The 232,249-nt window shown below is 41.1% G+C and overlaps 6 protein-coding genes and 3 long non-coding RNA genes across 12 annotated transcripts; 5 read left to right on the top strand and 4 right to left on the bottom strand.

Annotated features, from left to right (window-relative positions):
- Nucleotides 1-602: 602 nt before the first annotated feature.
- LOC128144224 (uncharacterized) lies at nucleotides 603-7,813 on the bottom strand. The gene is made up of 3 exons (XR_008236008.1): nucleotides 7,742-7,813; nucleotides 6,701-6,896; nucleotides 603-883 (listed from the first exon to the last, which is right to left on the bottom strand). It is a non-coding gene; the product is annotated as an uncharacterized LOC128144224 (long non-coding RNA).
- A 300-nt stretch (nucleotides 7,814-8,113) lies between these two features.
- LOC128144513 (uncharacterized) lies at nucleotides 8,114-13,880 on the top strand. Its single transcript, XR_008236105.1, has 3 exons — nucleotides 8,114-8,171; nucleotides 9,502-9,618; nucleotides 13,750-13,880. It is a non-coding gene; the product is annotated as an uncharacterized LOC128144513 (long non-coding RNA).
- A 172-nt stretch (nucleotides 13,881-14,052) lies between these two features.
- Nucleotides 14,053-26,452, top strand: C7H1orf159 (chromosome 7 C1orf159 homolog). Its single transcript, XM_052793268.1, has 8 exons — nucleotides 14,053-14,132; nucleotides 15,672-15,747; nucleotides 17,705-17,809; nucleotides 18,719-18,784; nucleotides 20,141-20,275; nucleotides 22,432-22,457; nucleotides 22,793-22,823; nucleotides 24,549-26,452. The coding sequence occupies exons 1-8, from the start codon at nucleotides 14,061-14,063 to the stop codon at nucleotides 24,644-24,646; spliced, it is 609 nt and encodes a 202-aa protein (XP_052649228.1). The 5' UTR covers nucleotides 14,053-14,060; the 3' UTR covers nucleotides 24,647-26,452.
- A 78,280-nt stretch (nucleotides 26,453-104,732) lies between these two features.
- Nucleotides 104,733-123,599, bottom strand: LOC128144046 (uncharacterized). Its single transcript, XR_008235961.1, has 10 exons — nucleotides 122,527-123,599; nucleotides 121,312-122,088; nucleotides 120,660-120,793; nucleotides 119,166-119,280; nucleotides 117,351-117,425; nucleotides 111,270-111,383; nucleotides 108,641-110,013; nucleotides 108,235-108,304; nucleotides 108,029-108,097; nucleotides 104,733-106,143 (listed from the first exon to the last, which is right to left on the bottom strand). It is a non-coding gene; the product is annotated as an uncharacterized LOC128144046 (long non-coding RNA).
- A 3-nt stretch (nucleotides 123,600-123,602) lies between these two features.
- On the top strand, nucleotides 123,603-151,166 carry TTLL10 (tubulin tyrosine ligase like 10). Its single transcript, XM_052791222.1, has 13 exons — nucleotides 123,603-123,923; nucleotides 131,193-131,297; nucleotides 135,380-135,394; nucleotides 135,949-136,114; nucleotides 137,001-137,119; nucleotides 138,228-138,348; nucleotides 138,995-139,080; nucleotides 139,307-139,478; nucleotides 141,465-141,636; nucleotides 143,370-143,510; nucleotides 144,631-144,747; nucleotides 149,698-149,791; nucleotides 150,781-151,166. Exons 2-13 carry the CDS (start codon nucleotides 131,204-131,206, stop codon nucleotides 151,164-151,166), a joined length of 1,683 nt encoding a protein of 560 aa, XP_052647182.1. The 5' UTR covers nucleotides 123,603-123,923; nucleotides 131,193-131,203.
- Nucleotides 151,167-151,626: 460 nt separating this feature from the next.
- On the top strand, nucleotides 151,627-161,086 carry LOC128144043 (probable pleckstrin homology domain-containing family N member 1). Its single transcript, XM_052792339.1, has 11 exons — nucleotides 151,627-152,032; nucleotides 153,223-153,301; nucleotides 153,828-153,974; nucleotides 154,847-154,933; nucleotides 156,140-156,212; nucleotides 156,883-157,019; nucleotides 158,321-158,467; nucleotides 159,036-159,122; nucleotides 159,275-159,350; nucleotides 159,795-159,871; nucleotides 160,659-161,086. The coding sequence occupies exons 1-11, from the start codon at nucleotides 151,944-151,946 to the stop codon at nucleotides 160,731-160,733; spliced, it is 1,074 nt and encodes a 357-aa protein (XP_052648299.1). The 5' UTR covers nucleotides 151,627-151,943; the 3' UTR covers nucleotides 160,734-161,086.
- Nucleotides 161,087-164,998: 3,912 nt separating this feature from the next.
- LOC128144042 (tumor necrosis factor receptor superfamily member 4-like) lies at nucleotides 164,999-191,336 on the bottom strand. The gene is given in 12 exon segments (XM_052792338.1): nucleotides 164,999-167,885; nucleotides 167,887-168,005; nucleotides 168,276-168,416; nucleotides 169,404-169,492; nucleotides 169,994-170,081; nucleotides 170,603-170,734; nucleotides 185,616-185,741; nucleotides 186,004-186,233; nucleotides 186,762-186,828; nucleotides 187,261-187,362; nucleotides 187,717-187,839; nucleotides 190,267-191,336. Coding segments are annotated over 12 exon segments (1,401 nt in total). The 5' UTR covers nucleotides 190,409-191,336; the 3' UTR covers nucleotides 164,999-167,843.
- A 184-nt stretch (nucleotides 191,337-191,520) lies between these two features.
- On the bottom strand, nucleotides 191,521-212,505 carry SDF4 (stromal cell derived factor 4). 4 transcript variants are annotated; one of them, XM_052792342.1, is made up of 7 exons: nucleotides 212,421-212,505; nucleotides 209,999-210,364; nucleotides 202,827-202,963; nucleotides 202,220-202,333; nucleotides 198,390-198,548; nucleotides 197,124-197,299; nucleotides 191,521-195,498 (listed from the first exon to the last, which is right to left on the bottom strand). In XM_052792342.1, the coding sequence occupies exons 2-7, from the start codon at nucleotides 210,304-210,306 to the stop codon at nucleotides 195,322-195,324; spliced, it is 1,071 nt and encodes a 356-aa protein (XP_052648302.1). In that variant the 5' UTR covers nucleotides 210,307-210,364; nucleotides 212,421-212,505; the 3' UTR covers nucleotides 191,521-195,321. The 4 variants fall into 4 exon arrangements, with proteins under 4 accessions (XP_052648302.1, XP_052648301.1, XP_052648300.1 ...); XM_052792341.1 differs by lacking the exon at nucleotides 212,421-212,505 and adding an exon at nucleotides 211,753-212,109; XM_052792340.1 differs by lacking the exon at nucleotides 212,421-212,505 and adding an exon at nucleotides 211,276-211,597.
- A 12-nt stretch (nucleotides 212,506-212,517) lies between these two features.
- B3GALT6 (beta-1,3-galactosyltransferase 6) lies at nucleotides 212,518-218,748 on the top strand. Its single transcript, XM_052792344.1, is given in 2 exon segments — nucleotides 212,518-212,803; nucleotides 212,805-218,748. Coding segments are annotated over 2 exon segments (1,044 nt in total). The 5' UTR covers nucleotides 212,518-212,623; the 3' UTR covers nucleotides 213,669-218,748.
- The last annotated feature ends 13,501 nt before the right edge of the window (nucleotides 218,749-232,249 follow it).

Here is a 232,249-nt window from a genome sequence, read left to right as displayed (position 1 = left end):
GAAATTGTAAACGCAGGTCTTCCATCTTAAGACCACAGTTAATCTTTTAAAAAAGTACTACTCCATAAAGCAGTTCTCCAGTAAATTAATCGGTCACCAAGAAAAAAAAAAACCCAAACCAACAAGCCCAAAAAACCCCAGGGACTGCAGAAATTACGGCACTATATTTTTAAAATGCAGTAGCAATTCTCATGATTGCTCAAGAATATTATGCTCTTGCTCCTGCCCTCAACTTAGTAAGACCCACTGCTGTTCATCTTGCCTAGATACTTGCCTAGATTCATTTACTACATGATGCATGCCAGCATGTATTACATTCTGAGACACCTATGCAATGCACTGATCTCTTCAGACTGCGAAGATATACTTTCACTGACATCGATTTTTGCGCTTATCAAGCCAAATGAAAAATCCTACCAAAGCAGAATGCAATTTACTTTTTAATAAAACTTAAATGGAAGTCAATATATCACTGAAAATCTCTTTTCAATGTGGTAGTAATTAAAGCTATATATTACTGGAAGCATTAAAACTTTAATACATTTTCACATATATTTATATAGCTTATATTTAATCTTTGTACTCGCAGCAAGAGCCTCAAGAATGATTCCCCAGCCCCCTTTTCTCCCTCCCTCCCCTACTCCCTGTGTGAAAGGTATAGATAATATTTACAAAGCCATGGAAATTGAACAAGATTTAAAACTTATTAGCAGTAATTCATATAATTATCATATTTGATAAATTTACCTTCAACTAAACCCGCAGAAATAAATGTTTCATTAAGAATGATGAATATTTATGTTTTTCCACCTCCTACCTTTGCGTGATTTACAAATATTTGCATATGAAGACACTGTTTTGTCTTATAACAAAGACCAAACACCTAAGGAGAGAAAAAAACCAAATCTATAATATCACGTGTACAATTTGCAGAGTACAACTTCTAGTATTAGAAAAGTTTAGCTAACAGACATCATGAACCGCCATGAATCAATTCCATGTCCACATAGAAATAGTTTAATTGGAAAACTAGATTCTCCTCATGTTACAAATCAGCAGGTAGCCGGGGTTGGGATTTGTTTAAATACGGTGGAATCTATAGAATTTTCAATCAGTATTACATTCATCTATACAAATTGCTTAGTTCTACAGACGATTTATGTACCTGGATAATTCTTTTCAACGCTTTTTTCCAGGCAAACATTGTCTTTAATATTTAGGATGGGACAAGCTGCTTTGGAGGTGATGGTCCTTTGGTTACGCATAGGTGTTCAGACTGATTAAACTACATAACATTTATGGTCTTAAATTTCTAAGCAGAAATTATAGTTCCTTACCAAATAAAACACAGAAGTGCTTACCTGTCATGTTTTGACCTTCAACTATTGGGGTTTTTTATGCATTTAAAAGCTGCATTTTACAGTTGTCATTTATACGGTGTCAAAATTTCAAAATGTATATCAGCATTTATCTGGTCAAAAAGCACATAGGGTCATTGCATCACAGTATGGGAGAAAGCTTTTTATGAAATTACTAGAAATGGATGCTGACGTCCAAGGTTCTATCATAAATCTAGACAAAGCTAACAAATAACATTTTGTTTCAGGAATGAATGGTCCAAGTCATGATGTAATGACATTCAGGTTCCTCCCAGCCTGGTTCTTGTTGCCAAGGTCATACTCTGGGCAGTAATTTACAGCATGATAGCTGTGCTCAGAATGGGGGACAAAGTATGGAATAGCAGTCACAAATGCGGGACAGCAGATCTTGGGTCTTACTAGCATGCTGCAGGTATAGGACAAAGGCAAGATAAAGGTGATGAGCAATTCCCAGCATATCTAACTTCCAGATAAAGCCTAAAAGGTTTTTAATTTGCATGCCACAACTCTGTTGTCAACTTGCAACTGTTGCCTAATGGCAAAACATCTGATGCAAATGAGTAGTTGACTTAGAAATGCCGAATTTAAATATATATGTGCTCCAAAGGGGTAGGATAGCTCTAGAATTCCTAGTCCTCATAGACATGCAAAACAGCAACAGATTAAAAGGGAAAAAAATAAACCACACAAAAAAAGCAAGCCGTAATAATGACAGCCCCTTGCAGAAGAAATTTGTTGTGCCTATGGTGTCTAATCTGTGGTTTGCAGATATCTGAGAATGTGTAGATTACTTCTAAGGGATTTACATATCAGTATTTAGCTAAGAAAAACAAAGGTATTTTCTCTTCTACAGGAATTCTTCATAAAGGACTCTACACCTCCACTAGAGAAAAAAAAAAAAAAAAAACAGAAAATCAGAAAAGGTTGAAAAGCACTATACAAAACAGAAGTTTTCAAGCTTCTATTCTTTACTTGTATACTACAGTAAGAGTAGTGTGATTACACAGGCAAAGCCATTTAGCTATCTGAGAAGCAGTATGTTTACAGTAACTCCCAGCTTTCCACTGGTGTCAATAAAACCACAAGCACAGCAGTAGATTACCAGTGAGAGTGTGGCAATACTTTTTACAGTAAACATAGTTATAGAGCATTAGTTTCCACATTTCGAACAGAAAGAAGGTTTACCGTCAGCAGGGACAATATTGTATGCTTATGACCTTAATGTTTTGGGGTTTTGGTTTTTGTTTTTAAACAGGAAGAATTTCAGTTTTGATGCAATATTCTTATTAATACTTGATCAAATTTTCTTGAACTGCTTCTTGTTCTCATGTGATTTTATCTTCAGTTCCTTCTAGCTGTATTTCTCAGGATAAAACTTGAATTTCACCTGGTATATCTTAAACACAGACTTACAAAATATTTTAAATGAAAAGGTACTTCTAAGTTTGCACTGTGAAATTAACAGGCAGGAAGGTAATATAGGGTGGTTCTAGCTTGGGGAAAAGAAAGGACTTGAATTCTTCTGTTATAAATTATAGCAACCTTGGACATAAGAATAATTTTGTGTTGTTTTTGAATGCCTTTTGTTCATTATCAGACTAAACGTAGCCTGTGAATTGCTTATCTCATACCCTCCTGTAACCCAGACAGCTATTATGCCCATCTGTTGTTTTCTTTTGAACTCTGGAAACAACTCCTGTATGCATCAAGTCTGTGACTGCTTTTCATTTGTCTTCTACTTTTAAACTTTCAGGATTTACCATAAAAAGCAGTTGTGATTTCATTTTCCTTTCTAGACCACTGCCTTAAGGGAAAAAAATGTTTAAAGGAAACTTGTCAATAAAATATAGCTGGTAAGTCAAGTGATGTGCATGTTGATCCTGCTAGTATTAAAAAATCTATTTAACAATAATAGTAGAGCAAGTTACTATATTAGTTTCAAACTGTCCATGAAAATTGGTCTGGAATTGTCCCCTCCTCACCTTCCCCTCCCCCCAAAAAGTTAGCAAATGAAAGAAGTAAAGGGTATATTGGGAGCAGAAAATTTTAAGCAAAGGGCTTCTGCTCGATAGGAGCATCATACATGGCAGTAGATAGACACATACGTTTTAGTTCAAATGGCTAACAAATATCCTTTGGCTTGACTGAAAGGTGTTTCTCAAGGAGGTCTTTAATTCTCATAAATCATACAATGAGAACTCAGGGAGTCCTCTTCAAATTTCTCAATTAACAGTTAAGTAATCTCAGAGTGACAACTGTTAAACTGCCTCAATCTATCCAATTACACTGGTAATATAGTTCTCCTGAAGGGTTGCTATATGTGGCAGGAATACATCAAGATGTTTCCCCAGTTAACGGAAACATTGCCAGTGGATTAGCAGACCATAAAATTATGTCAATGCTAGCAGTCATTCTCCTGACAAGGCAACTAATGTTTTTACTTCTGTTATGTAGGTCATATCTGCTCAAGAGCAATAACTTTCTGCTTGACTGCCTAGCTGTGTGTCACCCAGGTACTCTTCCAGGAAAAGTACAGGATGAGCAAATGTATTTGTGAAAGGGAGTATCGTTTACCATCTGGTATGCATTGTTTGAGTCCTATTACAAATTTTACAAATAACTTGTATATTCTTCTTAAAAACAGAAAGCTTTTGAGCTTTTTTGAGCTTTCCCTTATTATTAATGCAAACCTACCAATAGACTGTTATCATTTAAAGCTGATTCGAAAGAGAAAAGGCTTAAGCCTTCCTATTCCTGCTTTGATCAAAAGCAGACCTTTGAAACTGTCAATGCGAAATCAGCAGTGCTTGCTTAGTGAAGAGAAACCCTGGATATTTGAGATGATGTCATTTAGAGGCACTGTCAGGGCAAGCAGCCTAATAGACAGAATTCCAGAGCAGAAGATTAAAGACCATGACTGATTTGGGGCAGTCCGAATAGGAGCGAGTACATACAAGAGCTGATGCTTTAATTTACTAGAAGGATAGTAGGTCAGATCTGGGAAAACTTGTCAGCATCGGTACGGATGGTGTTATCCTCCACATGAGTCAATATTCCAAGCTTTTTCCTTAAGGATATGGTAGTCACTGAAAAATGTCATTCATTGGTCAAAGAAATAGGGAATAGAGTATGCTCACAGGCATCCGGCTTTCTACAATAACCTCTAGTCTCATCCCCATTCCCCAAATCTTTCGAAGCATCCCTTCAGACAGCAATATCAGAAGGCACTTGGTCATTGTCTGTGCCGTGGATGAAAGGAATCCGGTTACCTGCTAGTGTGCCTTCAGCAACTTTACAGAACATCTTTCTGTAACAGCAGCTGTTGCATAGAACAGAAAGCTCTCTGAAGAAATCATTGCCTGAATAACTGCACGCTGTATTTTCTGTTTTGTTTCAGAGCTGCTATGTAACGTGCAAAGTGAGAGTGGTTTCGCTTTGTGTCTTAGGGGAAATCTTGGTAACGGCCTCAACCAATTGTTAAAAGCCACAAATCAGGAAGCTGAAATGACAGAACACTGTGCAGAAACAGACAAGTCAGGAAGCTGAGTACAGAAATCTAATTAATATAACCACTGCAAAAGCAAGGCTAGACTTAAACTTGCAGGATGCTGAAGTACGCAGTAAACATAGCAGAAACAGTGCGGTTTCCTCCCAGCTATACAAACTTCTGGCAATACCTACATATTACACAGATATACTGGAAATACCCTACAGAGAAAATGGATAATATAATCTAAAAGAGGGTTTTTTTCCTTTCTCACAGCTTGACAATAGAGTCGATAGATTAGATCTTTCCGTTAAGTAACATGCAATAATAGTTGTTTTGTTTATTTTGAAGCAATTTGTAATTCTCTGTCTACTAAAGGAATGTTAATTTTGACACCTTTTTTTGCCAAGCACTCCAAACAATATGCAACAGTTAAACCACTGCAAAGTTGTGTCTGCCAACATCACTTTGAAGAGATGTCTGGACATGTTGTGTGAGAAAACCTTAATAAACAGAGCTGAATGCAAAAATTCAGTACAGTAAGAATTATTTTAAAAGCACTATTGAGGTACAGTAGACATATTTTGAAAATATTTTTAATAATAATATATCTGGTTGTAGTTAATTGTCATAGTAGCTTGCACTTTTTTCACCCAATGAAACTTTCCATAATCTCCCATTTTTCCCCTACCCTCAGATTGGAAAGGTCACTGCAAAAAGCTGTTAGAACCGTACGTCCTGTTGATTTACTCACTCTTTTGTTCTGGTAAAATATGTGCTTGTGAGCAGCAACCTAGTTTTGAAGGACTGCACTTTAGTTTTAGTGCTGCAGTGGCAATAACTATGGGACCAGCCAGAAAGACAGCTATTTAGTGTACTCATTTGTTTTGCCAGCATCTACAATTCTTTTTCAGCAATTTTATTTCACAGTAGTGCTGCCCTCTGAATTATGGGGGAAAAAAAAAACCCAAACCAACAAAACACCTAGATATGCCTGTCCATGTGCAGAACTTTTTTCTGCCTCATGAATTGTTTGTTGACCCTAAATTCAAAACTCATAACTTCTACCTTTCCTTCTTCCATCTATAAACTTGAAAGTAGCATATCTTGTCCTGCACAGGCATGTTGCCGAGAAAGATACCGAGTTTTATAGCATAACTATGGTTATGGAGAAATGTAATAAGTTTGAGTGTCAACTACTAAACCATTCATAGGATTTAAATCACAGCCTCTTACATGCATTGAATCTCTTAGGCAAGAAAAATTCCAATCACACTGTCACACTATGCATTCAGCCAAGTGTCCTATTTTGTGAAATGCCGATAGAAGGCTGGGGTGGGGAGGGATCGCAAACCGCTTACGAAGCTGCAGAACAAATTTCAAGTGACACATTTACGAAGTAATGCAAACCACAATACACAGCTAAGAAAAGGCGGCGAGAAATGTTTTTCCTGGCTATGAAGTCATTGTCAATTTTATAGCTAGTGAACAGAATAGAAGGCAGAAGGCTTAATCTTTGAAGAGATAAGGGTGAATTCGATATTGAGATGAAGTACTTTTAAGTCAAAATACTTTGTCATAGTATAATTTTATGTGTGTTTTTTGCTTCCAGTAACTCATTGAATCCAAAGGTATTTGAGAATCGTTTTAACTGCTCTACTAAAGTGTGAATTATGCACCTCTGAAAGTTCTGTGTAACTGCAAATGAAATCGGTAACAATTTGTTTGCAGTTTCAGCACTTTAGCTGCTCTGTGTATTTATCAGAAGCTGAATTCTGTGTATCATTGGGTGCTACACACAAAGAACAGAAAGCAAACAAGCCTGTCCACCCACCTTCCCCGTTTTCATCTCTTCAGCAAAGTGTACTGAATTATACCATATATCCACACTTTGTGGGAGAAACTCTAAGACTGCTGTGTCAAAAGTTCAGTGAAAGCTTTTTCCTGCTGACTTCTTCAGTCTTGAGAATAAGTAGTGCATTTAAGTCTTTCTCTGGGATTCTAGGTTCTGCTTCGAAACATTGCACCCACTTTGGAAAAAAAAAAAAAACCATCACAGTAAGTTGCAGTTCTTCTGAGGTATCCAGGTGAGGAAATTTGTAAAGAGCTGCATTTAGTTTTCATCTGCACAGCTATATAAATATGCGGTAAAACCGAACGTGAATTTTCTTGGCAAATATTTTTATTCTTTATTATACTTAACGAGGTAGTTTCTTCCTTACTGGAAAAAATATTTCCATGTATGGTTCAGGAGAGGGCAACTTTCAAAGAATTTAAGTATTTTAAAATCTTTTATTTAAAAAAGCATACTATAGAATTGAGACCTTTTCCCAAATGATGTTTGACATTGCCTATAATCTTTGTATTTAAAATTTGTTACAAAACGCACTGCCATCTCAAACTTGGAAGACATTTTAATTCTCTTCAAGACCTAGGTGACTTCTTGCATGAAGGCGTAGATTTCAGATCAGAAGCGCAGCCTCCCGTTCCAAGCCCTAATTTTTGCCGAGAGATCCTGCCCTTTCCGCCACATTTCGGCAGCGGTTGTTAATTGGGCTGAGACGTGATGGTATGTACGCTTAGGCGACCAACTCCGTGCCGGGCGTCATCCTTCTGGACACGGGCATTGCCCTGCGTTTCTCAAGGTTTCCTTCCTTTCTCTGAAATCCCGGTGCTTCGTCAGGAGGCTGCTGCCAGGCGGTACCCAAGGACTTGTGTAAAGGCTCGGGAGGAGCTCAGGCGTGCCGTAGCCTCCTTGTGTCCCCTATCCTGACGCTTCCCGAAGGAAATATTTAATCCTTTGATCACGATATCCCCCGCTTGGCAGAAGCCTCGAGGGACGGGGGAAGAGGCCTTCGCCTTCCCGCCTGCCTACCTGCGGCTTCGTTCTCCCTCCCGTCGTCCCTCCCGGGGCGTCCGCGTCGCCAAGCAACGCCCAAAATGGCCGCTCCGGCGCCAGGCACACCGGGAGCCGCAGTGCCGGGGCCCGCCCGTCCCTCGGCCCGTCTCCGGACGGGGGACTCCATTTCCCAGGAGACACCGCGCGGAGGCGAGCGGCGCTAGCGAGGCCGCTGCGGGGAAGGGCTGAGGGAGGGGATTTACCTGCGGGGAGGAGGGCGCAGGTAGGGCGCGGCGCGGAGGCTGCTGGGACTTGTAGTTCCGAGCGAAGGGCCCCTTCGGGGAACCCGAGCGGCGGGCCGGCAGGGGGGAACTACAACTCCCAGGGCGCGGCGGGAAGGAGCGGGCAGGGCGCCGCCTGAGGGCGGGGGGTACGAAAGGGAACCTGCCGCCGGTTGTTTCCTCAGGTGAGGAGGCGGTGGCGGGAGGGCGGCCGGGCCCCTCGGGCGGCGGCGGCGGGAGGGAAGGAAGGAGGGAGGGCGGGCGGTGGCAGAGCCCGAGCCCGAGGGAGGGCGGCGAGCCCCCGGGCGTTGCCCCATTGTTCGGGGCGTGGGAGGCGCCGCCGGGCAGGTGAGGCGAGGCGCTGAGGGCGCCGCTGCAGCTTTCGGTGAGGCCGCAGGCGGCAGCGGGCCCTGCCGGCACCGCCGGGCGGGGAGCGGTCTGTCAGCCGCGGGCCAGGCCCCCCCCCTCACCTCACACACACTCCCTCCTTCCTCCACGGTGTCCCGCTGCCGGTGGAGGCGGTGGTGTGGGGAGGGGTGTTGGGGCCGGTCCCCGAGAGGCGTCCCGGGGGTGGGCAGCGGCGGCAGAAATGTGTTTCCAGAGCGGGCAGAGGGAGGGTGCCTTACCCGAGGAAAAAGCCCCCGACCCTCTCGCCGGGGCCGGGGGGAGTGGTGTGTGAGGGAGCCGCGGCAGGGGTTTGCCATGTAGGTTGAAGCCGGGGAGGAGTTGCCCCTCGGTCCTTCTTCTTGCCCAGCTTTTTTCAAGGCTTCTTGGTTCCTGGAACGTTTTACGTTGAAGTGCTGTATTCTCGAGACGCATTTGGAAACAAATAGTCTCCTTCTCATGGTCCAGTAAAACTTTGGATACTTTTTCCCTAATAAACTAACTCAGTTTACTACCGGTTTTGGCATTCTGAGACTTTTTAGGGTTGTGGGTGTTTGGTAGTTTTTTTTGGTTTGTTGGGGTTTTTTTTTCCCTTGATACATTTCAAGCAAATATATATGTCTATAACACAAATTTTTGTTGCGCTGTTTTTTGGGGGGAAAAAAAGCCCTAAACAGGCCATGAATATGCTGGGTTTCCAAAGCATCTTTCCCTGTGCTGTATAGCTATACTATTGGCAACCAAATTGCACTCGTATTCACTTCTGCTCTCAGTTTTTAAGGTTGCAATGACCGTTTCAACAGCAGAATGTGTTACTGCCAACTTTTTGTTGACTGAACAACAGTAAATGTTGGTGTTAATTAGTGTTTGCTCTAGGCGTATTCCAGGTATGTAACTGCTTTTGAAGCAAAGCCTAGCTTAAAGTAGATGTCTTCATTGTCATGAGCGGAAGGTGTGTATTTTTAATTGCTGGTTGCTGGCCTATTACATAATCATTTTGATGGAAGGGTAGGGATAGTAGTTCTTTTCATGGGTGCATGTTAAGAAAGCTGGAAAAACAAGTCCTCCTTCAGCTTTAATTTATAAAAGATTGTTCTAAGCACAACCCATATCTGTTCTTCTACCGTGCAGGTTTATTGTGAAACAGTTGCAGTGTCAATGAGAAGCTAGCAGTAAACCACATACCACAAGCGTTCAGTGTTATCTGAGGAAGATGCAGTGTCCTAGTGCATACCTCTGACGGAGCTGGTAAGTGAGAGTTTAGGCCTTTACAAGTTTGTTGTTTGTGAGACTGCATTTTGACTCTTCTGTTTTATTATGACTAATTCAAGGTCACATCAGAATTAAGAAGGCTTTGGCAGTGGGATGAGTGTTATTAGTTTCAAACCTGATCTGCTGAATGAATTATAAAACCACCCGAAATTTAGGCAATGTTTCTTTTTACTGCCATCTTCTTCCATGTACCTGAAAAAATTACCTTACTCAAACAATGCTCCACCAACATTTTAAGCAAGCAAGATACTGATAATACAACAGAAATAATAGATGCACAGTTATATGTATGGAAAATGTAGACATAAAAATGAATTAAAGAACACTTGCTTCCAGGCGTGGGAGGGAAAAAGTCTTCTAGTGGTTAGTGTTGATGAATTGTTTGTGTTCTTTTTTAAAAGCAAGAAGAGGAAGAATTCCCTTAGTGAATCTTGATGTGTTTAGCTTATGTGTATTGTGGCACTTGAGATCCAAGTTGACAGTGATTTGAGATTTGTTTCAAATGTGGAACTCTGGTGCGAAATACTTGTTTTAATTAAAATGTCTGTGTTCGCAAAACTGTGCTGGTATCTCAAGCATAAATACTTTCTAATTTGGGCTCCAGTTTGTGCATGACATTATCTTTTTTTTCTGTAATCCAAAGAGAAAATGCTGCCAAACATGAAACATATTATATGGGCTTGTAAATTGTTTTGCTGTGGGTGTCGGATCCTGATCAAATTCACGTACTTAGAATTTAAGAACTAAAACTTCAGCTACCTCATTCAGAGGCATGGTTAGTATTCCTGTGTACTGAATGTCTTGGAGGCTTTAGGGCTTTTTCCTTTCTAAAGTTAAAATTATGGTGTAAAATATTGTTCAGGTTGGCAATAGAACGGTTATGACTGACTTGTGGCTGGAAAGCAGTAAAATGAGTTGTGTTACTTCCGTGGTTTTGTACGGGGAGACCAATTAACAGTACAAATCCCAACTTGAAGTTGCTGTCTTGTTTGGAAGTTCTGCACTTGATTTATTCTTTGACTTACAAGTCCCAAGCTCTCTCCAACCTTGCTGAGGTATGGCACAACCAGACTTTAGGAACATTATATATGTTTTTCATATTATTACATATAAAGAATATGGATGCTTAGGTCTGTCTGATATCTTTCATGGGCATTACCCTAAAAAAAAAAGGTAGATATCTAGTGTTACCTTCATGGCTTGAATTTCTGCCTCATTCAGACAGATGTTATTTATATATTATGTTAATAGCCTTCTAATTTTTACTGGCTGATAGAGAATCCAGCAGGGTGTGAAGAAGTGGTTCTGGGATGTGGAGTAACATGTAAATTGAGTAAACATAACGTGTTTCATATGTTTGGAAGCTTTAAAGCATCTTGTTCATCTCCGATTTCCTTTTCCTGCAGTTAAAGCTGGTTCAAAATTCAAACAACAAACAAACAACAACGACATATATATGTATGTGTGTATACATATGCACATGAAAAGCTTAGATATTTTCTCTCACAGAAATAAAAAATACTGGCTGATGATTTGCGGGCAAATAGATCTTGTGTCCTATTTCTACTGGAACAGCTGCAGGGAAGATGTTCCAGTTTGTTAGAATCACTAGCGGCTGTGAACAAATATCTGCCCATAACTGCAACAGTATTGTTGATTACTAGCTTGATTTATTTCAGGAATGGAAATACAACCAATATTGAGCTGATGCTGTATAGCTATTTGCATTCACAAAGAGGGGGATTGGGCACTTAGAAGTGGCTAGTTTCACAATTGTTTTCTCGTTTAGTATGACTTGTTCCTGCAAATAAGTATTTTTCTAGATAACAAGAATATACTTGTTTAAGCAAATGCCTCTTTCACCTGCCTTTTATTAGTATTTACAGCTATTACAATAACCAGGTATTGACAAAAATCTGTGTATAGCATCCGAAACAACAAAGAATTATCAGCAAATGTCTTTACCAACTCAAAGTATTTTCCCCAGAGGAAGTCCTTCTCAGCCAAGCAGCAATATCTCATTTCTGAAGACAGATTGTAGAGAACTGATAGGTAACAAGGCAAACTCTATGTATGTATTTGTTTAGAATACATCCATCTATGTGCACATCCTGAGGATCGTTTTAACATTAGACTCTGCTGGACTGCTTTGAAACACCTTAAAGTTGTGCTACTCAACTTCTGCTGCAATAGAAAGGCATAAAAATAAAAGTTTTTAAAAGGTTAAATGTGCAGATTAAAGTTACACCCAATGTGATCTAAAACAGAATTATTCATAACTTTTATGTAAGCACTTGTATACTGTCACACACAAGTGGAAAGCTCTCTGTCAAACTAGGTAAGTGCAATGCCTACATCAGCGATCATTTACTGAGTCATGAGTAGCTTCTGTTCTGCTCAATTGCACTCGAGGAGAAACTGTTACCGTCAAAGCTATAAGCTAGGTGTTCTTGGCTTTTGGGGATACATACTGCACTCTAGAAAGGTTGTCTCCTTTCATCTTCTGAGATGACTTCACCTTTTTGTTAAAACAGGTGGTTGCATTTGAGGTATCTTGTCACCTCAGGTATTGTTGAAAAATAACATTAAAGCTTTTTAGTCAGCAGTTTATCAGCTTAGCTGTGGATTAGAAATGTATCTTTCCATCCTTGCATAGAATTCCCAAAGCTAAATTTTCCCTGCTGTTTTTGGCAGTGCCATCACTTTCCAGCAGTTCTGTAAACTGCCATGATCCATCTTAATTTTCACTCCAGGATGTGGTGGTGGTATCATTCCTGAAGCAAACTAGCTCTTAGTATCTCATTCTGGAGGATCTCTGCATGTTCAAGGGTTCCTTGCTGCTTACATTCCTTGGCTCCTATAATCTACATTGCCAACAGCAAGGCTAATCAGGCACTGTCTTGGCCTTTGTCAGCTAGCGTTGCATGCATAGTGCACTTTATATTGTCTGTCTGCTTTTCATTTTAGTATATGCGTCATTTTATTTACGTGTATGTAAATGTGAACTGATGAAATCATGGATGCTGTAGCTTGACACTGACAGACTTGAAATCCATTGTTATGCTTAGATTGGAAGGTATCATGACAGTGCAAGCTTTTCCTGCTCTGCCCCAATCCTCACTAACTGTAGAAATTAGTTGTAGCAGTAAGACTGGAGTTTGGTTTTCAGGATTTTCAGTCCTTGATCTTGAAGCTTCTGTGTGATAGCAGGGGATAATAGTAAGTTGTCCCACCAAGCTGAACTAATCTTACTTTGAAGTTGAGGCAACAGGCTATGTGTAAGTGATTTAATAGAATCACTGAATGGAAATTAATCATAGGAACTGGTCAATGATTTTTTTTCTTCAGAAAAACAACTTTCCAAGGGTCATGATACATATTTTGCAGTAATTTAAAACTCATCCACTGTTTTTTTTTTTATTTAACAACTAGTAACAATTTTCAGTTTGTGAAATGAGTCACTAAAGGAGTTTCCCCCTACAGTTGAAGGCTTTCTTTCAGACACTTTCTTCTTATTAAGTTCTGGTTAGAGGGCCTTGTCTGTCTCCATGTTTTATTTATAATACGAAAGACTGTTTTCCTAAAGTGAGCAGGCTGCAGGGACAGTAGTTCTGAGAACTGGATGTGGCTTCAAACATTATATTGACTAGAGAGCAGGCAGATATTATAATATTGATATAGGGAGTGTCTGAACAATGTGGATCAAGCATGACGTAGCACCTTTTAGTTTATCCAAACAATTTCATGTAAGAAATGTGGACTTTGTTTAGGTTATATGTGGAGTTATATAGCAAAAATGGAGGGGGAAAAAAAGCAAGGCTTGTGGCAGACTGTCCACAACATTCTGTTCCACATTGAGAAAGTCTGTTCTCAGGCAACTGAGAAATACTACGTATTAACAGACAGACTTCATTAATGCTTTATGACTGTGCTGTCATGGGAGAAATTAATTGCAGTATTGCCTTTTCAAAGTGGCGTGTGCTCTCTGTCCTGACACAAATCCATTGCAGTTCAATGCTGCAACCAGAGGAGCCTGTAACTGTGGCGAGGCTTATCAGTGGTGGTGCCAGGCGGTAACTGTTCTATTGCAATCACATTGATTTTTAGATCCTGGGTGTGGAATAGTCTCTGCATGGCCCAGTTTGGAGCAGACTGATAAGGCTCGTTTCTTAGCAACCACAGTCTGCCATAGCCAGAAACCTGCCCCTCTGCAGCTGGAGGGAAAATTCTGAATGTCTCAAATTTGTATCTTGAACCAAGGTAAGTCCCCCTGGCATATTTAATTTAAAGGCCTTTGCCAACACATTCCTATTATTTGAATGCAAAAGTTCCTTAACAAATGGAAAGCATAACTTCTCTCGTCATTAATAAGACGCTCTAATTTCTTTCCCTGTTCTTTAGACCTGTCTTTCCTGGGCATGGAGGTGCCATATGTCCTTCTCTTAACTAGACTCGTAGCAGAAGTTACCAGCAAATCTACTGAAAGTTCGGTAGGTACTTCATGATTTTTGTCATGCTAGGTACTATAAAAACAGAAGGATCAGATTATTTTCCTCTCACATTGTAGTTTATAGAAGGCTTTCTAATTCAATAGAAGTGACCTGTACTCCTAGCAGTCATTAACTGAAACTTTTACAGTGGGTCAATTTGCTGTGATGGCTGATTGCCTATTAAAGCGTTGAATTCTTCCTAGTCATGTGCTTGTCAGCTAGCAGGGGTGCAACTGGTAATGCCTCCCACCATGTGGAAAAAGCACCCTGATGGTCAAAAACCCCCACTTTTCAAGCTGCTTGGCAGTTTAACTACAAACAGTCCAAAACTTGGATACCCAAAAGTTAACTTTTCAAATGACTAAGAATCTCTGAAGCAAACACTGCTTCAAGTCACAGAAAAAGGTCAGAGTACAAAATTCTAGTTGCAGGAGAGTTCGGCCAACAAAACTTTTTAAGAAACTGGTCTTAAGCTTGTTACCTATAGATCTTCTGGTTCTTTATGGCAGTCTACCTCCCCATGATGCACTAAGAGTGTGAAGTTAGCCTACTCATTTCAGTTTTGACAGTCCCAACCATTTCTTCTGATAGCTTTGATCTTTGTCACCCCTGGATTTGATAGGTTTTGCAGATAAGCAGAAAAATACTGGCTGTTACATGTTAGGTATATTTAAGTTGCTTTTATGGCTGAATATAGATCAGGTCTTATTACTTTTGACCAAGAATACTTCATCCCTTTTAAAGACTGATTTGACTTACTATATTCTTTAGGGGAATGTACCTGCAAAGCTTTAAGAGGCGTGGGAGTTTTGTGGCTTATTTTTCTTGTACAGATTCAGAGAGTGGATATGCCCAAGTCTATAGGGGATGTTACTAATATCTATCAAAAGAACCACAGAGTTTCTAACAACCATTTATCTCTAAGCTTATGTCACAGCTTGTTGTAATTAGTAAATAATTTTGAAACTGGCTTTTATATAAACAAAGAAAAAATAAACTATGTGCCTTCAGGATATGTGAAGTTATTCTTTTATATTAAATGTTGAAGGAAGAAGCTTTTGTAGTTCTGCTGGATTGCTCTGCCAAATGTAGATGTTATCATCACTTGCAATATGGGCATTCAGTGAAAACTGTTTTCTGCTAGTCATTTTGCCAATAGTATTTCTGAGCAAATCTGTTAGGGCATTTGTGTGCTGTGGGAAGGCTAACCCCCTCTGAACTGTGCTTCGCTGAAAAATTTAGCAAGTATATTTCTAAAGCAGTTTTTTGAGGCTTTGTCCAATGTCAACAGCAGATTGTGCATTTGTTCTCCAAGTGTTAGTTTGGGTAGCAGCTGCCAGGTCAAAATCAGCTTGATGGTGCATCTAGCTTGTTCTTTCCTTGTAAGGTTGCTTAATGCAAAAAGAAAAAGTTACAGCAAGTTTTAACTGCAGTTACTGCTTATTCCTCTATGTTCTCTGTAGATTCTTGTTGTTGTTGTTGTTGTTGAAGTGTTTCAGTAAACTTAAGAACTGTGTGAAATAGAATTTCTGTTCTTAGGTTTTGGAAACAGAATGCTGTGTGGATATGTTGGATTCAAACAGTTCCTGTCCAGTAACGAACCAGTGCAGTCCAGGTATAGTGTGTCATTGTTTAATAAAATTCCAGATTGTTTTTGACAGTTAACACCAAAATACAGTGCCTAAATGGGGAGTGAAAACAAAATAATTAGTGCATGTACATATTGAAGTTTTTCTTCCTCTATAGACACAAGGTAACGCTTCTTATGACTCACAAATATTGTTCTTGCATGGTAAGGAGAGTAGACAGCTATTAATAAGGTTATTCTTTATCTTTTTTTAGTTAGTGTGCAGTTAGATTATGTAAGAGCTATTGTAAATGCTTAAAAGCCCATATAATGAGCATAAAAAGCAAAAATGCTGTAATGTGTATCTAAGGGAGCATTAAGAATAAATTCAATATTATTGTCTTGTTAGCACAGAATGCCTCATCCTTCCTAGTGCCATATATGTAGAGTTGTTTTCTTCTAAATGAAGTTAAAAACTTTTGTCACTCTCTAGCAGCAGTAAAAAAAATTTTTAATGCCATTTCATTTAAAATCAGAGAGTGGGAAAATGGCTTCAGAGCCCACAGTAACAAGAGAATTAGTGGCTTAACAATTGGGGTCCACTTCTGGGTTCAGTCATTTCCTTGTGACAGTTGTTAAAGCGTTTTAAGCCTATCTATTTTCACTGCTTCGTTACTTCTCTAGCTGTTGCTTCATTTAATGCATTGTTTTCTGGTTCTAAATGATCTTAGATATGATATAAACAATTGTCTCCAGGTCACGGGATAGTGTTCTTAAATCTTACTGTAAACTGATAATCTACCAATATCTTTGGTGTCAGATAAGTGCTTTGATGCTTCCTTCCTATTACTGTAGAAAGTCTTTGCCCTTACATTGGGTCTGTTTGTGTTTAGATTAAATGTCAGATGTAATTTATTACTGTGGGCATCAAATGTGGTGCTTCTCTCTAAGGAAAAATGTAGCAGTAGAGCTGTTTTCAAATCAGCACCTTACTAATAGTTTGCTTTATGGGATAATTGATACCAGTTTGGCTCAAGGCTCTATAGAACTGGATTTTAGCCAGCACAGTAAGTTTTTTTCTTTTAAATGTAGACTGTAATATGATCTAGTAGGAATATCCTTCTAATCTTCATGTCTCAAGTCTAAGCCTCAAGTAAAACCACCACAGCTTTATTGTATTAAATGAAGTTGTTACTGAAGATGTGCCCTAAAATCTTTTTTTCTTAACAAAGACGTAGCAGTATGCGCATTTAAACATAAATTGAGAGATTTGAACATCGAAGACAGGCCAAGATGAAAGTTTAATCAGTTTCCAGCCTGCCTGGTAGGGTGACCGATATAAAACACTCACCATCTGTCACAGAATAGTTTAAACAGGTTTGGGTTGTTCTTAAAGTGAAACAAATAGTACAATACTTGAGAGGACTGAGGCATGGGGAAAAGACTGTATTATGGCAGTATTGGTGTTTTAGCTTGCCATGCTTCAAGTGATTGATTATAGGGATGCCAGCACCTTTTTTCATCCAACTACACTTTCTGGTTCTTAGCATCTTTGTCCCTGCCTACTTCTATTTTCAATACTATATATTAAAATGGCATTAAATTTTGTTTTGACAGTGTATGACCTCTGAAAATAAATGGCAAAATTCTGCTGCTTTTCTAGTGTTTTTGAGGGTAGTTGCAGGTTGTTAGACACTTACCATTTTTCTCAAAACTAAAACATGTGAAGCAGTGAATGGAGCTATGTTGAAATTGCCCTCTGGGAGCTGTTTGCTTGTAACTCTCTTTCTCCTTTTTGGCCCTTGAAAGGTTATCTTTTCTGGAATAAATGCTTTGAAATGAAACCTCTTAACTTGTGTAATATAATAGGAAGCAGGAGATGTTTGTAACCAGTAGACCAAACAGAGGGAACTTCTGTTGCCTTTATCTCTTTCTGAAGACTAGGAAATATCTCCAGTGTTGCTTTTGTTGTTTTCAAACCTCTGTACATCTTATTCTTATGCAGGTTGTTACAGACGATGGAATGAGGATGGTAGTAGCAGCTGCATTAAATGCAAAAATGAAACTGTTCCTGTTTTATCTATTTACAATCTGACTGAATGCAGAAATAGTGAGTCATTTACCATCCCTTTATTTTGATGGGTGTTTTTCGGTACCAGGATCTCTTCTTGCATGCATGGTCCAGCAAAGACTGTTTGAGAAGGCATGAAATGTTGCAGATTGTGTTGGGTTTTTTTGGTTTTTTTTTTTTCCCCTTCCCTTGTAAAACTTCAACCTTTTCCTAATATAACTTTGAGCTTTTGAACATGCAACAAAACCTATGGAAACTTTGAAATTTAGTTTGCAGAAACTGTGCAGAGTGCTATGGAACCATTCCAGACTCTCGGGGGTGGTGGGAATCAGAATCTTGTCATCTATTAGAGTAGCTAATCTGCAAAGCCAAATGCAACATCAAAAAAAAAAAAAATTATTCTGCCCAATGTAAGTTCTTAAAATAAAAAAGTCAAGTCCTAAACATCAAAATGATTAAACTTACAGGGTAGGACCTGTATCCAACATACAGCAAATACTGAAGTTTGTGTCTGCTTTAATCTCTGCTGTAAGGAACAGGCATTTGCTGTGGGCATTTGCTAGGGACTTTTCCAGAACACAAAATAGCTCAGACTGTACTTGAGTTCTTTGAAAAAAATCTGTATTAAGAAGGCTAGCTTCATTTTGTATGTGTGCTTTGTTTGAGAGGTGAGAACCATTCAATTCCTTCTAAATATTTTTTAATGAAAGAGACAAACTTGATCTAAGTTTCTGGGAAATGCACTACTGAATTATTTTCTTTTTGGACAAATTATGATGATGCTTGTTTGCTTCTGGTTTTTTAAATCTCAAAAGTGATGTAAAGAATGAATTTTTCATGGGAGAAATCAGGGTTCTTATACAATTTCAAATAATTACTGAGAAGTAATTTTCAACAGATCTGTAGTTTTTGTCAGATTTTAATTTAAAAAATTCTTTTTGATTACAGCTGGTATCAGAGGAATGAATTTCCAAATGAATATAAGCACCGTAACTCCTTTCATACAGAACATAGGTGAGTAAATGGAAATAGCTATAGAGTGCAGGCTTTGTGATTATTCACTGCGTACCAGCCCCTTCATGACACAGCATTTGAAACAAGTTGTAAAATGTTTTTCTGTAGCACAGCTTTTACTCTAAATGTAGTAGCCGTTTTTACTTTTTCTGAGTTGTTCTCAACAAGAATCTTTTGTAAGTCTTAGAGTTGAATTTTGAGGTAACTGTATTTTACTGAATAGTTCTGATTTTGTCCTAGTGATCTTGAAGTGATTTTTTGGGTACAGGTTGAGCTGGTTATTTATGAAACCCCATAACTTGAGTGTTGAACCTTATGCTGCAAGAGTTTTGGGTTTTAGGGGTGAGGCAACGTGTTACACACCTGTTACATCTTGGTTAGCCTTTCTGTAAGTTGATTTTATCACTGCTGACCCGTCATTTCTGTTTAACTTCCTAAAAATACTTCTTCTACACTGGTAGGAATAACACAAATTGAGACTATTTAGATGGTATCCTATCTCTTGCTGAAGTGTTGCTAAATGAAGTGATTTAGCGTTACAGGGCGAGTGCTTATCAGTGCTCTTAAAAAGGAAAGCTAAACAGCCATGTCAAACTTGAGTGCTGCTGATCCCTTTCTAACATTTGTCTTGTCATGTGCATATACTTGACTTGTATCTAGTGCTCTTCAGTGTGGACTTCTCAAGCAGAGCTGTCAGACAGATCTGCTGTCTTAGTTTGTGTGCAACAAGATCATTAACAACTTTAGTTTTAGGAAGTGCTTGCTCTTTGGGATCATAATCTTAAATAAAACAGCAGAATGAATACGCAGGACATTTTTTGAGGCAGGGAAAGTGGGAATAGAGATGAAAGAGGGCACCTTTTGCTAATGTCTGCCTCCTTAAATGGTTTCTATATCAGTCACTTGTGCAAAACATAATACTGGGTGTTACTGTACTAGTGGTATATTGTCTGTTGACAAGTTTGTCTTTAGGAGATTTCATTTAAGGAATAAAAGAACAATATTAATGTTGACTGCCTCCCAGCACTGGTTTTGAAAGTTACATAAAAGAAACAGAACAATGGATTAAAAAGTTGTCTGCCTTCAAAAAAGTAGGGACTAAGGCTTTCCTGACATTTGATAGGTGGGGTTGGGGAAGTTGCTCATGTAACAAAATGAGTATTGAAAGATCTTTGCAAATGTTTCAGTGAGGTCTGTCTGTATATTAAACCCCCCACCCTGTTGGTTTTTTTTCTCCTATGAATATCAGAAAGTTGGTCTTTATCTTTCATTTAACCCTTGTATTAGAAGAGATTTGTAGTGAATAATAGTCTTTTCTCTCTCTCTTGTTATATATATATATTTTTTTTTGTACAGGGGGCCCAGAAGTGGCAGCCTCTCTCATCTTAGGGACATTTTTCATCAGTTTATTCCTGATTCTGTCTGTTGCTTCTTTCTTCTACCTCAAACGTGCCAATAAACTTCCTAATGTTTTCTACAGAAGAAACAAAGGTAAAATACCTCTCATTGTCTATTTAATCTCTAAAATTTTGGCCCTTGAGTTTTTTTAAATTAAAACCTTTTAAATTTCTTCATGTCAGTGTTCTAACTTAATGTAACTACTGTTATCTCTTTTGATCGGCTAAAGCAAAGCAAACTAATGAAAATTTTTTTCCTGCTATGTGTTTACAGTATGTATGTTTTCATGGCAGTGCACAGGATGTCTGTTCTCAGCCTAAGTGCGCTTAGGTGCATATTACACAGTATCTCTCACACTAACCCAGCTATTGTTTTTTGTAGCTTTCAAAGATTTGCCAGAGTACAATACTTGACGTTAGTTGTCACTGAATATTAAATACTTGATTTCAAAAAGGGGGGGGGGGGGGGGGGGGAGAAACCAGTCAGTGCTTTTTGCACAGAAGGCATTTTTATAGAACTTAATACTTGTTTATTTCAGTATACAAAATGCCAGACAATTATAAAGCCTTACAAAAAGCAGTTGTTTATTCTTGGTTTAGAGAGAAATGAACTGTAATACTAAAGGGCAGTGTACTTATCATGGATGTGTCAGCAGCAGGAGAAAGGGAATGGAATTTGAGGTTCCTCATTACTGTACTACTCATTCAACTGTGTTTACCCTCTAAATGCAGGACTTACTGGGGCTTGGAAGAGCTAACTGCCTGAATTTTTTTTTTAAAGCGAACACCCCTTAGCTTTTCTTCTTATAAAGAAATTTATTCTTTATTTCTGCCAATCCTGTTACTGAGAAATGAAGCCATGTAACTAAAATGCAGTGACCTGACTTCATGCCAAAGTGATTCCAGAAAAGCTAAGGAAAGAACACCTGGGATGTGCTTAGCCACAGGGCACCAAGACTTTATGTAGACATCTGGCTCTTTCAGATGCTTCAGTTTCTGTGAAGTTGTTCTATTTGTCCACATTTTACTAGTCTTCGGTTTCTGAGAGGTGGTGAGCAAGATATGTGGAAGGTGATGTCTCCATTTTACCCAGTGTTTTGCATGAAACTGATTTTTGCTGATCTATGACTGTCTCACCCCTTCTATGCAGTCACTGTGAATGATTCCCATGACAACCTCTAGCACAGCATTTGCTGTGTTAGAGCTCCTTCTGTTGAAAGCAGGCTGTTTACTCATTAGGTCTGCTAAACAAATAGACCTCCTGTTATTTTCAATTTTCATTCATGTCTTAGAGGACCAAGGTCAAGCTAGACTGTCACAATAGCAATAAGCTTAAAAAGAGAAAAAGGGTGTGGGTGGAGTGATACAATTCCATTGTTTGGCTAAGAATGTTGTATCTAGTCATAGTTAACTTCATGGAACATCACATTTCCAATCTCTGTGATATCATTTTGTGTAAAAGTATACAACAGTAGCTACCTAAGGTGTAAATTGATCAGTGCCACAGGAACTGCCAGTATCTTAATCGCAACTGCCATATTGACACCTCTAGGTTGCTTTTGCATGTGTCTTCAAGTAAATTTAGTACAAGATTCTCCTTCAGTTTTTAAGTGGGTCAAGAGCTGTTGTGCTATAACATTTCTAAGCTGGCGGGATACCAGACCTCTGTCGAGGCTTCAGTCATACTTGTCTGACTTCCACATTTTGTACTGACAGTTTGCTCTGGTCCAGCAGGCTAAAGCTTTTATGTCCTCCTTTGAAGGAGAAGCATTAGAAACATTTCTCTGGCTTATTATCATGTTAGCTTTCATTCTGTCTGGATGATGATTATCACCTGGCCAATAAAGGCAGCAACCTCTTGCATAAGAAGAGTTGCATCTCTCACTGCTCAAATAGTTTTCTATTTGTACTGCCTTTTTCTGGTAGTTGGCTCAAAGTGGCCTTTTTCCTATTGAAGCTTCTTCATATTCAAGAGACACTGCTGTGGCTACCTTCTTTGAAAGCAAGATAAGTCATTCTTGGAGACCTTTGCAACCCTTTACCTCTAATCTTGAAGAGAGTCCTACAGACAACGTATTCTGCTAATGGGATTTCTGAATGTTCTGATCTGTTTTGGTAGTCTTTGACAAAACTATTTTTTTTTTTTAACAATAGAACTATTCTGTTGCATGCATGTATTTTTAGAAAACTAGCAGTTCTAGCCTTCTAGATTAATGATTGTTAGTCTCTCTCTTTCTCTCTCTTTTTTAGCATCTGTTCTCCAGCCTAGTGAAACAGTAAGTAAATTCTGTCCTTCCAATGGGAATAAGCAAGCATAAAACATCAAGTAAACAATAACTTAAAGTTTTAAGAGTTCATTAGGGAGCTACTTAATCCGATGTATGAGAGACCGAAATAAAAATAAAAGATGTTTTGGGGTTCTTTGTCCAAACTGGAAAAAAGGTGAAATATGAATACTGACCATATGGATTCTATTGAGTTACTTTCTCCAAGAAAGGGTATGTACACAGTAAACATTATTGGAACCCTAAAATGTTCCTGTATTTTTTTAATGAAAGACTGTGAAGACAAAAGGTGCTTTGTTTGACATGATCATTCTTCTGTTATGCAGGCATCCATGATACCTCCCCCAGCTTCTTCAGGTGAGGAACTGTTCTCTGGGGCATGCTGGTACAAATGTTTTACCTGTTGGCTTCCCTTTTATGCATCTTGTTATTGAAAAGCAGGCAAACTATCTCAAAGTGGATATGCTAAAAACACACAGCAAGTCAAAACAATTACCCGTAAAGCCTGGTATAGAATGGTGGAATCTATTGAGGGGACAGAAATCCAGTGAAATCTGTCTAGTAGACCTTCTTGATGGGATTTATTGCTTTAATTAATGTAGGCATACAGTATTGATAGAGCACGTTATGTTAAAATAGATCTTTTGACAGGTCCTAAAATAGATCTTTCACTTCTCTGTCCTAATAGACAAGTCTTACAAGTAGATGCAATATTTTTTTATAAGTGCTCAAAAATAAATTATTCAGTCTGGGACCTATTTTCAGGATTGGAGTCTTCTTGTCAATGCCAGGTTGGCTCATTTTCAGGCTTGCTGATTTGAAGCTTATTAGCTTCTTGAAACAAATGATACAGACTGTTTGGAATATACAGTTTTGTGTGTATGTGGTGTGGGGGGTGTTTGTAGGTTGACTCTTTTTGGCAAAGTGGGTTTTTAATACGTGTGAAACTCAGGCAGAAATTTATTTCTTGAGGAAGATTAAATCTAATCAGCTTGTCTCAATTTTTCTCCCCAATTTTTCATAATTTCAACCTATAAATATTACTGAGTAGTTCATACTCTAATATGCTGTTTTAGACCAGATCTGGGTAATCCAAGAGCAAAAACTTGCTTTTTGGTGGGCCTCTAAATTTGTGCTACTTCTAAGAAATAGTACATGCCATTCTTATATTATTAATGAGCCAGTGAGAGCCTAATAAAGCATGAAATATCTAAATATGACTCTCCCAAAATATATATATTTAAAAGGGCAATGGATTACACCAAATCAAATCAAGGCATTCTTTTAAGTGTCTCTGACCATGTAACAAAGTTTGGAAAGAAGTAGGTAGTGAAGGATATATTTTGCAAATGATAGAAGAATTTATATCTATACAAGAAATTAGAGTGGCTAGGAAAGTGGATTTATTTGGCCAGGGTAATACAGTAAAATACCTTGTTTCTGTGCATGATCCCCGTACTTTCAAGACAATGACAGAACTTGCAATGACTTAAAAGTGAGACAGACCAAATCTAAAAACTTAAGAAATAATGGCCTTTGAAGCTCAGCAAAATTTCTAGTCTCGCTTCTCATGTATGCATAGGCCTTTTTAATCAAGATGGTGTAATTAAAATTTAACTTTTATTAATGCAGTCTTTAACTTTTAAACATTTTTTAGATGTGTTCCAAACTTGGTCTGGGTCTGGCTGTTAAACTGACAGCCAGTGCAGCTTCTGAAAAGTCTTAGTTTCCTTACCTTAATTTATACATCTGTTTAAAAAGAAGGTACAGTTGTGGGAGTTTTTGTTAGGGCTGAAAATGGAAAGCTACATGTACTGTAAACACAAATAATGGGAATAGTTTGTAATGAGCACCTTATTTAGTAGGCTATTGGAAGCTTGTTTAAAAAGTTTATTTGCAGACTTTTGTTGTATCAGCTCTATGTAGGGGGTTTTGTGTTTTGTTTTTTGGGGGGATTTTTTTAAGGTCCAGAATGACTTTGGTCACTCAGGAATTGTTGGATGGCATGTGGTGTTATGAATTAATGATAAAGGCATGCTTATACAGCAGGTGCTAATGATGTTTCTGTGCCCACCATTTCAGTTCGGAAGCCACGATATGTCAGACGAGAACGGTCACTAGTGACGTCTGCATCTGCTGCTATGATCTCTTCTTCTGAAACCAGGGTCAGCAATGTTTAGCCTTCATTCTTGACTGAGGACTTTATAAGTGTACACAGTGTCGAAGAAACTTTTTCTGAATCCACTGAAGTGCCAGGAAAACATCGCAAGCAGCTGACCTAAATGGAAGCCAAATTACTGTCTCAAAGGGTTTGTGCCAAATGTTAACAGAGAAATGAACTAATGCAAAGATACTGATGGCAGGCTACATCCAGTTTGGTGAACTGCTTTGGTGATCTTGAAATGCACTATTCCAGCTCTGTGGTTTCATTTGTCTCCTACAGATGCTGTGTTTAAAATCTTTAAATAATCTGCCTTTCTTTGGTACACTTTCAGTTTTGGCAAGTTCTTCTTCCTGTGTTGTGATGTGTTCTGTGTCCCCAGAGCTGAATGTCTCAGTGCTGCAGGCCAACACAAAACACTGAGATTACTCAAGGATGTGGACTTGTTTGAAGGACCCACTTGTAAATGCTACTAACACTAAGTGCCACTGCTTTAACATTGTAGGACAATATAACAATACTTAACGTGCAGTATCCTTTTGAAGCAAAAAATGATGCCTCCTGGAGCATCCTCTTCAGCCTATGACATGGCTGACCCTGGTTTTTAACTGTGAATATAGACCCGCTATCAAGATACTGTTGTTCTTGGTGCTTTTGAAGGCTGTGGTCAGTATAGGTCCAATCCCAAGTGTGGGAATTTGTTGGGAAGCTTTTCCAATTGGCTTCAGCTTCGTCCTTGGATAAAGAGCCATTTGCTATGGCTTTATAACTGATAGGCTGCTATGTCTGTCCTGCAAAGACTGTCTCTGCTAGCACTCTTCCCTTAACATAACAGTTGAAGGGAAACCAAAATTCCTGCAGAGTAGCTGTGCATTCTGTTGGGCATGTCAGTGGGTACTGAGATGAACTGGAGAGGTCAGGTGAATTTCTGCCAATGCAATAAGGGGTTTCTTTGGTCAAGCCATTGATTAACAGGCCTGACATCTGCAGGCCAGCACCTTATGACAGAGCTCAACAAGTATTTCTTTGTTGAAAGTGCCAGCCTAAATAGCCCTCGCTCTTGGATGCTTGTTCTTGCCCATCTTATGCCAGCTGTGTGGCTGAGTAGTCACTTGATGAGGAAATTAAAGTAGCTGTTAGAGTAATTTTTTTTTTGGCTAGGTTATCCTTATCACCTTCACCTTTCCTGGCATGGCTGACTGTTGCTGTGTGAACATGTATATCAGCATAATGGGCATAGTGGTATGGGCATAAGAGTGGGTGACTGGAAAATAAGTGAAAAACCTGAGGTTGCTAAATTGGTTGAAGTGTCACTGTCACCATATGTGAAATTATAACTATGCAGCTTGTGCATTCCCACCTACCTGTGTTGCTATTGCCTGTTTTGGTTTAGCTGGCACTCCATTATGGGTCTATGCTCCTAAAATAAATTACTTGGAAGCTCTTCATCAGCATCCACTGGCATGAACAAACTGGAACAGTCTGTTCTCTTTTTCAGGAAAATGTGAACATAACTGTCTTGAGCTGACATGACACCCATATGGAGAGTCCAAACCTTGTGATCCAGATTCCCTTTTCTCTGTGGTTAAAAGCTTATTCAAACCTAAAAAAGGAGAACTGGGATGGGAGGAGATATATTTATCTTATTGAATAGACCTGTTTTTATGTAAGTTTCAGTGCAGTTGTGTTTACTTTTATCTGTGTCCTCACAAGGTAATGAGATCTCTTGTAGCATCCAGACAAGCTAGGGTAAAGATTGAGGATAAAGAACAAACCATGAAGAGGACCCTGTGCCAAAAAAAAAAAAAAAAAAAAAAAGCCTGAATTGCTGTATGGAGAAACTTAAGATTGTCTTTCTATCACAATGATAAATGACATTCTTGTTCTACTGGACAAAACTAAAGACAGCAGACAATGCCATTTTGAGACCCTTCACTTTTCAATATGAAATGTGCTTTATAGTTCGTTATGTTCCAAGTTCAGGAGGTGGCAGTTTTGTTTCTGTCGTTTTGATGTCTTTTTGTCTTTGTGCTGCTGTGATTTTCCACAGGTAGAAATTATGTCTGGAGGTCATAGGCTTTTTCTGAACTTAGTTGCTGAATATTTTCCTAACCGCTAAAGAAAAGGAGTAACTATGCAAATAATGCCAAGAAACTGCACCTTTGAAAGCAGGGAGTTTCTGCTTGCAAATCTATCAATGATAGTGCATTCTTGTATTGCTTAGTTGCTAATGTATTCCTTCTACACATAAATTACTGAAGGATTATTCATGTCATTGTACTGTCTGAACCCTATCTTATCCTCAAGTGCATATGTAACTTAGTTTAATGTCAGGCGTCTAGTGCTCTAACTTCTGCGCAGTCAAGTTTTTCTTAATGATAATATCTTTCCCTTCCCATATTCTTCCCCCCCAGCAAACTCTTTTAAATGGAGCAGATATTTTTACTATTTGTCTGTGTGTTTCAGGAACTGTTCAGCTTTTGTTATTGCTGTCTGACACAGTGGACTCCTGGTCTAAACAGTTTCTCATTCGCTTGCACTGTCAAATTAAATATATGATGTGGTGTTTTGGTTTCCATCTCCCTTCAAAATAACAATACATACCTATATATATATATTTTAAAAAATTGGCTTTAATGAACCCTGATATTTAATGTATTTGTATATTTTTAAATTGTGTCAAAATAAAAATATTCGAGCTTTTTTTTTTTAATGACTGGAGGTCATTCATGTGTTTCCTTTTCAAGCACAGAATGAAGGGAGCTAAATTTAGCACCCAAAGTAGATAATTGTTTTGACTCATATGGCATGTTACCTCCACTGGAACTGAAGTTAAAAAAAAAAAAAAATCTGCTGAATGATCCTGCCCAGTTCTACAGTAGGATAGCCAGGCTGTTCTTCTGCAGGCTATATCTTCACACCTCATAACCATATGGCAGAAGCCACCCATAATGGCCTTACCTGTAATGGTGTGAAAGTAACTCTTTGGCAGAGACTGTAGCTTCAGTAAATGACAGAATTTTTACATTAGTGTATGCTTACTTAAATCTCATTGAAAGAAGATAGCAGGAGTAGTAAGAAATCTCTTTTAGAGGAGGCTGCTAAATAGTGCCAAATGTACCAGAAGTTGAGGTTATCAGGATAATTTCTTATAAAGTGAAGATTATGGTCTTGGGTTTGGGGGTTTGGATATCTTCCCCCATCTGATTTCTGATTAATTTAAATAAGTGTGTTCTTACTCTCCTTTCTCTTCCCTGCCTGGGAATTTGGTACTCTTGTTGGACTTCTTTCTTACAAATGTATCTTGTATTCTTCACTCCAGTTGCCATAACAATCCGCAATAATGAGAGCTGAGCCAAAGGAAATTGGGATGCTGAGCCACATGGTCTGAAATACTAGTCGTTTGTATTCGGCAATGCTCTTTTCCCTCACAAAACTAGCTGAAGTAGCCTGACATATGAGAAAGATGCTGCTTTTAGTGAAGTATGCTGATGAGCGAAGGATAAGCCAAATGCTTTAATGCCTACTGTGCGTGCACTGTGGAAAGTCTAATAAACTTTGTTGTCAAAGCCAAGGTGACAGTGTCACATACAAAGAGAAATTGACCTGGAAAATTATCCCACTGGGACAGGAAGACTTAAAAGTGGATTTGTCAGTTAAATGGACTCTGACCACCATGCACACCAGCATATAACAGCCTTTGGGAAGAGGAAGTACTAAGTGTCCTTGCCATTAGTCACCCGCCTGAATTCAGTAGGTGAAATTGGCAGTAAGTGAACTGGGGAGAGCTGTAAGTGGATGTGCGACAACAGGGAACAATTTGAGACTGTATTTTGCACACTTGAGAGGAGCTGTCTCCCTTATCCATATGACACCATCTGAAGGTGAGTGCATGGTAGGTAGAAGACTGTGACAATCATTTCTTAAAATTATAAGTCTAAAACCTTGTTTCACTAAAATCTGTTATCCAGTTACAGGCCTTCCAGAAGGCTGGTGTCATATGCATAAAGAATGAAACAGAAATGATATTGCATACAGGCCCTCTGAAGTATTTTGCTGTATGAAACTGCATGGAGTTTGCAGAAGTGGTAAAGCTTTGTGCAAACATAATGACTTAGGTTCAACCTACCTTCCCCTAGGCATTAATCAAAGTTCACAGAAACTGTGTTCTGAAGTTCTGTCTTGTGTCTGTCTTTGCATTTTTTTTTTCTTTTCTTTTCTTTTTTTTTTCCTCCTCTTCTGTCCCCTGCCTCCATCAAAAGCTTCTTGGATACATTGCTTGGAAATACGCCTGGGAGTACAGGCACAAGTCTAACTTCGTGGCAGTAAGATTTGAAGGCTGAAAGCTGTTAAACTATAGAAGAAACTGAAGGGGAGTGGAAAAAGAAGCTGGGGGGACAACTTAGGTGCTAATTGGGAAAAAGGAGCAATAAGGTTTTTGTTCTTGTCCCTCTGCGGTTACACAGGATGCGATCTAAGTTGCATGGGCAAAGAGATGGAAGAGTAGGAAAGAATACCGAAGTTGATACAAAAGCTCGAGGCGCGCTCATCTACTTCAGATTTGTAGATAACTGGGTGGAGAGATTCAGCAGTGTGTGACTGTACAGAAGTGCTGTCTGCTACAAACTGTTGAGCTTAGCAGGGAAGTGTAGCTGTGCTGTGCCAAGCTAGTACCTACAATGGTGTGATAGCAACTTTGAGAAAGCAAACAAAACAAACAGAAGTTGTACCTGCTTGCACTCAGAATTAATTTGGTTGTCATTTTAAGCTGTTTGAAAGAATGCACTTAAGATGTAGTCAATATCTGGAGTGTGCTTGCATTGCTCTTGCTACCAACACTGAGGTTTGTTGTAGTGTCTAAAGGCTGCTTTGCATTTTTGTCATTTATTTTTAATGCTCCCTGGTGGAAAAAAAAAAAAGAAACGATACAGTGTTTATCATTTTAATAGCCTCAACATATTTTTATTGCTAACTGATTGGAAGCAACAGTGTTCAGATAATTGCACTTCCTGTTTCAGAGCCTGGTGATTTATGTCCCTTAGTAAAGTGTTAAGTATTCTGAAATGATAGTTTCAATAAGATGTGATGCAGGTCGGAGGTATTTGCTCCAAATGATTAAGTCTTTACCATTAAAGTTGCTGTATTCTGTAACAGGACTAATATAGAAGGGGTTAGGCTTTAGACATGTCATACTGATTTTTGTAATGAGTGTTGTTTATAAGTCATCTGTTTTGTTGCAATTTTACATCCATCAAATTGTAATGTTCTCTTCTGCTTCACGATCCCAGTCCCCATAGGAATGCAGTAATTTGGAGTGGGATGCTCAACTTCCTAAAATGCTCAGGCTGTTCTACAATGCTGTAGTATAGTTCATCAGCTCATCAAATTACTATAACTTGATGTCAGTGCCTGTAAAACTCCAATGATCTTCTGATGGCAATTACTCCCCTGTAAATACCAGTATGTAACTGTTCTTTCCTAGAGCGTAATCTCTTCTTACAAACGTAAACCTCATCCTGCTACTTTCTCTCTGTTATCTCCATTGCATCCACACTGCAGACCCTCAAGATACAATCTACAAAGGACAGGAGGTGGCACCAACATTTGTATGTGCTCCTTATGATATGAAGAATTCCTAGACTTACATAATGAAATCTGGAACTTTCAATGGGGGTAAGGAAAAGGGAGACCTGCAAAAAGAGTTCATTTTAAATACACACACACACACACACACACACACTCTGAAGCTAACTTTAAATGCTGCTCAAATTATTTTTGGCAGAGCTTAAAACAGCTACAGAAATGTTTTCAGCAGTAATTGTGCTGAAGATAATGATTTAGGAATAAGTTAACTATGGGGAGGCATCTTGTTTGCATGCAACTTTATGTATTACATAATGAACTGCTAGTTTATAATGTACTGAGAAATGAGCTGTAAGTAGTAAGGTTCAGGACCTTACTTGACTGAGGGCACTTGTGATTAGATATGTTATGACAAAGGGAAAAATGCTTTTCATCAGCATCTGCTGCCAATTCACATCAAGCCCATATCATTACTGACTGCAAGTTGCTGCAGTCTGACTGCTGTGAAATGAGTTTGGCAGTCCACTTCCCAGCACATAACTGACCATGTCCTAGGTCTCCAGAACTGGGCCATTGGGTAATTTGGTTGATATTGCTGCTGCCCTCCCAGCAGAATTGTATCACGTCTACTGCGTTCAAGATTAAGGGTGGGATTTGCATTCCCCATCACTGTGACTCCTTTCTGTGTGGAAACTGAGCATACATTGTAGCTAGCAAAAAAGAAAAAAAATTCTAGAAAAGACAAAAATGGCAGTCAGTCATATTTCAATGGTGTTGGCTGGACCATGACCTTTAAAATTAGAAGCAAACCACAAATCAGTTGTGGCAGTGCAGAAGTTATGGATGAGACAGAAGATTCTTCGGGTCTTGAGACCTCTGTTACCACAGAATTATTTTTAGCACGACCTTATCTGATAAGGGCAAGCTTATGCTGTTAGGTGCAAACAGTCCTTCACTAGCTTTGCTGCTGGCCCAGTTAGCAGGATGTGAACAAATTTTCCTCCAAAACCCCTGCGGCCTTGATAGTGTGGAAGTGCACCCATGCTAACACATCCATCTGAGAGGCATGGGTTCTTACTAGCTCTGTGGGTAAACAATTCCTGAATCAGTGTTGGCTTCTGTCCTGCTGGCTCAGAGAGCTGGTAGGAGCTAATACATGGTTTTACATATCTGTCTAAAGAGAGCTACATGTGTACAGTCCTGAGTCTCCATATCATAATACTTCACATATCTATGAAACTAAACCTATGAAATCAAACCATTGGGAACCTTCTCCACATTCAGTAGAAGTCAAAAAGGCAGTAGGTATGATTAGTTTAATGTTGTGCTCTGAATCCAAGCAGCTGAGAAAAACCATGTTCTACAGCACTCTGCGCTCTCATTAAGTCTTTAGTATCCACACTGACTTAGCTTTCTCTATTGCTGGTGCTGACAAACTAAATAGACAAAAGCCCAGTAACAGCTTTCAGATATGGAACAGTTGATACAGATTGTGATTTGTATATACGTGCCATCAACTGGATGAAGTAAAACATATCTTCGTTCTCAAAGGAATAGGTTGAACCTGCAATTCTAGTGGTCAAATACCTGACAAAATGCAAAGAGCAGCAGTGAAGGTTAAGCATTACTTGAACTGGATGCTCATTTGATGAGAGTTTATGGTCTGTATCTTGATTAAAGAGCCAGTTAAAGCAGGGGAGGATGAGATTTTACTCAGGCCAGATAGTTACATTTCTATTGCTGGAGTGATAAAGACAGTTATCTAGATGGAATACGGTGTTACACACTGCAGTTCCATATGAGATTAAACCTCGTATCTTGACTTTGATCATGCCCTGATTTCTTGGTATGGTTTGTGTTCCTTAAGTCCAGTGGCTGGTGTCACAAGCCAAGTACTGATCTTTCTGTAGGTGTTTTTAAGTATTATTTACACGATACTAACTTTATCAGACTCTTTGGAATTTTGCAGTTTTGGGGGTTGGGGTTTTGGGGGCTTTTTTGTTTCTTTTTTTTTTTTTTTTTATGTTTTGGGTCATCATCTTTTAAGTCCCCAAGCAAGATGAACCAGAAAAATAGCTCTGGGTTTTCTATGTGCAGATTTCCACAATGTGGGTATAGAAGTAGAGCATCCCAAACTGTGGGCCAGCCCTTCCTACCAGTAGAAGGCCAAGTAGAGGAGGATCTGGGATGCTGAATGTCCCATACTTGCCTAAGCACAGGCACTCTGGGTGCTCTATGTTGTGTTGCCTGTCTGACACGTATGGCTCTTTCAGGCAGCGCAGCGGAGCTTCTGCAGGCTCCAAGCGATGTTCGGTGCTGTATGCGAAGGTTTCTTCTCGTCTCTGAGACGATAAAGGTTGCCTGACTACAAACCCTGCGCTGCTTGCTCAGCTCAGGGCTGTGCCTGCTCTGCAACCTGTCACTGAGCAAAGCAGGCCTTGAGAATTACTGGAATCGGTGTTCTGGAAGCAGTCTTCCAAAAAAACCGGCACAAACGCCGCAGTCCTGAGAACAGGAGGGACTCGGTCTGAAGGGGCTCGCTGCTTGTTTTGGTGTCTGCAGCTTGATTTCTTGAGTGTGGTGCACAGAGGGAAGCTGGAGGCTGGTGCTGTGGGGGCTGCAGGTGTGACCCATTTTTGATGGGGGCTGATCCCTCAGGTGCAGCTGGTCACTCTGAGGGCTCCAGGCGGGTAAGGGCTCTTCAGGCAGCACAGGCTGGTTTGTGGAGCAGGGAACAGGTCAGGTAAAACTGCTTGGGGTACTTGGCTTGTGCCTTAGTGTTGTTCTCGGTGCTGGGGTGGGTTGTGGGTCCGAGGTTCTGTGGCCTGGCCTCATCCCTGCTGGGGGCGGCTGAGTCGCCTGCGAGGCTGCAGAGCGGTGGGAGATATCTTGGGAGGCTGCAAAGAACCGGAGCAGAGATTGTGGTAACTTGCCAGGGGCTGTGAAAGCACCTTTGTGCCTGTAACCCTTTATCTGTGAGGTTGATTTAGCCATGTGGATCTAGCCTGCCTGCATTCCCTTGGCCTGAGCTTGCCTGGAGCCTTCCCTTGGCTCTTGCGTGAACGGCAAGCAGCTGCAGAGCGTGGTTGTGGGGTGGCTGTGAAGTCTAGACAGCCCTAGGCGTGGTAAGCAGCTCTGGTTTGTGGCACGCTTTAGTTTCTCTGTTAGGTTTGCTTTGCGTCTGTCTGGATGTTTTTAATGGCTTGTCCCACTGAAGTAAAGCAAGGCTGCCTGCTGGTTTCAGTAAAGCAGGTCCTAAATCCATCCAGACAAAAAAGTTTTTAGGTTGAGTACTTAAACTGTCCTTCCCCCCCCCGCAAGAAACAGCGGCATAATTTAACCCCCCATTTTTCTTGCATTTAACTGTGCTTTCTGCACAATCTCTTGTGTCTGCACTTGTGTTTTGTGGGGTGAGAGAGAGCAGGGAAAACCTTAATTGGTGAATACTCTTCTCTAATGTGTTGCTGATGGGTGGCATCAGGAAAATTACTGCTGGGTGATGTCAGTCTTCTTCCAAATGCACTGCTTCGTTTGGACTTTCTTTTGGTTTTGAATCTGTTTCCAGTTGGGTGGTGTTTTTGTGTGGGCCTGGCTTTATGAAGCACAGTTACTCCTGGGTAAAACAGCTCGGGGCTTTTTTCCAATCCCAGGGAAGCACGTCTTGCTGACTGTAAACCCTTTTCAAATTTATTTGCTTTGGCAATCCTGAATCTGAAAGGGTTGCTGTTTTGCAGTTAGACTTCCTTTATGTTTTACATAATTAGGAAGAAGGTTTTTATCAAAATAAAATAGAGTGATGTTTTCTTAAGGAACTCCCTGGGAAGTTCAGTCGGCCCAATGCTGATGATGGTTTTATGCTCCTGGTAGAAATCTAAGTCTGACTCACAGAAAGTAATGGTGTAATTCTTTGTCTAAGTTTAACATTCTCAATCTTGAAGATGGGAAGTGAAAAAGTGGTGAAAAAAGAGTAAGACGACTTAAGGGAGAATTACTTCCTGTTGCAAATACATGACTGCAGAAGATCTTACTTTTGATTTTCACTGCCTAATCTCATTTTAGTAAGGCAGAAAATAGCTGAACTCCCCAGTGTCAGGAGTTGTATCAGTCAATCCTTTAGATATCAATATTCTAGCTCTTCAAATTAGCTGAAGGGGAGGTGGTTAGTTAAAGGTAGTTAATTTAATGCTAATTATGGAAAAAAAAAAAGTCCCGGATACCTGATTTGGGTGTCCTGGATTTAGCCTGTAGCCAGGCAGTGCTGTCCTCATGTAGCTGGAAGGGTCTTTTATATGCTTTTTTGACTTGGACACTTAATTGATACTGTTGAAATCTTTACCTTGCCTTTCTCCTTCTCTGGAGTTTGTGATGAAGGTGCTGTTAGCGCTTCTGCCTGCCCTGCAATGGGTTGTGAATATGGTATAGAAAGGAGCAGTAAGTGTCTTTTCATTCCTGCAAATCACTGACAGTGCTGGATGGCTTTGATTACCAGCCCAAACCTGGGCTGGGCCAGTGCAGCATTAATGTTTGATACCTCTGCAGGTATAGAGTCTGAGAATTTCAGACACAGGGTCCGGATTCACGCACTGTGAAAATGAGAACTATGAATAACTTGCTGGCTCCTGTCTTAGTGGTCTCAGCCATGGTCAAAGATCAAGTAGGCTACTGAGTGGAATGAATTTTATTGCCTGTAAGGCACAAATTTGTGTGCTAGCAAAGCAGTAGGCTCTGTTCATATTGCTGCTGCTCTGTACACAAAAGCACTTCCATTCTTTACAGGCTGTCAATCATTCTGGCAGCTTTTAGCAGCTGTAAGTGAGCATCCATTGTTAATTACTTTTTCATCAGTTTCCAAGGAGGATGGGAAAGATCCTAAGTTAATTGCATGATAGATTAGGGTGTGCTCTGAACCACACAGAGTATTTCACTGCTGAAAACCTTTGGAGCATTAGCTTTTTTCCCCCTCCTTTTTATTTAAAAATAGCTTTAAAAAAAAAAAAAGAAAGAAATTCAACTTCAATACAAATTCAACTTCAATACAATTTCATAAAGCACTGTTTAAAAAAAAAAAAATTTAACTACCCAGAGAAACCAAGAAATTCCAAATGGAAGTGCTCCAGTCTACTAAGTGTACTATTGTAGTTCTGCTTTCATAATGTGGGACACATTTTAATTGTTCTCTCTTGAGAGGTGTCAGCTTAAATCTTCTCTCAACAATACTTTGTGTTGTGTATCAGTTTTTTATCATTTTAACAGCCCATTGGAGCATGGGGCAAGGGTTTAGGCTGGGCAAGAAACATGGAAATAGAGAACTACATCAGGCTTTCTGTCATCATAATAGAGAGCATAGATGCAAGTTTGCAGCAGCTTTCATGAGCTGATGAATTTGAAGAGTGTATACATGCCTGTTTATGGATATTGTCTTGAAGCTATTGTTTGTGTTGCAATTTGTGCCTTCAGGTCAGGGTTGGGAAATGTAGCCTGCAACCTTCATTCCCTCTCTCTCTTATCCTTTCCACCGTGCTTCAGTGTTATTTTGTTATGCTCAGAACAATATCCAGAATGAATGAGAGCATATTGCTTTTCTGTACAGATGCAAGGTGAGCAGAGGGATAGTTCTGTGACTGCAGCGCAAGAGTCTTTCCTTTAGGCTTTCCTCATTGACCTTGAACAAGTTACCTGAGAACAAAAAGGCAGCATTATTGTCAGACTTACTGGAGAGCACGTTAAGAGCTGGGAAGTGCTCAGGCTCTACACAAGCGTGTGACATAGTATCTAGACTTTCTAGCTATATGGTGTTAGAAAGTGCAATGCAAATACAGAATTTAAGCACCACTTAAACTCAGGGAGTGAGGAGTAAATGGGAACAGCTTCAGACATATATGCCTAAGAGTGTCATCTCACAATAGGTCTTTCTGTGAGCCCATGTCCTTGCCCTCCTTGACATATCTGAGTCCTGTTTTAACTGCAAAGGAATGCAGAAATACTGGTGAAGAAAGTGTGAACAGGAAGATCTGTTAACAAGAGCAATTTATCCTGAAGCTTGCCAAACAGTGCTAGGCCAACAGTAGAAGTCAAGGGAGTGGGAGAGAAAAACAATAGTTAAAGTATTGCTCCACAGGGAGCCAGGTCACAAAGGAAACACTTGAGGGAGGTGGCTTTTTCTTGGGGAGTTGTAGTTGCTTATTACTCTATGGAGGACTGCTGTACTCTGTGGCAGATTCCTGGTGGGAGAATGGACTCTGGTGCTGATCTGAAAAATGTGCAGGAGATCTGGAGAATGATAGATAACGTGCCTATCATACATCAGACTCCTAAGACCCATGGGTTGCAGGTTTAAACCAGGACTTAACATGTAACTATTCTGAGATACGAAGCAGATTTTTACTCTTCCATATACTCAGTGTGATTGCTTTGACTTTCTGGCTCTGTCTAAACGGCAAAAAGCCATACTACTCGCTTAAGAGATGCTCCAGCACAAATTCTCAGTAGATCTCACATGAGTAGGTCTATGATGAGGGGACTGGGTGACTTAGCAGAAGGGATTTGACATGCTAGTTTTATTATTGTATGCATTCAACTCTCTATGGACTTCCAAAATGAGAAGGATTGTTGAAGCTTCTTTATAATATTGCTCTTTGTAGATTATTTTGTTTGTTGCATTTGAAGCATTGCCTGCATTCCCCTGGCTTGTTGTTCAAAGTAAGAACAAAGCTTTTTAGTTTCTCTTGGTGTTTAAAATGTCCATCGCTATAAATTAAGTACAACTGTATCAGCAACACTTAGAATCTTCTCTCTTATATCACAGCAAACAAGTGCTAATTAGTTTTTAAGGCTTACTATAGTGCAGCCAGGCTGCTAAACGGCATCTCCAGATTCATCAGATGGGACCTAACTTCAGACACAAGGGTAGGGGATTAGGTGCAGATTTAGTCTTAGGACAGGTGTGGTTTGGTGTATTTAAAGTACAGCGTGTATAGAGAGGATTGGGTTTTTGTAACTGAAAGATTTGGCCTTTCACAGCAGAAATGCCCATGTGAGTGTATTGATTTTATTGCGGCCAGACAAGCTCAAGGAGAGAAGGCAACTTGTCCTGTATATTTGTCTTTCTGGGCAAAGATTCTAGCTATTGGTATCTGGTTGATGACCTGGTACCTCTGCTAATCTTCCAAGTATTTGGCAAGGAAAACTGAAGAGTCTGAGCAGCTCTGTAAGACTGGTACCATATGTGCACATAATGAATCTGGAATACTCGGTCGCCCCATGGAAACTGATGAAATTGGATTATGTTTATTGTCCAGCTATGACCTGGGAGTCTTGCATGCATCTTCCTGAAATAAACGCATGTGAGGAGAGATCATTTCAGTGGTGAATCTGTGGCCTTGCAGCCCCTAATAATACCGATAGCAGGATCTTTCTGAAAACGTGTAGCGTTAGGTGGACTTTTTATGTGGGAGTCTTAAGCCCTGTTCTTCTACACCAGAACGCTGTCAGTTGTCTTTGGCTTACTGAATTGCATGTGGGCAAATTGTGCTGCTTACCAGCTTTCTGTATTGCACAGAACCTCTAGTCTATCACTGCATATTAGGTTTATGACCAGCTGCTGCATACGCACCCCAAAGGCCAGGCGTACCAAGACCGATGCTGGCTTTCCAGCTTTGCTGCTAACAAAGAACTCCTTAATCTGCTGTGCATTGCCACCCTATCCCTTTCTTGTACAAAGCAGTTCCCACTGCCTCAGGCGCTATCTGTGAGGCCTGTCTGATTATTCTTGCTTTTACCAGCATCCCAGTAAATATTGTTTGAAGACAAGGTATATATTACTGATGTGTCATTTTACAGCACACCACACAGCTCTTTATTGCTGGGTCACACGAAGTCCAGGACCATGACCTTTGGAAAGCTCTCACTCTCCCCTAAGGAATTTCACGAGTAAATCACTGACTTTTCGTGCTGGTTATTGCAGTTAAGCAGTGGGGAACAAGTCCCCTGCCTAATTTTTTTTTTTTTTTTTATAGCATTCTATCCAGTGAAGTATCAGGTATCTGATGGTGACCATCACTTGATTTGTGTGTCCCAAAACTTAGATTCTATTTAAAATCTTTATAGTGGAAGCTTCAATTTCCTTCAAAACTGACTTAGAGCAATTGTCAAATTGTTTTAAGTTTGATTTATGAAAATCATGATTTATGCCAGCTACAAGATCCCCTTTAGGCCTTACATACTTTCCCTGTGATAATCTATGCTTTGCTAAAAATGCACCTTCTAAAGACAAGGAGGTGAATGAGAATTTTGCCTCTCCAAAACAAAACTTAATTTCAAGAGTCCTCATGCAGGTGCAAATTGAAAAAAAACTTAACGGAATGCTTGCTGGAAGGGAAGTTTCTGCCCCTTTGGAAGGTAAGACTCTTCTCTGGTGTCATAGTATCTAAGTAGATATAGCTCAAAGCAAATTCTAGTCCTGCTCACAAGTGCTCTCACTCATGACTTGTTTCTAAGAATGCTCCTCTTGTTAAAAGAGCTAAATCAGTCTGAAAACAAGTTTTACAGCTAAATCCTAGGGAGGAGATGGCTGGAGATAGTTGTTCTTGTTTACACTTTAAACACTTTGTAACTGCGTCAGTTCTTGAATGAATTTTCTTTAACAATGATGGCTTGAAGAGATAAGTTCTTTCTTTATAACCCCTGACTTATACAAGTAAACAAAAAGCTGGTTATGACCAGTATGGAAACAGGACCTGTCCTGTTGCAGCAGAATCACGTTCCAGCCAGATCTGCAGTTCTTGGGCTCTAAGAACAATTTGCCTAAAAGGGTGGGTGGGTGGGTGGGTGGGCAGGCACAGGGAGTATGTGTTCATTTGTTCATGCCCATCTAAGGAGCAAGGGTTCTGATAAGCTTCTAGTGCTAATGGTGTTTACTGTAACTAAAAGGAAAGGATCTTTCATTATGTTCATGTTACATGAAACTATAGGAGGGCTGTGATGCTGAGTACATGTGTGCAAGAAACCGATTCTAGCGATTGTAGTTTACACCACTTAGTATTTTTATTTGCGTATAGACCTGTGGTGTCTCTTTCTTTTACTTTAAAAGCTGTAGGCTGATACCGATAGCCAATTCTGTCTCTAATATGTGTTGTAGTACGAACCTGCATTTCTGTGGAAGGCAGGTGATGACCCATGCAAGCAGGGTGTCAGGTGTTGAGGACTTCATGCAGCATGTTTTTTCCTTAGGCTCCTGGTGCCCTTCATCAGGCTGTGGAAGAGAGCTAATTCCCATTTTTACAGAGCAGGAGACCTTTTGTCCATGCAAGCCCTCTGGCTTAGACCCCAGCCATTTTGATTTCCAGTGTCTGTTTGGCAGCAGATGGATTGTGCGCTAAAGCACTTCGCTGAGCGCTCAGACCTCTGGGCTCGGTCCTGCTCCCCTTTGGAGTTCAGTGGGTGTTAGGAAGGCTCAGTAGTGTTACTTCCACTCGTGTGTCTTGCATCTGTGGAGCAGGAGGTGGAACGTACTGTAGAGGAGACGTTGCTCTTTATTTGATGCTCACATGGCTGTTGCTCCACCCCTTCCCCATTGTTCTGCCAGCACATAACAGGGCTTCTTTCTGGTTTTGCGCTCAAGCCCTGTGTTCGAGGCCTCTGCTTTTCCTGGGAGGTGCAGAGTCCTGCGGTTATATTTATATGCAGGAAGAAAGGCAAGCCTGTTCAGTGGGACAAAGCTGGCATTGTGCTACATGCTCAAACAGAGGCTTGTCAAAGGCTTCATGCTCTAAACATCCCCTGGGCAGTGCTTGCTCAAAAAGCCCAGGCAGCTGAACAGAGCGAGTGCCACTTACGTGAGGATTCTTTGTCTCCGGGGAAAGGAGAAGGCAGTCTCTAATCAGAGTTTAATGCACTCTACTACCTGACGGAGTTGGTGTCTAGTGTTTCTAACTAGTGCTGTTAAGAGCACTAAGGCAGAGAGGAGGACATGATAGAAAGCAATTGTACAGAAGCAACAAAGGCAATAAAGGAACGCTGCCCCTGCTCCCAGCTGATAGAGGCTCTGGACAAAAACATGCAGGGGGCCTTAAAGCCTATTCATGCATGAAGTTGTAAAAGATTTTCTCCATTTCCCTGAGCTTCCTGCCTGTGTGATTGACCAAACTATCTTGATTTAAAATATCTCCTTGGTAAACTTCTGGGCATGTAGAACTGTCTTGTAATTGGCATAGACCAGCTATCAGAGGTTTTTCCTCTCAAAGAACAGCTGGGCAGCTTCACCCGTTTTCATCCATTAGTCATCCATTAGTGCAAACTGTACAGTCTTAATATATCCTGCTAGCATGCTTTGGAGGAACAAATCAAATTTTCTTAGCAGAGGCTACTTGAAAGGAAGCAATGCAGTATAGCACTCTCCTTGTATGCTTATTTGTGTTTATTTGCATCATAACGGTTGTTGGATGTGTAAAGCTTTTGTAGAAGGGTTTTCTTAAAGCTCAGGTTTCCATGTTTCTACAAGGTTGTTTTTCTTCTCTTCAACCAATAGTAACTGGTCAGCTACACTGAAAACTTCCAGTATTGTTTTACAGGGGGGTTTGGTGGGGGTTTGACAAAGTTCAGTGTACTTCTGGTGGCAGTAAAAGTTTCTGTGCTAGAGTTAGTTCAGAAAGCATTGGGTTATCAATCATCACCACTGAGTGAAACAGAGATCCTATGCGTCATGTTCTGGACCACCCTTCCTTAAAAAACTGCGCCTTGTCAAAACTTTTGACATGCTCTGAAAAGATGACTCATTCTGCAGCGGCTTCCTGCCATAGTAAGTGGTATATGACTGACACCTTGTGGTACACGGCGTAATCTCAAAAATTACACTTCATTTTGCCCATCTGCAGGACGAATGCTGAACCAGTCCCCAGCTCTCTGCTCTGTGATGAAATGGACACACACACTACCCTGATGTATTTGTCGCCAAAATTTCACTGCCCGTTTGCTCCCTTAAGGCCAAAGTAGAAGCAGCTGGTGGAGTTTTGCCAGTGCAGGAGCTGTTTAAAAAAAAAAAAAAAAAAAAAAAAGAGAGAATCACGTCTTTGGCTTTGGAATGTGCTGGGTGCCGCTCCAGAGCTGACCCTTTGCACATTGTAGCACCTCACAGCAGTGAAATGGCAAGACACAAAGTATTAAACATCAAAAAGAATCCAGTCTTTCCGAGTAGCGGTCTCCAGATTACGTTTTTATAGCAGATCAAGAATCTGTTCAGCAGAAGTATTTGACATTTTAATTGGCTTGGTTGTGAATAGTTTTGAATATGTACACCACAGATATAAAATAATGGTGGTTGCTTTTTTTTTCATTATGGATTATTTCCTCATTCTACAATACAATTTCAGTAAGAAAATCTATTTCTGATTAAGAGAGAGAGAATGGTAAATAGAATCTTACTATCTGTCATGATGATAGGAGAAGGGCTTTATGTTGAATAAGGAAAGAAAAAGCCCTAACGTTGCATTTAATTTTAGTTTGCATCCTGTCAAAAATCCTCAACTTCATGAGAAATTCTCAGTTGGAAAATATAACAAAGAGAACAAGTAGGGAGATGATATTTGAAAATCTAATTCAAAGCATATGCTGCCCTCAGATAACACAGCATGAGCTAATCTGGTTCTACAGGTAAATATCCTTTCAGGAGATTCAGAGCTGAACAGTGATTAAGATGAACCGAGCGTGTAATTTCATGAATTATCCACATTCCCACTTCAGATTCAGCAGGGAGAGTGCTTCATCTAATTCCAAAAGAGAGACAAATGTCTGAACTGCTCTCTGATAGAAACTTCATTATCTCCAGTGTTGAGTTTTAAACAAATTTTAATTCTCTATAACACTGTTGGCTTGAAGGCTTCTAAATTTTGGCAGAGCCCTGAAAGTATGGTTGATAACAGTATAAGCATAGCCCAGGTGAATGTGGTTTTTGGTTTATGAGTCTGTGTTCTCCTGTGATGTGAATATCTGCCCCACCAGGACTAAAGGTCAGTTAAATGTAGTGAATATAAGTTACTGAAGAGCTGCTAGAACTGAATTTTTATTCAGCAGAGAATGGGCATGTAAACAAATCAATATATGTAATGTGAAAAGCATCAAACTTAAACTGCAAAAAAAAATAAGTGGAAGGAAAAAAATCTTTTCTGAGTGTGCTTTTCTGTGGAAAACAGGATTTTTCTAAACAAAAGGTGAGTAGATGTGGGTCTGAGCAACATGATTTCTGTATTGTCCTGACACTGCACCGCTGCAGAGGGATGTGTGAGATGGAGTGATGGAAATGGGATCTTGTTAATTGAGATGTGGCTAATCAACAGTTACTGTACTTTTGCCTGGTTATTGGAACAGCCTAGGCAATCTAGAGCATGAATGTTCTCTCTGAAGGGATCCGGTGCCCTCAAATACAGGATAGCTGCCAGTGTTGCCAATCCCAAATGCCTACAACCACACAGAGCTGCCAGTTGCTCACTGCCCAGTTTTTGTAGATGGCTGCTACCTATTTAATACCAGAATGAAGCAGAAACCTTCCAATAAAGTTTGTGTGTGTGATATGAATTGAGGGCTCCAGTCCTACATGCTGAGATCCTAGGACACCCAAAACTGAGACAGAAATGGAAGGGGTGCACTTGTCTTCTGCGGTGGTTGTTTTAGGCTGGGGAAGGCTTTGCAACATTCGGGCCTAGAAGGCTTACTTGGCCATGGTACTCTTGACATGCTGGTGGTAGGCTTTAGCGAATGGCCTATTTTACTGTTCTGGTGTCCTAGCCACAGCAGTCTGCTATTGCCTTACCTTTTATTCTGACCTTATTCTTTCAAGAATGTAACCCCCTGTCAAAGCATCACCTGAAGTGAGAGTCAGCTTGCTGAACTATTGGTGGTCTAAACTTAGACGATATTACACGAGCCTTTGGTAAAAGGTTAGCCAAGCACTTGCTATTCAGGAGTTGACTACCATGAAGGAAAAACCATAAAACCAGTCATGTACATATTGTAGCTCTTCCTTGGTGCTGTTGTCTTTGAAATTAGTTCTCTGTATACAGGGGTTGTGGTAATTACACTTTTATAAGGGAGCAAGTGTTTAATATCACTGTTTAATAGTGCATGTTAGGCTGATAAAACCCACTTTAAGAGCCTGAGTGTCCCTGCTGCTGCTTCGCTTCTTTTTAGCATTGATAAACACGGAGGGCATTTTGCTATGGTATCTCCATATGTTTAGTGCATGTGCCACAGGGCAGATCGGGGATGGGAGAATCTTGCTGGGACAGCCACTTAAAACTTTATCTGTGGACCTCTTCCCTGACGGTGAATCCATGCTGATGTTTTCCTGTTTGTGTGCTACCTTATTGGTGGGAATTTTGCAGAATATGAAATATTTAATACGTGTGGACTCTCACAATTAAAAATTTAAATTAAGTGAAGATGGAAGAATAAGGACACCCCTCTACTGCATGTGCATTTCTGCAGAGCAGGAAGCAGATATTTGTTGGTCTGCCTTGAAACCAAGACCAACAAACAAATCTGTTGTGGAGCTGGTCTTGTCCTGAATTTGGCGGCTAATTCATCTTTGTCAGAGAGTGAATGCAGGTGCATCTTGAAAGCCAGAACAGATAAGGAAGTCTTTGACCTACAGACCTGGTCCACAGTTGTCAGGATTGAGTCTTGGGAATGGTTTAGCAAAGCGTGGTTATTTAATACTTAGAGGATTCAATAACGCAGAAAACGCTTCAGGTAGCAGCCTAAGGGTAAAAGCTTGGGGAAGGCACCTTGTTGAGTCTGTGCCCAAGCACAATTTATTGCAGCTATGTTTTTTTCTCTAACACAGCTGGGGAATCCTCTTTGAAGCTTGGTGGTACCTCAGAGGCTGCTCAGGCCATGAGCAGACTGTGCCTGAAATGGCGAGCTCGAGAGATTACAGCAGCAAGGTGTGGCTGCTGGTTGCTGCACTGGAGCAGGGTTGGCATTTCCATGTCTTCAGACTTAAGGGTAGTGAATATGAGTGTCTTCACAATCAGTGTGATATTTCTTTTTTTTTTTTTTTTTCCTTCCCCCCGCCTTGTCTTTGGGAAGACAATCTCTTGGGCAGCAGACCCCATCTGTCTTGAGACTGGAGGAAGAGGATTGTGAAATTTTCAAAAGTATTTTTCAGTCGTCATACCAAAATACACTTTATAGGTATGCTACTCTGTTTCTATTGCAATGCTGGGACTGGTATGCTATATTTATGATAGAATGCCAGCACTTGCTGGGCAGGGAAGCCTTTGTTAACTTACTATTATAAAGCAATGTTACTCCTTTGAATTCTTTGTCTACTTTCAGGAAGTATCAAAACTGATTTTGGAAGAAATGGAGTTATAACCTTAACTAGCTGGGGGACTTTCTCATAAAGTATATTTCATTTTAGTGCTATGTAATGTATGAAACTGCTCAGAAAAAGGAAAATAGAGCACTGTTTGTTTCAATGCTATAAAACATGCTTCCGCAAATCCCATTTCACATCTGCTTCCTTAACCCCATGGACACCGTTCTTTAACTCCTTAAGTAATTCTCATACTGAAGAGGATAGCAGTTAGAGTTGAATGATAATGAAAAAGCTGATGTGGAAGTAGGGGATCCCTAAAAGTCAGACTAATGAGCAGGTGAGGGGAGTAACACCTCTCCCCAAGTAAACTCCAGTGATCTGTCAGGAGGCTGTAATAATGTAGGGCTTGTAGTTCAGAGAGTGGTTCAATTAGGCAGTATACAGTACAATTAACTGCCTGCAATTAGAATGAGTGCCTTAATTACTATGTTTACATTTTGCAACCTCTCTGCTCTGATCAGACAAAGCCTTCTCTGCATATAAAGCTGGGCGTAAACATTTTGCTTTTCACTCTTGTTTCCCTACCATATGCTAATTTAAAGATCTAAGATTGAGTTTTGGCAAATTATTATCTAGCTCAAATAACAGAATATAAAGCAACAAAGGCAGCAAAGTTTTGACAGTTGTTTTGGTCTGCCTTTTTTGCCTTTATACTTAATGGATATGGAAGTTTGCTAATCACTTCACATTCAGAACTATTCCTTCCAATTGCAAGCATACATAAAATGGACTTTAAAGCCTCTTAAAAGATACTTTGTCTGGAGTTGCTTTCTTTTCCTTAAGCACTTGGGTTGAACAGGGATCTTTGTCTGCTGTTGCAGGCAGAAGGATATTTTTTTCCCCGATACCAAGTGGCTGCTGTCTAAGGCTTGTTTCTAAGGTGTCTCAGAGCTTAACATTGCAATATCCTCAACTCCTTTGTGGTGTCAGATTTGGCTTTTGAAATTCCAGAACTCCCACACTATGTAAATTTGGCTAATTGGCTTACTCTATAACTTCAAGATCAGTTTCCAGGTATGACCATCCAAACATATATCTAATACGAGATGCTGAGATATTTATACATCCACTGAATGGACCAGAGCGCCCTATGTTGCTGTATTGTAAAATTAATTGCTTACATTATGAACTCAGCTGTGTAGATGAGACAGACAAAGCTTACATATTAAATTCAAAGCAACTGATAAAGCAGTCCAGTAGATCAGAATATCTATTCCCTCTGTACAGAATAGCGGAAAGAGCCGCAAAGGAGTTCAACATACACATGATGACTTCTAAAGAAGATGCATAATTACTCCAGAAGGTGTGTCTAGTATGACAATTTTTTGAAATCAGATTTTCTTAAAGCTGCAATATTTCCCGATAACAGATCTGTACACCATCTGTCAGCAGACATTTTTGGTAAGAACTTCTAAAGACTCTTCCATTTTCCAATAAAACTCTGCTGCTCACAGGTGATTAACTGACAAACAGACTAATACAGAAATCTAGGCTAGGTAGTGTCATGCTGGACTGCACACCTGAGGCTCATGAACCTCACCACCCGGCATCAGCAAATATTAATAATGCTAAAGCTGCAGGGGCTGTCCCTGGGCGGGTGTACTTAGCAACTGTACCATCTCCTACCAGAACAACCAGAAAGCAAAAGGTCCTGTAAAGTTCATGGAAGAGCAGGGAGTGGAAAATGGACCTTCAGGCAGCTATTCCCTTTTTTCATTTATGGAGCAGTAGCATTCTCATTCTGGCCCAAGAACTGCACTGTGATGGATTGTTTTGGCCGCAGAAGTGCCTTTCACTGAAATTCACCTATGCGTTGTTTGTTTTGAAAAAGAACTCTTTCACGCAAACTAACTGCTTTTGGAAAGCAACAGTTGTTTAAACTTGCATGATTTAATTCAACTTTGTGTTGAATAAGAACCCATATGCATTTCTTTTCTGGCTCCCTCTACTTCTGTGTATTACATGATAGAATATGCTCAAAAAATGTTTTAGTGCCGTGAGTGTTGCCATTGTGAGAAACGGAAAGTCAACAACTGAAAATCAATAAGTGTTATTGTCTGTGCTTTGCCCTGGAGAACAGATGTGCAAACAAGTATTGAAAACCGGTGGGGAAAAGTCCAGCTCTCTTCCCTTTGGCATTGTGTTAATGACACTTTCAGGTGAGTGGGCCAGCTAAATGCAGACAGCGTAGTACTGCCACATCTCGTCAGAGATGGTCTTTTGTTTGTTCAGAGGTTCTGCTCCAAACACGAAGTCACTTAAAGCTCAAGGATATTCATGCCTAGGATTATTTGAAGGCCTGTTTCTGCTGTAGTTTTTTAAAAATATTTTTTTTAATATTGTTTCTCTGTGGTCTTTGTTGTAAAAACTCTGCTGGCAGTAGTGGTCTCTATTGCAGTTGTTTTATTCTCCGCTGATAAATAGGAGTAGGTGAGAGGCTGATAAGCAGCATGTACAGCAGAAGTTCTGTGATATTTCAGCATTTTGGGAAGGAGAGGAAGAGCAGCATATGTAAAATGTCTCACAGCCAGCGTATTAGGAAACAAAAATTGGTACTGTTCTCATCAAAATGCGACAGGTGACGTCCTATGTCACTTGATGTTCTGAACCTAGCTTCATACTTTTTGCATGTATCTTATCTTATTGAACTTCCACCAAAACAAAGACAAAAACCAGTTTCACTAGGACCTGTCGTCTTACTTGGCTGCTTGAACTTCTTCCTCCTGCCAGCTCTGCTCACTGCTGGCATCTGTAGTGAGGGCTAGAAATTGTAAATCTATGGGGAACATAATGGTCAGCTAGTCTGGTCTTTTTTAAACAACAAGCCCTAACCCTGAACTAGTGATACCCACTTAACTTCCAGTTGCATTAGGGTGTGTCTTCCTAGAAGACACCCAGCCTTGACTCCAAAGATTTCAAATGGGGGAATCCCCTGTGTTCTTAGGTAAACTGCTCCCATGCTTTAATTTCTCTTGTGATGACTTCTGCAGTGCTTTTATATTTGCAGACCACTTTCAAATTAAAGCAAGATGAAGAATGATCTGTTTATTGATGTCTTTTGTGTACTATCCCAGTGCCCTCGGCAATAAGAGCTACCACCAAGCAAATACTTACTTTATAAGTTGGGTTAAACAGGATGGAGAGACTGAAGTATTTTGTGCTTTAATTGGAGTAAATTATCAGATTATGCAAGTAAATCTATGTGGGAAAGGTTACTTATCTGTTTGCCTTATCTTAATGCATGCTCAAAAAATGGAAGGCAATGATAAGGATGGTTTGTGAAGGGAGGGAAAAGGCTGAAGGGGCAGAAGTCAGAGGACAGAGGGATGAAAGTGAAGCAGCTTACAAGTGAATATCCCAAACCTCTCAAGGATTTAACTCCATGTTCTGCTGGTGTTAGAGGGGGCTCAGAGGCTGAAGGCTTACATACTTCAGGGTAGGTGGAGCTGAATGCTTTAGGTCACTGTTGCCCCTGCGCTGTATAAGACTGCATGTTCCAAAATAGCTAACGTTCTCTTTGTATCAAGCCATTTTTAAGGGTATTTCAGATTTGGCAAGTTGACTGACATGGTCAAATGATTGTGAAAATACAGGTTAGGGTTGCCTCTACTGTAAAAGCATCATAGACAGCAGAAAATGCATTACTGTACTTATGCTGTACTCTTCTTTGGTGATGTTATCTATTTTAAAGGTATTTTTATTTCACTGGGTATTAATGAGCCTTGAGAGGGAATGCAAAAATGGAAGTTGGTAGAGAGATGTGTGAATATGCGAGTTGATTCCGTGAGCTGTGTTTTATTATTTGATTAGCTAGTAGTGGACTAGTGAGCTCTGGGATAGCGGGCATTCTTGCTGCCTTGCTGCATTTTTAAATGTTGGGCAAACACATTAGGAGTGTGACTTTATGTAGTAGAATTAAAAGAACAAGCGTATTCTTTTACTTTCCTCTTTGGATAAATGTCTGTGATTACGGTAGCAGATATCTGGTTTTTATACTTGGAGTTGCATGGTAGCAGTCTTTTGGGCTTCAAATGTGACAAGGTTCATGCTGGATGTATCCCTAACTGTGACTCAAACTGCTGATGGAGAGAAGTAATGGAGTTAGAGAAGGTGAAAAAACAAGTGTTAGAACTGATCAGTGGTAGGACTAGATGCAGGACTGATTAGTATCAATATTTGTTCTTTTCCTAGTGAAAGCTGGCAGATGAAGGAAGTCCCTGTAAGCATTTCTGAAGTACCTTTATTCAAGAAAAGCAAACCATTACAGCACTTCTAAATTTTAGGTAGGCCATACAGCTTCAGTGTCAGCTTGTCTTGGTTTCCCTAAATAACCTAAGTAGTATGTGAGCCGTTTATCCTTGGGCAGGTACAGATTAAATGTATTTTTAAGCTGTAGGTTCCCTCTTAGGTATTTTTCACGCTGGACAGGTATTTACATGCATAGCTGTCAATAACTCTGGCTGTTAAATAGGTGTATACAACAATGCCCATTCATTCTGTGAGAAATACAGCACCCCAGTTGAAAAGCAACTGACTTTGCAGGATTCAGAGCATGGGTTTGTTTTGGTTTGGTTTAATTGGGTCTCCCAGGGAAATGCATGGGAGTCATGAGCTGTTTTTTCCCTTCCTCGCTTCTCCCTCCCCCCCATCGATCTTGGGGAACTTTTTAGCAGTTAATTGCTAATTTTTTTGATGCATGTGGAATATCACATTGCTGCTGGGGTAAGCTGACATAGAGCCACTGACTGCTGTAGCTGTATTTAATTTCACAGAATGCTTACAATGATTCATTATATAGCTCTAGGTAGAACTAGGGTAGATGCGGGGTTGTCACTTTGCAATGCAGTTGCGCCTTGGTTGTAAAGCTGCAAGCTTTTTGTAGTCTGTAACACAACAAAGTGTTTTTGGCATACCTCAATGGCAGCGGGCTCCGTGGATTTCATGTGTCTTTGGTGAGACAGAGGAATCTAAGTTGTAACGCACAAAAAATTGTCAGTCTTGATGAGCACTTCTGCTAGAAATGTAACATGCAACTGAAGAGGGAAAAAGACATAGCTGTTTATCAATTAAAATGGACATGGCTATAAAAGGAGGTCACCAATTTGCTGAAGTAGGCAGAACTGCATTGGATGTATCTTTCCAAACAGTGGACTGTTCTTCCTTTTGTTCTATATTGGTACAAATCTTGGGTTTCTCTGATCAAGACCTTCCCTATCATAGACTATTGCTTTCACCAGTTCCATCCCTACCTTAAACACTTAGGCTTTCCGCTGTGAAAAGTCTGTTTCTCCCCCCTTCCTCCTTTTTTTCCTTATTTTAGTTTTGCTTTTGCGGTCACAGCCCAATCTCTCTGCTCTCTCCAATGGTTGGGCAGTGGAAATTCATAGACCCAGAGGAAGTAGTGGCCTGTTGTTGTGGCCACTTGGGGGTGTTAGAATGCAAGGCGTAGTGCCCTCCTGTCCTGGAAGCACTTGACTTTCCAGCAAAGCAGGGGGGTGGGAAGAATCGGAGGAACTTGTGTTCCAGGAGATACTTTAGTCAGTGTTGCTGGCTTGGTCAAGCTTCTGAGTGTCAGGAAACTTGGTGGTTGATGGCAAACACAAACTGGTAGCAATTTACCCAAAAAAAAAAAAAAAAAAGTCATCTTAGCAAGAGAAAAGAAGCTTTTCTTCTTCTCCAAGGTTGGGTTTTCTCCAAAGAGGATAATTTTTGGCTTGCGGCATTAACTATTGTTGGAATAAGAAACAAAGGACCCCACCTGGACTGCAGCCAGAAGAGTCCTTTCTCTTAGTGGTGTCACACCTGCCTCTCAGCATTGTTCAGTCCCATCTGGGTGTCCCAACAGCAGTAACTCCCAGTACTAGCCAGTTCTCTATCCACCAGTTGGCTTTCAGCTGGTGATTTGGTCTGACTTGCTACCTCATCTGAAGACTACAGGAGACTAAGATTAGGCAGTTAACTTTGGTGCTGTTTCTGTATTGTGTTCGTGCGCTCCTGACAAATACAAGTACTACTTAAGGGCACTCCTGTAGGAGAAAAAAAAATAAAACTTAGTCTCTGAAACACTCTGATTAAACTTTGAACTAGAAATAGATATGGATGGGAGGAGCATGGTGAGCTCGTCATCCTTGTGGGAGCTTTTGAATATTTCAGGATCATAAAATAAGTGGACTTCTTGAACACAGAAGTTGTGTTGTAACCAGACTTTTCATATAATCATCACCAGAAGGTTAATCCTTCCCTCTCAACGCACACCTACTCCTGCAAGCTGTTCATTTATACCGGTTGCCTCCTTGCTAATAAGCTTTGAAAAGCAAGTTCGTTAACGTGCTGACTGCCAGACTGTGCTTTAATGAGCCTTTCTCAATGCCTCCTATCTTATCTTGAACTTGATAAGTACAAAACGTTCCTGTGACATTGCTATAAATCACATTTTATTGATGCATCTCAATATGAAATGCCTGCTGCAGTTTCATGGTGTCTGTTTGCTTTGGAAGGGATAGCGTTGTACAAATACAGGTCTGAGGTTTTCTTGTGACATGGGGATTGCTGGGGAAAGATTTTTTTGAGGTACATGGGAGGCTTTTGCATGCATTTGAAAAAGGAGGACATTGCCAGTTGCCTTCCACTCCAATCAGTTCCTGAATTGTGCAAGGTTATTGTTAATTCTGAGCACTAATTTTACCTGAAATTAGGATTCCCCCCCCCCCCCCCGACTACATAAAAACTACAGGGTTCTATTTGCTCCGTACAACAGGTAGGCTGCCTGTGATTCAGTCTGCCGAAGACCTGAGCTGATGGTTAAGTTAGGTACTTCTGTTCTGCTTTATTGGCACATAAATGCATTTGAGTTGAAGGGAGTAACTGAGAAGGCACATGTAATAAATAAACTGTCTGGTGGTGTTGATGTGAACTATGCTTAACACGAGGAATCTACAGACGAAGGTAATCCATGCTGGACCTGTTTGTTTCCCACAGTAATCTTGAGCAGCTTTAAGGCTGCTGCGACGGCTTACTGCATCAGCCTGCAGGAGAGCATGGTGGCTGAGTATCACTGGAGGCCAAACCAGTCTGGCTGTACCTTCTACTCTGCTACAGATAGAAAGGTGGAAAATGACTTTTACAAACATTACTTAGCTGCTTTTTCCAGAGTGAAGATTCCCTAACTGCCTGTGCTGCACAAAGTAGCCCTGCTCTGGGATATACGAATTGGGAAAGTTAAGCTCCAGTAATTAATCTTGTAAGCGTGATTTTAAATACCTCCATGCCTTCTGCATCCATAAAAGAAACACAAGGTGTTTGTCCTTTGTCAACTGTGTGGGTGGGGAAGTGAGCTGTGACTTTGAACTTACTGTGATGGATGTTGCTTAGTGATAGTTTCCAATTGCTATGGGCAGCATCTGTTAAGATGTTAAGAAACACCTGTGTGTGTGTTACTGAGTTGTCCAGAGATGGGCGTGATTAGGTTTACATTCAGCAGCGTCAGTCACGGATGTTTTGCAGGTTTTTTGTTTCAGTGCTTTCAGCTAATGTACATTGTTATTCATGCTGCTGTTTGTCTACCTGAAAAACAGGCCAGCCGGTCTTTCAGCCCTTCCCCAGCAGGCCTTTATTTTCAGTTGATGCAAATTTTAACAGCTATCAGGAAGTTGAATTTGGGGAACTTTCTTGTTTTCAGATTTAAACGGTAAATTTTTGCAGTTTTCATTGAACCTAACTGTGAACATTTGTCTGTACTTGCACATGAGAGTGTCTTTGAAGTCACACTTCAATACTAATACAAAATAACTTTAAAAATGTATAAAAACTGCCCATGTGTTCCTAACAATTCCCTTTCCAGAGCCACGGCATCAGCCACCTGGAAGGTTCCACATATTTGTTGTCCAGGTTCTTGCTTTTATGCTTTTGGTGCAGTTAAACAATGAAACCAATCAGGCTGCATTATAACTATGTGCATACCTGTTTATACATCCTAGACAGGTGTTTGCCTAACTATGTTGTGCAATAAATGATGTGTGTGACAATAGATGTACAGAAACATTGTTTTGAGTTAAGAGAATTGACAATTTGTTTTAAGAGAATGTTCCTCTCTCCTCTGAAATATATCTGGATACGCTATATTTCCACTTCACTAATGAGGACAGGCACTTCAACTTACTGAATTACAAATGTTCTCTATGTTCACTATGTTCACTACAGAAAGCAAGATGGGAATGAAACAGGGAATTTTGCTTCTTCCTGACCAGCTCAGAGGCTTTATTCAACTGATTTTTCTGGTCTAACAACATGTAATCAACAGAGACAGCAATTTTAAATGTCTGTTTTAATGAAGCTTTAATTGTGCAGGTGCTCAGCAACTATATTACTAACTCTACAGCTTTCAGTGTGGAAAAGGGCAGCTGCTGTATTGAAGAAAAGCGATCAAACCTGGGTATAACAATGACATGCACAATAATAACAGGGTGCCTTATGAAAGGACTGAGATATTTGCAATGGGCTCAGGTGGCATTGCCAGGTTTGTGGTTTAGTGTGTCTGTATGTGCTTCTGCCTGCAGGAGAGGAGGCAGCTTCTGTACTGGGCTTTGTTGTGAGAATAGACATTTCTTACCAGAAGGATGGTAAAATGTCCTCGAGGCCAAAAAGGGGGATGATGAAATAGATCCGTAAAGCCTTGAATGAAGTATTCTGGTCTATGTCGGCATTGGATTGGGTTGTGATTGCTTGCTGAGGACTTCATCACCGTGGAAGGAGAAAAACATCACTTAAAAATATCACATACTAAGGCAATGAGTATGGGCCTGGGATTCAGTGGCTTCTTGGTGCCATCTTACTGAATGATGCAGTTTGCTGTAACTCTCTTTCAATTTCCTGGCCCATGTTGCCAGGTGGAAGGGCGCTTGAGTAATTTGCATTACACAAAGTTACTTGAACATCAGTCCATTTGAAAATCTGATCTTTTAAATGTCTGGGTACAGTTCAGGAGGTGGGGTCTATTCCCAGCTCTCGCACTTGTTCGATATATAACTTCTTCACAGAGCTGAGGTGACCTGTTCCTTTGTTTCTTGTCCTAGATTTTTGCATATTTATTTTGTGACTTAAGGTAGACTTTTCTAGTTTGTGTTAGTAATGTGCCTAACACAGTGGGGCGTGAATTTCAGCTGGCCCTCTACAGAGGTGTAACAAAATACAAATAATAATATAGTTGATTAGAATTGCTAACTACTGTTGTTTTAGCAGTTCTGAGTAGATTAGGTTGTATTAGCCATAGACCAGTAGAATTATTTATATTTTTAAAAAAGAAGAAAATGAACTGGGAAATCACATAATCTACAGTTCTTGAGAGATACAGCCTCTCAGCTATGTGGTTCTCTCTTAATTTTCCCAGAAAAGTTCATCATCTTTATGCTAACCTCTTTCCCCTTGTTCCCTCCACCCCAGGGTAGCAGCTGGAAGGGACAGTGCACGTGTTTCCCCCCCCCCCTTCCCCAATTAGGAGTTCTCTTTCCATTAAATAAATAAATAAAACCTAATCAAGCAGACAGAGTGTATGAGACCCTGTTTTTCCTCCCAGAGCTGAAGTTAAAAATTATTCAATGTAAAATTCCTGGCCTGTGAAACAGAGGCTCTGTACTGTACCAGGCAAAGATTTTCACCAGCATTCTCTTGCTTAGCCAAGGCTGAGATAACAGACACTGTAAAGCACTTGGTGGAATAAATCTACGGTTCCGAGATTCCGTCGGGGTGTTCATCTTCCACCTTGTTTTTCCTTTGCTTAATAAGGTATTGCGTGAACTTAGAGTTGATATTTGACTTGACTACTTTTCTTAATGCGAACAGTGCCAAATGAAGCTAGATGTTGTTGTTTTGGTGGTGTTTTTTTCTTCGCATTTAATGACAAGAACGACTGGAGAGAACAAGTAAGTGGTTAGACTTTATCTTCTCTTAATGAAGAATCTTCTTGAGGACAGTTGTAATTGTGCTCGGCAATGTTTTGATGCAGTTTTGAAAGTGGTTTAGGAACAAAAGGGTAAAAATTACTGAATTTTGAGACACTCGAGTCAAATGAAGTAAGGCTGAATGGTAACAGTTCTCTGGTGCAAGGTGACTTCTTGAGGCAGTGATTAGTAGCAAGGTGATTCTTGTTGCTGACCTGTGTATTAAAAGAGCTACCCGCAAGTTCCTAGCTTTCTGATAATTTCTGAAAATGCTCAGCCAGTGATATGGTTGCTTGAGGGGCAGGAGGGAAATTACCAGTGGAAGAAAAAGACAAAACGCTTTCTAATTTTTTTTTTTAAACACAGGGATCTGTAGTGATTGATGTTGTTTGTAATCATATCTTGGATATTTACTTGGGGATATGAACTTCCATTGTTGGCTTATTACTGTGATCATCAGTCAGCCTGTGAAAGCCATTTCCTATTCAGAGGTATCCTAGATCTGTTGTACAAATGTTAGCAGCAAAGTCAGGTTTACATTGCTGTGTAGGTTTTGTGGAAATGGGTATGCGGTGAATCATTCAACAAAGGAGTCCTAATGCAAAATCTGTGTTCTTTCTGATGAGTGGATAGCTAAAAAAAAAAATGTGACTGGATAGAGGGGTGCAGTTCTTAAGCAGACGTAAAATGCACACAGAGGTTAAGCTGTAGGAGTATTTCCAGCTTGCTGTCTGAAAATGAACTAGGTACTATTTTCTTATTTTATGGGATGCTTTATATGCCTATGAATGTTGAATATCCATGAGGAAGGGAAATTATTATTTATTTTTTTAAAAAGATACTGAAATCCTAGCAAAACTAGATATTATTTCAAATTCGGGTTAATACTATATCAGAACACAGGAGACAAATGTGGGTTTGGGCTTGAAATACAATCATTGAAAAGAACATGGCAACAATAATTTGCAGCCCCTGTTGACGTGGTGCCAAGCATTCAAGGCACCTTGAAAAAACAAATCAAGCCCTAAGGTCATTTCAGATTGCCCTTGAGAACACTATAGGAATAGTTGCCATTTATTTCAGTGTGAAATTTTCAGAAGACCAAGTGTCTGTCCTCTCTTTTGGGAATCTGTCCATACCTGTAAAAATTTTCTGGACTTTATTAGATAGAGAGATAAGCACTCTTCTTATTATGGTGCTTTTTCTTTACAGTCTAGCAGGGCAACTTGTGCACAATGGCTTCCTGTTGTTCCACAACAGGAACAAGGCACAGATACTGTGGAGGCAAATCACAATGTCAAAGGAGCCAGGACTTTTAAGGAAGTGTTTTCTTATTGCTGATGATTGCATGTATTTATTTGAAAATGGCAACATATAAAAATGATGTGCTGGACTTGCAGGACTTCCTTAATTTCCATTCTTTCTTTCCTATACGCTCTTCTGCTTCTGGGTCCCTTCACATTATTTCTAGGCAGGCTGTGCCACAACCTGCCCTCAGCTGTCATGACCTTTCTTTTTAGTGCTGTGGCCTTCAGTTGAACTGGGGTGGTAATAAAGTAGCATCAGCAATTCTGACTGCGCCCTGACATCAGGGATCTTTGCTTGGATGTATGGGGCCAGATCCAATTGCAGGGCGTAAAACTTCATTTTGGACTGCTGAAGTTTTCAACTCTTTAGATAAAATCACACCACCACCACCACCCCCCCCCCCCGGATTATAGGCGATATGTAATTATATATATACAGGCTATAGGCAATAAAAATTTCAAAGCAGCACGGTGGATCCAAAGCCCGTAGAGGGTAACAGGAAAGCTCTGACCCACTTCCTGGAATTTGGGTCAGGATTTTGATTAATATCTACTATCTCTTTTCTAAGAAAAAAGTTTTTTGTTTTGTTTTCGTTTTGGCTCAAGTGAAAAGGATAATTATTGCTAATGATTTATAGGGCAGTGAGATGTAAAATGAGAACACGTTTCAAAAGAATGGCAAAATGTTTTCTGGGAGAAATCATACTCAGGAGCTTTCTGACCTTGCTGAGCAACTGGTCTGGGGGCAGGGGGGTACACAGGGACATATCTTTTGACATCCCTTGATATCCCCTGATGCATCTTGGGAATGCCCAAGACAGATCTTTTTCCTTTCTTGTTAATGAGAAGCAGAATTTGAGAGAGTTTTCCAGATCCAAGGGGTAATATAAACTTACTTTCTTTTTCGTGCTATGTGCCTTGGAAGCTGTATGTCTCCAAGTCTGTTGCATCTGGCTAATGTAGGCAGGAATCTATTTTTCGTCTCTGTGTTCAGGTGAACACACTACTTGGTCCACAGGGATACTTGCTGTGATATTGTGATCTGCATCATAATACTGCATATTTTACAAAGTATTGTGAAACTTGGTGGTGATTTTGGAAATGCTTGTGTAACTCAGACTGAAATCCATGTTATACTATCTTACATAACGTATATACTGTCTTATACTATCTTATATAACAAGACGATTTCATATACTGATGTAAGAATAACATCAAAATTCATATATGCTGATACCAAGTGAATGGAACCAGAATGCAGCCTCTTGCATCAACACTAGTATAAAAATAGACATTCTTGTTATTCATGTTGTGGTTATATCCAAACTGAGCATAATGCAGCCTCAGCCTCATTTAATATCCATGGAATTCAGTAAGAGTCTTTCTACTGACTTTGTGCTCTAGTCTGGGTGCTTGATGGACACCTAAAAAAAGTAGGATCTGAGGGGGAACAAAAAACTTAGATGGAATACAAAGCACTACTGAGCCTTTACAAAGTTGTCTCCCTGGGATGACAATTTTTCTGCTAGGATTCATGTCAGGGTTCCTGATTGTTAATTGTACTGGGAAGCAGAATGGTATGTTAAAAACAAATGTTTCTTTTTCACCAATAAAACGAGTATGATAATGTAGAACTGACTCTTGTTGACGCTCTAGGCTGGTGGCATCATGTCTCAGGACAGCACCTTCCACTTAGAAAAACTGAGTTAATGTGTTGGGTTTGCCGAGTGCCTCTTAAAGGTCAAGTTTCTTGTCTGCTTGGGAAAATAGTGGTGGCTTCTTCCCTCGGTTAAGAATCCGGAAGAGTGTAATGATAACACCAAAAGGAGCTGTTTCTAAGTTTAAAGGCAACAGAAATGGGTCTTGGGCCCACGAAGGCCAGCATCTGGGACCACAACATAAGCAGCAAACCTGGAGTCGAAGGACAGGATCTTCTCATCCTGAGCTACTAGCTGGAGTACAATCTGTAGGTCAGAAATGGCTCCTGGTACAACCACTACTGGGTGTTGCTGTTGGCAAGCCAAGGAGCAATGGGAGAGACCTGATGTCCTATAAAATATCTTAAACAGTGTTTCTTGTGCTGTGGTGGCAGGGTATAGCAACAGGTTGTTGCTGCTTGTCCTTCAGGTGTTGAAGCAACTAGGTGAGGAAACTGCCTTAAAAACCTACTCGTCCATCTGTCAGACATTCCTCCACCCTGGTTGATAACTCACTGGTGTAGTTTGTGTTTCCCAGTGGCCAGCCAATAGCAGGGGCATGGGTGTCTGCTCTGAGTCAGCAGCCTTGGTGTGAAACCTGACGCTGGCCTGAGTCTCTGCTAGGTCTGCAGGAAGCACCCCTAGTTGCCTCTTAATTAGTACTCCTTCCTTAAAAAGAAAACTTACATGTTTCGTCTTTGAATGTTTGCAACCTATGAAGTTTTTCACCTTTTGATATTTATTATTAAAATTCAGCCCTAGGGCTGTTGTTTTTTTTTTTTAGCGCGGAGGCTTGCCTCTTTGTTCCTAAAGCAGGTTGAATATTTGTAAAAGCTTCTCCGCCAATGCAAATCGATGTAGTTATGTGATGCACGCTCAGCTGAGCAGTTCATTGGTCCAAGTCCTAGAGATTTAGAAACCTGAGAACTCTCTCTTCCTTCTGTGCACGAATGTAAATTTGTGTATTTCATAGACCCTCTGCTTTTAATTACTTCTTACAGCTACCCATTAAAACCTTAACTAGCAGTTTCTGCCTTCCCAAGGAAAAACGTCGCTATGCATTCCCTCTTATGCCCGAGTCATATTTTAATCTCTTCTTTTGGGTAGCATCTCCCAGCAGAAAGAAACAAGGCTTCGGAACACGTGAATCACAGCTAGAAAGAGCATTTGTGATACTTTTAAGCTGATGTTGGTCTCTTCCATGGAACACGAGTGACAGACGCTCTATGAAAAGAAAAGAGAGAAGAATATATGTTGTGAGAGATAAGTGTGAAACCTGCCATAAGATTAACCTAATCATAAAGTAACTAGAAATCAAAATGAAAGTGGATGCCCAGACAGAGAGGCTTTAGAAGTTCCCTGCGAAACACTGTTTTATCAACTCAGAAATGCCTATTTTGTGAAGTATTGCAACAGCATAGAAAATAACTCTGATCTGCACCCAAGTAATTAAAAACAAAATGGTCTTTGGTTTTACAAGCTCAAGTAATATAATGAAGAATGAGGTGCAAGGACATTTTTGCTTCTTAGATGTAATTAGATATAATAGGATGGAGTTTGCAATTAAGAATAAAATCCACATCCTTCCCTATCTATGAGCACCTGTCTGCCAGTATGTTACTTTGGGGTGTGTCATGGTATCAGAACTACTCATGTGACTATTTCTGTGTTACATATATGTTACCTGTTTCTTCAGAATCTCATCAGCCTTTTAGAGGAATTTCCAACTCGGAATGCTAACAAACAAGGGTTCATCTTTTTAGAAAGATGCTCCATTCTTGAGAGATAAGGAGCATTGCAAACAACAAGAACTGTAAAAGTTGGAATACTAAGGGGCAAACTTAGAGCTAATCTAGAGGCTTCCCGTTAATGTAAGACCTGGAATACAGCAATATCTGAATAACACGTATATTGTATGTTTTCTCTGTTTCACAAACAGGGCAGTATGAAACTAAGTGTGCACATGGGTTTTCTGGAATTTACAGCTTGGATGGGCTGCCAGTTGGGTGTAACTTCCTTTTTGCAGGAAGTGTTGATGGCATCAAATGTTGAAAGTTCTCCATTTTATATCTATTGATGTGGACCTCAAGCAACCTGAGTGTGGTGCTATATTAATGGAATAGTTCATTACAGTAAGTCACTCCTAGTTTTCAAGTTGTGTAGATTTGAGGGATGCTTTGATTTTGTGCTGGTCATGTAAATCTGGGTCTGCTGTAGGAGAAGCAGAGTTAGGGAGAAGGGATTGACTATGGTAACCCCTGATCTGAATATCTGGTGATTCATGCTAAGGATGTGCAATTCAGAGCATTAGCTCACTTGGTTTCTTCTTCCTGATTGTATAGATCTGCACTCTCAGTCTGAGGTTACTGGATTCAGGTCGCTCTTGCATTATCCTGGTGGGACTAGCCCTTTTGATAGATTGCAGTGACTCACACGGACCTTACAGTGTTTGCGTTCAGGTAACTGAGCAAACAACTGTTCTAAAGGCATCTTTTCCCTACCTTAGTGCCTGTTTCTAGATTTGGACCTAGTAGCAGGACTGAATTAGGCAAAGATTGCATCATATAATTAATCCTTCTGTATCTTCTACCTTTGGGACTGCTTTTTAATGCAGCCTTTGCTGAAAGGACTGAAACCTCATTAATGAAAATACACTACAGGTTTGTTACAAGGTCTGGTGGTGTTGAATAGCCCCCAAACAATTGCTTTGCCTCCTGTCAGTCTGCTTTGAACCAGATATGCTTGTTCTGCATGTTAGTAAGGAACATAAATTCAAGAAAACAAGATAGCTGAAGCACTTTATTGATTCCCTGCAGCATGTGATAGAGGGGATTCTCTCCAAGATGTCCATTTTCATCAGCATACAGAGAAATCAGGCTTGGCTCAAGTGTCTGGGTAGAGTATATAAAATTTTGTTTTTATAGCTGAAATGGGGGGGGGGGGGGAAGCATTTTCCATTTCTTCTTGTTCCCAGTTAGTCCATCTATGGCAAGAGGTTCTACAGGCCTTGGGGAAAGAATCTGGTGTGGAAAGCTGTTTTCTTTGCTTTGATCAGCTTCTGAAGCTCTCTGCCCAGCTGCCAGGTGGTTAAAAAGACCGAGATGTGTGAGAACTGGCTTCAGTGATCATGGGCATTTTCAAATGTTCAAACTTCTTGTTTTCTTGCTCCAGTGTCTTTTTTTCCAACTTCCATTTTCAACGGATTTTAACACCAAATCAATTAGTTAAAACAAAAGAGGCTTGGCTCTTGAGAAAATGGCCCTTTAACCTTCTGAAGGTGCTAAACATTTGCTGAACTTAGTAGCAGAATAAAGTATGTGCTGCAAAACTGCCAGGAAGACAACAAAGCTAAACAAACTCACAGAAGCTTCCCCTATAGAGAGTTCTCCATTGAATTGTTCCCTGGAGAAGAGGAGGGGAGAGGGAGTGTCTGACAGAGGATTTTTTTGTTTGTTTGTTTTGGTCCGATTTCGTGGTGCGTGTTTGCAGTGCTGATAGGAATTTCTACCCCAATTCTCACTTAAAACAACAGTTATATCAGGGAGATGAGGAACCCTAGACTATATTAATTCTTAAGTGGGGTGCTCATGTTAAGAATAGAGATCAAGAAACTGTGTGTAACCTATCTATTATGAACATGTGGGCAGGATATATAAACAAGTACATGAGGGAAATTTATGCAGGCTTTCAAGAATCTTTAGCTAAAAAACTTCCTGAATGAGAACAGAAGACATGAAGTATCTACTCGGTCCCTCCCAATTAAATGATATTTCAGTGGACTTAAAGTTTATCCCCAGTTGTACATAGAAATAAGAAAAGTGAAGGAAGGTTTCACACTGTTCCTTATCTTCTTCCAATCTCTACTACCAGGATACACACTTGAAATCTTTCCCCTTTTAGAGTTTCAGGCAATTCTTAGTTTTCTTTAAAGATTAGCTATGAAGACAGCATAGTGTTTAACCTTCTTGCCCTGATTGGGATGGAATGTTAATTAATACTTATTCACTACTTAATGTCAAGTGCTGTTGAATGTGCAAAAGCGCAACATGAATGCAGTTCAAAAATTATGATAATGAGGTTCTTCAGATGGAACCTTTGATTTTACTACTGTTATAATTCCCTAGATTTCTGTTAATATTCTAACTCATTAGGTACATGTTTGATTTTTCCAGGCAATTGCTTTGCTTCGAATATATGTGCTAATGATATTTCTTAGTGGGTTAAGTTTTCGGATGAGTTAATCATGTCAGACTTATTCACTCATTGGCCATCTACTTCAGCTCTTGTAGCGTTGTTCATACAAAGGATGCTGTAGTCAGTCTGAAGTTGAACGTTTGGATCAATTAGCTAAGAAACTTTTAACTTCCAGTTTTCCACCTAGCTACAGGTTTGCCAGTATATCTCTATCGTGGTTAAGCATCACTTCTGCTGTCCTTAACTCTCACCTGCAGATACAACTCTCTACCTCAGTTCTTGCGTTAGACATTATCTTCTACCTTCTTCCTGTGTCTTAATTGAGCTCTGTGAAAGGACTGTGCTCCTAGTCTAAAGTAGTTCTGCTTTCTCTGGCTGAACTTCAAGTACATCTCCGAATCTGAGGTATATCCCTTACATGTGTTTATCATGTGCTAGTCCTTGGTCTCTCCTTGACTGACATAGCTATCTTGGCAAAAGACTGACTGCCTCTACATGTGAATGTAGGTTTAGAATTGCTGTATAAAAATGAGAAAACAAATCCCACATATCACATGTAAAGGGCCAAACCTTTGGCAATACTGACTTGGGAAGGGCAGTGAAACATTTAAATGTGAACCTCCAAACAAGCAATGAAAGGAGTCCAGTGCAGACAGGAAATAGAGGATGGGTAAGTAATTCTTTAGTGATTCATGTATCCCTTTTCTGCTAGTGCATTAGCTTTCATAAGACTGTTATTTGAATCACAAGTGAAATAGTTCATATAACTGAGACGAGATGTCAGCTGATTTAGCTTCTGTTGAGAAAGGTTCCTAGAAGCGTCCAAACTGACTTTAGATGCAAGCCTGGCCTGGGTCCCTTGTTGTTATTTATCCAGTACAGCAAACTCTACACCATTAGGATAGTAAATCCAGTCAGTGGAGGCATGAGCAGTGGATATCACTGGTAAACATAGGGTAAGCACTTCAATAAGGGTGAAATAGCAAAGTGAGGGGTTAATGTGCTGTAGGTCAATTTTTTTTTTTTTTTCCACTTCAACCCAAACTGCCAGTGGATCCGGTTCCAAAGCTTGGTTAAGTTCCTGCACAACCCCTGATTAAACAGGAAAAACCTGTGAATTGTTGGCTTTGAATCCTGGACTGAGGACAGGGTGCACTTGAGTAACATGCATGCTTCAGTGTTTCATTTAAATTTCTAAAGCTTAGGAGGAAAGGGAAAAAATCTAGGTTGTTCTATAAGACTGGGGGAAAAGATCTCATCTGTTTACACCCTGCATTCCTTGCGTTCCTTTGATAGTCTGCTACTATAAAAGCCCTCAGTCCCACCTACAGTATGAGTTTAATGGAGCTACAGAAAAGCTAAGTCTTTCCATAGAGCCAGATATGACATAATGTATCTAGAGGTCCTGTTTTATTCAGACACCAGTACATCTAAATGTGTTTGTGATTATTTAGTGTTCTGGACAGATCTTGTTTTTCCTTCAGAAGAGGAGACAGGCATGTATTCACTTTAATCAGAAAGGCTCCTTTCCCTGGTAACAACTTAAAAGTATCCTGGTATGGGAATGCCCTTTTTGGAATATGAAGGGGGGGGGGGGGGGGGGAGTGTTGTTGGTTTTTTTGTTTTGTGTTTTTTTTTTTTTTCTCTTCTGTTTGAAGGTGATGACTCAAACTTGGTGCAAATCCAAGGCAAATAAAAGGTGCAGGAGCCTACTGTTGGTTAACTCCTGAGTTGCTGTGAATAGAGATCATGAAGCAGACTAAAACTGCTTCCCATGGTGTGGGCTCCACCCCTCTCTCTTCCCAGTCCTTTTCAGGTTACTGTGGTCCAGGCACTCTCCTGACTATGACACTGAAGGACTAGATGGGAGTTGAAGCTTTCTTATCTTCTGCTGCTGGTTATTAAATCGTCCCCTTAGCTGCACTTTATTGTAGTGGTGGGGTTAACAGCACCTGGCTTACTTAGGTTTACTTTCCTATGTGCACTCTTTTAGAATAGAGCCAGATGTTTGGTTATTTTTGCTCATGTAACGTGGTCGTGTCAGGCCATTGGAATCAATCAACAGCGGTATGCCAGTAGGAGTTGGATCAGGACCCATGAAATGTGAGCATGGAGTGATTACTCCTGCCACGTTCAAACCATGATAGACTTTTAAAGACTGAAACAGAGTATTTGGAAAGTGTTTTGGTGTGTGGGGAAGGGGCAGCTGAACTTACATCTGGCCTGTAGCCAGGATTTGCAGGCTGAGTGCAGATCCAAATCTTTGGGGAGGGGGAGAAAGCGATTTAAAGACTAGGATCTAGCTACTGCTAATAAACTTTTAAAATACGTAAGCTCCATTTTCAGTGAATTTTACTTCTCCTGCTTCACTTGAAGGATATCCAGAAGATAGGTGTGCAAAAAAACCTCCGAATAACCCAAATCCATAAAGTTTCTATCACCCTACCTAATATCACCTCTTTCATGAGACTAGCCTGGATACTTAACACTTGGCTGTTGTATGTATGTATGTATGTAATCGTTTTGGAAGGAACTGCTGCTAGAACTGAATAAACGGCACCTGGAATGCTCAGCAACATATATAGTATATCTGAATAAGGCAAACTGAAGTGTCTCAGTGAGGGGGGAACACTTGGTATACTTTGGTCCAGTTTTGGTAGCGATGTTGTATTTAACCAGATGGTGTGGATGTCGAAGTGCTGAAGCATTGGTCTTTGAAGTGGAATTAGCTTCCTCACCTATTGGACCCTATACCTATATAACAGCAAACAGGCTTTTCTTCGGGTGGTTGGAGGGAAAAGGAACCAAAAAACCTTAGTAGCAGTGCCATAAATGCAAAGTTAAATGTCTCCGGGGGTATAATATAGCCACAGCTTTCAAGTTCTACAATATTACATCCTTGCTTTAAAAGTCAATAGTACCTTCTGACTATCTTTAAACTCACAGGGGCAGAGAGATTAACTTTTACTTTCAATGAAAGGACATAAATCTCATGAATTTTACTTGTCTTCCTGTGAATATCTTTCTCTAACTTAGCTTTGAGAAGTCATTGAAGAAATCAGTGGCTCTAATAATTAACATTGGAAATAAGGGTACACTTTGCATAACTAAACATTAATATCCTGTCAGGTGTCTCTGAAACAAAGACAGTATGTGGAAGAAATGGCAACAGAATATCAATAGCTCCCATCAGAACTATTCTAAGCTCAGTGATCAGCATTTCATAACCAAAAAGGGATTTGAATAGCGTAGCCTTGAATCACAGCTTCCTTCTATGATTTACAGTAGCTCTGATTTTATTTGCAAATGAAGCCACGAGCACAGCAATATTTGTTTTAATATTAAAATATTTTCTGGAAAATAGTCTGAATATAATGGAGCAAACCCTCAAGGTGTTTTGAAAAAAAAAAAAAAATCCAAAGGAACCACCAAACAAAAAGAAAAACAGTCTTGAATTCCGCACAGCTCAATCTTCTTATATCAGTTGTGGGTCATAATCATTTCTTCCTGTTACCCGTCTTTCCTTTTCCCTGTTCCTCCCATTATCCGCCTTAAAAATCAAGAAGATAGCATACAATCTTGGATGGTCTGAGATAGAGACGCTTGTTCCTTTTGCATAAATCCTCACTGAAATTCCAGCCAGGCCCCAGTGTTGCTTTCAGTCCTACCAGAGCAGGGGAAGGACTACTGAGTTGTGACCTGTTGCAACAGTTTCTTATCTTCTACTTCAGAAAGAAACTGAGTATGTTATTTTGAGCTATTAATGGAAGCTGAAGAATCAGTCTCTGCCTCTGTATTTTTTCCCTCTTGGCTGTCAGAATTAGGAAAAGACCTTGTCATTTTGAAGGGCTGCACAGTTCTCCACAATTAAGGATGCGGAACTGATGTTGTGATGAATCTTGCTTACTGGCATGTGTTGTAAATGTGGAGGGTGGAAGACTACCAGTGCTTCCCCCAGGGTCAGCTTTCCCACTCAAGTTGGAAAGTGGGCGGTAGGGGTGGTTGCAGCAACAGAGTTGCTTTTGGAAGCTTTTGAACAAGCTCTATTGTGATTGGGTCAGTACTTGTCAGGCTAGCTATAAAGAGAATTATTAAAAAAAAAATAATAATCCTTTGCTGCACCACTATCTCAAGAAGTGCTTAGGAAGTGTCTTATCTACAGAGCTGAGTGCGGTAACACAGTGAAGCTCTGCTGACACGAGAGAGCAGTGCTGTTTTATACCAGACATAAACCTTTGACTGAAAGCATAGCAGGGAATTAATGTGTTTGTAGCTGGGAGGCAGGGGGTCTCCCTCAGCGATGCAGATTTTTTTTTTTTTTCCCTGTTCCACATTTATACTCTAAGCTTTGGTTTTACTCTTTGTTTGCATATTTGTGCTGCAGCATTCGAACCGTTCAAGCATCTTCTGCTTCAATATGTGATGCTTCAGTATAGGGTCACCAATTAGGGAAGCTGCCACTTGAGGTGCTGGGAAAAGGTTTCAAGCCTGTGGGACCCCTCTAAGGAGGGGGCTGATGGGTGTTACATAGCCCTGACACAGCCCAGGACCGCTGTGTTTCTCCAGTTCAGCCGTGCCTGGCACGTCATGCTCAGCCCAGTGAATATTACGGGAGAACATACTGCCTGGCATTAGGGGCACAGAAAGGGTTGCAGAGATAAGCTGCAAGTTAATGAGTTACAGGGGCAGTAAGAGATGATGTAACCAACCACAGGAGACTTAGGCTAGCTAAATGCATTACTTCAGAAATTTATTTATTAGTCAATCTGTGTAAAGAGATGCTTCTCAGAACTCTTTATACTCTCAAACTCCCTGTAGTGTGTTTTCTGGATTTTTCTTTTGAGGCTATGATCTACATTTTTTGTAGGTGATTCACAAAATTGTCACCTGATACTTCCTCCTTTGACTGAGGGTTAGCTCTTAACCGCCCATCCCACCTACCTTCCAGTTTAAGATGAGGCCTGTGCCTTCCACCCTGTGTATAAGGACTTAAAGCTGTAATAGAGGATGCAAGAATAAATTGGACTGTCGGTCCTCTCTAAGCAGAGGGGACTGTGGCAGATAGTTTACCAGCACAGTATTTGGTGCCTCACCAGTTGCAGGCCTGGGCACGGCAAAGGCAGTTTTCATTAGCCTGCTTCTATGTGGAAATGGTGTAGAAAAAAGTATTCTCTATCGCTAGCAAAGCAAGGCTTCCTAGTACTATGGCTGAACAGCTGCCGGGACTTAGTTTACTTTAAGACAAGCCATTTGAGGATGTTGTCTCTGGATTTCTGAAGTTGACTGAGTTGGGCTTCTGTCCCTCACAGCTGGATATACTAGTGCCACTTCTGTGCACTTCATATTGATTGCTGCCGTGTCAATTTGCTCCTCAAGAAAGGTCTACTCAGAGATTTGGTGTTCTTATTGTCTCTCCTATATATCCTGTGCAGATTTCAGAATCTTGCATGGCCAGTAGGTGCAAGTTTTTTATATTGCCTACTTCTCACTGAATGCAAAAGTAGGACTAGAGCAGCAAATTGCTATGGTATCAAGGCCTACAGGGCATTCCCCAGTCTGTAATGCATTGCTTCCAGTGTGTGACAACATCCTGATCTGATATAGTCACGTAAAAAAAGAAAAAAAAAAAAAAGAAAAGAATCATTTCCAGTATGAATGCTTAGATGGACTTGTCTAAAGGCTTGTTCTGCATAGAGAATTGGATAATGTACAGAACAAAAATCTAGTCCTCAAATACTATCTAACTTTTTTCAGCATTCTTGTTTCATCATTTGCATCCCTTGGCTTCCATTTGTCATTTGTTTTGCTGCTTCTGTTTCCCCAAAGGTACCTCATCTCAAAGGAATGAAATGTTTTGAGCCAATGCCTGGAGGGCCCTGTGTTAATTTGTTTTATGGCCCTTTTCTCCAAGCTCATCCCTCCTGTTTTCTGCAAGCAGAAATTCCTTTTTCATCTAGAGTAGCTGTTTGAATCAGCAAGTTGAAAACATCACCATCAATCAAGTTCATGTTCAGTGTAATTTTCAAGCTTCCAAGTGATTTAGAAACTTGAGTTCTATTTGTAGAAGCGATCAAAGCCCATATGCCAGATTTGAAGGCATTTCAGAATTTACATCCATTGATTTGAAGGAGAGTTCAGTTCCTAAACACATGCCATAATGATTTCATGCCTTAGGGCTGACATCCTCTAAGGTATGTTGCTTTTCCATGCTTTTCAGCATCTACTGAAGTCATGGATGCTATGAAAAAAAAAAAATCTAGGAGTTCCAAGATGCATTTTTCAACATTATGGACTAAATTCAGTAACTGAGACTCTTTTTTTTTTTTTTTTTTTTAAAGGTCCCAAGATCTACAGTTAAAATACATAAATGTTAGTACAGACAGCAATTTCCTATCTCTTTCTCTGCCTTCACTCTCATCCACCCGCTCCCCCCAGCCCCCAACTTTCCTTGTTTAGGAAGGATTCAGATCTTGGGGTAGATGGAGAAATACTGTCCCCTAAGCTCTTATTTTAGATGCTAACTTGAATGGGCTTGTCTTTTCTGCTTGAAGCATGTGGACTCCAACAGTCCAAGTCAACCTCTGGCCTCAAATACTTCCAGAAAAAACACAGCATAAAATTATTACATTTGCCTAGGAGCTCTTTACAGAACAGCATTATGCGACTTATTGACAACGGTTTCTATACTGTGTGAGCATCCTGCAGTAGTTGTACTTATCTCCAGTCACTGCCTGGTTTGGACTCAGCGTGCAGCTCCTCTCGGAGAGTACTGTTTAATTGCTTCTCAGTATTACCCCAGGTTTGGAAAAAATAGTCTCAGGGCTTTTTGTAAGTGGCTGAGGCAGCTGGGCACCCAACCTCAATTAAAACAACCTTCTTAATGTTAGGCCAATGTCCCCTAATACAGGCAAAGTAGGCAACTGCCTACCATGGGCTGTCAGGGGTAGCAGAGGGGCCACGGCCCTACTTGCTTACTCCAATTCTGCCAAAGCCCTGGAGAGTTAGGCTGGCAGCAACTGCTCCAGAGGTGTCAGGGCATCAAATGCTCCCAGAGGAAGAAGCGCGACAGGGGGTGTAGGAGGAGACCTGGCCTTCCTAAAAGTGGAAACTTCCCATAAACTCCCATTGTCTGGGAGCATCCAGAGCAGCAAGCCCATTCTCCGGTTCCAGCTGTTTCCCCTTTGCTCTGTGCCTTCCCTCTGAAGAAGGGCTGGTTTTCTTTTGCCTACTCTTCTGAGAAGACTTGAGTTAGCTCAGCCACGGGACAGCTGACCGTCCCAGCCTACCTTTGTTTTTAGCAAACATCTATCTATTTTGCTGCATTTCCAGAATAAAAGAAACAGCATCATCTATAGGCAGACTTTAGTTGAATAGACTTGGGGCCACAGTAAGAAACATAACAGCCTTTACCAAAACTGCTGACCTGGGTGTTTTGGCTACAGTCATATCGAATTTGAATATTTGATCCATTAAAAAAAAAAAGATAGTGAATTCAGCCACGGTGAGGCATAATCAGCCATGCTCTAAATGATGAATAGAATAAAACACTCTCCTGCAGCTCTGAACTGTAGGTTAGCTCATCTGTCGCTTCCAAGTTTTATTTTGTTCTCGTCAATAAACTACAGGTTAGAAGGAGGAGGTTTTGAACCTGTCAGAACTCTTCTATGTGATACAAATCACAGGTTTTAGCCCTTTCAGCAGCATGAAAATAAAATGGAGCATCAATTGGGACAACAGATTAAAACCTGAATTTCTTTAAACATACACAAGCTTTTTCACTGGATATGCAGTTTTAAGTGTTAGATGAATAGGGACAAGTGAGAATACCTTTTTTACAAAAAAAATATACTGATAAACTGAGCTATTGGGCCAATTTCCCCATTTAGTGAAAATTATCAGCAATTGGTTAAAAAGAAAAAGAGCAGAATGAATTATGTTTTGTCAATCCTACTTCCTCCCTTTGTTTCATTTAAGAAGATAGGGAATCAGGTAAAGTAGTGAAAGAGAAATCTATATTATTTCATGATGTTTTAATAATCTCACGACATGACCCTTAAGGAAAGGATTGCTTTACAAACAAAACGTAATAATCCCAGTGCATTGCAAAGAGAACAGCCAGAAAAAGATATAGTCTCCTTGGCGACCCCGTTTACAGCTTCTATTGCAATGGGAATTCTGCATGCTACACAGTGTCAAACCATGTTTGGGGTACTTCACAGCAACATGCTGTAAGCAGCAAAAGAAGCGTGGGGTGGTGAGTAGCAAGATGGCTTGGTGATAGCTCTTGGCAAATTCATTCATCAGCAGCGTTATTACTCATTTATACATTGCCATCAGCTAATGTAGCAAAATACAGCAAACAAAATGTGCCTAACAAGTGATAGATCCTTTGCTTGAGAGTCAAGTCCACTGGTGCCATAAGCTATTACAAAACAACCGAGCAGTGCAGGAAAATGATCAGAAAGCCATGGAACGAATGACGAAAAGGATAGGAGGACCTCGGGAGGTCACCTAGTCCTTTCCTCCGCCCCAGGTAGGATGAACTCTAAAAACCATCCCTAGCAGGCCTTTAGTTGATGCTACTGACATCTTTCCCTGACAAGTATTTTGCAAGTTGACTGGTAAAGCCAGCGCATTTTCAGAACAAGTGAGCTTTCCTCCCTTTTCTGAGGAATGCACAGAGGAATCGTCTGCAAGGCCATTTCAGGCGTCTTGGAGGTGAGCTGAAAACACAATGCTCCTGGAGTTCACATAGCTGAAGAACTGTCAGTCTGTTGAGATGATCAAGTGTGGCAGGCTTCAGCTGTCTTCAGCACTATCGTTGCCCTCTGTCCTGGCCTGAAGTTAGATTGATGGGAGCTAGAGAAAGGAACACTGGAGTGGTGCTGGAGGAAAAAGTTTCAGCTTGCATATGAGGGGGGAGAAGAATAGGAATAGGTGACATGTACATAAATGTTTTGTAAACATTTGGGGACTTTGATGGTAATGCATAACTCCAATTTTTTTTCCCCAGCATCTGTCAAGGGAGTAGCTTTTGCAAAGGGAGTTGTTCATCATCCGGACGGAAATCTTTTGACTTTAGTTGCAGACAACCTCAGAACTGGCCATTGATGGCAGGCAAAGCTTTCCAAAAGAATACCTGCAGGTTTGACCCTCTCTAGTCTAGGGCACAGGTGCGGTATCTTACGCTATTTGCATCATGCTCTCCTACCCTTGGAGAGGTGAACTGCCAGGTCTCAGCTACCTCTCCCTTTCTCATGGATTCTGAGGAATTCCAGGGAAAAGAAGAAAACCTTAAGACAAACACATGGCGTTTTGTTCATGTGGCATGTGATGTTTCTGTAGGACTTTTCCTACCGCTTACTACTGGTGTGTAAATTGGACCATGACTAATTTTGAGAAAGCTGGTTTTAAAAGTTACTTATATTTGTCAAGCACCGTGTTAAGGCTAGCTAAAGGTTAATAATGTGCTATCACGCTTTCTATTTGATAGTCAGTAATTAACAATCATCGTGGCCAAAACCACCTCAGATTAAGCAATCGAAAGGCCAGAAAGTGATAATCTAATTTCAGTCATTAACTTCTTAACAAATTTACTCACAAGCGAGAAAAATCAGTACTCAAAGTAGAACTGGGCATAGCAGTCAGGGCCAATATGGGGCCATCCCGCATTGCTAACTTATCTTGCACACAGAAAGCAAGTCACTTGCATCTTGCACTATGTTGTAGCAGTGGTGCGTGTCTCCATCTCAAAAGATTTGTCTCTCCTTTATGATAGCAATGCTAATATTTCTCAGTAACGAGTCAGGGATAGGATTCCTGTACGCAGAGTTCTGCGCAGCAAAGGGCAGGATTCTCTTAATGTCTTGCTGGTGTCTTTTGTAAATTTGGTACGCAGACTGGAGGAATGTTTGTAAGCACTGAAAATGCTTACAGTGCTGAAAATCATGAAATGACTTGAGCAAAACTGCCAGAATCTGATTTTGTCCAGCTGGGTAGCAAATACTTGCTTTTCCTCGTACTCTTCATTCTTTTTATTGCGGTTATTTTCGTTATAATGATCCTCCACTCTTTAAATGCAATTACATGTCTCTTGACTTTCAGTTTTAAAATCTCTGCGTTCAATTAGCTCAATAGTTCCTGCCATTAGTAGACAGTTTTCAAAAAGAAGATGGGAGGAGTAGCAGCACGGAGCTTGTCTTGTCTAATGAACCAAGCTAAGCAAGGCCATGCCAAGGTTATCTAGGTATGGTTGTAGTTGATAATGACTCATCTAGGGAGCTTCCTGGCTGGCCAACACCCTTTCCTACTAACTGCTGTGGTGGGAAGGATGACTCAGAGTGTGCTCAGTGGCATGCTTGCCGTTCTGCTCGGAACACTGTTCCAGTGCCCTTTCTATAGAGGCTATCTTGGAGGGTGCCAAGAGAGAAAAAGACATGTTCTAACTAGCTGGGTTTTGGTGGATTGAGGTATCTTTTAAATAGAGATTGCTTTGTTCAAAGTTGGAAAGTAAACCAGGAAATTCAGAGTTAAGGTCATATTTTCTCCTGATCTGAACCTCCCAAACATCTGTTGGATCACACCAAAACGTTAGCATTCCCAGCAGGTTCAGTGGAAATATACTCTCCTTATACTATTAGCACAGTGTGGACTGTCTCACTTACATGGTCAGCTAGGCATTCCTGACTGGTCAAGAGCAAGGAAAGGGATGTTTTTTCCCCCTCACACTTCCCTTGGATTCATGTTGTACTTGAGCAGAGTCTGTCTGGATTTGCGTAGGGCAAATCTCAACCCAAAAGCTAAAATCTTGTCTCTGTATGTCTGACAGTGATACTGTGTGTAATTTAAGGGCAAGAGCACCTGGACTTTTGTCCAAAGGAGTCTCTTCAGGGAAGCTGCTATTCATCTGCACTTCCACCTCCTCGTCTGTAAAATGGAAAGAATGTTAATTTCCTTTACGAAATGGTTTAAGGTCTACCAATGACAGAGGTAGATGTTTCAGTAGCTGATAACAGCCACCCCACCACAGTACACAAGCAACTCTGAAAATATTAAGTTGTAATCATATCTTCCTGCAGGAAGAATAGCAGTTTTAAAGCAACCCTTTTTCATCTCAACTAAACCTGAATGATGTTTTAAGAACCTAAGGGTTGGGCTCCATGGATATCATCAAATTAATGAAGAACAGGATGGATTTTTCTAGAAAATGTTCTAGAAATATGCAGCATCAGATGAGATTTTTTCAGAAACTGGACTGAAACGTCCCTGAGTCTTTTGGCGCCAAACTGTTGGCTGCAGCGAATCAGATGAAGCATTTTTAGAAGTTACAAACACTAAATACTGGCTTTAACTGTGTTGTTTTAATCAGCAAAATCTGGACACAAACGTTCTTCCCTTCAGAGTTAATTGTTTATGGCTTTTATCCCTTGTATTTTTTCTGTTTGGTCTTTTCCCAGATTTTTCTCAGTTTGATTTCTGTCTGTGTGTCATCCCCCCCCAAGACCAGATGCTTTCAAAGTTTGCTATAAGCATGGTTCTGTGGAATTTGCTCATACCATCTGCTTTACTAACTTGGCAAGTTAATGAAAAATCAGATGAAAACAGGCTCTGTATCTTAGCCTGGCATATAAACTGATTGGTACTACTCTACATCCCTATTTTTTTTCCTGGCTAGAGAATTTCTAGAGTTTCAGAACTGTTGCAGTATTAATAGTGTTCAGTTTTGGAGCCAATTGTTATCCTTGTTTATGTGCCTGCTCAAATCTAATTAAGGCAGAAGGGAAAATGTACTCAAAAGATGCACCTGTATTCTGGGAAACAGAATAATGCTTATAAGAAATGACCGAAACTATTAACCTTAAATACTCCACATTTGTGAACAGATCTTTCATTATGTGTAGAAATAAAAAGTTACCCTGAATAGGGAGAGTACAGGAATAGTTTATTTAATTGATACTTGCATGGGCTGAACTCTAAGCACAGAGTAAAAGCCTACAGGCTATGCAACACCAGCTTCAGCCAAAGACCGATGTTTGCACATGTTTGCTCACTGGCAGTGGTTTGGGTGTAATGTGTGAAAGAAATGGCTGGAGACAAAAAAGGTCTTGAATCAAGTCCCATTGCAAGCAAGGGCAGGACTGACCATAAACGTTTAGGAGCAGTTTTGGTGAGTGGTTCACAAGAACGAGAATGTTCATGAAATTAATCCTTTCCCCTTCTTGCCCGTTCAGGAAATAGTAATCTAAGCATTTGTATTTAGAGGGTTTTGCATCTCTGTGTTCCAACTTGGTCCCTGTGAAATATTTCCAAAATCAGTAGATGACGGAGAGGTTTCAAGCAGCGCTCACTATCTTAATGTTTGTTATGTGTTGACTTTGGTTGCTCTTAGTATAACAACTTTTCAGGATGGAAATGCCCTGTGCACTACTGTAAATACTGGTATAAGGGTACTAAAGATAAATTAAGACAACAGGTCTAGCTTCTTCTGAAAGCTTGAATGCTTGATGGGGTACTGTAGCTTCCCCCCCTACACCAAATAGCAAAGCTGATCCCATGCAATTGGATGCCTGCTGCAGCATGCTGTCAAGAAAATAAGATGCTACATTGATGACCCTCTTCCCAAGTAGTTCTCCTAAGAAAACCATGCCTCTGTGCAGGCATATCCTAGTCCGGAATAAGCATCATTATCATATGGAATGTTGTTTACACCTCAACTGGTGAGACTCAAACCAAAATGATGTGGAAGTGGTAATTATGTGATAACTGAAAAAAACAATACGTTATAACTGACTCGTTCAGTTCTACCATTTTATTGAACTGTGTGGCTAATGTCCAGAATGTCATGTTTCAACGTGCTGGCATCACTTGATGTTACGCTGCTGCCTTCTTTTTCCCTAGAGAGGCTTTTTTTTTTTTTTTTTTTTTTTTAACACAAGAGTATTGATGATTTAAGTAACACATTATTTAACTGTTTTATTGGCAAAAGCTGCTGTGATGTACGTTTGTGTGGTAGGGGCTGCAAATTTAATGGTCTCCCCATCTGTTTGTTTTAAAAGGAAAAAAAAAAAAAGATAAAAACCCATCTCCCAGCTGATGTAAGGCTCAGCCCTTCTTCCCCCGCTCCTCTCCCTCCCCAGTAATCACATTATTCACTGGGATGGAAAAAAGAGTTGGTGTTAATTTCCTCCATTCCCACACCTTGCAACCCAGCGCAAGTTAACTGCCATTTCTTGTCCTTCAGAGACCAATTATTGTAGGTGAAGTCAGCCACAGAAGCAGCGTTGCTAGGAGTGGGAAATGGGGACTGGGGCTTTATGCAACTTTTCGAGAGTCGCAAGATGCAAAAATCTGGATTGACCCTTTGTAAGCCTTGTAGAATGGAAACCTTGGGGCAATTTGAAAATGGCACGTATGATAGCTGCTAGGAAGCTGCCCGAGTCAAGTTGCATGTATACAATGTCCTATAGATGTAAACTTGGGAGTGAAGGGTGATGTCTGGATAGGGCCCTGAGATGGCACAGCTTGCGCTATGTCCTCCAGGTTCTGATATGGCTTTGAGGAGGAATACTATGGAGGGTTTGTGTAACACTGAGGTTCTCCATACTTTATTCTTGTGGATCTGTAAGTCCTGTGGTATTCTTTCATATCCATAACAGGCTCTTAGTCCCATGACTTATGGCAAGTGCCTGTCCGTTCGGGTCCAAGCATCCTGGCTGGTGGCCCAACATGATGCAGGTACCTTTCCTGACAGTCTGGGGTGCACACTCCTCCTGCAGATACACAAGAGCCCATTGGAAAAAAACCCCTGGGTCTTGGAGAAGCAACAGAGCAGAGTCTTCTATGGTAAGATAACTCTGGTGTGGAAAGAGGATTCAGCGAAACTCCTGATGAGATTAGCACCAAAAATGTTTTTATCTTAATTGTATGCAAGTGAGTTTCTGGTAAGTACTTGACAGCACGTGAGAAGACATCTGTCGTTTCTCAGGTTTTTCTGTCAGCAGCTCTCTTCCACTTTCAAAGCTGGATTAATGCTGCTTGCCCTCGTAGTTCAAATTTTATGGAATGAAAATGCTGATACTGGAGAAGCCTGCCCTTAGCACTCTTTGCAGCAGCAAAGATGGTCCATGCCATCCAGTGGTAGTGCTCTGCAGCTCTGTTGAAAGTCCTGATCGCATAACAGAGCAAAATAGTTCTTAGTGAAATAGTTTTCCTTTGTCCCAAGACTGAAATCTGTCAGAATCCAGGCAGTCATTGGAATTAGTTATAGGTAATAAAAGATAGGCTTAAATAGATGCATTGACCTCAGTGTGTTTAGGCTTCTGTCAGCACCAGAAGATGTGCTCATGCAGTGATGGAGTGGCTTGTATTCTTCCTTTAATGCCTCTGCCCCTCCTGTTTCCTCTGACTTAGAAGGAAAAAATGAGCTATGCGTGGTTTTAAAAAATGTCTAAAAAAGCAAAAGTGGCTACCATGGAGAAAGAGATACAGGATGTCACTGTATCTTTCTTGCTGCTTCTCCTTTTGTCTGTTTTTGTCTGTCTTTTCTCTTAGCTTAGTGTGGGCACCGCGTCCACTGTCTGTAAACACGTTTTGGATTTTGCTCTCATGTGTCTGTATCACAACTTCTTTCTTCAGAAATGGCCCCTTTTCAGCTTTGTTCATGTAATTACAGTGCAGCACAGGATAGACTGGGAGAGAAGAACCATAATTAGGATTTTTTCAAAACACATTTCCTGTGCTGACTACTGATCTCCTACCAGTCCTGCCACTGCTGTCTCTTGAATAATACCTGCCTCCTTTCTGTACTTAATGCCACTGATGAGGCCAGCTGTCAGGAAGGCACAGTTTGCCTCCCTTTTTGCTTTGTAAAAAGCTTTTTCCTTCTTTTTTTCTTGCTCCTTTCCCTGATGGTGTTGTCAAATGTAGCTCACTGTAAAATTACAGTGCTCTGTGCTGCCGTAGCATTTTTCATCTCAAGCCTTAATGTTCTGTACAAACGTTCAGTATGAACTAGCTATGTTTTTGTTTTTATTTTTATTCATTTTCTGGGTAGGCAGACTCATGTTTCTTAAGTTTAAATTAGGGCTACTGATAACTTTCTCAAGGTTTTTTCTTCAGCTAAATCTTTGGAAACTTTAGATACAGTTCTCTTTCTGAACAGCTACTACTTGGGGGTGAGGGGTGTTGGGAAATGTGCTATTTAGACCCCTTGGAAAGTCCCAGTGCTAAAAAATTGTGGCAACAGTATCTACCTGAAGATACTCCTTCCAGAAGAGATTTTCCATGCTGGCAGACAAATGATCACTCTTGTTTTTGCAGCAATTTCCAAGACAGTAGGGTAGGCTTCCAGTGGAGTCTAGAACAAAGCAATGGTCTAAACAATTCCTTTTTCCAACTAGCTACGTTCCAGGTTTCTAGAATGATAAATCCATGTAATGACAAGAAAAATAGTGATGTTTTCCTCAAGTGTAATGTCTTTGGGACAAGTTGACGTTTGGGATTCATAAAACTGGTGTAACATTTCCCATATAATGATAAATTGTTTTAATGGGAAAGAAAAATTAGCATTGGTCTTCTGTTGGTGAGCTGAAAAGTGTAATTTTCTCTTTTTCTAACTGCATCTCTAATACTGAACGTGCGATTTGAAAAATGATACATTTGTGCTAATTAAAAATATTTTTAAAATACATTTTGATGCAAGTTTTTATTTTAAGCAGACCTCCAGTTTGCTCAGGCTTCGTTCTAGATTCTTACTGCTCTGATGAATCTAACAAAAATAATTCTTTCTATTTACTTCTACTTTAATACACACTTTGGCTCTAGCAGTACAGAGACCGAAAGGTCAAATAGCCACTATTTCTCTGTGATTCCTTGTACAAAGTGTTTGGTTTTTCCAGTCAGGATTTTTTTTCAGGAAGATATTAACCAGGATACCGGAATTGCCCATTGCTTTCCAGGAAGACCAAAAAGATTCTCGCACTCCATTAGGACAGGTAGTGTAAGCTAACAAGAGAAGAGCTGTCTGGGGAGTGGCTGGGAACGCTGCATGCTCTCGGCTCTTTTTGCCTCCTGTCAATAAGGTTGCCTCATTACTTGCCTGTCCAGGCACGTCCTGAAGCACGCTGCGCTGCCTGATAGTGTATGAAACTGCCAGGTGCGCTCAGACCAACGCTATCCTGGTATCCTGGGTGCTTTTTTGGCTCTGCCAGTTACTGTCTTGTCTGGACAGTTAACATGGTCTTTGGTGTAGCTTCCTGCGTTTCTCAAAAGTCTGCAAAGACATAGCTGCAACCTCATCTTTACTGATACTTTCCCTAGGTCTGATCAAATGAAGTTCTAAGCCATTCAAATAACCAGAGAAATGATGGGATGCCAGATCTCAATGGGAAGAGAGCCCAACCTACAGTTAGGTAGAAGTGCATATTCCCCACCTTGGTGCAGGAAGGAAAACCATCTCTTCTGAAGTGTAAAATTTGATTAAAAAGCTTTTTTTCCTAACCAATTTTACCATTATACACTCAAGTAAGACCCTGTACTAGGGTCACTGTGCATCAAGGTCCTATTGCTGAGTGTTTGGTGATGATCTGTGGTATTTTTCCTTTACAGTGTCCTGGGATCTGCTCAGTTGAGTTTGTTGTGGTTTTATTGTTGTATTATTTGGCATTCAAATATGTGCAGGCAGTGAAGCACTAGTCAGCTTCCTCATTTGACTTATCCATGCAAAGTGATCTGGTTTTGAAATGTCATTTTACTCACTGGCTTGTTGGCTGTTTAAGGTCCAGAAGATCTAATAGAACTGCAGTGTTGCTACTGAAGTTGTACCACAAGCTTTGCAGGCATCATCCAAACTTTATATTATTGGGGAGGAAGCAGGAGTTGGTCACCGAGTATAAATGTCTGTAGCACAAGGACTGCTATTAATGTGCCAGCTTTTGAAATCTTGTTTTAATACAGTATGGTTTTGTAAGGACCTAGGAAACTGGTTGTATTCTTGACATCCTCTGTTTTCACTGTGTAGCATGTTTATAGCTGTGATTTTGGTCTTCTTTCTAGTGCTATGTTCTTTTTTCTTTACCCCCTTTCTGAGGATGAGACTTGATACTTCTTGGCCTGGTGATGCACTCCTCATCTTAAAACTGTGAAGCAGGTACAAAAGGCACCGCGTCAGGTAGTGGTTTTGTCCCATTGCAAGCTGCCTTGCTAATACTACTCACAGTCTGCAGTCAGGTCTCTGTCAAAGATAAGTTATCAAGATAATTGACTGCCCATTCAAAATTTTGGGGAGTTTTTCCACATCCGAGAGTGGGCATTTGATCAGGTTTGCTATTGGACTATTAGTTTGGATTATGTATTTTAGTCTCTCTAATACTGCTTTACATGGGTCTAAGTCTAATTAGCTTACTGGGCGCTAGTGTAAATTGCTTGAGCTGGGTGGATTTACTTCAGTTCTGCATGACAGATCAGAATGTAAGAGGTATTCCCAGTAATTTTAAAATTTAGCTGCAGTAGGTAGAGATAACCGGTAGCCCTTCCATCTCTCCCCTTAAAATTTCTCCTTGTTGCCATCTCGTTCCCCCAAGACCTAACAAAATACCATGCCCGCATCATCTTTCAGCCCCTCTTTCTCACAAGTATGTGATTCTGTTCTGTTTGCCCTCTGTGTTTGTGAAATACTTCGAGCTTGTCTAGGGAAACCAATGTATTTGTGTCATAAATAGGATGGCAGGAAGGAAACTTCATCGTACCCACCTTCCTTTTTTATTTGCTCACATAATCTTATAGTTACTCAGGCCCTGGCAGCAGCCTTTGAAACAGCTCACATCTGCTGCTGAAAACAAGATAAGTGCTTGCAGGCACCGAAGTGTGCTTGGCTTACTTGATATCTATCGTGCCCCTACCTGTCTAGGGGGATGCATCTAGCAAGCAGCGACTGTCTTGCAGTATTCCAAAATTGGTTGGATTTACCCAGGCTTACTGTATCTATTGAAACAGATGCAGTTGCCAACAATATGGGTAGTAGCAGGTAAACAGGTGTGAGTATCAGAGATTAGGAAAGCTGGTTTAAATTTAATAGTTGGACAGTTGGTTGGAGTTGGAAAAATCGCAGTGGAAGTAATCTCCTACACGCAAACCAAGTCTACAAAGGGAAATGTTATGTAGGGAACAGTGGCCCTGATACAGCACAGCTATGCTCAGAGTTTTTGTCAGAGAAGTGATTTTTCTGGGGAGATGGCATGTCTGTGCTGCAGTCGTGGCTGGGGACAGCGTTCCTGAGTGGTGCTGGTGGGAGATACCTGCCTATGAAAGCAGCAAAGCTGAGACACTGCAAAATGTTTATTCCCTGAAGCTGCTGAGAACCCCACACGCTTTACATTTCACAAGATCAAGGCTGTTAATCCTGGGATGACTGCACATATTCCAAGGGTCAGCCTCCTGTACTGTGGGCCTTCTCACCTCCAGGGATCTGAAACATTGCTTTGCTATGACTCCCCCCCCAAAAAAAAAAAGCAGAGCTCAAAGCTTTGCTAGCTGTAGTTGGGGTATGCCATTTGCTGGCATGAGGTAATGCTGATACCTTCTTGTCCTTTGTCTGTATTTCATACTATATGAGGTGGTAATGTGATTTTCTTTGTATAGGCCAAAGGCATCTCCTTTGCAGTTGCATGCTTACCATCACCCACGTCCTTGTCACTTGTGATTTGAATGAGTAATTCCTGACATTTGTTTTCTAGCAGGTGGCTCTGACACACCCTGACTCCTACATTCAAATACAGGAGGAACATACATGCAGGAAGGGACATGGACATCACCTCATTTCATGGAGCTGAACAGGAACATCACTCCATCAGGTAAATGTAGAAATGACACTGCGTGAATGTGTCTCATGTTGCAGTAGACTAAAGGGATACATGCAGTTGAAAAGGTGGATTGCTATGGAAAGAGTAGGTCTTCCCTAATCTTTATCTTTGTTTTTACATTAAAGACAGGTTCAGATCAAAACTCACATCAGACTCTTGACAAACTTTGTGAAGTTTTGTCACCTGCTGCAAAACAGCATCTGGGCTTGATGTTCCTGAATATTCATAACTTAAACCCTCTGCCTATGTCGCAGGAACAGTAAAGGTATTTGGCAACTTTGGGCTGAAGTTATCTGGGTTCTTTGGAACAATTCTGAGTGAAACACCACTGGGTCTTCTGAGCACGTAAGTAGGTGACCATGCACTGTGAAGGAAAGCTGAGCTATTCCATGCCATGGAACAGTCTCATGACTGTGAGATGCTCTCAAATCTAACAGATGTGCATTTCTTAAAGCAAAATGCTACCCTGGAATACAGTGATCCATGACTGACCCTTACAGAAATTGTCTCTATGCTGCATACTCACAGAGTAATATTGTTTAGAGATTGGAAAAGCTCATTAAATAATCTAATTTTTACAGATGCTGTTCAGTTCCTATGTGTATTACTAGTAAATCGATTTTTATATACCCTTCTGTTACATGCTGTCCCATTTCTGTGATGAAGACTCTACTTCAAAGGCCAGGTTCCATGCACTGCTCTGGGTGTTCCCTTTCTGCCTGGAAGAGATGGCCATTCCATGGCTATTTGTCTATGCACTTGACTGGTCTTTCATCACTAGAAGATGGATGTGGATCTGGTACTTCTGTATACACTGACGACTTCTTGAGGAATGTTGCATCTGAGCGATAAAGCAGGTGAGTACTGCGGTTTCTGTTCCAGCCCTAAGATGAGGAGACAAAGCATAAGGTCTGCTCATTCCACTTGGTTCTAGGACAGTTCCAGCTTGGCTCAACCAAAATCAGGAGGCTTAAATTAGGCTACTCATTACTCTTGCAGACCAAAGGACTTCTTCAGAGCTAACTAGGTGGAGAGTCTTTCTGCCCGCAACAGATGAAGATATCAGCACATTAAGTACATACAATCAAACCCCACCTCAGCACAAAGGCAGCTTTCTTCACCCAAGACTGAGTAATCAAACACTCTATGTGTGTATTCAGCCCAAGCCAGAGAAATAATTTGTACAAAATAAAACAGCAGCATTGCCTGTCCAATAAGGCAAAGCAGATTTTTCTTTTCAGTTATAAGGGGTTTCTTAGCAGTCAGTGCTAAATGCAACTGATCCTTGCTGTTCAAAGCATGAGGTTAACCAGGGTGTTAGATCTGTTTTTGCTACACAGGAGTCTGTTGCTTTAAACAACAGTCTGTTGTATCAGACTTGGGTAAAAATATACCACGAAACAAGATGTTTAAAGCTGCTCAGGAAGACAATCTTATGTTTGTTCAGCACTTCATGGATTTGTATGTCAGAGTTGATGGTTGCATGCATTAAGCCAGGCATGAGACTAGTTTTTTGTTTCTTTTGCCTTACCATTTTATCATTGGTAGAAATTGTAGGGTCAGAGCTTTGAATGTATCAGTGAAATTGTTTAGTTCCTTTATTTTTGCAAGGACAGAAACAAGGTGTATTTCCATCATGTAATACACCTGGTTTCTGCTGCTTCTGGAACACACAACACTGGTGCTGCAGGAGTCATGAGCGAGTCTATCTGCTGTGTTAGCTGGAGCACTGAAAAACAAATGGCAAGCCTTGTAGGCATTTCTGAAGTGTGTGTTTTCTGTAGCGGCATGGCCATTGCATGTAAGATGGAGTGCAACCAAAATCTTTGTCATCCTGGCAACATAGACCGAGAGCTTTGATTAAATTCTTCAGGATCTGATCTGGAAGAAAGATGTCAGTTCTTCCTCCCAGTTTGTTTCCAGATATTTACAGGTAGGAAATATACCATGAACTGCTTATCACTTACAATTTCAGTTGTCTGTGCTGTGGGCGTGAACCAAGGTTTAACTGCACAGAGGACATTTGCTTATCCACAAGAATTTGAACTTAAGAAAAAAGCAGGCAACTTCTCAAAATCAAGCATGATAGTTTTTTAAGCATCTGTCTCAGTTGTTTCAACACTGTGTTCCTATGTCACCTTTGATGGTGAGATACGGCCCATCGGAACGTTTGTCCTATGCCCGTTTCAAAATTAATAGGTTATCAACATCAACAAAAAATAAATGGAAGCAGAAGAAAAGTTCAAGTTACTTGTGTGTGTGTATATATATATACACACATATATATATACACACGAATAAAATGTGTATATATATAAAAAAAGACCCTCACATATCAGAACGGGCAAGTGACCTTCTCTGTATGCTCTGCTTCTTTTGTCGTGATACAGCTGAACCTGCACGAGAAGGATGGATATGCAGCAGGCAATTTCATAGAGATACCTTGGAAACAAAAACATTTGCCGCATATGAAGAAATTGTGAGTAACTGGAAAAATAGTGGGTTATTTAAATGGACAGATAGAACAAAGATAGGTTGGAATGTCAGTGATACACAGTGGGCTAGAATATATTCTCAGTGGAAGTGAGAATGAGAGGAAATGAGAAAGGCTGAAGTCGAGTCTCTGTTTGTCAAAATGGTATCCCTTCCTGTAAGAAGGCACAGGCTTTAAAAGTTTCATGGTGTAATATCTAAGAAAACAATGCAATACAAGTATCAGAACTCATTACCTGTCAGGATACTACATGTACTTTTAGAACTACCTTGCTCCACACTGAGGAGAGCGAGCTGTTTTTTGTGGTCTTGGGCATGCTAGGAGAAGGTGGCTCAGCAAGGCTTTTAACTTCACAGGAAGGATAAAAAACTGCTATAAAGAATTGAGCAATGCTGTGGCTCATAGCCTTAAATTAAATTTACTGGGAAGGAAGTGGCTGCTGTAAGTTTTACCAAAGCTGGCTAAGTCAGTGGGCCTAAACATGCTTTCCTGAAGTCAATGACAAAATACCTGCTATCCTCAATGTGAACAGGTCTGAGGGTAGTAATGTAGCAAACATCATCTGAAGTGAGTAAGCTTTCAGATGGGTGGATTTTTTTGCCACTAATCTAAACACTGGGTCTAAACAATGGTATATTCTGGCTGTTAGGGTCTTTTAGAATATATTGTGGGTCCTGCAGCTGACTCTGCGTAGCAAGATTCTGCTCCCTCTAGTTGGTGTATCCCTACTCTTGCTGTACTCTGGGGCTTGCATGCTTTTAGGAGTGAAAATTATGTCCATTGTTCTAGTATTTGTGGGTGTTTATGCTGTAATTCGCTGACTTGATCTGCAGCAAACCTGTTTTTAACTGCAGATCTCATGTGGGAGATTGTTCAAAAGGTAAGGTGTGTCTCGCTGATTAGCTGAATTGAAGTCACCTGACCCTGAACAAATAGTTCCTGACCTGAATTTCATGTTAGCTTTATTTACTTAATATAGAAAAGTTAAAATTGGGCTGCAGTGAACTGTGTCTTTAACCATTTCCTTTCTTGTACCGTTTGTAGTTTTATAGGGGATCTAACTTAAGAGTCAGCGTTAAGCACTGAATCATGCTGTGGATTTGGTGATTTTGCTGTTAGGTCATGTTCCCTCCATGGATTCATCAGCTTCCTAGGTGCAGGATTTGGAGAAGCAGGTACATACAAAGTTGTTACAACATGTAATGGAAGTGTGATGGGAGGGGTGGGGGAAGGAAGAAACTTACTCACTGAGGTGTACTGCGGGCTGATGATTCAGAGGCCTGCATGCCATTAGCTCTGCACAGCAAGCTGCAGTGTGGAGGCAACACGCTTGCAGAACTGGAGTGCTGACTCTCCTGTTTATGCTCACTCCTGGCGCGAGATGGTGGTGAAGTCAGGGCTGTATTTGCACTGTCACGCGATGCGATTAGGGAAGATCTGCTCCATTGGCTGTCTGAACTAGCGAGTGTGTATTAGAATTGACACCGTCTCCGCGTGGGCAGAGATGTTGTCAATGCTACCTTCTTGCCCAATAGGTTCCCGATTACATATTAAGCAGGTCTGAAGGGAAAGGGAATACTGTTTGTCCTAATAAATAGTTTGTGGGCGGGGAGAAGAAACCTAGATTAATGTTCAGAGGTTCTTTGCTGGACTGTGACAACTGGAAAAGCGCTGCTGCTACTAATTCTTTAAAGGCATGATGGGCAAATAGCATGTAAGCCATTTGTCTTTCGTGATCTTAGTCACTGACTTTTCTCTCAGTCGCCCTTTCTTTACCTATAATATGTGCTATAGTGTTTGGGAAAGTCAGTCAATCATTCCAGCAAGATACTGTGGTATTCTCAGTTACTGCCTTTATTTAGACTATGGCATTGTGGGTATGTCCGCATAACCCTTTGCAGGTTCGTGAGAGTCTTGACCCTGCTAAACCAAAGGCCTCGTTGCAGCACTAGTTCAGTGTGTAACTTGACCAGATGACTTGGCCAGCCCGTGGTCTGGTACCAGCCTAACTACGTTTACCTAGCGGCTATGCTAAGCTCATGTTCCAGCAGCTATGAGCACAGGGAACCGGTTCATGTCAGCTACCAAAACATCTTAAAATCTAAAACCCAGCATGAATCAGGGCTGCACACTAACTACGGCTGCACAAGTTTGAAAGACAGTGCTTCTGTTCAACTGCAAGCAAGGACTTTGTGTTTGCAGCTGTGATTAGATTAGATCTTTGTGTGGGGTCTGTCTGTAAAGCTTGAAATCTGGGGGCTGTTGGCATTTGCAAATTTGTGCTGCTAAATTAAGCACAATCACATTTTGTGAAATAGTGCGTTACATGAGCGCTGCTGGACTGATCATCTCTAGGGCTATGAAATAATGCAAGAAGAGAGTATTATTGCCATGGCCTTCATTGATGTTGCATTCAGGACCCTGCCACGTTACATGAGTGGATTAACTATCAGAACTTCCCAGAGCAGCTCAAAACCTCACTTCATTTTAGAAATCCCCATTTTAAGAGCAAAGGTCTGTGTAAAGATGAACTGTGAAGAAGGAAACAACACAAAAGCAAACTGTATGCAAAAGGAAAAACATTTAACAGGGCTGCTGTATGGAGCCATTAACATGGCTACCCTCCACAGCAATTAAGTGCCTGGCTCCATTTACCTGTCTGGGACACAGGAGCAGTTGCTGGGCCTGCCTGAATGTGCTAGAGATTAGCAGGGTAGGAAAACACCTGCTTCCACTTAACTGATCTGAGAGGAAACAAAGGGCAAGAAAAGCGATGGCCTGAACAACATAGGATTGGATGAAAACTAATATGTAGCTTCAGTTTGGCAATTGGCAGCCATAACCCTCAATTTAAAGCGGCCGAGAGTCCCAACTCTTTAGATCTAAAATCTTGCTGCTATGAAGATGAAAGACTTTGTTCCATATACCCGTGCCCCCCCTTTTTTCCCCTTTTTCTTTTCACTCAGCTGTGTCCAAACGGGGAGTAGGCAGATGGGAGTTCAGGCAACCCCAGATGCCACGCTGCTGCAATTTATAACAGCAGTGAGGAGTGGCAGACAACTTAGCCAGAAGGAAAAGGTAGAAACTTTCCGATCACTGTGTAGGAGCTCAGTGACGCCCTTCAGTTTTAGCTCAGGGGAAGACGGGGTCGGCTGGGGCTCACTGATGACCACAGTATAAGCTTCAATTCAGATACAGGTTTAAAATTCTGGTGATAGCGAAAGAAGGGAATGTGGTGCTTTCATTTATTTCATTGAGGGCTGTTGCTCAGCATCTCTGCAAGCAAGGTCTCAAGGAAGGTTTTTTAAGTTGGATTCTCAAAAATTATGTGCTGAGTCCAAGACCATTTAAGAGGCGAGCAAAAAAGGCTAGACAATCATCATTGGAGGCTCAGTTTCATTGCCTGACTCTGAGCTGTGTTTCATTCAGAAATTGGACTTAGCATCGTTTCAAGTACGCTGTCATTAGGCTCTGTTTTTTCTTCTGTTTGCTTTGATTGGAACAGGAACAGTTCTCCTAGCTGTTAACACACAGAGATACACAACACTGCAAACCAGCCCCCTTCAAGGGTGTTGTGCATTGATTAATGAGACAGCTGATGGCCTCTCCTGGGGCCCTCTACAATGCCATGTTGCTGTGGTTTTTGTGTGTGTAATAGCTTACCTTTCGCTTGTTCACCAGCTCGTGCCCTATGGAAACATAACTTAAGTCTGGCAGACTGGACGGCCGGCCTTAAGTTAGTACGTTTGCAAAGAGGGGGGCAAAGAGAAGGTAAGGCTTGTGAGATTATAAAACTTTCTTTCCGTGTTTGGATAAACACAGTTTAGTCTGACTTGCCTGCCCGCTGCTTGTGTCATCTTCAGAGCAGTGAAGAAACAGTGAAATGTACCTGTGACCTTACAGACTAACACTGGCAAAACATGTTTTAGCTGTGGAGTGTTTGATTGCATGCAAGCTATCCCTCCAGGTTATTGTACCTCTCCAAATGCTGCAGAGAGCAATATACTTCTCCCCTCCTCCTTTGCTTGCTTAACTTGTTAAGACATGGAAGGTTACTCCTGCTATGACTCCTATTCCTGACCTGACAGGTGGTGCCTTGAACTGAACTTTGCTCTCACAAACACAGTTGGGTTTCACGTATCAGCCTACCATTTATTGGACTCGCCCATCTGCACAGAATTTAGTAATTCTGGCAATGTGTGCTGCTGCAATTGTCTCAGGTGCTGGGTTAAGGAGCACTGTTGAGTGCAGGGGCTTGCTACACAAACAAATTCCACACGTTTAATCTCATGCCTGTAGCTCTATAGATTGTGCAATGAGTTGCTGAGTACGGGTAAGAAGATGAAAGAGATTGAGGTGATGCAGGAAGTGATACTAATGGCTATAGCCCTCAGATGAAAGAAATAAACACCTTTATGGATCTGCACTGATGTGACCCCTTACTGCAGAGCTTCGCTAGGAACAAAGAATTTAATATTGGATCAGAAGTCCAATGTGTTTTGTAGCCTGTTTTGAAGAACTGCTCAATAGGAGCTTATTGAAAAAATACGAATGAACTACTGTGAAGAATGGCTGTGAAATGATTTGTTGGTAGGAGAAGTTTATTTTCGACACGAGAAATGCTACATTTTTACTTTGTGGCAAGGAGTGTTTGCATCCTTTCTTTCTCTATCCAGTCTAAAGCCATGCGCGTTCTCCTACAGCCATATTCAGTGTTTTCTTTTGATCATTTGTTTCCTACCAAACTTTTGGTGTCAGTGACATCCTGTGGTGTGGTTATATGTTAACTGTGTCTGGTTTTTGTCTTTTGTTTTGTTTTGTTTTCCCTTCACAGTTTATCATCCCCAGTTTTAATACTTAGCCATTCTATGCTAGCCTGTTCCATGATATTTGTATTGTGAAAGTAGAATTAGCTACGCTGCTGGGTACCAGCCACTAAGTACCCCAGGACACAGTATTTAACACTACTGGTTCTTCTAACCCCAATCTGTTGTATATTTGTATTTCTTTGGTTAAATCCTGCAGTTTTCACCCAACTGCCATTTGGGAAAAATTCCTGTTCACTTTAGCTTATCTGCATTTACCTGAGGAAGGATTATTAATGTGGGGATTTGGTCACTGTTGAGTATTGATGGCCCAGATATAGATGAATTGTTTTGATAACCACAAAGATGAACATCGCAGTAGTAAGTATAGTAAGTCACACATTAATCTTTTCAAAGATGAAAAAGACATAATAAGGTCTTCTCTGCTGTACTTCATGGAGCTTTACAAAGTGCAGAGCCAACACCTTCAGCATAAATACGTCATTGCAGCGTTCCATGAATGAAATCTCAAGCTTGATATTCAAAGATCATAAAGCCCTTGAGAAGTCTCACCCCTCCAAAGACCAGAAAAACATTTGTTTACTATTGCTGTATTGTAAGAGAAACTCAACTGACCAGATCATTATAGGGCACCAGTAGGTACTGTATGGCTTAGTAGTACTCTGCCACATTATATGTATCCCATGAAATGCTGCTGCTACTTAATGTTCTTCCTCCGTAAATCATTTATGGAAAACTTGGGTACTTCTGAGTCCAGCTAGTACTTACTATTTCTAATCTAAATAGGTGGCTTGGCGTTCAACAATTTTGGAAGAATAGAAATGAAAATTGGTTTTAATTTCACAATCCTGTGTGGCAGTATAATCTACTGGCTGTCAATAGAAGTACTGACTGAAATAGAGTAGGTAGGTATCAGAAATCAAAGTACTGGGCTGGAACACAATAGTTTGGATATTCTGTCTCTGCTATAGATTTTTCTATATGATCTTGAGCAAGTCTCTTCAGCTCTCTTAATCTCTCCCATTCAATTCCTCAAATATAAAACAATGTACTTATTCTTTATAGATGTTTTCAAGCTGACATCATGGCTTTTGTAAGGGGCATGGACACTGTGCTGTTGGGCTGAAAAATATCCAGACACTAAGCTGAGACTTTTCACAAAGATGGATCAGTGGTCAGTCGCATTACCATACATGAGGTTTTCAAGTGGGAGCTTTAGAGACATCAAAGAACTTTGTAGACAAAATTATCATAACTCTCTTGATACAGACGCCAGATAAGTCTTCCTCATGTGCACCTTAGTGTGTGCAAAAGATGGGCTACTGTTCTTGGCTTGAAACAAGGTCCAATAGCCACATAGAGATGGGATTGATATGCATGAGAAGTGTTTAGATTATCATCAAACAAATATGTCACATGTAAATATGCTGTCTTTGCAACCAAATGGCTCCTGTGTATTAGTGCAGGACGGTGCATTTTATCGCTGATAATTATTTTTTTGTTGCTGATAACAGAGAGGCTCATTTGCAGTCATTTCATTACTCTGTTTCTTAGGAAAGATACGATTGCCTTACTCTGTCACAATAATTCAGTCGTTTGTGTGTTGTCCCTCAAGGTCAGCTGGAACATTATAAATGAACAGAGGGTAGAAAAGTGCAGTTGTGGGGAAGTGAGGTTTGGCTGGAAGAGTTCCTAGGGATCCTTCGACTGCTACTGTGTGGATTATAATTACTGTTGCTCAAACTTAGGGATGGCTTGAATAGGACACAAGAAAAAGTCAGACTGAGGGCGGCTCCAGGCAGGTGCCTGTACAACAGGCAGGATGGAGATGGCAACCCATGGTGGTTTATGAAAGGAGCTGTTGACTTATACAGTACAGAGGGGAAAAATGTGAAATTGTTTTGGCCAGCCTCAGGGAGATCAGAGATCCAGGTTTTGTTCAGACAGGCAGAGAGGGGTCAGGAACAGATGTAGGCCTCGGAGAGTGGTTGAATCAGAATATAATTCACGTAGCTGAGCCACGTCCTGGCCATTTGCTGATGCAAGAGAAAATAGGTCTGCTTGTGCGTCAACTAAATATTGTTGATTGGTTGGATTGTCTGACTATTCATGAACTGTCTCAAGATTTTTAGTGAAGGGTGCCTCAGTGAACAGGAGGGTGATCAAAGCCACTGATGTCCAAACAGGTTAAAATCTCAAATAAATGTCCTAAGCATCCAGATGGCCTGGCCTAATATGGATGCAGGCTATATCCGTATTGCAATACAGGATGGTGTTGTAGCATATGCTGACAGACTTGTGCTGGTTTTAATCTTTTGCGTGTTGAATCGCTGTCAAGACACAGATGAAAAGATCAGTGAGACCTAATCTTTTAAGAAATGTAGGACACTGGCACCAGGATTTTGCCACCTATGCTGTGGCCAATGTCACTCTAGCATCACACCTACAAACAGTTTAGGCATGCCTCCACGGAATTCTGTCACATCTCCCAGTTGCAGTGCATGTAGCCCAATGGGGTATATTTTTAGGAGGTTGGTGGTTTTCTATAGTTTATAGATGCTATTTATGCTAACTATGCCTGCCAAGGCATTGGACACAGAAATCCTGTATTTGGAAAGCTATTTATTAACTTTGACTTTTAAATTCTTTTGAGAGTACATAAATGCAGATTCAGTTATTTCAGGCATAAGTTTCTTCTCCAAAATACTGTGGGCTAGGCATGTCCCAGGCAAAAATTTGTGTCTCGAAGCTTCAGCTCTAGCAAGTCGGAGATGAAAAGGAACAAGCCAGCTTGCTCAGGAGCACAGCTGACAGCATAATCGAACTGTGAACTGTGTAATACCCTTGCAGGATAAATCAGTCTTTCACAACTAAAGGTTTCCAAGGTTTTTCTGCAGTTAGTTATGAGGATAAGTTGTGTCTTAGGGGAATTCTTCTGCCAGTTGGGCTAATTAACGTGACAATTTGTTGTTTCATTAGCCGCAGCTTTCATGGGAAATATGAGTGTGTTTCCTTCATAACAAGGAGAAAACATTTTACTTGTTTTTCTTTTTTCATGATACTGACGAGAATTTTCTGAAAACTTCCTTGAAAAGGGGATGAAAACAGTATTAAGAAAGCCACAGTTTTAATTTTGCTTTCTTTTATTTTAAGTGCTCTGTTACTAAGCATGCTTAGAACTGAGCATCAGTTCTGTCTGAATGCCTTTTCCACATCCTTCAGTGCTTTCAAAACTAGGTTATGTCACTGAAGAGATTCCACTTGTCAACATCCAAGAAACATTTTGTACAGGGAAAGAGAAGTACGGTTCGTGATAGTGCATGATGTAGCCAAAATAGGGACCTTTTTGTTTGGTTGGTTTGGTCTTCCCATATGTCCACATAAAAAATGGAATTTCTACCTGACTAAACCAGGAGCGAATATGACAAAGATCTGGGCTGAAGTGTCCTGTAATCATTGTAATCTCAATCATGGTGCCCGTGAACAGACGCAGGAATCCACTTGCAGGCCTCTGCTCTTATTAGCTTGTATATTGGGAGACCTGAGTTCCGGTTAGACTTTTTATTAGTTTCTGAAACTATTTTGCATGTCAAGACTAGATGGTGATGAGATTCAAGCTTCTGCTAAGTTTTTGAAGAAAAAAAAAAAAAAAAAAAAAAATCAGCTCTTGTGAATTTACCAGCAAAATTGTTTGGATGTCCTTCAGCAAGTCCTTGTCTCTGTTTGTGCCTTAGATTGTCTCTGTATATGTTGCCCCTTTCGTTTGAGAAAGCGATCATTAACCCATCGATGTCCCTGCTATTCTGCTGCAGGTTAGGTGACCTAGGAGAGTTCCAGTTAAATAATCTAATCTTTGATTCAACAGGAGTCATATTCTGGTTGGCTGAACAATTAGTTGGCTTTTAAAATATCAGCTCAGCAGTATGGTAGTCATGGCAGTGGGCAGATGGAAATTGGTTTGCAATAGAAGAGTGTCTGGAGGTTGATTTTAAAGTGAGGGAAGAACACCCCTTCGTCCTGAACTCTTGGTTGCCAGTAGGCCTCTACTCTTCAGCAAATCTTAAGGGTGTATAGCAGGAGCATGAGACACACTGCGGAACAGCAGTATCAAATCTGAATCTGCGCTCAGGAAATAATTCATTCTTTGTTAAAGCCATGGCAGAGGCAGTGAGCCGGGCAAGCCCCTGGAGAGGCCGGTCTCCCTCACAGCATGTCTACAGCACGCAAGTCAAGTTGGTTTCGCCCTGGCCGCTCCCAAAACCCGAGGACACACCTGTTAATAGCTAGAGGCAAGGAGATTGGTTGGATGGAAAGAATGCACCTGCGCAGGGAGGGGTGAAGGACTACATGTAAGACGAGCCTTAGACACTCGCCGTCTCTTCTCAATTCCAGCTTAAACAAGCAACATTGCTCTGGGCTGCGAAGAAAACCATGCGCGTTTTAATCCTTTGCTTTCCTTTTTTTTTTTTTTTTTTTTAAATTTGGTTTTATTTCAGTAGTCTAACACAATTTAGAAGTGTGTTGTTTTTTCAGGTACAGTTACATTTTTGTCGTCTTTTGTTTCGTGTGAATTTCACTGCGAAAGCCTCTCGCTCCAAGTTCGTCTTTTCCAGGACACGGAAAGATCGGAAGATGAAAGCTCTTGTGCACGCTCTCCCGATGATCATTTCGTCCTTTTTGTTACCCACTTGAAGGCTGGTGATCTTGGTTTGAGAGAAGGAGGTTGTGCTTCCAGCACTGAAGTTGCTTGCGTGTGTGTGTGTTCATGGTCCTGGTAAGCCATAGTGTCCAGGTACTGTGGTAAAAAGTGATCTAACTAGCACAAAGAATGACTTCTTTAATGCCTTTCCTAACTTGTTCATCAATATTCTCCTCTCGACTTAACTTCCTAGAGGACTCTGTCCTCTTTTCTCTTCCTCTTTCTTTCCCCGGGTAGATTAAAGAGGGTTTTGTTATACATATCAGGTTTTGTCTGCTCAGAGTTATGGGGGAGGGGAGAACAGCACATGAATTCAAACGTTCATTTTACAACTAGCCAAACCAGTCAGGGCAGGTAAAAGCAGAACCAAGAAATTGAATAGGAGGGAGCCAGTGGGGGAAAGCTGGTTTCACTGAGATGTCATGGTGAGCTTGGAAAAAAAGACGTCTTTGGAGAAGGTTTATTGTGACTAAAATAAAATGAGTATAAAATTTAAGAGGGTGCTCTCAAAAGAGAATCCTTGCATTTCAAAGAGGGTCCAGCTTCGGTACTAACAGCAGCGACGTTTCTAAACACAAGTATGCTATTGGCGCCTTTTCAATTTCTGTGTAAGGATTGCCATTTTTCAATTAGTTTTTAAATTATCTGGCATTTTAATGTGCTTTATTGCAATTGCAAAATGCCCAATGCTCTAGTTTTAGTTTTTCCTGCTACTTTGGAGCCAAAATTGATTCCTTTGATAGGGTGCTGGAAGTGAAGGAAACGGATTTGGAATTTTCCAAACACCACTTCTATTTAAACAAAGTGGAAGTCAAGGAAAGATCTTGTTCTGCTTTAGTCATCGGTTTCCGCTCATGGCATGGAGAAGCCATTTTGGGTTCGTTTTGTTTATTCTTTTCTTACCTGAGGCTTTTTTTTGTGCATGACAAAATGAGCTTAATTAAGTCTTCTCTTCACTCTCGTGCTAGTTCACTCTCGTTATGGAGCTACCTGTGCCAGCTGTGACTAGCCTTTACTTGCACTGGCTAGTTGGACACCAAAGAGACAGAAGACAAAACAAAGTGGTTTGCTTCATTTTTGAAGTGTGAAGTCTAGTTGTGGGTTGGATGCAATAGCTGTGCTGCTTTCTCAGACTGGAAGATCGAGGTACCTAAAAAGCCCCTTCTCATCTTTTATAATTTGGTTGGTAGCTGGTAGGTGATACTGTTGATGTGATAATTTTGGATGAGGAGTAAGAGGTGTTTTGTAAGCAAGCAGGCTTCTTGTATAATTCATCTGCCCAGATTCAGAAAGAGGCATTAGGCTTTGTAGACACTGAGGGAGTCAGCAGAAAATGTTTGCTCACTTGTTCCCTCCACCCCTTTAGTAAAACAGTCTTCTAGAAAGTTCTGCGAGGCACAAAGCTCGAAATAATTTCAGCTTGCAGCCAAAATAATTTCAGAGTGTCTAACTTTTCAGAAATAAGGAGGCAAAGCTTGTCCCGATCTAAATGCTGTTTGAGTTATTTACTTTCAAGAAGGTCTTTAATAGCTGTTTTCTGAAAAATTGTGTCGAGAATGCAAGAAATATTGCTAGTTTATTTACCCCCTTTTTTTCAGTAAGGTTAAGTCTTGATTTTTTTTTTTTTTTTTGCTGGTATTTTCTTCTTGTAATTGCAATTATTTAAATTCAGTTGACTTAACCTTTATTTGAAAAAACTATTATTTAAATATTATTTTGCTTTATTTTAGACTCCTCTGTAACAGAAGATTAGTTTATGCTTGCTTCAAGCTCAGGGAACAGCATTAATATCGAAAAATCGTGTGCTGTTCTGTCTGTACACAAATACCAAAATACTGAAGCCAGCTACAAGGTTTTATCGCAGGACTAAACATTTAATTTTGGCTTTGCAAATTCAGGAATGGTCTCAGTCTTTTTAATTGGTTTTGATACCTTTTTTAAATTTGAACTTATGTTGCAGCTTGCAGATGTGGGTGTCTGAAGTTCAGTGCCTACACAGAGCTGGAGGTGTTACATGACAAAACTTTCAAAAGCACCTTTGCTCTGTGGGTGTCTAAATCGCTCTCAAAATTTGTGAATTTAACTATTGAATTATTATTTTAAATTGTTACTGAATGAGAATTTGAGCTGTTAAAAGACACTCCTTGGTATATGGGCAACTAAATTCAGGCAACCAAAATGTTACAGAATTGTAGAAAATCGTATGAATGCCAGGATTTTGGAAACTGTCAGCTAAACACTGAGTTCTGTCTCCTCTTCCCATTCTGCACAGCAAGCAATGATCCCAGTGAAGGCACAGGTATTCCTCACATGAATTAACTTACTCGCAGCGGTAGTCGTGAACACAACCTTGGCTCTTTTAATACATTTCAGGAAAGCTAACAATCAGAACTTAAAAATCTGACATCTTACAGAAGTCACTGAGATCTGGGGGTGACCAGCATGGAACTCTAAATGCCAGATACAGTGATGCTGTTCAATTTTTCAAATGGAGCAGCGGCTAAATTCTTCTGACGGTTATACTGGGCGGTGCTGGTCTGGAGCCTACCCCTGTTTAACACTAACTGAAATGTTGGTCCACGCAGTGAATGAGTTCAAAGGAGTGCGAGTCCTGAAACTGACCTGGTGACACAGTTTTACTGATACATATTGCTGTATAAAAATTGAGTAGTAGTTCTTTATTTCAGAAAGATGAAAAAAATCCTCCCTGAAACAATGCTTTTAATTTAATCAGAACGTGAATCAATGAAAGGACACATTAAAATATATACCAGTTAGTGTTTGTAAATTGTTTCAATATGATATTCATAAAACTTTGAAAATTCTCCTAGGATTCCCCTTTTTTTGTGATGGTTTACTTATGTAGGAAATAGGGGTTTCTTAGTGTCCTTAGTCTAAAAAACACGGAGGAAGGCTGAAGTGATAATTTTCTGCATTTCTACTAAAAAGGCACATAATGAGATTTAGAACTACAAAAATGCAAACTTGACACAAAATATATGTGCAATCTGATGTTCATTTGTTAGATATTTTGGTTGCAAAACAAGCTAATTAGAATGTTCTTACCATATTTGGGGCAGGGGAAAGTGGCCCAAGGAAATTACATTTTGCAATTGGGATGGACATTTCACTTTAGTTTTTTTTTTAAATGGCTCTGTCGTTAGAGTCAGGTAAGTCAGTTTTAGGGTCTTTAATCTTAGGTTGTGGCAGAAGTAATCATGAATCAATAAGCAGTCTGAACACTAAAACAGAACTTAGTTTGCATTGATGCTTTTAAGCTTTCAAATAAGCCTGTCTGTCCTTTCAAACTCCAGGTACAGCTTTTATCTGATGGAGCTCGAAGATATAAAGGCTTAAGTTTCACATGCTTTGTTCTTTTCATCGCCGTTGACTATTGATTAAGGCTCAGCCCTACAGGTTAACTAACAAGTTATTTTTTCCCCCCATTGGAGCTGCATTCTTTTTCAGACCTGCAGCTACCTGGGTAAAAATGGGCTTCTCTGTATTCCCACTTGCAGAATAATTGATACCCAATTGTTTTAAGGCTGCTGGAACTTTGTCCTTGTACTTGAGAAGTGAGTGGGGGAGGCAGGTAAGGAAGTAGAAGAGGGGAGGAGAAAGAAAGGTAACGTAGGTAAAAGCTAATTACTAGTGCTGTTTAAAAAAAAAAAAAAGTGGGGGCGGGGTTCATTTGAGTTCCTTGTTTTTCCTCCTCTTCAGTCATTCTTTCCTTTTTTCTCAAGGCCTGAACATTGGTAATAATGGTGATGATTAACTAAATGAAGTCGGTAACCTGGGTGACCATTAGGGTGGTTTTATATTTCATGGGTACCGAATAGCCAGAGAAAGCACACTATTGAGGCCTCGGGGAAAAATGAGATGGGGTATTTGGGGTTTTTTTGGTGGTGGGGTTTTTTTGCATTGTGTTTTTTTTTTTAACTTTGCATTTTGTGCCTTGATGTTTCACAACGGTAAGGTTATAACCACCTTCTTCCATGTTTCCCTTCTTTTCCTGTCTTTTTCATTCCTTCTCTTTTTGACTTGCCAGTTCTGAAAGATTCTGCATATGACTATACCTATAGATTCCACCTGTTTGCTGGCCGACCTGTAAAATACTATTCTTGGGGAGAAGAAGAAAGGAGGTGAAAGGAAGGATTTATTTCTCAAATATACTAGGTATATGCTAGATGAATTGGCTTGGAGATTTTTATTTTTTATGATGTATCTTAGACTTGTCCTGCTTCTGCCATAATAACTTAGTGTTATTCTCTCCAGACAAAGCACTTAATCTCTTTTAATTGTGTGCTATCGCCACACTTGTATTTAGTGTACTAAAAGCAAGCGCCATCTTTCATGGAACCAGAAATTCTCCTAATTCTCAGGCCTCTGGTGGGCATGAATTGCATATTTCACTGGCAATGGTAATGTAAGCAGCAGGCTGATTGGATAGTTTGTAATTATTTTTCTTTTTTTTTTGGTAAATACTAATAATTAATGTGTTTGCTAGGTATTAAATAAGTCTCACTCAAAGCAGACTTAATAAATGAGCTGACATTGTTTATTAGTCCAACGGGAAATAAGCATTTCTAACAAACTATTTTTAGTTGCTGAACGAGACAGAAACAAACATGTGGAATTTAGTATTAAAAAAGCAAAAGATCTAGAGTTACTATTGGGTGTGAAATGAGGATTTATCTGAGGAATATGTGTGTTAAAAGTAAATGCCTCCATTTGACTTGTCTTCGTGTAAGTTGAGCTGGTTAATAGAATCCATAATTCATTTGTATAGTATGCCATGCCTTTTGGGGGGTTCCGTGCCTTATAGTTTGTTGTTGCAAGCATAGCCTTGGCTAGCAGGTGGCTATGGTATGTTGATAATATAGTATTGGCTGTGCCTGTGAGTAACCTTCTTGGGGGACACTAAGCAAAACATTCCTTAGTTTATGAAATCCTTGGCAGCTCCTGTAGTAAAGAAAGAGTTGTGAAAGTTCTTTCCGTCCTGTGTACAGAATTGCATGTGCTAAAGCAAAGATCAAAATGCATTTCTCAGAACATCACATTTAACCATTTAAGCTAATTTTTATAAAATTGTTTTCCTAACTCATAGTAGTTGCTATTAAACTTTTAAAGTAGCAGCTAGTCCATGTACTAAACCCATGATTAAAAAAAAGTTAATTTTCTGGTCTCAGTTTTATGGTAAAAGCTAGATAAACTCTTTAACTTTATTTGGTATTGTAGATGTATAACATCTTAGCAGAGATCAAGGTTTGGCGTTGGTCTTTTGCCTGCTTATATAAGCACAAAATTGCCACATTTGCGTATGATGAGTAAGTTTTCCTTGACTTCGTTATCTATAATTCACTTCTGAAACTTCTTGTTTTATATATAAAGTATCTGCTATGGGACTAATGGAAAAAGAATTTAAACAGATGCAGTACTGTGCAGAAGATGACACAAAAGCTCTTTCTTTCGTGCTGTGATCTATTATTGACAGCAGTTAGGCAAACCAAGGAGTTTATTATTTTAATGGATTAGCTCTAAAAGAGTTCCAGAAAGAGCCCTGTGAAGGACTTAGGTCTTCTTGGAAACTATTTCACAGTTTTTTGTCTGTTACAATGTCAGATTTTAGTTTGTTGTTGTTTTTTTTTTTCGCAAAAGGCATCCTTTTCATTGCACAGTGATGATAGATAGGCCGTAAGTGATACGAAGTTTTGAAAATAAAATTCACCAGCCATTGTCAGGTTCAATAATGATTAACACAAACAGCAAGGCATGAGGATTGTTTATTAGAACAGCATTATGCAGCTAAGAAATATGTGCCTTTGTAATTATCGTTGCATGCTACCATTTCCCGGCTTAGATATGAAACCTATGCAGAGGTGGGGGTTTGGGGTTTTGGTTTGCTTTGTTTTGTGGTGGGGGTTTTGTTGTTGTTGTTTTTGTTGTTGCTGTTGTTTTTTAACTCCAGATGCAGGTTCTACTGGTTGACTTAATCCTCAGGTGTTTAGCACTCATGGAAGTCAATACAGGACAAGGCCTTAAGAAGTTGACTGTTGAAGCTGTGACTGGAAGTCAGTGTAGCGCTGGGATGCAGTTCTGATACATTTGTGAAGGTGGTGTTTTTAACTCGTTTGGAAGCAGCAGCTTGACCTATGGTGTGCTAACCATACTCTCTTGATATACTGTACACCGTTAAAGAGTCCGTATTTTCACTGGAAACAGATTTGGAGGACATTGCAAAGAACATGGTTAATGCCAGAGGTTTCAGGAGCCCAGCCTAGGGCAGCCCTAATGCAGAGGAATCTTCTGAGAACAGTCCTATCGAGGGCTAGCTATGGAGGAAGCACGGAGGAAGGACTGGATGACTTTGCAGGTTTGCTCTAACTTTTGATTGCATAATATTACAGTATTGTCTTTTCATAGTAATACGCTGTGAGTCAAATCCTGCGCTTGGCAGATATACCTGACGTGGCAATGACTTGCATTTTGTATTGTCACTAGCTGCGGGGAGTGGGGGCAGAATGTAATTGGCCCAAACCTCTTCACCCGGTTGTACCACGTGAAGTATTCTGATTTCTGGTATATGCCCACTGTACAGAGACTGTAAATGGCCATCTAGCATGCAGGCTACAGAGACAGTCTGGACAGAGCAGAATGAATGAATTGTAAAAACTGTCAGCGGAGGAGATGGTATATTAAGAAAAAGATTTGAATGAAAAACACCTTTTTTCCATTCCTATAAGGAGATGTGGGAAATCGAATAGTGGACTGAGGCCTTTCACCTCTCCACAGTGAATTTAATCCAGACTGGTGCTTTTTTTTGTCTTTCTCTTTGCATGTGTGAAGGGAATTGGTTGATCCAATTTGATTTCTTTCGGAACAGGTGTATTTGTAGCAGCACAGCCCCTCATAGATTACTTAGCCTTTTGTTTGCAATTGCAAAAGGCAAGGGAAGAAATGAAGGAGCTTCAAATTAAGATGGACAGCTATGTTTCTCTCCAGCTTGTTGGAGAACTGCCTGAACACCTGAGCTGAGGGTTACTGACAGACTATGCCTGACTTGTGTAGTACTGATGAAAAATGCCCGTTGCCTCTTTCACGTACCTTGTGGGTTTTTTTGCAATGAACCCATCTAAAGTACTCACCTTGCTTTATGGAAGAAACTTTGACCTTCCAAGCAGCATTAGTAGAAGGAAGGGCATTTCTAGTGAGAGCTAGAGTTAAGCTTAGAGCTAACTTGACCTCAAGGGTTTTTCTCTATCACAAAAGTGTCAAAGTCAGGAGGGTGAAAGAGTTCTTAAAGGAAAAGGCCCTGAAAAATTCCTCATTTCCTATTCCTTTTGACTTTCCCTTTTGCCTACACCTATTGCAGGAAGAACCAATGCTTTCCTATTGAAATATCTCTTTATTTTAGGTGTTCACCTCTGGTGAGCAAGAGGGATATGAGAGATGATATAATACTGCTCACTAGGTACCAGTTCACTGGCACTGGTTTTGTACATTCTGGACATAGAAAGAGGTGTCCTGTTGAATCTCTTGGCAAGATTTGGATTTATACCTTATAAGCGTTAGTTTGTGGCATTTATGTGCATGGTTTTTTGGCTTGAACATGCGTCTGGGTCAGTGCAACAGCTCTGAAATTGTTGGAAGGTTTCAATAGTAAGAAACTGGCTTAGGGAAACATCCACTGAGACCCAGGAGGGGCAGAATTGCTGCTGAATGCCTTAGGGCAGTGATTTGTTAGCTTAGAGTATATTTCTAGGATGGTTTTTCTCTCATGCTTGTAAAAGCAGGAGATGTCACCTTCTAGGTGGGCCACAGATGAAATACTTTGCATCAGGCTGAAATAATTCCTGCATGATTGGAAAATAGCAGGATCATGCCAACACCTGTTCCTGTTGAGTTGGTTCCCAGTACATCAGAATTTAAATGGTGATTGCCTTGAATTGCCCTTGTGGCACCTTTGAGATGTCATCAGAAATGCTAGATCAGAGAAAAATTAGTTGGGGTTGGGCTGATAAAGGTCATCTAGTCTAATCTAAAGCTAGATCTGGTAGCTCATGGCCTTTTCCAGATGAGTTCAGAAAATGCGCAAGGATGCAGGTTTCACAACCTCTCATCTCATGCTAGGTCTGATAAGTCTGTGACGCGCTTTGCATCACTCCATTCTGTGTCATGAGAAGATGGGGCAATGACGGTGCATGTGAATGCTAACGTAAAATATTTACGCATTTTTCCTTTTGCGCTATTTTTAAGTGAAAAAGTAGTTTCCTGGCAGCTTTATGTTGTATAAAATGTTAAGATTAAGCAAAGGCCCTTTTATCAGCTGAAGAGGACATCTTAAACCCTCGCCTCTATGTTCTCTATAAGCACTGACGTCTCAGGTATTTTCTACTCCAAGTTCAAGGGAGAAACGTTCCCTTGTCCATCTCAATTGTAGGATGCACTGGCAAACTGTATCCACACAGCAACTTCCATTTGCAGCAGAGGGAATACATGCTGTATCTGAGGGCAGAACTAGAGTGGTAAATTGAAATATATGATCCCATGCTCACTCTAAAGTGATGTATTATATCATATTATAGTTCATATTCAAGGGACTAAGTTTCAGGACTTTAGACAAATCTATGAATGGACTTTTGAGGAAGTGGCTTATGTGGAACAGCGTCCTTTGCTGTAAGTCTGTAGTGTAACAACTCTTGGATCAATGTCCAAACCAAGGAGCTAAAAAAAGCCTTTTTGTTATTTGACAGTGAAAGGGATGGCAAGGATTTAAGTGTGGCAACAATAAAACTGATATCTGTTCTGAAACTCCATAAAAATATCTTCTTCACAGAACCATAAAACTCTCCCAAGAGACAGGTGACCAGAAGCCACCGTCAGGAGCTCTCAGTGTGTTTCTGGCCTGTGATTCTACTCGGCTGAATGGACTTTTCTAGCAATGGTCTAGTTTCAATTTTTAGGAGTTTTAGGTCTGACAATCCAGGCCTATTTACATGTGTTCATCACCTTCGGCCTCTAAGGAATCAAAGAAAATTCAGCTGTTAGGCCTCCAGTATCGATGCCAAATAGGAAGGAGTCATTTGTCAAGGAATGAAGGATATGGTGTTTGCACTATTAAAAAACTGACATGTCAATACCCATGGGACACTAGCAGAGAATGTCTTGTTATAATAGGTACTTAATTCTGGTCATTAAGTGAGACTTTGTATGATAAGGTTCTAGTATGATTGTGCAAACATCTACTTTTAATGCACCTACCTTACTTGAAAAACATCTGTAAGTTTTTTGGTTTGGGTTTTTTTTTTTTGTCATTTGAAAAAGAAAATCCCCAGACTGCAAAGAGACATCACAGCCACGAAAGAAAGGGGGAAAAAAAAAAGCCATGAAACCCTCTAAAATAGAAGTTGAAGCAACAGAATGAGAACTTCAAACTCTTGGCTACTTCTGCTTCACTGTTCTATCAATATGGCAGCAAGAAAAAAGCTCACGTGTCTCACCCTAGCAAGACACTAGTCTTCAGGCAAAAAGGGTAAAATTAGCTGGAATCTTAGCTTATTCCCTAAATTGTTCCTGTCAGTTGGCTGACATTTCCTAAGTCATGTGCAATTGAATATTTTTGCTCTAATTATAACTAAGCATCATGGGATTTTTTGTAAAACCTGTGGTCATTCTAGGAAATTATTATTATCCATATTAAATGGATAACAGATCTGGTTGCTATGCATCAAAACAGAGTTTAACACAGCCTGGGGTTTTATTGTTTAGAAAGCCTCCATTCTGCCTACTTTTATTTCAGCTACCGCTATCACATCTAACATGTAGGGTACTTTAGACAAAGAGCTATTGTCTAATTCTGCTTCTTGTTGACTTTCTTTATTCCATGTTATTGATGTAGGAAAGACGCTTTCTGTTGTAACGGTTAAGTGGAGCATGTCTGCTTGTTAGCTGCTTTAGTGGAACTGATGAGGTTCAGTGTCCTCTTGTTTTTGGTTTTTTTTAACCATAAAATGCAAAAAGCAACCCACCTCCAGGGTTTTTTTTTGCAGTGGTCTACTTAGCTATTTGCAGAACGTCAACCAGAAATGGAGTAGGGGACTCAAACGTGTATTTGTATTCAGATGGCATTGTAAGGGCATGGCATACATTATAAGACTATAAAAGTTGTCTGGTGTAGCCTCATGGAAGAGCTCTTGTACTATAACTTCGTTACATCAGAATTTGACTGGAATTTCTCTTAAGTAAGTGAATCTTGAGGAGGTATTAAATGATATGTAGCGTAGTGACCCATCTAAACTGTCAGGTAATGCACATAATGACATGAAAGATGTAGATATCTTAAACTGGAATGGGATTCTAGTTGCAATAATGACTTTGTCATTTCACCACATTTTGTTCTAGTTATTTTTCAGTTTATTTTCACCATCTTTATATTGAACGCAGTCCTGCTGTTCAAACGGTTACTGTGCTGCCGAGCGTTCGGGAATGGCCTTCACCTTACTGCAGTTTTGAAGTCATCAGTGCAAGCAGTAAGGGTATTTTTGGTTTTGTTGCTTTTGCAAATCAAAACACTAGCTCCCTTTATTCAGGAATTTAGCGTTTCTGACCTGGAGTTATCTGGAACCAAATGAAAATTTCTCTTCCCCTGCTTTTAGCTGCACCTTTTGCATCCTTCAGTGTCTGCTGAGTTGGAGGTCATTTTATTGTTGCACCCAATCACTAATCAAAACGGTGTGGTTTTGGTTAAGAAACTTAGCAACTGTGCAGGTGAAGGAGGAAATGTGTGGAGGGAGAGAATGACACCATGCTGTAGCCACTAGGCTACGGAAGGTTTATCTATCATCCGTGGAGTCTGGCAAACAGAGATTTCCAATGGGTTTCAGAATGCACTGGAAGGTATGTTTGTCAGGTTACAAGTCTTTTCTTTTCAAAGGTATTAAATGTCAATGCTGAGTTTCTTTGTGGTGAGCAAATTGTAGTAATTTGTTTAGTTACTCCAGAGTTGTTTAGAGGTCTAGGCCTATTTTCTAATCTTGTCAATGTTGTAAAAAAACACACACGCAAAAATCTCATGAACATTGAGATGATGTGAAGAGTAAGAGGCTCCAAACATTCTTAGCATTTAAATATTTATGGTTTCTTTGTAATAACTATGCCCTGCGAGATCTTTGGACTCCCCAAATATAAATGTGATTAAAAGATGACTGAAGGAATCGGCAAATAGGAGTTGCCTAATAAAAACATAGGTAAAGCTTAAATGGTTGGAGGTACTGGAAGAAAGGTAAGAGTTATATACCTAAAAGTCTGCACACCTGTGTCGCTTCCTGGATTTTGCATTTCCCCACACTTCTAATTTGCAGTAGCAGATAGGGCATAAGGTTGGCTGTAACTGCCCATACCTAAAATACCATCTTGTGACATTGTTCAGTTCGTGTGTTTTACTAGGTGTAAATATAAATAAGAGCAGTTATTGGTAAGTGACAGTTCTCAAGGGGGGTGTGTGGGGAGGCTGGGGATGCTGGGAAGAGGCAGGACTGTATGACCTGTACAAATATTTCTGGGATAACTTTTCAGAACGTTGTTGCTTCCACCTCTCCCAAACGAACAGCATTTGATAACTGCTGAAATCACAAAGGAGGGACAGCTACAGGTGGTATTCTTCCCCCCTACACCTTTTTTTCTTCTACTTCAAATAGTCAGGCTTTCTATAGCTTGTGGTGGTATAGCTGCTGGTTGTAGACCATGATCCTGAGATGCCATTACCATCTTACTGGGCAGCATTGGATGTTTTCTGTTTTTCTAATACTGCCTGGTAATGATGATTATGGTGTTTCGTGTACAACGTGGAAAAGTTCAACAGCGAATTTGGAAACAGAGGTTAGTGGCCAATAGAGAAATCCATGCTTGACTGTCAAATGTCCCCAAGCATAAGTAAATTTAAAATTAAATGCCTTGGGTTCTAGAATAAAGGGTAAAAGCAAACAAAATCTAGAATGATAAAATAATGTTAGAACAAGCCTGTAAATAGAAAACCGTGCAGAATGTGGAACAGAGCACATGTTTGATACTGCAACACTAGAATGCACTCAAATTAAAATGTTAAGTAAGTTTTGTAAGCAGTAAGAAAGATGAATGTAGGTACTCTGCTCCAAACATGTTCTTTTTATTTACTTTTAAACAACAGTAGCTTTCCAGAGAATGAAAGTAACATTTTATTGAAATGTTAACGTTTGAGTTTTCCTGTTTACAATTTTCTCTCAAAATCAAAATGTTCTTTCACCTAAATATAAGATAATTGAAGAACTAGACTGCTGAAATCAAAAGTGGAGTTTACTTTTTCAGCTTTGCTATTGTAACTTACTCTTTCCTTTTCACAGCAATTCCTCTAGACTGCTCTTCTCTAGTACAATGTTCTAATAGCAAAGCCATTTATTTTAAAACCTTGACCTTTTATGTAATGTATACATTTTAAATTTTATTTGCATCCATTTGTCAGTTCTTGGCAGGGGGGGCAGGGGTTGGAGAGATAGACAGAACGAGACTTAAATCCCATTCCCTTAGGTTGTTTTCATTACTTTAGTGGACTAATATTTTAATAAATACATTTTAAAATATGATGGGCTTGATTCTTATTTGATGGGGCTCCTTTCCCTAAATCAATTATACTAGTTAAAATCACCTTGAAAGAGCTAGCTCAGTCTAAAGGGACTAAATGGATTGAGAATGTTGTCTTAAATGGTTCATGGAGGCTTTTTGTTCTTTACTGAGAATTAAAACAATACAGGAAGTTTTACTTCCCAGTTATCAGATATTAAAGGTACTGTAAATAATGATTTATAAAGGCTATCACCAAGAAAGGCTATTATTGCTGTTAGATGTTTTTATCTGACACATGGCTTTATGGGCAGGTGTTTCACTATACCTGGCAGGTGTTAAGCACCAAAATGCAACAATAGCAGCATCCTGCCCCTTACCTTCCTCAATCCCACCCTCCCCCTGGGATCTCTTACTGATACACGGTGTGCTGTAGTTTTTAATTACTTGCATGAAGAAGGGTGGTTGTTTCCTTGAACCCTATTCTGAAACGTCAACTGAATGATTCACTGAAGTGTAGCTTGGATGAAATGTATTCCTTTACAGTCTAGCTTGACAGAAACATTGTATACATACCATGTGAAATACTGTGCTGGATCCACAAAGACTTATGAGCATCTTATGGCTATAATAAATATTACATGCAGTATAACATTACCTACACAGTATAGCTCCGATCAGAGTTCTCTTAAGCTGTCACATAGTGAGAGGGCATTACTACCCCAAGCTATAAGACTAACAATAAGGGGTGAAGGAAGGAAGACGAAACAAATCACTCTGCCTTCTTCCTGGGTGATGCAGTGGGTCGGCGGCAGTCAGAAATCTGGAGTCCTCAGAGCGACAGTCCCACGTAGAATGGCACAGAGCTCTTACACAGGGAAATGCTCAAGGCTGAGAAGCGTGTGCTAGATTTTTACCTTCTCTGTTGCGTGGCATGCTACAGCAAGCTTCTCCTCCTTCTGAAAAAAAGAAAACAAAGCAGACAGATAAGACTTTATCATCTTTACCATTAGTATTCACTATGCTTAATTACATTACTGTCTCTCAACTATACACCTGTCTCCTGTCACACTTATTTAAGACTCAGATTTGTCTGCAGTCCTTAAATGAAAACCAATACAATAAAGTATTTGTTGTAAAAGAAACTGTGTTAAATGCTAGGCTATCTTTGTTACTTTTTTGTGCCCTTCTTAGTACTGTTTTCTTTATATACCAGTTTTCGGTATGTCTTTTTAATTGATTGGAAAGACTTGAATCAGTATTTTTGTGAATCAAAATGGAGGAGGGAGTGAGGAAGCCACGAAATAACACACAAGAAATCTTACTGCTTTTACATCATGTTGAAATAGAACTTAACTTAACCTTATGTTTCTATTTTAGATCTTTGCTAAATCAACTTTTTATACTATCTTTGCCTCCTGAAATCCACCATGATTTTCAAACTATCCTTTAATATCAGATGTCTTCCTTCTGCCTATCACATATTTGGTAAATTATTTACACATTCAGTGATGTAAGGCAATCTTTCTCAAGCCATTTCTGTTAGTTTTTGTGGAACACTGACATCCTGAAGAATGTGGAATCTAATAGATGATGCTTCATTTCTCCAACTGCTGGACAGACTATGGTCCTCTGTGGGCATCTTACTAGACAGTGCTGGATTTTTTGGATCTACTCTAACACTGTCTGGTAACGATGTTTAAAGGGTGAACCAAACAACAACATGCATCAGGAGGAGCTCTCACAGAAAGACATTGTACCACAATTTAGGCCAAAGTGGAACATTTGGACAAGAGGGTAAGAATGATGGCTGTCACGTTAACAAGTATTTTTAGATACAGTAAATGGCTATAATCAGAAATACTTCCAACAACAAGTTGCTGGAAACCACTCTGTTAGGTGCTACTGAACCTTTGATGTTGCTGCGACGGTGAGGCAGGACATATCAGCAATAACATACAAAACACATGTCTTCTCAGGGGCACAGTAATGCTTGCTTCCTTCCAAACAGTAGTTAGAGCTCTGATGCATTTGCATGGCACAGCCCTTGTCCAGGAGGCTGAAAGATTTGCTTGTAATGTTGCCATGCTTGGCCGTGAAAGGTGGTCAGGGGCAGGATACCGGTTGTAAAGGTCATTCTTCCCAATTACAGTTCAATTATACCTCCATGGTTGAACGGCCTATGAACTTTCAACCTTATAACCTACCCTGTTATATATATATAGGCAGTGCTTTCAGCTTATAGAACAGGTGGGTTAATCACTCTAATCATTCCATTAAGCAACAAAGGAATTTAACCCAGGCAAGGAACAACTACTGCATGCTTACGCTACTCCACACAAAGAGCTACCACTCACAAGAATTCATTCTGTGTAGCAGCTCATGTAGAAGTACACTGCTGCATTGAGCATGAGAATAGATGAGGTTTTGATTAGAAGCTGGGACTCCTTAAGGAAGTAAGTACTTCTCTCAAATGACATAGAGGTCAGATTTAAACAAGTTTCCTGGGGTGACAGAGGAGCAAGTGCTTGAGGAGACCTCTTCTTACTGTAAGAGTATTATCTTAGTGACCCATCATGTCATATTTGAGCCAGATAGTCCAGCTCCATCTGCTTTAGTAAAAAAGCACAAGTTTCAGCACTGCTAGTGCTAATACTGCTTGCTGTGTTAAAGATCTGCTTCTTTAGCAGATTCTGGGATCGTTCACATACCTAAAACAAAGCATATATTTGCAGGCCAAATTTGGGGACTAAATTAGGTGCAAGTCTTGCCCTCCTCTACTGATATTTAATGCCTCCTGCATTATGAACTGCATGTACATATTCAGGGCCAGTCTTTACTTACCCTGCAGGTCCTTCCTATAGTCCTTGACAGATTAATCCAAGTCAGTATTTTGCAGACAACCTGGTCTACCTGTAGAGGATAACAATTCATGTCAGAACTCATTAGCAGTCCACCATATAAGCTGAGATTCATCCTTACACAAGGAGTGTTCATACTGCCTGCACTTCTGAAAGACCATAAAATTTTAGCACTCCTGGGGATCTAACCTGAGGTGGGACGGTGCACAGACCTTGTACTGATTCTTCAGTATTGTACCCACTGGTTTTCAGCTCCTTTCTGTCAGAAATATAAGGCAGTGTTATACACACACCCTGACCACACACTCCTCACCCCAGATCTTTAAATGGATTCCAAGTATTGATTTGTGTTTGAATCGCAGCACCAAAACATTTTCCTCATCCTCAACTTAGTGTTAATCCCTCACTCCAAAATAGAACTGGTATAGCAACACAGTGGTACACAAGCAAATTCTGCATTCTCTGCCTTTATCACTGGAAAACTCTAAATGTTTTTTCAACACTTTGCAGTAAGCTGCGTGTATGATTCCTTACCAAAACTACTAGGTAATACAGGAACAGTAGGAAAAATGAACCATTTGGTATATAACTTAACTTAAACTTGTTTCACATTACAATGTGAACAGCTTGAAAGGAGCTGACTGTGCCTGCTTTAACTCCACTGGTTGACTCACTGGAACAAGCTCAGTTTTGTGTTTGCCCTTGCAGGTTGTAATTCTCAGGAAAACAAGAGAGAGAAGGAAGAAGCAGAGAAGCATTATTTGGTGATTAGCCTCAGTGTTAATAAGTAACTGGTTCACAAGGGATTGAGGAAATGGTGTGAAATTTGAGTGACTCTGCAAATTGGCTTTTAACAAGCATTTAAATAAGATGAATTGGAGCGCACACCTACCTCCCATCCATCTCTTCTTAAAACAAAGTATGGGTCCTAACCTTGGATGGAGTTGAGTAAATTAAAAAAAAAAAAAAAAAAAAGAGATAACTAATTGAGCATCCATGCCAGGCACAGGAATGTCACCTCAAAAAAAATGAAATGGAGACCAGGGAAATCCCCCCCTACCCTCCCCCATGATGATGTATGCTTAGGAAAGTGTCCCTTCAGTCTTGTCTCAGAGGGAGTTAGTCATGAGAGCCAGGGGCAACCCAGAAAAATCCCCTCTGCCTCAATATCTTTCTCTCCCTCCCCTTCTCCTACTGATTTTCATCTCATCTCGCTTAAATCAGTTTCACAGGAGAGCAATTCTACAGGCAGTACTGAGTCTTAGGCTGGTTTAAGAGCTCTCTGAGGCCTGGTCTGCATCAGACTTAATTCTAAAAAAGTTAACTCACTGAGGGGAGCTTTAATATTGATGAGGGCACAGTCTTTAGAGCGCAGCTGAAACGTGTGCATCCACAGTCTTGCTGTGCTACTATTGACAGAGCTGCACCAGACACAGGCATGGTGAGCAATTTCACAGCAAGATGGATGCAGTGGACAGAGCTGTTGGTAAGTTAAGTTCTTTACAATTTTTTTTTAACTCGTGTACCAGTGAACTGGAAACGGTTGTTTTCATAATTATACTGCCTCATAATCAGTAAGTATTTCAAGTTAAATATTGACTGGTTATTGCTTTGTCTAAGGGAGAAGCCCTCAGCCTTTCCCTGCCCTATCTTTTTAGTCCTGGACCTGGAAAAATTCCTTTAATGTTGGTGGTTTCCTTTAGTCTGAGTGCCTGCTGATTGCTGTCTTACCAGGCAAAGTTAGATCTAGCTATTTTTGTCTAATACTGTCTGGTAATGCCGTCAATTGCATTGGCAAAAATCTTCGTCTTGACAGAAATATGGAGAAAAAAGCTTGCCTTTATCAGAAGAATCAATGAAGTCTGGTGTCTGGGCCTTCTCACTGGAGTTTGGGCTTACGTTAAAAGCTTATTCAAGTGCGCTGGTTCTATGTCTGTCTTGTTAACACCCAAACATGTACTGTAATGCCTGCAGAAGTATAAAGAGAGATGAGAAAAGTCAAGAGTATAAGCTTGCATGTCCATAATATATAGGTAGGTCGAGATACGTTTTCTGAACTCGCTTCCCTAAGAAACTAGGCTCCTGTACTCACTAGCTATCTGTATGTTAGTAACTTTTGGACCTATTGCCAGACTTTCCTGAAATTTGATGGGTGCAGACATAACAACCCAGTAGCTTTGAGAAAGACATCATAAAACTAAGCTAAGCAGAGACCATCGTTGCTCGCAGTGACAGTAAGACTGCAGAGTAAGTGCAGCTGAAAACTCCCAGTGCCATGGCATAGGAAGTTGATATTTTAAGATTCAGAAACTCTTCATCGTAAAGAGTTACTCCTATACTCAATACAGAAAGCACTGAAGCTTTTTTGCTGCTGTTTAAGATGAAGAGAAGTTCTCTGGGTAAGCTTGGGCCATTTAGTCTGAGGTTGCTGTCAGTTTAAGTAGCTGCTTCTGTTTTGAAATTATTTCTTAAACGAGCAAAATTCAGCAACAGATCAGTGCAGCCTGTTACAACATTGCAACTTTGAATAAGGTCTGCTTTATTTTTACACTGACAGAAAAGTACTTTTAAAGGTACCTTATAAAATAAAAGGGTTTGCAAAGCCCTCAGTTCAGCCCTCAGATCTTCTATTTGAGATGTAGTTAGTCAAATTATAGAATAAGAAAGGTGGCCTCCCTGACAAATGCTCTGATTCCGCCCCAACACGTGGCTACTAGCCTTTATCTTTCCTATACTGAGAAGCAGCAATAGCCTATACCAGGTGTTGGATTTCTTAATACAGCACCCCGAGTTGTGCAATATAACAGTGGTGAGAGGGAGGAGCATGACAGAATGTATTCCTGACCTCAGCTGATGAGCATCCTGTGCCCCGAGGCACGAGAACGAAGATAGCATAGTTCTCTACATCAAGTCTCACTAAATTGACAAGAATTTCCCAGTTAGGAAATCTCATTGCCCAAAACTGCTTAGATGGTGAAGATGGTATCTATGTCCTGGTTAAAATGACTCATGCTAGCAAGTCTCATTTTGCAGGGTACAAATGGTATTCCTTTTCATAGTACAATTATTTTATGGAAACTTGCTACTTGTTTTGGTATATTGCAGTGTCTCATCAAGATATTAGTCCACTACATCTTATACTTTTACCTGTGCTATCCCTGAACTTCACTGTTGGATTCCTTGTTTTCCTTTCCGCTATAAGCCTCTCTTTGTCCAACACTTACCCTTTGGATTTCACAGAAGCTACAGTCTCTTATTGGAAGTTCACTGTTTCTATTTCTGTCTTCATGAGATGCTCAACATGATGTTCAAGGGTTTTTTTGGAGTCATCGTGTTTCCTGAAATGAAACAAATATGACCTTTCAGCAATACTACCCTTTACTAATTATCTTTAAAAGAAGTGAAAACAAGCATTACATGCCTTTTATTAGAATGTGTTCTTGGGTAAATTGGTAATAAAAAAAATCCCACGAGATGTCCTGTGCGGTCAGTTTTAAAGGGCAGGTATGCATAAAACATTCTCAGAGAAGGCAAAGAGATGAAGATATGACTCCAGTTCCTAATGCTGTGGTCACATATTCTGCTACCGGTAGCTTACTGTAATTATTCTGATGAATATTCTACTGTCGCTGTTTTTATCACTAGAATCCATGAGTGGATAAACACGTACAAAAAGATTGTTTTCTTTGTAGAAGTAGAAAGAACAGTTTCACTAGCTGCTGTTGTATAGATACATTTTTACGTCCTACATGCTATTTAATGTGCTGTTTCACTGCCTTAGAGCTTATGTTATTAATTTTAGGCATTTTAGTTGTATATTTAATAAAAGAGTTGAATCTCAACCCAGCTCTGAGTTGAATTTATTTTGAAACAATACAGATTTCTATGTGTTTAAACCAAGTAAACAGTATTCCCTGATGCTTGAATTCAGTCTAATAATTCCTGTCCAAGAGCAATAACTGCTTCTCAGTACAGCTCTGTATGAAGATACAGCCAGCTCCTCAGAGTATTCTCTACGAGTTTGGATATGATGTGGCACTGATACAGCTGTATGTCTAGTGCACTCCAAGGCTCTGCTACTCATGCATTTCCTTCAGATGGACCGTGTTGGGCTGACACAATTTACGAACAGCTATTCAAAGGGGTTGCACCTCTGTGAAGCTGAAGCGGCGTTCGAGACAATGCTGAAGAAACATTGCCTTATCCTTGCCCCACTCATAAATTTCTGGCCGGCCACATGAGACTGAAACCAACTCAGTAACATTTCAGCAAGCTATACTTTGAAATGTCCTTGATTTCTAAACAACGGACCTGCCGTTGTGTGTGTTGGGGCAGGAGGGAGGAGGAATTTCTCAATATGCTCCCGCCTAAAAAAAACCTTTATCCAGAAAAAATGGTCCTTACACAAGCCAGGAGCTAGTGTCTCTCACAGAATACAAGCATTAAACTCTGCCTTATAACTCCTCAACATATATATATGTATATATTTTTCATGTTACTTGTCCTCCTGATCTGTAGTTTGGAACAAGCCAAGGCGACTTTTGACTTGAATACCCTCTTATGATCCTTGAACTAGCAAGGCAAATACCACCTTCACAAAGGCGGAGAGATCCTAACGCAAATCCCCTTCTGAAGAAAGCAGTGGGAAGGAAATAAACTTCTATTTCAGCAAAACCACTATTTCTCTTTCTTTGATTGACAAGGGAACACCCTGGGTAGGTTATCTGAATTGAGTAGCAGGGAGTAGAAAGATGTATTGCTGTCAGAATAGCCTGGGCTCAGACAAGGTGAAAACTGAAGCAATCTGTTTCTGCCTAGTGTAATTATGTCTCACTGTGTAGATTGAGGACTTATGATAAGAGCAAGGCAAGTAGGAGCCTTCCCACTACTTGTAATACCTTCAGCAATACTCAAAAGGCTACAAAAACTCCAAACAGAGTGCCTACTACCAGCGCTGGTTTCTAGGTACAGGCACAACTTCTTAATCCCTGCTTTCAGTCTTGGTACCTAGTAGATTTTTATTTTTGTAGGGGGTAACAAAACTTTATAAGCAAATTATTATATTGGGGTCAAAAGAAATCGGGCAAACTTTCATTTTGGTCTGCTTCCCTTTTATTAATCTCAGACTTAAAATGTTTTGGTACTGAAAATTCTGAAAAGCAGTGACAAATATTGGGTTTAAAGTTGTGGAAAACAAATTTTTTCAGCCTTATTTGTTCCTCCAAACCCCTAAAGCCCTTATTTCAACATGCTTTAACATTCTAAGGTGATCACAGGTTCTCCTAAAGTTAAATATCCTTTTACCAGCCTACAGCTCGTGCTATGGCATACAAAAAAAAGTTCTGAGGACTCTGTTGCATTACACTTTACAAACCAGTCGGTAAAATATGCAAGTACATTCTACACCATCAGGCAGCAGTCCATTATGCCTTTGCATGATCAAGCACAGCATCAGAGCGGGGATAGCATTTTACCAAACACAGCCCTCAAATACCTCCTGTTTGCTTGCCTCCCATAAGTACATAAGTATTATTGCTGCTTCATACTGCTGCTTATGAGCACTAGGAAGGGTTTCAGAATTGGCTTTGTTTGCTGTCATAATGCTACATAGCAATGTCACCAGTCTGTTAATGCTGTCGGCACCGCCCTTAGCCTACTCATCCGCGCAGAACTTGGCCAACCAGGCACCCTCCTAGGCGACGACCAAATTTACAATGTAGTCGTCACTGCCCATGCCTTTGTAATAACCTTCTTCATGGTTATACCGATTATAATCGGGGGCTTCAGAAACTGACTTGTCCCACTTATAATTGGTGCCCCTGACATAGCTTTCCCAAGCATAAATAGCATAAGCTTCTGACTACTCCCCCCATCCTTCCTCCTCCTCCTCGCCTCCTCAACAGTAGAAGCACGGGCCGGCACAGGATGAACTGTCTACCCCCCGCTAGCTGGCAACATAGCCCACGCCGGAGCCTCAGCAGACCTAGCCATCTTTTCTCTACGCTTAGCAGGTGTGTCATCCATCCTAGGGGCAATCAACTTCATCACAACCGCCATCAACATAAAACCTCCAGCCCTCTCACAATATCAACCGCCTCCTCTTCGTATGATCCGTCCTCATTACCGCTGTCCTACTACTACTCTCACTCCCAGTCCCAGCCGCTGGTATCACTATACTACTCACAGACCGAAACCTCAACACTAACATTCTTTGATCCTGCTGGAGGCGGCGACCCAATCCTACACCAACACCTCTTCTGATTCTTCGGACACCCTGAAGTTTATATCCTAATTCTACCAGGCTTTGGAATTATCTCCCACTTAGTAACACTACACAGGCAAAAAAGAACCATTCGGCTACATAGGAATAGCATGAGCCATATTACCTATTGGATTCCTAGGCTTCATCGTATGGGCCCACCACATATTTACAGTAGGGATAAACATAGACACTCGAGCATACTTCACATCCGCCACTATAATCAGCGCTATCCCAACTGGCATTAAAGTCTTCAGCTGACTAGCAACACTGCATGGAGGAACAGAGACCCCCCAATACTATGAGCCCTTCAGCTCACAAGAGCACCGTCCCCTTCTCCCCCCTCCCCCCCCGCCTTTGCAACTATTAGCTGAAGACAGCATTGCAATCAAATTGCTATGTATTACCTACATGTTCAAATTGGGAAAACTCAGGCAGACACAGAAAATAACTTGTCCAGACATTTGCAGAAGAAAATAACCAAGAGACTTTGTTGTAGACTCCAAGTATTCAGAGTTCTTATTTGGCTTTAACTTACTAACATTAAAGTTTAACATATTGGCATAGCAATGTATGGGTTTAAAAAAAAAAGTTCAGCACTTCCTTTCCTCTCCTACAATTAACAATTTTAAAAACAAGTGAAAATAAACCAGGGATTTCTAACAGGGAGCTGAGCAAAGACAAAGAAAAAGCATTTAGTTTTCCTAGTATTTTGTATGAATAAAAACATTCAGGGGGAAAACCAGCTCGAACCCTTCTAAATACTTCATTAGTTGTCACGAAGCAGTAAAAACTCCAGTGCGTTAAAAACACTTCATATCACTTTTAAGTATGATGAAAGCACAATCGATAAGAAAGGCTTGTTCTCAGTGTGGTATGGATGCTCTTCAGAATATCAGCCCTAAACGTAGTATAGAAGGCTATTTAGATACTTAGGTGGTAGGGAAGAAAAATATTAATACCTAGCCCCCTTAAGAAACTTCTGCTTGGGAGGAGCTCTTTTCATATTCTTTTGTCAGTTTATTTTAGGCAAGGAAAGGTGGAGTCAGCTCCCAAGGCAGTAAATTTAACAAGCACCTCCTGGCACGACTGTTACAATCTAAACTGATTCAAGAACAAAGTTCAAGACATTTAGACTTCAGAAACTATGAACACATAATTTGATCGTTTCACTCAACAAAAGTGGATTTAAGTATTAAAGAAGCTGCTTAATGAATAACATACACTTCTATCAAACTAGGTACCTTTTTCAAGGCAACAGCGCTTTTTTTTTTTGTCCCCCCCCACATATCATGAGCTTGCTTTAAAAGTACATGGGATCTAAACTACTTCCATATTCAGGTTAGAGTATTAGTGACACTGCCCTGGGGACTGCACAGAGCAAGCAGACTGCTCAGGAGGGAGCCCTGGGGAGTCCCCAAGGACTGCCAGAGCACGGCTGACTCGCTGGGGCAGGTAGTGCCTATAACCTCACTGTCCCCTTCTGAAACTGCCTGTTCACTTTTAAACAGTGTAGAATCATAGAATCGTTTAGGTTGGAAAAGACCTTTAAGATCATCGAGTCCAACCGTCAACCCAACAGCACCATGCCCACTAAACTAAACTAAACCATGTCCTGAAGTGCCTTGTTTACGTGGGTTTTTAACACCTCCAGGGATGGTGACTCCACCACTTCCCTGGGCAGCCTGTTCCAATGCCTGACAACCCTTTCAGTAAAGAAATTCTTCCTAATATCCAATCTAAACCTCCCCTGGTGCTACTTGAGGCCATCTCCTCTCCTTGTATCGCTAGTTACTTGATAGAAGAGACCAGCACCCACCTCGCTACAACCTCCTTTCAGGTAGCTGTAGGGAGCAATAAGGTCTCCCCTCAGCCTCCTTTTCTCCAGAAGAACCAAGAGGATCTGATATTTGATAAAGATTCCATTTTAATTTTGGTGTCCAAACACAAATCACTTAATAGACTATATTAAACCGTTACCTCAGTCCCTCCAATTGGGAGCCAAAGCCAGGGGAGAGGCGAAGCAAACTCTTAGGAGAAACAACCTGATTTGGATTGCTAATTTTATTTGCATACCAAGCACCACTTTAAACAAACCCATTTGGATTTCGGTGTGCAAGCCTAACTTATTATTCACTATCTGCTGTTTGATGACTGTGAGCCTATCCTTTCAATAAACACATGCAGATCGAGAGAAAAAGCTTTGAGTACCACTGAACAAAGGGAAACCTGAAAACAAACTAGGATGAGTTAATAACATGCAACTCTTCCAGGCTGCTTACTTGTCTTTATCCTTACTTGTCTTTACTCGGCCTTTATCCTCCTTCGAACAGGTCCTAAAATCAGGGCCATTTTAGAACTGTTTGGGAACAAAGGAACTGCCTACAAATATACTTTAAAAAAATAGCAAGCAGAAGACTGGGAAGAGTCTGAGCTAACTGTGGTTGTATGGTGAACAAAGTGAATTAGACAAGGCCTGCATTTAATTCTTTCTTTGTTAGAAGTTTTAGGCATGACTACGGCAGGACTGAGAGGCCTCCCATTCCCTGCCATATCCCATTTTCCTGCCCTTTGTCTGGATAAGGGGTATTGGGGGCAGGGTGCGTTTTGTTTTTTTTTCAATGCTACCCTGGCAGCTAAATAAATGGTAAGAGGTTTACTCCCCCCTCCTCTTCCCAGCCTCGTGTTCCCCCAGTCACTGCACTTTGCTGCCTCCTTATTCCTATCAATGCTAGCGTTTGCGAGTCCATGCTCTAGAACAGAGCAGGAAAATAAAGCAGACTGGGAATAACGCCTGTTGCTCCCCAACACACACCTTTCCTCTGGGCAGGAGAAGGAACCATTACGCTGCACTGGAGGAAGAGGCTGGGCACAGAGATGGAGCGAGCCAGGAACCAGCGCTACGCACTGAGCAGGGCAGCAAAGCCCCCCAACAGACAAACCCCCAACAAACCTCCCTTGCTGTGTTTGCACAACAAACCGATGCCTCAGCTCCAAGACACTACAGCAACAGATCAGACCAGTTAAAGAAAAACACATTTCTTACCTGGAAGCTCCTCAGCTCCGCACTGGAGTAACTGCTGGTCAGCTTCTGACCTCACACCTGGCCAGGTGACTCCCACTATAAATCACCAGATAAGCAGCAAGTCCCTTCAGCTGTGCTCGGGCAGGACCCCTGGCACCCAGAGCCACAGCCTCGGCTCCTCACAAACGTCTTTCTCCTGGTCTTCAGCTCATACCCAACTTCTTCCACGTTTCCTGAGTCTCTGTAAATTCATCCACGCCCTGGACTCCTAATGCTTACTGATTTCTGTCCTAGAGCTGGCCCTAACTGCTGGTATTGTCTGTAATGTAAAAGTTTTACATTTGCTTATGGTTACAAGAATTAAAGCAGCTTTGCTTAAGGTCTCAAAATTCCAGCAGCCAGGAATCTGGTTTTTGAACACTTTAGAACCTTTTTATGGTTTCAGTCAGAACTAAATCCTGGGTGAAAGTTCCCCATCTGCAAGGGCTCAGCATATACGTACTGTATGTGGTATATTTAGGGGGTTTCAGAGAAATGTGGGTGTGAGCCTGCCGTGTTCCTCATTCCTGTGTTTTCTGGAAATATCCCAATCTTTTTCCTGTTTATACCTCCAGTGGCTCTCTCTGATACACTGTTACCAAATTCAGCTACTTCTCTTCACAGGTACTATGGTCAAACCACTGCTGATCCCAGAAAAATTTACTCGTTTGCCAGTAAATGCTATAGGTTCAGCTTGAGAGGTCAACTGTGATTCTCACTGTATGAATGTGAATAGTTTTACACATTTCTGTTTATACTGTGAGGTGCACTTCCCTGCAGAAATACTGCATAAGCAGTCGTGAGATCCTATTTTTGTGGAAATGAAAGGCAGAGTTAATGATTCCTTCAGTACTGTACGAGTTGATCTTGGTGAGGCCATTCAAGGCCAGAGCTGTAACTGTCAGACGTGTAGTGATACCTAACCAGCCCTTCAGGGTGTTTTCATAAACTTGATAAATCAAAGACAACTTCATCTGTCATCGAGCTATGTGGTTATTCATAGCAGACTGTACCTTTCCAGTAAGGGACAAGTATCTGGTGCAGGTAGCTGACGGAAACTAAAGCTAGCTCTGTCTGTAAAAAGCCACCAGAATACTGAATGTTTTTTAAAAACAGAATTTACAGGCTGCATCTGCAGGTAGCTCAAAAACGTACAGCCATTTCTTAAGTGAGCAGTCCGCATCTATTCCAGGTTGATGTTGCCAAAATCACAATGACCTTTTATTGGTATGAAGTGAGGGTCTCTTCAGCCTAGCCTACAGTGTGCATTTATGTTACAAGGAGTTGAACTGGTAGATGCTAATTGAGTACCCCAAAGGGAAGCCAAGTTCTGGAACACTACAAGGGAATCTTTCCTCATCTGAAGCTGTAAGGGGCCAGTGTAAACAGTTCACAAATGACTGGCTATGCCAAATAAATGGTTAAGTTCACTGGGTTACTCTCCATAGTGAAAAAATAAAAATAGCTAGCAGCATGGCTCCATGGGATGGTCTTTGCAGTTTATGCAAAACATGATTGACAACACGCATGAAAATTTGGCCCCATCTGATACTGTGAAGCAACTGCTTTTTTGAACTGCAACGCGCTTTGCCAGTAACTCACAGCAACAGATGGGGCCCTGTCAGGGTCTGAACAGCTCACGAGGTACAGAAAGAAGGAACTGGAACGACACATATCCTACAACAATCTGATTGCCATAAAACTACTGAGACGATTGCCATAAGTTGGCCTTAGACTTATGGAATATGAGGTTTCAACAGAAATTAATTTCTGAGAGCATCTGGGCATCCCTCTCACCTTCTGCAGGAGGGTGGACTATGGGTGGAGCATCCTGACTTCATGGTTCACTGGCATCACTTCAGAGTCCTGGAGGCATCCAAGAGACAGGTCCAGGCTTGCGCAGCTGTGGATTCTGAAAGGAACCAAAGGCATTTTTGAAAGAGGACACATGCCTAGTTATAGCCGACTGGTATAGCAATGAGAAATTTGTTTAGTCTCGGGAAAAGGCCTGCCAAGCAATGGTTTGTACTTAGAAAGCCTTTGAGAGTCTCCCAAAGTGGTATATGAAATAAAACGCCTGAAGAAAATACCACAGTAAATAAAAGAACACTGAAACTCTTCTAGGGAGGCAAAGGTATATAGCTCAGCATAAACAGGGATGGCTTTGGGTCTGTAATAGCTCTCATCCCTTATGGACTGGCTTTCTGATGGTAGTGCTGACAGCATTGGTGTTAGGGAAGTTCAGTAAGGTCACTGCGGTTATTCCAGCTTCACAGAGACGCAGCAGGGTGCAGACAGGACTGGGGAATTTACAGCTGGGATTTCTGAAAGAGCCAAGGCAGCCAAGTGCTCAAATCAAACTGGAATTCAATGAGCTTCGGGTGCTCAACACCCCACGACCTTTAAAAATGCCACAAATTACTTGAGAACCTGCATCACTCTGTTAGTGAATCAGTCCAGGTGACTTTTTTATAATGGCTTCATTCCATAATGAAATGGAATTTCACCCTCGCCCTTCCTCTGGAGTTTGACTGGATACATCAAGTGACCAGAGCAAGCAAAGGCAAATGGGGGGGGACACTTTGAATAGTACGGTCACTCTTTGCAGCAAGAGCAACGCCTTGGCAGTAGTTTACCTTTCAAAAAACAAAACACTCTTTTTCATTCACTACTACTACCCCTGCTTGTGTCCATCTTGAATTTCCTAGGAATTCTGGAAGTGGGCTATCCTGGTAAGAAACTGAAGGCCAATCAGTCAGCTCTCCAGGTTAGAAACTGGAGCCCATGAAATCGCAAGTGATTTGTTCTCCTGTGAGTAAAATCAGAACTCGTCCCTTGTGCCTTACGCTGCTTTGGGGTGGGGTCTTTTATATTAAAGTTCTTTTTCAGTGTTGGATCCAGCTTTAAAAGGCTGGATATAAGGCTATATAACCTTATATATATCTCTCTGTATCTGTGGCAGTGAGTTCCTGAAGTTATTAATTTAGATATTTCACTGGGTGCAAAGATGAGCCACACAATCCTGTGATCTTCCAGATACCTCAGAAAATGCATGTATGTAGCTGAGGGGGATACATTCTTGCCTCCATGCCACCAAAACAGACAGGTTGCTTTGCAGGAGAGCACAGCCTTAGCATCATTCTCCAGGTGTACCTGTGATGGCAAGCAGGTAAGATTTCTATTATTAAGCTTATTTAAAAATATTTGTAGCTCATGAGCATTGGCCTAAACCTCTGTCAGTGCCAAACTTGTGGCAGTAGTTCGCTACTGCTGCCCTATGAGTTCGGGTACCTGTAGCAGTTAACTTCATCCTCTATGATTCCACTACAGCTTCTTAGTTCTTCTGTAACTGCTTCCTCCAGCTCTTCGCCAGCATCTGTGAGTTATTGCCTTGTGCTGTTTTCTGGTTTTCCTTCCGGCACAACCTAACACGGGCAAAGGAAACAGGTGGCAGGTAAAAAGCTGATCTTTATTTCTTGGACTTCATTATGTGGCATAAGTTGTGCTTACAAAAGCTCATAACCCTGTTTCATAGCAATGTTAGTAAGATCCTGGCTTTCAGAGGCTGATTTTGTCTTTCTGGGAGACAGGTAAAAGAGGGCGTAACTGGACCTGAATGATGGGAAAGCTGCAGGCTAGGGCAGTGGATGGAAGCTGGCACAGGTTAGAATTGCTTTCTGTTGTAAACACTGAGATGCTGTGTTAGTTTGCTGGAACAACAGACTCAGCCATGGTGCAGAGCAGAAAGCAGATGTGTTAGCAGAGGTCTGTGGGCAGGAAAAGCAAAGAATTGTTCCTCCTGCCTGCAGCATTCCTGCCTTTGTTAGCGTTAAACAAACATTAACAGGCCTTACACACAGCCCAGAGTCACTTCTTTCCCATAGCCACCAAACCCAGAGGTTCTGCATCATTAACAGCTGCAGAGCAAACATTCTGCGCTCACCAAAGCACACTCCTCTTTTATTGTAAAATGGTCCTTTGCTTTGTTCTTCATAAAGCCATCATCTGTTGCATGGAGACAACTCAGAAGAAGTGGATTTCAGTGCTCTCGAGAAAGCTCAGCATTTCATGTGCCACTTGGAGCAATGCACCTGCAGCAGCAAAGAGCCATCTGTGGCGTGGCCAACTGCGGATTAAATCACCTGAAAAAAGCGCAGAGGGCTCCTCACGGTCTACGCAGAAACAAAGAACCTGGCAAGTCTTCTGTCAAGCCTGGGGACCGAGTCGGTCACAGGCTTTACCTCGGATGCTGTGTCAAGAACAGGTCACTTCCTTACCTAAATGGGAAAAGCCAGGGGAACAGGAGGGAAGTGAAGGAGTTCAAACAAGGAGAGAGCATTTTTAGAAACAGCACAGAAAAACACAGGCAAAAGCAGGCAGGGAGTATGGCACTTTTCCAACAACTTTTCCCACATATTCTCTTTTTGTCTCGAGGCAGCAGAGGTCCTGGCTGCAGAGTGGTCCAGCTCCACCAGAAAAAAGTGGAGCATGGCATGGCACGCAGTTCAGCTCTGCCCCAGCTTCATCAGCCCTTTGGGTTCACCTCTGCCTCCTCAGCGGTAACATTTCCACAGTGCCTCCACTGCAGTGAAGCCATGCCTCTTCCAACGTAGCGTCCTGCAGCCTTCAGTACTCTGTCCACTGAAGCTCTTGTCGGGGCTGAGGTACAAGGGTGGACTGGCCTCAGGTCTGATCTTTATGGGGAGGTCCTGTGTTCCTGCTGGTGGAAGATAGATGGTTAATGAGATGACAGGAGGTAAAGGGCTGAAACATGTTGAGGTAGAGCCCTCGGTCTATCTTTGGAAGAGGGGAGCAGTTTGGTCAATTGCTGGTGAGAGTAAGGGAGGACTGGTCACAAAGTCCATTCTTATGGCAAGGAGGAGGGGTGGAAGCTTGCTGGAAGCCACGATTTGGACAGAGGACTACCTTACTACCTGTGTTCAGCCGTGACTCCTGGCCTGAAGCACTCGGTGACGTACAGCAGTGGCTAGGAGGATACACACAGCGATACGAGCATCTGTGGATCTACCAGGAGACGCTCAGGTAGGGCAGCTGACTCTCACATAAACAGCGCTACTTGGTTTGGAACTGAGCAGTGGGAAACCTGAGCAGTGGGAAGGACCATGTACAATGGCTGTTTGCTTTACTTTTTTCTCACCTTTCTTTTTCCCACTGCCACACCTTAGATGGTGGGTTGAATTTTGCTTAAGCTGGGATGGCCGGCTGCACGTAATGTTACTCCAGTGATTTGCTGCTTCTTAAGTTGCAGCTCCAAATCAGAACAAGGCAGAAGAACAAAACATCAGAAAGGGTTCAGTACAAAAAGAAAGCAGCAAAAAACAAAGCAACAGAGCCAGGTGAAGAGGGAGAGAAAGGCAATGCATTTTCTAGGAAATATTCCCAGTTTCCTCAAAATACTGATACAAAGCCAGATGAAACCCTTGGAAGTTTTCCACAGACTTCACTGGACTTCAGGCCAAATTCCTTTTTCCATTCCTCTCACAACTCTTGCTCTCATGAAGTGATGTGCTCCTGTCTTTCTGTTGATTTCAAGCAGGATTGTGGGTGCTCAGCAACATTGAAAGTTGGTTCTGTTACGAGAAACTGGTTTGGTAAAATCACTGTGCAGAGAATTCACCTGTTGATGCAGGTATGTAGGTGTAAACTGAGATTTAGCTGACCATCTCAGCTGCTCTGTTTTCCCATCGTGTTGCAAGAAACACTTGTGGGTAGGGGACGGGTCAGGCTCCTTGCATACGTAGGGTTTCTGTGACAGGTTACATGAAATGGGTGCTCAACCTTCCACAGTTGTAGGGTGGGTTCGAGTGGCCTCGGTACAAAACTATGACAGCAGCCAGCCAAAAAAATTGGATTTCATGTTCGAATCTAGAGGGTTTGTCTTCCAGTGCCACAGCTTTGTTTCACAATTTGGGCTTAATCATTAATTTCCATGTGTCTGTGGCCTGCATGCCTGCTGTGCAGTGAGAGACAGGGCTAAACTGATAAGCTTCTCTGGGAAAGCCGATACATATTGCATTACTTCCTATTACTTTCCCTCCGGTACTGAAATAAAACCTACACAGACCATGACTGCAGCTTGATTCTGGGTGGGGACCACACAACTCACTACTTGGAGACCCAAGTATGCATTGTTTAATAAACATATCAAAGCAATTTATAATTCTCCCTTATTGTTAAAGTCCACAACATGTAAATATTGGGGGTTTTCCATTGTACAGGTGAGAAAACTAAAGTCTAGAAGAGTATATGAGTTTCCTTGTCTCTCACAGTGGCTTTCTTGCAGAACCAAGGGGAAATCATGCTTTCTGACCCCTACAGCCCTGCTGCACACTCAAGAAAATACACAAAAATACAAGAAAATAGTCCTTCCTAGCTCCCTCCACAAGGTGGGTTTCTCCCTCCCAGATGGTTGGTGCTGTAACGCCCTGTAAAAGCACGCTGTAAAAAACACTGCTACCATTGGAAAATAGCAATGCCAAGCTAGGAAAAAAAAAAAAAAGCAGCATTGGAATTGATCTCATCTCAGCTCCAGAGGTACTTTGGGAATTATTCTATTTGTGGGGGGGGGGGGGGGAAGGCAGCCTCCAAACATGATTAAAACATTGTTTTCTGAGAGACGTGCTGTTCTGACCCTCCAGTTAGCTATGAAAAAGGGCACTGGGAGCATACACACTACCAGCACATGAGTCACTCCTAAAAAATCTTTGAATGAAAGAGATTGTCTAGATAGTGCTGCTCTCCCACCGCCAGCACCTCCCTGCTGTCGCCTCATGGCTGAAGCTGGTGCCCAGCCCTGAGCACTGGTTTTGGCTCAGCGGCTTTTGGATGGAATACTGTTGCTCACCTGAATGCTGGGATGATCAGGACCAGAAGCTGCTAAGGAATCTCTCGTATGCCACTGAAACAGTAGTTTTCTGTCCTCAAATTGCATCTATAGAGAGAAGCATCAAAAAGCATTAATATTCCTGCAGTGAAGCTAAGATTATTTTCTTCAGCAAGAAAATATAAACATGTGTTTACGTAGCTTGCTTTCTTCCACAGTATGCTTTGTGAAATCAATCCATTAGGTGGTTACAAAAACTGAGAAAAATTCAGACCCTCTGAGACCTGCTGTCCTTCCTACCTGCAGCCTGTGTTGATGTGAGCTCTCTATTTCGTTGTTTTGCTGGCTGTTGAATAGCAAGGCTCAGTTGCAAGGTTCTGCGTAAGTAACAAAGTAGAACATTTATTTTTTTAAAGGAATTTTCTGTGGTTTAATATCTGAATTTTTACTAGTTTTTGTTTTATACAGCGCTCCTTGCTTTTGTAGCTTGGATTTCATGAGAACCTCGAAAAAGAATTATAACCTTATTATTGCTTCTTCTATGGTGGAAATCTATTTCTTACATAAATCTTGATATATTTTATAGTCAAGGGACTACTTTGTTGTATTTCATATGGATCCCATAAGACTTTCAGAAATATGGAATGCAAATGGGCCTTTCACATCAAAACGTTCCAACCTTATACACTTAAACAACAGACCAAATGCAGCAGCAAGCTGTCCCACTGTCTGATTCCCAAAACAGATGACTCAAATGTTGCTTGTATAGCTAATCAAGTCACAGAAACTCTTTGACAGAAGAACTACCTTGAATTAAACATGCACTGTCTCTAACTGTACCTGTGTTGGCAGTACACATTCTTTTCTATTGCATGTTATTTTTTGAGCCTGGTTTTCAAAGATAGTAAGGATTACACAGTCACTTCGTAATTTCTTACTCTACTGACTTTCAAACCTATTGGTCAAGTTCTACAAAACTCAGTTTTTTGAGGCCTCCTACATTCATGCAGGTTTCATGTAAACAGGCAGCAGGGTAGAAGAGGGAGAGGTGACGAATGCCCCTTCCTCCTCCCATCCAAAGGAAAACCTCCAGCGTTCTTTGAATTACATGCTTAGCACTAGAGATTCAAACGGGAAAATAGGTGTCCAAAGTGCATTTAAAATAGCCTGTGTTAGGATCTCAAAACGCAGCGCAAATACATAGTTCAGTCTTCTCTGGTAATTCCCTAAGGAATGTCTCGTTTTGCTGTACGCAGAGGAAAACTGAAGCAGCACATGTGAACGTCTCGGGTGAATGAAATACCTCCTTTAACTCTGTAACTGTCAGCCTCTCCCCTTCTCCAACAATTAGGCAACATTTCCTAGAGGGTGTAACATTTGCTGAGAGTATTTGCAGTGCCCCAGGTTGCAACACTGCCGTCCTCCCACTCCACACTGTTCTCCCTATGACCAGAGAGATTAGGTTGGGTGGGTTGGCCATGAGAGGTAATCCAGGAAGGTTGAAGGTAAGGCAAGGACAGGATCTTGACTGGCTCTGCGTGAGCACTGGAGCTAATCAGAGGCATTGTGCACGAACAGGAAAATACAGAGAATGTTCTTGAAGGTCACTGTGACCGGCAGGGAGGAGTGCCAGAGTATTCACGCTGGCTTGGCACGTCCACATTGGAGGATACAGGGCCAACCCGGAGAGAAATTGAATCTAAGCCAAATACCACCTTCCATCAACTTTTCTCATCCCTTTTGGTTGGGGGCGGGTGGGGGAGTTACCACATAAGAAACTGGTATTTCTATTTACTGCTGGTTTTTCATTCCTCCTCCCTCGTAGTTTTAATTGCAAGGAGCTCTCTGTGCTCCCTGGAAGGGGACCTCTCTCGTCACAGAGCAGATTTCAGCATCTCAGGTGCTGCTGGCAGATGTGCAGAAGTTTTCTGGGTAGGCCAATAATTGAACCGTTGTATCTGGAGTTGAAAGCATAAAAGCCTGGCAGTAAATGCAGACCTTTCCAAGCTTTATCTTCTGGAGTTAATCCTGGAGATGACCTACTCTTTGTGCATATCCAGCTGAGGTCACAAAAACCCCCCACATTATTTTTTGCTTCTGTATCTGAAGAACAGAAAAATCTATACGGAGAGAAGAATTTAAGGCTACATAAATAGGCCTTTCTATCTTTACATGTTTGGCTGAGGCTCCATAAGCCTATAAAAATCCCTTATTATAGCTGGCTTGGTAGCACACAGCAGCTGCCTAAAAAAAATGAGGTCCCATTCTTTTAGCCACTTTTCACTGCACTCAGATAATTAATGGTCTAATAAAAACAAAAATGTGAGGGAGGAGAAGCTCCTATAGAAATAGTGATTTGTCATAGTCATAAAATGGTTCATGTAGTCATAAAACCAGCAACAGATACACTTCATTCGGTTAGAACTTGGTTTTGGAGAGGCACCCAAAACCATAGAGTTGTTTCTTTTCCATACTCATCCCAGCATTCTCAGACTCCTGGAAACACACATAGGACCTTAAGAGGTTTGAGATGAAGAGAGGAATGCAGGACTCTCTCTTCTTTTCTTTCCTTTCTTTTCCTTTCCTTTACACCCAGTTAATCCCTGGGTTCTGGTAGGCTCAGCTCACCAGTAGCTGCAGCTTAGTGACACAGTAAAACTATTCAAGGGATTTAATAACCAATTATAGGGAGTCTTCCAAGACAAATCTCTGTATTTGGCAGTTAGCTTACACTATCATTAGCTTATTCCCGCTTTTAAAAATATGTTTGAATTTACATCTTTTATATAAATCAGTGGCATTTTGTATCAGTGTGAGCTGTGTTTTGACACTGCCTTTTTTAATGGCTATAGGTGAGTTTGCAGGTGTGCTTTTGATCACACCGGGCATGCAATTTTCACAGAAATATCACGATCATTCCTCCTCAGCATGCTTTGGCTCAACTCTTGGGTAGTCTCTGAGCTCACAGACTGGATTCTGTTTGGACAGAGCTGAACCAGGGAAGGCACTCACCCTGTCCCACCAGTAACAGATGGCGCTGAAGATCTGGTGTCCACAGTGCACACGTTATGGAAAAGGCGTACTCCCTCTCTCTACAGATCCACTTGTATTGCATGGATATATTTGCTGGTGCAGACCTTACCTTTGCAGAGAGCAGCTTTGGTTGGCTCTGGAGGGCTGCCGCAGCAGCTGCCTTTGGTCTCTGAGTTGCTCTTCAGGACTTTGCAGAAGGATTCGCCTCTGTTCCCTAAAGAAACAGAAGAACTTACAAGGATTTAGGATGCTAATTTTGCCCTGTTACCAGTTTTCACAATTTGATTTAGTCTTGGCAAATTTAACAGCGCACACTGCACTGAACCAACTCCAGTATGGACAAAGTATCTATTTTCATGCCTTTAATCTGTTGTCCTGTTGGTGATTGTGCACTGGAGAGAATGAAATCGGACTTTCTGGTTTGCTATTTGGAGCAGTGCAAGTGGCAAAGGTGTCTCAAGCAGAGGTGAAGCCTGAGCTTTAGAAGACTTGAGGAAAGCCACAGAAGAGTGAGCAAAAATGTGCCAGCCAGCAGACACTCAGAGAACTGAACTGGTTTGCTTATTTTTCTGTTACGCAATTCTACTCCGATACACACACGCCGATTTGCTCAGCAGCCCTCCTGTAACGCTGCCATCGGATAGCTTTATCTAAAAGCACACACATTTGTGGAAATCCCTTTGCATTTTTAACATCAGAACCCCTTGCGTGATTACCCGCAGTAGCCAGGCAGCTGTTGCCAGGGGATCAGCCTGTGTTCATAATGCTAAAGGCTTTCTGACCCTCCCAGGCAGGCACGATGGAATCTCGATATATATAAAGCAGAAGCAGTTTCTGGGTTTCTAAGCCTCCGCTTGCTGTTGCGAATCCACCGTTCTTCAGTCAATGAAATAAGGCTGGCTGTACTCTTCCAGAGCGCAAACCTGCTCCATCACAGGATGGTTTGTTTCTTTAGAAGCTGTTTATGGCCCGACTAGAAGTCAAGTGCAAGTTCTCCAAACTGAAGGCAGGGCAAGGAGCAGTTAAAGCTCAGCTAACGTGTTTAGAAACTGCCGAACAAAGGTTAGAATTTCCATTACTTTTTCTTAGCTTAAGATGTGGGTTTAGCCCTTGAAAGAAGGGGCTAAAAGGCAAGAAGTTGTGGTTGTACAGAATGCCTCCCTAATCTCCACGAAGATATGGTGCAGAGTGATTTATCAGTAAGATGCTGAAGCCATTTTGTGTCACCTAATGACAGCAGTGCCAACTTTTAAGCTAAACAGCTATTTGCATCTATATTATGATGTTTGGAGTGAATGTTCCAGGCCCTTATGCCAAACATGACTTGGCAAATCCTTAAAGCCTCCTCTCTGAGATCTCATCAGATCACCAAAACTGGGCAACCTGCTGTCATCCGATACACTTTGGTAAAAACACCGAACCGTTTTGTTGAGTTGTTGCAGAACAACTACCTCTTCAGACAAACAAGACGATGCCTGAAAGGTTGTTCTTTGATATAAAAGGCTTTACATAAATTCTGCGTACAGCAGCACCATCTCTTTATTATCACCAGCGATTACGGTTTGTATTAGTACCGGTTACTAAGAAGGTGCTACAGAGACATACATCATTAAACAGACAGACATAAGGAGGAAGCTTTTCACTTACTGCAGACTCTTCTTTCCACTGTTTTAAAATCCTTTTACTTTGCCAGAAGAGCGTGTGAAATAACTTCCATACAACTTGGTATCTGGATGCAAAGGCACACACAAGCTGTGAGGCCGCTGGGTGCATTTAATTCCTCACGAGCAGTTATTTGCTCAGTTTGAGTCCTTCAGCCTCACAGGGAAGTGACGTGTAAGTGCTCAACAACACGAGAAGAGAAACTTCTTAAAATGAAGCTACAGGAAGAGGCTAGGATAAGAAACAAGCAAATAGTAGAACACCAGCACAATGGAAAAACTGCTTTTGCCTGAGAGGAAGATTTCCGCTTTTGATGTTCGACACCACAGCAGGGACAACCGAAAGAGGAGCATAAAACTAAGTATCTCCTCAGCATGATGAGGATTTTTTCACATATGTGTTTCAATTACATGCTTGAGCCTTACGCCTTTCCTGACCTGTGCATTTTGAGTGCGGGAGAAAGCACTGCAAGATTCCTTCCTGCAACTGGACTAGCAAATGCAAAGCTACCTGAACATAAACCACCGCTTGTAATTCCTGTTCCCCACTCCACATGTTCCCTCTTCCTCTACAGCTCCACCCAGAGCAGCCTTTGCCCCATGCACTGTGCTGGAGTCATGACCCTCACCTAAGTCTAACAAATCCCCACTTTAAAAACTCTTGTCAGTTCTTTCCCTGTCAGGATGCCTCCCAGTCTGAGGGCGAGAGTGTTGTTAGAGGAACAGCTTCTTATTCCCTGTCACTCTTCAGGGGATCTTAGAGCTTCATCTCACGGGCTGGCAAAAGCCCTCTGCCAGACTCTTTTGGGTGGCAGCTGCTGTGTATTATGCCAACCCCCACTCCCTACCTTCTACCCAAGTCTGAAAGAACCCTTTTTCCTCTAATTCCCTCTGTGGCTTTGGCAGACTGAGGTTTAGAGAAAGGCAGGTGCCCTGAGGTTCCACAACACCTGCCTTTCTCTAAACCTCAGATTTTTTGGAGACAGCTTCTTTTTCTTTAAGATGTCATGTCATGGGAAACTGCAGGGGTCTTTGGCCTCCAACTGAAAATAAAACTCCATTTGAACAAATAGAGTTGAACAGTCAGTCTTTGACTGTACTACGAAATGAGAATTCCAGTCCCACCCAGATGTAATTATGCAATTATTACTCAAACTTGCAGACAGGGGAACTGGCACTGTAACGCTTTGCAACACGGCCACAGACACAATGAATCAGTGACATCGACATGTTCATCTACCTTCCTTGCCCACCCACTCCAACAAATCACTTTGGGGGAAGACAGTCTTTAATAGGAAATACGCTTTAAATATATCTAACTATAGACACAGTAGCTCAATATTATAATTTAGCTTATTGCATTATATCTTCCTACATAAGAATACTTACAGTAACTAGCACTTTTGCATTTATCCTTCTTACGGACTTTAAACTACATAGTATGTATGCTCCATTTATTTGGTGTTCTTAGACTATTTGTTACTTTTTCTTATAAGTAAACGCAGCAAATATGTATTTCTCTCTCTAATTCTAGCTAATGTTTCAGTTGCCTTATGCTTTCTTAAGGCAAGCATCCTTCCTACAAAATAGTTGCAGCCTTGACTCAGGACAAGTCCTTTTTTACAACTATTCCAAGCATGAAACTTGCTAAAAATATTCTGCCTACCCTATGTCCAACAACTATCCAGGATGATGGTTTCTGTCTCCAGATAAAATATCTCATTTGTTGTTTTCATATCCTTTGCAAAGTCAAAAAAAATTAGTCTCAGCTTTCAAGCTTCCCGAAAAGAAGCCTGTCTTTTATCCCAAGGCTGAACAACTGGAGCCTGAAGATGCCATAGACAAAGAATACCAGAAATATCTGAAAACAGCTCTTGGACACTGCTCTACCATGAGCAGCAGACTTAGAAAAGCACCCAGTTACTTACAGCAAATTTACAAGGCAACCCAAGACCTACATTGAGTGCTACCAACGGGAAGGAAGCAGCAAGAACACAAAGATTAGATACAAAAGCACTCGGATCCCCAGCACAGTCACCAACAAGCTTATCAGTAGAGACCACCCATGAGACACTGTAGATGGAGAATAGAGCCTATGTATTCCCAGCTAAACAACTAAGTCAAAATAAAGATTCCGAAGAAACGAAAGGACTGTAGAACATGGTGAAAAATGGCATCTACAATCAACAGAGCAAATGATGACAAAGAGAAAAATACATCTTACAGACTTTCCCAGATCAGTCATGACTCTGGCAAAGTGGCTGACGATGATCTTTCCTTTTGCAGGCTAGGCTGAGATGGCCTTTGTGCCAACCAAGAGGAAAAAGAACACCAAATCCATGATGCAAGGAAGTAACCAACAACAGGCTGGCTCCTTATCAGCTGACAGAGGTGAATCTTGTATCCTTGTTTTTAGCTGTTAATTGTGCCAAGTCCTACAACCAGGTTCTCAATTGATGCCAGTATCAAGGGAGTTATATCTTCTTATACTAGCTAAAGTGCTGGCCACTAACTTATGGCATAAATTACAGACATATGTAATTTACACCATTTTCATTTAAACCCTATGAAAATACAAGCCCATCCCTCTGCTTCTAAAATAATTCAAGACAGAAATAATTGATATTGGCTGATAGATATCTAGTGAAATGAAAATATTTTATACTGTCATTTAAAGTGTTTTGTTGAAAATGTGAAGAAAAATACAAGCTATCTGTTAGCAAGCAGTTCCTTTGAAAAGAAACCATTACTTTTTTATGGAGAGACAATTCAGCTGAAATGCCACAAATCTTTCAATGACAAAACCAACAGTATTATTTTTCTGACATATTTGTTGTCGAACTCAGCTCTGTGCATTGGCAGTAAAAAATATATTCATTTGTTTCACATGAAAACCTTTTTAATACAGAGGTAATCTTTAGGGCAATGCTTGTCTTCAGAAAGCTGGTTAGATCATTTAGCTTTCTTAAATGAAAATTTCAGCTAGATTTAAACTCTGGATTCTACAGAAATCCGTCAGCTACTATTCTGTTAAACCTTCCTTTCCATGGAAAAGGGAAAGAGGAAGTTCTGTCTTCTAAGCTCTGCTTTTTCTTTTTCTTTTGGTAACAAATGATACAAAGCAGACTGCATCTCCCTACCAGTGTGTTTATCCCCGGGTGCACTGAAAGCAGAGCTGAGATGAGACAGGAGCTGCTTATACAGACACCGCCAACACACAATTCTCAAAGAAATTAATGAGCTGAATTCAAAATTGTCTCAAGCAATGTAATTTACTGGCTGCACCCAGTGTGAAGACAATCTCTTTGTGGGCTCTCTGGAAGGGAATCATACCGTTTAATTTCATGCTGCTAGTTTACGTGACAAGTTAGAAGACTTCTGCCAAGGGCTCTGCCCCCTCCCCACCACTAATATCTTTTGGACAGAGAGAGGCTCTTTCACAGGACAACGTAGAACTGAGTTCAGATGCACACACTCAGCCTCTGAAATATCTGCTTCCCTCTGCTGATTAGGTGTGCAAGCCAAGCCACTCTGCCTGTTCTACCCTAAGAGCTCAAGTCCCAACAAGCATCTAATCCCACCTCTGATAAACAAGTGAAAAGGCCCTAGCCTGAAATTTATGCAATCAGGCAAGGGGAATAACCCCCTGCATCCCTGTTTCTCCTTACCTCTCTAATAATTAGCTGTCTAAGGATACAAAACACACAAACAAATGAAGACTAAGGGGACTCATGCTTAAATAATATATATCAAAAGATTCAATGAAATGAAGGTTCATCTTGAATACTGGGAGATTCTGTAATTAGACAGGAAAAGACGATAAAAGGCTCCCACCCCCTGGGTCTCTTTATAAAGATTAGAGAGGGAGAGACAAGTACGTGTTCAGACTAATGGAAGAATACCTTACCAGCACTTCAATCATTGCAGGGTATTTCATGTGTCCATGTCTCAGGATAAATGGGACTGTTTAAAATTGGTTAATTTCCTAGCGATCCAGGCAAGGAGGGAGATGATAAAAGAGCCCAAACCTCTCGCAGGAGGTATGAATGAGCAATTAAGTGTTAAAAATAGATAAATAAATATTTACATTCCCATATCAAAGAGTAACAAGAACAGCACTATAACACGCCATGCTAAGGCAGAGGAGAGAGATCAGCCTCCCTTGTGGAAGATACCAGTAGCTGGAGGGGTGGTACCGCTTTGCGGTACAACCTGTTCCTAAAATGCACTGGATCTAGGAAAACAGTTGAGCTGTACTACTTTTCTGCATGTCTTTTAATTTGCCTGACGCTTATGCATAATGCATTAACCCCGTCTTTGAGCTACTTTCAAACAGTTTGTTCAAAAAATTTGACCGAGTCGCTAAGGCCAGTCTCTTCTAGAGGAAGACAGAACACGTTAGTTATGTTTTCGCCCGGTCTGGTGCTGCAATGGCAAAACGAAATGGTGACCAAAGAGCCAAGCACCGCTCTCCGCTGGGGTGTCCTCCCCATGGCAGCGGTCCCAGCACCGGGCAGCGAGTGAGCGCAGCCTCAGCTCCGCAGAATCACGAACGGGCAGCTTGACATTCACCGTGGAAAAAGCTCGTTTCAGGTGGTTACAAGACATTGCCGAGGCAGCGTTTTCCATCATGGACCTTGTGCCCTGGCTTGTTTGAACTGGTTGTTTAGTATGTTCTTCTGGTTTGTTTTGGTTTTAATTTAAGGAGGAAATTCGAGGCAGGAGTCCAGGGATTAGCACTGATAATGCTGCAGTTTGTAACAACGCTAAGGCTTTTACTGTTAGAACCCTTTGGTGCCAAGTCCTACATGAAGCAGAAATTTAAAGCAAGTCCCGCCTCAAAAAGTTTGCAGTCTCCTTCCTTTATTCCAAAGTAAACTGAACCAGGTGTGGGAGCCTGCTGGGAAATCCAATAACTGTGGGCACAGACTTCACTGTGGGCTGCACCTGCGTTCATAGGTGGAGTGCAACGAAGGCATAAAACGAGTGCTTGTAAATTATGAGAGATAACAATGCCCAATGCCTTTGCGCCACTTAAGTCAAAGGAGTTTTGTCATTGAGATAGAAGTTTTTTAGTCACGCGATCACAGGATAACAAATAACAATAAAAGAACAGTCCAAAGAGTAGATAACTCCAGTCTTGCCATCTGCTTGCTTCCTGCTCCCTCCGTCCCTGCCACCACCTAATTCCAGTGGGAACAGAACCAGGACAGAGTGGACTTTTTCTTCTATTCACAGGCTTTACTGTTCCCCAAAGTTTTGTGCACACCCAAGTTAAAGAGAAACCAGAGGCATAGTTTCTCAGCCCCTGGAAGCCTTAAGCCTTTGTACGGTTTCTGTAGGTTTGGAGCCAGTGGTATGGGTATTAATATCCCAAATGCTAGTTACAGAAGTAGTCATGAGCTGTTGTGGAAGCAAGCACCAGACTCACAATTGCTATGAGTTACCAGCTGAGAAATAAGACCACGAACAGAACTTTCTTGCTAAGACTAAGATAATGGATAATAAATCCAGCAATGGTTTTGAGGATGATGACATCATTACATCAGACACCACTTCTGAAACCGTACGGTTTGCCCTTTCGAAGTCCTTTACCACCAACCATATTCAAAATAAAATTTCCCATTACTGGCCATTCTTTCATTCATATCCAAAAGTGATTCAAGTTCCAAACTGATCATGTCCTTCATCTCATTTATGCACTATAATGTCATTGATCTGTTTTGAGAACATTTAAACAATGTGAAGATTGATCAGATAGAAATTGCTCACATACCATATTTTTTTCCACCAGCACCACAGCATATGACAGTCTAGTATCAGTCTTGCATCAGGCAAGACCCTGAACAAGTTTTGCTACTTTAGTTAAACACGTTATAAAGCGCAGTGTTGGACCTCTGGGCCTATATCTCTGTCAGGGTGAGCTGCTTTGAAGCATCTTTATGCTTTAGAACATGATTGTAGACTGCACCAGAGAATTGACTGTGCTATATGTAGAACATCAAAGACCTGAAATACGGACAAAGCATGGGGGTGGTGGGGAAAAGTCATAGAGTCTCATTTTGCCTTGCAAAAGAAAAGTTTTTGCTATGTATTATACAGTGAAACCTCTTGACAGAGGAAGATCTGGAAGTGATGTTTTCAGTTTAGTTTTATCATTCCTAGAAGGCCAAGAAGTTAAAGTTCTTCACAACTTCTAACGCTAGATACGAGCTCTGACGTTCTCCTCCACAAATAGCCCAGCAGCACTTACTGGTTAGGCAGCTCCCATTAACTTTGTACTGAAAAAAAAATTATTATCCCCTACAAATTCACCAGCTTTTGAGCCCTGGGGTCTGAGAATAAGTAACAGAATGATTGCAAGCCTGATGTGATTAGTTACCAATTTGAAGCAGGGTGTTTCCTATTCCTCCCCCTTCAGTCATTGTCACCACAGTTTATGTGTGCCATTCCACTTTGTAGCTGCCTGTCAGGGGGACCTCAGAGCTGTCACATCCTGGGCTTGTCAAAATTCTTATAGGCTTTAACAGTTGAAATAATATCTATTTCAATGTACAGTGTATGGCTAACACTTTTTAGGAGGCTCTTCTTGCCCTTCTCCCTTTGTACCTCCACACCTCTCTAGACCTTGCAGTCTATCAGAATCTCCCATAGCCACCCCCAGCTTTCCATCTGAATAGCTGGAATGATTTGTGCTCAGCTTAGGGCAGAACTGAGACTCACCTAGACAAGATATCTGAGAAAGTCCTGTGAAGCAGGGGCCTGTCAAGTAAGAGAATGCCATTTAGCATTCACAGACTAGGGCTGGTTGGAATGTATTTTATTATATTTCCACTTAATCTACCATGGTACCTGCCACCACGTTACATTAGCAATAATTTCTGAATTGTTTTCAAACAATGCCCCTAGCGATGGCTATAAAACCAATTGAAGTGGTCCCTTACCTTACAGTATTTTCTTCCGTAACAGCTGTCTTTCTGGATGTGGATTTTATGAGGAAGATCCCAGATCATCTGAAGTTTCTCCATTTCCAATTTTGCAGCTACTTCTACCAACTCTGAAGTGGAGCTTGACAAAGCCAAGTCTAATGAGAATAGAACACAGGGTAAGGCATGCCCTCAAGAAAAACAGCCAGAAGAAAAGATACCAAAAGTACCAATGAGACAAGGACCATATTTTTATATCAGTGGATCTAATGGAGCTGGGCTGTAAGTAGGTCCTCTCAGCAGACTCATATGAACAGTAGTATAACCATATATGAAGTCATGCAATGTTATCCATTGGCCTCAAATAATTTTCCTTTGATTTGCTGGCTTTTTGGAGTGGTACACATGGGAAACCGTTTAAAGGTAAATTAAATACAAAGTATCCACTGGAAGGCCACCAGTGGTAAAGAAGCTGTCTACTATATCTTTGCAAAGTAACAAAATACTTGTATTTGCTTACTGAAAGTTTCTCTAGTTCTTCATCAGTAGAGCTAGGAACCACTGTTGTTGATCAACGTTCTGGTGTGCTAAATGTAAAACAAGCAAAAAATAAGAGATTTCTGCCCAAGAAAAATTGTCAGATCAGAAGTTCCATTCATTCCTTTCTGAATTCTTTCCAGCACATTGGCATTCTTCTCTAGAAGTTGTCACCAGCAAGCATCACAGAATCTCTGCAGCAAATAGCACTTTCCTTGCTATCTTTTCATAGTTTTGTCTACAAACAGCTTTTTCTAGTGCTACTTGTCATCTCTCCCTAAACTCCTCAGGGGAGAGGCTCCTTATTAAGACTGGACCCTGAACATTTTTATTCCATGGGTACCAGTTGCATCCTAATTGGAAAAGCCCTGCTGAAATGGTACAAGTTCTCATTAGAGCTGCTGAATCATAATGTTCTTAGCATCCTCAGTTACTCCCCCCACCCTCTCAAGTTCAGACCAGCAGGTCCACTAGGGCCATTCTAATTAATGCTTCCCATCTTATCCCCCACCCAGGGGCTTCTGGGCATGTCAGGTCAGGCTCCCAGAGAAAATTATTAGGAGTTCAAGGGATATGAGCTAACGATTTGTTAATAGAAGGGAGGCTACTTTTCTATGTTTTCCTTATGCAGTGTGAGCATCTATTGCCAGAGCAGAGGCTGGCAGCGTATCTATGACAACAGAAGAGAGGATTATGCACTGAAATGGTGTGAAATCAAGTGCCGAGAGACCTATTACCATTTCAAAGAAGGTAGAGATGCCTGTGGGCCGTGAGTGGGAGAGGGTGGTGGGAAAAACTTGAGAATGCCGGACTTGTGACTCCCAGGACAGAGGAGGTCACCTGGGGGTAGGAGAAACAGGTAACCTCAACTTCTTGGCAGACCTCAGAGGGGACATCAGAGCTGGTTTGCCGTGGTGATTAAAGAAAGGGCTTTAGACAAGAAAACAGCTTTGGGAGAAGAGATACCATTGAAATGAACTTAGTGAAATGAGCAGTACAGAGATTTAAACACCACGCTCCCCACAGTGGAGGTGAGGAGGAGAAAAGGAAGGGTGCACCTACAGAGAGAAGTAAAGTAAGCTCAAGATGGGTCACCTCACACATCCCAGGCCCAGCTATCTCTACCTAGGGAGAAAAGAGTCACTAAAAGCCAAACTACTCCACTGTCTTAGCAAGCAACTTTTTGAATTGCACTCTCATCAGTGCATCCTGACTTCACAGGGTCCAGCCAGCTTTCCCACCAGAAAAGCATAAAATCAAGGACTCCCACAGCAATGCCTTTGGCTGGCACCCTCAGAGAGGTACTTTGCATAACAAACAAAAAACTCCCTAAGCACAGCCCCTGAGGCAATTCCTTTACTTCTGGGAGCTGGTCAAGACCTGTGCCCTGGCAAGCCTGAGCATCACGGCACAGAGCTGCGGCCTTTCCTGTGGCCAAGGGATTGTGTTATCACTTCCCTACCGGTCCACGTACAGCAGCTGCCTTTCCCCTCCTGCCAGCTCTGATGCAATGTGGTGGCTATTTGTCAGGCTGCACCATTACAGCGGTTGGTCTAACATACGGCGGTGCAGATAGGCTACGTTTCAATGCAATTCTGCAGCTGGAATGGTACGATGGCAGTGGCACCTCCGGAGTGAGCAAGGGATGCACGATTTCATGAAGTCCCATCGGGTCGGTTTGTTCCACTGCGACGCTGGACAGAAATACATTTACAGCAAGTGTTTTCACTGCTCTGTGAGTTGTCACTACTGCCTTAAAGCAAATTGGTGAAAGTCAGCAGTGACAAAGTCAGCTTCATCCTCCAGATTCTGCTGCATGGGACAATGAGGGTAAGCGCTTTTTTGTTTTCTCATACAGGTGAACAGCTTCTCTACCAGATTCCCAACAATGGGGTCCTTACCAGTAAGATAGGGCTTTTATGCTGCCTGAGAGAGCAAGAGCGGATGATCAAAAAGATCAGTAGGAGCTCTAATTCCAAGTAAGAACTCTCACCTCTTTGAACCTTGACCAGAAACATGCCAACAGAAAGTGAGAACACATAAACAAAGAACCAGTTTCTTCCGGATGCATAACAGTACAGGATACAAAGTATATGGGGTTTTATTTCTTTCTTATCTTCTAGAAAAATCACTTTTTTCCCAGAAGTATATACATCAGAGAGAGAATTTCTTCTTTCTCTGTGTCTGGAGTTGTAGGAGTGCCAGGTCCCCCAAAGACAACAGTCATAGTAATTCCCCTGTTTTGGGTACATCATCCTACTGGAAAGACCACAACTTCCTGTGCCACAGACACTGTAAATGTAAGAGAAGCTTATTGCCATTTCTGCTCCTTTATTTTTCACCTACCAAAAAACCAAATGACAATCCTGTACCATGGTTACCTGCAGCCATCCCAACTAGTTTTCAAAAAACTGAGCATATGAAGAATGCCTTAAGGCTAACATATATTCTTGAAAGCTTATGGAATGAGGTAGCTCAGGAAAAACATATACAAACACACAACTGTTCACAAGCAGGAAAAAAAAGCCATTTCTTAAGTTTCTACTTGCAACCATCCTTTCTGAAAGTAACAGAGGAATTAATGTGTTGGATAGGGTTTTCAACTTCTATTTGATTCTCCTGTAGATTACTGAAGATGGAAGAATTCTTCCCAGAATCTTTTCGCCTGGACTTAATAGATGAGAGAAATGCTTTTTTTGAGCTTTACAAAGGTGAATTATCTTAATCATCATGGCAATCAATTTAAATAGCTGTGTGATCCTCTGAAATGTTCATAAAAGTATACATAGTAATAATAACTGATATCTATATGTATGTGTATGTATATACACACATATATACACACATGTTCAAGGGAGCAGTTTTCAGAGCCCACTAATGGGCACATTGGTGTTTCATACCACACACATTACTGTAATAGACTCATTCTCTCTGCAGAAGAACAGATTTGGATCTGCAAACCAAGTTGCTCTAACCAAGGTCGAGGAATTTTCCTGCTTAAAAATCCAGCTGCTGTCAACACCCTTCGAGCCAAGCTCCACAGCACTGAGGAATACCTACTCAATAAGAGGGTGCCATACAAGGCTCCCCAGGCAAGAATAGTGCAAAGGTAGAGACTGAAGCCTGGGAATTCATGTGTGAGTAGTGTGCTTGATTAAGCACACTGCCCTCAGAGAGCTGAATTGTTCCACAGGTATTTAATGTGGTTACACCACATCTCATCAACCTATGAGATTCCATTTTGTGGGAGAGAGGATATTTCTCTGGTTAGTCTGTCTTGCATCCGCACTTCAGTCATTTCAAGGTAGATCTTTGTCATCAGAGAGATTTGAGTTTACCTTTGTCTGGTAATTTAAGAATGACTTCAAAAGGCCCAATGCTACAGTTCTGTACATGATTTCTATACATAAAGCCTTGTGCAAAGCAATTTAAATTAGCTATTATCCCAGCTTCTTATACAAAGCTAGCATTTTACAAATCATACAGCTGCAATATCTGCTCCATGCAATCCAATAAAGCCTTCCAAGTATCTTCTTAACTCTGCCTCAATGCTGCAGATGTCTAGACCTCAATCAATAGGCAGTGGCTAGCAGTCACTAAAATTTTGGGTTGGGGTGGTTTTATTTTTTATTTCTTGCATGAATAAATGAACCATGCAAGTTCTTCTTTGTAGAACATATACCCTCTCAGCCATTGCTAGAACATTTTGCAGAGGAGCAGAACAGCAGAAAAAGGAAGAGAAAAATACAGCAGCAGAAGTCATGAGAACAGTTTCAGCTACTGAATGTTACTTGCTTACTGTTACACAACTCACTTAACTTCCCTTTGCCTCAGTGTCCCTCCCTCAATTGAGGAATGCATTATAATTAAATCAATTCAGTGCTTTGAGATGAATGAATAAAACTTTCAAAGAGAAATGCAAAAAAGATGTTTTCATTATTTATCCTAGGAGCTGCAGTTCCCAGATGCCTTTGATCCTGCCTTTGGTGTACACAGCTAGGCATACAGGGCACTCTAAACTTCACGGTGCCCATACATGCATGACTTTGCCTGGCATTGTCATGACATGCCAGCAATGACAACGTGATACACTTGTGACAACGCTGTAGCATTGGCATAGCAAAAGCACATTTTGCCACGTAGTGATCACTGCATGTCCTGGCAAAGTGGCGATACCAATTCCTCACACTGACCCTGTGCCACTTCCCTGACATTCTGCTATCACGGCTTGGCATCTTTGTCTTGCAAGAGAACACAGCACACAGCAACCTTTCCAAGAGCTTCCTTAGCCAAAGCAAGCAATAGTCTCTGCTTACGTTCATCCAAACATGTCTTTTCATAACAAAGGATTAGTTGGCCTCATTGAAAAGGGTAAGAGAGATTTGTAAAATGATAAACTAGAATGATGGTCTTACAGGCTCTCTGAAGTAGGCTGGACTGTGTTTATGCAGCAGCCAGTATATGGAGCAAAACAACGACTGCCTGACAAAATCAGACCAAGAGCCTTAGTTAGACCAATATGTGGTCTTTGACATGGACAAGCAGCAGTGCCGGGGCAGAAGTGGTTGGGCCCTATCTTAGACCTCATCTTGATTTCTGTTAGTGAGGAATAGCTTATACTCTGAAGAATGAGGCTCCATATTCCTTTGGAAACTGTCGTTAGCATTGATTGTTTTAACAGCATAGCCTTGTTATTTATGTAGACATCCAGCAATCTTTGATGATAAAGGGAAACAGTTCCCAGATTACATCACTCTGGAATAAAAGCAGTGGTTCTGTATGAAGGGCTCTTTGTGTTCAGACATAAACTTCGCATATTCTCCAGTAAATATTAGTAAATCTTTAATTATCTCCTGCTCCCGAGACTCCCACAGCTTCTATTCCTCTTGAAAAAAGCTGTTTCTAGCATTTCCAGCCTCTCCTCCAGGCATCCTCTGCTGCCACTCCCCTTAAAACCAGTGGTGGAAAAGGGACAAAGACGTTCATTAGTTCTGTGGTGAGAAATGAACTGGCTGGGGGGGGATTGTGTGAGCTTTGAATTGCCATGTATTATGGCTGCCTGTTCACGACGTGTGTTGAAATACTGCTCTCACAGGTATCTTCACCAGCCTCTGCTCCTGGAAGGGAAGAAGTTTGATGTCCGGTCTTATCTCCTCATTGCCTGCACAGCACCATACGTGTTATTTTTTGCCCAAGGTTACATCAGGTTGACCTGTGTCAACTATGATGCCGCTTCTGATGATCTGACTGTGCATCTGACCAATCAGGTAAACTAAGGTCACTTAGTTCAGAAGAAGGGGAGGGTGTGGTTGACAGAGATAGGAAACAAAAAAGACTTTTGAAAGGCTAAAAATAAACGCCTCATGCATGCAAAATCCCTGCAGCCAGGAAACGGACATGGGCTTACGGTCAGGCATGGCAACAAGGCTGAACAGAAGCAGTACCAGATCAGGTTCTGTTCTCTGCCATGGACCAGTTCTCTGCTTAACCTGACAATTTCTCTCCCTGGACCTCTTTTTCCTGCCACTGTTCTCTCATGTATCTGTAAACCATAAGCTTCTTAGGGCAAGAAGCCTTTGATTGCAGCTACCTAGCACAAAGGAGCCTTAATCTTGGCTAAGGATTTTGCTGATCCTGTTGTGCTTAAATACAATAATCACAATGATGTAAGATGCAGAAGTGTTCTTCAAGAGCCATGATTCTTAAATCTCCATCTTTGCCTGTCTTGCTTCTCAAATGAGAGCTCTAACAGAATGAGACTGTTCTGGTTTGTACCCCCATACATCTCCTCATACAAAATAGAAGCCTTCCTTGCTCAGATCTACTTGAGTTTTCACTTCAAATGAGGCCCTTCAGTAGTTAGAACTGGCCCTGATGAAAAAGAATTAGAAGAATCAGAAGGAAGACAACAGTTTGCTTTTAAAGCCCTTCTCCCAGAGTCATGCTGTGTTCTGAGAACTAGCAAAATACACATTAGAGAGGTATCAGACAAGCCCACTTCAGCTGAAGTTTTACAGTTCCTGTAGAAGTGCAGTTCAGGACAGCAGATTATAGCTGCTTCCTGCAATATATGGTATTATCAGCATGCCACTTGTTTTCCTGGAATAGTTTGTTTGCTCAGCTAGAGAGCTATCCACAGGGAAATTCAGGTGCTGGGGTAGGATCCCATGGCACGAGTGATACTAAACAAAGGACAGGTGTTTATAAGCAGAACATAAATTATCTGGGTTCCTGCTGGGAGGAGGGAAACGAAATTTACAGGAGCAGCTGGTAATAGGGCAGACTTCTCCAAATTACAGTTGATTCTGCTCTCATTCCCTTCCTATCCTTTCATTCCACCCGGAATCAGCCATTTTCCTACTGTATTTCTAAAAGACAAGAGGCAGCAGAGACAGCATCACTAACCAGAAGCTTTGCAACCTCACAGTAACCGTCCCGCAGATGGAGTTGCAGCCAAGGCCAGCTGTTTCACAGATAAAGGGGACTCGCCTTTGATCGAACAATGTAAATACCCCAGTACTGATAAACTCCACCTGCCACAGGGATTAATGAGACAGCGGAATAGAGAAGCCCTCACCTTGGTTTCCTCTGTGGATACATCCATCCATCTCTCCCAGATGTACTCTCCTCTAGGACAGCACTAGGCAGACAGACACTGAAACCGGATTTAGTCCGAAGCATATCATGACTATGACTCGAAAACAAACACTGCTTTGACAGAGACCTTGGGTAATTGTCTCTACAGCAGCCATGTGGGTCAGGCATATTTCTGCCTGTGGCAGTGCTGTACAATGGGAGTCAGGACATCTGCTCGGGTTTAGCTCTGCTAGTGAGGGGCTCTATTCCCTCCATCTCTATAACTTGATCCTGGGGTCCTTCCCAACTCCAGATGCCTGGAACAACTCAGGGTAGCTGACTGTCTGCCATGTAAACTGGTTCCCAGTTACTCTTCACTGCCAGAAATCTAATCCTCCCTTTGCTCTGTTTCCCCACCTCTCAGTACATGCAGAAGAAGAACTCCCTGTACAGCCAGTTGAAAGATGAGACAGTTTGGCGGATGGAGCACTTCAACAGCTACGTTAATGAGAAGTTCAGAAAAACCAATGGCCTCCCCAAAGACTGGGTTTTCACTGTGTTTACTGTAAGTGCAAGCAAGTGTACGGTGTGCTAGTCTGCCTAATTAGGGTGACAGGAATAGGGAGGAAACCCGTCAGTTCACTGGAGCTCCCAAGGAAACACATATGCTGAGTGAGAAGGTATTGATGGTCCCACGGTAACTGTTTATCTGCAGACGCTAAACACAGAAGTGAAGACACAAAGAGTGTAATTTTAATAAAATGGGCAAACAGCTGGGAAAGAGAATGTGAATGTAAATGCTAGCTATAAAAATGCAATTATAGTCTTCACATTCCTGGCCCAATGCTGTGGCCCTGCATTAAAAAATAAAGTACACATTAGAGAGCTCTCCAGCCTGACAGGTCTTAGCCTGAAAAGGGACTACACTTTCAGTGGTCTCTTTCCTGTCTGACTTGGTCTCATCGTTCACTTTCCATCTGATTTTGCCACATGAAAATCACATCAGGGCCTTAGATCTTGTGTTACCATGGAGGAGAGATAAGACGACTCAACTGGCTTGATTTCTTACCATCTTCCTGTCTCACAGAAGAAACAAAGAAATTATCTGAGTCCCTGAGACTTCCATTTCATCTGCCTGAGTCTAATGACGCATCAGTTCTCCACAGGACTTGAAAATGAAAAAGGCAGAGGACACAGCTTTCTCAGGTTAATTTTGGAAACGCTGTAGTTTAAAGCCAAATACAAAGAAAATTTAAAAGCTAAAAACTTTGTCAAAATATGTTTTTGTTTAGCAAAACAGCTCAAAAGCAAATTTAGTTGAATTTGCCAAATTTCCCAGGGGATCGGGAACTTTCCAGCCAACTTTATGGTATCTCTGTTCATGACGAAGTTCCCCACTGTGCATTTCAACTCCAAACTGAGTGAAACTTAGCACCACCTACTGCAAGCACTGTACCACAGCGGTCTGGAGAACCATGTTCAAGAGGGGGTTTCAATCAAGGCAAAGTGGACAGACACATGGTCTGCAAAATGCAACACTCTTCCAAGTCTAGAGAGGAGCTCTGCTGGAGGCAGGGGAAGGAAAAACATCCCTAAACCAAGAGGACACCTATGACTTGCAGTGACTCCTATGCCCTTGGCATTCACAATGATCAGTTACCACCATTCCCTGTCTTCTCTTTCAGAAAAGGATGCAGCAGATCATGTTGCAGTGCTTCCTGGCAGCCAAGCACAAACTGGATCGCAAACTGGGCTACTTTGATCTCATCGGCTGTGACTTTTTAATTGATGAAAACTTTAAGGTACGAATACATATCATCAAATACTAAGTACGACATTGGCCAGATGTCCAATGCCAGCAGTATAGCATGGTTGACACAGGCTCTGGTGCTAGGAATTAAATAGAGCAGTCAGTCAGCTATGAAGTGCAGGATTCATTTTTTTTCTCCAGTTCCATTGTCCAGCATCAAGACATGGCACAGATACTGCCTGCACACTTACTGCACAGAGAAACCCTGGCATTAACAGCTTAGGATGGGAAGAAAAATACTTACTGCAGATGAAACTGTTCTGCGCAGAATTTTCACAGGGAAGTGGAGGTCATAGTGAAAAGCGTGGGAATTTTAATGCCCACTCGGTTTTTTCTTTCTCCAGAAACCAAACATGCCAGATGATCAGCCAGCATAAATCACTCTGTAATGCCTCTAACATCACATGAAGTATACTGATTTACACTAGCTAAGTGTCCATCAAAAGCGACAAAGAACTCGTCCTCACCATACTGAAGAATCAGTCATTACCAATTCAGATTTCAGCATCAGCATCTCCAGGTTCACTGTAGATTCTCCATTTAGCAATAGGCCAGCCCACTGAGTCTATAAAATCTACTAGAATTACAATGCAAACTTGTAAAGAGTGAATGAAACACAGACGAGAAAAGCCAGAAGAAAGGGAAAGGGAAATGTTAAATACAGTGATCGAGGTGCTTTCAGTGCAGCACAGTCCTTCAAAAGCACCTGGCCTAAACATAACAGAAAGCCATCTGGCAGATTCTGCTGTTGCTAAAGCAGAAAGGAACTCAAACATATTCCAGCAAAGGACAGCAGGAACAGCAAACCCTATGAAAGAATAGAATTAATGTATGCAGCAGTGGGTAAGGCACCTGAACAATAGACTCCTTTGTACAGGAAGTCAATGGCAAGGGAGAATAAATGGCAAAGACATAGAAACTGGTGCTTCTCAAATTTCAGTGCGAATTGTCTTTTGCAACGTTGGCATGCAAAGCCCTGGCTGTGTAAACTTTAAGTAGAATAGAAGATCCAGTATCACTCTATTGTGGCAATTCCTACTTGGCTAGTTAAAAACTGCAGCGTTTAAAGACGATTACATCCCCATGTATTTTACATCTGGAGAGATAAACAAAATCTGTTTCTTGACAAGTATTATCTACAAGAATGATGAGGATTTCTGGACACGTAGTGGTGACAGAGTCAGTTGGAACCTGGAACCTACCTTTGAGAGAGAGTAATGTGGAAATTTAGGCATTTGTTTAGCATAGGTTTGTCCATGTTTTCTTGGCTCTGCTGGGGAGCAACAAACCTACTTTTTTATTGGTGCAGTGCCGCATCAAGAGACACCTGTACACTCCCTGCAGAGGCAGTGTACAGCAGCTGGACGCAGCACTGACAGCTTCAAACCACAGTTAGCACTGGTCAGTGCAGCAAACTCCCAGTTTTCTGTGGGCTGACATTACAATTCCTGGTCTGACATCCTGTCCTCTCCACCTGTAACACACAATAGCCTTATTCTCCTTGCCATCCTATTTCACGACATGTGTAGAATCTGCTTTATGCCGATTTAACATGGTCTTATATGTTCAGTCCTATAGCTCATCATGCCTTTCTCTCCTCTTTATTTGTCTGAGATATAAATGACCCTAGCATCATTCCTAAAAATTCTTGAAGGCCCTGCAGCATCCTGATTCAGTCTTTGGAAGGTGTCTTTCCTGCCTCAGAGTTCTTAGAAGCATAGACTATGAAAGCAGGCCCTGCTGAGAAACCACAGCTTTCTGTAGAGCTTTGCATCTTCATATGTAAGCTGAGAAAAGAATGAAGTACTTTAAGAGGAGAGGGAGCAAAAGTGACGGATGTGGTTTTGCTGTTGTTGGCTTTTTTCCTACTGTTTTCTAGAGCTTCCTTGTGCTGCATTGTAAATGCCTAAGTCACTACAGAGCTTAGGACAGTGTCACTTAAATGCTCAAGGAACCTGCTTTCAGAAAGCATTGCATCAGCCATGTGAAAGGGCTTCTCTCCAGAGGTATGCTGGGAAGACAGATGTGTAAATTTTTTATCAGCCATAAAGGGATTCAGCTACCTATCAGTAGAGAACAGGCTGAACATAGATAAGCCGTTTGCCAGTTTGTGATAGATGTACATAAATGAAGATAACACTCAAATCCCTAAGTTAAAGCAGGGACGGTTCCTTTGATTTGAATGACATAGCTTTTCATTCACCCTGGGAGTATGAGGTGCCACAAGGATACCGTAGACTTGGTTATGCCCACCCCAGGTCACGATGATTAAAAAAATCTGATAAAAGCTCGTTAAGACTGTGGAAAACAGAACCCCACTGCCTTAGCCTGTGGTCTCCACTAACACTAAGCAGGTCCCTTTCTGGGTCGGCTACATCTAAGTAGCCCTTCCAGTGCTTGGTTTGTGACTGTGCATGTGGCTTCAGCTATGTCCACACAGGATACAGAATGAGTTATTTTATTCCTATTTCTGACTGGTATTTCAGTGCTGCTTAAAGCTCCAGCCAGAGGTCAGGCTTCCTGGAGACCTCGTGCTACACAAATGCAGGACAAGACAGCCCTGCTGTGGATGGCTTTGGGCTTTGAAGCACATTACAGCTATCCTCTCTAAGAACAAGTTTGACACAGAGAGATGTACACATTCCCATTCAGTCTTGGCTATCAAGTCACTTGGAGCCTCTGGGAGTGTGGACCGATGCCCTCTCCGTCCCCAAGACCCTAGCAGGATGTTTATTTAGCTTCTACCTGGTGAGCTCCAGCAGAGACACACACAATTAGCTTAACTAAATGTTTTTTCATCAGAAACAGAACAAAATTCTGGCTCAATCATGCATTTCCTGCACACCAAGTAGTCTTAGCTCTGCCATGTCAGCAAGCAAAGGACCCTTGAGACAGGTCTTATGCTGTCTGTTAGCCACCATGTCAACATGCAACAGAGCCTAGTCTCATCATCCAATGCTCCTTTGAAAGACTGAACTGCTGCTGTAAGGATGGTTCTACAGCAATGAGACTACCATAGTAATCAAACTAGGTGAAAATAAAAAGTATTCAGCAGATGCTAACACTGCATCTAGCACTATACAAAGAACAAGAAATGAGACCTCTGATCCTGGTGTAATGCAGGATCTGGCTGCAGTAGGCATGTTGTTCAAGAACCTATGGACAAATCCCACTATTTAAAGTTTTCAAGCCTACCTGTGATGTCTTGACAGAGCAAGTTTAAGATGTGACAGAATGTGGAGTTGTCCTGGCAGGCTGCAGGGAACAGTAACCTCTTCATCCCTGAGAAACATCCTGAGCAGCATTTCTGACCAAAGCCACAGGGAACCCATTGTTCTCAGCACTTGAAAAGCCTAGAGAAAAAGGACAGTCCACGGTTAGAAAGTCAAGGACAGACATTCTGGGTTTTGGTTTCCTTTCTTTATATGTTTGCTAGGAAATTTTGAGCAAGGCAGCTGCAGGCCATATGCAGGGATAAGCACAGGAATTTCATTCTGCATGAAATTCCCATGAAAATTATGGATATTCACATAGATATGGTGAATCTTGGCCTTATTCTCTCTGCTCCTCCTGAAATACAACAAAGGGCATCTATTAACTTGCCCTGGTTGTTGAGAGGTTAAGAGCATTTAAAAACTGAGACATTCAGATAGTACAATAATGGAGAATATAGAAGATGAACAGCATGATAGGTATCACAGAGAACCTTCTTCCTCCTGTTTGTCAGTTTTCTTTGTTTTGAAGAAGAAGAAACCAAAACCTAATCAAGACAATTATAAAGGTTCATTAAGTTTGTCTGTCAGCACAAAATCTTATGAACTTTTAAGAGGAAGAACACTTACAGAGAATGAGTTTGCCAGGAAAAACGAATGTAACTTCGGCGCCCTCTGTTGGCATCTGCAAAGCAGGTTTTTTTGAACAGCTGTTCCAGGTCTCCTCTAGAGGAAAAAAAAAAAAAAAAAAAGACATTTCAGTGCCCTCACTTACCAGTCTCTTAATTTGTTTAATAAAGTATTTCAAATAAGTGAAAATTATTGTTTTATTTTATTCTTAGCAAAATAAAGTGCCAAAGTGAAAGGTACTTGCAAGCAAACTCATTGCCACTTCAGAAAAAAAAATAATTATTTTTAAAAATAAATTTAAAGGGAGTAAAATTCCCCTGGGGCTGTTACATGATTAAATATCCTTCGTTACAAAATGGTGAATAGTTCCTACATGCATTATATACACAATGCAGCACCATAGGGTGGAGGCAGGAAGCGAATAGATGAGTTTCTCTCATTACAGGGAGAAGAAATAGAAAATAGAATTACTTGCAAGTCAATTGTTTCGTTTCACACAGATTTGTAACTGGACCATCATGTTCTGTGGCTTGTAGCTTCACACCTCGGCATTTCGAAGGGAAATGGAGATGAGACACTAGTATAAATATGTAAAATTAGTATCTTACATGGCTTCTACCTGAAACTAAAGCTTACCCAGGAAATCAAGGCCAAGGGTTCATTGAAAACCCAGTACAATGTTTGCTTAGTTTTGATCCCATGTCTACCTCAAATCAAAATGATTCCTAGATTCCTTATAACTTTATTTCATGGTATCCAAAAAAACTCAACTAGAAACTGTTATGGAAACCGGTATGTTAGGAAACACAGTGCCTTTACACACCTATAGAGCAAGAGTTAATCTAAAGAGCATCAGCTGGGGACACAAAATGACGTGTAGTGTTGTTCTCAAGTAAGTAAATGTATGCAAAAAGGGATTTTGTTTAATTCATCCAGTCCTTATGAAAATTCTGTCCTGCCTGCATTCTGTGTTATGGGATTTTGTTGGGATTTATTAGTACTCCTACCTCTCAAGGTGTTCACTCAGTCAGTAAAAGGGCATTGCTCTGACTCTTAAGGAGATCCAGCCTAGTTTCCTGATTGGCATTCATCTTTCCTAGGTCTGGCTTCTGGAGATGAATGCAAACCCAGCATTGCATACTAACTGCAAAGTCTTGAGAGACATCATCCCAGCTGTAGTCTATGAGAGTCTCGGTAAGTGAACAAGTCATAGGGTGGCCAGCAGCAGATAATCCTATCACCCCATTGCTTGTGAGAGGAAAGACTCCTGTTTATATCAGATGTAGGTCCGAAACAATCTTTGAATAAAGATCTCTCATTGCTGAGTTTATAAGCAATTTAGAAGACACTGAAAATTCTAATCCATGCAGACCTGCAAAAGCTATGGTCTTTTTAGCCACGCACCCATTAGAAAGAAATAAGTGGTTAAATTTGTTTTAGTTACAATTATTTTTAAGGATGTTTTCTCATATATTTATGTACAAAAGGCTAAATCTTAACACCTGTCCCTACAAACTGCACCTGCACATTTTTCTCATGCCTGTTGTTCCGAATGTGCAGGAATTTAAGTTGGTTTGTACAATGTGCCTTACACAGCTGTGGCAGTGCTTAAATGCCAGAGTACCCCATTGTACTTCACAAATATAGCTGGCAACTGTTATGTGAACTATACAAAGACTGAAAAAAATCCTTATAGTCTGATATACATTAACTAGAACTGCTCCTACCTGGAGGACCCGATTCTCTGTGATATCACGGTATCTGCAAGGAGAAGTAGTAAAGGGAGAATCTATGTCTGCATGAAGGGTATGAGCAATAGCCTACTTATGCTTACTGTCATAGATGGTTACCCTCCTGTGCATATGTATGTTTATTTTGGGGTGTATTCATATCCTGTATTGCACTGTAAGCAGTTTTATGGTATTTTTCCTACCAATTGCCTAAAATGTTTCCCGTGGAGCTGAAGCTGGCTGAAGTGAATGCAAGAAAAGTAGGGGGTGGGTTTTTTTTTTTTAAATTGTCTTAACAGTAATAGGCCACAGATCACAGGTTGGAAATCACTCCCCCTCCCCACCCCTCATCCTTCCCATGCACACAGCTGCTTTGTGCATACACATGACAGCTTGGGTCTATTTTAGCATCAGAGAGTTTAGACCATCTCACAACTGCATCTTCTTTTCCAGATTTGGTTCTTGAGGTTTTCAACAAGCGCCTCAAAGGCCAGGGTGTTTTGCCTCTAGAGACACTCTGCCATTTTGTGCTTCTCTATCATGAGGATGCTGCAGACCTTGGCCAGAAACAACCCTCGAAGCTCAGAACTGGCCTGTGTACGGGCCGGTATCTGCGGCCACACACAGGCGGTACCAGCCACTTCGGTCACAGCCCTGCCAAGGTGCTGGAGAACTCTTCTAAGAAGCCCGGTTGCTCTAGAAAAAAGGTTGCCTTGTTGCCCAGAAAGAATTGTCAACAAACTCCTAACTATACCACACCTGCAGCTCTCCGACCATCATGGAAAAACCCTCTGAACCATCACAGAGCAAGAGGGTTTCCACAAGTTCAGAAGACATAAAAAGAAAATAAAAGCTAAACTTGTATGTGCTGTGCATGTCCAGCTCATTGTCACCTTATATAAACAAGCAGGTATCAACCTCAACTGGAAAACCAATAACTATTTTTATAAGTACTTTGCTCTTCTGCGGAAAGTAATACTTTAACCAGCCAGCCAGAAATGATAGGAAAGTTAAAGAAAATGAGACAACTGTTACCCCATTAAAACTCATCCCTTTTAAAAACAATGTTGATCCGACCAGTGCAATCCAGAAACAGGCCAAACTTTTTACATACAAAGTCCTTATACAAAAAGGCAGGGAGAGAAGCTGCAAAGGCTAAACCTAAGGCTTAACAGTGGAAATCCCCCAGTTTGCCCCATCATTCACAGCTGTACGTGCAGCTCCCTCACTCATTAGATCCTCTGTGCCTTGCACATTTAACCTCATTATATTAAGACTCTATTTTCCATTTGGTTGAGGTGACAGCCAAGCAGCAGCACACACTTATCATATCAGGCCACCATCTGAGCAGGAAACAATGACGCTTGGGGGACCAAGGAGACGGGGAGGAAGGGAGAGAGGTTTAAAACCAACAGGAAATGCTTTTACATCTCAGATGCTGCTGCCTCTAACCCAAGAGGAATTTAAATGAGCAGTAAGTTGAAGGGTACGTGCGTGTTTCCTTCCCCTCCCATGCTTACTCTAATTGACTGTAGTTCAGGCACGTTCACATCATCCTGTGACTGCAGCATCAGTTTGAAGCAAGCATCTGTGGACGGGGGAGCCAGTGACCAAGCATGGGATGCTGCAACCTGAGCGCCAGGCAGGCTGGGTCTGCAGGAACAGGCCAGGATGAGGGGGAGCTACTGAAGCCAGGCAGGATCAGGTAGGTAGCAATGTGGGGGGGGGCATGTGAATCAGCACCACTCAAACAGAAGGATATTTGGTGCTTGAGACTGAAACTCAATGGCTGTATTTGCTTTCCAAATATGACTCCGCTAAAGGAAAAGCTTTCTCTTCTTCCCCTTTTCTAGCCAGAATTTACAGTAACGCTAAGTGTCAGATTCATCTAGTCTTCTAACTAAACCGCTTACTTCTCCTCAATATGTCCCCCATCGAGGTGTCGCAGCCTTTTAAGATACAGGGTCAGCATTTAAGAAACTGAAGGTGGAAGCATACCTTCCTGCCGTGGATGTAACTCTCTCTGTTTTGGGCAGGCAATCGCAACTAACTCCTGGGGCTCCGGCAAGCACAGCTCATGTTTTGTCAGAAATACATGTTTTCAATCAGACTGTCACGTGTCAGAGACAAATCAGAGGCACGAAAAGCAGCTCAGGAGGCCTTTAGTCCTGCTTCTACCTCTGGAGCAGCCTCAGCTCTTCCTAAATCTTGCTTGACAGATGCTTGTCTAGCCTGTCCTTGAAAACCTCCAGTGATTTAAGTTCTGCAATATCCCAGGCAAGCCACTGTTTCTTCCTAATAGCTAACCTTTAATGCAGGTAAGGCCATTGTCTCTATCTTACACACCTCTTTCTAGTGGTCTTTTACATATGTGAAGACTGTTACCATACCACCTCAGTATTCTTTACTTTAGGCCAAGTGTTGAGCTACGTTATCCATTTCCTTCCATAATTTCACCATATTCCAAGAAACAGTGTTACTCCTTCCTTGTCCATTAAGGCAGGCACACTGAGAGTGCCTTCATCATCCCTACACTCTTTTCTATGTAATGCCAGTAGAAAATTAGGAGTCTAAGTGCCTTATTGAATTTACGACCTAGTCTCTGCTTAATATGGGGGGACATTTAATGGTATGTTCCCCAAAAGTTCAGGTGTGTTATTCCTTGACATGCCTGCTTTCTGATTCTGCACCTGCTGCATTTTTTTCCCTAGGGTTCACTGAGCTGTTACCATCCAATATTCCTGTAGAAAATAGCATATTCTAAAATACATCAAATTTATGCCAGAAATCCATAAATCTGTCTGCTCGCTGAGCATTAATCTCTCTCTCTCTCTTTTTAAAATGCAACACATGTAAGTGCTTTTCTATGCCTTTCCATATTCCTTTCCATTTCAGAATGTGGTCCAACTCAGAAGGCCAGAGCGAGGCATCCCTCCATCCTAAGGACCCTGCAATCCTAGCAGAAACAGAAGATGTGAGTATGAGCAGGGTCATGCAAGCAAAGATTTTTCTGTAGAATCAGGGAAGAAATCATAGGCCTATTTATCTCACCCACCATGGCATTATCCTGATGTGGTATCCCATTACGGTAAAGTGCCAGAGGCTATGACATGTCCTTTGTTTTGAAAGCAAGTAACCAACAGTTCTGGCTGGTTTGAGACCCAGGTATAGGTTTTCAGCTTTTGTTCTACAAATTCACATGCAAGAAAGTTTGTCATCACAAGTCGGTTTTGGATTTTTTCCTGGGACCATGTTTTATCACCATTGTTGAGAGAAGATGCTCAGAGAGAGGGGAAGCAATTTATGCAAATTCACATATATGGTCAACATCCAAATCTCCCACCGTCTGGGCTGCAAAAGCACCCCTTCTTTTAGCTAGTGTTATAAATCATTATTGTTCAGCTCTCATTTCCATTTTTCCACCTCTAATTGTTTTACTTTACAGGATATTCCTGGTAAGATTACAAGAAGAAATGCATGCTGACATTTGTTTGTTTCAGACAGCAGTACTGTGGGGAAGAACACGGGAGGAACTAGAGAACTTGTTGATCACGCAGCCTATCAGTGGCTGGGAAGGGATGAACATCCACTCTCTTGGGAAAATTATTTGGTCCTCCCTGGTTTTTCTGAGAAGTTATTGCATGGAGGTAATCATCCTCTTACTACAACCACTAAGTAATACGCAAGGGATAAGGTGGGGGTAAATTTGGATTTCATACATCCTGTCCAAATTACTGTCATATCTCAGTGCTTGACTAAAGCTACAGTTTGTCTTGACCTTTGTTTTCAAGAGTTAATGCTAATATGTTCAACTTTTTTCACCAGTGCCAATAAAAGCTGAATGGATTTCATAGCCACTTTCTTGACCATCATGAACCTTTTCATTCAGTGCCTGGGGAAACAAAAATGTCCTTTTTGTCAGAAGTTTCTTATATTCTTTTCCCCAAAGAGATAAGGACTGGTTATTATGGTTGCAAATTTGGATGTGTAACAATCGAGCCCTGTCCACAGGTACTGGAGATGACTGATAAAACTAATGCAGTGTGATTGCCATTACCCTGGTTTTGATGAGGTCAGAAGAGGGAACTGAGATCTATTCCAGCTTTGTCATGAATTCATGTCTCTAACTGCACATCACTGTTCATCTGTCTGTATACACGTGAATAAAACCTCCCGGTCTCAAAGGAATGCCATGCTCTGGCTTACTAGTGCTCAGAGAGCGCACATAGACCATTTAAGGAAAGATGATATAAAATTACAAAATACTGACATAAAGCTTCAGTCAAACTGTGACCTAGTGCAAGACAGTCCAGCAGCTAAACACTGCATAGTTCCTAGTTACCAACTGGTCCGGAAGCATGACAACCTATCAGCACTGTCTGTACATAAAGATGCCCTAAGTACTGTATCAGCAGAAAGGAAGGTAGATTGAAGAGCTTTGAAGAAATACAATTTCCTTTTTTTAAAAAAACTTTGGAAACATTTTGGAGGGAAGACATAATTGATCTTATTTCAACAGGAGATGTGTGAATGTTACGTTGTGCTGTCCTCCTCCCACTTGCTGATTCTTTCAGTGGATTGTACAAAGGCGGCATTTGTTTATGAGGTAAAGCACAAGAATCTTTTTGTGTCTGTTGTATCCATGCTCATAGTCAAGGTTTCTTAAATATCTCTTTGCTCATAGCTCTAGCAGGTACATGGCAAAAACAGTACCTGCCCTCGGTGCCCGGCCAAGAGGAAGGCTCAGGATGGAGCAAACATGTGCAGGTCCCATCAGCCAAGACACACACTTCACTGAGTTCAGTGGAGCTTTGGCATGTTTTCTAGCACAGTAGCTCACAATTCTCCATTTTTCAGCTTGCTTTGAACAGGGAAGCGAGTCTGCTCCAGGAATTGAAGAAGTGGTGCCAGTTTCTATTTCTATGCCTACTTCTAGGATCTATAATGTTAGGTGGCCTCTTATGACTTAATTTGTTTACCCAGGGAGAGGGACTGCAACTCTGTATGAGGGAGCTAAGTGAAAAAGGCATCAACCAGGAGGTGTCAAAAGAAGGTCGTAAGAACAGGACGTTACAGGAGAGAGAGTTAGGAAAGGTGTATCGGGGGACAGACATGGTATACCAAGGAGAGACATACCCAGAAGAGCTGCCTTCAGCACAGCAATGTCTCCTGATGTCTGTCTTTGGTATATGTCAGTGGATCCTAAACGTGAGAAAAAAAGAGCGCCAAACTAGAAAACTTTGTAGCTACAGAAAGTAGTTACAGAAAGGTCCTTGATCTATATAACATTGAAGTCGATAAAAATCTAGGTCCCTCCATCGGTTAAGATTGGTGTTGTAAGAGGACACAGACAAGAAATCACCAGTTTATGAAATACAGGATCCAAAATGCAAACTAGGGCCTCTTTGTCCTGAACATGAGTGTAGTCTCCTAGCATGGTTTGGGGCATGGGTCAGGAATTAAAGAGGGGGAGGCTGCAAGGCAGATGAAATTCCATCTAGTTCATACAAAGTACTTTTCAACACCAGCCTTGGTCTGTTGGTGGATCTCCCCCCTATACCTCAGAGTACTTTATGAAGGAGGACAGTCATTCTACAGGTAGGGAAACAGGAATAAACCCCCAATTTCCTATGTCTTCAGACAATGAGGTGAATGTCATCCCACACAGACTTCCTTAAAGTCAAATGTTCGAAGGATGGGACAACTTTGGTTTTTGCAAAAAGCATTCTGCTGTACATCAGGGGGACCGCAGTGAGACACGGAGAAGTTGTTGTTACCAACGAATTTCTAACACAATTCCCTACCATACCAGGGTCTCCTTCCTCTTGTTGGGATGCGTCTGAGAAAGACTGCAAGTGGAATCAGCCACACATTTGAAATTTCTGGTAAGCCTGCTCTGCAGTTTGTGAAGGGGCCTGTGATAGTCACAAAGCAGTGATACCCACGCTCCAGCCTTCAAGGACTGGCCTAGGTGGCTAGAAGATGAGAGGGGTTATGCAGCCATGCAGAGGGCTACTGAAGAAGGGGCATGCCTCCTCTCCAACACTCAGCCATGCTGGAGAATATGCCATGCCTTTCTGGACTGGACTTTCACAGGCAGCATACGCTATGGCTGCATAGAAGGATGAGACCTAGCTAGAATGAAGGAATTCAGAATCTTAGTTTTCACAGGTGGACACAACTGCTGCACAGCCTTAAATCAAGAATGCCTTAGGGTTAACTAGAATTCCTCACATGCAAGGCAATATAAATTATAGGTTCCCCTTTCCTCTAATTTTCTACTTACACTAAACACGAGGCAAATGCTGATGTCTGCATGTGGAACAAGGAAGCTACCTAATCGTCCCAGTGCCAACCCAGTATCTGCCAGCAAGAACAACAGAAGACAGACACGAGCTTGTTTCATCATGAGATATCAAAGTTCAGGTGGAATGTGGCTATAGGGATAATGAATGATGGAGCAGAGGGGCAGCAGACAGAATTCACCTGCTAGGCTCAAAGGCAGATCGCAACCATCCTTCCCCAGACCCAGGGGTTGTATGTTTCTTTGCACAGGGTCCATGATAGAATCCAGGCTCATTTGCTGCCAGAATTCAGCTGACTTCAACATGTGGGTTCAACACCTCCAGCACCAAATCAAGATGGCAAACACTCACCGCCCAGTCAGTCCCAACAATAATATCTCTTTTCTGGTGAGTCAACACAGAAGAAGTGTAAAGAGAATGGGATGAAAACAGAAAACAGTGGCAGCTTTCAAAGTGGACAGGGCTTTTCAGGGATTTTTAGAACGCAGGCTGAAAATGAACAGTGTTACTTGAGGAAGCTGTTCTAGGCTATGGCAAGTAAACTCGCTACACACAAATTTGCAACTGCTACTTTATGCTCATGAGAGATTTTAGAAAAATTACTGATCGTTTTTGTTCTGGGATGTAACTACTACACTGGTAAAAAAATTTAAAAAATTAGATTTCCTCTTAGTTACAGTCACAAAATAAAGACTTACTACTCTTCGATACATGCTGACTGTCGCACAAGTGACACACTGCACACTGCAACATCCACAAGGATCACAAGATGGCAGGATTACACTGCTTTTGAAAACACCCCCTACAGCTGTGCCTTAGGCAATTCGCATACAGCAACGCAGTGAGTCCTCCCATAGCATTTGCCCATGTCGTGGTACGCTCAGATTCCTGAAGAGTAAGAGTCAACTGGAAAGCCAGCCTGTCTTTCCCCACTCCCTAGTGATATTTACTAACAGTTCTAGTAAGGTTTCCCCTTTTTTAAACATCCGCTCTGCTAGCCTTGATGTCTAGCACGGCAGGCTCCAGGGCAACACTGTACCTCAGTTGTGTCTAACAGTATGCTTGTCTTCAGTTTGGGGGGAGAAAGTGCAACCCAGACCACCCATCCTTAAGAGCTGCTTGTTTCTGATGTTCCCTACAGTTCACATAATTGTTTGCAGCTAGTGGATACAAGCTACTTTTACGGTAGTTAGCCCAGGTAGTCCTGCTCCAAGGATTCAGTATAGATTGCAGAAATCCATCCCGGACTCAGTATAGCCATGCATACCGTGAGCCCACGTCAAACCCCACTCCCCGGTCAGCTGGATAGCACTTCTTTGAAGGAAAAGGAAATATCCTCCAATAAAGGGACTTGAATGCCAAGCCCGAAGTGCTTTGAACTACGATGAAATTCGAATTCAAATCACACCAATGTCTCAAACAACCTCTTCTGAGGGGGAGAAGGAAAATGAGACGTTTCCCTTTCAATAGCTAAAGCTGTCTGGTTGTCTCAGCTGCTGCTCATGAAACCACAGTACACATGATTTTGTTCAAGTAGGTAGGAAACCTACAGCAAACTAGGAACATCATCACGGGTTTCCCAATTTCCAAGCATATATCCTAAATACCTTTCTTTTACCATCCTATAACCCTGAAAAACATCATACTTGTAGTTTTATCTCATTTTGCTCTGTCTCAAAAAAAAAAAGGTGCCGTGTGATGAACAGTGGAAGAAAAGGGAGCTGATGAGACATCTGCTGTGTAACACCATTCTGAAGTGGGAAGGAAAACCTATTCAGCACCTGGGAAGGATACAGTATTTAACCATGGTGCAAGTGGCTAGTGGCTGCATGGGGGTAATGTACAATGTATACCACTCTGACATGTGGGTGGCTTTAAGAAGACTGGAATCAGTGAAAGTTTAGGCTCACAGGGAACTGATGCTTAAAGGAAAAAAAAAAAAAAAAAAAAAAGGCTAATTATGTCAAAGTCCCACAGCATTAAAGAGACAAAAGGAAATACAGTTGTATTTTTGAAAGCTGCTTCTGACAATGTGCCCGAACATTTGCACTCAACTTCCAAGGGAGTAGAGCTGGGAGGGATATCCACCCCTTTCCAATCACACAGCAAGATCAGCATTTTCTAAACATTTCCTTGCAGATGTGTGCCTGACCTATTCTAAAAAAACTCACCACTTTGTAATATCTTATCAGCTTTCTAAGCAATGAATATCCAACCTGAAAAAGAAATACAAAGAATAGTATCCGTGGCTGGCACAGAAGCAGCTGGGTGCTGCAGATAGTTCCAAGTTTTGGTGTATTGTCATAGTCATTAAAATTCATATTCTGCCTTTGACTGAGACATATCCACTGAGTGGAAGTTATTGAACATTTTTGCTGTCTCTAAGATGCCTCTTTTCCACAGGACTCTGAGGAAAGACTGCTGATCCTATTTCCAGAAGATCTGCTTTTCCTCTCTGTGGATAAGGACAGAACTGCAATCACATACAAGGTAACAGAGGAAGTGCTGGAAATAGTCAAATAAGTGAAGAACTAAAAGAAGCTGGAGCTAGCGAGCAGCACTGAGTGATGAAAATGTCTGAATAGCAAGGAGAAAAGGGAGGCGATGAAGGAAAAGCACATTTTTTCTTTTCTTCTTTGAAGGGAAAACTCCCCCTAAATGGAATCCAGGCAAAGGAGAAATCCGCCATGCTGGGGAGGTTACAGTTTGAAATTACAGGTATGTAATTGAAAAAGAAAGATGAGAGCTATGAAACACAGGAGGTTCTGTCTGAGCATAGGGAAACAGTCTTTTTTACTGTGAGGGTGACTGAGCACGGGCATCGGTTGCTCAAAGAGGTTGGGGAGTTTCCAACCTTGGAGATACTCAAAAGCTATCTGGACATGGTCTTGGGCAACCGGCTCTGGGTGGCCCTGCTTGAGCAGGAGAGTTGGACCAGGTGACCTCCAGAGGTCCCTGCCAACCTCAACCATTTTGTGATTCTAATGAGAAACTAAGCAACACCAGTGCTCAGCCTTGCCTTAAGGATGGGTTATCTTGTGAAGTTGTCTTCCCACAAGGGATAGTCCCTGTGACGTTCCTTGCTATAGGCTAATAAACTATGTGTCATGGCAAACTTTGCACATTTTTCCATCACCAAACTTCCCTGCTAATGTCTTGCAGGAAGACTGACAGAACCAATCCTTATCACCTGTTCCACAGCAGAAGATTATGAAAAATGCCTCTTCTACCTACAAAAGGTATTTTTCAGAGAACTTTACTGCAGCAACATCTCTTTTCAAGCCTGGGATTTTCCCAGCCATAGATTTATCTAAAGTGTACCATCCTCCCAACTTTTCTTCCCCTTTTCCACAAAAGACTCACCTGAGTAGGGAGTCGTCTTCAAGCCTATCTTTCTCCTGTTAAGACTCATCCATTTGGCCAGTAAAATATCACTGGGTATTTAAAAAAAGAAAAACACTCCGTCAGCAGGGGTTGAATTTGGGTCCTCTTAGGCAAAACACCTACCTACTCTAAGAGTGAAAGACTGATGCCTAAGCACTCAACTTGCATTGATTCCAATGGAAATTACATACTGAAATAAGCAGAACTACTGAGGGGTGGAGGCAGGCCATTCGACTCTATTTCATGAAGCTAGAGAGACACATTATGTCACACTACTTCCTAAAATACCCATGATAGCAATACCAGCTTATGACCTGGTTCCCCAGAAGTTATACTCATGTAAACAGGAGTTAGTTCCAAGTAGGTCCTTCAAAACAGGACCTTATCTAGGTTCTAGTTTTCAGAGTCAATAATTTTTTGTTGGCCAGCACATATAGCACACCCTACACAGTGGATAACTCTATCTGGGCTCAGAGGAGAGAAAGGTGAATCAGGAGTGGATGTTTTAAAAGCAGAAGAGATGTTGGTCTCTGAGTATTTATTAATCAATATGTCTATTCTATAGTTGAGCATGGCTATGTTTATCTAGCATGGAAATTCTTAGCAGAGTTAGGATATTCACATGCTGAAAATATGTTCCAGCCAGAGAAAATCCTTGATTGTCTGACTCTCCAGCCACCACCAATCATCCCTAAGAAATCTCGGCAACATCAGTAGGACATTAGCACGCAGTGACAAGAAGAAGGTATGTTGAATACGATCCCAAGAGAAAGCAAAGAAGCTGCAACAACGAGTAAGAATAGACCAGAAACTGAAAACCAACCTTCTTTCAGACCGAGAGGTGAATAAGGGTCTGCACAAGAACTATTCTCCACTGGCTGCTGTTTTGAATGGGCCATTGCAATCAATGTAGGATCTTGTGATTCTGACCTCAGCTGTACATATGCCTCAAGGAGAAATCTTTCTGAATTTTTTTACTATACTTATTGCCTGATTCTTACCAGAAAAAGAAACACTATAAAATACTGCGTAAATGCTACAAATAAAACTTAGGTTTACCTGAACCTAAACCATGCGTAGAAAGCAGCATTCAGGTAACTGTTGGTTTGCAGAGCCATTGCCTTCCTTTGAAATGGCAGGCACAGTGCAATTCTTGATGGTGAACAGTCTCTTTTCTATAGCTTTTCTTCTCTGCAAAATAAAGAAGAAATGTTAATCCTGGAAGTTTTTGCAAACCAAAAACTGTTTTCCCAAATACTCTTTGCTGTTTTCTACCCTCCAAGAAGAACAACCCCAAAACCGCCAGGTTGAATCAAATCTATTCATTCTGATGATTTCAAAATACTCCATTTGCATTTTGAACACCTTAAGAATTTTTTCCCCACTTGACATATATGTAGCACTGAAAAGGAAGCATTGCCACAAACCAAAACAACCAAGCATTTAATTTCAAACAGAAGTTCTCAGTTACCTGTAGGTTAATCATCCAGGTTGCACGTGTGGTATAGCTGCAAAGTCACTTGAACAAGCTTTGTGTGGTTGCGTGGTCCCTGTTCTATGCCAATTTTTCTTTTATGCAGCCTACGCTGGCCACATAAATCAAGAAAACAGCTGCATATACTGATAAAAAAAATTTTTTTCAACAATATTAGAAGAAAAAAAATATCTAACAAAGGTATGCCCATGAACACCTAAATTATGAGTCTCTTTTCCCGATGCTTTTAAGAACTGAACACCTCTGCCAGGCTGGGCTGAAACTAGGCAATAAGTTGAAAAATTATTTGGAAAAACAGGCATGTAATCACACAATTGCTTAATTTCCCTTCCCTTGGGAAAGGGGACAAAAAAAATTAAGGACAGGAAGTCCCATGAAAATACTGTTTTACCTTCTTCAGTTTCAAAACACTAATAATTTGCAGGAAACATGAGCAGACATGGTAACGTGACAAAACACTGCCCGCACATACCCTTAGTTGCCTTCTGTTTGAGCAAAACCTCTAGTACGAGAAAAGCCGTTTCTATACCTCAGGCATTTCTCTTATCCTGTTACTCTTTCATTCTTTTTTGCAGCTAAAAGATGAGGAAATCCCCAGAGCTCACTGGGGCCCCAAACACCTGTGATCATTATTTATGTAAGTGAATGACTATATAGAAGTGTGTCAGCTTATTCTCCTAACTGCTACCCTACATTTCCTAAAACTGTGTGGGAAGGTCTTTATCTGATTACAAACAGCAAGCCACTTCTAAGTATCAAACATTGTTTTAAACGAAGTTTAAAACTTTGTTTTAACAGTATGAAGTTTCTTAAACATTACACACAGAGAAAATCCTGAAGAAATGTAGATCCAGAATAATTTTTTTTTATTAAATTTTTGCAGAAGGTGCACAAAAACAAAGACAGAAAGATAACTCCTCTCCTCAGCTAGGTGCCATTTTCCTGCCCTGAAATTTTGCCATCATACTTTTTCCATTTTAGAAGTCAAAATTCAGGAATACAGATCCAGATTAGAAGCACCAAACTCTACATGGTAACACCAGATCCAGCACCAGGAAAATAATATACATTACTCAGAGAAAAGCTGCTAAATTTGGTTCTAACTTCAGAGCTAGGTCATTGGAAAATCCCAGAATTCAGAGTAATAGGAGGTTTCCCTCCTGAAGGCCAGTTTCAATTCTCACTACGCCAGCCGGGGCAGGAAAGGGAGCCTCAGGCACAGCTAAGTGACATCAGCATCTAAGAAATCACTAAACACGTTATATTAGTAGCTTCTTAAAATTTGTCAATCATGTTCCTTTCTAAGTAGTATTAAAGCACGTGTCCTAAGAGAGCTGGCTCTAAGATGTGAAAGATTTCGCCGACCAGGTCCGAGACACTCAACACCCTCAGGCAGTTTGTAAGGCTGTCTCAAGTAGAATGGAAAGCAGAATGAAAAGGCACACTTTTCAGCATGTAGGAGACTTCTTCCACCTTTGTTGTATAAACAGAATTGTTCCAGAAATTTCTTAGTTAAGTGCTATCTGCTTTTCAGAGTCCTCACTCATAAGCAGGCTGCAGCAGGACACAACAGTGCAACACTGTTTTTTTCTACCATGTTCTCAAGAAACAAAGGCAACAGCACTGGCCACACAGCTTAACAGCCAGGTGAACGCTGTGAAATGCTATCACAGTTGTAAGCAGAGCCCTCTGAGTCTGGGAGCAGGCAGCTCCCCTCCATGGAGCAGAAGGGGTGCAGACCCATTGATCAGCCTCACAGACAGACACCACCACCAATTCCAACCCCAAGACACTACCTGAGAGCTGCTTCTCTTACAGCCAACGACGGACAGCACCAGCAGATGTCCAGCCACGGCTGTAACGGAGCAATCCACATCCTCTTGGATGGAATTCAAGCATGTCAGGTCAGGGACAGATTGCTGGCGAGGGCAAACACTCCCCAGACTGGTATGACAAAACACGTATCTAAGAAAGACTCCCACTAAATGGCACCAAGCCTTTACTTATCACTGGTGGCCCAAGAACTTTTTCTACAATTAGATTCCTCAGTTCATAGGACAACTCAAAGACAAGCTTAAGATAAGTGCTGGACAACTCTTAACTAAAAAAGTACTAAGTGCTACCAACTGTCCCACAAAAAATTACATTTTTTTCCATAAAAATGAAATACACCTTTTAAACTTCACCTACATATAGCGTAAGACTTATTACGTCCTCAGTTAAGCCATCATTTGATGTTGTCATTTTGAAGCCTACATACTTACCTTTTTGTTAGCACTGTCAAGGAACTTTTTTTTTCTTTAGATATTACCAGATATCGTCTTTTAACTGTTTACTCATGACAATAATGTTAATGAAACATTGTGTTTCTAAATTTGCTTGATCACTTAGCCTCTAGAAACTGTGAGATATTTTTCAGGGATATTCTGTTTTCTCTTTTGAAAAGAGATACAAGCAAAAAAAAAAATCATTATAGACATTTCATTGGACATAAATGATTCGAGGGAGAAGCCTTTTTTAACCTACAGTCCATATACAGAGATCAACCTGAAGTTTAAATCTGAACTTGAAAAACCCCATAAACTCCGGGATTTTAGCTGAAAATTCAGCCATGATCTGATTCAAATATTGCAGTAATTGCACACTGACAAAATAAAGCTATTGTTCTTTCTGAATGGAAACTTAAATATAGCGTTTTCTTACAAGATCACTGTTCAGAGCCAATAGCTTTCATTTCCTTTGATGCAAAGAACAGCTCTTTTACTGAAATTCTCCAGGGCTTAAATGATTCACACTTAGGGTTTTTCCCTCTGAATTGGAGCTTTAAGAAGTCAGGAAATTGGTTGCTTTTCCCATCAATAAGCAGCCCTAAAGTCAGGTGGTTAGGTAAGCAGGAAGTGGAACCGCTCTTCAAGGTAGGCATATAGAAACCCAAAAGGCCACTGTGCAAATTTCCAATGAATAATATGGCTCTGTTCATCATGTTTCAATATTAACTGGCACTAGTGTTGGCTATTCAACACCCACAGCCCAGAAAGTCTTGTTCACCTCACCAAGATTTGCTGCATGTTGCCAGAGGCACAGACTTCCACTAGACACTCAAAACTTTCATTCCTCAAACAGTAAGCTATGTTGAATTTTTTTGCCCAAAATCTTGCTGCTTCTCTGCCATTGTTGGGAACGGAAAAAATTGTCAGCCACAGTTTCCTGCTATTTTGGTAGTGGGTAGCTGAAAAGCTGGTTTAGCCAGCAGCCAGGAAACGTTAAACCACTTGCTTAGAAAGCGAAAAAAGTGCAATTGCACCAATCTAAAATTCAGTGACAGAAGAATTTGGTTCTGGGTACATAGCTGAAATAGCCAGAGTTCCATAAGAGAGGAGAAGTGAATTGGAAAAGTAAAACTAAGCACGCTCAAGAACATTGGGACAACCTAAAGAGTAGAACCCCACCTTTCCAATTTGCTTAATTAAATCACAAAGGCACTTCATTCTATTTTCAAGTTTATTTTACCTTTACAAAAGGTCACAATCAGAAATCTTGTTGAAAACATTAAAAAAACCAGGAAGGATCAATACAGAGCCAAGAGCAGTAAGAAGTGTCTTTACTAGCCAGTATTTGGACTTCTGAGATTATTAAATCCCACAGCAAAACTGCTTACAAGGCAGAGACAGTCTTACACTTTAAGTTATCCTATTTAATCCAATCCAATGCTTTCACCTTTCCTTGGCTGAATCTCCAGTTGAGCTCAATTAAGAATCTGCACATTTCCCAGAGCAATGGAGGAAAACTCACTTTTTTAAGCGAATTTCACATAGGAATACCTAATGGAAAAATTATCAGTAACACGAGAATTAATAGTAAGAGGATCAAAGAAGGCAAAAATACATTGAAATTACTAATTATGTCTCACAACATCCTTTTAGGGTTGCAAAGTACCACTGCTCCCATTCTACATGAAGGGGAAGCTAAGATATAGGGATCTCGGTTGCAGTAAACACAGTAACAGAGAAGCTAGAAGATTAAAACTAGGACTATGGAGGCACATGTTACAGTGAATAAGGACAACCCTTTGCACTTCATTTTCCTTTACAATTATTTCACCCAGTTACAAGATTCTATAATGCACACACACACAAAAAGCAAAAAAGATAGGATAACTCCTCTTGACATAATCACTGAAGAAATGTTCGGCAATAAAACCATGTCCATGAATCAGAAAGTTAATCCTTCAGCACTAGTCAAGCTTGCCAAGAACTCCTCCAGGGAAGGCTTCAAGAAAGACCAACTGGAAAGAGTTTAGAGAGAGAGAGACTAAGAGGTCTAGAAACCACAACCTGTGAAGTAGGGTAAGAGCCTAGAGAAACCAAGGAGAGATGATAGTTTATGAATGCTTAAAAAGATGCTGAAGAGTCAATTCTTCCTCATAATCATAATGGATAATATAAATTTTAACTAACAAAATCTCTCTCCTTCTCTGACTTGAAATGAGTCACTGGACTGGATTGCCTAGAGAGGTCATGGACTCACCTCCATGAAAGTCTAACAGGTAGGTGGTTATCCAGTCTCACCAAGCCTGCCTTGGAGCTATGTGACTAGCTTACCAAGGTAATCACCTGTTCCACTTCTTAGGATTCTCTATTCAAGTGCTTTTGCAACACACATCTGTGGAGGCAATAACTTCTGCTCCACAGCTATTCTAATTTCACAGAGCCCTACTGAAAACAGCATGTCATTCAGACTTGGAATAATCCCCTCTGAGAATTTAGTAAGGTGATTAACAGAAATTTCATTATTCTGTTAGGATTTAATTTAGAAGCCCTGTACTGTTTACGTTATCTGTGAGAAATCATGAAGAAACTGATGTAATGGCTGTTCTGTGAGATATTTACAACCTTTCATATGAAGGCTGAGTCAAAACTCAGTTTTGCCTGGAGCTGATTTGGTCATAAAGGAGTTTACTCCAAGCAGCTTTCACCAGAAGGCCAAACCAGAAGGCATCCAGAGCTTTGAATCTATTATTGCAGTCACATAACACAAAAATAATTATATAAAAAAGACACACAAGTTTTAACTAGTTGAAGCCACAGGCTAGATTCTTATTTGAAATCAGTGTCAAGTCACAGAAAGCAACCAAGTCCAGCTGAAATCCTGCCCCTTTAAATTGAGGCAAAACAGTTAATTCTAGTCATGTTAGAGCACTATGAAACTGGAGGAGCACTAATCTAACATCAAAAAAAAATCCTCCATGGTACAATTTTCAGTAAGGGCAACATCTTTCAGCTGATGATCAAGTGACTGGAGCTATGCTGGTATACACCAGCAGATGCTCTGGTTCTTTTTCTTCTGGGGTGGGGAGAAAAAAAACCATCAAGAATAAATGTTGGGCTTTTCTCTGTTTTTCACTGTCTTTTCCGACTCTACAAACTAGGTGAGAAGAGAGCATTAAACCAAATATTTCTCTAGACAGCGTGACCCTCATTTGAGCCTTTCAGAAGTCTCCCTTTTGTAATCCGGTATTCCAGATACCAAGGATTGCCGAGTTACAGAAGAGAAGGAGGATAAATGTTACCCCCTTCTTCCCCTAGTTTCCCTGGGGGACATGAGGGGATCACAGAACTTGCATAGAAAAATCTCTGCAAGCACAAATGATGTGACCATGGCAGTCTCAGAGTGGCACCTCTGTGCACTGAAACTGGCCTAACCAAAACCTTCTGTTGGGATTGGAGAGGGGAGTATTTAATGGATTAAGAGTAATGGCCCTTTGCTGCGTAACAAAGAGGGGAATTTGGCAGGAGTGAAAAGCACCGTCTGCTTGGAGAAGATTAGTAGATATGGTTCCTAGGCACAATGCCTTATTGCCTTATTCCCGTAATATGAGCATCAGGACACATCTTGGAAATATAGATAGCCTGTGAAAGCTGTGAGTGCCCTATAGGTACTACTGTATTTCCTGTAGCACTGAAGGGATTGATGCCTTCTATGCGCATATCAGTCTGTGGGAGCACTACAGATATATGTGCAGAAGATGCAAAGAGGAATAATGACAAAAAAGGTCCCTGGTCCCAAAGTTGAAAAGAGCATCAATGAAAAAAAAACCCCAACAACCCAGGAAACTTGCAATAATGCAATGCAGCTGAACTGAATGTCAGCCTGACTTCGCAGTTGTTCTGTTTCTAAATGCTAGGTTTGTTGAGAAGAAACAAAGCGAAACTCCCCCCAAACCCATTCCTTATTGCTATGTATATGATGATGCTTTACGCAGCCAGGCCCTCCCTTCTTTTTTTTTTTTCAAAAGCTGAGCTCAGCTCCCCATTCTCACAGCACATTGCAATTCATCTGTTTTCATTGTAGACTCTGAGGGTGGAAATAGCAAGGCTTTTCTTCTGGTGTTTTGTCTCCATGTTCTTCTTCTGGAAACTGGCAGCTGTAAGTCTCTTCTCTATGGTGTGACAGTTGCGGAGCCACCGGCAGCCTAGGGAAGTTATGTTCCAGATCTGCAGTGAGAATAAGCAAAAGCACTGCACATACAAGAAGTCTTCATACATGTCAGTTAGTTGCTTATTACCTTTACCAATACAGCTTCTCTCTCAGGAAAGGACAAAGATACAGGTGATGCACTGCATCTTAGTGAAACTAAGTAACCCGCCCAAAAATCACAGAGTAAATCCATACTTATTCAACTAAATTTATTCCATTCTGACTCTGGATCAATGGAAACACTGTTCGCCACTGAAAAGCAACACAGTCCACAAAGGTGCACTTACAGTCAGCTGTGTGGTATTTTTCTTTCTTCAGTGACCATATGCACAAATGCAAGAAGAAGGTCAGCAAGATGAGAACAAATACAGCCGCTGCAGTAAGGATGGCCAGGATGGTGGTATATGGAGAGTAATTTGTAGTAGGAGCTGCAATTAAATATATTTAATAAAGATTAAGAAATCATGTGCCCAGACTATTGTTAAAGGAAAGGCAGTTCTTCCCAGGAAATTGAGAGATTAATTTCCTCTTTCTGTGGAAAATAATTTTCCAAGGAAAAAAAGAGTGCGGGTATTAACAATGAAACTGAGATGCTCCAAGCCAAGGCTGCAATAGATCACTGTCTGTGGTAAGAAGCATTCTTGCAAAAAACCCACATGCCTGATCTCTTCCTTGTTCCTTGTCTCTCTTTCTTGCAGCTATCACTTGTTCCATCTGCTGTGGTTTGGTTTTTGCTTTTGGGAGGGGATTTGGCTTCAATGTTTCCCTGAACAGGACTACAGCAAGCCAAATTTTCGCACTTTTGTCTGTCTCGTGGAAGTTAAAAACAGCACCTTTTTGCAATTTGTCTCAGCAGAACTAACAATTTCTCTGAATGAAGGGCCCAGACCTGAAAGGTACCAATTCATTGTAGGAACGAGGGTGGGGGGAAAGGCAGGAGCAATGCAGCTTGCTGCTTAAAGATACTTAGTACCTGCAAAGCCTGTACCTGCTTACTCCTATCTAATTTGATCCATGATAAGACATGAGGTTTCAATGCTGGGTGGTGTGGACTCAACCAATACTTGTAAAGGAACTGGATGATTAACTAAGCTATTGTCTTTGTAAGAAAATCTAGCAAAACAGCAAGAGCAGTTTAATGGAAAACTCCGATAATTTGTCAAATAAGCGTGCTCTATTCAGGGACAATTGCTGGGCTTTTCTCTACCTTTATTACTGACAGTGCTTTAATGGTGGAATCTTTGCCTAGGCCAACAATTCTACCTATATTAATACTGCAAGAAACACAACAGCAATTTTCAAAGCAAATTTTCATGATAGCAAGCTCTGCATGATTACTATGCAACAAGTCACCAACTGAAGAAGTGCAGAGAAAAGTTATAGGCTCAAAGAAACAAATCATTGTGAGAAGGTACCTTGCTCCAAACCTTTAGCAGGGAAACCACATACTGCATTATGTGTACTGTTGCCTTGCTTGATTGTTAGAAACCCAGAACTTTCACAACTAAAAGAAGAATAAGAGTCACAGTTAGAATGTCCCTGCCTTTCCCTTCATTCCTCTCCAGCCTTTCTCTTGGTCCCCTTTCTTCCCTCCACTCTTTCCACAACTTGTTTCCTTTTTTTTCCTTTTTATAGCAGTGCAGGTAAAGTTATGGCTGCTCCCCAACAAGATAAGACTACATCACAATTGTTTACATGCACATTTTTTTTTAGTCTCTTTTTTTCAATTGATGGCCATGTTTGGAATAATTTTGCATCAGTTTGAGCTGAACTTGGAAGCAAGTCGAATACACAGCAGTTTGTCTTAACTTCTGCTTTGAGACTGACTATTTATAAAACCAAAGGAGAGAGACATATCATATATTGCTGAATTTAAAAAACTCATCATTTAATGTCATTGGTGATCTCATCTTAGATTCAATTTTATTTTCTAATTTACCCATTAATCATTTGAGAATTTCACCATGCATATTTCCAAAGAAGGAAAGTATCAATAAACACATACTCAGTCCAGTTACGGCACCAGCCATTCTTCACATTAGAATAGGTTCCTATCTCACATGGTTTACATTTGAATGTGAAGTCGAAAATGCCTACACAAAAAGAGAACATCAATTATTAGTGGTCAGTGCCTTTACTGAAAGATGGAGATAGAACAATTAGAGCACAATGCATTCCCTCTACAGTCTTTCTGCATTATGAATCACCCCCTGGAGAAACACATGAGCAGTTCTTGCCACCTTTGCATTTTGGGAAATGTATGGGTGGACCCCTTACAGAAGAGGTATAGAATAGTCTGATCTGACAGCAGAGGGTGTAAAGTTAAGAGGCAACACAGAGTAAAACAGTCTTCTACTGACAGTTCTAGCAGCTTGGAAGAAAAGCAATACTGAAAGCCCAAGCATGAAAGTGAAGGTCTCAAATTTAGGAAGGGAAGAGTTATAAAATAGGGAAACAAGGGTTTTAGTCACAGGGGCCACAATATAAATGTCACTTCTCTCTGCATCACAAGCCTTCCCCAAAGCAGGTTACAGTAAGTGAAGGAAACTGTTGCTCAGCCAGCCACTTGTATTAACCTCTGTCTTTTAAGAGTTATTTGCGTTTCTTTAGTTACCAATCTTAACCAGCTCCTCGCCCTCCGCACATTCAGGCAGTTTTTTGCAGTAGAGACATGCACTATCAATACAGCTGTATCCCTGACGACATTTGCAGTCATGGTCCTCAATACTTGGACATGTGCTGTCGTCTCCTGTCAAGAAGAAAGAAGTTAGATTTGCCTTTGTCATAGATGCCAGAAATTAACTTAACCATTAGTCTTACTGGCTGACACAGATGAAATAGTTCCTTACTGTGCTGTGGTGGAAAAAATGGATACCAGAAAGATGTCGCTCCCATGCATACTGGGTAAAGTTTAGAGTACTCAAATTCAGCACCACTCAGATTTTTACACCTTGGTTACCTGAGCATGACATGACTTACGACTGTAACCCTTCTCTCTTATCTGGAATACCAGTGTAGGTCGTGGTAGACAGAAGTAAGGCAGCAGGCTTGCTTTACTACATTGTGCAGATTTAGACACTGTGGGGTGAGGAAGGCACTTCCAGTGCCCCAAAAAAGCATCACGCATTAACTAGCCATCCAGTCAGCTCTGAGGACACTGCCAGAGCTGTTCTCAGTTAGGCTCAGCCATGTTAGAGGAGGGATGCCCAAAAGATCCTTGGCCAGTGAAGCTAGAGCTCCTTTTCCATGCCTTTCCTAACAACAGCAGCTGCTTCCTACACTCTGTTGGCAAATGTGGGTCTAAATCCAAGCCATAAAACCAGCACCCTTCCTACCCTCTGTCCTATTTCTAGAGGAGTTCTGTTGTGAACTTTGCTTGCACTCAGAAAATATTTTCTCTAATTCTGAGAGGCTCCTGGGTTCATGAAAGCAAAGGATTGATGATATATACTGATCCCATCAGTAAACAGTTATCAAGCAGTCCTTCAGGCAGTTGGAGACCAGTTGGAGGAAAAGTGCTGTTAAACCAGGAAGCTGTATAACCTTAAAGAAAAAAAAAATACAGAAGAAAATGCTGGCTAGTTCAATAGCGTGCTCAAAAACCCACAATGAGTAGCAAAGATCAAGCAAAGATTATCATCTGAGGTTGGTGATGGAACGTACAGGGCCACCAGGGAACTGCTCACATCTTCCTCTGCCCACTAGCCTCCTCTTACTGGCCTTCAAAAACTTAATGAAGTCTGGCAGCAAAAAGGAAACAGCTTAGGGATGCTTCTTTCTGTGTATTACTAGTGAGTGATTCTGGCGTTCTTCCCACCAAGCAATGACTCTCCTACCTCATGCTGAATGACTTTTATCTCAGTGGGAAGGGAAATACCCTGGGGTCTCCACACTATTGAGGACTCTATAGCTCTTCACCTATTTATTGCTCATTCCCACAAATCCCATGTGTCCACTCACTCCTTCCACAGGGAGCTCAGTGTCCTTGTTGTCTGTTAAGGCAGATACGTTCAAGCTACTAACAGATGGGAGGCTGACTCCTACCTAGGCACCAACGAAAGATATAACTTCTCGGTTAATCCTGTTGCTAACCTGCAGGACAACAGCACAACCATACTAGCTAGACAAGGCTTCCAGCAGCCCTGTTTTAGGACAAACAGAAAAGGAATGTGCATTCCTTGCTGTAGGTCATACCAACAGCTGCATATTTCCTACTGTTCAGCTCTGGCTACCATTACAGACAGCACTAAATTAGGAAGAATAGTATGATTGCTCCTGGGACCATGGAAGAGGCCATTAGAATCACCTGTTCTGTCTTTCAGCCTAACAGGCACAGAAATGTCACTCGGTAAGTCCTGCAGCTAGCCTGTTCCACCTCTAGTGCCTTAATTTGACTTAAATTACAGGCAAGTGAAAATCCATTACCATCTCACCACCATCCTAAGATCAGGCAAGGACATAGGTTAGAACAGGCTGTTGAAACTAATGATCACCTGAGACCTTGTGTGTGCATTTACTTCTGGGACAAGCACAGGTCAGCGGAATGGAGGGATTGAAGTAGCGTGCTTCCTACGCTTTAAGACCACAAATTGCAAAGAACAGCCTTACAGAGAGCATCACTCCCTGTATTCCCTCTGAAGTCTGAATAGCACAGACAAACTTTCAAACCGTGTTTGAATGGAGCAAGGGCTCAGAACCAGTGTTAAGTGAACACCTTCTTTCCTCATGAGGAAGACCAACCCACAGAAACTTAACTTTCCCTTTCCCACTACAGAATACCACGTACAGGCATGTAAAAATCTGAAACATGAGTCCACCCTGAAATTTATAGCTAAGGCACATTATGAATTTAGGGGGCAGGAAGGAAGCCCTTACCATTTTGTTTTGCATATACAGTTACTCAAGATACATTTACATACATACAGACACACAAACACAGGCGCACCTGTTCCCCACACTTGATTGCCCTGGTTGACGTAAAACAATATTGACAAACAGAAAGAAGACAGACACATCATTCCCTTACCTGTGTTTGACTTGCATTTGGGACAGCATTTCTTTTCATCTTTACCGATTATTCTGAGTTCACCATCCTGGCATGGTGTTGCCAGGGTTTGCTCTGTCCATTGCCATAGGTACACCACCAGCAGCAAGCAAGCTCGAATCTTGAGGTGACCGACTTCACTTGTCTGTTCAGTCATGTCTTGAGCTATACAACCCAAAAGCACGCTAGGGTGGGCTTGTATCAGGACTTTCCTGCAAAAGTACTCCTTCCCCTGACACTGTGGGAAGGCACTGTGTTTTTGTGGCTGCACTCTTCCGGTTTCTTTAGGGGTGGGGAAAAGATTTTATTTTACGTCATCAAATTCTTAAAAAAGCAGGGCTAAGCAACTATGCACTAGTGACTCCATTAAGAGAGCAGCAGGTTAAGAGCAAGACGGAGCATCACGTAATTTGATTTTCAAAGGATTTTGCAAGGTGATATACAACTGAAAATTAATGCAAATTAAATTAGTGTGTGAACTTCGGCATGCTCAGACTTTCTTTCTGACTTAGAGATCTTAATGAATTTAGAAACCTTCAAGGATTTAACTATCAGATTGCAATGTATAGTTAGTCCATCCATCCACTCAGATATTCTGATTCTGTTAATTGTTTTCAGTTTCCTTCACTCTGGATCTAGAGACTCTTGAATTGTTTTCCAGAGCTGATATAACTCCATATGGATACCATGAAACCAAGAGAGAGAATACTGTCCTCTCCACAGGCTGCAAGATCAGCCCTGGGACCAAACTGAAAATAGGGCTCAAACTGCAATGGGCTCTTTAGAGACACATACAGCTCCTCTGACCCCCACAGCCCTGGAATTTAGGTAATGAAAGACAGCTGTTCAGCAAAATTGTACACAGGCACAGACATGTTGCCTGTAATCATCACCTACTGCTAGGTTTCAATTCCAAAAAGTCTTACCTCATACAAACACCTATGCAAACTTCCATCTCTGCTCTACGTGTGGACAGCTTGCTTGCTTTCCTCCTTCCCCTTCTATTTCCACTGTACGCTAGAGTTTGCTTCTATCCCTATAGCTTGTGGTTGCTTTTATATGTGCACAGTGAAGATAGTATTTAAAAATCCAACCTCATTCTCAACTGAACACATGAATTCTGATGCAGAAGCAATTTTTGATGGATTCTTTTCCACACTGCATAGGGTGACAAACAGGTCAAGGCAAGGGAGTCAGATCTGTGAAGAGATGAGCGCCTCTAGAAAATGCCATGCCTACAGCATTTGACACTTGCCCTGTTAATTCCCTAGTTTAATACACAGCTAGTGAAGCCTGAATAAGCCTTCCACACAGACACTATCACTCTTCCTTCAGTGTATTCTACAATTTCTTCCTGAAGATTCATCTATGGATCTCAAAGAGTAGGTCAGTCAACACACTCTTCACTTAGTCTTTGGTCCATTTAGGGATCTACCTATGTTCCTGTTGTGGGTTAGAAACAATTAGACAGGTTTGGTATGCAATAGACCCTTCTTGTTTTAAAAATGTATGCTGCAAAGCTGCTTGTACTGTTAAGTGTACTAGGTGAAACCTTTCTATCAAAAGATGACATCCAAACTAGCTGCAAGCAGGCAAAAGACACAGGTCTCTGCCGTCACTTTTTCCCACATAACGCCCCTAGAAGGCCAACAGTTATGTTTCAGAAACAAAAAGCCTCCTACTTGATACTTCTGCCACACAGGAGATCCCCACCTCTTCCCACACAGCACTGCTCCTCACACTTGCCACAGCCTGTACTGCTCACGCTACGCTGGAAACACAGACACGCCTGCTGCTGCAGCTGCTGCCCAACTGGCCATGGAGAGTCCTGGACACCACAGGTCTTGGGTTCAGTCCCCCAAGTCAGGATTCCTCTCACCAGCTCTTCCAAACAGCATAACCACAATGCTCGGGCAACACAGGGAAGGTTTACAGGTACTGGTCAGGTGCTGCCCCTGTACAGAAAACATGGTGCACTCAGCAGCATACAAAACTTTGTCTCACCCTCTTCAGAACTCGGCAGAGTCTTATGATGAAGACAAGTTACAAGGCAAAGCACTTGGACATTGCAGCAATATACTCTGCAGACCAATCAGTTATGACCACGTCTAGGATATTTTTATTATCCTTGGCTCTTATAAGAATAGGCTAATAGTAAGGAGAACTTGTTTCAAAATCTTACTACGGTGTCATGGTTTAACCCCAGCCAGCAACTAAGCACCACACAGCTGCTTGCTCACTCCCCCCCGCAGTGTGATGGGGGAGAGAATCAGAAGAGTAAAAGTGAGAAAACTCATGGGCTGAGATAAAGGCAGTTGAATAGGTAAAGCAAAACCCATGCACACAAGCAAAGCAAAACAAGGAATTCATTCACCACTTCCCCTGGGCAGGCAGGTGTTCAGCCATCTCCAGGAAAGCAGGGCTCCATCACGTGTAACCGTTACTTGGGAAGACAAATGCCATCACTCCGAATGTGTCCATCCACCCCCTTCTTTCTTCTTCCCCCAGCTTTATATGCTGAGCATGACGTCATATGGTCTGGAATATCCCTTCGGTCAGTTGGGGTCAGCTGTCCCGGCTGTGTACCCCCCCCAACTCCTTGTGCCCCCCCAGCCTGCTCGCTGGTGGGGTGGTATGAGGAGCAGAAAAGGCCTTGGCTCTGTGTAAGCACTGCTCAGCAGTAACTAAAACATCCCTGTGTTATCAACACTGTTTTCAGCACAAATCCAAAACACAGCCCCATACTAGCTACTATGAAGAAAAGTAACTTTATCCCAGCCAAAACCAGCACATATGGTTACATTAAGTTTCACCCCAAGGCATGCTGGCTGCAGTACCATTTGAAAATACTCCTCCTCACATAATAGGGCCAGGAATACCTGGAGCACAATAAGCCCCTCCACCTTACTGTGGCTGCAGCCAGAATTCCTGGGCGAAGAGCGGCCCACATCTGCCCTGATAACAAGTGCTGCTACTGCTCTTGTAAACAGCATGCTAGCCAAACTCTCCCTTCCACCTTCTCCTACCCTTTGCCCCTTCCCCAGCACAGGCTGGTACAGTGGGGAAATGTGGCACCAGCAACTTTTAGAAGCTGCTCAATGTGTGCATAAAGTGATTGTGGACAGGAGAGGATACACTTTCCCATTCAGCCCAACACTTTCCCCAGCTCTGCAAGTCTTTCTCACAGTATGTGAAAGAGGTATTTAGTCTCAACTGCAAGAAGAAAGCAAGAACAAAAGACCCATGAAGGAAAGCCAAATTTCTTGAAATCAAGATTTCTTCATCATCCCAGCAGCACCTGCCTTTGAGGTCAGGTGCTTCCAGTTTCATTAAAAGATAGTGCATAAGGCTCCCTGCAAACATAAAAGGGCTGCAAACCCTCTTACAGTAGCTGGCAACACTGACAGAAATTGTGGGGCATTTCACAAATGGTCTTAGGAGTAACCCTGACAAACTATTTATTCATGAGGTGTGCAGAGAAAAACGTAACTTGGCAATAGGAAGAGATGGAATCAGCTCTCTATATTACTGAGAGACTTGCCCAGGGGTGCAGCTCAGGCTCCCCAGAAACTCCCTGAGGCTTTGTTATGTGTACTTGTACCCTGGGTAGAGTCCCACTATCAATACTGATGTGGAGAAGACAAACCCTGTCAGGACCCTGACAGTTGTTCTGATGCCAAAGCTGCAGTCCTGAGGAGTTGAGAGTCATGTAGCCTCACTTTCTGGAAGTTACACTTCAAGGCCATACCCCGGAATATCTGGCACACCAGTCACTGATAACTAACACTGTTGAATAACCAACAGGAAGAACTGTTACCTCCAGCAACAGCTGGGACGGGTAATTTTATAACTAACAGAAAGACTCAAGTGGTAGAAGACAAGGTCTCTAAGTTAGGCACCACGCTAAAGTCTCCTGATGCCTGCCTGCCTTCATCTTTACAAGTATAGCAGTAGCAATAGACTAGACCAGACCATGTCTATCAGAAGGCACAAGGACAGGGTAGTGGTTCCCGATGGAGGAACTGGCCATTCCCCTGAAGCTCAAAGATGGGCACTAATAACTAGCACTGCCTAAATACCAAATACGAACATTAATCAGACTTTTGCTCAGTGTCATAAACACAGCAATAGAGAAGGGACCTCCAAATGTCCTACTGAAACAACTGGCAGGTGGCACACAAGGGAACCCAAGCCTGGCAAAGGTTTCAGGCAGCCAGTTAGGGTATGTGATATCTGATATTTGCTGTTTATCAGAATAGGAACCAATAATTTATTTCCTTCTATCTTTTTTGAATGTTGTCTTTTTTCTGAATTGGTCTCTACATGTTTTCGTTCTTGTTCAAGCATTACAGTCGTGCAAAAATACTGCCAGATGATGGAACATTTACAGTCAGATCACAGACAATAGGTGTACATGTCAAGTCTAAATCTCTAGTGTCAGCAGTGACCTTTCAGAGACTACTTGACTATCTGGCTTGAAAATCTTTGGGGGTTTTCTAAAGCTAACCTTACCTGTCCCTGATGTAAGGTAGTGACATTTCATCTGTCAATCTTTTCTTGCTCAGTCCCTTATGTGATGTACATCAATGCTGCTAGGTTCCATGCTGCTGCCTGCCTGATCCAGTAGGGTTTCCAGCTCTCTCTGCACCTATTGACAGAACAAATGCCTATTTCACTCATCAATAAGCAGCAGCTCTCCCCTCCTCATTACCGGTTTGGTGGTTTTATTCAGCAGCAGCTACAGGATTAACTAGACAATATTTGACTGAGACCTTTCAGATATTAGGAATCCTTACAGTCTTTATCTTCACACACAAGCAGAGGTTCTGTGGCCTGCAGAGTTCCTTTCAATCCCTGTGACCTGTGTTCAAAACTATAATCCCAAGGGTTAAAAGGCCATTGGAAGCAATGGGCTCTTTGAGTTGTCCAAGCACATGTATCATGAAGTGCCTTCTCCCTTGCATAAAACAGGAAGACATAGCACAGTCTCGAACGGGCAAAGAGAAGCAGCTGGGGGCCAAGATGTTCAGAAATGCCTCAGGGTTCAGAGTCCCCAGTTGCTGCTAAAAAGAAGCATCCAAATGCTACTGCTACTGTCTCTTTGAAGAGTGAAGAGAGACTCTGCACGGGCTTGTACTGGAGTTTGAACCAAAGAGTCTCTTGCATGCCACACTCTAGTTCCTCAGTCTTGGATTAAGAAGTCTTAACTTTTTATGACTGTCTCCAAAAAATTAGCCTCAGTTCTGAGTGTGGCACCTCAATGTATCAGGAGACCAGGGCAGGATGGGCTGCTTCTTCCTTCAGCAAAGGAAGGGAGGCACAGAAGTACGAGTGGCAAAAGACCCCAAACGCAGTGGCTCACTTCCTGCCCTGACCTCCACAGAAGAAAGGACTCTCTTCCAGCCACACCTGCCCATACACATACATAGCTCAGAGCAAATTAAGGCTGAAAACATAAGCGCACACTGTGATGGAACAAAAGAAAAGATGTTGCAGATCTCCTAATCCCTTCTCCCTCCTCCGTGCTACCATGACCTGCACATGTAACACTAGGAGTGCTCAAGGATGAGATTTGAAGGAAGAACCAGTGGATTCTTCCACCCACTGAAGTACACTGATATTGCAACTTGTACCTCTGTCTTCAGGGCACACATTCCTAAGAGTATTTACAGAACTGGTTGCAAATTCTACTTTTTCCCACCTTAAGGATATCCAGCCACAAGGTGAGCATTACACACGTCGCCGGGTGCTGCATTTTACAGTTTCCTTTTTGCTTGGGACCACTGGAGCCACCAGTTTGCTGAACTGTCCAAATTACTAACCTTTTGGAAAGAACAAAAGGAAGATCAAAAAAAAGAGCGTAAGCACTTCTCAAACACGTAATTAGTTCTTGCAAGTCCAGTGGCTTTACTGACACTCCTTGGACTTTACGTCATCAATGACAGAGTATTGTTACCAGGGAGAGTATTTGGTTTCCTGACATTGAGATTTTGCTGACTACCCATAATGGGTGACCAAAGAAGCCATGCAGTTCTCCTACAAGTAAGAGGTCGTTCACATGAAATCTACATCATTTCTGAATGACTAATGATATCTGTTAGACCAATGTATAAATTGCCTTGTAAGCTCCATCTCATAAGTTGTTTTCATCCCACTGTAGAAAACTCCATTGCTAGCTACAGGATTCACATTCCATTGTACAGAACTTGTCTATGCTCTTGGGAAACAACAGTCAGTCAGTCTTTACTTAAAGAGCCCTTTACTGTGTCATTACTGCTGTAAGAGATGTTACTAATACAAGGTGAAATGACTTGCCACACCAGGGAACCTGTGGTAGAACAGCAGCTCTGATGGGCTCCAGAAAGCATAGAGGAACAGTCAGCGCATGGGGTGCAGGTCAGTACTGCAGCAAGCACATGGTGAGGCTGGTGCCAGAGGGAGCACAGGGACATCAGAAGGGTACCATATGAGTAGTAACAGCTCACATAATACTGGGGTCAAAAAAAAAAAAAAAAAAAAAAAAGCAGCTTACGAACAAATAATTTATCTGCAGCCTGAAACTAGAAGACAAAATTGTTGAGTTCCTTTCAGCTCAGCTGACCTTTACGCCAGCCTTGAGATTTTGCAGTGACTAGGACTGGCTACCCTAGGGGCTTCCAGATATTGGGGTGTTCGCAGTGCCTGTCTAATGCCTGCCCTCTTTTGGCACACAGGGACAATTACTGCCCTGCAAAACTGTCACAGGTAAGGCTGGGGGCACGGGAGTCAAGTAATGTGGCAGAAGCATTGGTAGCCACGTGTGGGCTCCCGAGGCAAGTTAAATTCTCACCCCAGAACAAATAGGGCTTTGCAAAGACCCCTGGGCCCTTCCTTTGAGCAGCGCTAAGGTCCCTGCAGCATGCACTCATCAGGGCTCTGCCTTCACCTATGGAATGAGTCTCGCAGCCACCTCTCTGGGTTGTTTGCACAGCCTGGCCACCAAAGTGGTGACTCCTTGCAGACAATCCCAATGGCACAGAGACCAACGTTTCATAGAGGGTAACCAAACCAGACAGAGGCAAAAACCCCAAGTCCCTGACGTTACCAAGCTGTGTACTTCCTCCAGCTTATCACCCGGCATGGCATATATCAGCGGATGTGACCTTTCTTAAGCCTCTCACGGCAAACCTGAGTCACTTTGATGCACTTCTAAGTCACAGGAGAATGTGAAGAGAAAATGCAGGAGATAAAGGATCTGGGGTAGCCACAGTAGCAGAAACTTGTCATATATTTGAAGGGGAAAACCAAAAAAAAAAAAAAAAAAACAACCAAAAGACACAAATGAGGAAGTGAACATAAAAAGCATAAACTTACAGACCTGTGGTTTGGTTCTTTTCTTTAAGTGTACTAACTACTGAAACATGAAATACACGTTAACTGCCAAAGCTGCAGCCTGAAAGAAGTGTTCAAGAACTGCAAAACCCAGCTCATCTATATAATTTTTTTCCAGCGTGGCTCTCAAATACCATCTGTTCTTGTCCTAATCCTTCTCCAAAACTGAATACAGCAAAGCAATAAGCAAAACAAACCTCCATTTTAAACAAATAGCCTTGTTAAAACTCCAGGCAGCCATACGTGATAGCCTCACATGTAGGAGAGAAAAAATTTTATAGATAGAAATCCCACAGACAAGAGGGGTTGATTTTTTGTTTGGTTTTCCTCCTGGTTTTTTGTAGCACTCTGACCTCATCTCTATCTGTAGCTAATTACAAACAATGTAAGGGGCTGGCCATGTGGCCTGTAACTCATGTCTAGTGCAGCTGAAAGTAAGTTAAATTATTCATTAAAAAATGGCATTATTCATATCCAGAAATACAAAATTATAGGAATTATTAGTCAGTTTTACAGATGGTTCTTAAAAATAATCAAGAGGCCAAATTTTAGTGACAACAATCACGCAGACAGTTTTGCATGTGCTTAAGTGACTTCCTGAATCAGGGCTCTATGGCAACAAAGATGCCTTGAATTTACAAATCATATAGGTTTACCAAGTACCCTAACTGCCAATACAGTTCACACTAAGACCAGAGTTAGCATTGGTTTGCAGAGTAAAAGAACTAACGCCTCAGCTTACTGCATTACACTGGAAAAAATTTCCAGTACAGCCTTATCTTTATCAGCTTAGATGAAGCTGCACAACTTAGACCGTCTTTCTCTCAAGTGCCTGAAAAAGGGGAAATCTGAACAGTTGAAAAACAGGAACTTACTTTGTGACACAGGCCCATACCTGTGAGAAGGGAAAGTTTAATTTCTGGCACATAGGAAGACAAGCACAGGCAGAATGCAGCACCAACCTGTTCAAGATTCTCTAACTATTTTTAACTACTTTCTGCCATTTTAGGGAGGATTAGAACGAAAAATCCAAGCAAGGTTTTCACAGAAGAGTGACAAGACTGAACATGGCAATTAAAAAAAATTGTTATTCCTTTATTTAGAGTGAAATATCTTTAAATAAGCATTACTTTATTAAAACCAGCAATCTACCACCACCGAAATCCTCAAAAAAATCAAATCATAAATGCCTCCAATCCTACCGAATGTTATTATGGTTTAACTCTTCTGATAGGATTATACATCTCGACACAGTGACCGAGTACAGTTCTACAGCAGTACAGCCAGCACAGACTGGCTCACAGGTCCGCATTAGCACAAAAGCCAGCAATTACAGCCTGTGAGGGCTTGCTATTACAGGCCTTCAGCCACACAGCACGCTAAGTTGTCTGCCTTTCGTTTTCCAAACGTTTCCAACTGCAACTTGTCCTCAGCTACCCTACCTCTGCTGTGCACTTCCAGGGTCAGTATCGGTTCCTTCTTCAGCCAGAGGGAACCCATGCCCTAGTTTGCAGGAAATCTCCTGATCAGAGACCGTAGGAAGGCACAAGAACACAGTGCACTCAGGCATCTTCCTGTGCAGCTGAGCCAGAGGGCAGAAAACGAGTAAGATTCATGGAAACAGCGGATGAGCCCACACCACAGAGGAGCTCTGCTGCCAGAGCAGCACTTCTGTCAAGCCAACAGCTCATCTGTTCCCGTGGGCTGTGTTTTCATCATAAAACCCACAACCTCAGACAGCTCATTAGTGATCTGCACCTTGCTCAGTTACATGGAATCATGGTACTTGCTTTATTGCCTCTGAAGTGCAGCCTAGAAACTTGATAAGCATAATTTCCAAGAATTTGTTGGGTGTTCCCTGGGATGCATTTCTCAGATTCATCCATTGCACTCTGCCATCCAATTCACTGCAAGATGACAGCATTTAGACCACAGCACGCTTTCAAAGACCTCTACATTCACAATAGGGGCTCTGTTTTTGAAGGGGCTGAGCCTTAGCATCTTGAACATCCCTGCAACTCTCAGGTCAGAACCGCTGCCAGGCCAGATTTACAGAGAAAAACAATACATGCAGCCTTCTCGAGTTGCACAGGGAGCCAGGGGCAAGGCAGCATGTGAACTCAAAGCCTGCTAAGCTACAGGATTGACCATTTGGTGATCCTGCTTTCTGTAAGAATTATACACACTGGAATAACTTTTTGCTCATTTGTAATCTCCAATCATACACATCATACACGTGCATCTAGCTGCTATCACAATTTATTTCAAAAAGTCACTATCACACTTCGTATATAATACAAATGTTTATATACATTGTATATGCACTTCAAAATAGGAAATCATTGCTAAGTACACCATATGTATAACATATAAGAAAACATATGTTTAAAAACATGTTTCTAGACACCAGTTGTATTCTTGAATACATTTCCTGTTGCATATTTTGGCATATGCTTTGGTACTGTGTATATAAAATACCTATCTCTAATGAGTTATCCACTGAGGAGTTATATTTGAAGTAAAAAACACTTCTGAATTATATAACTTTCAAGTTCACTTCTTCTTGAACTTTTACACCGAAGTACTTAAATTACGTCAAAAGCTATTCACAATAACACTTCAGGATTCTCTCATACACTTTATATTTTGAACTTGCCATCTAAAAATGTGAATGCTTTCCAAAACTACAGACCAATTAACTTGTGGAAAAACATTACAGAAGTAAAATTCCTTTCATACAGTGTACAGGCAAACAATGAGGTATTTTAACTGCACAGAGACCAACTCAGGAATACTTCTTCAGTTCTGAATGCAGGTTCCATTGACAGCATCCACAACGTGATCATCCAGATGAATGGTCAAACCATAGTTTAGGCATCTATCCACTGTTACACCATCTTTGCATGTCTTTGCTCAAATGCAACCCTTGAAGGACCAGATAGCACTGTGTTAAGAGTTCAGCTCTTGCCTCTCATCAACAGAGAACATCTAAGACGTTACTCTTTTCTAAATCATCACAAAATTATCATTCATCAGCAGAAAAACTCTAAATGTCCATGTACATGCTCCTAAACCTAAGACATAAACAGACTTTCCCCAAATCCAGAGCACTGTCTGGAACCAAACTTGCTTATGGGTGTCTCCCTACATCCACAGCAAGCAATCAAGTCCCACAAAAGCGGTTTAAGCTAAACAATTTTACTGTCGAGATGTCCAAGCTTGACTGAAGCAGCCCTGCTGATGATAGACAAGCTGAGGTATTCAGCACAACAGGATGTCCACCAAGAGGAAGCACACAGTGTATTGGTTGCACAGGTCTTATAGATAAAACATTAATTATACATGCCAACTTCTAAAGTTTACAGTGCAGACAAGTGGTACTTTACCTTTCCGCCTATTTTGAACCACAGTTTCCACTAATAATGTTCTAATCAGAAATTACCATTCCCTTTGCCTTCCAGCAATCCACATATTCTACTTTCCACACACATGAAGATCTCCATGGAGATTTCCAAACACTTGGAGATCTGGAGCTACCTGGTGATCATGAGTAATTCCATTTGTTTCCTGACAATGGGGATACTGCTCAATATGTTAACATGACATTTTCTCAATGGGTGTGTTTGAAGAAACGCAGAAAGGAGAGAAGTGGCATTAAATAGCCATCTCTCAACAGTCCCTTAACAGCTAGCACCAGAATTCTGGTACTATTTTGGTGCACAGCCAGCACGAGAGTTACCAGCAATGACAACTGTCTCTGGAGGCACAGCTGACATATGCCACTCAACTTGACCAAGAAGAAATAACTTGAAAAAATGGAAGCACAAAGGAAGCTGGCTAGGTTCATCAGGGGAGATTCTCCACCTAAAGTGAGGAGAGTTCATTTGGGAACTAGACTGAAACACTGGAGATACCTGCACTGAGAAAAGAGAGACATGCTTTGCTTAGCATCTCAGAATTGTAAGACAAGATATGAACTCAGTCATAAAGCAGGTCTTTTGATTTCCCTCTTTTTCTGCCTGCTCAATGATCAGCTCTTACAGCTTCCTAAACACTTTCTTCAGTCCAAAGACAATTGCCTATCACTACATACAGAACTGGCTAGAAATGCAGAGGACTATATCAACTCAGTCCTGGCAACAGGGATGCTGTGCACAGGATCTGCCCGAGAGAGAGAATCACATGATTCCACCAAGAACAGCTACTCCCATGGGTCCTAATGCCAAAGGGGCCGCTCAATGAGACCCAAAGGAACTGAAGTGCAATTAAACAGTTACACACACCCACACATACAGCCACAGAATGCGCTGTCACATTACTTGTTACAGTCGATCGGCTCAGAAATGCAGGAAACAGCAACGTAATGTGGAGTCAGTTTTTGATGAGACTAGAATTGGAGTCAATTTGTTCTTCCTGGATAGGAATTCGAAAGCTCCTTCCATCTGAAAGATAGATAATAGTAAAAAAAAAAATACTGTACATAGTAGAAGGGGCAGGAAAAGCAAAGCCAGGGACTTTTCTAGTTTCATGGATGACTAGGCACCTAGTGTGCCTAGTGACATTTGGGTCAGTGCTTGTCTTTCCAGCCAGTGCTAGGAAACACCAAGTATGGGGAACAGTGAAAATACACTTTACCATTGCTCTATGAATGGAATATGAGGCAGCTGTGGGCTGACTCAAGACCCAGGTTGCCACCTAGTTCTGAATATAGAGTTCAGCTTTTCTCAGTCAAACCTTTCCTGTGTTTGCAGGAGACACCTCAAGACAGTTCACTTCTATAGAGGCAAAAAAATTCACAATATACTCTTTTTTTAAAGACTGTTCATTCTGGATCCTCACTGTGCTGAATAGCATTCCCTGCACAAAATCATGACATCATTTTTGCAGGGACTAAGGGAAGAAAAAGCTAGGAGTGGTTAAAATCACAGAGAGAGAGAGAGAGAGAGAGAGAGAGAGAGAGAGAGAGAGAGAGAATCCTTCTGTGTGGCAACAAACAGGGAGATCAGTGCTCTATAAGAATGCAAACTTGAGACACTATGACCTCCAGTGCATCAGGACTAAACACAGGATCACCACTGGTATTAACTGCAGATGACACTGTGCTACTTAGCCAGGTAGATTTCATTATGATTGAAACAATTATCAAAGTTCAAATAGGGGGCCCTGATTATTCTCTTTCCTATACTTTTTTCCCCATAAAAAGAAAACTCACTCTGATGGTTGTTTCTACAAGGCCTCTTCTTGGTCTCTTTTTTGGCTGCTTGGATAATCAACAGGAGGATGGACATTCCACTCACCACAAGCAATATCAGACAAATAAGGATAAGTGATAAAGACCCTGGAAGAAAAACAGAAGAAAAATACACTAAAATAGATTCATGGAGTACCCCTGAATCACAAAGCCTAAAAGTCGCAGCCGCCAAGCAGATTAGCAAGAAATCTGGAAACCTGTGTGTGTCTCGCTGGAAGACTGTGTGAAATACAGATACAGCTTCTGCTAAAGCGTGTGATATAATTTCCAATGAAATCATTTTCAGGCAAAAATTTCTGACCAGCTCTAGTAAATACAGAGACTAGACTTGGTTATTCCCTCTCCTTACCCCAGTTAGTGTCTGTGGGGCTGTTTGTATCCGGGCAAATGAAAGGAATCACGCTGGGTCTGGATGGTGAGAACACTGCAGTTGACTTATTATTCTTGTGGTCAGTGGTGGAGAGATTCACAGCAGGTGTGGCACTCTGAGAGGCAGGTGGCTGCGTGACATGGTTGCTGCAAACAGCATCATCTGTTTTTGTCCCTGGTCGAAGAGTATTTTTCCCAAGAAGGCTGCAGCTAGAGATGTAAAATTAATTAGTGTAGTTTTTCAAACATTTGCACTAATGACTTTGCAAGTGATCTCCATGGAACAAGCGAGAGAACACTACGATCCTAGCCTTATCAATACAAAGTCAGGCTTCAACTTTCCTAGATTCTACAGATGTGAAGAACAACTAAGCTAATCGAAGTTATTATGGAAAAAAAACTGACATTCTGTTTTTCTTAGCAGCTGTACATATAACAGCCTTGAAGCACAGCTGCATTTGGCAAGGGAACCTTTTGCTACAGAAACAAAACACTGACCACTTAAAAAAGAAAAAAAAGGGTGAGAATACTGTTGCTATAGCTGAAGAGAGAAAGGGGAGAAGGCAGACAGATGTTCCAATCAGTACACAGACTGCTCAAGGCTCCTGAGAGTCACGAGGAACATGGTTTCATTGCACCTACTGCAGGTTTACTCTACACACCATGATTAGGGCATCACCTGCTACAGAAATAAACTGAAAAGGTTGCTCTGAACATGTCTGGATAGATGATACATACTTGGTCCAAGGTCGACAGTTTTCATTTCCCCCTATGGAATAAGACCCTTCAGGGCATGGTGAGCACTCTGGAAAAAAAAGGAAGAGGCAGAATTTGAGTCAAGTCAGCAACACAACTATACGACAGCTACATAGTAATCACACTGATAGCTTATACTACTAGTCTAGCTTATAGAACAGACACAACAAAACCCACAGAGCCTCTAAAACCCATAGTCATTGGGTCAGAAGTAACACATGCTCAGTGGTTCATTTTAGTCTACAACTGGCAAGGTTTCCTGTTTTCTCTACTGGCTAATTATGGGTATTAACAAGGAGAGCATTAAGATTTCTAACAGCTCAGGAATCACAGAGCAGCAGTTTGCACAATTACCCTGCTATAACACTTGTGTGGAGGTATCAATGAGACAAATGATGACAGCTTTTACACTAGAAATAACAACCATCTCATCTGAAGCAGAGGCGAGAGTTTGGAGAGTCTTGACATATCACTAACTTACCGCTTCCCAGTGTATATCTGACATCTGGCATGTAACCTGCAACACACATGCAAATTCTGTCAGAGGTCTTCTCACACTTCTTCACTTCCATGCTTCCCTTCCCTAGCAACAACAGAATAAAGGACAAGTGAAAGACAAGAAATTAGAAAGAAAAAAAATTTAATTACTCAGTGCCTATCTATCATGTGTAGAAACGACTGCAGAGAACAGTTTATTAACAATACCGAAGACACCAGTTTTCAGGCAGTACAAGCCTGCTTCCCTTTGAAGGCTCTACCATCAGTACCAGGAGATACCAGCCATTGAAATAACAACCCAGTCTTTGGACTTGGGTCGTCTCAAGTGACAGGCTTTATGACATCAGTCTTTGAGGAGCACACAAAGATAAGAAAGCATATGAAGACTGATTGCCTCCCAAATTCGTATCAAGAAATGACCACTATACACCTGACTTACTAGTGTTGCAGATTGTACAACTCTTGCAGAAGTTGTGGTTGTGCTCACTACTAAAGTATTCGTCTTGACAGGGGGCGCAGACCGTGTCTGTTGTTGCAGTGCAGCGGCTTCTCATTCTTTCACCTAAAACAAAGACCACACAGAAGGAGGAACTGATTGTTACCAGAAGGAAACCCTCTTCATTTTCATGTATTAGAATGAAAGAGTGCCCAGAAAGTGACAGTTCCACTCACAACTCTGGCTGAAAACATTCAGCATATTTAGACATACCAGAATCCCTAGAAGTTTTAACCCATAGCATCACTGTAAATCAAGCAGCTAAAATGGGCTCTCAGGGGCCTGATGACCTGCTGAGTGTTGAGGCAATGCCCCAAATGATTCTCCCAGTGGATTCCAAATATCACTTCTCCACACCACCTTTTCATATGGTTTAGACATCATGATTTGCAGCCAATGTCAGTTAGGAAAAAAAGCAGGTTTTCAGCGTAGCAATAGGTCTCATCTCCGACGTAATACAATGGCTTTATGACAGATCCTGCCTTTGCTTACAAGATAAATCATGCAATTGAACCCAAAGTAATCTGAAACAGATACAAAAGATGGCAATGGCCTGCTCAGGTTTGCAGAAAATTCATTAGCGAAGCAGTCAAGAATAAATGTTTCTAGTATCTTTCTGTTGGCATTCTGAAAGACCATTAGGCACGAAAGCAAGCAGTTGTATTTTGATATGCATCTGTACTGGCACCCAACATCAAAAAAGTTACTAGCTCCATTTCCTAAACAGTGAGACACAGCGCAAGATGTAATGCAGGCATTCGTTAGTGTTCCGAACAGTTATGTATCACACATTGCATTTAGAAACAAGCTCTGAATGCTTGCACCCACAAATTCCAACCTGTATGATACACAGTACTTACACAGAAGTTCAGTCTGATGTGCTAGGATGACAAGGTTTGTGAGCAAAGCAACTTGCCCAAACTGAAACAGCAAGGTAACAGTGGATTTTGGAAAAGGAGTCAGACATGTTCCTTCTATCTCACTAGCCCCTCTCCACACAGCACAGGCTGGAGGAACTATAGACAGCTTTAATGACTAGAGTTTTTACAGTTGAGCTTAAATACATCCTTATTCTCACAGACTGTTTCTTTGATTTTTGGTTCTCCATTTTCCCAGTGTAGGTGAACAATGAGCACAAAATCTCTTGCTCACTCTAATTTTCTCTGCGTTTTATTGAGTGCTATCAGTGGCAAAATACAGGAGATTTTTAGTGACCACAATATATGCAGTACACTTCTACATTGTTACTATCTACACAATCAGGAAAAGACTATGAAGAAATGTTTCCCCAGCAGCAGCAGATTTGCTAACAATGCAAAAAACCTGATAAAAGTTCTTTCAGCAGAAGGAGGAACAAAAAACTTTAGATAGATAAAGGATTATCTGTATCTGCATACAAGTATGCCATTCTTTAAATTGAGTTCAGAAACACTCAGATTTAAGTAGTTTTGAGAATAATGCAGTAAACTGCCTCAAGTCTTAAATGAAAGGCTGAACTTATTCCAGTTGGCATCTTTGAAGATAATAATACTGCATCAGTTCATACCACATCCATTTTGTGTGGCAGACTTAATTATGAAAAGAGAAAGTAGCTATTCTGAAAGATGCACATAAAACCATATGCAAGATTTTAAGTTGCAACTGCATTTACAGACATGATCTATGCTCCCTCTAGGCATGTACATGTTCCCTTCTTTCAGTACAGTCAGTATTGACTGTACTAAAAATAATCCCTTCTGTTAAGGGGATTGCCCCTTGAACAGCAATATTACTGGTTTATTGTTGTTAGTCTTCACCACTAATCATCACATTTCTGTAATGAAATTCCAACTATTAAAGTATTCAAGGTTTGGTATTTTGCATTTGTGCTTAATAGCGCATTGCCTTCAGAGATACTCAGATTGTGGGAAAAAAAAACACAGATATGAATGCAAAACCCAGAATTCAGACTCCTTCAGTTTCTACAATAAGAAAGGAGGAAACAAAACACATTTCCTGTCAAGTTACACTTTGCTAACCTCTATGAATCAAGCGTATCTTTTTCCTTTAAAATACCAAGTCTTAAGTAGTATAAACTTTACTACAAAAGAAGGCTTAAAAAACATCTTTAGCAGCAGAATTACCTCAAGTTTTGCATTATTATGCAAGATTTCTGAGCTTCTTTATGTGATAGGTAAAGGATAGTAACATAACTGCTACCATCTTTTCTCAGGTAATACTCCTACAATGAAAATGTACCAGACTGACACAAGAAGGAAGCTGAGCCACACAAAACAAGTTAAATAACATGTAGCTCTTTCAAAGAGGAGGATTCCTAACCTTTGTCAGTCTAGACTGATATGAAAGTCTCCTCACCAAATGCTTTTTCTCTTGTGTTATGCTTCCTACATTTGAATTATATTTCCATCAAGCTGTTTTCTACCTCCTGTGGGTCATTAACTGACACATATTACATTGAGCAAGTATAACCAACATCCAGGGAAAATTACTTACCAGGGGCACAGTCCTTGCAGCATTTTCCACTGAAAGGATGTTGATGTTCTTTGCATTTCAATCCCAAGCAATGGCTAATAGTGACTACCAGCAGCAAAAACAGAACAGTAGAAAAATATGAGTAAAAACCTACAGCTACCATAATGCAGCCCTACTGTCCCAGCAAAATTCTGAGAGCAGCAAATCCTGATTCTAAACCACTGGTGACCAGAACAAATTCATATGTCAGTTGCTGGGAAATTCCCAGCATGTGCTCCACACCCCCATCCTTTTGGCCACACCCCACAAACCTATTTTTTGCAGTTCACAACTAAAATATTCATAGGCAGAAAGACAGCATGCTGAGTAGCGTTATGAAAAGATTTCTGTTCATAGCCTTAAAACTGTGCTTCCAGCCAGGTACATACCTCTCTACATAGTATTAAAGCACAGGCCTTGAATGCCAGGAGAACTAGAAGAGAAGATCCTTGTTTTTGTAAAGGGGAGTATTAAAGCAATACAGAGGTAATGCCTGAAAACCTTTACAGATGAAAGCTATAGGTAAAATGAAACATAGCTCACATAGGCTTGCTCCTTAAAAGGTGAAGTACAGATTCTCTCCCCTTGATCTCACAGCAACGGCTGACCCGTGACTTTCACTGCTGCATAAACAATGTCGTTAATACATTTCTCTGCTCAGGGAGCGTGTGGAATCACAAATCATCCGTCACCTTGATATTGCCTTCAGGAGCTAGCAAAAGCTACAAATGAGAAGCATTTGCAGTCTCCATTTCAACTCTTAATACCAGACTCCCTGCATCGCCACTGAAGAAAAGTAAGCTCCTGACTCCAAAATAGAGACTTCTTTACCCCTACCGTTTGCTCCCATAGAAATAAAAGCTTCCAGCAGAGGTGTGCTCTATGAAAGCAAAGGATGCAATATTCACATACCAGCTACTTTTGATGCCTATTTTGTTAACTTTGGAATCCAAACCCCCAGAAGGCTTCTCCATCCAGCTCTGCAAGCCAGCAACAACAGGACAGCAATGGAGCACGCTGATTAGCACACTGGCATCGCAGTCCTGCCCTCACCTAACACGGGCATGTAGAGTAGAGAAAAGTGATCACACTAGGAATTAGTGGGTTTAACTTTCCAGGCTTACTGTTAGAATTTTACTTATTTGATCTTACTGATCTAGGATCTAAATTTTAGGTCTTCCAGTTCTCAGAGACTTGAGCAACTCTTACACAAAGGCCCAAGTAAACAAGACATCCTACAGTAATCAAAGGTGTTTTATTTACATTAGTTAAAAAACACAGCCAGACTTCCCAGACAAAGTAGATCTACAGTCAATCTACATCTAAATGCAAGGGAGATTTGATTGGAACAGAAGTACATTTGGAATCCCAATTAGCCTGCAGTATTTCGGAGGACTGAACAGCAATATCGTGGCATGTTTTATCCAGAACTGCTGCTTTTCATTTCTTTCTTACATTTCCATAAGACTGTTTAAGAGCGGAAGGGGAGACAAAAGTCAGGCAAAACAGTAACTATTTTTCTACTTCTATTTTCCAAGCATTTTGGAAAACAACTGCTATGGAAAAGAAGTTACACCTTAAGCCATTCTTTCCAAAAGGGAGTAAAGCTGTCAGTGCTGACATACCAGCTGAACTTCAACTACCTTCACACTCAGTACCTGCATGCAGGAAATACCCAAGTCTCTTCCCACTGTATCACACAGTGCCATTTAAGTGGCTTTATACCTCATGACTCAGTCATTCCCTCAGCAGTATCTAACCAGATTTTTTTCTTCCCCAATTCTCCTTCACAAACAGTAGCAGACTTTACCTATTCAGTAAGTCAATTATTATTCAGTAAGAAACTGAAAATGCCAACTCCTATGATGTTCACAAACAAGATAAGGTTAAAATTCTGCTATATACATTTAAATGGAAAAATCCCAAAATACTAGAGCAGACATGATGAAGCATTGATATTCTTGATAAGGATACTTTAATACAAATTAAATGCTCATTTAATAAAAGCAGTTACCCACATACCATCTTGAGAATTCAACTTTTATGTATGGCATCCTTAAGTGTTACCAGGCTTGATATTGCCAGATTCCTTTATATGGCCATATTATGCAAGTAAATAAAACGGAGAGAACACAGTGATTACCCCATAGCATTTCACAACTAGCACACTTTTCGGCTGGATTTTCACCCATGCAAATTAACCTCTCCCAAATGCTGCTTGGCATTGCCATGGGGATCATATGTCACAGGCTGCTCCCAAAAAACAGCCTGGAGGCAGCTACTCTGGTTCTAATAGGAGAAGAAAGCTTCAGAGTGGTGAGTTGAGCCATGTTATGGGTCAGAAATAAGAACCTGTTCTGCTTTTATTTAATACACATGTATCATTTTTTACTATAAGTGCTTATCCTAGGTATTCTATACAAGCTTTTGAAATCTGGAAAGATGAAACATGTTCATGAGACAGTAGCACTCAGATACCAAGTCCTATTAACTGTAGGCAGATTGCCTGTGTACATGAAAAAAAAACAACCCAAAACTGAACACAGAACTCCTAACTAGTGCTTAATGAAAGGCTTTAAAGAAGTCACTAGATTCCTTAGGGATTACAGGCAAGTAAGGGTTCACCTATGGGAAAGGACCTACAAGAATCTGAGAAAGACTGAGTGCATATAAAATACTTAAAGAATTTTAAAAAATAAGTAAGTCTACGGACAAACTAGAATAGTTTGAACTTCCAAAATTCCAAGACAGGAATAATCTCATGTACCTCCAAATCTCACCATGCAGTCCACTTAATCCTTACAGCTGTTAGTTAACATGTGATCCTGATTTCTGGCAGAGAAAAACAAAACACATTAAGGTGCAGAACTCCATGCACACATTAAAAACGAATTTTTCACAGTTGTTCCTCAAGTTTCAGATTTATCAGGCATGTGGCAAATATCACAACAACACTACATATTTTAACATTTTTGCAGTTGCTAGCTAAATACTGTGTTACCTTGTATTTTTCAAGGGATTCCATGCTCACATTATCAGAAGATTAAACTAAGACTGCATATGCATAATTTTTGCCTCTACTGACAGACAAAGTTCCAAATTACATCATCGTATTTCAGCTGCTCAAGAATTCCTCTGCAAACTAGCACTTGCCTTCTTAGCATCAGGTGTGACAAGACAGAACTTGTCCACTCAAATTGTATCTAAATAATTGAATTGTGCAAACAACTAGAGCATAATACAAAAATGCAGGCTGGATATTTACACAATTATCAACTAATATTGCTAAAACTTTTGTCTTAACTAGATTGCAAACAACCACATTGCAAAACTGTATGTTTACATGTATAATTTTGTGTTAGTTTAAAGCGCAGGTCATTGCATATTTATGAAGCCTTAGTTAAAACAACAGCAAAGCAAAACCTAGACCTTTTGCCAATCAATCTAAACCAGCCATACCTATGACTTCTGCTAAGCACCCCATTTTTATAGACATGGAATTTTGTTTTGAACATCTCCAGATTCTAGCCATATTAAAATCTCACCACCCTGCAACCATGTACATGTGGGGCATTGGTACAGAGGTGGAAAGGAGTGGAGGCTGACTAAAGTGGCAGACATTCTAAGCTCATTTTAACACGAGATTATCAACTGGATTTATCCCTCTCTTACCATTCTTTCAAAATCATATTTTAATTTGTCTGTCCTCTGAAGAACTTCAATTTTTCCCACTTACTGACAAACCTAAGAACAGCAACATTTCCAAAGCATGGAGAAAAATATTTAATGAGAAAAGATATATGTATATAAAAAGACTCTGATACAAGCCATTTAACAAAAACAATAAAAAAAAAAAGAAGAGAAAGGGAATACTGAGACAGAAACAGACAACAATACTTATATTTACATTATATTAAGAGAATAAATTTAATCAAATATAACATCTCACTTGGATTTTCAGGCAACCCTTCAGAAAGAGGGGTTTTTACTGTAAAGATGGAACCAGAGTAAAAATAAATTTTCTATTTTAGACAGTAGTGGATATGACCCTTGCGTTGCAAGACGCTTTCAGAGATTACCCAAAACCAGACTGATTAAAAAGCTTCTCAAGTGCTGACTGCACATTGCTCTGGCAAAAGCAGTTCAAAAGCAAAGCCTGTATTTCCCCCAGCTTCACCATTCATGAGTTCATCAGCATCATTAATTTGCAGAGGCAAGTAATTACACTAGTTTTAACAATGAGTTTTAGTTAAGCAGTAATCACACACCTAGGTGAATCCCATTGCTCTGTCCAAAATCTTTAAGTCCACAAAGAAACCTTCCCCATGAAATTTGATTTTTTGAAGACATAAGCAATCTTAAGTCTCTCACATTACCAGTGCAGTTGCAAACGCAAAGCTTGTCACGCTATAACCAGTATTCTTTTTAAAGCAGATGCAGAAGAGTTTCTCTAACATTTAAAATAAGTTCTTCCCCACAGCTCCTAAAGGTAGTTCAGCAATGGAGGGAGAACTTGTATTAAATTCTCAACAATACGTAAGTAGGTTGAGAAGCATTGAGAAAAATACTGGAAGATTAGCCCATCAGTCTATGTATGGAAATTCTCATGAGGTCAGAACACACGTATTTGAACCACAATCCCCTACACAAAAGCCAACATCTTTCAGTGTTATTTGTGATTTCCATGGATCAGCAGCTATGAGGGCAACAAGAAGAGTTAAATATTTAAGAAGCCTCCACCAAATATGATTAGACAAAAGCAGCTGAAACTTCAGCTGGATTAACCGTACCAACCAGGGCGAACAGATGTAGTCCAATACCTGCCCCATTATTTTCCCCCTCATACAGAAGGCAACAGAGCTGTAGATCTTATGTATGGACGGAAGGTTTTTTTAAGTCTAGGACAACACACTGTAGGCATGTAACACAGATAGCAGCAAAGTAACTTGTCTGTTTGGGGGTTGGACTTTTTCCTTTTTTTCTTTTTTCTTTTTGAAAGCAAGAAAGTGCTTCAGAGCTCTGGAAAAGCGAGCAGGATCAGAACTCCTCATGGACGTTACGTGCATAGTCCATAAGCTTGCTGCCTGTGAAGTATTCACTATATTTCAGGATCTCCTCCAGCTCTAAGTGATGGTTTTGATTTTCATCTGCTACTGCTATCATTTGCCTTGCTTCATTTAGGGCATTGTATTCATTCATAGGATCCATGTATTCCTAAAACAAGTAAGAAAATTTTCAATCACTAAGCACACATTTCCACACATCAGAATTATGAACCTTAGCTCTACATAAGCTTCAGCAATTACGACACCAATATAAGCCATCCCAAAGTCAACGTAAGTCATGGAAAAAGGTGTTAGCACATCTTTTTAACAGGCTTACATCTATCTCCTAGCTATTTTTCCATTCACTGCTTCCTTGGCTGTTCTAACAGAAATCCAGATTTTCTCAGCTTATGCTAGCATCTACAATAAAAATTTTTGACGTTTTGGTTGCAAACTAAACTATCAAATCTGGTGGTTTTTGTGAAGAAGTATCAATTCAAAATTAAGAAGTGGCTCACTATCAATCCGTATGACCTAAATTTTCTTGTTTCTGGGGATAAACTTTTTAGAACATGTTCAATTTAGAACTTTCTTGTTCCATTTTATGCTGCCAGGCAGACATTAGAGAGGTCAGAAGTCTCAGAAACAAAGCTTTTTGCTCTTTCCACTAACTTGAAATAGACTAAAAGTTTTCAAGCAGTGCACTTTAGTTCATGATGTAGAAGACTCAAGATTATCTTCAATTTCTTCCCAGAAGATGACATATGTGCATGCGTCTATGTGTGTATACGTATACAAAGATTTCACAGATAAAACGGGTATTTTTAAAAGAAAATTCTCAGAAGAAAGCTATTAACATTGTCTATGTCACAATATAACTGTTTATCCATACTATCACTATCATTCATCCCACATATTTGCATACTGAGAAGGTTAGGAACTTTAACATTCATCCTGTCTCAGGGAGAAAACCACTATTTTAGAGGTTCTCCTTTCACACTGCCCATGCTGCAGTCTGAATTCTGCTAGTCGAAATACATTTTTACATCCAGAAATGAAAAAAAAAAGCCAGAATGAGCCATGAGCTTATTCCATTGGCCACAAAACTGCCACAACTATAGGGTGCAAAATATTTCATGCTGTTTGGTAGACTCTTCCGCAGACAGAATTATTAGAAGAAAGCCTTACTTCTGCAAACCAAAAAGGCCACAAACTAGAATGCACGCTTGAAAATAATAATTTTTTTTTTTTTTTTAAGAGAAGAAAAAACACTCTGAAAGACAAGATATCTCTGCTATTTTCTAGGCTACTGGGGCCCCAGGGTTTGTTGGTCCTTGGGGTTTTTTTGATTTGTGTTATTTTTCGGGGTTTTTTTGGTTTGTTTTCTTTTTCTTTTTTTTTTAATGAATATATAGGTTGCCATTTACTCCTTTTGCAACCGAAAGTATGACTCATTGTCCCATTAACTACTGCACCTAATGAAGTCTGTGACTTGCTTTCATGGACTCCATATCCATACAAGTGTCTTATGTGACAAAAAAAACCCTAAAAGCATACCTTTGAATAACAGGTACGCTAGGAAAACTCCCCCTCCTCTTTAACAAAAAACATACCAACGCTATCTGCAAGCACTATAAAACAATACTATAATCCAAAGTTTTGTAGACACACACACCATACTGTTAATTCAAATATTTTTGGACTTCATATTCTCTAAAACAGTTTAAATCCTGTATTTAAAATCCAACTGTTGGTTTTAAAAACACTAGAACTAACTATTTGAGGAAGACTTACCTCCAGCTCTTCCATTGTGACAATACCATCATGGTTAGCATCAATGACCTCCTCAAATTCCTTCCTTCTGTCTTTTACCCAGTCATCATCAATATCTTGAGCTTGCTGGTTCTCTACAGTACCAACAGGTAATGAAATGAACTCTGAAAGGGTAAGTTTCTTATCTCCATCTTGATCTACAATAGAAGTACACAGTAACTGAAAGGTATTTGCTTAATGACAATTAAAAATGAGAAATTCCTTCATGTCAAGAGATGTCATTGGTACAGCCTGCCTGGTTTCAGCAGTCCACAATCCTGACTCTAGTAGTGAAGAATAGTTACCATTTGTATCTTTGGTTAGCCAAAACCTCTCTGTATTATGGTACACACACAATGTTTTATAAGGCTAAAAAACATACGCTCATCAATATACTAAACAAAAATAAGTTTTCTGGACCTGAAGGACACACGAGGTGGGAAGCTCAGCTTTTTTTTTTTATCGTTGATGTTTATTTTTTCAGCAAACTACTGCAACAGACATTTTCTTAGAGCTGTATCCAGTGTTCCCTTGTATTAGCATTCAGGTAGATTAACCCTCATAAAAGACTGCGTACTGGAGTCGTTCTGTCTCTGTGCGTCACACACTTGAGTATCACTGGAAACTCTTCATATTTATTAAGCTAACAACTAGCAAAGTCATAGTTTCTTTTTTTTTTTAATCCAAATGTTCTAGCAGTTTTAAATATGCATCACTATAGACTTAATAGAAAAAGTGTGCCAATACTTAAGAATTTTAAAAAAAGTTTTCTTAGAAACCTCAACCATTTATTTCCACTTTCATGACTGTACGTCACAATGCTTACATGGCTGCTGTACTGGGGAAGTACAAAGCAATTAATGCCCTCCTTACAGAACATTCACATCAATGTATTTTATAATATTTTACTATTCATCAAATCTTTTCTACTATTACTACAGTGACCATATAACTGATCTTTGTATGAATTACTCAGAATACCTAACGTATAATGTTGTGCTGGTTTTTAACAACCAGAGACTAAATTTAGTCTTGAGAGATGCACAGACAACTCTATAGAGATGCCAGCATTTGTGCTAACAGTTTGGTTTTCTTACTCATCATGTTAGAAGATGTGTAGAACAGAGCAAACAAGATGTGCCAAGATTTCAGACTGACCCGTGACAGTGCAATGACCTAACAACATCTACCCAATAAAATGGTTTGCAAGTAAACAACTCCCAAGAAACATGTTTTAAAATGGCATACCCAAATCTCGGATGATTTCTTTCACCATGAACTTCAGCATTCCCCTACTATGCTCTGGATGAAGAAAAGACAAGAATTCTTCTTCATTCAACAACAGATCAGGAGGTGGGTTGTCAGCTTGGTACCACCGATCCTTCAGGTTATCTAAAACTTCCTGTGCTAGAAATTTAAGAAGATTCAAGCTATCATGTTCAATCTATTTAAAGTTCTTAAAATACATCTTCCCCTATCACTCAATTGTTTAAACAATGATGAGCTATGAACCAGTTATTTTACAGTTCAACTGCCAAGGACAGCGGGTGCTGAGGGGAAACTAAGTGCAGTTAGTTTCGTCTAGTTTATGCTGAAACACTAGGAAAGATCCTTTAACCAAACAACTGAAATGAAATTAGGAGACAAAAATAAAGATTTAGCTACACCTGTATCAAAACTTCAACATATCAAATGAAAAGTATCATCCTACCAGTACTGTTAGCTGGTTCTGGTAGGAGGTATGAATAATCCAACTTTGTTCAGGACTTGTTTTCCTTTCTTCTTTTCACATTTTGAAGCCCACTACCAACAGAAATCTTTCACCTGCCTGAATACCAGTAGTACCTTTCTTCTGAACAAATCATTTTTGTTTTCTACTTCAAACCAGTCCTGCGCATTGAAATAGCCAAAACATTCTTCAAATCCAAAATATTCTTCGGATACACTATCTCCATGTACTGCAGTTGTGACGTCACACACCTAGTTAATATCTACAAGAAAGGAAGATGTCAACCAATTCTCTTCCTACCCAAATAATAAATGTTAAAGGGTTTGTTGTTCTGTGGTTATCATGTTGTCTTCTAAGACCAAATAACATGGCAATCATTAAATCTAGAAAGATGCTTCTGATCTGTGAAGCACCATTGTACCAGTGCTTTGGCTAATAGCACTACATCGGTTTATTCTACTCTGCAGCACCTGTTAAGTCTACCACAGGTAAGAAAATATTCTTTGCCAACATGGTAGTTCCAAGCATAATCAAAGGGACACATTTCATTACTCCAATGGTAAAACACTCAACTTTTCTTATTTCAATTTGGCACTTCTTAATACAACATTATCTAAACCAAAACCAGTTGTATTATTGTTTTGAACTCTTTTTAGATATGTTCCAAGCTCAAGGGATTTGAGTTAAAATGGTACAGTGATCTGCCACAAAGAGGTGATTGAATTACACATACTGCGCACAATTTTAAGTGCAGAGGTTTTTTTCTCCAGCCACACCGCAATTCCAGATAGCACTCTGACCCTCCACAAAACTACACACATGAATTAAGCTTAAGAATTGTATTAAACAGATTATAAAGAAAGAAAAACCAAAGCCTACTTTTTACAGCAATCAACAATACATTTCAAAAGACAGCTGTTCTTTGTAAACAAAGCACCAACTGAAAAGGGACTATAAGCAAAGCCATAAAGCAGAGGACTAGGAAAGCTATGAAGACACTTCTGTCTGCCCTGCCTCTGCTCCTCCCTTCTTCCTTCACCCTGTCAAAGGCTCAGTTTAAAAGAATCACCTACCCAGAGAGAATTTATATCCTTAGACTCAGATACATCATCCAGTATTTCAGCCTACAAATGTGATTTGTTGGAACTATGAGAGATTTAAGAGGGTAGCTCTACAAAATAAAGTTTGGAAACATCAAGAACAGATGCTAAGCTAAGCACTAAGAAATGCATTTAGCTTTCAGTTTCTTAAGGATACAAGTACTTATTACTCCTTTTAGCTACCTTGTCTATTCTCTATCAGAAAGCATTCTGACTTCAGACCTAAACCCTGCATATGTTTTAGTTATCACTATAATTTAATAAAGGGAAATATTTTTGCTGCAAGGAGCAAGTGCAAGCTGAAGTACACATGTACTATCAGATACATCAGCACCAAAATCACTTTACATTTCCACTTCTTTCGTTTCATCTTACTTTATTGCAGACAAGCACTTTTTAAGTGAATTTTTCCTAAACTCAACTGAGAATCATAATTTGTACATGAGTTTCCACTAAAACCATGCATCTGATTTGAAGAAAAAAACACCCTACAACACACAACGTGACTATTACGGGCACCTAGTGGTCCTGAACATAACCAAACAGGAAAAAAATACCTGTATATTCTTTTTCTGGTGTAGGCATTTTCTAAATGACACACTGGAAAAAATACTGTCTGTAGCACACCCTGCTATCTGCAAAATACACTAACAAACACAAGTCTGAAGCATTTGCTTTTCACAAGTTTTAAAAACACTCTGAAAGACTACAGTCTTCAGATAATAAACTTTTTTTTTTTATTTAATAAACTGTCTTAAATAACTCCTGTATGCTTTTGGTTGCTGAGTTACAAGAGGGAAAAAAACCCCAACAGTTGCATCTACATTTTTGAAGTGCTAGTTGCAATTAAGAGTAAAGTCTTCAGTGAATGTTTTCTTGTGAAGAGCAAAGAAATCCTTCAGAGTCTTAATATGAATCTTGGGGCAAGTTTTCGTTATATCAAGGACACAAGTAAGCACAGAATAATCAAGTCACTTGCTTATGGTTTTCCAGTACAGACAATCCCAAATGTAACAAGTCGCAAGTCAATTTTCCTTTGCCTACCTTTCTTACTCAGTCTCACATGAAACTCAACTGTCACTCATCAGTTGAAACTGTTATCTGCATAAGTTAAATAAAGTTGTGTCCCTAGATTTGGCCTGGCATCTAAACTGTAGCGTGCTTCTGTGCGAGACTAAGAACATGCCTTAAGATCCACACAGCCAGTTACTTTTTTATTATACAGACTGAAAAAGAGTACTTTTACACTGTACTAGAGTATGAAAATAAGTTTTGCCTGTCATCCTCAGGAAGCGGTAGATAACTAAATTGATTTTCCCAAACAAGGCTTTTTACCTTGGTAGAAAAATGATTATGTACACACTTCCCTTATTCAGCAAATCTTTTATCTGATGAGCATTCCTGTAAACTGTAGTTAACCACACTGCCATAGAACACGCTGCACAGGTGTTTTCCCTGCCATAAAATTCAAAGGCCCATTTGCATTTTAGTTGCTTTTTGATAAATGGAAAATATAACATAACCCACTTTTAAATGACTAATTCCTGCAAGGAAAGGCTAAGGCTTCATGTTTTACTTAACAGTAAATTTAAACACTTTTAGATGGGGGGGGGGGGGGAGCAGGGAGATTACTCTGTTAAGAGTTGCCACATTTATACCAAGCCAGATTCAAATTAAAGTTTCAAAAGTAGTAAGGAAGAAATTATCAATCTCACTAACCTAAAGAATCAATCTCTCTCTATAGAGAACTTGGATGAAACATGAAACAATTGTTAGGCAACCGTCAGCTATTAACTTCTAGTATGCTTTCCAGTGCCTATTTAAACACAACACTGTTGGGTAACACATACACCCCTCCTCAATTTTAGAACACGAATCATGTATAGCAGCGCCCTTTCATTTGAAGCAACAGGGGACCCAGCTCGCGCATTTAAAATTCAGTGGTCCACAGACAACACAGGTCTGAAATTTTAGCTGACTGTTAAGCACAAGTAATTGAAAACTATTCAAATAGGCAGTAACAAATAAGCAACCAAGATTTTTTCACTGTTAAATATTTACATCAAGAGTGTTGGGAATGCAGACTTGAGTTGGAAAGAAACCTCATATTTCTGTCATGACTCACACATTCTACATTTGTGTAGAAGCAGAACAACTAATACATTCATCTTCTATTAAGAACAGTTTTGACATTCAGGTTTTAGGAAAGTAAAAGAAAAACCAACAACACCCCAACAGTCTGCACTTACTTTCTTCATCTATTTTCAACTCTTCGTTGTTTCTGATCTTCTCTGCAATCTCTTTTTCATTAAAGCCCTTACTTGCCAAAAATTTAATTTTATATTCATCCCAGGACACATGGCCTGTAAGAAAAAGCCACATCTCAGACATGACATAGTATGCTTAAGTGACAAACTTTTGGTCTCATTACCTGAAACAGTATGTGCTAAAATCTTTCAGTTCAGCACTATAACCATCACACTAAGCTTTATGAAAAGCAACTTGAAAACTATCACCTGATTCACTTTTATGTTTCTTTAGACCAGACAGGCCTTGTGAAAATAACCTATTTATGTCACTGTCCTCACCCCATCCCCAACAGAGCCACTTAACTTATTACAATTTCCGATGACCACAAGTGAAATAACATAGCAGTCAACACAGAACTACAATGCTGACTGAAGCACATTACTTCTTTGCTCTATTATCTTCTGTATGGATCAAGACTGTTGTGATTACATGCAGTCCAGAGGAACTTGGATTTTGTCGCAGCACATCTGAAGAGCAGCCAGTAGGTTTGGCTACTAGCAACTGACTTAAGATCTCACCAGGAGATGGAGGAATCATTCATCTTACCATCGCCATCAGGGTCCACAGCTCGGAAGTGCATTTTATTCTCTTCCACAGCTTCCTGGAAATGTTCATCTGTCTTTTCCATGATCCAGCGCTGCATCTCTTTTGCACCTATCTTTTTATCATTATTTATATCCACCCTATGGATGAACAGCAAACAAGATTTAGATTTGGGGATTGGGGGAGGGGGGAAGGTGTGGTATCTTTTTAGATTCTAAATTAATTACTTTATTCAACAATAACAAACATAGGTTGCTAAGGAAAAGAGTGTATTTATAACCCTCTCTCAGAAGTTGTACATTCTTTGAACTACAGAGTAAACAAGTTAGCCATTTATTTCATAATTAAATTTAAGTAACTACAACATCTAGGTTACTACTCTGAAAAACATTCAGACATACTTCACTCTGCTGTAAGTTAACTCATTTCAATATTATGTTTTTGAGTAATTTTTTTAAGTAGAGGAAACCACAAATACATCACTCATAGCATAGTAGCTCATTTCCTAGTGGTTCAGAATTGTCAACTGCCAGCTGCTGCAGACTTTCACTACTTTGAAAAATTTCTTCTCTAACATTCGCTCATGCCATTAACTCCATCTGAATTTATCTTTCCAAGTCCTTTTTACCTTGATCTTCCAAGATATCTGAAGTTTACTGATGAGCTACCTCCCTGTGTCTGCCTAGATCACAACTGTCATGACCATTAAAAACAATGAAAATATAGTGTGAATAACCTTGGTGCAAGAACTTTCAAACTACTTAATACTTTGACTGTAGTACTTCTAAGTGGAAAAACACCAAACCAACCAAGCTTCCTCTATTATACCTTGATCTCTGGTAACACATTAGAGCTGGTAAGTTTTTAATTCCTAACACATTTAAAAGTTCTGCACATACATTTGTTCTCCATTAGGTTTCTGAATTATCAGGCTCACTTCGCTTTGTCAAAGGATATGCTTGTACTCAGTGCTACTAAGCTACAGAACTAAACTTCTTCTACCTGACTAAAATTGTCAGTAAACATCCAATCTGACAATCCACTGTTCTCCTTAATTTAATACAATTAAGCAGTATTGGTAGTACGATACACTGCTATACCATCAATTCCATTAATGCTTATTTCATTAAAAAGAAGTTAATACAAAAATTACAGTTGAAGAACAAATACAAAACCAATAACATGCCACTTTAAGGTTATTTTGAGTGTATCATTAAGTATCTATTAAAAAAAGATATAACAATATTTAAAACTGAAAAGACATTTAGGAGGACTAACATTTAGGAGGTAAGATTCTATTTAAAGCATACCAAACCCACTCTTGCCCAATTAAAAAAAAAAACAACACACACACACAAAGAAAAACACAATAAAAAAAACCCAGCTTGACTCTGGCTTTTTTATCTGTTTCTATCACTGTCTTAAGAGCACTGAAGTGTTATCATTGAAACTCAAGTTATTAAATACGTGATTTGCCTTTAAATGTCAACTAAATGTTAAAAGCTTAAGCCAAATAGCAACCCTAGCACCTAATCTTCTACAATTTAGCTGTATTAATAAATGCAGTATTAGTGGTTTTAAATATTGTATCATATCTTTCCACATACATATACGCACAGGCTCAGTATTAACAACTTTTCAGTATCAATGGCAAGAGCAGTAAAATGGTCATGTTCCACTCAACGCCACCTTGTACTTACCAGGTGAACAAATGTGGGTTTTGATACGGAATAGGTACTATCAAAAATGAGAAGGGAAAATAAAGCATTTTCCCCTCAACATTTAACATTCTAGTTTCCTTAGATCAAAGCTATCAAACACACTACTTCCAAGCTGTACTTTCCATCTAAATCACATTGTAACTAGGGAGAAAGGTAACAAACATCCCATTTATTGCTCTTCTAGCTCATGAAAGTACACCTTTGTTCTGCTACCACAGTTCCACAAGAAGTCTCCAATGACTCAGATTTTCATGAACTAGCAGGCATCCACTGTACAAGGTGAGCTGAAATCCTTTCAGTGTCCACAAACAGCAGTTCTGCTTTTGAGAGGAATATTTACAACTTTATGAAATACAAGATATGGTCCTGCTGTCAGCTTACCACCTAAGGTGATAAAAACAAGAGACTGTCCATGCTTCCTTAGATAACTATCTCATTCAGAATGGACTACTGAAAATATCTCCACTGATAATGACAAGCTTAGATAATTACGTGTTGCTGAACAACCTAATACTGATAAGTCATGGTAAACTGATTTCGGAACATGGTGATGGGCAATCAGTTTGAGGCAGAGAGGCCTAAACACTCAAAAGATAGTAGTAAAGAGTGGTACATTCTAATGCACTCCTTAAAAAAAATTGCCAAAGAACAAGTACTAGCAAGAAATTTAAGTTCAAGAAAACAAGATGAATCCAAGTAAGAGTATCATCCCATACTACAACTTTGCTCAAACCTTCCTTGGCAATCCATATACAGAAATCTTGTGATGATTTCTCAAACTTCATGATACACCAGCTCCACAAAAAAAAACCAACCAAACAAAAAAAACCTTGATTGCTCTTTTTCTACAAGAAGCATAGTTTTCTGCTAGAAGTGTGCTACGTCAGATTTGTCGAAACTTAGGTATATGACATACTACTATCTGAACTGACAGCAAAGAAAGTTTTTGTAAAAGCAGGGATTACCATTGGCATAAATTTGAATTAAAAACCAGACTCCAGAGAGCAATTTACCTTACTGCTTACCTGTCTCATTCCAAAGAAGATTATAGAAAAACCACAGCCCAGACAGTAGTTGATGCAATGTGATAAATGGCATTAGTATTAATACATTTCAGTAATGGGCAGCATCAGACATAACAGCTCCTTATACTGTCTAAGTTCAAGGTTAACACTTCACTGACTGTTCCAACTGTATTTCATTATTTATTCACAGACTAAATGTAAATACTACCTTCAAATAAGAAACAGGCAAGTATGCTACTTTGTAGGATAACTGTAAATTTTTCCTTAACAAAAGCCTATAGTAAGGGCTGCATTGAATATAGATGTCAAGCTTGGAAGAACAGTTTTAAACACTTCAGCGTAGTTTCTCAACCACAACCCATTAAAAATCAGGTTTTTGTGGCCACCTTTCAAAAGGTCCACATCTGAAAGTATTATCAATAAACAATGGCCACTCGGGTTTTCAGATTCATGTTTTTGGGTTCCTAAATGACAACACTGCAATGCTGCCAGAGGTATTGGGGGGAACAGGAAGGCAGCGTTCTTTTCTGAAGGACTGAAAATAACAATTTCCTTGAGCACCTAATGCATATCACTTTAGAGCTGGTTTCTGTTTCATCCAAATAACGAAAAGCAGATCCAGAAAATAATTTTTAACAACAGAAACCAAAGCAAAGCTCTACTTTATATGGTAGGAGGTATGCAAAATTTTAGACACATATTTAAATGTACAGGTTAGGAAAAACACAAGTCAGGGTACACACACTACTTAAAACCTTCCAATGGCATACAGCATAACCGAAGATATCAAAACAGGAAAGCTTAAAATGTCCCTTCTGCTCATTCTTTATTCTACCTGCTATTGTCCAACATCAGCTGTCATTACTAGCATCTTCTGCCATAGACAGAAGGCATACCAGTAGAAATGAATACCGTGTTAGGCTACGAGACAAACCTGAAATTAAGAAAGGGGGCATGGATCTTGCCAAAACCACTCCCTATGTGCAGTCTGAACACAAACAGTCAGAGCTGTAAAACCTAAGGGAGCTACACTTAGAAGCATTGTGGGATTCAGAACGAGTTCTGCTTTAGGAAAAGGTAAGTTCATGACACTTAAACAAGGGGAAAACAAACAACCAAAACCCCTCCATACATGGTAGTATTTAACAGAAGGTGTATTTAAGCCTGTGACCTGATGAATGACCATCAAGGTAGGGCACTCAGCTAACACAAAGATTTTCATTTTTAAATCACAACTAGGGCTGCTGCCAAGTAGCTGAAAACATCAGTAAAATGCAAATGCTAGAGGGATACTCAGCTTTCAAACTCACAAGAGGTAACTCCATCACCACAAAAACACCCTGACAGAAAGCCGCACACATTACATTCTTCTGTACTTGAATTTATCAGTTTTGTTCAATACATGTAATTTTAATTTACAAGATAACCGACCCTTAGAAGCAAGGCTCACCAAACTGAATATACCCAATGCCATCAACACCCATCCGCACCAGCTAAACTACATCATACAGAAAAAGAACAGAAAGTCTATAGATTCCAGGCTAATTTAAACTATTTAAATGGAGACGACAGCAAATGTTTTGGGTTTGATTTTTTTTTTTTTTTTGCAATTATGAGAACTGTAAGAAGGATAGATGTCAAGTAAGCCCCTCTCACAGATTTTCTTGACCTGAAGGTACCTGAACACTTACCCTTGGCAGGGAATGAAGACTAAAGAGATGCACCCAGGAGTTCCTGCACCATGTCCTAGTTTCACAGGGCAAAGTAGACGTACTGGTTATCTTGTAAAAAAACCACTTCTGTAGACAAGTAAGGCTTGTGCTCCCAGTAAAAAGTGACTTTAGAAAGTGAATTACAGAATTATGAAATGCCACTTGTTCTTTCAGTCACATATAGCTTGCTTGCCTAGAGAAACATGGTTTGGGGAGCTTTTCTTCCATGTTTCAACTTTATTTTCAGTAATCCTACTGGACAATAATTTATGCTTTGAATTGACTACATCATACTGGCATACTGTAGAATCTCAGCTTTCATTAACTGAAAACACATTGTGTTTTCTTTATGTCTTCAAAGAAAATATTTCTAAAGCATCTGGAAGCCTGTGACTTACTAGCTTTTCACAGAAGTTCACAGTATTTCTCTTTTCACTCAGCCTTTAAGAGTATGTCTAGAAAGCAACCAAATTCCTCAGAATGCTTTTCTACATTTCTAATCTAATCATCTGATGGAATGTAATTTTAAGTAAGTAAGTATCTGACTCAAGTTGATCTTGAATCCAATTGCTTTAAGCTTCCTAACACAACCTCTTTCATAACAAACAGGCAGAAACAAACTGTTTGCAATTTGCAAATGACAATTTACTAACCACGAGTTGAATGTTTCCAATAAACATACAGCAATAAAGAAAATGAAACCTTCTAAGCACAATCTTAGTATTTGTTTATATCCTACTGTCCTGATTTCGGCTGGGATAGAGTTAATGGTCTTCCTAGTAGCTGGTAAAGTGCTATGTTTTGGGTTCGGTATGAGAAGAATGTTGATAACACACTGATGTTTTCAGTTGTTGCTAAGTAATGTTGAAACTAAGTCAAGGATTTTTCAGCTTTTCATGCCCAGCCAGCAAGAAGGCTGGAGGGGCACATGAAGTTGGGAGGGGACACAGCCAGGACAGCTGACCCAAACTGGCCAAAGGGGTATTCCGTACCATGTGATGTCATGTCTAGTATATAAACTGGGGACAGTGGGGCTAGGAGGTATCGCCACTTGGGAACTAACTGGGCATCAGTCGGTGGGTGGTGAGCAATTGCATTGTGCATCACTTGTATATTCGAACCCTTTTATTATTATTAATATTATCATCATTATTAGTTTCTTCTGTTCTATTAAACTGTTCTTATCACAACCCACAAGTTTTACTTTTTTTTTTTCCCCCCCCAATTCTCTCCCCCATCCCACTGGGTCGGGGGGGAGCGAGTGACCAGCTGCGTGGTACTTAGATGCTGGCTGGGGTTAAACCATGACACCTACCAATGAAGTGAGTGGTCTGAATAGCAGACATAGTAATAAAGGATTCTACTCTAAATGAAAAAGGCACTCTGGTTTGCCTATTTGCTTTAGCTACGTTTACTCAAGAGAACACCAGAAAAAAAAAAATCCAATGTTATTATTGATATTTTTTCCCTGTTAATGAAAAGTTTGCAGAAAAAAAAAGCTTTGTTAAGCCTTCTCCCCTCACCATCATCATCATTAAAAGCACCAATGTAATTTAAGCTGTTTTAATAAAATTAAGCCTCTATTGCAAAAATGCAAATCAAGCCAATTCTGCCACCTAGTGTCTAAAAGTATGTACTGATTTTGATTTCCACTTCCATTATGTTTACTGACCTCCGCACATCTGACAGTTTATTAGCTGACACAAACCTTATCTAGCACAAGTGCTTTATAAAAGGAAAACTGCTTTAATGTCTAAAAGTAAAGTTAATATTTTTACACCAAGTAAAGAGCTAGATGAAGTTTTCAAAAAGGCTACAAAAAAAATTTAATCTTTCTATTCTCATGTTTCATTCTCATTCTCTTTTTCTAAATTCTGAGGAACTAAATGTTTTGTTAACAACACTGCTAACTTAATGAAGAAAGCTGTCATGTCAATTTCTGAATTCTTGGTATGTGCGGTTAGGCATAATTATTTTTAACCTTCATGTATTTCATTTGAGACACTCAAATTTTAGACACTCAGTATCAACTAGAAAGTTTTACGAACAAAAAGCAACTGTTAAGTTTGTTTACCACAATCTTTCCCCATTGTTTGTCTGTCCCTTTTCTTCCCTTTTGCCTGTACTATTGTCTTTCCAGTGTTTCTCCTCTGCAGTTATTTGCAGAAGTCACAATAGGAACAAGATCCATATGGAATATAAGACCAAACAATAAATAGGAAACTTAGATTGCCAACTGAAACAAAATTTACAGCAAAGCAATAGAGCATACTACTGCTAGAACAAAACTGCAACAAACTCCCACCCTGCCAATTCATTGCATGGGCATCTACCACTAAGGAAGCCCTTCCTTACTAATTCCTTGATCTAAAATACAAGTGTGATTGATTATTCATTGAGCCAGGAAAAATATTAATTTTCATACCTCAAGAGACTATATAGGTTTTTTCACATAGAAACGGTACGTTTTGTCATAAATGTTACTAGACCACAGCACCAATCCTGTATATTGATCATGACTCTCAACACATGCATTCTCACTCCTGAGAATGTTTGATACAGGTATGTTAATAGCTTAGTAACATGAACACAGTGCTTAAAGTACGATGCTTTCCCCCCATCATTGCAATTTTTAACTATCACAGAAAAATTGGCAAATTTTACTCTGAAGATCAGAGAAAGAGGCTGCACTGTTGTTGGCAATGTACATAACTTACTTTGAAAAGATGACCATGAGCTTCTTCCTGTTTTTTCTGGGTTCTGAATCTTCCTCAAACTCTTCCATCTCTTTTCCTAGAAAAACTTCTTGATGAAATTCTTTATTAAGATGTCCATCCATCTCCATTTTGACCCCATTCAAGTGATCTGGGGGCAAGATCTCATTCTCATCTTTACTATCAGCTGGCTTTTCTTTGAGAGCTGAATTATTTGCAGGCCTTGCATAAACATCCATTAGAAGAAATACAAACAGAAGGGACAAATACAGAGATCCCAAACTGCAGAGAAAGGCCTGTCTTGACATCATTTTTTCCTTTTTATTAAAAATATTAGCTGATTAAATTACTGTGAATGGACTAAATGATCTAAAAAGAAAAAGGAAAAAACACAAGCAAATTAAACTCTAGAACATTATGTCACTAATAAAACATCTCCTAAAAATTCAGAAGAATCTACACACACATGCAAGTATTGCCATGAAAGAATAAAAAACCCTGTTAAATAATAAATACAAAACAAAAAAATTAATCTAGGTTAGTTTTCAGTCTGCACAATTGTAACCTCTGTCAGAGGACTTTGGAAGATAACATCCTTTAAATGGCCTAGTTCTCTCTGAAAACTGTCTTCAGGTCTTATGGCATGAGCTGACCTGGCAACTGAAACCCAAGCATTTACTGAGAAGTCAACCCAGGGCACGAAGCACTTACTGTCTGAATGTGCAGCCCCAGCTCAGCTGTGCCAACATCCCTAACACTAGCACTGCACTGCCCAGCAAGCTGCAGAAACAGCCACGACAGCACAACAGTTTACCAGAGATCTCAACACACCACCCCTTTAGATAGGCTGAAAGACGGAAAGGTCTTTTCGGAAAGCGGTGACTGTGGGAAATACGATTACAAATGCCATCACATAAAGCGGATCTGCAAACACACAGGAAACAGCCGGCAGGAAAAGCAACGCCAGGGGCGGACCTGTCATGACCTGCTTGCCGGTGCGTTAAAATCGCTGCCACATGCGAGCTCGCAGACCGCAGGGACAGGGAAAAGGACCACAGCCCGACAGACAGAGCGTCGCGGAGCACAAAATCCACAGACCCGCGAAGCACAGCCCAGCCCTGGGCAGGGAGTAACCCGCCCAGCCCGCGGCAGGAGTCACAGACCGAGCGGTGACGGCGAACTCCCCACCGGAGAGGGGAAGCCCGGCCGGGGCTGCCCCGCCGGACTCGAAGGGCAGCGGCGGTCCCGACCCGGCTCCAGCAAGAGCCACACGCACTCACCGAGAGCTCCGGGGCGCCCGCGGGGGTCCCCACCCCGCAGGAGGGGGACGCAGCCTCTGAGAACCGTGACAGGCCGCGGGGAGGCCAGCCTCGGCCTCGCTGCCCCTCGCCCCGCTCCCTGCCCGGCGGCTCCTCACGGAAGGGCGTCAGCCGGCGCGGAAGACCCCCAAGCCCACTCCCGCCTCAGAGGCACGGGTGGAGGGAAGAGAACGGGCCGGGTCAGCGCGCTGCGTAGGAACTTCGTCAAAACGTAGTGCGTGCGTGCGTGAGGGAAGGGGGGGCGGCCATCTTGGAGTAGGGCAGGGGAGCGGCCTGAGGCGCTTGCGGCAGCCATTTTGCTTCCCTCCCAGTCAGGACCCCCCCCTAGAGCCGTCGCAGCTACCAAGGCCTTGCGGTTGCCGTGAGCCGGTAAAGAGGGAAAGCAAAACTCCCGGTGCTAAAAATTTGAGCGTAGTTGCTCACGTGCTCTTCCCTTACCTCAATTAATAACAAAGCAGACCTCCTCCTCCAAGCGTGAAGGGACTTTTTTTAATTCCCTGCCAGGTCCCTTTTCCTGGCTATACGTACACCTCCAGTTTTGTGCTTATCTGTTTCGCTCGGGAGCCCTTAAAAATACTGCCTTTTGTACGTAACGCCACTACCAATCCTTGTGAAACCAGAACAGCAGTTAGCTAGCTAACACACTACGATCACAAGACCACGCGCTCTACTGTGCCACAACGAGGGCGCACCGCCGCGCACCACAGCTTCCATCAGGGCTGGAAACACAGCCGGCCGAGGCGCAGGCCTTCCCTAAGCTGAAACGCCTTCCCTTGCCGCCACCCAAAACAGTTGCCGGCGCGGCTCGGCGCGCCCGGAACCAAAATGGCAGCGTCTCGGCCTCACCTGCCCGGTTGCAAAATGGCCGCCGCAAGGCGCCGCCGTGGGCGGTCAGGTGGTGCGGGGCGCGGCCACTCCTCCTACCCCCCTTCCCCCACAAGGCAGGCGGCGAGCGAAGCGGCGGCCGCCGCTACACACACACACCCCCGGAATCCGCGCCGGAGGCCCAGCAGGTAGGCAGCGGACGGAGCCGCTCCTCCTCCCGGCCTGAACCGGCGCTTCCCCCGCGGAGAAGGGGAAAAGGCAGGAAAGAGACATGAAACCACCTTTGAGGGACGGCGAAGCGCGGTGAGAGTTTCCCCCCCAGGAAGCTTGTCCCCTCTCGGCGGCCGTAAGCCCTTCCAACACCCCGCCGGGGGGGGGGTGGGACTCCTGCCGTTCCCGCCTAAATCCTCGGGGTGGGCGGGGCCTCGGGGCCTGGAAGGGAGGGGCGGGGGGGGGGGGCTCCGGCCGTCGAGGCCCTGCGGCCATGAAGCTGCTGCGCCTGCTGTGCCGCCACAAGACGGCCCTGGGCCTGGGCGGCCTGTCCCTCTTCGCCATGGTCCTTCTTTACCTGGCCAAGTGCACCTCCGAGGGCCTCCGGCCTCTGCCGGCCCCCCGCGGGCTCCCGCACAACCAACCTGCGGCCCTGCCGCCGCGGGGTGCCAGGGGGCCGCATCCCCCCGGCAGCCCCGCCACCTTCTCCTGAGGAGACCGCCTTCCTGGCCGTCCTCATTACCAGCGGCCCCAAGTACAGCGAGCGTCGCAGCATCATCCGCAGCACGTGGCTGTCGGCCGCCGGGCGTCCCCCCCACGATGACATCTGGAGCCGCTTCGTGATCGGCACGGGTGGGCTCGGGGCAGAGGAGCTTCGTAGCCTGGAGCTAGAGCAGAGCCGGCACAAAGACCTCCTCCTTCTGCCAGAGCTGCGGGATTCCTACGAGAACCTGACCGCTAAAGTCCTGGCCACCTACGTCTGGCTGGATCTGCACCTGGACTTCCAGTTCGCCCTGAAGGCTGATGACGACACCTTCGTACGCTTGGATGTGCTCGTGGAAGAGCTGAGAGCCAAGGAGCCGCGTCGCCTCTACTGGGGCTTCTTTTCTGGCCGCGGTCGAGTGAAATCTGGTGGCAAATGGAAAGAGAGCGCCTGGGTGCTCTGTGACTACTATCTACCGTACGCTCTGGGTGGCGGTTATGTGATTTCTGCAGACCTGGTGCACTATTTGCGTCTTAGCAGAGACTACCTGAACATGTGGCAGAGTGAAGATGTCTCCCTGGGGGTGTGGCTGGCTCCCATTGATGTGAAGAGAGTGCACGACCCTCGTTTTGACACTGAGTATAAGTCACGAGGTTGCAACAATAAGTACATAGTAACTCATAAGCAAAGCATCGAGGACATGCTGGAAAAGCACCAGACCCTGGCTAAAGAAGGAAAGCTCTGTAAGGAGGAGGTTAAGCTCAGGCTTTCCTACATGTATGACTGGGGAGTGCCTCCTTCACAGTGTTGCCAAAGGAAGGATGGCATCCCGTGAAAGTCTGAGGAAGGAAAAGGCAGAATATCAATGGACACTCTGAGCTTGGTTACTGTTCCTTGGGGAGAATCCCAGTAACTAGGGCTTAAAAATTACTCAAAAGATTTTGCACGGTTCATTATGTCACAATCAATGAAATCCTGAAACTCCTCTAAGAGCTACTGATGTGGCATGATGTAGAGATGTTTTAAAAAAAAAAAAAAAGACAAAAAGCATGGAAAGGCTCATATGACAGGATTGAAGGCAAATAATAGGTTGAAAAATGTGGATAGTACAGAAAATTCAGGGGAGATAACTTGAATGAAGAGTTACTGGAAGATTTTTAACAGATTCTAAGATTTATTTGCTAAAGATCATGACAGGCCTTTATGCTATCTATAAGATTGTGAAACTAGCATCTGCTGTTTATTTCTTGGCAAGGAAGAAGTGTCAGTTTGGCAAGGTTTGAAGATTTTAATGGGGCTGCAAATCCGCTGCTGTTGCCAGTGGGAACAGGTGGCTGGTTATTGACACAAGCAGTCAAGTAAAGGGAACAATTTTACCTAGGGTATTTGTGTTAGGGGAGGGAGAGAGCCTGTTCTTTGGCAAGTGCTCCGATTTACAAGAATGGAATTATTAGACCTTCTGTGTAACTTGTCTGTAAGCTTTTTGTTGTTTTAAAGACATCATGTACATAAATTATCTGGCAGCTACGGAGTAAGTCTATATTTAGAAAGGTGGATGAGTTATGGTATTTGGCAGATATAGAATATATTATCTTATTTGGGGGGCAAATAGTTACGTGACAAAGCTAGCCTTCAGTTGTTAGGCATAGGTGTTGTTCTTAGCTTATCCTCCAAATACACTGTGTATGAAGAAACATTTCCCCTCCTGACAGTAAGTAATCTGACTACTACAAGGTCAGATGTTGTAGGCTTCAGACTTAGATTGTTCTGGATTACTTCTGTAAAATGTAAATTGGCAGGATTAGATCAGCAGAAGCTATTTGGAGTTCAAACAAGATTGCCCTAACATGGGTACCTCAGCTAAGAAAGTAAACTCTGTATGTAGTCAAGAGAAATAGGTTCCCCCACCCCCCAAATTCCTCTTTGAGGAGAACCTTGTCTCTCTTTTAGGAGATACATTGCAATCTAAGGGGACTAATCCCTCAACAGTCACATTTAGATGCCTGAAGCTAGACTGTGTGAATTCCCTCCTTCTCTCCAATAGCACATTTTAGTGGAACTAAAAATAATTTTACAGGTGGTCTAAGTTAATTGCTCAAGTGTACGTCAGTAAATGGGATTATGTTCCTTAGTCCTGTCTACACTACAAATAATTCTAGTACTGACAGAGCTTGTCAGCATCAGATGCAATATTGAACAGTAAATACAGACAGGACAGTCTTGGCTGTAGAAGAGATCACTTACACAATTTCACCATGTTAGTTATCTTCAAACCTTTACGTAAGCCTGTAATTTAAACATCTTTGAATGGCAGGTGCTCTGATACACAGAAATACTTTTTTTTCAGTACTACTACAGAGCTACTGACTTCTAGTAACCTTTGTCAGCTACAGATCTTTCAGTATAAGCAGAGTTTTTACTTTATGCCTGAAGGGCATTCTTAATTATCAGTTTTACTGTTTGCTGCACACTGCACTTTCATACAATTTAATTTCTTCCTCTGCCTAAGTCAGTGTCTGTTCCCACCTGCAGGAAGAGAAAAATTGAAAAAAAAAAAAAAGGGTGCCAATGTGTCTGTATTTTTGCTTCTTAAATTAGCAAGTTTGCAGTTCATACCAAAGGAATCAACTGGGGGGGGGGATTGTTATTTTTCTCTTGTTTTGATTAAATTATTGAGGATTAAGAAAAGTCTTCTGCAGAGAATGATAATTCTCTATTTTGAAAATTTGAACAAGTCTTTTACTTCCTTCTAAAACAAATTAAGATACTGAAAAAAAAAAGTTATTTTAGCATGTGTCCATTCTAATGCATGCTTATGCGTTGACAGATAGGCAAATGTGCTTTTCAGCAAGGTATACTATTCCAAAACAAGAATTTAACAAGATTACAGGAAATTTAAACTGGTTTTAGCATTTTAAAAAATATCTATTTGCCATTTGGGGTTCACTAGTATTGTGTGTATATATGTGATTAAATGCTTGTAATGTGAGTATTTATTTATAATTATTGAAAATGTATTATGTATAGGAAAAATGAGATAGTTAAATGTCATTTTAAATTTGTTTAAGGAGGTACTGTAATGTCCACGAGAATTACATATCAAGCAGTGCTTGAATTTCTTGGTGTACAAGCCATTATTTAAAGTACTGTGATCTGAGCTGCAGATCAAAAGTCTGTTTGCATGTCTCAAGCTAGTAAGAATGTACTGTTTATCCATTTCTATCAATAACTGTGTTCATGGAAGTTGTTTACATTGTTGACTTTGACTCTCCTTACTCACAACCCCCCCCCCCCCCCCCCCCCAAAAAAAAAGTGTTTTTCATTGCTAGCAAAATTAATGGCAGAGAAATGCTGGATCTCCATCTGATATTTGACCCCATGGAAAACATTGTGCATAGAAATACTTAATAGTTAAAGAAATTCTCTAAGTGTTTCTTACACAAGTGTGAGGTGAAGTACCTAGCGTAGCAGATCTCTTGACAGCAGCACAGCCCGTTGCCTGCCTAGGTGTACTTACTGCCTACACACTTGCAAGATGAAGCTCAGAAATGATGGTGACCACTCTTACATACTTAATATCTGGATCTTGGTCTGACACGGCTTCGTAATACCCTTTTCTGTTTAAGGTTACCCATGTTTTGCTCTAGTTGCAAAACAAATTAACATGGAAGGCTTGACAGATTCTTGTCCTTTGGTAAGTGGTTTTAGTTTTCTTACTAGACACCCCCTTACTGCAAATACAGGGCTTAGATTTCAATCCCAGTTAACTGGGAAATTCCACAAAAGTAGAAGATGAAGTTTTTAGGCTTTTTTGATATTTTAAAAGCACATTGAATCATTTGGGAGAGAGCAAACATCCCACATGTGTGGAAAACCCCAGAAAAACATTAACTAGTACAGGATTTTTTTTTTTTTTACATTTTACTAGAAAGACTTTGCATGTGAAAAACCTATTAATGTTATTTTGAGCAATCAAGAAAAATCTGTATATTGCATGAGTGAGTCACTAAAGTTTTAAAACTTAAAGTTTCAGTCCAAAATTAATTTTTGAGCCCATTTTTTCTAAAGCAAAATATAAAGCATATTTTGAACGACATATGAATTGAATGTTTTCACAGTAGTAATTAAAGGCAATCTTTCATACCTTCTAAGGACTAGGTCCCGTATTTCCTGACATCATCTCAGAAATCTAGTATGTGATGTTTTCATACTCGAAAACCATGATGTAATCTTTGTCTCTCTTGAAAGTCAGGGGGAGGAGTCTGACTTCAGTGGGTCCAGCATTTGAAAGGACGTTTAAGTGCTGCTGAGAAATAAGCAGGTTTTGGTCTTTATAGCAGCTATATTAGAGTGGAACATTTTGTTGTGGGCCTTAGTGAAAACTAAATTATCCAGGAACAGATTTGTCTTCTTTTTTGTAGCCCTTCTTAGTGGCAATAGGTTGGCGATATGTTGGGCTTTTTATTTTTTTACGTAGTGTTTCTGCTGGTTTCTAAGTTTTCTCTTCATAAATACTTTCCATTTTTAATATTCTTGTTAGTATGGGGAAAAATTATCACTTTAGCTTTTCTAGATATCAGCATGTTACTATAAGTTAGGCAACTGTGTCAAGTCTATAAGCTTATGTTGGTATCCATTCAGGACTACCATTGAGTTGATCTGTAACACTATTGAGCTTTTTGTTATTATTTACAGAATTTTTTTAAAATTTTTTTTTAAATCAGGCATTTAGCATTCTACCAGAGCTGATAGATACAGTAGAGAAATTAATTGTTTATGACGTGCCCTCTCCATGATCGTATCCAAGACTTGATACTGAAATATTTAAAGCTGACAATGGCATAAACTCAGCTAGAAAGTTGATTTTATTTTCCAGTGATTTTTTTAAGTTACATGCAACATGACTTAATTACTTTAGTGTGTAAAAATAAGTAGCTAAAACATTAATTGCCATACTGAATAAACTAACAGTTCCAGTTAAAAAACCCTCAAGCTTCCAAGAATTCCTATAGTCACTTCAAGATTTTTAAAAACAAAACCCAAGTTAGAAATTACTATTCCTGTAACTGAATACTTTCTTTTCTGAACGTCTAGCCTTGTTCATGTGAAGTCTGCTCAAATACAGCTTCTATGTGTCATACTTTTGACAGATGTTACATTTTCTGTAGTTGAAATGCCTCATTTTTGAGCATTTAAATTTGTATCTCCTATCTGCTAACGCTAATGTTTTGGGGGCCAGGGTGTTAGCTTTGCAGATTTGATTAAAAGCCCAGCAGCATGGGAAGATGATTAAGAGTTGCATTTCTATTAGTTTCTGTTCAGCTCAGCTGCAGCATCAGAGTTGAAATATGGTTTTGGTATTGCTGTATGCTTGACAAACTGTCAACACCTACACTACTATATATTCTATTTAGAACACTGCCTGCAAGACTGAAATCCGTTGCTACATGTACCTGTGTAAGTATGCTTTTACCTTGGAACTTGAACTACTTTATGCCAACATAATATGCCAGTTATTACTTTCTAATACAGACTATTTAGGTAATGTCTAGGAAAACTTGGAAATGGATCAGTCTGTTACTTGTAGCCTATCTGAAGCTGAAGGATACTACATAAGTGTGCCTTTATGAAACAGAATTAGCGTGGGGTACTGTGCTGAGTATGTTTTAAACAGTTGAATGAAATTGCACATTTTTTGCAGCCACATAACTTTACCATTTGGGGGTGGGGTGTGGCACAGTTTATTTGCTCAGCATTTATATAGGAAATAAACTGCTAGAAACATGAAGCTATCTGTGATGATAACTCTTGGTAATTGCATAAGCATATTGTGTATGTATTTATGTCCTTTCATGTATGCCTTTACTGGCCAAGGATCTGTGTGCTGTGATTTTTAATAAAAGATTTTTGCTGTATAGGTGATTGCTTCTTCTATGTAAGATACCAGTGTGGTTATTTTCACTTTATTATGCCACTGAGAGGCACGGAGGATTGGCTCAGTCTTAAGAAATTGCACAAAAATGCTTCAGTTAACATCAGTAATAATGACTGATCAGCACGCCAGAACCCTGAAGTAGCTAGTGGCACATGTATACATAAATAGAGGTACCTGTTCATCCTAATTTTACATTGGTAGCAACATAGGGGCATGACAAACTAATGCAGTCGGAAAAGGGGTTTCTCTGACTAAAAAGCGTATTGATTCTGGTCTTAGCTAAGTAGTATTTTAAGCAGTTAGACATCCATAAACACCATTGGCTATAGTCCTGATTTATGTTAAAAACCAAAAATACTAGCAACATTCTGACAAGGAATTGGAAAATATTTTCAGTATAACACCTGTTCAAATCATTTCAACACTCCAGTAATAAAAACACTTCTCCAGTGCATTAGTAACTTAAAAACACTAAGGTCTGATGAAGATTTATTTAAACTAGAATCAAGATTGCCATACAATGTTCTTGCTGGTGTTTCACTGAAATCAAAGACATCTCAGGATCTACGTACTTAGAAATTCACAGTAAGGATGCAGCTAACTTCTAAAATTAGCACATTTTAAGCAGGTTATGATTCGTATTTTCCCACTATGCAGAAGCCTATGAGGATTCACAAGCCTTTTTCAAGAGACCAGGTGTCATACCTCATGTTCTTTCTGCAGAAGGTAGTAAAAGGTATGGCACACCTGAAAAAGCCATATCTAAGTAGTCTAAGTGAGGAGAGGAATTGTGCAGAGTACCCTTCCCTTGAAATAAGGCATTGAAGTTGCAGGCAGTAGGGGCATTCTCATTTAGAGAAACAGGTATTCAGTTTTATGTACGTAGTATAATTCAGAAATGTGGTAAGGCAAATAGTAAGATTTGCATCTTGAGCTTTAATTAAAATTCATAAAGCGCTACGATTGCCAAATAATACACACAGTCTCCCCTTTTACTGAAATAGTAATTCCCATGGTAAATCAAGTTAAAGAACTCTTGTCAATTACAAATGCCATAATTAAACATTAAAAACACACTTGAACAGAGTTCTAACCTGTCCTCATTAGCAACCTTGGGTACACTGTGTAGACTTGGGGGCCAACAAATATAAGTCAGCAGATCCCTTATTACTTTTACTCATGTAGCAACTTTGTACTGAAGTTGTTTCAATCAATTTTTTGCAATTCCTTAGAGTATTTGAAAAACAAGACATCACTAATAGCTTGTAAGAGATCATACCATGTAGCCAGTTACAATATCAAGAAAAGTTATTTCCTGGTTATATGCAAGATACTGAAAACACCAAAGGATTTAACATAGTTAATACTTCCATGTGCAGCGAGAGAAGCAATTTCAGCATGTTGGTTCTGCTGTAGTCATGGTGGGGATATTGGTCTACTAATTATCAGAGTACAGAAAAGAGAAGAATCTGTTTTAAACAAGTCAACAAGAGCTATTTCAATTTGGCTGATCACATACGTCGGGGTTTCCCCTTTTTTCTGGGCCACCATAGTAAAATAGTCCAATCCTACATCTATCTAATCAGATGCAGTATCATTTTAAAAGGCTCTGTCACCAGAAGTGCTTCTGCTCCCCAGCAGTAGCTAAGGTAGGAGAAACCAGAGCCACAAAAATGATGCTGGATTCTCCTCCCAGTTTACTCTTAATCTGTACATGGTTTTGAACATCTAGGTCACAATACAAACTCAGCTTTAATCTACATTTGGACAACAAGCAATTTATGTATCAGTAAGAGGGGATAAGGAAATCTGACTTCAGCGATACTGCACATTATTCAGTGTCTTTGCAATAATCACATCCAGCTAAGCACTACAATCATGAAGTGCCCAAGCGTACTCTTAGTTAAAACTAAAAACATTCAGTAGGAAACTCTCATTATTCCTCTACCTCAGCAGTTTCTCAGGTAGTCATGAAAGAGGGAGAGCAGAGCACAGTACTGAGGAAGATGTTCCTAATGGAAGTAAAAGTGTGTTCAGTCCTGCTGTGCCAGCATGCCCTGGGGAGAAAGGGCAATACAACATCCTTTATCCTTGCTTTGCCACTGCACTGGGATGCAGAAACAGAATCTAGACTTCAAGTCATCAGTATTTTTTCTGCCACTTCTCAAGTAGCAAGGAGACAGCCACATCAGTGCAAGAACAGAGAAATGAGATTTTGACCCCAACTCAAGGTCAGGATAAACATTTTTATTCTCCTTCTCCGAGATATTTATTCACCCCACTTGTGCCTAGAGTCATAGTAAAAGAATAATCTTTGATTATCAGGCTCTATCAATTCCTACAAGTTTCTGAAGAAACCAGGAGCAAGTAGATTGGACCAGATTTGTTGGTTTTGTCCAAGTCCCCCCTGCCCCAAGTTTGCTGGGAGGCACCATGAATTATGCATTATTTGCTCTAGCTAGGACTTAGCCACCCTGTATCTTTAAATTATTGTCTCTGGGACACAGCAAGTTTTCATTGCTCAAAGCTTGCTTCAAACTCAGTCATCCAATTCCGAAGAAAGCTTGTTCAAAAATTATTCCAAGGCCAAGCAATCTAAAGTAAATAAAGGCACAAGCATAAAACCTTGAACCTAAGGCGAGTTATTTTGCTACATGATGTTAGATGTTTTAGTTCCAACACAAATGATCAAATTGCTATTGAAGTGAACATAAGGAGAAGACTGACAAATAATGCAAGTCAAGGGAGCTACTTCAAAACAGGCTGCCCAGGTCATCAACCAAAGAAGATATATATTCAGATTTCTGCCAGTAACCAAGGAAGTTGCCTAAAAATAGAATTAATGGATTACAGAAAAATAGAGACAATTGGTGTCCAAGGGCACACAGTGTTTCAGTTTTACAGTGAAAACAAGTCAGCTGAGAGGGGAAATAACTTGTCCGAGATCAGGTAGGAAGCTGGCAACAGATTAGAAGCTGGAAACCAGTCATTGGTGCAGTTAGGCTATTGCCCTCCTCTTACTAAGGAGGAAGCTGATGATAGCATTCCAAATCTTACTCACAAGCTGATCATAAGTTCTTCCTTTCAAAAGAAACATGCCAGAACCATACAAATCCAACAGATTTTCATCCTGTTTGTGACAACAGAACTAAGCCATCTAACTATCACCTGTTTTTAATAGTCAGGTTTGTTTCCATCTGTAACTTCCCCAAGTCACGGATATCTGGGTGCTCTTATTGGATTGTCAGTGAGTTACAATGGTAACTGCCAGCCTTTAAGTCAAAAAAGATTAGCCCTTCAGATGGCTTTTCGTCAAGTGCTGGGTTACTAACCCCAAAGCAAGTTCTTACACAGCAAAAGAGAAGCAAGCAAGACAGGGCTAAATCGGTCACATCAGCTGAAGGTTTGCAGTTAATGCACAACACCAGATATTCCATTTAAGTTTTCAGAAAAGTGCAAAATCTTCCCAACCCATAACATAGGACTCCAGAATAGACAAGCAATACATTACCTCTCCTCTAAATCCAAACCCACCCTCTTTTGCAACAACCCAACTGTTGGCAGATGGTCTTTGAACAGTGCTCCTCTGACTGAGAGCCAAAACAAGCCTTTCAACTCATCTACCTTACCTTTTTTCCAAGAAGATTGCAAATAAAAGCCCTTTACCCAACATGACTTCCACAGGATGATGTCCATTATCACAGCCCAAACACTCTGCACACAAAAAAAAAAAACCCCTGCATACCTATTCTTGCTGCTTTTATAAAGACCATTTGGTCCTCACCTTATTACTGACCTGAGGGAAACAACTGGGAAGCAACAAATCAGCTACAGATGAGGATTAGACCCAACTGTTTTAAAGGGATATCCCCACGTGGGTATTGTCCATCTGTTTTCCCTGATACAATTAAAATGTGTATTCCAATTTTTTTTAAATGCATTTTCATCCAAATTAAAATCTTTCACATGCATATAATGAACTCACTTCTTTTTGCATCTTTGCCACAAAGATTTAAAATAAGACTTTTCTTCCATTTTTTTTGTTAAATAATTCAAAATAACTTTCAAATTTGTTACTGCAGCAGACCTTTGAAGCAATGATAATCTATTTGGAACTCTCCAATGGAGTTTCGCTGTTTACTTGCTTTACACAACTAGGTCACTAGATGTCACTATGTGCCTTTAAGAGCACATAACGGAATGTGTTCCTCGGTTTAAGGAAAAAAAAAAAAACCTCAAAGCGGGAACCCAAGCAGTGTCGAAAGACAGTTGTTTATGACTAAAGTCTAGCTATGTTCTCTAATAAGTATCTGCTGTTTAACGCAGACCTAAATGGCTGATCAGGGAGAAAAGGAAAAAAGTTTTCCAATTCAAAAATGGAATTCTGAAGGAATTATTGAGGATGGAGCCAACATATTGTTCCATGTAATTAATGATTGATAATGCACACCCAGAATTTAAAGACAAACCTTTGTAGAAGCCCACAAAGCCCCCCAAAATGGAGAAAGCAAATTAACTAAAAATGATGAGCCACATTTTTGTTGGTATGATAATGAAGTTTAGACACCATTTGGGAGCTACAATAACTTGGGATTATGCAAAGATAACTAAATGTGCCTGCTATGGAAAAAAATGCAGCTATGGTTTGCCAAAATCTTTGGATGACTTTTTCTCATCTATGTATGTTTGTGGTTAAACTGGCCAAAAATTTTACATCAAAGGACTTTGTTGTTGTTGGGGGAGGGTTGGCAGGTGGAAGAGAAATAGCTTTTCGATGAAGTGGACATTTTTTATAGAACAAGCCAAAACAAACCAAAACCCCCAGTCCCTGTGCCCCCACGCCTTTCAGTCAAGTTCTTCTGTGGTTTCATCAGCTGAAAATGCAATTGATTTGAGTTGTCAAATTTAGTTTTCTAAAGGGAAGCCCTCCCCAAAAATACTCAAAGAAGAATTCAGTTCCAAAAAATGTCTATGTATGACTCCTTCTTGAACTTTCAGGTTGATTAAAGAATATGTAGAAATGAAACCTATCAAAAATTATCAACGCACTGATTGAATCTAGGAGCTTCTCAGGTGAGTCTTTCCTGGGATAGGGAACTAATTACTCATTTTCTTTAATAAAAACATTTACATGGCATTTGATGCTGAAATTCAGGTAGTATTAAAAGAATTTTGTAAAAACAGGGTTAAGGAATGAGTTATCAATACTTACATGTTATTGCAGGAGAAACAAATATTTGTTCTGAGTCAGATTCCAAAGTCCTTATTAATTCTGAACAGCACCCACTCAGTAAAACAATTCCCCTGCGAGTGCAACAGCACTTTCAGGGAAATACCGAGCAGCTCTGAGAATCAGGCCCTGTCTCCGGACTTGCCTGTACTACTGCTTACCTATGTGAGCTCTAGAACACGCCAGGCAAAGTGGGATTCCACGCCAGTGTCCCAATGTGGTTCTAGCCCTGCCTAGGGTCCCGCTCAGATCAGCCAGGGTTTCTGTCCATGCAGCCTGTAATGCAGGAATACTTATTTATGCGTTGGTAAGTATGAAGTGGTACAGCTCTGGCCTCATTCCAGCACTGTTGCCAAGCTGTCACAGCCTTACGCTTTTATGCCTGCGTCACAAACATTGCATAAAATCCAAACTTCAGCCATACTTTCCATATCCTCTCCTCTTTCTCTTTTTTTTATTATCAGTTTCAGTGAAAACAGAAAAAAATGTGGAAAAATCCAGACACTGATTCATATTTTGATGAAAACTCGAAAAGCCACAAGCCTGCACATCCACCCCCTGCTGCCCACTATTTGATGATCCCTCTGGCCCTGATTTCTGGAGACACCAAGATAATCACCTCTGCCGGGCACAGCAGTGTGCTTTAGCAAGTTGGCAGGGAGGTTAAGAACGTCTAGTCATTTAATGCCACAAGCCCCACCTTCTGGTGGTCCGTGTCATTCCCTGCTTTGCTTGACAGCCAAGATCCAGGGAATGTGAGTCCTGTTACAGCATCTGTTTATTTTCCAGGCAGCAGGCTGATGTGCAATATTGAAATCTAAAGTGTTGGACAAGTAGAGAAGTTCCACGCAAAGAACCTCTAGTGCAAAGTGCAACATACATAAGCAACAGAGGGGACTGGAAAATTAATAATACTGCCTTTTCTAAATAAAGGAAAAGGTTGTTGTTGTTGCCAGTGATCAATTGATTTGGGATAGTGCCAAATGGCTCCAGTTAGCTTTGAAGCATCATAGCACAGGACACTGCAACAACGTTTATCCAGAACAGATCCTAGCCACAAGAGTTACAAATATTTACTTTATATATTTACTCTAGGGAAGGACTCAAGCCAGAGATAGTAGATCTTGATTGCAAACATACCAGCAATTGAGGTGCTAAGAACTGGAGTTTTGGGTCTAATCTTTCCGATCTTATCTTGTCTAATATATTTGTCTTTTCTTTCCATGCCTTGACCTCTCAATAAAGCAAGTGTTCTATGCACTGGAAAACCACCCCTATAAATATGCCATGCTGAGCTTCAGGCCTGAATCTATGGCTCTGCTAAGATCAAGGAGGCCAGGAGCTAACCAAGACTTAGTTTAATTTCAGTATCTTTTGTAGTTCATTAGATGTTTATACACTGTACACTTGGCATGTGCAATTTTCTCAGCTGCCTCTGCTCTAATTTGCAGCTAATCTCTTATAGTCCCTAGCAAGTGGCTTCGCTGTGAATGCTACCTTGTGTCCCTTCCTAAAAACAAATCTTGCTGAGTGTGGCTGCAAAGAACATTAGTGGAATCTTCAGCCTTACAGGGGTTTCCCCAAATATGAGGTGTGGGCACAAGAAGTTCGAAAAGTTATAGCTATTCTGGCTTGCTTTCTCATTCATAATCCCTGATTTCGTGGGGACTCCTGGCTAGTAAGATGTTTCGTGGGGTTTTATCTTTCTTCTCTGACTTGTCTTCTAGCATGCTATTCTGCAAATTTTTTCAGGGTGGTGGGTCACTCCGCTGCTGCTTCTTGCCCTATAGCAGAGAGCAATGGATGGCTCACCGTGGCAGCAGAAGGCTGTGGAGAGACAGAGGGGAGAGATTCCCTCAAGGAAACGTGACTGAATGGCAAAGGGTGCCCTAGCAAGAGGCACCGGCAAAAGGGAGAAGAGCTACTGGTGATGCACCGTGATCGGAGAGGACAGCCTGCTCGCCGCATCTTCAGATTTAAAGAGTCAGGTTAGCCAGCTCCTTAACCAGGTGCTGGAAGATGCAGTTACTCCTGGAAGCCTCTCTCTCCTAGAATTGCAAAGTAACATCTGCTCTTGAGTGCTGAAGCAGTAAGATATTGATGCTGAACATCAGTTAATGCAGCCTGCAAGGCTGGTCACTTTTTCGTTATAAAGGAAGAACTGATCAATTAATTGTAGTCAGGACTCCTGGAGCCTACCATCGGATTAGTCTGTAGCCATGGGCAGGGCTGCCAAACCATGGTCTCTGGTGCCCTGAGTTCTTAACGCACTGTGTATCCATTATTCCAACAGAATCCAGTGGAAATAGTTCTTAAAATGAAACTAATAACTACTCCGTGCCTCAGTTTCTCCCTTAGTAAATTGATAATAACATTACCTCGTCTCAGGGCATTGTGAAGAAAAGCTATCAAAGATCTTTGGGATCCAAGCATGGCTGGACTTAGGGAAGTGCCTGATTATCTTACACTTTGTAAAAGTCCAATCTTGCTCCTGAAAAGCTTCATCAGAGCAAAAAACCATAGCTGGAAGGTTTATGAGGACAGGGAGAGGGGCAAGAAAACAATAACCAAGATCTAATTTCTTAGGAGTAACAGATAGTCCCGGGAGGATATAATTGAAGTCTCTAATAGCTGCAGATAAGATCAGACTGAGTTACTATTTTCAGCCAGTCTCAGACATCAGGACTGGAGTCACCGAAATAAATTCTAAACCCTGAGACAAATGAAATGCAGTGGTCAGGAAGCTGCAGGGTCCCAAAGAGCGAGAGACAGCAAGAAATACATGAATATTGCAACTGGGTGGAATCGGCCACGAGGCAGGGATGTCCTGTCCCAGTTGTCCTATGCGCTGGGATCACTAAAGAAGAGACAGATGCCCATTTGGGGAAGGACTGAGGTGAGAAAGAAGAACTTGAAGGGGTAAAATGACCTTGATTTTAATTCCAGCTGTGACAAGAGGAACTTTATCATCATTACAGTGCACCAGCAACAGCTTTCTGCTCCATTTGCTTTTGGAAAAGAGCAGGGCACAACCACAAAAGACCCAGAGCCATGTTTAGCCCAGGGAGTTGCTCTGGGGTGACGGGTAGGAGCCTGTAGAAGTGGGCAATGCCTGAGTGAAGTCAGTGTCTCCCAGCTGGGGACCTGATCACCAGACAGTGGTTCCAAATGAGCTATACAGGTAACTTCAAAGATCACCAGGGTGAAGACTAGTGAGCCCAGTAGGGGTAAAGTTTGCATGATCATAGCAGAGAGATGGCGGGATAGAGGGTGCAGGAGAATTTTGTTTGTTTGGCTGGGGGGAGGTACTTACCCTGGGAAGAAAAAGGAAGGCTGATGGCTAAAGGCAATGTGAACTCAGAAGCCCACTCCTGATGTTATGAGCTGTGCAATTCCTGGGTGCTACACAGCACCCAGCCACCTGTGGGTCATGCAAATGGGTGCCCTGGTTTGAGAATTCCTTCCTCTACTTGTTTGGTGTGTTGATCACCCATTGTAGTTGCCTTGACCTGCCCATAGGCCTATAAATCCTTGCCTGAGGACCCCAGAACACGCTCCCTGCACTACCAAGGAAGCGGGGTGTGCATTCCCCTGCCTCTTTCCAGATGTAAGTTACTGAGAAGCAATATGGTCAAGGGCCCAGGGAGCTGGGCTTGTTTAGCCTAGAGAAGAAAAGTTGGAGCGGGGGTGTGTGCAATAGCAAGCTTACAATACCTGTGAGAAGTTAGCAAGAAGACAGATCCAGGCTCTTCACAGTGGTATAAGGCAGGAGGACAAGAAACAATGGGCACATTGAAATAAGAGAGGTTCAAACTGGATTAAAAGAAATTTTTTTCATCGTGCGAACAGTCAGTTATTGGAACAGCTTGCCCAGAGAGGTCGTACAGTCTCCAACTATGGAGGTTTTCAAAACCCAACTGGATAAAGCCCTGAGTAGCCTGGTCTGCCCCCAAAGCTGACCCCGCTTCGAGCAGTAGGTTGGACAAGAGACCTCCAGAGGTCTCTTCCAACGTTAATTATCCTAGGATTGACAGCAAGTCTGCCTCCACTCATCCTTGGCATGCGTAGAGATCAGCCTTAGCCAGGGCACATGACAAATGAGAGATTACGTCACCAGGCAGGGGAATGCTTGGGAAGCATCCCATCACTTGCCTTACATCAGTTCCACATCAGCTCATGCAGAGAGCACCCCACCCAATCCATGTGGATCTGTTCACTCCTTACCTCTGACAGCTTGTTTATTCAAAAGCATTTGGCTCTCAATGCCTTCCAGATGAAATAAGAGATCAAAGGCCCTAATACCCTCTCCTCCCACTGCATTCCCCTTCCAAATTCAGGCTAGGGTTCATATTGACCAGGGATTTCTTCATGGCACGGGAAGTGCAGTTTTGAAGAACCCCTTGCAAAAGAACAGGCACAAGCCAGGAGCAGGTTGGAAGTGGCTGCAGATTCCTTGATTGGGGAATTGTAAGAGGCTAAGTTAGCAGCAGTTGGGTGTAGGATTATTCAGAATCAAGAAGAAAGACAGGTTCAGAGATATTACTGAACAGGTATGAAGCTAGTTGGAAGGTCCTGCCCTTGCAGACAGGATTAAAAGTGCTAGGCCAGTTCTTCTATGAGCACTGGGAGCTGAAGGGAGCTACCTCCATTTAGCTCAGATACTAAATGCAGCTCCCATTACCAGAGAACTTCCCAGACTCGACCTATCCTCACGGTATCTCTACTAAAAAGGTTGGTGCTATGGAGTAATTTCAGAGGGGAGCTGAGGCACAGGGAGACCAAGGTGACAACTATACATCATCTCTCAGATCCAAGCTTAGTCTCCTACTGTACAAGCTTGACACAAGCCAGCTGTCTCAGGAAGACATTATAACCATGTTAACATGATGCTGAAGTCAAGCCGATCAGCTCAGACTCCCAGCCCCAAAAGTTAACAGACCACAAGGAACTTGCTGACATTGCTGGTCAGGAGCAAAAATCAAAGAACTGAGCCACGTTTTCAAGGTCCTACCCAGGCGCCCAGGCTGCTGTGGCATCTCTCCTTAGGCTGCACGGCAGCACTGAGGTCTTGAAGTGTCTCAGTGTCTCCATTCCTTGAATTATTCAGAATGTGTTCTTTTTTCTGACTGAAAACAACCTGTGATTCACTGATTTCTTTCTAAGCAAACACGCAACCTCTTCCATGTAATCAGCGTTTGTTTATTTCACTGCTTCCCCTTTCGTGTGAGGCCTATGGCTTTCCACTTCTTTTCAGGCATCAAATGCTAATTTCACTTGGCTTTTGTCAGTGAAATGGGCTGGAACAGAGTCATAAACAACTGGATCAGTAACACTGATGTTTATTTAAAAGGCAGTTACGATTTGTTTTTTACTGTTGTTTTTTAACTCTTGAAATCCAGCATCTTTCTGCCGCTGTGTTTTTTCCCCCTCTCTGGCTTTACAGAGAAAGAAACTGAAGGTGGAGAAAACAAAAGAAATTAAAGATAGAAATTGGGATTAAATGATCATTTAGTGATCACTGACCCTTGGGAGTCAATCCTGCAGAAGTCAATCCTGTATTTCACTAGCAGTGTGCGCTTAATATTGAGTGCGTTCGGAGGATCCTGCCCTTATTTGTGAATGACATTAGGTAGTCAGGTTAGAGGGAAAGAAATGGGAGAAATTTCCCCCCCCCCCCCTTTTTTTTCCTGGGCAAATCTAGAATAAACTAGTGAAATGAGCTTGAGCAAACAGCATTTTAATGTAGCTGCATTGGGTAGCAATCACAGACTGAAGATGGTAGCACAGGTTTGGCATGGACTACAGCCCTCAAGAGCACAGCCAGAAACACACCTGGATTTACAGTCTAAACTGGAGAAACTGTTTTAATATTACTGTGCTTTTCCCTTGAACATTTTGTAGCTACAAAGACTATCATTCAGAGCCGCCTTCTTCTCTTTTCCACAAAGCAGGTGGAAATGCAAAATAAATACCTGGGTTCGGAGGCTTGTGCAGATGCTGAAGCGATACAGACTTCTGCTGGGCAAATATATTCTAGTTCAGGCTTACTGCCGTCTCATTCCTCAGCTCTGCTGTTCGCAAGTGAGAATCCAACAAATGCTATTTGCTACAGTGCCTGTAGCTACACGGATGCCCCTCTTAGATGGTGGATTAGGGCCGTTGAGTCTATTTTACCTTGGCTGCCTCAGAAAGCTAATGTGTTACGTCTGCCCAGCCCCAAATCAGCTCTGGAGATCCATATGTTAAACACTGCAGCATCCTACTGTTGAATGCCTCCTCTTTCTAAAGTTTTCAGATTCACACAGAACATTTTCTTGTCCTTGGGGAATGTTGGAAAGAAAACAGTGTTGTCGATAACTGTGAATTGCACTAATTGGGATATTTAATACTTGGTTGCAATTGCACTGGTGCTGAAACCATCATACCCTGGCTATAAAAGACCCTAGTGTCAGAAATACAGTAGAGTTTTTCATGCCAACTGCTGTTCTGGGTTATGGCTCCAGTCTGGCTGCGTTGCTCGGTGAAATATGTTATTAGAAAATTAAACCAACAAAGACAACGTTACAGCAATGTTCAGTCTGAGCCCAACCCACAGAGGGCCGGGACATTCATCACAGAGCAGGGACTTGCATCCTAGGTCGGCCTCGATGGTGCGTACTAGGCCTAATCCTGCAATGGGCTGAGCGCTCTCCAGGCCTAAAGGCTTCAATAAACATGATGGTGCTTAGGATCTCGCTCTGCTCCCTGCAGGACTGAGCCCCCCCAGGCATCACGACACCCCACGACATCCCAATGCCAGCCACAATAGCGTGGCTTAGCACTTGCCAACCACCGCTGGTGAACCGACCCATCGCTCTGTTTCTCAGGGGAATGAGATGCTTGTGTCCTGCTGGCTCAGGCTGCAGGCTAGCCAGGGAGCGGTTGCCATTTGTTTTTCTCTCCTCTGTCCCTTTTCCCAGCAATGTGCTGAGACATGGCACCCTTTAACAAAGGTCTTTCTACGTGCCCCGTTCTCCGTGTTGGGCCAGAAGGGGCCCCTTCTGCAAGAATGCTGACATAATCCACCGCTTAGAGCCCATTCAAAACAGGGTAGCTTTGCCAAGGCCACCAGCAAGCAAAAAACATTTGCTATTGGCGGGCTGGACTGAACCCACTCACTCCTTTCCCAATGGCTGCCCAGTACTCCTGTACTGGCCCAGCAGGGATCTGTAGATGGTAGAAGAGGCTTCATGGTCTGTTAGATTGTGTGCCGTTTAATCAAACTCATACCACACTCACTCCACTCGCTACAGCTGACACATGGGTCTGTCTTAGCTGAGCCAAAGCCTACTGGAGATGCATGAAATTTCATAATCAGGAGTAAAAGAAGAGAAATTTTGTCACTCCATATGCTGGAGTGACTCCACTGATTTTGCAGGCATGTGTGTGCTTAGTCCAGGGGGCTATCTTTGATAAGAAATAATTTGTTAACAAAGGGAGTTTGGGTGCTGAGGGAATAGATCAGTATTTGATCTAATATTTCCTCTGCCAAGAAGCAGAAGCGAATGATCTGCTTTGCAATCTGACTGATTTTTTGAGAAACTCCACTACATTAAATGAAACCCATTGATTTTTTTTCTCCTGTGTACTTACTTGCAAGAGCTGTAAAACAACAGAGAGCATGAAAGAGTATCATCTTGCAGTCATCAAACCTAGTAAGCTTTTTCCATCTCAGATTCTACAATGCCACTCAGCCAAATCTTCTGCAGAGGTGGATTCAGAGGCCAAGCCAGAGAACCTTCCAGCAGTAATCTAAACCCCTCCCAGTGGGGTTTATGGGTAAGACAATGACAGGCAGTGTCCTCTGTCTGGTATGGCACTGCTAGCGGGCGCCGTGGTAATGCTCCGATTTATACATTAATTTCCTACTCTCCTCTGCGGTTTTGAGTCCCCAGCTCTGTAGCAGCATGCTCTGCACAGGGGCATAGGCTCACAGAGGAAGGATGGAATAACACTGATGTGCGCAAGCTGTTTTTTAAGAACCCACAAAAAAACCCCAAACCACAACAAAACACACAACTCAAGAACAACCACTTTTTCTGTGTTGTTGCAGTTGCAAGAGTTATAGTCGAAGAGGAGACAAGATAACATCTGCCCAACCACTGCAAAGCAGTGGAAGCCCATGGCTGTTGACGAAGAGTTGCCCAAAGTTGAACCATAAAGCATTCAGCTCCTTCTTGTTAGAATTCATCTCTGCAGTGAGCACAGAACC

Source organism: Harpia harpyja, chromosome 7 (genome assembly GCF_026419915.1).
Source record: "Harpia harpyja isolate bHarHar1 chromosome 7, bHarHar1 primary haplotype, whole genome shotgun sequence".
Classification (NCBI taxonomy): Eukaryota; Metazoa; Chordata; class Aves; order Accipitriformes; family Accipitridae; genus Harpia; species Harpia harpyja.
Note: the sequence above shows the minus strand (reverse complement) of the source record. Positions and strands in the feature narration are given on the sequence as shown.

Excerpts from the sequence above, each read along its gene's own strand:
- TTLL10 (XM_052791222.1), top strand. The coding sequence starts at position 131,204 with ATGGCCTTTGTGCCAACCAAGAGGAAAAAGAACACCAAATCCATGATG. Across the intron at positions 137,120-138,227 it reads CTATTACCATTTCAAAGAAG|GTGAACAGCTTCTCTACCAG; the intron begins GTAGAGATGCCT and ends TTTCTCATACAG. Across the intron at positions 143,511-144,630 it reads GGGTTTTCACTGTGTTTACT|AAAAGGATGCAGCAGATCAT; the intron begins GTAAGTGCAAGC and ends CTTCTCTTTCAG.
- SDF4 (XM_052792342.1), bottom strand. The coding sequence starts at position 210,306 with ATGATGTCAAGACAGGCCTTTCTCTGCAGTTTGGGATCTCTGTATTTG. Across the intron at positions 202,334-202,826 it reads TGTGGACCCTGATGGCGATG|GCCATGTGTCCTGGGATGAA; the intron begins GTAAGATGAATG and ends TTTTTCTTACAG. Across the intron at positions 198,549-202,219 it reads GTTGAAAATAGATGAAGAAA|CACAGGAAGTTTTAGATAAC; the intron begins GTAAGTGCAGAC and ends TTAAATTTCTAG.
- C7H1orf159 (XM_052793268.1), top strand. The coding sequence starts at position 14,061 with ATGGAGGTGCCATATGTCCTTCTCTTAACTAGACTCGTAGCAGAAGTT. Across the intron at positions 17,810-18,718 it reads TCTGACTGAATGCAGAAATA|CTGGTATCAGAGGAATGAAT; the intron begins GTGAGTCATTTA and ends TTTTGATTACAG. Across the intron at positions 22,824-24,548 it reads ACCTCCCCCAGCTTCTTCAG|TTCGGAAGCCACGATATGTC; the intron begins GTGAGGAACTGT and ends CCACCATTTCAG.
- LOC128144043 (XM_052792339.1), top strand. The coding sequence starts at position 151,944 with ATGGGATGCTGCAACCTGAGCGCCAGGCAGGCTGGGTCTGCAGGAACA. Across the intron at positions 152,033-153,222 it reads CTGAAGCCAGGCAGGATCAG|AATGTGGTCCAACTCAGAAG; the intron begins GTAGGTAGCAAT and ends TTTCCATTTCAG. Across the intron at positions 153,302-153,827 it reads TCCTAGCAGAAACAGAAGAT|ACAGCAGTACTGTGGGGAAG; the intron begins GTGAGTATGAGC and ends TGTTTGTTTCAG.